Source organism: Lampetra planeri, chromosome 4, assembly GCF_965212315.1.
Source record: "Lampetra planeri chromosome 4, kcLamPlan1.2.h2, whole genome shotgun sequence".
NCBI classification, from domain to species: domain Eukaryota; kingdom Metazoa; phylum Chordata; class Hyperoartia; order Petromyzontiformes; family Petromyzontidae; genus Lampetra; species Lampetra planeri.
This window is the reverse complement of record NC_136110.1, coordinates 19552497-19835503: the sequence shown is the minus strand read 5'-3', so window position 1 is coordinate 19835503 and position 283007 is coordinate 19552497. Positions and strand designations below refer to the sequence as shown.

The following is a 283007-nucleotide window of genomic DNA, read 5'->3' as shown; positions in this document are numbered from 1 at the left end:
ACTATTTTGTGGGAAGGTATCCTTTCTGCGAGACGCATTGCATTGTTAAGCTCTTGACAATGATACTATAGTAGTAATAATCATCAAACCTTGGTCAATCCACTGCTAGATGAAGGCCTCCCCATGCTTTGTTGATTATTTTCACCATACGTCACCATAGTTTGTGTGGGTCCGTGAAGTGGGGGCCCAGGACCAATTTAGACATCACTCGCTACTGATCTTATTCGCGGCTGGGAACATAGCTCGCTCGGTTCATCGTGCAGTGCGCCGACCACCACGGCGCCACTGCTTCAACATTTACATGTACAAGTAACAAAATATAATTTTAAGACTAATTATAACGTCTAGACACCTATTTATAAAAGCGGTATTGAAACTTTATACCAACCTTTTTTTCTAGAAAGCATGCATGCACTTGTGTGTTGTGTGTTTGGTACAAGGAGCACATTCATGCATCAGCGCTATTCGACGAAAGCCTAAACAAATATGCAGCCACTTCTAACTTTAATAATTTAACTCTGCCTTCATGTAAAAAAAATCCACATTTAGAGTAAAGTGACTCAATTATGTCACACTCTAGAGATCGACAACCTATCTCCTCTTCAGGGTCAATAAAATTAGTATATACTTCTTTATAGAAATTAAGTGGTCATGCTATGAATAGAGTAGTCCCCCCTACCAAGGGAATGTGGAGTTTCCACCACTGGTTCAGAGCCACCAAAAATGATTGATGCCCCATTGCTCAATTGAGAAGAGATACAATTACTTCTAACATGATACGTATTCTATTCTTGCGTATGGCAATACGTTCAGGTGCGAGATAACAATGTCGAGGTCTGATAGCCACGACGAGACGGCTTCAGGAGAGAGAGTTTGTGTATTTTGCTGTTCCTCTTCCTCCGTGGAAGGAGCGCTGACTACAGTGGGTTTTACAATGTGGTCCATATTTTGAGTTGCATGGCAGCAATTGCACTACTGTCACTTGTCTTTTATATTTCCACTAGCTTTACTACCCGGCTTCGCCCGAGACTTGGATTCTTGTCTTGGATTAATACACGGCCTACGCGGAGGGTGGAGGGGAGATGCGTGACGTTAGCAGGCACACTGCGTGACGCTGCCGCATGCGGGTGACATCACAAATGTGACGTCACCGCTCACTTGCCGTGCAAAATATATCCATTATTGCGTCCCCCCCCCCAAAAAAAAAATACAAAAGTCTATTTTTATACGTTTTGCATTGTGTATAATCTGGAAGCTACCCACATGCCAAATTTCAAGTTTGTTGCATGTCCGGAAGTATGCTAAACATTTTGAACAGACACATTCACAAATTTCCCTTTTATATATATAGATTAATTCATGAAATAGATGCGTGCATCGGTGTGTCGATGTCTTGATGCGGTTGATGCTTTTTCCAGTGTATTCGAAGAATGTCAAAGCAATTTTTGGGTGTCGAATCAAGTGTTTATTTCGGACGTCCGCGTTGTTCCACTTAGTGCCCCAGCGTTCTTCCAGAACTGATGATACAAATTGATGCATTATATGTACACGTTACTGCAGAAGTGCTCTTTATGAACACATAATATAGTATTGTTGTTTGACCACCAACTCAAGTTGGAAAATGTGGTAATCCCAACAAGTGTTCTTAAGAATAATACGGGCACACGTTCAAGGCTGACAGCATTGTATATGCAATGTGGTCATCACATCACATGCACGTAAACGATGATGGGAGTTGCGTCTTCCTGCTGTTTGTGAGCAGCACACCTTAGCACACATATTGTTAAAATTAGAAGATGGTGGCAATGGACCAAATGCCCTCCACTCCAGTTGGACCGTGTAGAGAAATAACAGTTTAATTCAGGCCATTCACTACTTTCTATGTGAGGACACAGGCTCTTCTAATCATTACTCAAATGAATGTGGATATTATATACGTAGGGCGTATGCTACCGAGCAGAGACACACACATACATGCATGAATTTCGGGATGAATGCTTAGCATTAGTGTTGTGGCTAGAATTACACCTCAAATTCAACTTTGATTAAATGTTTAGCACAAATTTCAGCATGTCCACACACCACCTCCTGTGCAAGTTGTGCAACATATGCATTGGGCACATGCCAGCACCAATAGACTATATTCCAAAGTATTTACTGATAGAAAAATAACGAGAGTCAGCGAGGCTATTCTGGGTAAATCACAAAGGAGTGTTATGATATCTGTTTGGGTGGGGGATGTGTCTAGTGGCTCGTTGTTGCCTCAGCCCAGTACCATCATCCCACTGGAATCGATACAATTAGTACTACTTTATGGGAAGACAAGCAATTAGAAAATAAGCGTTTTCCCTTCGAGTTTAGGTATGTGCGGAGGATGCTAGGAATCTTCATGGTTGACAGGGTAAACAATCTGGAAGTTTGGAATAGAATGCAAAAGGAAAAATCGGTAAATGTATTCATGAAGAGGTTGTGATGGGTGGGGCACGTGTGCAGGGTGGAGGATGACAGGTTGTTGAGGTATGCATTGCAGTGGCACCAAGAGTTTAGTGACTAAGGGGATGCCCTAAATCTTGACATTGGTGGAGATGAGACTGTACGAGTGGTCCTTGATGGACGTGTCGACTGTGTAACGAGTGAATGTGGTGATGTAAGAGGTGAACTTGGTGCCCGTTGTTGACTCTGCAACATCTGTGGAATCTGGCAGAAGAGATGTGAAATTGCATGAAGAGCATTGGCCATTATAACCTCTTCACCATGATTTGTGGAAAGTCAACGGTGGTCATCTCATGGAGAGACTGGTCTCCACTATAAGAATGTGGAATGTCCACCACTCTGTCAGGAGAACCAACAGAGATGAGCACTGCTCATTGCTCATTTGTGCAGTCACTTGAAATTTGGATTCACATTTGTAGTGACTGTACTTGTCACTGTATGGTGCCGGGACTTGCGAAGTCACGGCCGGTGATGTTGTCATTGCGGGCATCCCGGGTTGCGGGCTGCAGTACCAACACTAGCGGTGGTTGGGTGAGCACTGGCACCGCGAGTAGTGTGGGGTGCCGGCTCCCAGTGAGGGAGCGAGAGTGAGCGTCAGCCAGCCAGGGTTACGCTGGGGCATGATACTCTGGCTGACCTGTTGTCACGTGACCGGACGATGTTGGAGGTGGGCCACCGGTAGACGGGGGCCGAGGGGCGGTCACGTGGTCCCGGAGAGCTCTCGGGAACGTTCGAGAAGGGGCCCAAGGAGCCTGAAAGGTGGGCGGGGCTAAGGGCGGAGCCAGCCCCAGCCTGGGAGCATATAACGAGAGCTCCGTGAGGAGCTCGGGGTTCTTCAAGTGTTGGTGTTCGAAGATCCACGTCGGGGAGAAGAAGTCTCTAGCCACGCGGTCCGGGACCCAGCTTGTGGTCCGGACCGGGATAGCGAACCGTGTCTAGTTCTGCCGTAGCGTGGTTAGATTGGCATTCCAAGTTAGCGTCTGCGACTCAGTTGGACTCACTACACATTTATGAACTTGCACATTGCAGATTTGGAAATATGATTGGTTGGATACACACTACTACTAATAATCAGCCTTTTGTAAATCCGCTGCTGCATGAAGGTGTCCCCATGCCGTGCCAATTGTGGGGTTGTTTGGTGGTTGGACCAAGGTGGTCGCCAAGACCAGTTCAGATATCGCTCGCCACGATCGTTACGCTGATGTGAAAAATCCAAACAGATCCGCAACCTACTCGCCATACTGCCACTTACCGGGCACCTCGCAGCCTAACACAATGGGAATATCACAGCATGTGCTGATCTCTATGTGATCCACCAACTCCACCTCCAAATCATCAGATATACAGACGCCTGCCATGACGCCCGCCCGGTGAAAGTGAGGAAATTGAACGGAACTGGCGAGTTTACACGCCCGGCCACTTCACCGTGAGAACGCGACAGCTGAAGGCCCGGCACACGAACCCAGAGCCTCACATATCGGTTATAGGTGCTCTTCGATAGAACATGAAGTTTGTGTTCTGGCCATTATGTGCCTCTAACCACGTAGGTGCTGTCTGTGAAATGCCGCAGCTGCCCCACCTATGAACAGATGCTGAATGGAGATCGATATATTCCACAGTAGTTGCCCATTGGTGCCACACTTGCCCAGTGACCACAAAGCCAGTGGCTGGGTCTATTCGGGTCACAATCATCTTGAAGGCCTCCCCACGCCTGTATAAGACATGGGGATTTGTTGTACCATACTTCGCCATGCTGGTCAGTGCGGGCTGGTGAAGAGGGTGCCCGAGACCAGTGCAGATGTCACCCGTCACTTATTCTTCTTCTGTCGTATGGCTGATGTGAATGCAGAGCAACAACTACAATTTCACATTCACGTGATCAAGCCAGATAACCGCGTCAGGAGTAGCAATGTGATGTGAACCCGTCACTGATGTGAGCCTTGGCCGGGAATTCATCTCAGGGCAATCAGGTTCACAGTGCATTACGCTAACCATTTCTAACCATTGCGACACTACTCCATACCCCGAGTAGACAACATGGACGGTAAGTTGCTGTTAATGCGCATTTATTATGTTGGAGATTGCACACGAAGTGTTGGTGTGGCCAGGACCGTGCATACCCAACCACCTTTGTCTCCCCATTGCTGAATCGGCAAGTGCACATTTTGGTTGTGCACCATAGCCTTTATTTGAATGACAATTAGTGAATCACAACTGGTAATATAAATATCTTTCAATTATGTCTTCAGTTTGACAAAGTTTGTACAGATAGCGCCGCGTGTTGTACGTATTAACGGTCACATCAAGAAGGCGTCTGCTCTTACGCAATGGTTCCGAACAATCACTTTCACCTACATCTACCCTTGCACCATCATGTCTAAGATGATGGCAGCTTGGGGAGACCTTCACTGGCGCAGTGGAGTGGTAACGCTCATGCCTCAGCGCAAGAAGTCCCTGGGTTAAATTCCCAACTCTTGCGCCTCTCTGTGTGGAGTTTGTATGTTCTCCCCCTGTTCTGAATGGGTTTCCTCGGTATTCTCCTATAGCTAAAACAAAATATATAACTGGTATTGGACAAACATCCCAATGCCACACATTGACCTCCAAATTACTCAATTGGAATTATACATAGAAACATCACCCCCTACTGAAAACAAAACTTGGCAGGACTCGCCTGCAAGAAAAGTCTTGAGATTCAGTGACGCTTGCCTGAATAAACTAGCATAATATTAGAATACAATAATAACACAGCAGTGGATCTAACATGGTTGATGATGTATATTGGAATATTGGAAATGATACGTATTTGAAAGCTCGGATAACGCAAGAGGGCAAGCGAGTAAGAGAGGTAAATCGGGAACATGTTTTCAATCACGTTAGATATCCTATCTGTGTTGACATTAAACCAGCACAGATGTATCGGTAAATTCCACTGGTAGCGGCTGTGAAGTCGAATCTGTGCTTCAATTGAAAGTTATTAAGCGTACATGAACAGTTTGTTATTCAAATAAGCCGAGTTATTTCTCCAGCTTCTCAATGGGAACCCAGTGAAGTCGTCTCAAAATACATTGTGATGTAAAGGAAATCATGTTTTAATGGGTAGTTCACTTGCAAGAAGAACGTGGAGTACATGGACACAACTTACAGGTAGAATATCAATCCAAAGATCTACACAGGTCAGGAATCCACTTGCTGTACTGCATTCCCCTCGGGCACCCACCCAACCCACCCAACCCCAGCAGTTTCGCTGCAAAAAAGGAAATCTGCGTGATCCACCAACCCTGCCTCTGGAGCAACGGATTGCAGACACGCCTGCAGAAAATAATCACATCATCATTATCAACATCATTGTAGTTCTTCAATTGATCTAAGTGGACGTTCTTCCTAATTAAACAAACTGAACGTCTCTCCCAATTCAAGTGAGTGTGAGGCTGTGCTCATCTTTGTTGGCGACTCTGAGCCAGTGATGGAAATTCCATATTATTATGGAAAGTGCCAATATCACCATTGCACTCTGCTGGACTGCTATCTTGCCCACACACAAGGCCTACTACACATGTGTTGTTGTGCTTGCTTAGTCATTCAAGCAAGCTGTGGTGTAGCGGTTGAGGGGGCTGTGGTGGAGCGGTTAGTGCGCTGCACTACGAGCCCGGGAACCCGAGTTCCATTCCCGCTCACGGCCAACGCCGGTGACGATTATCTGGACCGGTCCTGGGCCCTCCCCTAGGTCGACTCAGCCTCAAATTACTAATTGGTGTGGTGTGTAAACATCGCCACTGCGGAGACAAAGACGGCCGGGCGTGGTGCTGGCCACCCATCCCCTCGTGTGCTGTGCCGGCCTTCATCGGTGCTCGCTAACAGCACTTGCCTCAACAGTCTGTTAAGGCTATACTGGCTGATATTTGTCTTTGCTTGGTCATCCAAGCCCACACCTGCATGGCTTCCAGGAGAGCGGAAACATCTCGGGTGATTTGAATGCGTGACTTGGAATCTGATGAAAATCCTGTTGCGCGCCAACTCCCATGGCCATCACATGATAAGAGTAGAGTTGTATTGTATTGTGCACACAAAGGGACGGTTCAAACCTTGGGAAACATGGGAAGGTCATATCGCGCGCAACAAATGTCAAGTGGACCTAACAGAGCACATTCTGCCACAGCGGATGGTTAAGCACACTTACATACAGTACCCCCGTGTTGGAGTGTCAGTGTCACAGTACATGATCATCATCAGCCATGATCCATCCACTACTGGGATGAAGGCCTCCCCAAGCCGCCTCTGTCCCTCGTGGTCCCGTAATGTAAACGTTCACCTTGAAGCTGTCATCATCCTCTCCACGGTGGATGTCCTCTCTTCTCAGCCAAAGCATGTTCATTTATCATCCCAGTTCTCACCGTTGATGAGTGAATGTTTCTTCACCGATTTCAATGGGTACTTTGGGTTTAACTTTTCTTAAACTCCCACGACTGTCCACTCAGCAAAATAAGTTGGCAGTACCACAGTCGATCAGCAGGTCGTGTCTGGTGGGGTAAAGTGTGGGTATTCACACCACTTCGACGTTGTGCCGGCGTGGAAGAGGCCAAAATGCCGTCTGGAGGGGCTCTAGATCTCCCTCTGGAGGGGCTCTCTACATATCCCTCCAGTGGAGGCTATTCCGATTGAGGTGTGCACAATCAATTGCAGTTCTGCACCTTTATATTTGTCAATACCATCCCTCAGGTCAACCGTGGCAGGTGTGCACTATTTCTCTTATCTCCGGCAGGTAGAGCAGGGATTACATGAGGGCCTGAACAAGATAAGAAGCTGCTGGCTGCTGCACACGATGGGTTGGTGTGGCCAGGACCTGCTGTGGACATGGGTGGGAGGGAGTAATCAGCCTCTGATGCCAATTACTTGAGGAATTGGAAGTAATGCAAAGTAATCCCATATTTGGTCGTTTTAAAATATGTTTACAAGACAACTTGTTATATGTCCTTGAAGTTTAAAGTATTTGGTTGCTGTACATTTCCACATGAACTGTCATTTGTGGCTAGGTCGCTTCTGAAAAAAGAGCTATATAGCTGAAGTAGGCCTTATTTAGTAAAATAAATACAAAAAAACTGTGCAAAGAGTTTAGTTTAATATATTAGGCCACGTTCACCTCGTAAATAATATAACAGCACTGCATAGACTCTGTGCCATGATCTATATGCATTGCTGTCTTAACTTTAAGCGAAGTGGCAGACTGCATCATTCCTTTCTTATAAATATTGCTCTTTAAGTAAAAAACTAAAATACATGCAAGTGATATAAAATACAGTAAAACCTTGGATTGCGAGCATAATTCGTTCCGGAAACGTGTTTGTAATCCAAAGCACTCGTATATCAGTTGTGATCACGTGACGCTCGGCAGACAAAGCGTATACTGTACGTACTACAGTACTCGTATTGCAAGACCTCGCTCGTTAATCAAAGTAATTATTATTTAAAAAAAATTCTCGTCTTGCAAAACACTGGCAGACCAAGTTACTCACAATCCAAGGTTTTACTGTACCTACCAAATGCAATTGTTGATTGTGAAGCAGGGTGAAAAGAAATCCGATTGTTGAAAAAGGTGCTGCCATCCATGCTACCACAAACGAATGTCTGAATTTAAATAAATATTTTTAACGATAATACAAGTTTTTAAATATGAAACAGCTACACTTAGATTGCATAAGGAAACAACATACAAATTAGAAATCGGGCAAAGAGAGGCTCTCATCAAGGGTATTCACAAAATTATAAGACATTCTGAAATTTGATATGAAGGAATGAAAATAAGTGGTGAAAGTGTTAACCATCTCAAAATCGCGAATGTTATTTATACAATCAATGACAATGAACGACAGGATATAAAGAAGGCTGCAAAGTGGCGTTAGATATAAATAAAAGCAAGACAAAGGTCAATTACAACGTGTTTGCTGAACATAAGAAAACCATTGTTGGACAGGAAAAACTGAAACACAACAGAGTGTATGTGTATATATTTCGTGCAATTATAGATGACTGATGGGGATGACATAATAACGTAAAAAGATAGGGCAGAATGTGGATTTCATTAAAAAAAAACTGAACTTAATAATGATCATTCTACCTGCTGTGACCTATGGATTGGAAACATGGACTTTGAATAGGACCGTGGAACCTAAGCTGAACAGCGTGAAAGGAGTATGGAGATCATTTCTGGGAATTACACTGCAAGAAAGAAAGACACTAATGAGAGAACAAATTAAAATGAGAACCATCACATTGTTGAAGGTTAATTGGCCTTGGGTAGAACACATCACTGGAAGGGGCATTGGCGATGTATGAGACTGTTATTGGAATGGCAGCCTATAGATGAAATACACCCAAGAAGATAACTACCACAGAAATGGAGTTATAAGATGTGGCAAAGCTAGATGAATTGTGGTATCACAGGACCGTGAGAGATAACGACTCTGTGGGGAGTTCTTCATCCACCAGTGGATAAAACATGGCTGAAGTTGAATATTGGAAAGCAATTATTTGAAAAATGGACAATAACAGTAGTCTGATTACACTTTGCAAGCTAAGTAACGGATATGTAATTACATGTACCCGACTTTGGTTATTTGATTACAGGAATGGTTAGTCCGGTTCGTGGTGGAAGGACTATTGAGTTTGTGTAGCACAACGATGGCAGCCGGGAGATGAGACACAAAAGACAAAAGGAGAAAGTGGAAACAGTGACATATAAAGACATAAGACTTTTGGTCACTCGAGGTTTATTTGATTAACAAAGTGTGCTGCCGACAGCCACAAGGAGTGAATTAGGGTGAACCAGTTACAGAGCCCAACATGCAAACACGAAACCCCACGGCCACAATTTGTGTAGCTTTGAGAAATTGAGTCACAAAGAGCAGCAATCGTGAAGGAGCTAATGGGATACAGCTGCAGGTGGACCATTCTGATAGCAGGAATCCCATTAATGTGTAATGATTTGGAACGTTAACGCGTCTGCAAACGGTTTTATTTTATAAGGGAGAAAAACACCACAAAACTGGCACGTTCATACTTGCGCAAAAAAATCGATGTGAACTTAAACGCCCTACGTTAACGCCTCTCAAGGCTGTATATCAACCTGATTTTTTCTGGAAATAATATGTTGGCCTTGCACAATGTTTAATCATGAGTGGTGGGTGCAACTGTGCAAGCCTCGCTTCCATGAGGGTTGGTGGTTTTATGGCTGAGTAACCGATAAATATCATAATAGCACAATATAATTAGCAACATGCTCAAGTGTGGGGGTCGCTAGCCCCCGAGATCCCTCCCTCGATAATACTAACGGCCGGACTAACATCATCAATCGCCCCCCCGCTGCTAAGCGAACCGCCGCTAGGCTCCTCACCCAGGGTGTGGGAGCCGTCACCCGAGGATTCCCCTCCACCGCGGGTCCGCGTAGCAGGCATGGATAACCACGCACGCGCACACCCACACACAGCTCTGCACGGCACTCACCCAACCCTGACCACTCACGTTAGGATCGCGCACCTGTGTTACACACGTCGTGAACGTGCGCGCACACACGCATACAGCTCCACACGCGATACCCACTCCTGCGCCGCTCTGCGCCGCGCTGGCCGCCCACGTTACGATCGCGCACCTTGGGCACGCCGATTACGCACGCCGAGAGCTTACGCAAGTAACGAGCGCACGCAAGCGGGGCACACGCCGACACGACGACTCGTCCCCTCCCCCACTCGCGCGTGCACGTCAACACAAATATCGTACAAGGACGATTCTCCTCTCACACGGCTGCGTAGTCACGCCAACACACCAAAAGTGCTCTCCCCGGGCGTTAACGCACACACCTCCGTACCCGCACAATCGTACAGAGACCACGGCCTTTATGCGTACAACGACCACACACTCGCGAATGCAGTGCACGCTAATACCACGTTCCAAAAACACCCAACAACACGGTTTTGTTACTACGCTCGAGATTTTATTAGCCCTTGCTAACCAACCGAGCCACCCGTGTGTGTGTGCGGGACAGCAAGGCGCTTCTAACCCACACTCTGGTGCCGTGTAGCCCTATTCTATGCTGCGCTCTCTGCTAAACCGCTTTCCTACTCGTCCTTACCCCGAACTAACCCTCTCCTACGGATCCTACCCTCCGCTCTGAGGTGTTGTAAGGCGCGCAACACGATACCGTCTGTAGTCCTTGGTGACCTTGCGGCGCTCAGATCGTCCTGCAGACAATCTAGCGGCTCGCCCGATGACTCCTTCGTCGCTGACCCCGTGTCCAAACTCCAGAAGAAGAGAGTTCCCTACTGCCCCTGCGTTTTCTTTTAAACTATTCACATCAAAGGCTAGGCGCCCCCGTCCCGACCGCCTTGGTCTCTCGACCAATCCTGAGCCTAGGATTTCCCGCTCTTTTGCGATCCCGCCGGCCTTTGAACTTTCGACCAATCAGTCGTCCCGGGTCCTGATCCCAGCTATCTGCCTTGCTGACCCGTGTTTGTGTTTGTATGCGTTTCTAACTGCGGGGCTCTCTGAGCTCGCCGTGGTCGTGCGATCTCAAATCCGCCCACGGCGCCGCAGTGTTACTTGGCCTGGGAAGGGTCCTGTCCAATTCCCTGGCCCTGAGAAACCGTGGGGTAACCCCCCTAGGGGGCCCTCGGGTGAAAACTCAGGGTAGGTGACCCGACCACGAGGCCCTACGTGGGTGCGGGTGCGTGTTTATGTGGGGGGGGTGATGGGGGGCAGTGCGGCGGTGGAAGCCGGGCGGCTCCCTGGCTCGGCCGAGCGGCCCCGTCGCTGTGGCACCACATAGCCCCCCGGGGTGCCAGTCCCCGTCCCGGGTTGACTGGAGCACCTCGCCTGGGTTGCCCCCACGAGGTATCGCCGCGGGGTCCGCGGGATTCGCCCGGCCCTTGTGGCTGGCCTCGGGGGTGGCGGCTCCGTCTCCTGGGGCTCCGGCGGTGGTCTCCTCCTCCATTCCAACGGCTCCCCTCGGTCTCCGGCACCTGCGGGCTGGGGGACAAACTCAGAGGCGGTGGGGTTTAAGGGTCGCCGTCCTCGTCGCCCCCGGCCCCGCCCGGGGCCCCTCGGAACCCGGGGCTCCGTGGGGCCCATATACTGCGCGAGGCCCCCGGGCACGGGGGGTGGGGGGACCCCGGGGTTTCGGGGTACTTGGACGGCGGGGCTCCCCCCCTCGGGGGCTGCTCGCCACGGCTTCAGTCGGCGGATGTTGACCACCATCTCCCGGCCCCTCTCTCCTCCCTGAATCAGCACCGTCCATGGTGAGATCTGCCGTCTCACAATCCAGGGTCCTCGCCAGTAGGTGGTCAGCTTCCCCACCTGTCCGGCACCGACGCGGGGAGTGTACAGCCACACCTCGGAGCCCGCAGTGTAGAAGGGGGGCTCCATACGGGGTCGGGCGCCCTGCTCTTGCCGCTGGTGCGCGGCCTCTCCGTGCGGGTAGGCTCGGCCCCTGGCCTCTCGCAGGGTCTCCAGCAAGTGCTCCATGGGGTGGCTCCCTTCCTCCCGTTGCGGCGGAGGGACACCGAACAGCAGATCTGCGGGCAGGCGAGACTCGCGACCAAACATCATTAGGAACGGGGTCTGTCCTGTAGATGTGTGAACGGCGGTGGTGTAGGCGAACAGGGCATAGGGGAGGTGTTCGTCCCAGTCCTGTTGATTCGCGGCCGCCATGCGTTTAAGCTTCCCGGCCAGAGTCTGGTTCATCCTCTCTACCATCCCGTTCGCCTGGGGGTGATATGCCGTGGTTCGGTCCTTCTGGATCCCGAACTCTCGGCACAGCGCCTGGAATAGTTCGGCCTCGAATTCACTACCCTGGTCGGTAATGACTCGTTCGGGGATCCCGCACTTAAGTACGTAGTTTTCCACGAAGGCCCGGGCCACTACGAGGGCTGTTTTATCCGGGATAGCCATCGCCACGGGGTAGCGGGTGAAGTACTCCACCGCTACAAGAATATATCGGTTGCCCCGGTGGGATCGTGGAAAGGGCCCCTGCAGGTCGATTCCGACCAACTGATTCGTCCGACTGACTCGGAACGGCCTCAGGGGTACCTGGTACCTCGCCGGCTTTTGCCCACACTGCTGACAGGCCCGGCAGCCCTGCACCCAGGCGGCCACATCTTGCGCTAATTTAGGCCAGAGATACTGGCGACGCAGAGTCTCCCGGGTGCGCCGTTCCCCATCATGGCCCCCGAGCGGGTGGTCGTGTACCAGTCGTAGTAGTTGGGGCCGCACATGGGCGGGAACGCAGATGCACCCCGGCTGCCCAGCGTCGGCCAGTTCCCTCACCACCCCGTTTTCTACACACAACCGGGCATACAAACCGCTCCAGGGCCCTGGTAGTGCATCCTTCCTCTCTCGCAGTGCCGCCTCCACCGCCGCCAGATCCGGATCCCGCTGCTGGGTTTGTCGCAGCTGCTCGTCGTCCAAGCCCGGGAAGGCGCAGCCGACATCCTCTTGGATCCGCCCGGTTGGGGTGGGATGATCCGTCTGTCCCCGGGCTCCTTCTGCAGGGGTTCCTGCGGCGCACACTGCACTCTCTCTCGGGGGGGGGAGTTTAGTTTCCGCGCGCTCCTTGGGTTCTGCTGCCTGGCGGCAGCGTCCCCCCGTGAAGCACGGGCAGGCGTCTCCCTCCCTCGTCTCAGCGCGCACCGCGGGCCGTCTTGACAAGGCGTCCGCGTTCGCGTGTGTTCGCCCCGCTCGGTACTCGATCTGCAGGTTGTACTCCTGCAGCTGCGCCAGCCATCGAGCCATCTGCCCCCGCGGTTCCTTGAATGTAAGGAGGAACTGCAGTGCATAATGATCGGTGCGCACACGACATTTCCTGCCGTACAAGTACGGTCGGAACTGTTTACACGCGAAAATTACAGCATACAGTTCCTGACGGGTTACACAATAGTTCAGTTCGGCCCCGCTCAGGGTCCGACTGGCGTATGCGATGACCCGCTCCGTCCCACCCTGCACTTGCGACAGCACCGCGCCCAGCCCACTGCTGCAGGCGTCAGTGTCCAAAATAAAATCGGTGGTGAAATCTGGGAAAGCCAAGGTGGGGGTGTGGGTGAGGTGGTCTTTGAGTGTGGTGAAAGCCGTCTGGCAGGCCTCCGACCACTGATAGGGGTTCTTAGGGGAGGTGAGTTGGGTGAGGGGGCGTGCAATCTCACTGAATCCCTTTACAAATCGACGGTAATAAGTGGCGAGTCCCAAGAATGACCTGATCTCCGTCAGGTTCCTCGGCCGCGGCCAATCCACTACGGCACGCACCTTCTCGGGATCGGTGCTCACCCCTGCCTCGCTGACTCGGTGTCCGAGGTACCCCACCTCGCGTTGCGCAATGTAACACTTACGTGGCTTGAGCTTGAGATGGGCTGCTCGCAGTCGCTGGAATACTTCCCGCAGCCTGGACCAGTGTTCGGACAGCGACCTACTGAACACTATTACGTCGTCCAGGTAAATCAGGCACTGTTCCCACTGCAAGCCCCGCATCACCAACTCCATCAACCGCTGGAACGTCGCGGGCGCGTTAGTGAGTCCGAACGGCAACACTCGAAACTCAAACAGGCCCATCGGGGTGGTGAATGCTGTTTTTGGCCGATCCTCCTCCGTCATCTCCACCTGCCAGTAACCGGACGCCAGATCGAGGGTGGAAAAATACCGCGCTCCTGCGAGACTGTCGAAGGTGTCGTCGATGCGTGGGATGGGAAAAGCGTCGCCGAGGGTGACTGCGTTCAATTTTCGGTAATCAACGCAGAACCGAGTCGATCCGTCCTTTTTCGTTACCAGTACCACCGGGGCAGACCAAGGGCTCGCGGAGGGCTGGATTATGTTATCGCGTAGCATATCCGTGACTGCCTCTTTGATCTGGGTCCGTTCAGGCGCGCCCACTCGGTATGCGGGGAGTTTGATGGGTCGGGCTGCACCTGTGTCAATTTGGTGCTTGACCAGGTCGGTCCGGCCCACGTCCGAATCGTGCTCACTGAACACGTCGGCGTACTCCCGCAATAACCCGCGCAGCTGATCGGCCTCCCCCTTAGGTAAGGCTGCCCAAGGCACATGTAACGCATCCTGCAGGGGAACAATCTCGGCTCGGGGGGTCGGGCCGACCCGCCAGGCCAGATCCTGGCTGTCCTCGGGGCGGCCAGGGTCCTCCGCCCAGAGTGCGAACACCGAGTCGTTCGAGTGGCGAGCGTGCAGGGGGTGTACGGTGGCTACCGGGGTGCGTCGTCGTATCATTGCCGGGGTACTGTGTGGGTTAAACACACGTATAAACAGCCGGCCCCCATCTGCGTTTACCAGTGTGGCTGACCCTACCACCCCGTATCGCGATGCCAACTCCGGGTGAGGAGTCAGCATTACCTCGCCCGATGGTCGGTGGGTTGGGTCGGTGGAGAGGGTTGCCACTGGCACCAGCATCTCGGCGAGAGGCCCGATGGTGACGGCCGACACCAGCGTAGCGGCCACGGGTGTGAAGCGTGGGCGATTCGGCTCCTGTCCTAGGAACGGAATCCGCTCCCCGCTGCCCTCCACCGTAGCGCATCGTTGCCGGGGCTGTACGTTAAGTCCCAACTTTTCCAGGAGGTCCGTTCCTGCAATGCACTCGTGGCACAACACACTCGAAACGTAGAATTCCTGTGTGCACACCTGGTTTCCTATGCGGACCTCTAGGGTGGCTCTCCCCAGCAGCCCCATTCCGGCTCCGCTCGCCGTGTGCAGCGCGCGGTCCGGTGCCTGCAGGTGACGCACGTCGACCCCGATCGCGCTGCAGTGCGCTGCGCTCACGAGCGAGGCCACCGCCCCCGTGTCCAGCAGAATTCGGGTACGCACTCCGTGTACCTCCCCTTCCACCAGCGACGTGGCCCCCGTGATCCCCGCCACCAGCTCCCGTAGCCAGTCGCCAGGAGTCACCGTTTCCGTGGGCGTTGTTGTTGGAACCTGTGTGGAGATCACTCGCTCGCCATTATTACCATTACCGTCTATTTGTATCGGGACCGCGTCGATTGCACCCCTAGTTGGTCCGCTCACTAGGAGGCGTTGGAGTTTAACCCCCGCGCCTGCCTAGCTCGGGTGATTTCAGGACAGTCTCTCACTAGATGCCCTCGGCGATCGCACATATAACATGCCCGGGGAGGGGGGGCGGCTCCGTAGTGGGCCCCCCGCCGACTCCCTCCCCCCCCATTACGCCGCTGTCCACCCTCCGCCTCTAGTCGGGCTACCCTCCCAGATAACCCTCCCACCGTGGCGCGTAGGTCCCCCATTTCAGATCGGATGGTCTCAACGGAGGATTGCAATTGGGTCATATTTTTGTTCGTTTCCTCGCGTACCTGGGTTACCTGGCCGGAGACATCCTTTATACCCGTTTGTATACCGGCAACCCATCCCGGGGTTGTCTCGCGGGACACTGGAGGTTCTCTTTCCCGGCCCCTTACCGTCCTCGCGAGCTCCTGTTCCTCCTCCTCGTCTTCCGAGAGCAGGCTCGCAATGGCGCGCTCTCGTCCCAGCCCCCGGAGCTGCGCGCGTTCGCTGTGAATTCTTTCACACTTACGTGCGCGCTCGACAAGGGTGTTAAAGGGAAGACGTGGGCAGCTCATGTCTGGCTGCCACCACGCCGTGCGAGACAGGTACCGCTGGATTTTCTCGGCAGCCAGTTCCTCAATAACCTCAGTTGCGTACCCCGGGCGTGCGATCTTTGTTAACTCGCGCACATCCTCGGCGTAATCACGGAGATCTTCGCCAGGTTGGCGACGGCGCGCCTCTAAGGCCGATTTTGCTTCCTCCTCGTCACGCGTGCCAAAACGCTGATCGAGTCGGCGCATCAGCTCCTCTAGCTGTGTCTGTGCGCTCGTGGGTAACGCTTCTACAAAATCGGCTGCCCGCCCATCAAGATTCATATTAAGTTGACGTACTGCCTGCGCGTCCGTCCATCCATTAATTTCCTTGGCCCCTAAGAGATTGCGGGCGAATGCCTTCCACGAAGGGGCCCCCCGGCCGGTAAATATCAGTCTTATTTTAGCGTGAGGTAACGCGGGGGTCCGTACCGCTTCCGACACCAATTTGTGGGGGTCGCTAGCCCCCGAGATCCCTCCCTCGATAATACTAACGGCCGGACTAACATCATCAATCGCCCCCCCGCTGCTAAGCGAACCGCCGCTAGGCTCCTCACCCAGGGTGTGGGAGCCGTCACCCGAGGATTCCCCTCCACCGCGGGTCCGCGTAGCAGGCATGGATAACCACGCACGCGCACACCCACACACAGCTCTGCACGGCACTCACCCAACCCTGACCACTCACGTTAGGATCGCGCACCTGTGTTACACACGTCGTGAACGTGCGCGCACACACGCATACAGCTCCACACGCGATACCCACTCCTGCGCCGCTCTGCGCCGCGCTGGCCGCCCACGTTACGATCGCGCACCTTGGGCACGCCGATTACGCACGCCGAGAGCTTACGCAAGTAACGAGCGCACGCAAGCGGGGCACACGCCGACACGACGACTCGTCCCCTCCCCCACTCGCGCGTGCACGTCAACACAAATATCGTACAAGGACGATTCTCCTCTCACACGGCTGCGTAGTCACGCCAACACACCAAAAGTGCTCTCCCCGGGCGTTAACGCACACACCTCCGTACCCGCACAATCGTACAGAGACCACGGCCTTTATGCGTACAACGACCACACACTCGCGAATGCAGTGCACGCTAATACCACGTTCCAAAAACACCCAACAACACGGTTTTGTTACTACGCTCGAGATTTTATTAGCCCTTGCTAACCAACCGAGCCACCCGTGTGTGTGTGCGGGACAGCAAGGCGCTTCTAACCCACACTCTGGTGCCGTGTAGCCCTATTCTATGCTGCGCTCTCTGCTAAACCGCTTTCCTACTCGTCCTTACCCCGAACTAACCCTCTCCTACGGATCCTACCCTCCGCTCTGAGGTGTTGTAAGGCGCGCAACACGATACCGTCTGTAGTCCTTGGTGACCTTGCGGCGCTCAGATCGTCCTGCAGACAATCTAGCGGCTCGCCCGATGACTCCTTCGTCGCTGACCCCGTGTCCAAACTCCAGAAGAAGAGAGTTCCCTACTGCCCCTGCGTTTTCTTTTAAACTATTCACATCAAAGGCTAGGCGCCCCCGTCCCGACCGCCTTGGTCTCTCGACCAATCCTGAGCCTAGGATTTCCCGCTCTTTTGCGATCCCGCCGGCCTTTGAACTTTCGACCAATCAGTCGTCCCGGGTCCTGATCCCAGCTATCTGCCTTGCTGACCCGTGTTTGTGTTTGTATGCGTTTCTAACTGCGGGGCTCTCTGAGCTCGCCGTGGTCGTGCGATCTCAAATCCGCCCACGGCGCCGCAGTGTTACTTGGCCTGGGAAGGGTCCTGTCCAATTCCCTGGCCCTGAGAAACCGTGGGGTAACCCCCCTAGGGGGCCCTCGGGTGAAAACTCAGGGTAGGTGACCCGACCACGAGGCCCTACGTGGGTGCGGGTGCGTGTTTATGTGGGGGGGGTGATGGGGGGCAGTGCGGCGGTGGAAGCCGGGCGGCTCCCTGGCTCGGCCGAGCGGCCCCGTCGCTGTGGCACCACACAAGCACTGCCCCAAATGGTTCGATGTGTTGCCGCAGCTGGTTGCCAAGTTATGGTGACATTTTAAAATGTACCTTTTTAAGAAACAATGTTGTCTGCAAAAACGTTTATAGAGACGAGACCTCCATCGATGTGTGAAAAGTGTTCACGCTTGGTGTTTTATAAATGGCTTCACTTAAACATGCAACGTCTGTAGCATTGATTGGAAATGAGTGCCATGTTTGAATGTATTATTGGCAGCACATCATGTGAAAAATGATAATAGATTTTGTTTTAAGTGTAAATGATATGCGGGAAATGTCAGGAATTACTATTTGATTTTCGTCAACATTATAACAAAATGTATATATTAATTGAAATGCTTTAATTTATGAAAAAGCAGCATATTTAGTTTAAGAACAAATATGCTCCAGTGGGCCCGAGTTCCTTGTCGACTTCCCCTGAGCAAGCCGTTTGGGCTGTCTCCAACTCTTATCCACTACCTCTCTGGCCTCTTTATACAATATGAGAAGGGTCATTTGCCCAAAACGTAGCCCATTATATTATTTTCTCTTTTTAAGAGCAGGGCTATTGACAAATGTGTTGAGTTTCTTCGTTTGTGCTCTGGAATCTAGGCAAGAGGGGTGGACAGAGGGACACCATTCTTTGGCCCAGCCGAGTGCTGTATATAATGTACTGCACGTTCACTATGTCTCACGTTACAATAGCAGAGGCATCGGCGTTGCTGTGTTAGAGCGTATTATAGTGAGGGTCACCTTCTGTCGACCCGCTTGCAGTCATGACACAGCTTCGAGGGGTACGTTCATGAGCAAATTAGTGCAACAATGAACCTACCTACTTTGAGATGCGTCCAATGATTCCAACTTGCATGAATGTGTAACCAGCTCTTGGACTGCTTACTATTCACCAACAATTTCCGATGTCCGTGGCTCAAATTTAGATTTACAGTAAAATCCGTCAAAGCGTCTATAACTGCCGAAAACAAGGATAGGCAGCCCCAAACAAGAGGTGTACATTCCATATTCCCAAAGCAGGAGCCACGTTGGACTTTTCGAAGGTGGTATTCACTGCATCAGCCCTGGAAGAATGATGGCGTGTGTAGAGACCTTTGCCAGGAATTTAACTCGCACGCCTTCTGCTTGCGTCCACATTACCACCTACATTGAGCCAGAAGCATGATTGGGATGCAAGTTTTTTTTATGTTAGCAAACTATTTACGAATATCCTTCAAGATACGGTACTGTTGCTCAAACTTCGAGAGCATGTAACAACAAGTGGGAAACGACTGTAATTGCAACTGTTAAAATTATATGATGGTTTCATTGAGTAACTAGAAGTTAACCAGATTTAAATTGTGAAACAAATTTCCTCTGGGAATTATTGCCATGAAAAGGACTTACTGATAATTGTGTAAAACCCATGGATGCGTGCACAATAAACACACACAAACTACCAAGAGTGAAAGTGCATCGCCATGCGTGAGTGCAAAAGGCAAGATAAATGCATAGAGGGAAAGGCTCCTCCGCAGAGGCAATGCCACACCACTAAAATCGCTCAGCCAGATATTAATACACATTTGCAAGCAAAATGAGTCACGGGGTGCGACAATATAATGCAATTGTTCACAAGCGTCTTTCTGTTGCAAGGAGTGTGGAAAGAGGCACGATCACACGCTGGATATATAACTTTCCCATGGTCAGCGTGGTTCTGTCAAGGGCGGCTACTGTTGACGTCTCACACAATGTCAAAATCATCATCAGCCATGGTCAAAAAAACTACTAGATGAAGGCCTCCCAAGCTTATGCCATCTCTCACAAATCCTGAGATTAAAGCATAAATGACAATATATAGCTTACCATACACATTTTGATGGAAAACCAGCTGAGTAGCGCTGTGGAGGTCTTCATTTGGAGTTCATGCAGCCCATCACAAATGTCAATAAACTGATTACCCATTTGTGAGAATTCAAGTGGATATCCTATGCAGACACTGGCCCCTACCTTTAATGTGGAATTTCCACTACTGCCCCAGAGATGAGCACAGCCCAATGTTCACTGGCACACGGAGACATTGACTTTTGCTAAAGTAAAATTTGGGCGACTTGCATTTCTCGTGAATGATCAGGCAGCTTACAAACTGCAAATCACTGCAAATAATCCTTTGCCTTCACAACCGCTTTTGTTAAAGGATAAATGCTTTCATGGACGTGATGCCGTTGCCTTGAGTGCAACAATTCATAACAAACGCCGGTCCAACCATGGAAAGAGTTTCTGTGAACGCACACCGAAGCATGACTCGGTGTGCTTAAACCAACCCACCCGGCCTCACGATCGGCTAGTTCAAACTGAGTGGTGGGCAATACGGGAGGCTTATAGGAGGTTCACGGGGGTTTGCACAGTGTACTGTATTTCCGAAGGCATGTCCTCTTGCAAGTGAAGTTGCGTTCACATGAGATGCCTGCCAAGCCAGTCATGAAGTGTTTACGTGATCAAACGTGTACATGATCCAATTATGCGCTGGGTGCGGCCTCGTTTCGATTTGTGGCCCTAGGCTGATGATTCCACATTCCTGTGGCAGAGGTCAGTCTATGCATAAGACAATTTTAGATCCCACAAAGTTTTACTGATCTGCCATTCGTACATTAGCCCAGCAGGTATCAGCAAGGAAAGCCATTGTAGCACTGCTCTAACAAGTGTGGGGTTATGTTCATTTGTTCATGGCCGTGAGGGAGTAGTCACAATTCCACATTCCTAAAGCAGCAGCCAGTCTCTCTATATGACAACCACTGACTACTGATTTGCCATAAATTGAATTTACTTACATTGACCTCATTTAACACAAGAACCTAATAATCCAAGAGGTGTACTGGGCTGGACTATTAAGGTCAAACAGCCACATTTACCATAATTTTCTTAAATTTGACTCCATATACAATTGATGACATAATGCTTTGCCCTCTCAAATTGGAACAGCCATCAGCTTTGCGTAATCGGGGTCCTTGAGAACGACAGCAGTTGTCAGGCTGAGAACTTAGCACTACACCAAGGATAAGCTTAAATAAGTACATCCACACCAAACACAGAAGCCCACGGGTAGTGTTCTAAGGGCAATGTGTGCGAGCGTGAACTTCAAACATAAAGACGGAGCCCAAAATCAAGGTGTTAATTTGTAAATGCAAACTAGGATGTCTATATACGGGCATGTGCCGCAAGTCTTTAAATTATTAACGGGGAAAATGAACTCCCCATGTGTCATTGTGATGAGCACACTGCACCCACCCGTGCCATCAATTGGTTACAATTTCTTTAAGTGAGAATGAATTACATCATTATCGTGTGAACATGGAGTCATCCGTAACAGCCTCAATACTAACCAACAACGCCGACACGAACCCCCGTCTCAACGACGAGCCCACAGGCACAGTGAGAATTTTCATGGACTTTGAAAGTTCTTTCACCTCCACAAGGTGAGAGCTCCATGACACTGAAGGGGATCCACCGCAGTGTCAGGAGCCGGGATCAAGGTGAATTGGATAAATGTTGTGGCACCACACTGCTCTCAAGCGACGAGCTGTGATTCAAACGGCAGTTTTCTCTAAATAAAGATGCCACAATGTCATATCTTGACATCAGTTTTTATAATTATTCAAAATCACACTTGAGTTTTTGAGTTGCAACTTCTTTAAAGAGTGGTAAACCAAGCAACGCGTTATCTTTAACCCAGGTCTGTTTGCAAGCGGGTTCTTTTATTCCGCCAACCCTCTTATAAAGAGACATTACACCCTGATGAGCTGTCATCTGGTTCGAAACAATGTTTTTATTGTTTGAATGATCACTGTCCAGAATTCATTGCAAAAGGCATTTACTATCAACGAACTGTCACCTTGTTTCTAAGTAGACAAATTCATTCATTCTTTCATTAAAATAGGGGAAGGCCTGCACAAAACATCTCAACATCGTTTGTTCCAATGTCATGAAGCGTAGAATGCACCTTTATGTTGCCGTTATTTTATTAAGGGAGGTTTCGTTTGCCAATGACCCCTTTCAAGCAGCCCTTTTACCAACGCAAAGTTCACACTTTATCCAGCCATGGAAAATCCCCATCAGATGGAAAACACGCATGTGCCTCATTCGTGTGTCGGGAGAAGTATATTTTCACAATAAATTTTCAGAGCCCAAATTGCCAAACCTGGACGAAATAGCTATTTGCTTACTTTTTCACCAACAAACAAAAATTACTGATATTACCTTTCTGACAACACAAAAACAATGCTCTGTTCTGTCCATGATGCATGTGAAGGTGAACGATACTCTGGATACACAGAACTATATAAGAGCCCCACACCCTACACATCCATCAGAGTGCACAGCAAATACTTTGTTTAACCTCAATTTGGATTCAACTCAAACAGCTCAGTGAGACTCAGTAAAGCCACTTATTTAAAGAACATTCACTTGAGACATGGACACTGTTCAATTGTTTACAAATAGTGCAGATGATTCGTGAGTGCCAATTAAGTGCATACGTAGTGCATGTTTTATGCATTAGTGTTTTCGACATAGCTCATTTTTATTAAGAGTAATGACAAGCAGTTAAGGTCTCTACAATAACATTAAAATAATTCCATGTTGTCCATTCTGGAGGAATACTAAATATCTGCACGAGATCTTAACTCATAGTTCAAAGGTTGCAAATTCATATCCCAGTCGTTGGTCGACTCAGCCCTTCATCCCTATAGGGCAGATACAATAGGTTTGCTACCATGTGTAAAATCAACATTGGTTATTGAGAACATGCAATTTTCATCACTGGCTGAGGGCCACCAAAATAATGAGCACTATACCACGCTCATTTAAGCAGGCAGACATGTTGCAATTTCAAATTAGAGATGAGATATTAAACATATTCATACAGAAGCATGATGTGGCCACTTTGCTGCTGTGAAGTTTAACATGATCAAACGTTCATTGTACTAATACTCAAATCTACATCAGACTGCTGTGCATACATAACTACTCTGGGGGACCTGCAAGGCACTGTGGGTATATTTCTCATGATGCCGTGTGGCTCAAGTACATTTCACCTTCAGTGTGCAGCGCCCTTTGTGACTCTCCCCCAACACACACTCTCTGCTCCAGCACTTGATGCACCAAAGAATAAACCCTCCCATGTGCTAGGGCACTTCTCAGACAGCAGGGCCAGGGCGAGACAGGAAGGCTGGAGCGAGCGAGTGGGTGAGAGCACGGGGAGCGCTCAGCTCAGTTCGTTTGGACATCATGGGCGGAGGGTGCAGGGCTGGCTGCAGGGGTGATCGGGCAAAAGGCATCAGTCGATGGGTGGCAGATGCTTGTCAATGAACTGCTTGATGTCTCTCATTTCCTGTAAAGGGGGTAGTGGGTGGCAGGTACAAACGACAACATCGATAAAACACCACTGGCTCAGGGCAGCCAATGGAGATGAGCACTTCTGGATGCTCATTTGAGCAGTGAGATGCTTTCACAGGAAGTAATTTCATAACGAGCAGCTCACACGTCCTTAGGATGTTACTGTCTTATTCTTCCCTCTAGCCAGCCAGCTGAACTTTTTAAAAATATAGTTGAACTTTTTTCACACCATACGTAGCCAACTGTGCTAATCGAACGAAGGTCATCCAGCACCCCCAACGTCCACAGGGCCACCCCCCCTACCTCACCCACTTATCCCTACCGTCGCCCCCTTACTCGTCGCCCCCCTTCTCACACAGTCATACCCACGTGCGCCTCTCTCCACGGCCGTCACAGGCATGTCCCACAAGTTTATCGATTTGACAAGAGTTTCAGCCTGGTTACGATTACTGCAACTCAGACGTACAAGAATGTCAAAAATGTTTGGGATAAGAGAGATGTGGCAATGCGCACAGATATAATCTAAGCACGCAGCGGAGCTAGAACGCTTGCTGAATTTCACTGCTCAATTTCAAAATGCCTGTGGCTCAAATCCCATGCAATCGCTGCTATGTTGGTCTATACGAGCTGAGGAACAATGTTACAGCTAAGTCAAAAATTAAAAGTGTCTCCCCTGCTGCGATGAGCAATGGGATGGCACATTTCTATGGCAAGAACAGTCTCTGGTTTGGACGACCACTGTCAAATCCTCACAAACATGCATTCATAGGAGTTAACTTACTGCACCCATCAGGCCACATAGTGTTGCTTTATATATGAACAATATCGTAATAAGTCATATAAATTAGATGAAAATGAACAAAATGGTAAGTAAATATTGTTCATTTGCATTTACAAATGTACCATTTGAACATATGACTGGTACATGAGCAGAAACATATTAACACTTTGGCAAATGTTGCAAATTGCATTCTCGCCAAGAGATATTCCTGGGAGCTTAACACGGTAGTCTTTTTAGAAAACGCAGTCAAATTCAGCACGTGCACACACACGGCATGAGTAGTGGGCACAGATAAGCCTTTAATCTCCACATATGAAGGTCACATCGTAGGAACTGGTTTTCCATTACTACTGCTTTCTGATAGCATGCACATATTATTAAATATCTAAACACATGCATAAACATCTACGGATACTAAGACAAAAAATACCCCATGGGAACAAGTACTGTTAGTGAGAACGTATTCAAGCCGGCACAGCACAAGGGTGTGGTGGGTGTGACTAGCACCAAGCTTGGTCACGAATGTCTATACCAGTGCTGATATTTACACACCGCACCAGCCACATTTTGAGGCTGAGGCGGCTAGAAATCGTGGCTCTGACCAGATATCAGACTTAAGCTGCTGGATTTATAGTGCAGTGTGCACACCAACTGTGTGATCACTCACTATAACAGAAAAACACACACATAAACAACCACGTACATATTCGCAAGGAAACATTCATAATTACAAAGACCAATACTCTAAAGCACCTCCACACACACTCACTCTCACCCACTTACAGTGATCTACATTAAAACATCCAGCAAACACAACAGTGAGGGGGGAGTGAATAGAGTGTTTAGGGAATTCAAAGAGGGATAATGGGTGCATACAAGGCTGCCTGTGTAAACACAGCCTTGCAGAAGGGCTGTAGGGAATAACAGAAAGGACGTGGTTCATACACGGTTGACTTATGCTAAGAAGGGCAATGGGATGTGCAGGGAGGGGTAACTTTTCTTCCCAGCAACCACTCCCCCCAAAATCCTATCTCTCCTTATATTATTGGACAATCAGTCCACGACACACAGCCTATGCATCAACAATGCTTCTTGTTGTTCGACACGTTCCAGCAAAGGTTGCAAAAGTCCATAAGAGGTTTTTTTGGGTTAGATCGTGTAAACATAAATGTGTCGTCAAACTTGACACCACCCAACACCGCCAATTAGTAAGGTTTGTCACGTAAACAAAACATGCCAATTCGCTACAAGTTCAGCACACAGGTGAGTTGGAGAGTAAACCCACAACATTTCCAATTTTTGTCGCGAAAGCATATGTGTTAAATAAAGGTTGAAAGTGTTTATGCATTAGCTCTATCCGTCCATCCATGAAGGGATTGAGGGGGAGGCAGCTGTTGCTGTTGTTGTTTCACCTCTGGGCAGGAGCTGTGGGGCACGCCCGGGTAGGTCTTGAAGTCGACGTTAGAGGAGCCCATCATGCCACGCAGCTGCTGCGACGTGAGGCTGCCGAAGGCTGCGGGCACGAGGGGGTCCTGCTCACCGTGGCACTGCAGGAACGACGTCTCCCTGTTCGCCGAGTTGGCGGCCGCCTGAGAAGAGGAGCACGCACAACATACAGCAGCTGCAGTCAGCCTGGACTACCCATGCATCACTCCCGCATGCGCCACTCACTTAATACTCACGATACACTGCTAGCCAGCTGATCCATCATTCAATTAAAACAGGACTCAATCGGCCAGCTAATACATCACTCACTCAATACTGTACTCAATCTGCGTGTTAGTACATCTTTCATCGAATGTGTACTCGTAGAGCCCTTTGTTAATATAATGCTAGAGGAGAGCCTTTCCACGTTGTGTGTGTCATAGGGGATACTTGACCAGATTTTACCATCGGTGTGGGTTGGTGATGGGAGGTGTCCAAAACCAGCTAACATAAAAGTCACTATTCATGTTTTCCATGGCTGTGAATCTAACTCGGGTCACTGGGAGCACAGCACACACAGCACTGCGTCACCCGACTCGGTTCTAAGGCGGTGTTAATGATGAGGATGCTGAGCAGTTTTCATCTGTCTTCGTTCAATTACAAATGTGGAACCTTGGTTATTTTATTTGACACTCCTAACACTTCCTATGTTGAAGCACGTAACACGAACTGCATTGTATTAAACCTTGTGAAGCAGCATATGCATTCAAGAGGGCTGCTCCCAGTGTTTAGAAACACTGAATAGTGGTTCAAGAGCAAAACAGCTTAAATGTCACCGCATTCCAGGCAAGCATTTGCTTGGCAGCGAAGCTCTTCGGCATATGCTCTGGACAGTCATCCATAAATAGCAAGCGAAAGTGAAAAAGAAAGCAACAGTTACACAGAATGTGTCATCTCCTGCAGGGTGAGTAAAACAGCATCCACATGCATGTATGTCGTACTATTTTTCACCGTACATAGGCAACTGTGCAAATAGGAGGTGCGACAATGTATACCTATGACCAAATAAAGTTGTGGTTGGAATAAATTGACTTGCAATCCAAATGTTGCAAGTTCAAATCTGGTCATAGGTCAACTCCATCCATCACTTCTCTGGAGTCAATAACATAAGTACCAATGAGTGGCAAGTTATCAGTGGTCATGCTCTGGAGAGATCCCTGATCAAAAGAATGTGGAACTTACACTGCCAGGGGATGCCAGTGGAGGTGAGCATTGAGACACTTGTATTTATGTATTAGTGTTATAGATTTTTGTTTTTCAGGAAACAGATTTATTGTTGTATCCAGGAGAGCTGCACTGAATTGAAGAACTCTATCAGGAAGGTCCTGCATTGGAAACAGATGGTGGTTAGTCCACTTGCTGTACTGCTTTCTCCAGGCGAGTCAGGTTATGGCAATTTGACGCCCACGGGAAGGAAGTTTCGCAATATTTACGTGTCTATGGGACCTTTTTACCACTATCAAAAGGATGAAGAAAACATAATAATAGGTTTAACCCTTTCTGGCAATTAAACCGGTGTTAAGATGTTCACACCAATTAGATACCTTTTGCAAGGCATCAAGTCGGCATGAACCGCAAGTACTTGTGGCATGTTTTGCTTGTGTCATGTTTTGCCACAAGTACGTGTGCTAAATGTAGACTGCAGATGATGCCTTGCAAAAGGTATCTATTTGGTGTTTGAACATCTTAACACCTGTTTTATTGCCAGAAAAAGTAAAAACCTATTCTTATTTTTTTAAATATTTGTGTGGTCCACCACCGCCTCGCCTTGTCGTCTCGGAGCAAAATGCTGCGTTTTGTATTTCAACGAGCAATATGAGGACCATCACAACGCTGCAGCCTTACAGTTTAAGAAAATACCGATCCCTCCTTCTGTAAGAGGCCAGAAACCTCTCCATCACCCCTGCAGTGTGTTCACGTGCGTGTGAGAGAAAGAGACCGGTACCGTATTTTCCAGATTATTACGCAGTTTTCCTTGTTTTTTTAAAGAAAAATGTGGATGGGTCTTATAATATAGTAAGTGTGTGTGGGTGTGACCAGATCTGTATAACGCCATTGACACCTGGCATGAGTTTGGGGTACTGTACATCTTACTTTCCGGAGCATCAAAGGGAAAAATATGCATGCGTGTGTGTGGCAGGGACTAGAGAAAGCATGTGGATGAGAGTAGTTGAGAAGCTGACCGCTGGGAAGGACTTGTGAAGGGGAAGCCAGCAGCTGAGGGCCACTACGCCGGCAAGCTTCTGCTGCGATGTCAGCGCTGTGTACAGAGAGAGGGCGCCTCCCTGCAAACACACACACACGGATACATATGATTACATACAGAGCCAGCTGTTTAGCCCTGCAGAGCACAGGGGATATCGCTATTAACAATGGCGTACGAATGGTAGTAGACCACATGAGAATGTGGTGTGCCGCTATCACACGTGTCCACTTTTCTTTCCCCAGCACTGATGTTTACACTGCACCAGGTTACTTATTTCAGGGCAAGTTGAGTGACAGGAGGCCCAGAACATGTTCAGATATCGCTAGCCACTACCGTTCTGTATTTTTGGTATTAGAGCCCAATGAGTGAACCATCACACCACGGGTGTCTCTATTGAATGATAAAGCTGCCCCGGTTAGTCTTGTATACTGTAGGGGCAAGTGCTGTTAGCAAGTGATTATGAAGGCCAAATGCCTAAAATGCAACATTTCCAGCAATAAAGTGGACTAATGATGGAAGAAATTATCGGCGAAACATCGTAATCGAATTGTAAACACACCGGTCTGCTGAACTCGTAACTAACTGGCATGTTTTGTTCACGTGACAAACCTTACTAATTGGCTTTGTCGGGTAGTGGCGGGTTTAAGGACACATTTATATTTAACACGATCTAACCCAAAAAAATCCTCCATTATGGATATTGGTTGCGAAAGCCTACGTGTTAAACTGGAACAAAAGATGAGAACCAACACATTTCTTGAAATGAGCACGGTTACAGGAACTTGTAAAAGTTCTAAAGATAAGTAATATTCATGACAGGAAGTGGTCAACCTGGTCCAGAGAGTCCTTGACGCTGGTGGAGGTATCAAGGTGTGAATACATAGGAAACAATGTACAGCAAAAACTCCTTTATTCAGCACTTTACCACACGCTCTATTAACGGGCATCTGTCATAAGGCAGCAACACAAATCTTCCTTCACGTATCCAGAAAAATTCCGACAGCCATCTGGTGTCTTGCCGTGTGCGCTTCTCATAGATTTGTTGTTTACGGAAGCTTCAGGTCGCTGCCCAGTGGCAGTGCTCGTGGCTGCTTGCGTTGTAGCCGAAACGTCGTAAGAATTATTTTATTTTATTTGTTTTATTTTTATTATTTTATTACTTCCCTTCTACGTGACTTTACCGAAAGAACCAAGAAGATGTATATTGTACTCTAAACGGCCCCACTGCTTCTCTACAATCAACTTAGAATGCTCGACAAACTGACTTGTGACTACCTCTGTAAAATAATATATTATTTCTTATATCATAGTTAAATGTTGGCTTCATTTCTTTCTTTCAAAGTTGTATGTATTTGGTTAACCTGCATCCTCCATTCCCCATTGATGACAGAAAACAGAGCTTTTGCTGTATTGTGATAGTCGCAGTAAAAGAGTGACAAGGAAGCGACGAAATAACAATGTCAGAATTACTGGAGAAAATCAGTCAATATGCAGCATCAACACATAAGTTTTGGTGGATTCTGTTAGGCAGCGAAGAACTGCCCCACTTATTACTACTGTATGTCACTGTCGTAACACCATCAGCGAGTGCCCAAAAGTCAATTTAAAGTTTTTTTTTCTCAAAAGTGAAGGTTCAAACTTGTACCCGACAGCCTGAGACAACACCTCTGATATTCATTGAATTTAATGAAGCTACTTATTATTAGTAAAGCGGCAAGAATTCTGCTTTTTCAGATACGGAAACGCATCAGCGCACAGCAACATCCGCGTGCAAGATTTTAACGTAATTTCACTTTTGAAGGCTTCCATGGGTGCCTGATGTCTGGCCAAAAAACTAAACCAGCTGACTCGGCAGTCCCTAGGAGGCGTTTCTTAACCAGCAGAGATGCGTGTGATGCAAGATTTTTATCTTCTGCTCTAGGCGGAGAACATTTCTAAACGCACTCGAAGTGAATTAGGAAATATGGGGACTGTGGCCGTTGCTTAAAACACCTTAAGTGGAATTTTACCACAATTTGTCACTTCAAGCAGCACAAGTTATGGCGGGAAATGCCTTATCTTGTTGCATGAGACAGATCGCTGGCCTTTAAGTATAACAATGCGCCACTTATAATGGCTTGCCATGTTCCGATGCAAAAGAAGTTGTGGTTTTTATTATTAATAAACAGGATAAATACAAATACGAATTCAGAAGCACTGGAATCACTCGGCTGGAATATGACTCCATAAGAGTAATGAGCCACCTTTGAATGAACCAGATTCTCGAGGGAAAGTTTGATGATCTCAGACTGGTTCCTAATACCTGCACAAAAAACCTATTATTTAAAATGTGGGTTTTAACAGAGCATGAATGAGCACTGTTTAACGTTGATTGAGAGAGAGCCGGTCGACTGCAAAAGTAGTTCAGTGGTTTTGTCTCTGTTGCTAGATATGCACCTGAGGACGGCTGCTTGTGTTGTGGCCAAAACGTCGTGATAATTTTATTATATAGTTTTATTTGTATTATTTTATTATTTCCATTCTATGTTACTTTACCGAAAGAACCAAGAATTTTACATGTTCTGTTTACGTGACAACCATAACTTGTTAGCTGTGTTGGGTGGTGGCGGGTTTTAACGACGCATTTATATATTTACGCAATCTAACCCAAAAAACCTCTATTATGTTTGCTAATGATGACTGACAGGAGTTAAAATTATATTTATTTACCCTTGGCATCCTCTGGTCTATCACCATTTTGAGACTAAAGAAAGCTGTCTCTGGTGTGGACCAATCAGTTTCAAAGACAATGCATATATTATCAGAGTACTTTTTTTTGCATTCTGACCACAAGTATTGTGGTTAATGCAGACATGATTACTTGTAAAAAGGTTCAGTTTGGTGTTTTAACATCTTAACACCTGTTTTGTTGCCAGAAAAAGGGGAAAACCTATTCTCAAGATTCAAGGACCCTTTTTCCAGGAAGGTTCTGAATTGTGATGTTCAACCAATTCCTTATTAAATGTGTCTGCATTTGGTAGTGTACCCACAGACATCCCACGGACGTGATTACGATACTGATCAAAGCCCTGAAACAAGTGTCATTATTTTGTGTGGCAACATGTGCCCGACGATTGGAGAGGGATTGCTCCACAGCTCCAAGCTTGACCACGTCTACCCAACACCCTGTACTGCGTATTCAGCACATTCACAATGCACGCATTTTGTGCCAAATTAGCAAACTGGGTTGCCGTGTTAATACGAAATAGTCATCAGAGGCAAAAATAATTATCCGTGGTGCTATAGTTTGTGCGCTCAGCTCGCAATAGGTAGAGTTAGTAAAATTATTGATCGGGGTTGACCCATTGCATCATCATCCCTCAGTGTTTGAGAAAATGATAACTACTTTTTGGTTAGACTACAGTGGTTGTCCAATAAAGAGTATACCCTCCCCCCCGCCCATAGAAATTTTGAATTTCCAATGGTGGCTGGAGGCAGTGGAGATGGACGCTGTCCCATGCTCATTCGAAAAGCGTAAGACAAACACTCTGATGTCCTGAAGATCATGTTCCCCAGTGGCATTTGTTTAAACAAGATGATCTTGGCCATATTTTTACTTCATGGAGTCTCACAATAAAATAATGGTCTCTTACACCAATGCTGTTGGGTGCTCTGATATTTTGGGTAGGTGTACCATGTGAAAGAAGACTCTGACCCTTTTCTTTGTCGAAAAGGTAAGGTCTTCATTTCACGGCACGGGTCCGCACCTTCGCTCTCGCTCTCTCCCGCAATGCCCCGAACACCGCCTCCTGCTCCCTTTTAACCTCTTCCTGGCTCCACCCCTCATCGCACTCCGTCTCCACCAATCATCCTCTCTTACCCTCACTTGGCCTAACCGTCCGACCTTTTCCTTTTTAATGTTCCGGCCAATCCTCTTGCTCCGCGTGCCCTAACCAATTAGAGCATGGAGTGTTCGCTCCAGCCTTCTTGATTACGCTGTCCCAGGGATTGTATGGGACAATCACCACACATGTATTAAGATAACACCACACCATAAAATAACCCCTTGTTTGACCTTATAGGCCAGAGGGAGCATTGCTGCGAGCAAGCACCAACAAAGGCCAGGATGCGATACTCGGGCAGAAGTTGTCTACACAGCGCTGATGTTTTACACACCACACCAGATACTCCTAATGGACAGCCAAGACAGGCTCAGATAGAAAAATGTTATCCATGGCTGGAAATTGAACCTGGGCGAATGGGTTAGTATGGCAGTGTGCTAACTGCTGTGCCAGTGTACTAATTACACACACACTCAGCACGTGTATGTATATACACAAGTATGGAATTGTGAATAAACCCTGTGAGCAAAATAGTTATTCTGTAAGCCTGCCTAGAGTGACATCTGGTGGCTACAAATATAAAACACGGACCTCTGTCTCATAACTTTATGAACAACCTATATTGATACAATACACCAATAAAAACAGAAATGCATTTTAGACAGGCAGAATGAGAAAAGCCAGGCATAAATTGCAGACAGAATATTGAAGACAGACACAAAGCCAAGTGATAAGCATCAAAGAGTCAATGTGAAAACAGAAGTCCAATTGTCGCAAATAGAAGTCTTCATCTAGCAGTGGAGAGAGATTGTCTGATGGGGTGACCATGACAAAAACACTGACAGCAGCATGCGGTGTGTTAGTGTCAGCATGCCGGATAATACCTGTGAGAATCCCCCGAGGATTATCCTGTTGGACGGGATGCCGCTCTCCACCTCCTGGTCAATCATCTTCTTTACTGTGCGCCGCACGACAAGAGAACAAGCAACACATCACGTGAACATACACTGCAAGTGAGAGCTCATGGCTGTGTGCAGTTGTTTACATTACAGTTTGCAAGAAAAGGTTAAATGTGTTCCTGTGTAAACGAGCATAAGTCTGCACACATTTCTGCTGAGACAAACCAGTGGTGAAAATTCCATAGGATACGCAACTACTGGCTTTTCACAAAGTAGTAAAATTATTAATCCACAAGGGATGATATGCTGAAAAGACTTTAATCGAATAATTAAATTCACAACCTCATGACCGAGTTGAGCAGTTTAACCACAGCACTACCCAGTGGATGTCATTCATTAAAAACTTGGAGTCTTTTAATTGCAATGCCCTATTTGGTATTTAAAAGCGAAGACATTTTATGAACTGATTACTTTTAACATTACTGCAAATGTTTTGTGGGTGGTGTCTCAACCCCTGCTTCTATCTGGATAGTATTAATCTCAATCGCCATTAAAATGTACAACTTTAGCATCAGTCATATATTTCATTGGTGATTCCATGAAGTCAAGCAGGCCACGTGGGCCCTCCCATCATGCCTGAATGCCACACAAGGCTCCACCCAAGCCACTCCCACCCCTATAATTCTGCCCATCCAACGACTTAACTAGGAATCGTATGCAGTTCTAAGAACGGCATTGAAATTCCACACTATGAATTGTGAAAAACCCCAAGCTCTAGGGGATACGATAACAATAGCAAGTAAGTCATAGAAGGTCATCGTACAAATCTCACCACTTATTTTATTAGAAGGATCCTGATTGGAAATGTTGTCAAACTCCTTTATAATTCATTCGCATTTATAAGTATTTGAGAGGTAACCGGTGCCTGGAGAAAATCCACCCACATGAAAGAATAGTACCCAAAGGTCCACACGGATTGGTCAGCTATCCATTCGCTGCATCTACTTGGCAACCTGGCAGCCCTATAGGCTGGGAGTCGCACAACACATCACAATCTCTGCGTGATCTACCAACCGTGCCTCCATAGCTATGGATCATAGGAATGTGCCACCACACCTTATGTAGATTGTAGGCTAAAATAAAAAAGGACATTTACAAATTAATCACAAAAAGTGGTATGATATAAATTTGTTAAAGTTGTTTGGCCTACACACAAACACCGTGTCCCCGTTTTTGCTACTCACGGTGGAGTGGAAATTAAAGCCGGTACTGGAAATCTTTCTTAATTATTCATTATCAGACCATTAACGAGATGCCAGTGCAAATCTCACAAGTAATGAAAAACTCATCTCGCCCACATTCAAATTCACCATGCCAATTTCTGCCTCCAAACTGATCCCATCAAACCAAAAACGTATATATTAAAACTCATGTGCACAAGCCACTGATGACAGATAACTGTCAGAAGGTAAATTTAAATGAGCAATATGCACTGTTGTGTATAAATCAGCCACACGCTGCATGAACTAGAGTGCTCGACTTTCCACGGGGAAGGTTATGACTTTGAATACAATTTGGCGGTCAACCAAGTGCATCATCATGATCTCTTTGGATTTAATAAAATAACTATCATATTGTGGGAAGTTAAAGTGGCTGTCATATGTAAAGACTAATGCCTGCCAAAGGAATGTGGAATTTACACCACGGGATCAGGGACACCTGAGGAGATGAGCAACGCACAACTCTGGCTTAGGTATGGAGACAGTGTTGGCTAATTTAACATGGAGGCTTTTGCAACCAATATTATTGATAATTAATAAAGGTTTTAGGGTTAGATCACGTATGTATAAATGTGTCATTATTCTTTGTTTTTTTCGGTAAAGTCGCGTAGAAAGAAATCAAATCAAATAATAATAGAATACGACGTTTCGATTGCAACAGAAGCCACCATCATCAGGCACAAATGAATGAGAAAACAACCATAGTAAACTTGGAAATATAGTGCAATACATAACAGAGTCGGCCAACAAAACAGTCAACACCCCACCTGGTTGATTACGTTCTTCCAAAGATTGCTACATTTGAGAGAGACAAAACAGACACGGAGACACACAGACAGACACACAAGCAGAGAGAGACTCACACAGAGACAAACACACACATAGGCACACAGAAAGACGTCTGTGTCGAGGCCTTAAATAGAGAGAGAGAGAGGGGGGGGATTGGGGCAGAGGGGGAGTTATGTGGAATTCCTGCCCATAGGGTACGGACGAGCTGGACACTGGACTTCTAAACAAACAAGCACGGAGCGTTGTGTGGAATTCCTGCCCATAGCGGCCGGAGGAGAGAAAGGAGTTATAAACAAGCACAGTAGAAAGCAAATTTAGTACAATTAGGAAGTGTAATGCTTGTTAAGAAGTCCAGTGTCCAGCTCGTCCGTCCCCTATGGGCAGGAATTCCACACAAATCCCCCTCTGCCCCGCCCTCGCTCTCTATTTAAGGCCTCGACACAGAGACGTTGTCTTTCTGTTTGTTTCTGTGTGAGTCTCTCTCTGCTTGAGTGTCTGTCTGTGTGTCTCCGTGTCTGTTTTGTCTCTCTCTCAAATTTAGCAATCTTTGGAAGTACGTAAACAACCAGGTGGGGTGTTGACTGTTGTGTTGGCCGACTCACTGTGTTGTATTGCATTATATTTCCAAGTTGACTGTTTTCTCATTCATTTGTACCTGATGATGGTTGCTTCTGTTGCAATCGAAACGTCGTATTCTATTATTATTTAATTTAATTTCTTTCTACGTGACTTTACCAAAAGAACCAAAGAATAATTCCTGCAGTCACGAAAGATTTGAATCTAGTTTCTAAATGTGTCGTAACCCTCCAAACCCGACACAGCCAATAAGGTTTGTCACATAAACAACGCGCCAATTAGTTACTACTTCAGCCCACCGGGGTGTTGGAGAGTAAATCCACAACATTCACAATTTGTGGAACTCAAATTGTAAAAGTGCACGTTGTTTACGTGACAAACCTTACTGGCCGTGTTGGGTGGTGGAGGGTTACGGACACATTTATACATACGCAATCTAACCCAAAAACCTTTATTATGAACTGTGTTGGCTGTTGTATTCATGTGATCTTTTTAAAAAAAGTACAAATGTTATTTTCTTAAATGTCACTGTGCTACATGACAGTCTTGGAATTTTTGTGTTAAGAAATTTCCATGTTTCTGAAAATGGCATTGACAAACCCCTTTTTTCCCACGCGCTACTGTTTTTTGTTTGTAATTGCAGTTTAATTTAGATTGTACAGTGAAAGGGGACATTTAGTTTTGTTCAAGGTGCTGTAATAAATACATTTATTATAACTTTCAAATCTGGCTAAATCAACAGTGGCTGAAATATGGATTTGAATTCAAAATCTCAGAGGTGCTGGTTAAGTGCTGTGAAACAGTATTAGCCACGGAGACAACCAGTCATCTCTGACTGTTCATGTAATAAGTCCAGGGTTACCATGTTCTGCTGCTTGTTTGATGCCTTGTTCATCTTCCCTGGCATCCAGGCTGAGGTCAATGATGTCAAACCTGGAACATGACAAGTATTCATTATACATTTAGCCCTCAAAGCTGTGGTATCGCAAAGTATTTAAAATCCAATTTCATGCGATGAAACTTTTGTCTGAAATTTTAATTAAAATCGAGCATCCTATGTGCTGGCTATATGTCACATGACACAACCAGCTTGTGCCTTCTGAGCTACGTGGTGACAACAAAAATAAAAACCTCTGAAGTGCACCATACAGACCTTAGTAGCAATCACAAATCAGTCTTATGCATGGTGCATTTGTTAACGGTCCTAAACTAGTGTGTTTTAAAGTAAAATGAATTACATTTTCCCCAAACCCCTTTTCTCCAAATCCATCTCCCCCAGGATAACAACTCAATAACGTAGCTCTCTAATGCTGAGTCGCAGTAAATCGCAGCTTTAGTGAATGTGGTTGGGAGGTGGGGGGAGGGATGCATGTCAGACAGAGAAAAGATGTATCGATGCCTGAGCATTATGAGCTAAAGAATGTCTTTGTAAACTGGTGTTGAGCTCATTCAATCTGGTGGGAAAATGGGGGTTGCCTGACTAGGCTTTTTCCTGCTAGATGGGGTTAGTTTTTTTGTGTGGAGTAATCAGATTACCAAAGGGAGGTAATGATAATCCCAAAGTGTTACTTTGCTTTCGGTGTTCAATCAGGTTACGACTGATGTGCCAGCTGATTACTTTGAACAAATACTTATTCATCAAAAAACAATTATTGCGGGAAATGGGTGTGGTTAGTGTGGGGACAGTAGCAACCAATACACACAGATTGCAATACCCAGTTGCATCAGTGCATGAGAGATGATGACGAACATTGTAGAAGACTGTCCGCTAACCATGCTTTGCGGCAGTCTGAGGTACGCAGCATTCTACAAAATGATAAAGCTGCTGCCACGCTTGGTGCAAACGCACACACTAAATGGTGTATCCGATAGGCGTCAAAATAGTAATTTAAATTGAGAACCATGTAATAGTTGTGAGCACTTACCAGGAAGGCATTGTCATCTTCATATTCAACGTGACTGGCATAGGTGGACTAGACGCACAAAAACACACGTGCATAAGTCAGGTGTTTCCTTATTCAAGCAGGTATGAGTTGAGCTAACCTCCATTGCTAGCACGACATCCAAGATGTACATTTAACATTTTTCAAGAACGTAACCCCCAGGTTTGGCAATGTTTTCCTGCTATTCAAAGCATGCACCTCCCATGCTTCTTTGCACACTTTTCAGCTTTTGTTACATTTTGTACGCGTTCGTGTTTGCAATGAATGACATGGCAGGAAATATACACCTATTAAAATGGTCAATGCCACTCATACTTGTTAAATATTTAGAGTTAAATTAGAGGTTTCAAAAACAGAGAGGTAAATCTATGTGATCAAAATTTCAGAGGCGGTAATGGCTGAGCGAGGCCTTCATCTGATAGTGGATATATTATGGATGTAGCATTATGAACACAATGAAATCACTAGACGTATCATGTACAAGCGAAATATTAATTATAAATCAACAAAATGCGGAATATCACATTGCCATGAAATCATATATCAGAAGTGCAGGAATTCGGGTCAGTTCTCGTAATTGAATTTAATGTTTTTTCCTTCAAACAGCATCCTTTATCACCAAATTCTCAACAGAGCTCGGGTTATAGTGCGAGTACACCGGGTTTAAAATTTTGCATAAAAATACAATTATAAAGGATAGTACACATTAAAATACCATATGAAATGCACATTAATCAAAATTCAGCTGCGATTACAATTTTTCTGGGTTTTAAATGACATGCTAGGTTCAGACACCATTACATCCATAATGGTGGTCTTCAGATAGTACCATTAACATATTAACACATGGTACATAAATACGATTTATGAGTGCAGCCAGGTCTTTTGTTTACAAAGTTTAATTAAATGTTTTGGATGCAGGTTACAAACATGAAACACTTTTGATAAAATGCCAAATGCTTGTCCATTTCTGCTATCCAAAACGTGAGTTTCTTTGGGCAAGAAATCCAGTAACTCTAAATAGTGATTTTTTATGGGACGCATCATCAAAATCACTTTAAGTGAATAGTAAAAATGATATTTATTTATTTAAGCATTCCTTGTCTATGGTTACAAAGCTACATTTTATGTGCAAATGTATAATCAAATATGCTGGAATTGCACTGATTGAAGTTATGTAATGAGGTGAACAAACATCCTTCTGAACCATCATGTCACATGTGACACCACCGAACTACTTCAATAAGCCTCTCTCAGCCCATAGAGAGTGCTGATTTGTGTTCTTTAAAGAAAAGCTAACCCCAATAGTACAATATAATGCTAATTTCAGCCTTCACAGCTGCACGCGGCCAAAACATGTGAGAAACCAAATTCATTGAATACCTTTTTTTCTGTGTTATATTTCAGCATTCAAGCCAATATGGTTTGATAGAACCTAAATAAGAACCCAAGATCCCTGTGGTGCAAGACGAGTGGGGCTGACAAGGCCATTATGAGCCCAGGCACCCAGCCGCCTCATTATTACTATCATCACACTGTAAAAGGAATCATAATAGTAACATTTAAATCACGGACCAAATGTCGAAAACGATATTAAACCAATTAGGCAACACAAATGTCCGAAAATGGTAATGGACAAGATATTTTAATGAGTTGTCAAATGGCCCATTCAAAATGCAGCTTATAAATGCACAGCCACCCTGAAAAGGCATTACTGTGCAAACGCAGACACGGTATTAAATATTTATTGGGGAGGAATAATTCTTAAAAGGAATCACAGCTCATTTGATAGAAGATTGGTGCTAGCAACAGCACTTGCATGTGGTCACTTTGCAGTGTCAATGTGAGAGAGATGACAGAAAAACCTGTGGCCTGACAGAGAAAGCAGTGAATGACACTGATAAAGCCATGATATTGCTGTACAACAGCCTCTTGGAGTGCATTGCACTTGACATTGCATGTTAAAATGCCCCGTCTCGTTCCTCAAATTGCAAGTTCCCTGGTTCTTTCGGTAAAGTCACGTAGATAGAAAAACAAAAATCTAAATAAAATAAAAAACAAACCCACGACGTTTCGATCGCAACACAAGCGGTCTTCATCTTTTCTCTCCACCTGATGAAGATCGCTTGTGTTGCGATCGAAACGTTGTGGGTTTTTTTGCTTTTAATTCAGATTTTTTTTTCTATCCATGTGACTTTACCGAAAAAACCAAGAATATGAATTCCTGCAGTCACGAAAGTTTTAAGTCTAAATTTTACCTACACATGTTGATTCATCGTCACGAGAAAATAATTTGCCCCACAATTGAGTGTTTAACTGCAGGAGATATGCAGGAGACAACAAGAGCCAGGTCTGATGAGTAAGTGTCTGATGAGTACCAAGCATCTTTTGGAATTTTGAAACTGGGATAACTGGGGAAAACCAAGTATGCAAGATTAAAATATCCCAAAATACAAGACAGCACAGCTAGATGCCAGACTACCACCCAATAGCCACAAATAGCCACATCACAGTTGTGTAGTCCTTGTATGATTGGGCTGAGTCCATCACACTTGCTACACTTACAGTCATTAACTAATTAAACTGGGATATAAATCCAGGATATGAGTGTTGTCAGTTCCGTGGCTATGACAAGGCCATTCTGAACACGCCGATCCACCTGATACTCAACTCGGAGCAACACTTACGCATGGGGGCAGATGTACTTGATGTGTGGGGAGCGGATGCTTGCCATGGCTTCAGCCCAGCCGTGCCTGAAATTATAAACACGGTGATGACACAGATGCCAACAATAGCCCTGGCGATCTAGCGCACCCATTAAAGCAGCACAACAAATTGGTTTCATGTAGCATGGCCCCCAAACAACTGCTGTGTGTGTGCAGCAAGGGGGAGTGACACTGGGAGCTAAGCAGCTCTTTGCCAAACCACCCTGAGAAGGACAAACTTCCATAATACAGGTTTTTTATTTGTCGCGAAAGCCTACATGTTAAAAAGGACAACCTTACACAAAGTCAAAATTTCACGAGCTTGTGAAAAAGTGAGATTTGAAAGGAAAAGGAGATATAAAAAATCGAATTTTGCAGCCAGTACGATCATCAATATTTGTTTTTGGTGTAGGCCACGCAGTAGTTTTATGCAAATTCCCTTTTGTCAAGCAGCCTCCACTTCCCGACAATGTTGTCACGTTTACAAATGTATTACGGATATGTGTCAATGTATTACTCACATTCTGAAAAAAAGCTCCTCACTGGTGGCTATAGATTATTGAAATTAACATAAACATTGACTTTTGCTTCATGAGGTAATAATCCACTCGGAAAACATACACTCAGTGTAATTCTCCTACCCAACACTAATTATGGCATATCGACTCAAAGTGAACATTTCTATTTAATGCAATGGGGGTGTTCTGTGCAGTCACTGGTGACCAGGCTGAGACCATCATATCACTAAGCTTCAGAGCCTAGATCATTCGCGAGCGGCTGAAACCCAGATTCGAACCCAGGTCTCCCAGCATTATCAACTCAATGCTGTGACATGGCCATAATGAACCCCCTGAGCAACCTTGTCACTTCCGGTCTGTGTCCCCTTGCATTGTATAAAGTAGATCCTGGCAGGGAATATCAAGCCCAGTCTGATGAAACATGGACAGCAGTTGTGCGCACAGTATGACTCGTAGTCTTACCCAGTGTCTCCCAGTCCGTGCAGGAATATAACCTGTGCACACGATCACAATCGCGCACACACACACAGACAAACCAGACAGAAGATCTTAAGTAGAACAAATAACACAAAATACGTGACAAATGTCACAAAAGGTAACGCGGACATCACTAGATGGCAAGTATGAAACTCTGATCAATTATACATTCCAGTGGATATGTTATCAGTTTACTTGTAAACTTGTGATTCTAGGTTCATGTGTGCTACTACCCATGTTGTTGTCTTGCATTTAGTGTTGACACATCTGCAGGAATGTATGTACTTGTGCAATTTTAACTTCCCATCGGATTCCTTCAGGATAAATAAAGATTCGAATAAGAAATTGAACTTCTTAATTCCATTGACACTTCAGGAGTTGTTTTTATTTGTGTGAGGCACAATATTAGTAAATAATAGGTGATTATTCTAAAATGACTTGAAATTTTTATCACAGAACATTGTCCATGTGACAAGACATCACATTAAATAGATTTTTATGCTCAGGATACATGTATCGAATCATCCGTGTGGGAACCATTTTTATTTATTCATCATGTTTGTAATTGGGCCACATTAACCCTGCAAATATGGATGCTCTACTTTGACCAATATATATATAAAATAATTAATACCAAAATAGAATATCGATCCCAAATTCTAATTCCTACAATTGTGACAGGGGTTAATGTTTACATGTCGATAGTTCATAGATCCACTGTAAAGCCTGGGGTATACGTAGCTGCTGAATTAGGCTTAGTTCATGATGTAGCTGCTTAGGAGAGCAAAGCTGGCTGTTAAATGAGTGTGAGGTGCAAATGGACATCGTGAAGCATTAAAATTAGACATTACATTTGTGTGAAAGCAAAATCAGATGTGCATTTAGAGACACATTTTCAGCTCTTGGAAATGTTAAAAAGACAAAAAAATATAAAAAAAAATTTGCACCGTTCACATTTATAACTCAGAAATGACTCACTTAAAGTCAAAATAGATAAGCAGACAATATCTCTCCTTCATATATCTATCTCTCCACATAAACAATTTCATTATTTCTTGGAGTATTTCTTACATGACTCATCAACGGCAAGGGCTTCTGGTTGTGCATAATTTAAGCAGCATTGCTTCAGTACAAACAAACCTTGGACCGGCCTCTACATACATTCAGTGTTGAGGCCTTTCCAGATATTGCTAGTGCTGAATCAATGCTGCATGCTCAGAAGGCCGTGCGGCCGATGGGTTGTGAAAGACTTACTTTTATTTTGTCCATGGAGAGAGATATGAGACATTATCTGCTGATCGAAGTTGTTACTTATAAAGTATTATCCACAATGACTCCAATGATTACGATGCACTACATTCAGTGTCTCCATAATGATATTAATTATTAAGTGATATTCATCTACATCAGTGGCCCACAGCCAGTGCAAAAAATTATTCATGCCTATGGTGGGGACCTGCCTAATTATAGAATAACTCTGAACTCTTACAACTTGCTATTTGTTATTGGTCGGTTGGCTTTTGGGATCTTTGGGTCTATGCTCTACATATGTGATAAGAAAAAAATGACTTTCACAAAATGGTGCTATCTTATTGACCCCGTGGGATGATGGGCTGAGACATCCCAACAAGAATTTGAACTCACAACTTATGTCTGTAGGTCCATTATTGTTACAGCTATAGCCAATCACTCTGAATAAATTAGTTTCCTGTATTGAAAACACATGGCTACTTCTGACAGGGGCACTGTGGTGGCGAGATATTAACTACCTCGGTTGGTATACAGGAGGTTGTGTGTTCGATCATGCCCCTGATGCCTGTATATTTGGAGTTTACACGTTTTCCCCGTGGTCATGTGGAATTTTCTCTGGTCCTCCGGTTTTTCCCTCCACATTTAGAAGCATGCGTTTGGCTGCTATAAATTTGCACATGACAAGGCACTTCATTAAGCAATAAATTGTGGCCAGGTAGCTTCTGAAAAAGAGTTATATAGCTGAGTGGGCCTTACCTGGTAAATATTAATAGCATAGAAAGGAGTTAAATAGTTGCTCAGAATAGAATAGGGACCCCACTCCATGGCATTCACGATCTTCCAAGACTCCTCAGTTACTACCCATCATGGCTTAGTACCCTGCCCTGGCACTAAGCCAAGCCAAGCCGTACGGCCAACTGGATTCTAATATGCCATTTTATTTCGACGGCATTAGTACGTACTATGTGTACTCGGAACATTGCATTTTTTTTTAATGTGCTGCTTTTGACAATTTTCTCCAAGTCAAAGTTTTCCTAAGTGACACAGCAATTTCCGATGAGCATTGCGGGCACGCTTGCAGACTTGCCAACCTTATGTAAGTAAAATAGATGAGAAATATAGTAGTGGTAATACAATTGCATCTACCCACGCTCAAGCCTGTCCAGTAAATCACTATCAGTGAAGTGCAAGTGTCTGGTATATTGAACACCATGCACTTCGATTAGCACAGTTGGTTACGTATGGTGCGAAAAAAGTTCAGCATACATACACTATTATCCACCTTTATCTCCCCGGTGCTGATTTTCACACATTGCACCAGATAGTGAGACACTCATTTATCGCTGATCTAACTTAGTGGAGGCCTACAATGTTGCACATGGCCACGAGCTTAACCCAGGTAACTAAGACTTACGGTAAATGCAGTATACGAGCCACTACAATGCCATTCCTCACTAACATGCGAACACAACAGCAGCAACCCTTATTTTCTAATAAACTGTGGTGATGTCGCCATAGCACTTACCAGTCTAGGAGCACTTTGTGGCCATGTGGAGTGGCTGCCACGAACTCACAGGGCAGTCCCAAATGTTATATACTGTACAATAATCATTGCTATCCCTTTGTCAATCCAATATTGGAAGGTTTCCCTACAATGTGTGTGGGTCCAGATGTTGTAAATTAACATACCAGAGTAACTGGCAGGTGCACCGCCTGCACTCCCCAGTGCCAACCATCTCAAGCTTCCTCCAGAAGCTGACCATGAGACCAATGTTACCAGTTGTCAGTGAGTTCACTCATCGCTAGATCTCTCCCATACCAGATCAGTCCTTCTTTTCTAGCCTGTGGCTCACCAAATTATCTCCCCCTGTCCAGCCAAACAATAGCCGATTGGGCAAGCAGTGGCTGGGCTCGTGGGCTGCATGAACCAGCTAAACACAGCTTCATACCCACACGCGTACCAAACGCACACACAGACAATACACAAAATGGTGCTAAATCGGCAATTAAATGTAGTGTATTTTCAAAACAATATGACGACGTTAACCATTGGAGAGCTCATTGAGATTGTTTAACTCTTGTAAAGTATGTGTTCTGGGTTGCTGTGGAAAGGTAATATAATTAAACGGCAGGAAATTACTGCGTTTCAGGCGAACAATGACGTAAATGCGGACAATGCTGTTGGTGCAGCACATTGCTTCCTTGCTTTTGTTAGGCTCCACAACTAGTGCAGTCAACATATTGCTGTACATATTTTCCTTGGTCACCAACCTCTGGATGCCACTACAATGCCTGTCTTGGTAACCTGCTCTCCTCCAACCTTCACATGAGCCCGACCCATCGCAATCTTCTCTTCCTGACTACAATAATTATTACACATATAACACTATTGTTATGTTATACTCCAAACTTTGGATTTGCTTACTCTGCTATGCAATGACAGTCTTTAATACCCACTTAACATAGGACACAATCTGTTAATTACTTATTCTTTGGGTCTTTCGATAAAGTCATGTAGACTTTACCAAAAGATCCAAAGAATATGAATTCTGCAGTCACGAAAGCTTTAAGCCAAGATCTGTTAATTAAATACCTGTCACAAATTATGTATATATGTTGAACTTATTTCGTACCATACGTAGCCAACCATGCTAAGCAGAGGTGTGGGGGAAAGACAACAAACTAAACGCAAAAAGCAGTTCTGGGCAACTGTAGCACGAACTGGATTTGAACCATTAACTCATTGCAAATTGGTTGTGGCAAATTTGCTGACCACTTAGCCACTTGGTCACCTCAAAATATTCCATATGCTATCGAGTTCTAATGGTTATTATACCTAGAAATTATGAGCAAAATTATATTTATTTATATTTTCCATTAGGTTCTTTATATAGACATAAAATGGGGTGAACAAACAGACACTGTACATCGGACAACGCAAATGGATATCAATGAATTTCATATTAAACAGATATTTTCACGGCTGCCGTGTTTAAGAGCCATGGGCCAACACGAACTCCACAGGCCAAACTAAGACAAAAAAACAAAACAAATTCCAAATACACCGTTTGAACGTCCTATACTTGCACTATATGAATTGCTTCGGCTTTAAAAGAAACTTGCAAGCGTAAAAGAACAGTATATTTGGGTTCAGCCAGCACACGCAAGGCTCAAATCCAAAATAAGGCATCCTCCAGAGAATTGTATGAGCAACTATAACATCCTAGGTGTATCTACGTGGCCACCTTTTAAAAAAATTAAAATACAAGGTCTTCCAGTTTGCGCCAAAGCAAGTCCCTGAGGCGTGCGCGCACACACACACACGGGCAACCAGACACACCTGCAATACTCACATTAAGTGCAAACACAAGCACATCACAGGCACCATGCAGCCAAAACGTGCCTTTGTTGGAGCCCGTATGTTTCATATTTGCACAATCAAAACTGCATTTCAAACTTGGGCAGAGTGGAGCTAAGGGTTGAGCACTTAACTCTCAATGGGAAAATTGTTCGTTCAAATGCTGATAACTGGTCTGCTCAGCCCATCATCCATTCAGGGTAGATTAAATGGCCTACCTACATTGTGGCACAACAGAAATTGTTTAATGTGGAATTGACACCACTGGCTCAGGGCTGCCAATGGAGATGAGCACTGCCGAATACTCCCATGACACTCGAGCGACACTAACTTTGAATATCAAAAAATGGATGACTAAAAATGTAAATACAATAGAAACATTAACACAATATATACCGATTTTTATTAGTATTTCAGCTAGCAAGACATTTGGGCTTGCCAGACCAAAGCTCTCCCCTATTAGTCTGACTAGCTGAGGTTGCCAGTTCAGGAAAAATGCCAGCTCAGAAAAACTGACGAGAGCACTTTTAGCCAATGCCTCTACTATGGTCGTAAGTCTTAAACAAGGGATCTGGCCAGACTGTTGTGCTTGAGTGATTAACGTATTCTAATTGATTTGTAAGGCTGGGACTTAGCTAATTTGGTTGAGCAAGGTGCTCTTTCATGAGCTCGTAAGTTCAAACCCCAGTCAAGGTCAACTCAGCTTTAACAACATCCTCCTCCTCCATCTTCATCCTCACATGATGAAACTATACTATTTGTCAGGAAATCAATAACGTCTATGTTAATCACATGCTTGCTCCTGCTATGAATGTGGAATTTCCACTATAGGCTCAGTGCAGCTGAGAAAATAAGCTCTGCTCACCTCATTTGAGTATGGAAGCCAGTTAAATTTAACAGTGATGTTATCCAATTTAAGGTCCCCCGCTTAAACATGCACTATTGCAGCACTAATCTTATTTGACCTACCCATGCCAGTAGTGGATATCCCACGTTCCTATGACAGGGATCAGTATACCTACAAGACTAGCCTGTTCACATCACAAAATGGAATACAATTAATCGACCCCTGATCCTGAAATTGAACTTGTGACCTTTCGTATTGTTTTCATGTCTTGTGCCCACAGCCACTCAGCCAGAATAAAAGTAGTTGGTACTTAAACTCATAATGCTTTATTGGGTTAATTCCAGTAAATCAAATACATTTATTATATATGTCGTGTTTCCACTTTCTACAGTCTTATATAACTGGACAAAAAATATTTCAGGTTGTATACAGGAGCTTTAGTTGGCAAGACACTTCATCCCTTCATCCTATATTGTGAATTGCAACTGAAGCAGTTAATGCCTACTGTGCACTTTACGTATCTGCACTTTAAGTTATCATAGACGACTGAAAAAAACATGCAGTATAAAGGTCAAAGTGTCTTTGTGTTTTCATGCCCATATGGCCAGTGGTCAGCAGTCTTCGTTGGCAGTCCTGAACCAGCGGTGGACATTTCACGTTTCTTTGGTGGGGGAACAGTCTTGCATAGAAAAAAATACTCAAATAAAGAGGTGATGATTTTGACGACCATAAATAGATTTTGACTTAAAACTTTCGTGACTGCTGATTTTGATATGTAAAGTTGACCGTGAACTAACATTTCAATTCACAACCTTCGCGTGGTGAGTGGAACGAATCAAGAACAGAACCACCCAAATTAGATTATATTAAATACCATTATTTACAAAGTCAAATAAAACCTCACGAGTCTCCAGACACTTTTTCAAGAGAGTCCTCCATGGGGACGTTTGGCCAACTGCATCCATGAGTGTTAGGTGGAAGGAAACCAGAGTACATGGAGACAATGCACCACACACACACGGGGGCAAACGTCAATGGTCCATACAGATGGATCAGCATGCTGACAAAGTGTTATATTGCTCAAATAAGCAGAGGCGATGCTCAGCTCATATTTGCAGCCCCAAGCCAGTGGTGGCAATGCCCAAATCCCGTGACAGGAGCGAGCCTGACCATTGGACAACCACTGTTGATGTCCAGACAATTTGGTAGCAATTTTAGCGAACCCGAAAAACGATTGGCGAAGTAACTCCCAAACGAAATTAACTCGTAAGCTTTCCGCTCCACCGGGTGAACATATTCCCGTCAACAAAAGTCAGTATCTCCCTGCTTAAACCAGCGTGGGAAGACGATAATCTCCGGCATGTAGCCTCAGTCGTTCGTGGAAATTCTACATTCCCACGGCGGGAGTGTGAATCGCCACACGAGATAAACGCTTTAGACTTCCCACAAAGGGGCACCTATTTTGCGAACACTGTAAACATGACTGACCGCATTGACTCGTACGTTGACCTATACTCGTTTTAAGAATCGTCAGAACCGTGCTGGCGGAAAGGCCACACCTAAAGCGTTAACTACCACGCGTTTATCCGTATTCGGCCTAACCCCGACGCGAAGCCTCGGTCTCTCCCGGATCCCTCCCCGCCCACGTCGCGCCGGCTGCGGCAGAGGACACCCACAGCCCTGCCGACGCACGCCGGCGCCACGTCAGAGGGCACGCCGTTTCGCACCCTCGAGAAGCCTCACCGTGGCCGTTGCCTTGCGCAGCGCCGGCACCACCGCCGGCGAGGACATGTTGACCGGAGCGGAGGAGCAGGTGGAGACGAGGAGGAGGACGAGGAGAAGGAGCGGCGCTGCGCGACCAGACGAGAATCGCCGTCATTCAAGGGGACGCGCCTACTGCGCATGCGCGGCGCGTTCGCCTGCGCGGAATTGATAGTGCGCTTAAGTGGGGCGCGCGGATTGTATAGCGTAGTACATATGCGCTATGGGAGGGGGGGGGGCTGCGATATTAATAACGCGAGGCATAATGTCAGCCAGTTGGGAGGGGTTCTGGAGATGATTCCGTGAGAAATTAAGCCCTCCCCTCTCCAGGGTGATCCGTTTATAAATAATTATTTTCGAAAAATAATGGGGATAAATCAAAGAGAAGACAACATTTTATTTTAAAGCAAATATCCCAACAATACTAATACTGCATGCTCATCTTGCCAACTAACTTGTTCGATACGTTAACACTCAGCTTTCTCTGTAAGATATGTCACTACTATTTCCACAATGACCACTTTTATCCCCAACCCTATTACACACGACTCCCTTTACCTTCTGGAGCTTGGAGAGTGTGCGAAAGCGGTTTTATATATATAGTATATACAAGACCCCCTTTTTCATCTTGTGAGCAAATTATCTGTGATTTATTCTCACGGATAAGTGGAGTAAAATCGCGAATGACTCTACAAATAATAGGATTGGCGATTTCTGTCGCCCCCCCCCTTCTCCACCATATCACGACGAATAAGAAGAGTTGTCCTATATCAACTGCTTTGAAGAAATGGGATCATGATAAATCAGTGGGGTATTGTCAATTTAGTTAAAGGTGATGGTGGTGGCTGTATTGTTGGTTGGTCGTGTTTGTGTGGTGATTGGAGTGATATTACTGGATGTGGTGGATGGTTGACGCACGGTTGATATATTATTGGACTTTGGGACTGATCGGTGAATTAGTGGCTCAGGATAAATACATTATAAGAAAAATTAAGGACCAGCACTGTTCAGCAAATTTGATAAACAATTGCTTTTAACTGTCAGGGAGAGACAAATCGAAAACACAGTATGTGCAGTGTTTAGTGCACAACGGGATTTCCATACCTGGGCAAATTTTGTTCATGGTTGCTTTGGTTTTTGCAAAGAGTGTGTGGCCTTCAGATTAGAATCTGCAACAATAACATCTCCAAAATATTTATCTTGGAAAACACAGCATGCACGTAAATAAAACAACATAAAAACAATTTTCGTCACGTCACTGTTGGCAGAAGGGCCTCCACTAGAGGGAGCCCTCAAGAGTATCTGGCCGACTATTTCACACTGGCCAGACGTTCACAGAAGAGTTGCAATACCCACAATTTTCTCCACCACACACGACCTGCTGATCGACTGAGTGCGGTGTACCCATTCACAATGCTAAGTGGACAGAGGTGGAGGAAAAAAGTTCGTAACTTTGTTTTAACTCATCAGCAGTTGTCTCACGGATGAATTGTTCACAACAATATGATTGTGGAATTCACGATGCTGGCCCAGGGCTATCAGATGCGAGAATCACTTTTGCAAACCCAATTTATGAGCGAGGCGTTTTATTCCAGTTTTATTCCATTACCTTCAACACCAAAATTAACATATCAGTGCACCAACTATGGCCTACTGATGAATGCCAAGAGCATAACACCAAATCAAGTTATTGTAGTGATAGAATAGCCAACTTGAAATGCATCCATTTGAGGTCTGTCAGCAATTTTTTTTACAGAAACACCACAAAAATGTTTCTGTGTAACCCAAGGTAACAACAAAACCCCATGATCTCCCTTAATATGAAATCAAAATTATTCTGAGGACTCACTACGGTTTTCCAGAATACATATTTGTAATTACATGCTTGTTATTGTATACATATTTAATCAAATCTAAGTGTATTTCTTCAAACAAGCACAGGGCAGTCCTCATCTCAATTGTTTGCTCTGACCCATGAGTGTAAATTTCACATTCCCATGATAGGGACCAGTGTATTCATGCGAAACCTACTACAGTACTTTTTTGTTCTTTCGGTAAACTCAGAACCGGCCCTAGACCTTTGGGGGCCCTAAGCAAAATTTGGTTGGAGGCCCCTTTGATGTATGCTTTTTTTCACCCACTAGCTAGCAGTGACTCTAGGGGGCCCTCTGCTGGCCACGGGGCCCTTTGCAATTGCAAGGGTCGCTTAGTGGCTGGGCCGGCTCTGGGTAAACTACCTACTACAGTATTTTGTTTTTGCATCATCATCAATTTTTTTGCAACTGCTGAATAGCGTTTTGTAAATTGCCTTTGCTTTTAACTTTTACTTAACCACGATCATCTTTCAAAGTGTACATTTCATATCCAAGGGCATTGTAAATAGATGGTAATGATATAAAACAGATCTTAAGCTAAATGATTAAATAAATGTAATATACTTATGTTATAAACACTATGTTCGAAAACTAAGTCTTAAATATGCTCCAAGTAAAATTTTAAAAGTCCGTTTATTCCTACAAAAAAGTATCTGTGGCATTAATTAAAGTTTCTATCCTGAATTTTTACTAAATGACAACTATTTTTTCGACCGTTAAGGAATTATGGGCCGAGTGAACCAAAAACCGAAATTTTAACTTGGAAAATTTAATTTTCAAGTTAAGCAATCTGACCACAGGGTTACACACAACCCACAGACATTATTATAATTATTACATTAGCAGGCAGCAGTGCAGTTGAGGTCATTTGGAGAGGCTGGCTCCTGCCATTCTCATGTGGAATTTTCACCACTGGCACAGGGTCTCCAACAAAAACGAGTAGCGTACCATTGCCCATTTGAGCAGGAAGACAGCAGTGGATCAGATATGCATTAATTTTAAATACTCGATCACTCCACCTCTTGTATATAAAACAAAAAGTAAACCCTGACATACACAATCATTCATTTGTGCATTCTAATCTGGTAAAGTTATTTATTATATTTTATCAAATAGGTCTGAAGCCATCACATTTTTAAGAAAATGGCAATATCATTGTTAATAAACGTGAAGACTTTTTATGCAAGTATAATATTTTATTTTTCCAGGCATTGACTTGGTGATATAGTGTATAATCATCCCGACAGGGTCGATAAAATTATCAACGCTCTGTGGGAAATCGATCCTTCTCAAAAAAGAGTCTTGAGATTCCGTGAGGCTTTTCCTAAAAACGGACTAGTGTATTTTATTATTGTGCTCATTGTGCGTTTCATTTTTTGCAACTAAAACTGAACCAACTGAAATTCTAAGAGCTGCAAATGCTTTAAGCGTATGCGAATGAATGCAGTAAAAAATCTAGACTTTGATGTCAAACGATTATTGCCACATTAATGCCACATGTCCAGGTCTGCAGGCATCCAAGCAAGTGCACAAACGTATCTCCCCACCCGAACGAGCATGTGGCAGTGATCATCTCTACTAGCGGCAAAGAATCAGCCGTACAAATGCCACATTCCTGCCATGGCAGTCGATCTCGCAAAAGTGGTACTCATTTTTTTTATCAAACCTGTTTTATCCAACCTGTTGGACTTTTTTATTTGTAGATTCAAATATAGTGTTAATATATGACTTCATCTTCTTGTTTCTTTCGGTAAAGTCACGTAGAAGGGAAATAATAAAATAATAAAAATAAAACATAATAAAATACAATTCTCACGACGTTTCGGCCACAACGCAAGCAGCCGTCCTCAGGTGAAGAAGAGGTCTGTCGGAAAGCGTCTTTCGTCTCTACGTGACTTTATCGAAAGAACCAAGAAGATGAATCCCTGCAGTCACGAAAGCTTTAAATCGAAATATATGACTTACGAATTATGTCATGAAGAGGTGTTGCTGAAATATTGTTTTTATTCCCCCATATAATCAATAATCATACTGATCAGGTAACTCATTTTATTCTGCTATCCACTTCGTGTGAGGGACCCTTCACCCAGCCAACCGTGCCTTTGAGTGAGTGCCTCTATTCAAGTCTAAGCTCAATACCTTTACTTTGTTTCTCAGCCTATAACTGCTTATTTTATACACAATAAATATTCCCACTGCTTCTGTACAATGACTGCAGATCCGATATTTACCTTCAAATTTATAAACATGCGTTTAGAGTATTTGGCTGCAATATATTTCCACATAATAAACCACTTCGTTGATCTATAATTTGTGGCCATGTCACTTCTGAAAAAAAGCTACATAGCTCAGTGGGCGTTACCTGTTAAAATATAGTTATATTTAGACTTAGATATTGTATACATCCACATTGCGTTGCATTGTAAAGTATAGACTCACAGAGAGACCCATAGACTGATATAAAGACCTATCACTAAATGTCCCACCATAAAACATAGATATTCACATTTAAAAGAAATACAAATCCACATTACATCGCATTTTCGGAAGTCAACCTCCCAACGGTGGCAATCACGGTCTCTTAACTTTGAGTAATTGTCACATTGCCTTGAGAATTCAACGTAATGACATCCACTCAGCACTGAACAGACATACCTGCACTGCGTGGCTTGTGTGTGCTGCAGGGTGTAGACAGCAAGCAGGCAAGGGATGGGAGCGGGCATCCCTTTAATGGATGTCAGGCCACTGAGAACCGCTTTCCGCATTCCAGCAGTTAGCCACATGCCAACACACGAAGTGAAACTTTGCTCTTTGCCCCAGCAGCCATCGATCAAATGTTGCGAGGGCTTTCGTTGTTGCAAAAGGTCACAGTCAATGAACCTCAGTGACTGGCGCCCCACATTAAAACGAAGGTCTCGTTTGCGTTGCTAAGCAGTCACATTTACAGAAGTCAGATTTACAGAACTCATCTATATTCAGGTCTATATACAGGTATAATTTGTTTTGTCAACCCACTGCTGGATGAGTGCCTTTCCATGCTTTGTGGGCCATGAGGGATATTTGACCGTACGTAACATCTCACCACTGTGGGACGCCACGGCGGCGAGATGTTAACTACCTGGACTGTTATGCAGGGGTCGTGGGTTCAATCCCTGGTGTCGCGTTTGTTTTTATCTGGGACGTCCGGTTTTTCCCTCCACATTGATAAACATGCGTTTAGAGCTATCATCTGTGACCAGGACGCTTTTGAAAAAGAACCACTATATAACTCAGTGGGCCTTACCTGGTAAAAATAAAAGTTTAGTTGAATAAAGATAGTTTAGTTTTAGCAACATTGGATTTTGCTGCACTGCCCTCTACTGTCTGCAACGCCTCTCACACCTGTATTTTTATACATGGTGGTTATCATCCAAGCACATCCACTTTGGTGATTTGGCGGGTTTACATTGAAGAGCTAAACTAACAAAAATCTACAGAGCAACGTGACATTGTTCATATCCATCCGTGGCCTTGAACCCGGTGGTGGAAATTCTCAGCATTCCTCCGGTAGAAGCGAACCTACACGGAGATGTCACCGCTTGACTTCGCGTAAAGTAATGGACCCAGAGCGGAATTTTAACTTGTAACCTTTCGCTTTAGAGTCAAGCTCTCGGTCACAGTGAATAGTGTATAACAATACATATCTACGAGGATAAATCCAGTCAAAGCGTCTCTCTGCACCAGAGAACTATGGGATGATGCTAATCGCCACTGGTGGCCCTGAGCCCATTGATGGAAAATCCTAATTTTCACGGTGGGAATAAGACACCCCCTTGAAGTTATATATTTTGACATAATAACATTAACATATAAAATATGCAGCCTTTTGTCAATCTACTGCTGGGTGAAAGCCTCTGTATGCCTTTTTATCATCGAGGTTGTTTGACCATACTTCACCATGCTGGTCAGTTCGTTATGGTAAAGAGGGGCGGGTATAACCGGTTCAGAAATAACTCACCACTGATGTCAGCTGTGACTGTGAAATTAACTCAATTAATCGGGTTCAAATTGCAGTGCACAAACTATTACGCCACCGATAGTTATCCTCCTATAAACTCGATTGAGACTAAAATATAAACAACTGTGCGACACTATTGGCCACAACAAGCTGCGCGCAAACTCAAGTTGTCATGTACATGATTCCAAGAGCAGTGTTTGATTTTAAACTGAAAATGAAACACTCACATTGCTCTGTTTACTAGAAATACGTTGTGTAAGATCTAGTGGCCCTGAATTGTTCTTCATTATTAGTTCCTCTATATTAGTTGTTTATTCCCATCTAAAAACAAGCATCTGCACTGGGTAATTGAGGCTTGGGTTGAAATTCCACACTGCGTTGGCATAGACGATTCTGCCTGTAAGGCATCCCCGATTGACTTCTCATAAAGTTTTGCTTATTTTATCAAACCTAGGCGGATGATAAAATCAATCGATCCCTGACCATATTCGTACATAAATCCTTCTGATAGCGAGATGAGTGATCTAACCAAGGCACCACCCGGTTGAATGCTCTCCTGTCTAACGCTGCAAAGTCAAAGTAACTCCCTGCTCCCACAAACTTGGAGCAGAGCTCATCGTCACTAGTGGTCCTAAGCCAGTTTGGGAAATTACACACTTCCATGGGATAGCCAGGTTCTCCCTTGTAAATTGTAAATATCAATGAACTCTCGCATGGCTAAAGGACACCAGCTAATTACGCAGGCAACTCCATATAGCCTTTATACATGACGCACCATGTAATGACGATGCGAGTCACGCTCGGGCGTTGTTGAGAGTGCGCTGCTGGAAACACTGGTTGCTTATTACCTTCATTGTTCCGTTCATGGTCGCACTTAAAGTTGATAATAAAGAATTCCATTTGATTACGAGACCATCCTGAGTGAGGTAATTTTGCTGTACTAATTAGCAGAGGGGTGGACTCGAGTCATGTGACTTGGACTCGAGTCAGACTCGAGTCATGAATTTGATGACTTGCGACTCGACTTGGACTTGCATAACAATGACTTTGTCCCACCTCTAAGATGTGGACTCGAGTCATGTGACTTGGACTCGAGTCAGACTCGAGTCATGAATTTGATGACTTGCGACTCGACTTGGACTTGCATAACAATGACTTTGTCCCACCTCTGCTAATTAGTGAAGTTCCGTGGACATAAAATGATTAAACGCATGCAACGATACAACGCGTGCGATGATGAGACAATGCAATTTTGCAGTGCGCTACAAGCTTAGGGGTGTATTTGTGCGTAAACAGACAAGGGTCTGTATTCCTTGCCTAGAAACAAAAATATTCGTCTGCCAACTGTTTTACAATTTATTTCACCAAGTATGGCTTGATTTTGTACATGTATTTCTATAAAATATCATATATCAATCCAGAAAAGCCTCAATGATTTTCAATGCTATTTTACATGGGGGTCCTGTATTGGGATGTTTGGAAAATCCTCTACGATGCGACTCCTAAAACCGAGCTGCAAAAAGAAATACATCCCACTCAAAGGTCCACGCGGCTGGGTTATTGGAAACCAACTTTCTCTATTATCACCTCTTAATTACCCCTGAGGTAAGCATGTTTGGGAGTTATATCAACGTTATCACCAACCCACTTGCTGTACTGCCGCCTCGCATCATTAACAAGTGCCGATAAGGTGTTGTTGCTGAAAACACATTAGTGTTAGGATCAGCACAAAGTTTAACCGAGTTGTCAGTGGTGGCACAGAGTCCAGTGAGGCACGAATAATTGAGAAAAATAAGAGACGACAGGCCACAGCGGAACACTTGCCAGAACCCCCCCCCCTTTAAGTCACTCCATCGCCACAGCAATCATGGGGGACGTTCTGTGATAAGGCAACACGCATCCAGCCTTTGCACTACCCATAACCGCGTTGTAAGTTGATAAAGATAGCGGACAGCCCCTACTGTAAATTCGAGTGCAATACGTGGAGGGGGAAGGTTCGGAGGCTGATTTATCGCAGCAAGTGCCTGGCAGCTAATTTCACAGCTGCCTGGGTGTTTGTCTTGTGTCGGTTACGCATTATCGGCAAATGTGAATTGGAATCCAATTGTGGTGTGCATGATGGGTGGCTCAAAGTATGAGTGTGATCTGAGATTATAGGTTGGCTTTTGTGGATTTTTCTAAGTGAATTTGTTTTTGGAGTACAAATGAACACAATGCAGAGGTCTCATATTGAATGTTTAGAAGTGTCGGTGAGCTGCAAGGGATGAGAAATGGATGATGGCCAATGGACACGGCTGGTTACGAATTGGCATCCAAAGAAGGAATCCGCTCGAGAAGACGGCCACTGTGGGGTCGAGATCAGTTCAGGTGCATGAGAGGTGGATCATAGCATTGTTTGACTGTTTAAAAAAGAGAGCAGATGCAAATATCACACGTTCAATACAATTCAGGAATTCAATGGTATATTTTATGTCACATTCCTTAAAAAAGAAAATAACTTACATGAAACTAACATATGCATGTTTACAAAAGCAGAACTGGGAAAAGTCCGAATGAAATATTGATGGTAAATGCAAAACAATTAAGCAAGCTTAAAAAAAATCTAATAGTTTCTATAACAATATTCATTAAATAGTCCATTTGAATAAGCTTTGTAAATATAAATGGCTACGTTTTTTAATTTGTGAATTCATCTTAACTGTGACGGTAGAGATGGTGAGTGGAGGCTGATGAAATATTTTTCTCTTACATGGAATGCAGTGAAAGGGCAGGATTCTCATCTTGACAAATGCTGATTTTTATCTGATGTTTAGCACAAATGTATCAATGTCATTATTAGCACCAACGGGACAAATCACCACAGCGATCTTTCGGCCGTTTCATTAATAAAATAATCTGACCCCATGTGTCTCCAGGTCAAAAGCTAAATTGTCTAAGCCAGTCAATACATTTCAGTTCCGTGCTAGAGCTCAGTATACCCACGGGACACACACTGCTAACTTTCCACTAAGTGGTACTCATTTGATTCCAAGAGTGGTTTGCCAAGTCGGGCTGAAAATTGAGCATTTTCTTCTTTTAAACTTTCGCCACGCGCTACTGTGGGCATCGTCAGGGGTTGGCGTTATCACGCACGCGTTAGGATGGTACTCGACCCAGGAGAGGGCTGATGGGCCGAGTGTGCCTCAAGAAAGATTTGAACCTGTGATTTCTCATTGCCAGACGACTGCTCTGACCACATCGCCGCATTGGAAACAATAACCCACTGCATAACTACGTGTCCCTTGGACTATGCGTGTCATTGGTTTACCGCCCGGTTAGATAAAGTACCACAAACCCTCTTGAACCACAGGGTTAAGGCCATGAATGCACAAACACGGTGAAATGGCAAAATTGCACTGTCATTATCCCCATTATCACCACCCATGTCCCAAACGATAAAAAAAATTACAACCATATGTAATGCTTTAACAGAAATGAACTCAACCATAATCGGTACACTTCACTGCCACGTGTATCTAGTCACGTGCAACTGTGTGTGCGTGCTCATTGTTTTTAAAGGACACATCTCAAGGTGTACAAACGTTGGACTCCTTTGCTAATTTTGTCAACACACAGGCCAACCAGTACATTGTTTGAAGCTTTTCTGTACGTCAGGAAAAGTGTCACAAACACTGATAGGGGGTATACAACCATGCTGTGTTTGTCAAGTGTGTTTGCTGAATTAGCTTGGGCTAAATTAGCACGTTCATCCATTATTATTATTAGCCATCAGGCAGACAGCCATCAGGCGGACAGCCTGATGATGCTAGTTGTAATTACTGGCAAAAAGTTGTACGCGAATTATAAATGTTGTGGGTTTACTCTCCAACACACCGGTGTGCTGAACTAGGAACGAATTGGCATGTTTTGTTTACGTGACAAACCTTGCTAATTGGCTGTGATAGGTGGTGGCGGGTTTAACGACACATTTATATTTACGCAATCTTACCCAAAACACCTCTATTATGGATAATATTTGTCGCGAAAGACTACATGTTAAACATTATTATATCCTTTATTATAATGCAAATAAAAGGGCAAGAGGTCATGATGTATCAAGGCATTGATTCGACCGAACAAACCTCATTATTGCTTGCAACTGTTATTTTTTCATAAGCACTTAATTTAAATATATTTAAATTATAAAATGTAAAGTGTTTCCCTGTTCAAATGAGCAATGGGACAGTGAGTTGGCAGCCCTAAGCGATTGGTGGAAATTACACGTTTCTATGGCGAAAGCCAATTTCTCCACAGAATAACCACTATTGACTCTCCACAGTAGAACTTATTTTATTGGCCCTGGGCAGATGACGAGCTTAGACAGCTCCTGTCCAGGATTTGAATTCGCGACCTCCCAAATCTGAGTTTAAGCATTCTAAATACAACATTTTGTGCACAATCATAAGAAACAAGAATTCCACACATTCTTCAATAACAGCTTGCGTGAAACTAGGACCAATATATCTAACAGAGAGGGTCCTTGCCTATAAACATCTTGCAGTTCACCAGCATTGCTTCAAGCAAGCCTTATGACAGTAAATGTCAAAGCCAGTGCAGAGTTTGCTCTGTGAAGAAGGCGTTTTACCTGCTTATTTTATCTTTCATAACGCTGCCCTAAACAAGCAAGAAAAATACACGAAAGCCGGCATTTCTGGAAATGGCCCTGCATCACAGCAGAAAGATGAACATGGCATTACCTGACTGGGTATAATACTGTATATATATATACACATATACAATAAATGGTGGTCCAAAACACTTTCTGGCCTCAAAGCATTAAGCTGCATTTTTTCTTTGCTAAATAGTTCACCTGGAAAATACCTACAGAAGCAAATTTCTCCATGGCATGTTGCTTCCTTCCTACCTGTCAAAATCCTCACTACATCTCACATGCTGGATCTTACGCTAGTAAACCCATGTCTTATTTTCACCACAAGAACATCACGGCTTGCAGAATGGGAGCTTCCTGTCTCTCTGCCACAGGGATATACACTTGCACACTCAAGTGCAGCCCAGTATTGTGGCGCTCAAATGCAGACGGGGTATCGCAGCCAGGTGCTTGCCAGCTGTGTGGCAGAAGAGGACTCGGTTTTGAGATACAGCGGCTTCTGCTGGTAGTGTTCAACCAGATCCACCACCGTCATGAAGCTGTGCTAGAAGGAGACAAGTGACACGTGCGGCCATGAGACACACGTCCACACACACACCGCCGTCCCGTGTTACAGTGTGCTTGCTCAATAATTAAAGCAAGCCACTTTTAGGCATGTAACTATTGATCATATGAATAACAATTTTCTTAAAGCCCGAGGTTCATGGGTTAAAATCATGCGTGATTTGAGTAGACAGTCACAGTCCATACATTACTGAGTGGACAAAAAAAATGGAAATTAGTTTGAAAGTACTTCCATATTAAATCAAGAATGAGGCGGCGCTCATGTCGTGTTTACAGAACTGAGTTTGTGGTGGAAATTTCACATTCCTATGATGGGGGAAGTCCATTCTGAGGACAATCAAACATCATAATATTTTGGTGGATGAAGCGGGGGATTGACAAAGGTGCTGTAAAATTAATTGTTAACTGAATTCAACACTTCCCAGTTCTGAGGGATTACATGTATGAGCATATTGGATGACTGACCTACAGAGAACGGGTCTTTATTTCATTGTTTAACCAGGTGAGAACTCAAGAGACCAGGGTAGTCTCACTTTCAAGAGTGACCTGGGCATTAGGTCGCCAGTAGAATCCCAAATGAGAAATTTGCGGGCCATTTTCGAATTTGGTAAACTTGGACCCGCGGTAATAATGAGGGCAGTTTGTTGATATGAACCTCTGCAACAAATGGCAAAAAGGGGTGCCACGGCAGCAATATTTTATCTCCCTCGCCTGGTACGCTGGAGGTTGTGGGTTCCATCTCAATCCGGACACCTCTATATTTGGAGTTTGCATGTCTTTCCCCGTGTTTGCGTGGATTTTTCTCTGGGTCCTCCGGTTTTCCCTGCAGATTTATTAACATGCTTTTAGAGTATTTAGCTGCTATACATTTCCACATGATACACTACTTCGTTGAGCTATATAGCTCAGTGGGCCTTACCTGATACAGTAAAAAAAAAAGTTAAATACACTACTGCTAGGTTACATCAAAGGGGTGTCGACAAGCAATAGTCAAGAGAGGCCAATCGATTGGCTCTGTGGTGTTATCTTCCAGGGCCGTTCCCTGCTGACACGACGTCACGAGGCTGTGCTGGTGGTGGGGGGGGATGGCGGCGCCCACACCTCCTTGTTGAGGTAGAACTTTGTGGAGATGGGGTCCCAGTACAGGCGTAAGTTGTAGATGCTGCCACCGTAGTGAACCACCAGCGTGTAGGGCTGCGTCACCGTGTCCCCCGAGCTCTGCCGCACCAGGAATGCGCCATCCTGAAGCGAAAGCCGTGGACTCTCAGTTCAGACATCAATAACCACCAATGTTCGCAGTGGCGAGGTATCAAAGTAACGGATATATCGCACAGTTCGCTAAGCACCGCACCACCACTCCACCATCCCCTCCCCCCTATCAAATTAAATACAGGCAACCCTCGGTTTATGCGCTTTCGTGGTACGCCATTTAAGCATAACGCGTGCTTGGTATTTAGAACTTTCATTGACATACATGAGGTAATTTTCGGAATAACGTCACCTGCAACGCGACATACGCCACCCTAACCTGGATCCGCAACCCAATGGCGTTGCCAGCAGCCAGTGTCGTATGATAAATAGTGTGCTATACGGTACAACATCTCGTCGTGTGTACACCAGCGCCCTTCCCTTTGTTTCCACAACACAACTCCCATGTCGTTACAAAGTGTAGGGGACTAAATTGAGAAGAAACGTTACATGGAGCTACTAAAGTTTTATAAAATAAAAAAAGAACACACGGGGTGCTGAGAGAAATTACAAAGAGAACAGGTTGTGAAGGGATAATTTAGAACACAGGTGGCCGGATGTCTAACATTTGGAGAGGAAGGGGCACAGGTGGTGAAGGGATAATTAATGAGAGGGTGCTGTAGCAAAGAAAACACAGGTACACTATGAGATCTCTTTTACCAGTGGCAAAATATAATGGTAGGTTTTTACCCTTTTAACTGGTACAAAACTGACACCTTTATTCAAGGCATCATGTTTGCAATGACCACAACACAAGTAGTCAATAAAGCAAACAAAAAGAAGCAACTCTGATAAGGATAATAATATGCACTGTCCTTGAAGTTGATTGGCCCACACCCGAGACGGCTTTCTTTAGAGCCTAGTCCCCATTGGTGTAGGGCCAGATGACACCAGAAGGCGTACAACTCAAAAACAGTGCAATATCAGAGTATTGAGAGTTCGGGGTAAACATTTACACTATGAGATCTCTTTTACCAGTGGCAAAATATAATGGTAGGTTTTTACCCTTTTAACTGGTACAAAACTGACACCTTTATTCAAGGCATCATGTTTGCAATGACCACAACACAAGTAGTCAATAAAGCAAACAAAAAGAAGCAACTCTGATAAGGATAATAATATGCACTGTCCTTGAAGTTGATTGGCCCACCCCGAACTCTCAATACTCTGATATTGCACTGTTTTTGAGTTGTACGCCTTCTGGTGTCATCTGGCCCTACACCAATGGGGACTAGGCTCTAAAGAAAGCCGTCTCGGGTGTGGGCCAATCAACTTCAAGGACAGTGCACATTATTATCCTTATCAGAGTTGCTTCTTTTTGTTTGCTTTATTGACTACTTGTGTTGTGGTCATTGCAAACATGATGCCTTGAATAAAGGTGTCAGTTTTGTACCAGTTAAAAGGGTAAAAACCTACCATTGTATTTTGCCACTGGTAAAAGAGATCTCATAGTGTAAATGTTTACCCCGAACTCTCAATACTCTGATATTGCACTGTTTTTGAGTTGTACGCCTTCTGGTGTCATCTGGCCCTACACCAATGGGGACTAGGCTCTAAAGAAAGCCGTCTCGGGTGTGGGCCAATCAACTTCAAGGACAGTGCATATTATTATACTTATCAGAGTTGCTTCTTTTTGTTTGCTTTATTGACTACTTGTGTTGTGGTCATTGCAAACATGATGCCTTGAATAAAGGTGTCAGTTTTGTACCAGTTAAAAGGGTAAAAACCTACCAAAACACAGGTAGTTAATAATTAAGGGCTGAGAGGGAAATATAACACATTCCTGCGGAGGGAGCTGGTAGGAACGTTGGGTTGCTCGGTCAATGGCCAGGGTCAACGGCGGCGTGGTGTATTCCGCAAATATGCCCGACTGAGGGCGGGCACAAGCCAGCGTGAGGAGGTTAAACGTTGAGTTTTATAAGGGCACCACGGGGTGACCAGCCCCTCCCCACCCAGCCCCAACCCTCCCACCCCCCACCCAGCCCCACCCTCCCCACCCAGCCCCTCCCCACCCTCCCCACCCAGCCCCTCCCCACCCTCCCCTCCCCATCCAGCCCCATCCAGCCCCACCCTCCCCTCCCCATCCAGCCCCTCCCTTCCCACCCAGCCCCTCCCTGCACGACGGACGGACACAATAATCCCCTGTGGGCTGGTGTAACCAGGAGGTTCCTACCAGTAAAAGGGGAGCGTCTCTGGCAATAAGCCTATTGATATATGCGAGGATAATATTTGTGATTCTGTCTGCGAGTGTGAGTGAAATCCCCTAACCCCCTCCTTTTTCATTATTTCATATGGGGAAATTGTTTTTGACAAAAATGCGATTTTGAGATACACGCGATTTTTCAGGAACGCATCTATCGCGTATGTCAAGGAGTACCTGTACAATGAAATCACATTTTCTGTCAAGTGACAAAAATAAGTGCTAGCATTCCATACTTTTAACATCCCTCAGGTTTGAAAAATGTGTTGCCCACAATTTAACATTCCTCCATTTGACCGATGATCGTAACAAGTTTTGGCACAAGACACGGCATCCCTGAACGCTCTCTTACCTTGTTGTAGGACTGCACGACTTTCTTAGCCAAACGACTGTCACATTTGCCAGCGTACCACTTCTTGGTTTGCAGATCCTGCACACGTGCATCATCGACAGTCGTTCATATTAACAATACAATGATCATTGATATGTTCAATTGTTTGGTAATTAATATATTTTGAAAATATTCCAGCCTAACACCCTATATAAACACCAACCAAGTCAAACTTTAGCTGCCTTTTAATTTTACAGCCATATCCATATTTCCAGTTTTTTACTCCCAGCCTGACACACCACCATCTTTCGTCGTACAGGCACTGCACTCATACACAAACTCCCCTCCCCTGACATCACAAAAGAATACAGATGGTTATCTATCGGCTTAACTCATGCTAATCCCCTGCCCAACCGCCCGCGACGTCACACGGCCTGCCACATGCCCCCCCCCCCGACCCCTTGACTCCTCCCCCCCCTAACACCCTATATAACACGTTGTCTCTTAATAACTCTCTTCATACGCTGCAGTAATTTTGCTGGAGCAATCAAAACCTGATGACGGTTGCTTGTGTTGGGTCCGAAACGTCGTGATTTAATTAATTTATTTTCATTTTCATGTATTTTTCACCTACGTGACTTTACCGAAAAACCAAAGAGTATGGATCCTTGCAGTCACGAAAACTTCAAATCTAGAATTAATATTCCAGCCTCTTTGTAAATCCACTGTTGGATGAAGGCCTCCCCACTTCATGTCAGTTATGGGGGTTGTCAAATTTACCCTGATTCCAAAGTGTGGGTTAGTAAAGGATGAGCCCTAGGACCAGTGAGATATCACTTACCACTGATTGTAGCCGTGGTCATAAATCTAACTCAGGTCGCCGGGTTCATAGCATAGTACATGAGCCATTGCAACAGCACTCCATTCTATATCGCATGATCGATCGGAATCCCCTGTGGTGGAATGCCATTGTATTTGGGGGCAAAGCTGCAGCGATGCTATGGGAAGGCTACACTCCAGGTGACACCACTAGAACACAAATCATTAGGCTGTTTCAGTTAACCTGTTATACCTCCTTTCTACTGGCACATTCCAAACAATGGTCAATAATTATGACAAAGTTGCAGCCAAGATATGGAATGAATCGAAGAGGATTTCAACTTAGAAGAAGGAACAATGAAAATAGCTCATGTGTGGCAGGTGCTTGGTGGATCATTACATTGCAGGATCGTGTGAGAGGTGGCTTCGGTGTGAGGAGGCCTTCATCCAGCAGTGGATGTTTAACGATGTCCGAGTCTGCGGATTGCGTCGCCTTTGTGCTTTAACTCACGTTAAATGAACTCGAGGCACTGTCGGCTGTCGTGGGCCAGGGTAAGGTAGCGCTGACCCTGCACCCTCCCATCCCGGCGTTGCTATGCGGGCACGAGGAGGAGGGGGTCGGCGCGCCCGCTGCCGTAATGAGTCTGGGAGCGGTGAAGTTCCTGGGCGCCCCCTTGGCCACGTCACTGCCACCGACGCTGTCGAGCGCCGGTCTGAGGCCGGCGCTGAAGTTGCTGTCGAACAACGCATAGTGTAGATGTGTAACAGATGGCGATGTAACAATCCACACAGCACCTGCATAGTATCAACAAGGCTCGATTATTGCAACTTACTAATCAACGGAACGTCTGGCAAAAACATTACCAAGCTGCAGTGTGTACAAAATTCTCTGGCCACGTGTCGTGACGGGTAATGTAAGATCAGGCCATGTCCATCCAGTGCTCGTTTAGCTGCATTGACTTCTGGTTGCCGAACGAATACATTATGAGGTCGCACTCCTTACACACAAAGTGCTTGCCACAAATGAACCACAATACATTGCTGATCTCATAAAGAAGCATAAACCATCACGTCAACTTCGATCATCCTCGCAGCTGTGGCTTGTGGCTAGTTATCGAACAAAGACGGTCACTGCATTGCGCGCTTTCAGATGTGCTTCTGCGGCCGTCTGGAACGCTCTTCTTTCCGATATTAGAAAGCCACTGGAGCTTTACACTTTTAAATCTAGATTGAAAACTAATTTCTTCAGAAATGCTTTTTGTGTTTAGTTTCTTGTTCTTCCTCCGTACTTCCGATTAGTATGGTTGGCTATTTACGGTGTAAAAAAGTTCAACATACATATATGCAATGTGTTGACATAACTACATTACCACCTCTGAGGTAAAATAAAATTCAGGACATACTGTATCATAGGAAAAGAGAATATCTCACGATATCAGATGATAGGATAACTACATGCAAATACAGGTTTGTATTTCACGGTGTATGATCGTGCAACTGACAAAAACGAGACTTCTAATCTCGAGGCAAGACTTACTGGTTTTAAAGGAAAGCCATCTCAACAAAGAGGGGTTGGAGCATTGTGCTGTTAATTCAGAAAAAGCTACACCTAATGTATGTCAATTTGAAGAACTTGATCGATTAATAGGATCAGGATGCGTTGACTATATCAATTATACAATGTAATTATGCCCCAGGCAGTTCCCGGTTTACGGGAGGGTTAGGTTCCGGAGAATGATCCATAACCCGAATTTTCCGTATGTTGGAAACTGAACAATTTTCGCCTCGCTCCACGGTATTCATCCTCAACCTCACCGCGCAGCACTACTTGCACTTTCGTAACTAGCGAAAACATTTCCACATATATTTTTATATGATTTATTGGAGCATTTCTGTAAGGTCGGATTTCTGTAAGTCGGGTCTTCTGCAATCCGGGGACTTACTGTACTTTAACTTTAGAGTACAGTAGACAGTGATCAGCAACTCAAGAAATGTAATTGCTGTGACATAAGTAAAAAAATAAACGTGTCCATGCTAAGATCCCTGGATCCCAGCAATGCCGGCTCAGTGCCTCTCACTCCACATTGTCTCGGCCAAGCGACCCTGTCCACTCTGACTGTTCACCTGAGTGGAGGCTGCGGCAAGGGGATGAAGGCCCTGGGCATCCCTCGGGCGTCTGGCAGCGGCCACGATGAGGATGCCACGGGTAACTGAGGAAGCTGTCCTCGTCCGTGGCCACTCTGGCTCTCTGAGTTGCCCTTGTGAATTGCGCCGTAGAAACACCTCCGTGAATGGAGTTCTGTTTTCCGTTTTTGTTTAAGAGGCAGACGGACAAAGTAATTAGCATGCTGTTTCCAGAAAGGGAATGCTTGTGAGTTTCGTATTTATAAAATAGTGGAAGCACATAGCTCGTGCTGTGTTGTGGAAGTTGCTGGTCGGTTGGACATTGAGCCACTCCTTAACTCAATTATTCACCACACCCTCCATATCAACCAACGATTCAATGAATTGTCGCAATTCAGGATGGTGATTCATGTATGCATATATGATGCTCTTTTTTTCGCACCGTACGTAGCCAATCGTGCGAATCAATTCAATAATTATTTATTTGGATTCGGAAAGTCAGGTTTTGGGGAGGTCATGATTGGGAAAATTGAGTTTAGGGAGGTCAGGTTTAAGGAGGTTGGGTTGTTGATGCCACCACAGTTCCACACTTTACCATCACTTAATTCCTTCTGCCAGATCAGCTGTTGAAAAATGTACTTCCAACTTCCCATGTGCGATTCTACAGTTCCATCACCACCATCACCTCACTTTAGGTTTCTCCCTTAATAATCTATCTTGGCACCCTGTCATCTTCCATAGAGGTCAGTGTTCTGTGTGTGAATGGGCACACTGACAGGACATTAGCTGTATCAATGAGACTTGTGCAGTAACATCACCTTTTCCAGAAGTTTCCTTGGGAAGGTCCTTCTCCCCTTGAACCGAATTCTGCATTAACAAAAAATAGTATCGACATGAAGTAGCAATCATAATAATAATGTCTATTGTAGTCTTATATGGCGTCAGTCATGCAAAATGCATCTCACAATTAATGAGGAACCACAGACATGCTGGAAGGCAGCAAGGCGCCAATAATTCCCCAAGCCCTTCAAGTCCTCTATGTATTAAGATGTATTCAGAAAAGTCATGAGTGTTTATACAAATCAACATAACTTATGAAGTATATGTATGCAGCCGCATCTGAAGGAGATGCTGTACAAAAAAAAGTGCAGAAATGCTAATTTTGGTCAAACAAAATGAGGCTAAGTGGAAAATTCAGGGAGAGCAGAGCACTGAAAAAATCTAATGAAATGATGATCTGTATAATTGTTTTGTCTTATTTCACAAGCCTACACCGTCCAATGTGACAAAGTATGCTCAAACAACTGCCATGACTGAAAGCCTCTGTCCAGCCAGTGGATTCCGGTTCCCCCCCTAAAGCTCTGCTCATCGTACAGTGGCCGAGATATCGAGTGTCCAGGCGTTGCAGCTGCACTAGAGCCCATGGAGTGGAGGGACCCACCAAGGACCTGCGCTACAACGAGTAGAGGGGTGGGAGGTGGTGGTGTGGACGAGCTCTGTAGAGGGGCCCCCAATTTATTCCTCCCATCAAGGTCCCCGCCAACCACGAAACCAAAAGATTTCATCCTCAAATTCTGCTAAACACAGACAGCGTGAGCGTAATCTCTCGAGCAGGTGGGACAGGGTTAAAGAAGGGTTGGTTGTGGTCACCGTTGGCTCCACCAAAAACTATGAAAATTTATGATAATCACTAAGATTCTCCTTCTTCCTGGAATTGTTGCCACTCGGGTGGGGACTGCCTTCCTGATCATCTCTCTCCTCTCCTCCTGCCTACTTGCCTGTCTTGTCCAATGATCAACAAGGTTACCTGCCTACCTGTCTACCTACCTGTCCGTCTACTCCGGTCTGTTCATCTGGATGCCAGTGTCTCTGTCCTCACCTTCATCCGGCCGGGCCCACATGAGCTGATGCTGAGCGAGGATTGGAGGTGGGAGGGCCGTGGTACTGGGCTGGGGGGGGTCCCGGCCCTGCTTGTGGAATTCCCCCGGGGGATCAGGGTGGCTCTCACAGACTTCAATACCCCCCTGGTCGCCGCTACAGCTAAGCGAAGATAGCAAATACCGTGATTAACAAAAACAACAACCGCCACGAAGTGACAGTAACGTCACCACAGCTCATTTGCCAGAGTCGGTGCATTTTGAGGCCACGGGAAATGCTGAATGTATGTTTTCACATGACTGAGACTGAAGAGAAACTTCAACCATTAAAAAGCGCATGTTTAACACGTAGGCTTTCGCGACCAATATCATTCATAATTGAGGATTTTTGGGTTAGATCGCATAAAGCACATGGCACTATTTGTAGCACTTACTATTTTGGGGTGAAATATCTTCTTCATTCTCATAATCAAACTGAAAGTAAAGAAACAATTTCATCAGACACAATGCATAATTTTTCCAATTGATTGTTTATTAAAACATAGGATCAGGGAGAGGAGGCGTCTTTCAACATCAGAGGGTGGGCCCAACCCGGGGAGGTAACAGTGGAAATACTGGGCTAGGATTGGTCATCTAGGTTCAAAAGCAAGAGCGGGAAAGTGGAATAGGGGGAGGAGACAGTGAGGAGTTGGTTGGGAGGCAGAGAGATGGGATTGGTGGAGGAAGATGGGGGACGAGAGGGAGGGGGGTAGGGATAAAGGAGAGGGTCAAGAAGGGGGAGAGGGGACAGTTGGGAGAATTAACCTTATGGCGGTACCCCGGGGTACCAGAGTACCCCGGCTCTTGCATAATGTCAGTGATGCAGTCATTTTTAGTCTGTTGATGGTTGGCGATGTGGCAATAGACTCATTTTGGCGAGCTGTAAACGATGCACTATTAAAAGTTTAATTTTTCGATAACTGATTTTTTATGTTAATGTTTGACGTTTCGACATCGCAGAGTAGCACTGATTTCGGATTGATTGGTACCCCAGTCGCGGAGTTAAGTACACCCCTTGAAAACATAGTGTCCCAGAAATAAAATATTGAATTTCCTCAGCCATTTTGTATTATTTGGTACCCCGGGGTACCACCATAAGAATCAAATGATGTCTGGAAGCTTGTCAGTCGGTGTGCTAAAATAAAGGTCCTCATATCCGACGTTGGTGTCCTGAGTCCTTCTACGTATGTATTATTATTAGCACCTTTGATTAGCATGGTTGGTTAAGTATGGTGCGAAAGAAGTTCAACATACATACGCACTTATTTCGACTACAATAACACCTAGTAATTGACAAATGTGCGAGATGACTAGTATTACAGACAACATTTGTCAAGCAGTGATTGGAACCCATGTCCTTTGCAGATTATACTAAAGTAACATCGAGTATATTGTATAATGTACAGCCCTTTGTCAAACCACTGCTGGATGAATGCCTCACACCATGCGGGTCACGGGGGTTCTATGACCAAATTTCACCCCGCTGCTCAGTGCAGGTGAGCAAAGGAGGACACAGGACCAGTTCCGATAATGCTTGCTACAGATGGCAGCTACGGGGCCGGGAATGGAACTCAAGTTGGTCGCCGGGTTCATAGTGCAGTGCGCTAACCACTGTGCCACTACTCCCTTTTCTGATATCGTATAGGTCCTTCCACTTGTCAAATGGCGATGCCGCCCTTTCTCGGTTACCATTATATTTGCCGTTTCTGGCCCACTGAATGGCTTTTTCCTGGTAGGACAGTGTATACTGATGATGGGAGTACATATCGATATCAATTGTAAAAAAAAATAAGTGATGAAGAGTTTTACCGCATTCATATGTTCAACAGGCTTAGGTCTTCGCGGTTTTTGGGATCCTGGGTGAGGAAACATACCACATTAATATATTACTTGGCATTCCAGCACAATAAAGAAAAACATTCTGGCTGACCGTTGATTATAATTATTTACTACTATAATGAGCTAAGAATGTCCGTGGGTCCTGCGTGTGACGTCACTCTACGTCAGCCAGCTCCCCTCATTTATAATCATGAACAGGTGACGTCCTCCACATGGACCCCCCCCCCCCTCATTAATAATCATGAGCGGATGACATCACCACATCGAACAGCCCCCCACATTAATAATAATGAAGAGGTGACGTCTTCCAAATGGACACCTCCCCTCCCTTAATATAAATTAGCGGGTGACGTCACTCCACATGGGGGGACGAGGCACCCCCCCCTCCTCAGCGTCAGCTTCCAAACCTCACTACAAAGGCAGAACCCTCATATCACGTGATCTCCGTAACGCTATTGAGACAGAAGTAAAACGGATGTCATGATGAACAAGGGATTATAACCTTTAAATGAAATAAGTCTGTGTCACCACGCTCCTACAAATTGCACACGAATTGATTCAATGAATATCACATCGTGGTCTGTTTTTCGCTTGCAAGTTTCAGATTTACTGAAATACACCCTGTCCTTGGACGGGCAAAAGACTAGTACAGCAATATTAGTCCTCTTAATTGACACAGGAAAGTCTCACTGAGACCCGAAAACATTTTGAGTGGTTCTTGCTAAAACTAGATTCGAAGCTTGATACATTTAGCATTTTATAATGTCGGAGGAAACTGCAGTGACATACTAGAGTGCATCATTTTCCCACCAACCCGGTTACAGCATGAATTGGTCAATGCATGACAAACAAACCAATATTTTTTACATTTTCCGCAGGAATTTAGCCAGATTGAGTGCAGACCCAAATTTAATGTGAGGGCTTTATTATACAAACAACGATGATTAGGATAAGAACATCAACACACGACAGGGTAATCACAAGCGGATGTCTGTATTTCAGAATCCGAATTTGTTATTTCATCCTGGATTCATCCAATGAGCTATGAAGCTCTTTTTCATAGATGTCGAGTAGGGGCACGGGCGTCAGAAAGTTTAAACAACAAATAATACAAAAACCACAGAGGAGTGCAAAAAACGATAGAGGAGTGCTAACTGGAGGAAAGGTAAGCAAGTCAACGGTGCAAGCTCAGTGTCTCTGACCTCTGACCCAATGGGCCATCTCAGACGATGGTACCTTTGGCAGGAGAGAGGTTGCCGAGGTTGGCGCTCGCCCCATTTGGAATGATGTAATCCATATCGCTGTCACTCGATGAATCCTGAGTGCTGCTCTCCTTGTTGGATGCCTGGTGCTGCCCAGCCTGAGTGATGCAGTCATCGTAAATGCAAGCCTGCGATACGGGGAGCACGAGGCAAGTGCTAAGATAGTGCTTTGCAACCAGTTCGCACAATGGACTTGCAATATTCGAGTTGCCGGTTCAATCTCCAGGCTCAGCAGTTGACGCAATGCGCACATTTCTTAATTTCCCTGCCTCTGTTCACCCAGCAGTAACAAATGTATACACTAGTAAATCGACCGCAATGTTGCATGTAGTGGGGTAGAGTGTGGGTCATTTTAACTCTTTTAAAGACATCTGGTCAGTGTGGAATTATTGGCCGAAATATACTCTAGAGATCTCCAGAGCTCCCTGGAGTGGAGGCCCTTCCTCCAGCAATGGAGTCAGCAATCAATTTCAGGGCTGTACCTTTACCTTTTTACTCATAGTAACACACTCCAGACCACTGTTTGAGGTTTGTCATTTTTCTCATGAATCCATCAGATGGGAACATTTTACTGTAATGTCTTGCGGTTGTAGGGTCATGAGGTAAAAAAACCTAGTCGCGGGTCATTTTCGATATTTGTCAATCCAGGGTAGATAAAAGGAGTTCCACTTAGCGTGAAGTCAGGAGGTGTTTCAGATAGAGAGAATGGCATCTGAATTTCTGTCACTAGCTCTGGGCCAGTCGTATTACTGATCCCTGCCGTGGCAATGTGGAATTTCCACTATTGGCTCATGAAGATGATGCTCATTTGAGCGTTGACACTTTTAACTCTTGAGAGTTTTACCGCGATAGTTTACTCATGTATTATATTTCCGAATAAAACAATGCCGTGCATTAATGAAAAGAGAATGCATTAGAGAAAGAATAATGCATGTGTGACAGGTTTTTTCCATGCATATGTTCATACCTCTGATTTGTATGGCACTGAAAAAAAATAGAACAGACAACATAAAATGGTTGCATTGTTAAATAACTGGCTGATAGAGACATCCTCGTGATCACCAAATGCATCAACGATGGAGAAGTTTCCAGCAATACTATTAAGTGACTCAGAGGGTTCATAATGACCATAGAAGAGTACTGGGCCAGCTCCTCTGGCTTAAAATGCTACTCATGATTTAGCCAGGTTCTCAGGTGAAATTAGTTGATGGTCTCAGTTCATTTCAGCAATGCCTGCACGTAAAAACTGCTTTGGGGCTTTGTTTGGCTTAGCCCAGAAATGAAAATGTATTCGTCAGACAGGAATGTTGGGTAAGCACTTGATCATAGTGAGATAGCTGTAGTTACATGCTGTCTATATGCAGTAACATTTATGGTACGATGTATTTGTTGGGAATTGGCGGCGTGATTTGAGTATCTGTTTAACAAATCGAAGGGTGCAAGTTCAAACCCTGGTTGTGGATTGGCGCAGCCCATCATCATCATCGTCCATTTGGTGTGCGGAAAATGAGCACCACTGAGTGGGAAGTCAACAGTGGTTGACCCAAGCATAGCCTGGCTCCTGCCATAGAAGCAGGGAATTTTTCTATGACTGGATCAGGAACAGCCACAAATAAAGATGCTTGATTGAAATATGATGAAGGTTTTGACGAACGGCAGGTGAGTGTCTTTGTGGCTGGCACTGAATTTTGAAGTGCATATGCAGAGTTTGGTAGTTTTGTGTATAGGCCGAGCGATGGCACGTTTGCTGCTTGTTGCAGAGGCTGAGGGTTCAAGTCCCCCAGCTCCTCTGGTAATTATTGCTGGTGTATTGACCGCTAATGTGTTTTCTGCTGGTGTATTAACCGCGGGTGTATTATCTGCTGGTGTATTATCTCATGTATTACACGCTAGTGGTGTTATCTAGATTTGAAGCTTTCGTGACTGCAAGTATACATATTCTTAGGTTTCATCTTCTTGGTTCTTTCGGTAAAGTCACGTAGAAGGGAAGTAATAAAATAATAAAAATAAAACATAATAAAACAATTCTCACGACGTTTCGGCCACAACGCAAGCAGCCGTCCTCAGGCAAAGAATGAGACATTATCAAGCTAGGAGCTTATATAGGTGTAGCGAGGAGGAGCGCCTTAACAAAAGAATGTGCATATGAAGAGGAATTTTAGCATACCAATGGGCAATGCGTAGGAGGGGGGGCGGAGGGGTTTCAAAGTCCCATTATGCCCATGCATTATGCAGGATCAACAGCACCACGGGGGGGCGCAAGGAACAACGTTAATAAAGGAAAGGAATGTTAATGATATGTAGCTGCATTTACCAAACAACCACGTAGAAAACCAAAGTAAAAACTACATAAAAAACTAAAATATAAACTGATACTTACTATACTCTACAATAAGCTGAGTTACTAACAACAAATAATAAATTACAATTCTACGTCGTAAGAAGTATATAATATACTTCCATCTAAACTTTATTCTCTTAGCATATACAGTACTATATACTGCCATAGATAAACCCAACATTAAATTATATACTGTATTGCTGTAAACAACCCTATACTTTATACATTTTAATATAACACTATGTATTATTCAACTCACCCTAATGTGTATCGAAATGGTTTATTACGTCCTTCCAATGATTGCTAAGCCTGAATCCATCTTCTCGGTTAAAATTGTCTCTGTGTTTGTATATGTGGATCGCCTCATGAACGAATCTCTCATGATAGCCAGATGGCTTGCAGAGAACCTCCGTCTTGGAGAAGTCAATGTCATGTGAGCCCACTGAGTTGTAACAGTGGTCTGCCACGGCTGAGGTGTTTGTCCTACCGTGTTTTAGATCAGCTTTATGTTCACGAATGCGGTCTGAGACGTGTCGTTTGGTTTCCCCAATGTAACTGCTACCACAGAGGCAACTTAGTTTGTAGACGCCAGGGTACTGTATGTCTGGAATCACATCTTTTACAGACGGTACCAGATCACGGATTTTATGTACTGTGTTGAATCGGACCTGGATCTTGTGTTTAATCAGGATTTTGGAGATCTTTTTTGTGACCCCAGCAATGTAGGGTAAGGTGATGGTCTTGAAAGGCTCCTCAACAGGATCCTTCTTAATGGTTGGAGTGATGGCTTTGCGGATTGTGTAGTCGGAGTAACCATTAGCCTTAAGAGCTTGGCGTACGTGTTTGAGTTCACTGGAAATGTGTTCATGGTCGGAGATGCATTGGGCTCTATGATATAGAGTCTTGATGAGGGAATTCTTCTGGGATGGATGGTGGTGGGAATCCGGTTTTAGATAAGCATTCGTGTGGGTGGCTTTCCTGTAGACAGAGTGGCTCATTGAACCATCAGGTCTCCTTTTGATTAGGACATCCAAAAAGGGTAGCTTGCCATCATTTTCGACTTCCATGGTGAATCTGATGGCTGGGTGTATGGAATTGATGTGGTCGAGAAATTGGTCTAGAGCAGGCCGGCCATGTGGCCAGATGACAAAAGTGTCGTCTACGTACCTCTTCCATAAGGTCGGGCGTAGAGTGGCAGTCTGGATGGCGTCCGTCTCAAATTTCTCCATGAAGATGTTGGCTACAACCGGAGATAGGGGGGAGCCCATTGGGGTGCCCTCAATTTGCTTGTAGAAGGTTCCATTCCAGGTGAAGTATGTATTCTCTACTGACCTGGTATCGACAATCAAGGGGATTGCCCTGTCCCCAGACGACCTGCTTGTCAGTTTTGATGTGGTTTCCTTGTTCACCAAGGTGCCTGTGCCCGACACCATCGCAATCATTGAAGACTTGGTTCATCAAGGACTAAATGCTGGGGTACCCCCCCTGGTGAGACACTGCTTAACCAATACATACTTCACCTGGAATGGAACCTTCTAAAAGCAAATTGAGGGCACCCCAATGGGCTCCCCCCTATCTCCGGTTGTAGCCAACATCTTCATGGAGAAATTTGAGACGGACGCCATCCAGACTGCCACTCTACGCCCGACCTTATGGAAGAGGTACGTAGACGACACTTTTGTCATCTGGCCACATGGCCGGCCTGCTCTAGACCAATTTCTCGACCACATCAATTCCATACACCCAGCCATCAGATTCACCATGGAAGTCGAAAATGATGGCAAGCTACCCTTTTTGGATGTCCTAATCAAAAGGAGACCTGATGGTTCAATGAGCCACTCTGTCTACAGGAAAGCCACCCACACGAATGCTTATCTAAAACCGGATTCCCACCACCATCCATCCCAGAAGAATTCCCTCATCAAGACTCTATATCATAGAGCCCAATGCATCTCCGACCATGAACACATTTCCAGTGAACTCAAACACGTACGCCAAGCTCTTAAGGCTAATGGTTACTCCGACTACACAATCCGCAAAGCCATCACTCCAACCATTAAGAAGGATCCTGTTGAGGAGCCTTTCAAGACCATCACCTTACCCTACATTGCTGGGGTCACAAAAAAGATCTCCAAAATCCTGATTAAACACAAGATCCAGGTCCGATTCAACACAGTACATAAAATCCGTGATCTGGTACCGTCTGTAAAAGATGTGATTCCAGACATACAGTACCCTGGCGTCTACAAACTAAGTTGCCTCTGTGGTAGCAGTTACATTGGGGAAACCAAACGACACGTCTCAGACCGCATTCGTGAACATAAAGCTGATCTAAAACACGGTAGGACAAACACCTCAGCCGTGGCAGACCACTGTTACAACTCAGTGGGCTCACATGACATTGACTTCTCCAAGACGGAGGTTCTCTGCAAGCCATCTGGCTATCATGAGAGATTCGTTCATGAGGCGATCCACATATACAAACACAGAGACAATTTTAACCGAGAAGATGGATTCAGGCTTAGCAATCATTGGAAGGACGTAATAAACCATTTCGATACACATTAGGGTGAGTTGAATAATACATAGTGTTATATTATAATGTATAAAGTATAGGGTTGTTTACAGCAATACAGTATATAATTTAATGTTGGGTTTATCTATGGCAGTATATAGTACTGTATATGCTAAGAGAATAAAGTTTAGATGGAAGTATATTATATACTTCTTACGACGTAGAATTGTAATTTATTATTTGTTGTTAGTAACTCAGCTTATTGTAGAGTATAGTAAGTATCAGTTTATATTTTAGTTTTTTATGTAGTTTTTACTTTGGTTTTCTACGTGGTTGTTTGGTAAATGCAGCTACATATCATTAACATTCCTTTCCTTTATTAACGTTGTTCCTTGCGCCCCCCCGTGGTGCTGTTGATCCTGCATAATGCATGGGCATAATGGGACTTTGAAACCCCTCCGCCCCCCCTCCTACGCATTGCCCATTGGTATGCTAAAATTCCTCTTCATATGCACATTATTTTGTTAAGGCGCTCCTCCTCGCTACACCTATATAAGCTCCTAGCTTGATAATGTCTCATTCTTCGCCTGAGGACGGCTGCTTGCGTTGTGGCCGAAACGTCGTGAGAATTGTTTTATTATGTTTTATTTTTATTATTTTATTACTTCCCTTCTACGTGACTTTACCGAAAGAACCAAGAAGATGAATCACTGCAGTCACGAAAGCTTTAAATCGAAATTCTTAGGTTTGTTCGGAAAAGTCACGTAGGTAAAAATTTAAAATTAATAAAAGTAAAATAAAATAAAAATCACGACGTTTCGGAGGCAACACAAGCTTCCGTCTTCAGGTGGAACCGTCACAGCACAATAGCTGTATCAAGTAAATGAGAGATTCCAAGAGATACTACCCCATATATATACTGGTTGAGAGGGGGGGGATGGGCCAGGAACGGCCCACTTTTTATTTGATATGTAGACTAGCCGTAGTCTCAAGCCACACCTTACCATAATAATTTTCATTTTTTACCTACGTGACTTTACCGAGAAAACCTAAGAATAGTGTGTTATCTGCTGGTGTATTAACCGTGGGTGTATTATCTGCTGGTGTATTATCTGCTGGTGTATTACACGCTAGTGTGTTATCTGCTGGTGTATTAACCGCTGGTGTGTTATCTGCTGGTATATTATCTGCCGGTGTATTAACCGCTGGTGTATTAACCGCTGGTGTATTAACTTGAGGATTCCATTTTATTCAATAAATAGTAGGCCGTGTGCCAACCTCACTATCCATATTTAAACAATTACTCAATTGGGAAAACACATCGCAATCATCACGCCCGACTGCAAAGCTACTGTAGATTGTCTGTGAAATGGAACCTTTATGACAGCCTTGCACTATAAGAATGACACTAATATCAAATGTGGAAATTATTCAAATTGATTAAAATAATGCACCTTTATATGGCAAGTCTTGTTTGTAGTCGGGAGGAGGAGGAGTTGGTGGTTCTGTCTTCACGAGTCTGTAGCGAAATCAATTTGGAGACAGCAACAACAACAACCACACCAACACCAAATACTGTCAACTCAGCATGTCCTCTATTTTCACTGACTCATAAAACGTCTTCTCAACAGGGCCCTGCAACTGTGGTGTTTGGAAAATTCCTCTCTGATGGGTTTTCTGAGCCTGGGAGGGAACCAATGCATGCATAAAATAAAATGGCTTGGAGGATATAACATGTACAATTATTCATGTGCAGGGCAATACCACTCAAAGGCCTGCTCAGATGGGTTTGTGAACCCACTTGCTGCACTGCCACCTGCTAGCCACGTACAAAGCAGGCCAGTACGATCGTGTAGGTCATTATGTGACTATGTTGCGGTAAAGATATTCACGTTCAACCTTTCCCAGAACCAAACTGTAAAACATTGTAATTACCACCCCAATGAAGATATGCTTCATGCGGTTTCCATTGTGTAAAGACGCCAACACATGTTGTACTTGGAGCCTTTCTTTATTTGACAGAGCACCAAAACTGGGCCCTGCTTCTCTCGCTTTACCCTTGAAGCTCAACGTCCCCTCCCCCTTGTGCTTTTCCCCTTTGAACCCTTTCGGAGCCCAAATATCTCGAAACGTCTCTCAGTGTCCTCCATTCAGCCAACCCCCGTCCTCCCTCGAACGGTTCCCAACCGTCGCCTCAGTTTGAACCTCTCCTCCAATCCCTTCTAACCTTGCATCCCGATCAATCACCATGCAGGCCTCTTGGCACCTACCTCCTGCTAAGTCTGTTTGGCTGCACGTTTGGTTCAGGTGAGTGGTCGAGAATTTCGGTCACGACAATTGCAAGAAATAACGACACTCAATAGGATCTCACTGAGTTAAATACACAACACCGAGATGATAGCAATTTGACCAGAAATATTCATAAATTAACCGCAGCAAGAAGCCAATAGGAAATCAATGACCATGTGTCACCACAGCTACAAAGTTTGTGAAAACGCTCATCCTTGTGTAATAGCCACATACATTCGAGACAAGTTCACAATTTTTTTTCTATTGCATAACCGGAAACCGCTTTGACATTTCATTTCATCCAAATCATTCACTGCTGTGGGAAGCACAATTACTTACCCATTAAATTATCACTCTCAGGACTTTTTCACAATGGCCCTGCATTGGGATATTTGGTCAATTCCATTTTAGAGTGTTTGTATTGCATTAGACGTATATATTTGTCCGCTTACATACTTGAAAATAAGCAGCAAATATTAAAGAGTATTGTCTCTGTAACTTAATTTCACTTGGCACAGCCATCTTCCAGCAAACGGAAGATTAAATAATTTCCGAACTGCGACTATGAAGTCCAAACCATCAAACGTATCAACGACAAATGTGCCGTCCACACAACATCCCGCGATCTACACTGAGCCTGCTGCTGCTGCCTCCTTGGACCGGTTGAACAAACTTAGCATTCGACTCGAAAACATTGCAACTAGAGGCCGACCGAAACTGAATTTCTGGTTTCGAACGAAACCGAAACCAGACCGAAAGTAAAAAAAATACTTTCGGCCGAAACCGAAGCCGAAAGTTTAACTGCACTTTCGACCGAGACTGAAACAGAAAGGTATATAACCGAAGTTACTGAACACAAGATTTATGAAATATGTCATGACGCAATGCTACTTTAATTAAAACTAAATCTAGAACTAATCATTCAGAGCCTGCAGTAAGAGTCGCTAAATATCAAATCTTTAGGCGTTACTTACTTAGTAATTATATCCAAACAAACGAATGTTGTAGTTAAGAAACAACAGTTTTTCCGCATTCAGCCAGACAGGCTGCCATCTGTTGACCGGTCGTATATACATTAGCAGACCGTGGTTGCGGCTGTAACCTCGCTCCCAGGCTGCTGCTGCTGACCTGTGTGTGTTTGCAGCCTATCGCATAGGATTGCCTAGCGCCGACTGAACGGCCGATATGCAGTGATAGACATAGCACTAGCGTTATATTCTAAAAATAGATCTTCGGTTGACGAATGACGACCGAAAGTCAATATCAGTTTCGGCCGAAACCGAAACCAGACTGAAAGTGTGCCGAAAGAAGCCATTTGCCAACTTTTGGCGCCGAAACAGAATTTCGGTCGGCTTCTAATTGCAACACTTGCTTTTCCCTCCTGCCATGCAAAAGATTATGCACGGTTTTTCAAAAGTCACTTGCCCAATCTATAATTAATTATATGAAATGTATTTAATTTAATATTGATTTATTTTTCTGTGATACTTTAAATTTATTATGTAACGCAGTTGTTTTTGCTCTGATTTCTATAGGCCTGGTTATTTTCTTATTATTTTAATTTGCTTATTATTTTGGTGACTCTTGCAAATGATACTCAATCATGTTATCTTCAGTTCTCACTTGGTGAAAAAAATTAAAACTGAAGAAACCTGAGTGAAAACCCACACAAATAAACACTGCCACCTCCTGGCAGTTTATCGCTAACCCCATTCTAATGTTACATCATTCTCAATCAGCAAAATATTTGAATTTGAAAAAAAATTCGCCAGTAAAGAAAATATCAAATCAAAAAAGTTAATTGTCCGCCTTCTGAAATGAGCATGGGTGGTATTTATCTCCGTTTGCGACCCTGGGCGAAATTTCACATTCTCGTGGTGGTTGCCAGGCTCTGTATTCGGATAACCACCGTTAACATATTCAACGTTAACATGCAAAAACATTGTCACGCGGAAATTTCGGGGTACCAGTACCTGTAGCGTGACCCAAACCATCGGCTCCACAGAAACTAGCTCAGCCGGCAAACGCTTTGACCACTCTGCTACCACCCGGCCTTGTTGTTCATTATGGCATCATCGGTCAACTTTCCTCCCAACTATAAGGAATAAGAAGGTTTCATATTGTATTTGCCAAAGGCGTTTTGCGAAAGTTGACCCAGAGCTTGTGCTGCCATTGCGGAAAGGAAGCAGACTGCGTCCGCACAACATTTCTAAGAATTATGGCAGTGATGAGGATATTAGGGGAAGAAAATAACTTCCTTCAAATGTAAAGAGTAGCGCTGCTGACGGTCGATTGGGAAATATCCATTTGCGGTGAATGACTAAACATGGTGTGAGAAAGAGGATGTAGTGCTGTACGTATGCATGCGTAAATCAGTCCTGGGCCTCCCCCTGGACGACTCAACGGTAGTACCTGGTGCAGTGTGTGTACATCAGCAGTGGGAAGACAAAGGCAGGCAAGGTTGCCCACACCGACCCCTCATGTGCCATGCCGGCCTTCACAGGTGCTCGCTAATAACAAGTCTATACAGTACGGGGTGTCTCTGTGTGTGTCTTTGTCAGTGGTTCACATGTGCCGCAATCCCCTGCAAACTGGGCTCGATTCCTGACCATGGGATACCATCAGCATTGATATCTCCCATGGTTGGCGTATCCTTAACTAAATAACTGCTGCAGTGTCAACAAGAAAAATCAGCAATGGGGAGACAAAGACGGCCAGGCATGGCGTGGGTCACACCACCGCCTTTTAAATCGAGGCAGCCTTCACTGGGCGCTTATAGTAGGTGCTCCATGGTGTATCTGGCTAAATTTGGTTCTTTGTAATTGATGAATGTGTGCGTACATATGTTTGGGGAGCGGTGGTGCAGCAGTTAGCGCGCTGTGCTACGAACCCAGTGGCACGAGTTTGATTCCCGCCCACGCGCAACAACAGCGAAGATTATCTGAACCGGTCTTGGGCCTCCCCTAGGTCGACTCGGCCTCAAATTAGTACCGAGTGCGGTGTGGAAACATCGAGCATGGTGCTGGCCACTCACTCCCTCGTGTACGGTGCCGGCTTTCATGGGTGTTCGCTTACAGCACTTGCCCTAACAGTCTGGCAAGGCTTTACGGGGGATCTTTGTCTTTGTACATATGTATTCAAGTTTGTGTACGTTTGCAGCTAAGTATGTGTGCGTGTATATGTGAATGCGTATGTACAGTGAGGGAAAAACGTTTTCATTCATTTTGATGTTTTACCTACGTGACTTTACCGAAAAAACCTAAGAATAGGGAAAAACGTATTTGATCCCCTGCTGAATTTGTACGTTTGCCCACTGACAAAGAAATGATCAGTCTATAATTTTAATGGTAGGTTTATTTGAACAATGAGAGACAGAATAACAACATCAAAATCCAGAAAAACGCATGTCAAAAATGTTATAAATTGATTTGCATTTTAATAAGGGAAATAAGTATTTGACCCCTCTGCAAAACATGACTAAGTACTTGGTGGCAAAACCCTTGTTGGCAATCACAGAGGTCAGACGTTTCTTGTAGTTGGCCACCAGGTTTGCACACATCTCAGGAGAGATTTTGTCCCACTCCTCTTTGCAGATCTTCTCCAAGTCATTAAGGGTTCGAGGCTGACGTTTGGCAACTCGAACCTTCAGCTCCCTCCACAGATTTTCTATGGAATTAAGGTCTGGAGACTGGCTAGGCCACTCCAGGACCTTAATGTGCTTCTTCTTGAACCACTCCTTTGTTGCCTTGGTCGTGTGTTTTTGGGTCATTGTCATGCTGGAATACCCATCCACGACCCATTTTCAATGCCCTGGCTGAGGGAAGGAGGTTCTCACCCAAGAATTGACGGTAAATGGCCCCGTCCATCGTCCCTTTGATGCGGTGAAGTTGTCCTGTCCCCTTAGCAGAAAAACACCCCCAAAGCATAATGTTTCCACCTCAATGTTTGACGGTAGGGATGGTGTTCTTGGGGTCATTGGCAGCATTCCTCCTCCTCCAAACACGGCGAGTTGAGTTGATGCCAATGAGCTCCATTTTTGGTCTCATCTGACCACAACACTTTCACTCAGTTGTCCTCTGAATCATTCAGATGTTCATTGGCAAACTTCAGACGGGCATGTATATGTGCTTTCTTGAGCAGGGGGACCTTGCAGGCGCTGCAGGATTTCAGTCCTTCACGGCGTAGTGTGTTACCAACTGTTTTCTTGGTGACTATGGTCCCAGCTGCCTTGAGATCATTGACAAGATCCTCCCGTGTAGTTCTGGGCTGATTTCTCACCGTTCTCATGATCATTGCAACTCCACGAGGTGAGATCTTGCATGGAGCCCCAGGCCGAGGGAGATTGACAGTTCTTTTGTGTTTCTTCCATTTGCGAATAATCGCACCAACTGTTGTCACCTTCTCACCAAGCTGCTTGGCGATGGTCTTGTAGCCCATTCCAGCCTTGTGTAGGTCTACAATCTTGTCCCTGACATCCTTTGAGAGCTCTTTGGTCTTGGCCATGGTGGAGAGTTTGGAATCTGATTAATTGATTGATTGCTTCTGTGAACAGGTGTCTTTTATACAGGTAACAAGCTGAGACTAGGAGCAGTCCCTTTAAATGTGTGCTCCTAATCTCAGCTCATTACCTGTATAAAAGACACCTGGGAGCCAGAAATTTTCTGATTGTGAGGGGGTCAAATACTTATTTTTCTCATTAAAATGCAAATCAATTTGTAACATTTTTGACATGCGTTTTTCTGGATTTTGTTGTTGTTATTCTGTCTCTCACTGTTCAAATAAACATACCATTAAAATTATAGACTGATCATTTCTTTGTCAGTGGGCAAACGTACAAAATCAGCAGGGGATCAATACTTTTTTCCCTCACTGTATTTGTGCATGTGTGTTCATACATGCGTGTGTCCATATGAATGCATGTGCATGCGCGTGGGTACACGCATGAATGGGGGGCGTTGGTGTAGTGGTTAGCGCGTTGCGCTACGAACACAGTCCTGGGCCTCCCCTAGGTCGACTCCATCTTAAATTATGACGGTACCTGGTGCGGTGTGTAAACATCGCCACCGGGGAGACTAAGACGGCCGAGCGTGGTACTGTCCACCCACCCCCTCGTGTGCATTGCTGGCCTTCTTCATAGGCAATCATTAACACAACTTGTCCCAACAGTCTGTTCGACTACACGGAAGATGAGAATAGGATTTCCCCTTTTTTCTGGCAACAAAACAGGTGTTAAGATGTTAAAACACCAAACTGAAACCTTTTATAAGGAATCATGTCTGCATTAACCACAATACTTGTGGTCAGAATGTAAAAAAAACATACTTTGATTATATATGTGCATTGTCTTTGAAACTGATTGGTCCACACCAGAGACAGCTTTCTTTTGAGCCTCGTCTCAAAAGGTGTTAGACCGCGTCCTCTGGCCTAACACCGTTTGGACTAGGATGTTTTTTTATTTACATGCTTTTATTTAACTCTGTCTGTTGTATCCTCAACTCTGGCAGTTGTTGTATCTTCAACTCTGGCAGTTGTTGTATCCTCAACTCTGGCAGTTGTTGTATCCTCAACTCTGGCAGTTGTATCCTCAACTTTGGCAGTTGTATCCTCAACTCTGGCAGTTGTTGTATCCTCAACTCTGGCAGTTGTATCCTCAAATCTGGCAGTTGTTGTATCCTCAACTCTGGCAGTTGTATCCTCAACTCTGGCAGTTGTTGTATCCTCAACTCTGGCAGTTGTTGTATCCTCAACTCTGGCAGTTGTTGTATCCTCAACTCTGGCAGTTGTTGTATCCTCAACTCTGGCAGTTGTATCCTCAACTCTGGCAGTTGTTGTATCCTCAAATCTGGCAGTTGTTTTATCCTAAAATCTTGTAACTAAATTTTAACCCACTTCCCAATGTGGTATCGACTGCAAACTTTGTATACGTATGTCATACCGATGACAATACTATATTCTATCATTAAAAACAAAATGTAAGCAATCTTTTTTAAATATTATGTTTCGGCTTGGGTCTAATTGTCCACGCTCAACTGACGTTGGCTGTAAATCACAACGGCCCCTTACGTTATGGCAAGCCTCGGGGCCACTTCCTTGAGTGGTGGAGATCTGCCATTACTCGTACGGTACATTTCATTAAAGCGTGTTAAAAAAAAAAGTTTTTTTAAAATATTACTTATTGTGTTTGGTTTGTTGTTGTCCTTCCCGCGCACCTCCGATTAGCGTGGTTGGCAACGTACGGCGCGGTGGATCGCAATGCTCAGTGGATTGGCCACCACTGGTCTAAACAAACATAACATTCCGCACTCTTTGGTTCTTTTGGTAAAGTCACGTACGTATAAAATAAAATAAATCACGAATTTTCGGGCGCAACACAAGCGTCCGTCATCAGGTGGGAAAGCATGGTCTGCTGCTGAGGCAGACTGTTTTAAAACAGTTTATTTGATTTTATACCTACGTGACTTTACCGAAAGAACCAAAGAGTATGGATTCCTGCAGTCACGAAAGCTTCAAATCAAGATAACAATCCGCCTTAAAAAAAAAGATAACCCACTCTAGTTTCATGAACATACTTGACAATCCTCCTCTAATCTTATACCCACATTATGAACCATAGAATGAACCATATAATTCCCTCACTTCATCTGTTTAACGGTCGGTCCCTACAAAAGAACACATTTTGTTGAGATGAGCTTTCATGAATTATCAGCTGTTTCAAGGCAACCACCTACCATATAGCAAGATGCAGAGCTGCCCTATGCGAAGCACCGATTGCACAAAGCACTGCCATCCTTACCGTGTCATTTTCTCCTTTCCCGTTTGCCACATGTCAGTGGGAGACACCTGGAACCTGCCAGAAACAATGACGTACCTCAATCACGTCTGATTTCTAATAGTGTACATTATTTCCTCCGCTACTTTCTGGTAGGCCAATCAAACCGCACGCCCCAAGTCCTACCCCTCCCCCGATCCCCCATCCCCGGCTGAAGGCCCAGTCCCCCTTTTTAATTTCTGATAGTCAAGTCAAACAATGTTGGTACAATATTTCTCATACAGCATGACTGACAAAAGCCGTTCTAGTAATGGCATTCGTTTAAAGTTTGTTTAGCTCTGTGTCGTCCCCCTTGGTTTATGTATGACCCCCCCCCCCCCCTTGAATGAGATCTTGCTACATGAGTTGCCCTCACCCGAAGGCTAGTGGTTCCCAACCTTTCTGGACCGCCGTGCACGAAAAGCATACAGTACGTGTTAACATTAAACGCGTCAACATTAGTCCAAACCGTAGCATCGGCAACAGTGCTGCAAACCACTTGCCACTGCGTCATCAGCCACCTGTGATCTCTGGACCACGGGTTGGGAATCACTGTTCTAGGAATACACACAGCAAATACTAATCCCATGGAAAGCGATGGTACACACTGCACATGTACATGTGTTGCTATACTAATGCTGCAGAGTGAGAGAGAGAAAAACGTACCTTTTTGTTAATTCAGCCACAACTTTCCACTTTCCCTTTGGGTCCAATTTGTTGATGTCCTGTGAGAGTTTGAATATCTGTCTGCATAAAGACACGTTTTCAAAACAATTACACGTTTAACTATCTTGCCGATGAACACACTTTGCGATCAAATAGGGAGCAGGTAAATACAATAGATTATATTACTGCATAATATTGAGTTGTGTGTCCGAATGCGACCGCACATCAAGACAGGCAATATAACCCCTAAAAATATACCGACACAATTTTTACTTATAGTTTAATACAAACTCTACCATTGTCAGCAACGAAATGAAGAAAAATATTTTATAACTCGTCCAGTCAGCAAGCCCTCACTTCCTGTCACGGAACCACCCCAAATGTCAACACCACAGAACTACTATTGCAGTCAATTAAATTGACAAATCTCTCTCAACACACGCAGTGTCGTTTAACAGAAAATATATACACATTATAGACCCCCCCAGCTGAGATAGGCATAACTTGGAAAAAAGTCAAAGTGATTTCTTGTTCAAATGACCATTACACTAAAAACTAAACTTTTTTATTTTACCAGTTAAGGCCCACTGAGCTATATAGCTCTTTTTCAGAAGCGACCTGGCTACAAATGATAGCTCAACGAAGTGGCTTATCACGTGGAAATGTATAGCAGCCAATACTCTACACCAGCGCATATCCCCAGTTTACAGCCCTGTGCCAGTGGTGGAAAATCCTCATTCCTATCATGTGGGTGAGATTATTCATAGGACAAACACTGTTGACTTACCTACAAAGTGGTACTTGTTTTTATCAACCATGGAGGCATAATGGGCTATCAACCTTCCTACTGCTCATTTTACTGCTGGAGCCACCTGGGCAGATATTTAATTTAAATGTGTTTTTTCTATAAGACTTAATTTAGGAAATTATAATATATTAGGCTTGAAAGTGTGCAAAGAAGCATGGGAAGATGGTTGCTTAATATGAGACAGGCAGGAAGAGGAACAAAAGTTAGACATACTATTGACTTCAAAATGCTAGTGCGCTTGGGCAGACCACATAGCTGGGAAATAGCGAAGGGGAGATTGGTGACAGAATAGCAGCAAAGGAGAGAACGTGCCATAGAGGACGTCCATCCCAATGTTGGGGTGAATAGATTGGTTCACGTGAACTCGAAACATTGGTTATGCCATCATATAAATGAAAGATCAGATGCATGTGTTTTTGGTACAGCTATTGGTGACAGGGCCTAGACCAGGGGTCGGCAACCAAAATAACAAGAAGAGCCATTTCTTTACAATTCGGTACAAAATTCAGTATTTCAAGAGCCGCAATGCATCTGAGTACATACTGTACTCACGTACATATCGTCAAGAAGCAGCCCGTAAAGAGCCGCATGCGGCTCCGGAGCCGTAGGTTGCCGACCCCTGGCCTAGACCATAAAGCTCATTACACTTTAAAACCTAGTTGGACTATGTGGTATGAAAGAGAACATAAAGTTTCTGTAGACTAATCCATTGCAAACTTTAAACATCTACATCGGCCAGTGCTCCATGAAACGCAACAGATGGGCATTAGGGCAATGTTTATATATTTTGGCAACTTTCCACATTCCCTGAACAGTGGCCAGTCTATCCAAAGGACAACCAATGTGGACTTCCCGCAATGTGTTCTTAATTTCAGAAACTAGTGAGGGATTATAGGTTGAATCGACCTCCAGCCAATTATTTTAACTGGTAACCTTTTAATTAAGAGTCAAGAACTTTAACTCCAGTGAAACCCAGCTTGACGCTGCAATGCATTCCCTTCTTATACAGGTCTTGAGACTCAATGAGATCTGCCTAAGCAAGAGACAACACTGTATTCATATTTTTACTCTTTTTAAAATGGGGTTATAGAGTAGTGTTCTTAGTGGGTGAAACATAAAATACAGTATTAATACTATTATATGTACAGACTTTCATCAGTCCGCTACGTAATGAAGGCCTGCCCCACGGGGTTAATTGACCATACTTCACTGTGATGGTCATTGTGTTGACGAAGGAGGATGGGGCCCAGGACCGGTTCAGATATCACTCGCCACTGTGTTAGCCATGGGCGGAAATCAAACTTTGGTCATCGTTCTAATAGAGCACTGTGCGAACCTCTCCAATCATTTTTAGTAATAAATTAGGGACATTATGAAGATGGAACGTTTCACCATGTTTCTGCAAGCGATAAACTTGTTTGACCATTTGTTTTTATTTTATTTTAAAGAGGAAGAAGGCACAGCTGCAGAGGGATGAGTGCACACAAACGGATACAAAGTTATCGAGCGAAGCCACAAAGTCAGCCGCATTTCGTTTTACTGACTTCAGAGGGATGGTGATGATGACGACGGTGATAGGCTGCTTTGACCCCTAACTGGAAACTGAATTCACAGCATTCTGATTGCGTTAAGCATTCTAACCACATCGTCATCCTTCTCAGTTCCTAACAAGACGATTTTGAGTTATGAAGCTGAATGCTATCACAGCTCAAGATGCTAATTCAACATTATTAATGATACGCTATTAACATTAAAACGAATGGTGTTACAGTCCGTCAATCCACCGCCGAATAAAGGTCTCCCCGTGCTCTATTAGTCATGGGTGTTATTTGAGCATACTTCAATATGTCAATGTGGGTTGGTGAAGGAGGTGCCCACGACTGTTTTGATATGACTTTCAAATTAATGTTAGCCATGGCCTGGTGTGCCACCACGACTTGACTCTTAACATTATTGATATTGATGAAAAACAACAATATTGAGTGTACTCAGCTGAATGCTCTAAATATGTACGAACCTTGTCATCTTGACATTTAGCCCATTAATTGTTCTTTTAATATTTAAAGCAATCAAAGTCCAAGCATTTTTTTCACATGCCTAGATTATATTTTTTACAAATACTAAGTTTTAGGGTACAAATAACATCTGTGGAAATGAATGACCTCGGCGTGTGCCAACACAACCACTGCTTGCACCACTGATAAAAATAAATAAACTGAAACCGCAAAATAAAAACCGTCAGCCGACTTCCGCTTGGTGTAAAATGGCTCTGAAACTACAAAATTATAAAATAATTGGAGAATGATAATTGACAAGACTTTGATCAAAGCCTCTCCGTAGCCTGACATAACAAGCACTGAAGCTGTTATTTTGTATACAGTATGTGGTTCCCAAGAAGTGTGATGTAATCCCAGTAACCCATGATGACTGTTGCAAGACTTTAATCTCAAAGGAGTCTTTGTCTTTTTCCTGAAACTAGGCAGGCAGTTTATTGGCAATCGAGGATTCCTAGCGGGGCTCTTCAGAGCCCCCTCTAGTGGAGACCCTCTCTGCTAACAGTGGTGTGAGCAGGTAATTGCAGGGCTTCACCTTTACCTATTACAACTGACAAACAATGCTTCAAGCACAGGTGCTGGGAGTCACACTTACGGCTGGCAATTCACTGGGAACTTGTGCAGGTCGATGTGGCTGAGAGCCTGAAACAGAGATGTTTGTGTTAACATTAGTGTATTACTGCTCCATTTCAGCTTCATCACATTCCGCAGTTGAGAAAATCTAACCTTATGCAATAACAATGGCGAAGGTTTGTTAAGTGTAAAGTCGCAATATGCATTTCCACGTATGCATATATATGACACACCAAGGCTATAGCTCATAAAATTCTGGTCGGTGTGCTAATAATTGTTCGTTCGTTCGTTTCTCAGTCCGCTTGTTCTGGTGAGAGTCACGACAGCAGGATGTTGAGTAGGACAGTCCAGACCTCCTTTTCCCTGGGGACAGACTCTAGCTCTTTCTGGGGAATTCCTAGGTGTTCCCAGGTCAGTTGACGGCATAGTCTCGCCAGCGTGTCTGGGGCCAGCCCCGGGATCTTCGCTCAGTGGGATGTGCCCGGTAGAGCTCCAGGGGGAGTCAATCGGGGGGCATCCGTACTAGGTGCCTGAACCACCTCAACTGGCTCTTCTCGATCCGGAGGAGCAACGACTCTACTCGGAGGCTCTCCCGGATTACCGAGCTCCTCACCCGGTCACAGAGAGTAAGCCCAGCAACCCTGCGGAGAAACCTCATTTCGGCCCCTTGTACCCATGACCTCATTCTTTCGGTAATTACCCAAATCTAATGACAATAGGGGAGGGTGGGAATGTAGATTGACCTGTAAACCGAGAACTTTGTTCGAGAACAGTACAATGCCCTCAACACTGCGGACGCCGCACCGATCCGCCGACCGATATCCGGCTCTCACTTACGAAAGAGACCCCCAGGTATTTAAACTCCTCCACTAGGGGCAGCTATTTCCCCCTCACTTGGAGAAAACAATTTGCCGTCTCCCGGGAGTGAACCATGACCTCAGATGTGGAGGTGCTGATCCTCATCCCAGCTGCTTCACACTCGGCATAAAACCGTTCAAATGCATACTGCAGATCACAGACCGAGGACAACATAATCTGCAAAAAGCAGCGACGCCACCTCCATGCCCCCATACTAGATACTCTCCATACCTTGGCTGCGCTTTGATATCCTGTCCAGGAAGATCACGAACAGGAGACAAGACGCACCCTTGGCAGAGTCCAACAACCACAGTGAACGACTTTAATTTAACACCAAGAATATGGACACAGCTCTCACTCCGGGAATAGAGGGACCGGATAGTGCACAAAAGCGGCACTGGTACATCATACTCTCACAGCACCTCCCACAAGACATTGTGGGGAACATGATCATATGCTTTCTCCAAGCCGAGCTTGGCCCTCACCGAGCTTACATTTACATTTACAAACAAATGTATCTCTCCTACTCGCTCTCTCCTACTCGCTCCTACATTAACATTAGCTGCCCCGCCCATCTCTAAACCTTTATAAACAGCCTCCCTCAAAAAATGTCCCTCTTTTTCACCTGAAGACGATTGCTTGTCTTGCGATCGAAACGTCATGATTTAGATTTTTGTAATGTTTTCTATCTACGTGGCTTTACCGAAAGACCCAAAGAATATGCTTTCTCCAAATTTACAAAGCAGAGGTAGACTGGAGAAGCATACTCCCATGACCCCTCAAATATCTGTGAGAGGGAAAAGAGCTGGTTCATTGTTCCACGACCATGATGGAATCCACATTGTTCCTCCTGAATCTGAGGTTTCACCACCGGGCGTAGCCTCCTCTCCAGCACTCTGGCATAAGCTTTACCTCGGACGCTGAGGAGTGTGATTCCTGTGTAGTTGGAGCACACCCTCTGGTCCCCTTTTTTAAATGGGAACCATGACCCCAGTCTGCCAATCCAGAGGTACTGTACCCGCATTTCCATGCAACATTGAAGAGGCGTGTTAACCATGACACTCCTACACTCTCCACCACTTTCAACAACTCTGGGTGAATCTCGTCCACCCCAGCAACTTTGCCGCTATGAAGGCCCTCAACCACCGCAGCGACTTCAGCAGCCTTGATGGATCCGACCCCTCCAGCTGTTTCCAGGGCTGCCTCCTGAGAGGAGGGCATGTTCCTCGAATTGAGGAGCTCACAGTGTTCCTTCCACCTCTTGACTATCTCCTTAGTCGATGTCAATGTTCCACCACTCTTACTGAAAACAGCCGGGGGCACGTCCCGTCGACCTCTCCTAAGGTGTCAGATGGTTTGCCAGAACATCTTCTTGGTTCTTTCGGTAAAGTCACGTAGAAGGGAAGTAATAAAATAATAAAAATAAGACATAATAAAACTATTCTCACGACGTTTCGGCCACAACGCAAGCAGCCGTCCTCAGGTGAAAACCAGGTCTGTCGAGGCGACAGCGTCTGAATGAAACAGCACACGTGCTTGGAGCATATATATAAGCTGGGTTGGAAGGGGGGAAAAGAGCGCCTTGACAAAAGAATATGCATATCAAGAGGCATTTAGCATATTTATAGGAAATGCAAGTATGTGATTAGTACTACTCATTATTTTGTCAAGGCGCTCTTTTACCCCCTTCCAACCCAGCTTATATATATATGCTCCAAGCACGTGTGCTGTTTCATTCAGACGCTGTCGCCTCGACAGACCTGGTTTTCACCTGAGGACGGCTGCTTGTGGCCGAAACGTCGTGAGAATTGTTATATTATGTTTTATTTTTATTATTTTTTTACTTCCCTTCTACGTGACTTTACTGAAAGAACCAAGAAGATGAATCCCTGCAGTCACGAAAGCTTTAAATCGAAATTTGCCAGAACATCTTTGAGGCTGCCCGGTAGTCGCTCTCCATGGCCTCTTAAAACTCCTCCCATGCCAGGGTTTTTGCTTCAGTGACTGCTGCAGCTGCCACCCTCTTGGCAAGCCAGTACCTCTCAATAGAGTCGGGAGACCTTTTTTCAAGCATAGCTCGGAAAGCCTCCTTCTTCAACTTGATAGGTTCCCTCACCACTGGTGTCCACCAGCGGATACTAGGGTTGTCGCCATAACAGGCACAAACTGCCTTCAGGCCACGGATTTTTGCAGTTGCATCCACAATCGAGGTCCTGAACATCCCCCACTCGGACTCAATGTCTACGATCTCCCTTGGAGTGCAGGAGAAGTTTTCCTGGAGGTGGAAGTTGAAATCTTTCTGCATTGGGTCTTCTGCCAGATGTTCCCAGAAAACCCGCACTATTCATTTGGGCCTACAAAGTCTATCTGGTCGGTGCTCCAAATGTCGGATCCAACTTACTACCAGGTGGTGATCAGTTGACAGCTCTACCCCTCTCTTCACCTGAGTGTCCAGAACATATGGCCTTGGGTCTGATGATGCAAAAAGTCAACCACTGACCTAGAAAGTCGATCATTGACCTATACATTCTCAACACAAAATTAATTTGCTAAAAATCCCAATTCAAATCAAGTCAGGCGTCAAAGTGTCTCCCTTGCTCAAGTGAGCAATCTTTTAGCACTGACATCCTGACACAGTGGTGAAAATTTGTCATCCCTATGGTGAGGGTCAGTTCTCTATAGGACAACCGCTACTTGTGTTTTTCAAAGTGATACTCATTTTACTAACTTCAGAGGGATGGTGATGATGACGACGATGATAGGCTGCTTTGACCCCTAACTGGAAACTGAATTCACAGCATTCTGATTGCGTTAAGCATTCTACCCACATCGTCATCCTTCTCAGTTCCTACAAGACGATTTTGAGTTATGAAGCTGAATGCTATCACAGCTCAAAATGCTAATTCAACATGATTAATGATACGCTATTAACATTAAAACGAGTGGGGTTACAGTCCATCAATCCACCACCGAATAAAGGTATCCCCGTGCTCTATCAGTCATGGATGTTATTTGAGCATACTTCAATATGAGCATCTTTCTGCATTGGGTCTTCTGCCAGATGTTCCCAGAAAACCTGCACTATTCATTTGGGCCTACAAAGTCTATCTGGTCGGTGCCCCAAATGTTGGATCCAACTTACTACCAGGTGGTGATCAGTTGACAGCTCTGCCCCTCTCTTCACCTGAGTGTCCAGAACATATGGCCTTGGATCCGATGATGCAAAAAGTCAATCACTGACCTAGAAAGTCAATCACTGACCTTCGGCCCAAGGTGCTCTGTGGCGTCCGGCGGCCGCGTAGTAGCAGCCTCGCGCAAGATGGCGTTGGAAGGCTCCGTCGCCGCCGCCCCGCCCAAGATGGAGGCCTCCACCCGCGTGGCAGGAGCAATGGCGGACGTCGTTTCCCGCCGAAAATCCTGGTCCTCGGCGTCAAGCTGAGCCGCAGGCGGCCGACCCAGGCCGCAGAAGACGCGACCGCCGTCACCAGATTGAGCAGAATCGCGCGGAGCGACTCGATCTGCTCCGCCATCAGCCGCCATCCTTCGTCCGCCCGTGAGGTGGTCGCTTCTTCTTCCCTTGGGCGATGAGCGGCGTCGAGGAGAGCGGCCGCCGGAGGTAGAGGAGCTGTAGCTCCCAGAAGATCGTCGTCGTCCGTCTCCACAACTTCCTCCGATGGAGGGTCCGGGGGGTTCTTCTTTCTGAGGTGCTTGGACATCTTGAAGATCGTCCAAACGGTCCCAGAAGAACTTCTGACACCAATGTAATAACACGCTGGAGACGGCTTGTAGAATTGGTCCTTTAATTCACTTTCTTTGTTCTTCACAAACACTCCCCGTTGCTGGCAGGCAACGGGAAGTGGGCAGACAGTCACCAGAGACCCACCACCACGTGGCACCCGGAGCCCCACTCGCGCGTGGCCTCTCCCTCTCTTAGTTCTGTGTCTGACCCCGTATCTCTCCTCTCTCCCCTTATTTAATGCCTGGGTCACGTGGTACACTCCAGCCAATCCTCAATAGCTTGCGCCAAATGTTCCAGATCCCCCATCAACTCCCGGTACCACGCCCCCGACTTGTCTTCCCATTGGCTGAGGCCAAGACCACCGAAACCAATCATCTAGCTGACATCCCGTGATCACACCGGGGCCATGCTCCCAGGCTCTCCCCCCATTGGCTGTAAAGCAGGACCGGCCAAGCCGATCACCACGTGAATCTGACATAGGCTCTTATTACACTTCTCAGTTCCTAACAAGACGATTTTGAGTTATGAAGCTGAATGCTATCGCAGCTCAAAATGCTAATTCAACATGATTAAGGATACGCTATTAACATTAAAACGAGTGGGGTTACAGTCCGTCAATCCACCACCGAATAAAGGTCTCCCCGTGCTCTATCAGTCATGGGTGTTATTTGAGCATACTTCAATATGAGCATCTTTCTGCATTGGGTCTTCTGCCAGATGTTCCCAGAAAACCCGCACTATTCATTTGGGCCTACAAAGTCTATCTGGTCGGTGCCACAAATGTTGGATCCAACTTACTACCAGGTGGTGATCAGTTGACAGCTCTGCCCCTCTCTTCACCTGAGTGTCCAGAACATATGGCCTTGGATCCGATGATGCAAAAAGTCAATCACTGACCTAGAAAGTCAATCATTGACCTTCGGCCCAAGGTGCTCTGGTACCAAGTACACTTATGAGCATCCTTGAGTTCGAACATGGTGTTTGTTATAGACTTTCTGTGACGAGTGCAGAATTCCAATAACATCTCACTGTTCAGGTTCAGATCAGGGGTGGGCATTCCTCCCAATCACGCCTCTCCAGGTATCCCCATAATTTCCCACTTGAGCATTTGAGTCGCCCAGTAAGACTATGGAGTCGGTAGGCAGTACTCTGTCGAACACTGCACCTACCATCCTCAAGAAGGCCAAATACTCTGAACTGCTTTTTGGTGCATAACGACAGACGCCAGTCAGAGTTTTCCTTTCTGAAACCCGAAGTCTCATTGAGATGACCTCCTCATCCAATGGGACAAACTTCCAACTGAACCGCACCCCGCTGAGGGCATGTGAGTATCCTCACACCCGCCCGGGGCCTCTCACCAGGGGTTACTCCGGAATAGGAGCGAGACCACCCCCGATCAAGAAGTTTGGTTCCTGTGCCAATGCTGTGTGTGGAGGTGAGACCAACTATATCTAGTCGATACCTTTCCACCTCCTCCACAAGCTCTGGCTTCTTCCCCCCCAGTGCTGTGACATTCCACGTCCCAATAGCTAGTGTCCATCGCCAAGGTCGAGTCTGTCTGAAGCCATCCCTCTCCCTGCCATACTGGCATTGCATCCGCCACTCACCATTTGACCTACGGATGGTGGGCCAACGGGATGGCGCCACCAGGTTACGTGGGTCACCTGGCCACCAGGCGCTTTCCTGCGAACACCACCCCCAGGCCTGGCTCCTAGTGTGTGTCCCGGTATCCCTTGCCTGGGGGAGGTTCCGATTTTTTTATTTTTTGCCATTCATGAAGTGATTTTTTTGTGGAGCATTATTTGAACCTTATGGTGGGACCCCGGCGTCCCATAAGCCCCCAGCTCTCCCATAACTGCGTTTCGACGTCAATCTATGTCTGTTGAATGCGAACGATACGGCAATCTATTCCTCTCGACGAGCTCTACACGATGCACTAATCAAAGTTTCAAAGTTTTGTTTCTTCTGCGCATTCATCCTCGCTGCGCTTGGAAGACATGACAAGAGAATGATCCGCGCCAGGTGGGTCGCGGCGTTTATGTGCGCGGTGGGACGGAGTCGCCAAAAATAAATTAATTATTTACGATTTTGACTTCCGTTTATTCGGGAACCCAGGGTCCCGCCATAAGCTTCATTTGTCTGGACCTCCCTCAAGACCTGTTCGCCAAGGAAGACCCTACCAGGAGAACAAGACTCCAGGCGACATAGCTGGAGGACGATACACAACTCAAATGCTCCAGTTCAGTGGTTCCCAACCTTTTCAAGTATGCGGACCCCTTTTCAACCTATAAACATTTCAAGGGACCATCACATGGTAGTAGTTATTTGAAATTGGACATTTCCTTTGCGTTGATGTGATTCTATTTATTTTCAGTGCCCCCCCCCTCCCCTGTCATAGCCTTACGAAACACCAGGGGTTCACGGACCACAGGTTGGGAACCACTGCTCTAGTTTAGGGGTTGGCAACCTGCGGCTCTGGAGCCGCATGCAGCTCTTTAAGGATTGCAGTGAGGCTCTTGAAATTCAAAAAAAAATTGCCCTGTATGTTACTTTGGTTGCCGACCCCCGACCACAGAAGTCCAGTTCACCATGAGAGTTCAGTTTATCATGGGCAGTGGTCAGCAACCTGCGGTTGAGGAGCATGCATGTGGTTCATTCAATACTGGTTCGTGACGTTATTTTTTAAGGACCACCATCTCGTATTCACATGCATTGCAGCTCTTGAAATATTGGGGGTTTTACTGAATTCCCCAAAAATGGCTCTTGTTTTGATTGCCGACCCCTGCTCTAGTTGATGTGTGAATCGGTAAGACGTGCCTGTATTTGTGACCTTTGTCGGCACTGTGGAACTAATGCAGAGCGTGTAACTGACAATCCAAAGGCACAGGGTGAAATCCTGGTTGGAATTCCACTAAATGTTATTATCTCTCAAAGGTGCAAAGAAGATTTGTTCCATTTTCATGAGAAGTCAATATCGATTATTCCATGGCTCTCGCCATGATATTGTGCCATTTATACAACTGGCTCAGGGCCACGAACAGAGGTGAGTGTTGTCACATTGCTCGTGTGAGCAAAATGACTCTTTGATTTAGGGTAGCCTATTATCTCGTATCAAGGCTACATTGTCAGTGGAGGACTGCAAAAACATCCATTGTTGTACTGTACTCTGCTTAAACCTATATGCTCTCGACCTTCATAACCCCACATTGAGCAGCGTGGTGAAGTAGGATCAAATTAACCCCGATGACTCGCACGATGTGGGGAAGCCCTAATTCAGCAGTGGATTGACAAAGGCTTTACACATATACATGTACACATATACATAACCTAACTGGGTGTTGCTGTCACAATACGGTATGACGCATGTCCAATGCTTTCTGTCACGAGACAAATAAGTGTAACAACTGATGTGGTTGGATAAGTCACTTCTCGCTACGTCTGATGCAAGCACCCGTGCACTGCATTATGTGGAAATCAGGCCCCACTTCGTGTGACAAGCAGAGGTTTTAATGTGAATTCGTCCATTAAAAAAAAACCTCACCACGTGCATGGTGAATGGTACCATTAACCATATACAGCAATATAATTTCACTTGCACTTGTAATACAATGTCAGAGTAAAGCGTGTGATGCACATAATCACTAGAATTAATTTGAGTGGTGGTGCAGTGGTTCACACACTGTGTTGACATCAGTGGCGAGTTGATATCTGACCTAGTTCTGGGTCACCCCCCCCCGACTTCACCAACCCACCAAGAACAACGTGGTGAAGTATGGCCAAACAACTCCCATGACTAACGTGGAAGAGCATATAAGCAGAAGAGAAAAATGACCACCAATATCTATAAATTAATACCAAACAATATTCTACAGCCAACACTACAAACATGAACAGGGAGCAAACATCTACAGTGTAGTCCACATAGGAAAGTTAACACACAAAATATGCTATTCAACAGTATCAGTGTGTGCAAATCACCATAAAGCGCTTTGATATTTATTCAAATGCACATGGAAATTCATATCATCTGGAATAGTCTGCCAACTAAAGTCTGGTCGGCCTTGGCAATCGACTAAAACATTTCTATTCTCTTCTGCTCTCCACGTTTAATTCACATTTTCTCATTGCCATCTGTGCTTCCGTCTCAGAATTTTTCTGAACTTGGCGCGTTTGCTTTTCCTGCTAGGTGGCACTGCTCACAATCAGGTACACATTCCCATCTTGATCAGGTGTAAACTCAGCCAAAAAATCCTCCATGGCTGATAAAAAGAAGTACTACTTTGTGGGAAGTAAAGAGTAGTCCTTTTATGCAAAACTGGCCCCTATAATCGGAATGTAAAATTTCAACCACAGGTTCTGGGTTTTGGGTTACCAAATATAGATGAGGTCTGCCTCATTGATTGTTTGAAAAGGAAACACTTTTACGCTTGACCAACAGAAAGCGTGTTAGTTTGTACCTGCATAACAAATGCAGAGTGCTGTGCCAACAGTATAAAGTACTCAAATAATCAGCAAAATAAATGATCGTTCACTTGCAGGCCTGACTCCAGTTCCTCTGGGATTTTGGGGACTACTGAGCGGTTGTGTGCGCCACTATGCCACAAATGATAGTAAACCTGGATGAGCCAAAAATGACATTTGGTGGTGCAGGACACAGCCCAGAACGCCCCTAGCGCCGGCCCTGATTCACCTGGTTCTAGGCCTGGGGTCAAGCGTGGCTGGCATGGGCCCGTCCACCTCTTCGTACCCCGGGCCCCTTGATAGCCACTGCACATGCACCCGCTGACGTTTTGGCCACGCAAAATGCAACCAATTTCTCACACAAGTTCTCTATTGGCGGCCATGTGCTCAAATAAGTGTGGAATTGTATCCGTGCCTTACCAGAAACCTGGCTCCATCGATGTTGAACCGCTGGGCAATGGCAGCACAATCCTGCAGTCCTTGCTACAACAACAATTACACCAATCAAACATGGTTCATTAAAACATGCAGCGTGGCTATACACACTATGGCCAGTGACGTTTCAATCACATGCGACTTTTACTGAATCGCTACTCCCAGTTACTATAAGATCAGGGCCGTATTATCCAACAAGAAAAGTAGGTACTGTGCCAAGGGCCTACGAAAACTCAAGGGCATTCCAAAAAAAATGTGAGCATGTTTTTTTGTTTGTAGAAACAACAAAATTGAACCAAAATATCTTCTTGAATAAATATATTTTTATAGCAAGGATAGGCACAGTGTATATACAAAGAGGCAGTCATGTCAATCGGTTTTTGTTCACAAGGTGAGAGTAATTAACACCGGAGATTAACTTTTCGAGATTTTTCATTGCAAAATAAGCAAATCACATCTTAAAATGGTGTGTTTCGCACAATCAAGCAAGTGAAGTGGCAGAAGTAACATGAGGCAGCAGCAGTACGAACTGTAGGAAGTTATCACTGAAGGCGTACGAAACAAAAGTGCATAAAGACTACAAGAACCTTAATCCGGCCCTGTATAAGATTAATTAGCTGATAGTGCAAGTGTAGTGCCTGAAATACGCGCCACATGCGGGAGTGGGTGTACGCGCGTGCAGAGTACAGTGGGAGCAAACGAGGTCGAGGTTGTTATTGTCGTTAGGCGTGAGGAGAAGGCCAGAGACGGGTAGGGGGCGATTAAGGACACAGGGCGCTGATTGGTCGGGAAGTTGTTGTCGCTAAGTGGCGCCGTGTTGTCTGGAAAACGTGGCAGGTGCCAGCGGGGGCTAGGGGGCGAGGGGCGTTGCGGAGGATGCCACCGATTAATTGGAGATTAATTGGCTTGGGGATAAAGAGAGGTGGCTTTGAAGGAGACGGGACTTCGCGCCTGGGAGGAGAAGGATGTTGGAGCTGAAGAAGCGGAGCCAGAAGCAGTGGAGAAGTGTAAGGTAGCAGTGGAGAAGTATAGGGTAGCAGTGGAGAGGTATAAGGTAGCAGTGGAGAAGTATAGGGTAGCAGCAGAGAAGTATAAGGTAGCGACGGAAAAGCCAGCAGAAGTGGCTGGAGTGTGACGGCGAAGCCAGCAGAAAGCGTCTGGAGTGTGGCGGAGAAGCCGATAGAGATACGGCTGAGTGTGACGGGGGAGCCGATAAAGAGCGGCTGAACTGTGACGGAGAGAGTGGAGAGGAGAGTCGACGGAGGAGAGACGCGGAACGCGGCGAGTGAGCGGCGAGCGAGCAGCGAGCGCGAGGGAGGAATGTTGATTGGTGTTAGCTGGAGGAATGTTGATCGGTATTAGCGAAATAAAGAGAGAGAAAAGCAAGAAGCTGTCGTGTCAAGTCGAGCACTACAACTGGCGTCAGAAGTGATTAAAGAACCACGCTGACATGTCAAAGAAAGTTGTTAAGAAGAAAAACGTACCGGCGGGCTCGTCGGCCGACAGCAGCGATGCAGACGTGGTGCCCCCATCGGGGCTGGAGGCTGTCGCTCCCCCGGAGGACCTGGATGGAGGGGCGCCTCCACGAGAGGAAGACGACCCGGACGACAATAAAAACCGAGCCCGCCTCACGTGTGGAGGGCTGCAATGGCTGAGTGGGAGGCCAGGATGACGGCGCTCGCGAAGGAGTTCGAACGATTCATGCTAACGATACGGGAGGCGCCGACGGGATCGGACCAGCCGCCTCACGAGCCTTCAACACCATCGGTGGCCGACGGCGCAGCTGTGTCTCCCGCTATGCCAGGAATGAAGCCAGACACTGAGGGGACGCCGGGGTCACCGACTCCGGGCTCACGATGCCGGCTGCACGTGGAGCGGTTTGAGGCGAAAGTCGGCGACTGGAAAGCATTTACGCGACGTTTGCGAGCAGCGTACCAGTCGCTCGGTTGGACAGAAAGTGATGCGTTATGGGCCCTACCGACGGCCCTGGATAACGATGTGCTGGCGGCATTCTACGGCTTCCCTGAGGAAGTTCTCTCATCATTGACGGAGGCATTCGCGGCAATGCAAGACATTTACGAGCCGCGATCGGTCGCCAAGCGCTAGTTTCAGTTGAGAAAGCGGGCAGAGATGGAATCTCCCCTCGCATACCGCAGTGCACTGTTGACCCTCGGTCAAGTGGCTTACCTGGCGATGGACCATGCTGCCCTTGACTCCTTGGCGCAGGAGAAGCTGTTGCTGATGGCGAAGGAGCTACGGGTCGTCCTTTCGCTTCCCAGCAACAGCGACGACGACGGGTCGTCTTTGCAGATCGCCAAGAACAACCAGACCAACCTGGATCTTCACGACGAATCAGCGGCGGTGACGGCACAGCCTCTGGTGGTGTGCGCCGGCACGGCCGGGGGCCTGTCAGAGTTGGAGGAGCCGGGGTCGCTGGCAGCAGCGGCCGCACGGCCGCTCGCGAGCCTGCCTCACCGCCCCGAGACGTATGGGGGTGGCGCCCTGCGGACGTGCTATGTGCGGGCGTCGAGGACACTTCGCACGGGACTGCTGGAGACGGAGAGGCGTCTTCCCAAGGGCGACAGGAGACTACGACCACAGACTCTCCCCATTCCGGGACCAACAGGCAAGTCGTGACACATTTAATACATGGCCGCATCCTTCACATCACCCATCCACGACACCACACACTGTAAATCCCCCTTCGTATGAATCACACGGTAATGCTGTATGGGGCGCGTTGGTTCATCGCGTTTTGGGTGCCGCGCCAGGTTCATCGGATGTGATGGCGCTTGTTCAAGGGGTGCAGATTAGAGTAATTGTCGATACGGGGGCTTTAGCGACCCTCATTTCCTTGCAAACTTTTCGTTCGTTGCCAACCTCACCCCAGGCTTTGGAACCAGTGGATGGCCCGTGTATAGCGGCAAATGGGGGCAGTTTGGGAATTTTGGGTCGCGTGCTCGCAACAATTCAAGTTGGGGAGGTGTGTGTAACGGGATATATTTTGGTTTCGACTGCTCTGGCCGTGCCATGTTTGTTGGGCACAGATTTTTTATGAAGGATGCCTCTTAAGATCTCAATAGAGAGGGGATGTTTGGAATTGCCATCGGGGAAATGCCTTAAATTTTTGGGGACTCCATCTAAATTCGCTCATGTAAACACCGTGGTGCAGGCGGTGGTTAGTCGCACAGTGCTTGAAAAAGGGCCTGCCATTGGATAACCTGGGGGAAGGTATATTGTTGACACCATCAAACGCCGTGCCACGGACGCCCTCCTTGGTCGGGGCTTTAACGATGGTGCCGGCAAATTGCGAACCATTTATACAGATTGTTAATACGGGGCACGAGTCAGTTGTTATTCAGGAAGGGACTACGTTAGCGCATGCGTCAGCTGTGCATAACTCGGATGGGGATGATTGCTTGGCAACGGGCGAGGGAAATGCGCTGCCGCAGTGTGGTGAGGAACCGGGCTGGTTCCGGGATTTGTACGAATGTAATGATGATTTGAAACCCGAGCAGCGGTCGCGTCTTCATAAGCTGCTTTTGGAATTTAAGGACGTATTTAGCACGGGGAAATATGATGTCGGTCGCACGTCCTTATTGATACATCACATTGATACTAGAGATGCACCTCCGATTCGCTTAAATTCTCACTATGTGAGCCCGCTGGAGAAGGATTGTATTCGGAAAATGATGGACGACTTGTTGCTACAGAATATTGTCTCTCCTTCTTCCAGCCCGTGGGGGGCTTCAATTGTACTGGTTAAAAAACGTGATGGTTCCCTGCGATTTTGTGTCGATTATCGTAAACTTAATAAGATTTCGGTGGCGGACGCGTACCCGCTCCCGCGCATTGATGACTCATTGGACGCCTTGTCTGGTGCAAAATTTTTCTCGACTCTTGACCTCTTGTCGGGCTTTTGGCAATTGCCCCTGGACGAAGAATCTAAGCCAAAGACGGCCTTTCGAACACCGCAGGGATTGTTCCATTTTAACGTGCTTACGATGGGGCTGAACTCCACACGGAGTCGGAGGTGCGTAGCTTCGTGGGATTTGCCTTGTACTACCGTTGATTTGTCAAGGATTTTTGCTACGATTGCAAGGCCACTGCATACACTGACCGCTAAGGGTAAAAAGTTCCTATGGGGTGACGAGGAACAGCGTTCGTTTGAAACGCTTTGGGACACTTTAGCAGACGTACCGCCACTCAAATATCCGAATTTTGGAGAGATGTTTGTTCTTGACACCGACGCCAGTGATACGGGCATAGGCGCTGTTTTGTCGCAGAAAATTGATGGAGTGGAAAGAGTCGTTGCATACGGCAGTCGCGTGCTGTCCCCGGTGGAGCAAAAATATTGTGTAACTCGCAGAGAATTGTTGGCGATTGTACACTTCGTGCAGTTGTATCGACCATATTTGTACGGTAGGGATTTCTTGGTCCGCACTGACCACGCGGCAGCGCAGTACTCCTTGCGGATTGACCAACCCTCAGGTCAAATGGCCCGTTGGCTTGAGGTTCTGTAGGTATATTCCTTTATGGTCCATCACAGTAAATTGACGCGTCATGTCAATGTAGACGCTCTGTCCCGATTGCCTCAGCCGTCAGGCTCGTGTAGATGTACCGAGGGATTGCTGTGCTGCGGTCCACTGCTGCAGGGCATTCCGGCCATGGCCGCTGCAGCCGATTCGGGCCCAATTGACGGGGCCCCTGCTAAAGAGCCCGGGTTACTGGGATTATCATAGGATTGTTGGGCACGCTTACAGGTAAACGATTCTTCACTAACCAGATCCCGTTCTAAAGGGTCGGAAGATTGGCCCATCCTTCGGCTCATAGACGATCTCCTAGTGAGGTGGGATGTCGTGTTGCAAAAATTTTGTATTGTGGTACTGTTGTGATTGAGGGGAAAACTTATTCACGATGCACACAAGCGTTTGATGCATTGGGTGAGAAGAAAACCGCATTGACCTTGAGTAACGATTTTTACTGGCCGGGGATGCACAACGATGTTCATTTGTACGTTAAGGCCTGTCACGAGTGCGCACGGCGGAAGGCGCCGGTGCAACCATATCGAGTACCGTTGCAATCGATACGAATTTCACGGGTAAACGAAATTGTCGCCCTGGATATTTTGGGGCCGTTCCCTATTACCCCGCGGGGTCACAAATATTTGCTGGTGGGTGTTGATTACCTCACTCGGTGGCCTATGGCATGGCCACTGGTAGACCAATCAACAGGATCCATCACGGAGGCCTTCCTGCAGGGTTACGTTTTTGATAAGGGTGCCCCGGAGCACCTGTAGCGCATTGGGTACGAAAAAAATTCAGATGTCCCCGTACCACCCGCAAACCGACGGGATAGTTGAGCGTCTTCATAGGATGCTGACGTCTATGTTGTGCCAGCAGGTTAATTCGGCACAAACTGATTGGGATCTATATGTTCCAGCGACCTGGCCGCTTACAGATTGGCCCCGCACGCCTCAAAGGAGAAATTCACCCTCCTATTTAATGTACGGTCGAGAACCGGAGGCCCCGGCCCGGGTCAAGCTGGGTGTCAAACCAAAGGGGAAGTTGTCAGCGGTGCCTACCCCCATAGCATTGGACCGTCTGAAGGAGGCTAGAGAGGCCTCACTGGGTAATACGGAGCGGAGGCAGGCGGCTAATGAGCGCCTGCACGGTACACAGCCTCCGCAGGAGCGATGGCAAGTGGGAGACAGGGCTTGGTTGCATTGTCCTATGGTGCCAGTGGGCACATCACCGAAATTCCATCGGCCCTGGCAGGGTCCTGTTGAAATTGTGGAGCTTCGAAGGGACCAGAGTGTACGGATTCGGTGCGGTCGTCGATTGTGGCATGTTCACCAATCGCAGTTGAAGAAATATGTATCGCCTTATGAAGTGTCATCTCCCATCCCTGAGCGGCCTGTATTGGATGTGTCCGACGAGCATGTTGTGCGGCGGCGTGAGAACGCACCTCAGCAGTTTACCCCCCGTGTGTCTGCAGGATCGCCGTTTTTGAGTCAGGTGCCGCCCCGGGACGCATGAGAACGGAATCCGGTCTCACCAGCGGGCGGCCGATGTTATGAGGAGAGGCGCACGTCACGGGTAGGACGCTGCCCCGCGCCCACGCAGGGATGCTCCCCGCCCTTGTCCCCTGTTCACCCGGGCCGGGGTGATGGACCGGCTGCGGGAGCCCGCTCCCGAAGAGTGACTTTTTCTTGACATTCTGTGGCGTAGTAGTCGTGTTGCGTTGTCAAGGGGGGTATCGTGTAACTATGTATATGAGGGTTGTTGTGTGTTGTCGTGTGACGCGTTATGCTTAGCCAGGACGGCTAATTCTTTAAACATGGGGGGGGGGGGGGGTGATGTAGTGCCTCAAATACGCGCCACACGCGGGAGTGGGTGTACGCGCGCGCAGAGTACAGTGGGAGCAAACGAGGTCGAGGTTGTTATTGTCGTTAGGCGTGAGGAGAAGGCCAGAGACGGGTAGGGGCGATTAAGGACACAGGGCACTGATTGGCCAGGAAGTTGTTGTTGTCGCTAAGTGGCGCCGTGTTGTCTAGAAAACGTGGCAGGTGCCAGCGGGGGCTGGCGGGCGAGGGGCGTCGCGGGGGATGTCACTGATTAATTGGAGATTAATTGGCTTGGGAATAAAGAGAGGGGGTTTTGAAGGAGACGGGACTTCGCGCCTGGGAGGAGAAGAAGGATGTTGGAGCTGAAGCAGCGGAGCCAGAAGCAGTGGAGAAGTGTAGGGTAGCAGTGGAGAAGTATAGGGTAGCAGTGGAGAGGTATAAGGTAGCAGTGGAGAAGTATAGGGTAGCAGCGGAGAAGTATAAGGTAGCGACGGAGAAGCCAGCAGAAGTGGCTGGAGTGTGACGGCGAAGCCAGCAGAAAGCGTCTGGAGTGTGGCGGAGAAGCCGATAGAGATACGGCTGAGTGTGACGGGGGAGCCGATAAAGAGCGGCTGAACTGTGACGGAGATTGTGTAGAGGAGAGTCGACGGAGGAGAGACGCGGAGTGAGCGAGGCCGGCGGAATGCGGCGGGCGAGCGGCGAGCGCGAGGGAGGAATGTTGATTGGTGTTAGCTGGAGGAATGTTGATTGGTATTAACGAAATAAAGAGAGAGAAAAGCAAGAAGCTGTCGTGTCAAGTCGAGCACTACACAAGCAACTGCCAAAGTAACTTGTGCAAATATTACACTTTACAACTCTTCATTAACAATTTGAGTCGTCATCATTATCAGCCATGACCAATCCACTGCTTGATGGAGGCATTCCCACTGTGCCACCATCCCACGCATTCCCCGTGCTCATTATGGCACTGATGATTCTTTACAGCAGCGGGGTCCCAACCTGCGGTGCACTGACCACCGGTGGCGGTGCACAGACCACCGGTGGCGCTGCACAGACCACCGGTGGCGCTGCACAGACCACCGGTGGCGCTGCACAGACCACCGGTGGTCCGCAAGGCCATGGAATGTGGTCTGCCGAGCTGTCGCATATTCTACAATCTTTCACAGAAACAAAAAAAATTACTGCCCATAATATTCAGATTCGTCAATAAAAAGGCTAGTGATTATTTTTGTTATTACTATTCTTCATCTCTTTTAGTTGACTATGGGTTTAATTTGAATAAAATATGTATTTGATGCAGGGTTGTCCTTGAAAATTATTTGAGGGTTGAGGATGGTTGTCCACGAGTCCATAGTTCAGTTCACTTTGATTATCTTCGGAGAGATGTTACATCATAAGCAGCCAATAAAAATACAGAACAATAATAAAAAAAAGTTTTCAACACGGCTGTGTAACACTGCTCTACAGCCTTGCCACGTGCACACAGACAGACACGCAGCACACACAACACGGCATTCGTGAATGAAAAAAAAGACAAAGCACCAGCGCAATACCTGCACAAGAAAGTTGGCTACATCCTGACAGATCCACGTCTTCACGTCCTCCCTCGTCGGCATCGCAGCTTCGGGCTGATACAAAAAAAAGAAAGCACGGTCTGATAAAGACTTCCACCTCGACAATGGCCGCAATCAGTTTGAAGAGATGACTATCAGCAGACAATATGTCTGTAGCTCTGACGGGTCGCTGTACGGGGTGAACCAACCTAGTACTGGACGGGGATGCTTCCCATTTCCCCTTTATCAGTAAATTACCAGAACGAGTGACTTTTGACTGACACCCCCACACGTAAATATGTACCCACCCACCGCACAACACACATGCACATGTACAAACGTAACTGTGTACACACAACACGATATATGCACACAAAATACACACATGTCACACCCAACACACACAACATACATAATACAGTACAACCAAAACAGGCATACAAACAATTTACACCAAACACACTCCCAACACAAAAGCCACACGCACACGCGACGCATTTATTCCATGTGCTCCGGATTCCTTAAAATTGTACAAACTCATTCATTGGCCAAAAACATATCAGAACATAAAAACAACGCAAGACCCTCCAGAAAAAGAGTTATATGACTCAGTCTGGCTATCTTGGATAAATGACTAATTTACTATTCTACACATGCACGTACAGTATAAAGCGTGGTCCAGATGTCATGTGACCCTAATGTAATTCTCTAAAGCTTAATTTGTTGTATACCAATAGGAGTGAACACAGAAACCAAAAAGCAATGGGAAAAAATAATAGGGGTCAATTAATTGGGGGTCACATTACATCTGGACCACCCTGTACACCCACCTAACACAAAACAAAGATCCCCGTGTAGCCTTAACTGACTTTTAGGGCCAGTTCTATTAGCAAGCACCTATGAAAACCGGCACGGCACACGAGGAGGTGGGTGGCGAGCACCATGTCGGACCACCTTTGGCTCTCTCGTGGCGGTGTTATTTTATGCACCGCATTCAAATACTAATTTGAGGCTGAGTCGACCTAAGGGGGGGGGCCCAGGACCAGTTCAGAAAATCGTCAGTGGTGTCGGCCGTGAGGAAGAATCGAACTCTAGCCGCCAGGCTCGTAGCGTAGCACGCTATCCGCCATACTACCCAGTTAGTACATGACGCATACACGCACACATCCAACACACACGAATATTGAAGTAAAGTTCAGTTTAGGTAGTGAGTGGCCCTAGCTGCGGGTGTACAACTGTGGCAGAACATCTGCTTGCCTGTGGGACGTGCTGGTGTCGGTTAGCCCTGACCTTTATGAAGGGGGCTCAATGTGTACAAGGAAGTGGCCTCGAGAGGAACACGTGTGGGGTGGGTTGTGCGTGGTGTGCACGCACGCCAAGTGCAATATGAATGGCTCCTGCATCTGATGTGTGGAGAACAGCCCAGCGACTGGCACTCAACTACAAATCTGCAAGGAGACCCGTGCTTCAGGCAGCAATGATGGAGATTCAAAACAGAAAGACGTACATATGAAAATCAAAAATGTGTTAAACAAAAGGAATGAAACTACAGTATGTAGATTGAAATTTTTATAAAGTTACATTTTCTGAATCACAGTAATTAATTTTCTGACTGAACATTTATAACATTTTATGCGAGAACCTGCCTAAGATGCATATCCAAAAGTTTGTGGTATTTTTATGTTTTATCATGGCCAGCTGTTTGGAGTGTCTAGGAAAAACTCCGGATAAGAGAAGAAGACGCGATTAATAATTACACAGTTGTGTCCCATGTATGAATTTAAATCAGTGTTGAGCATACTGCATTTATACACTCGGCTCCCAGAGTTTTGTCTCCTGGCCACGGCCAACATCAGTGGCAAAGTGACCTCTGAACCGGGCCTGAGAACCACTTCTTCTCTCGTCCACCCCCTTGCGGCGCTGCTCCTTACCAAGCTGCGTGTTGAAGTATGTTAAAAACAATACACACTTAATTTGGAGCTTTCGTGACAGCAGGAATTATTATTTGGTTCTTTCGGTAAAGTCACGTATAAAGATAAAATAATAAATAGTATTTAATTTAATTTATTATTTTATCTTTATACGTGACTTTACCGAAAGAACCAAAGAACAATACACACGCTAAGACACCGCGTGGGGGCGCCCTTTCTATCCATACAGCACGTTTTAGGATAAATAACGTCACAGTGTGTGTTGGTGTTTACTAAACAAGTGACCTCTGTGGTTATGAGCTTGACGTTACTCCGTTTGGGAGCAAGAAGGCTGCTTTCGGTCCAGGGCATTGCAAAACTTTTATAAACAATGTATCTCGTCACTCCAGGGACAGCAAATGCTGGCCGAGGCTTCCTTCTGTCCTCGCAGCTGGTGGGGTGCGATTTAGACACCACCGCGACTATCGCACGGTGGAGCCAAGGAGTGTAACGATTGAGATTATTATTCAATAAATGAAAACTACATGCAAATTACAAGCCATTGTTACATTTAGGCTCGGAAACAATAAAAATAAACAAACTTATTTTTGAATTCGAAACTTGTCCCGTTCATCAGTCAATAGTAATGCATTTAACTTAAACACATCTTTTGGAATTGTTTCAATACTCAATGAAGGGCTTTGAGACGAGATTAAAAGGTAATCACGTTTTAAAGGTGGTCAAAGAAGGGCATCAGCTTAACCGCATAAAACTAGGTCATGAAGGGGTTTTTACAATGCAGTATCATGATGCAATTTGTGTTTTAATCAAATTTGTATAAAATACCCGATCATACGTTATAATGTAAAAAATAAATCTGGACTGATAGTGAAAGGATATTTTTGACCATTGTTTTACTTGCTATGGACATAGCATCCCATGAAGAGAATTGGTGACATTCCGCATGTATAGAACTGCGCAATACTCATTGTCTTCACTGGAAGTAGAGTCTTGACTGAACACACTGCTGAGCAAATTATTCGCAGATGTAAAATGGAATGCCTCCAAACACATGACTGCATACTCCGATTGCTGAGGTATTTCTTAAATGGTTTGCACATAATCTATCAAGGCATCGGTGGTTCAGTGGTAGAATTCTCGCCTGCCACGCGGGAGGCCCGGGTTCGATTCCCGGCCGATGCACATTTTATGGTATTTTATTACAACAATTAATTTAATAGCATCTATCTTTGCTGCACTGCTATTAGTGTGAATTATGTGGTATCTATTTTCATCTAATGATTGTTGTTCATGTTTATATATTTTCTAGATGTAGAAGAAAATTTCCATTGGAAAACGTTTTTCAGGGTTTTTACGGTATTGACTGCATTCGGTAGCTGCAGATGGAGACCCCTAGCGATAAGGGACCTCCATGACATGCATTCCTCGGTCAAGCGCTATTAACAAGGGCCCCGATAAGGTGTGGAATAGCATATAATGCCAACATTCATCACGCCAGGAAAAAAAATTGCATCCACAATAATGATGATTAGTCAAAGGCTATTTTCTTATTTTAGTCTGTGTTGGCACAGGGTAGAACCAATCCCTCATTGGTGACTGGTACCTGTGGTACAAAAAAACTCATACATATTTTCAGGAGGTTCGTCATAAGTAGCAGATCGTAGAAAAAGTTGCACAATAATAATCAGATTTTAAAGAAAAAACCAAAAGCCAAATTTCCAGATAAAACTTGCACAGGACTGAAAGATCAGTATTCATGAATGTCATAAAAACCACTGGGAAGCGTGAAGCATCGGTGGTTCAGTGGTAGAATTCTCGCCTGCCACGCGGGAGGCCCGGGTTCGATTCCCGGCCGATGCACTTTTTAGAATATTTATTTTTACTTTTATCATGATATGCAACATTGTAAAGATTTAATGCACATTTAGTAGTATCGAAAAATATTACGTTCCATGTTATTGAAGAATATTAATCAAACCCACTTCATTTCCTAGTATACTAGTGGCAGCCAATATCTTGAGGCCGCTTTCAGCTGGGAAAAATTAGGTCGCAGTAATTGTACCAACCCAGTTCAAAAACTAGTATTGGAGATGAGTAGTGACAAATTATTTCTCTGGTCGAAATAGTTTCCAGCTATTCATCATAACAGGTGAATAAATAGTTTTTAGCAACTTCCCAATAATATAATTTGCATATAATCAATTAACTCCAGCATCATATTCGGATATTCATGAAAAATGGAAAAGTCAAAAGCCAAATATACACAGAGAAGATGCTTCCACACGACTGAAAGAAGATCAGTATTCATGCATCTGACGTAAAAAACTCATGGAGTATGTGGCATTAGTGGTTCAGTGGGAGAATTCTTGCCTTCCTCGTGAGAGGGCCGGGTTTGATACCTGGCTGATGCATTTTTATCATGCTAAACAACATATTAAAGCATACATTTGCAGCTAATCGAACAAAACACCCACTATCATCTTCGGATGTTCATGAAAATGTTAAAAGTCAGAAGCCAAATACACAAAGAGAACACTCAATTTTGTGCGACTGAAAAAAGATCAGCATTCATCTATCTGACGTAAAAACTCAAGGAGTATGTGGCATCGGTGGTTCAGTGGTAGAATTCTCGCCTGCCCCGAGGTCCCCTCCTGGGGCTCCTCTTTTCCTGTCAGTGTGGCCTGACTCCGTCCCGGCCATGCCCCCCTTCTGGAACCTACTAGCAGGTTCTCGATGTGCCCCTTCTGTAACCTTTCCCCTACATCCCTCTCTCTGGTCTATCAAGTGACCTGCTGTTAATCAGGGCTGCTGTAACTGCAGATATCCCTTCCATACCAGCAACCAGTGCTATGCTGCTAAGTGATTCTATGTCACTAACCCCCCCCCACGCCATGAAAAAAATCAGCCATCCTCCTTGTGGCGCAAACAACAAGAACAATACAAAACCTTCCGGGATAATTAACAATTACCGACGAGAACCTACAGTAATGAACCTAGACCCCAAAGATTGAACAATGTCCGACGACCGTCAGCGTGCCGCAGCCCACGAGCATCAGGAAGGACCCCAGTACAACTAGTAGTCACACCCCGGCTCGTGTCTGCGGCCACCAGCCACAGCGTAGGAACTAACTTGGTCAACAACAAAAAGGGGCAGGCTATCGAAACCTAACAGTTTTAGAGTGGGTCCTCGTCGCCGTGCCCCCAGGCGGGACAAGAATGGGCTTCTTGTAGACCCCAGGACAATATGTAAATGGCCTAACGAGCGCGGCCCCTCCCGAGAAGAAGACGAAGGGCAAGAAGATGAAAGCCGTTCCGTCATCCTCGGTCCGTCTGTAGACAGTGCCGTCGGTGGGTCTGCGGGTGTCAGGCACTGGAAACCTGCAGGCGAAACAACAAAATCCTGCTGAATTGCACCCTCCGCGACCGTTCGCCTTGGCTCGCCGGACACATCAGACACCTGGCACTCAGGTGGTGGGGATGAAGTGACATCACAAGGTGGAAAATAGGGTTTCAGCCGCGACGGATGCTTAAACCAGCGCCTGCGACTGACCTGGATATGCACGCACTGCGGCCTCCTCACCTCGATCACCTTAACTGGGTCCTGCCATGGCCGGTGCAATTTAGGGGACGTGCCCAGGGGCTCCTGGGGGCAATACAACCATGCCTTGTTCCCATGGGTCTATGGGTTTCTGGATTCACGGAGTCCCACAAGCTTCTCATTGGCGGCCTGCTGTTTGGCCGAATTTCCCCGAGACGCCTCCCGTGCTTCTGTCAGCTGTCTGATCGTAAGCTGCATGGGCACAGCAACCTTCTTTTTGCCCAGGTCCATGACAAACTGAGCCTCCATGGCGGGATCACATTCCCTCCCATACATGAGGAAAAAGGGGGAGAACCCTATTGAGGCGTGAGGCGCCATCCTATATGCGGCCAGAACACCTGGAACCTGCAAATCCCAGTCGGACTGTGCCTTGTTAACCTGTTGGCACAGCATGGACGTGTAATGCGAGAGCGCCATCTAATGGGCAGAATGGGGTAACCGCACGGCCACCACCGGGTAGCGGGTATTCAATCCCAAGCGGGGATATATCTGGGCCAAAGGTAATGGGCGGAGTCAAAGGGGAACGTTCGGGAACCATCGAGAAGGTTCCAACAGGGAGCGTGGCTAGAGGCGGAGCTTAGCTCCGCCGTGAGGGATATAAGCACTCAGGGGTCGGTGTGTGAAGCTTCAAGTCCGGACCGCGTCGCTGCACAAGCCTCTCCTCGTCACCGACCATGTGGCGAACCCAGTGAGGCTCGTCTCCTCCCGGCATGCCGCCAGCCAGCGGCGGGATCGGGGATTGGAAGAAAGGCAAACAGAGAGAATGACTCGTCCCCAACCATAGAGAGAGAAGGGAAACATATGGGGAGAGCGGAAATGAGCTGTGCAAGAATTCTATCAATAAAAGACGCCAGTCAAGATCGTTGTGGAAGTCGTTTATTACATACTCAAGAGTCCTGTGCAAGCGCTCTACCATCCCGGATGGTAGAGCGACGTCCAGATCTTTTTATTACCTCAAGAGTTGCACACTTCCTTTAACAATTTAGAAAAAAGATTACGAGCTTGGTCTGTAAGGAGACGTTCCCGGGGCCCCCTTGTCTAAAACGTACCCATGTAGGAATGCGTCCGCGATGGACACGGCCGACTGATCTGGCAAAGGCTATGCCACCAGCCACCGGGACAGGTACTCCACCCCGACAAGAAGAAATGTATTTCGCCTATAAGTGGCGGGAAATGGGCCGAGGGACACCTTGATAGATTGCAACGGTGGCCAGGCCTGGCTTGGCAGGGGCTTTCGGCGAGCACACTTCACACAACCTTTGACCATGTGGTACACATCCTCTGACATTCCGGGCCAAAATAAGTCGCGCTTCAGGGTCAACAAGGTTTTCCGCACCCCAAGGTGCATTAACTTCACATGGACAGCCCGTGTAACTCTACTCGGCAGAACAGTTGGCACAACGATGCAGTAACGCTGCACTTCCTCATCCCACCTCATCAACTATGAGAGACATTCCCACTGGCACCTTTTAACCACCCCTCGTTCTGATGCGATGCTGTAACTTCAACATGTGCATGAGACCAATCATGTTGTCACAGGGAGCGGTTGCCGCGGATTGTGGAACATCAACAAACGCTACAACAGTGCACGGCAATCCTGCAGCCGCAGGTTTACATCGGCCGGCACCCATCATACACGTGTAATGCGGGCGTAAGCGACCTTCCGGATGTGACGTCACGGGGGGTGGAGTCATGTGACGTGGGTGGAAGGTTCGGGTCCTTAAGCGGGTAAACCGGAAGGGGAAGGCAGTCGGGGTGTGAGCGGAAAAGAGTGAGGCCACGCGGGCGAGTGAGAAGAGGGGGGGGCGCCGACGGCCATCGGGAGCCAACCCCGAAGAGAGGAGGAAGCTGCGGAGTGGTGTGGAGCTGCAGAGGAGACAGCCAGAAGGGCTGCGTGTTAGAGGCAGCGGTGTGGCTGCCAGGAGGAGCTGCGGAGAGGGAGAGAGAGGAGTTGCAGCGAGTACAGCCAAGGGGGGCTGTGTGAGAGAAACAGCAGCGGGGCTGCTGTTGTGGATCGGGCCGACATTGGAGTCAGCACCGTGGAGAAGCTACAGAGTAAAGACAGCCGTGTGGGTGTACAGCACGAACCGAATAAAGGACACTGAGCCAGACATCGTGGTCCAGTCGTTTATTACACTGGTGTCAGAAGTGCAACGGCATGTCGAAACAAGTGAGGAAGAAAGTTAATCCGGCGCCTGCATCGGCTTCTTCGTCCGACGACGACGAACTCCCTCCAACCAGGGATCCTGTTGGGGTGGTGGAGGAGAGCCAGGCTGAGGCGACCACGGGAACGGGAGTGGAGGATGTTGGCGGGGTGGCGGGTCCGTCGACATCATCAGACGCGGATCAACGATGGCAAGCGATGGCGGTACAACTGGAGGCACTTAAGGACGTCCTGGCGCATCTATGCCATCTCGTCGCGCCAGGGACGATGGATGATGCAAGTGGTGCTCCGCGGGCCGCCACGTTGCCTGTCCTGCCGCAGCCATTGCCCACGCGGCAAGAGGCCGCCATTTTGCGCGCTCCGTGGCGCCAAACCGCCATCTTGGCCACGCCGCGGGCCGACGCCATTTTGAATTTGCCATCACAACCACCACCATTGGAAGACGGCGGGAAGAGGAGTCGGAGTCGCCACCTTACAACGGTTAAAGAATTTTCCGTCGGTGGGGACTGGAGCGCGTTCGCCTGCCGCTTCTTGGCGGCGGTACGCACAGCAAGATGGACCGATGCGGAGGCTTTGGAGGTGTTGCCGACTCTCCTGGACGACGAATCTGTCCGATTCTTCCGTTCCATAACGACCGATAAGAAGGCAACTTTATGTGGTGTTTTTCAAGAAATGGCCGATGCTTATGAGCCACCAGATGATGCGCATCGGCGATTCGCTCAACGACAACGAGCACCAGAGGAGTCGCCCGTGGCGTTCAGGGGTGCGGTGCTGGAGCTGGCCATGGCAGCTTATCCTGAGACGCCACAGGACCTGCTCGAGCCTCTCATATTAGGGAAAATGTTGGAGCTGTCTCGGGATCTAGGGATCCCCATGCCTGTGTGTGGGCATGAGAAGCTAACTTCCCGGACGGCTGCTAAGTGTCTCGATGCGCAATTCAACCTCCGTCGCTGGAAACAAGTGACGGCGTGGACGGGGGGGGCCCGTCAAAGAAGGGGATGCGCTGGGGTGGAACCCTGCGCAGGCTGTCTATGTTCCGGATGACCGGGGCCCTCAACAACTGACGGCCGCCTCCGCTCCATGGACGGGACGCGGCGGGCCGAGACCGCGCGCGGCGCTACCAGAACGGGGCCGTCAGGAGGCGAGGCCTGCGCTTCGGCGCAACGAGGCCGAATGTTTCCGCTGCGGGCGTAGGGGCCACTACGCCAGAGACTGCTGGGCCCGCTTCCCGGCTCCGCCGCAGCAGGAGGCCTCGGCACCGGTCAAGTCGGCTAGGGATCCTCCGAAACAGGCATGTCGGCACGCACCAGACACTCGGCAAGGCTTTACACCTCACCCATCACCGTCGTTGCGCCATCCTAACGTTGTGGTTAAAGCATGCCCTTCGACGGGGCCTTGTCGCTCGGTCACGCAGTGGCGCAAGTTGGCACGGAGAGTCATCGCGGCCGCTACGGGCTCGTCCACTGTACCGGGGTCTATACAAGGGGTGGACGTACGCATTTTGGTCGACTCCGGCGCGTCTGCGACTATTATTTCGGATGTCATTTTCCATCTGTTGGGCATCCCGCCGGGGGCTGTGCGTCCGGTTTATGGGTCGTGCGTCGCTGCGAACGGGGGTAGCATGGGTATCGTGGGTCAGGTGGATGCTAAGATATCTATTGGGGATGTGTCGGCCTCGGGTGTTGTGTTGATATCGAGAACTTTGGCGGTTCCTTGTTTGTTAGGCACCGATTTTTTGGCTAAGATGCCCATTTTGATCAAAATCAATGAGAATTGTATTGAGCTGCCGGTGGGCCGTCAAATCTTGTTTCTGCCGTCGCCCTGGGGGCGACCTGCTTCGGCCGTACAAGTGCAGGCGCTGTCCGTCGCATCTGTGGACATCCCACCTGGTACACAGATGCTTATACCCTTGCGGTATCGGAAGCCCCTGCCTGATCGGCTAGGAGCAGTAGGGGTCTTGTTGTCACCGTCCGCCACGATAACAACCGGGTTGGCGTTAGTGGGGGCACAGACCATCGTCCGGCCGGATCAATTACCGTTTTTACAGGTGCTTAATGCGGGGGGAGAAAACGTCTGTGTCCCGGCCGGTACGGTTGTGGCACATGCCACTACGGCGTTTGCGACCCATGATTGTCCACATAGCCGGGGAGTTGTTGCTGGGGTTTCCGAGCCAAGGAGTTCGGATGATCGTTGGGTTGCTCAATTATGTGACGGAAATTCTTCCCTGTCCATGGAGCAACGTGGTGCGCTGCGTAAATTGTTGTTGACATATTCCGATGTGTTCAGCTCCGATGATTTGGATTTGGGCCGCACTTCGTTGCTTTACCATCACATTGAGACGGGCGATGCTGCCCCTATTCGATTAAATTCGCATCGGATGAGTCCTGCGGAGCGAGAACACGTACGGGGGGCAGTGGAAGACATGTTGGCTGCGGACATTATATCGCCATCTAACAGCCCATGGGGCGCTCCAGTCGTCTTGGTTAAGAAGAAGGATGGCAAATTGCGATTTTGTGTTGATTTCCGCAAATTGAATAAGATATCGGTGGCAGATGCGTACCCCCTGCCGCGTATGGATGACTCCCTCGACGCATTGTCGGGGGCTAAGTTCTTTTCCACACTGGACCTCTCTTCGGGATTTTGGCAGCTTCCCCTTGACGAGTCCTCACGGGAGAAAACCGCATTCCGTACGCCGCAGGGGTTATTTCAATTCAACTGTCTCCCGATGGGATTGAATGCGGCCCCTGCTACATTTCAAAGATTGATGGAGCTCGTTTTGACGGGGTTGCAGTGGGAGACGTGTCTTATATATTTGGACGATATTATTGTCTTCAGCCGCACATTTGATGAACATTTGACGCGGCTGGAGACAGTGTTCACGAGGATGCGTTCTGCCAAATTGAAATTCAAACCAAAGAAATGTCACCTACTGCAACGGTCCGTCCGCTATTTGGGGCACATTGTGAGTGCTGAGGGAGTGTCCACGGATCCGGAAAAGACGGCGTGCGTCCGGGATTGGCCGACTCCGGCCACCGTGGGGGATGTTCGGCGGTTTTTGGGATTTGCCTCGTATTACCGAAGATTTGTGCCGGGTTTTGCGACGATTGCGAGGCCCTTGCATCTCCTTACGGGTAAAGGACGGAAGTTTGTTTGGGGACAGCCGGAGGAGGCGGCCTTTCGGAGTCTGCGTGATCTATTGGCCACGGCCCCAACATTGGATTATCCCGATTTCGATCACCCATTCATTCTTGATACGGACGCGAGTGACACAGGTATTGGGGCGGTGTTATCACAGTCTAAAGGGGGTGTAGAGCGTGTCGTGGCGTATGGTAGCCGAGTCTTGTCTCCTGCGGAAACCCGCTACTGTGTCACTCGCAGAGAACTATTGGCGGTTGTTTTTTTCCTACGGCAATTTCGACCATACCTCTACGGTCGTTCTTTTATTGTGCGCACGGATCATGCGGCCTTGCAATATGCCCTTAAAATTGACCAGCCATCCGGACAGTTGGCACGTTGGTTGGACACGCTACAGGAATTTTCCTTCCAAATTCAACATCGGAAGGGAGTGCGCCATGCGAACGCTGACGCACTTTCCAGATTACCGGGGCGCGCCCCTTGTAAATGTGAGTCGGGGACGCATAGGTGTTCGCCGATTCCAAACCCCCCTCAGCCGCTTACGTTGGCCGTCGAGAAGTCGGACACTCCGATGGAACCGGGACCGGCTGACGGGGTTTTGAATCTGCCGCGGTCTGTCTGGATCCGGGAACAGATGATGGATGAGTCATTGGTGTCCTTGCGGAAGCGGTCTGCTAGGGACAATGGGAGTCCGAGTACGGCTATGGGGCCGCAAACCGCTCTCCGAGATGGTCTGCTTATGTGGCGGGAGGGGTTCCAGGAACGTTGGCGCCTGGTGGTACCAACGTCCTTGCGATTCGAGTTGATTAGAACCCTCCATTGTGACACTCTCTTACATTTAGGGGTGCAGAAGACCTTGTTGACGTTGCAACGTCATTATTTTTGGCACGGCATGGCGACAGATGTCGTAGGGCACGTGCGCGCGTGCCCTGCGTGTGCACGACGTAAGCCGCCGAAACATCCTTACGTGCCGCCTCTCCAGTCGATTCAGGTGTCTCGAGTCAATGAATTGGTGGCACTGGACATATTGGGACCTTTTCCACCATCGGCGAGGGGTAATAAATATTTGCTGGTAGGGGTTGAGTACCTCTCCCGTTGGCCGATGGCCTGGCCGTTGCCCGATCAGTCGGCCGCGGCCATTACCGACGCCTTTTTGTTTGGGTATATTATGGATAAGGGGGCGCCTGAGAGACTCCTCACGGACCAGGGCAGGAATTTCTCTTCTAAATTATTGGCGGAAGTGTGCGCGGGCCTTGGGACTAAGAAAGTACGGACATCCCCATACCATCCGCAGACGGATGGTATGGTTGAACGGCTGAACAGGACATTGTCTGCCATGCTTTGCCATACCGTGAGTGAACAACAATCAGATTGGGATCTGCACATCCCCGGGGTGCTTTCGGCGTACAGGATGACGCCTCATGCGGCTACAGGATATTCGCCGTTTTACCTTATGTATGGTCGGGAAAACGTGCCGCCGGTGGATGTGCAATTGGGAACTGGGGTGAAGGGACCTCGTAAACCACTTCCTGAATACATTCAGGACACGGTTCGCCGAGTCACGGAGGCGCGGGAGAATGCCCGCGTGGCTACGGCCAAAGCCCAGGCCCGGAACGAGCGATATGCGCGACGGTCTGAGGGGGAGTGCCCTTGGAAGGTTGGGGACCTAGCCTGGCTTCATTGTCCACAGGTACGTCCGGGGACCTCGCCGAAATTGCACAAACCCTGGCATGGTCCCGTACGCCTCATTGCGGTTCCCAACCCACAGTCAGCACGCGTCCAGATTGGGTCTCGTCGCTGGGTTGTGCATACGTCGCGCTTGAAACCATATGTTGCTCCCTTACATGATGCGTCATCCCCCAATGTTGCCTTGCCGGGGTCTGTTGCTGCTGACTCTCCCCTGCCTGCGTCCATTGATCTTGCTAGAGCGCCTGTCGTACCTGTTCCAGACAGGCCGGCCGTGACATTGCGGGGGACGAGGGGCCCTGCTCGGAGGACGCCTGCCAGGTCTGCGGGACCTTCGAGCCCTGCAGCCCTTCCGACCCAGCTGCGGGCACGGTCACAGGACAAGCCCAAGACTAACTCTTTAGGGACACGGGACGTCGGTGGACTTCCAGCTGCGACAGGGGGATTACCCCCTGTCATTCCTCGACTTTCATCGCGTTCCCGTTCTGCGAGTGGGCCGCCGACCGTCCGGGACGGGCCGGCGACCCGCACACGTTCCAAATCGCTTACGTTTCGTTGATTGTTGCTGTCTTGTTATTTTTTTCTTACAGTTGTATTTATTGCATGCTTTTTGTACGTTCGTTGATGTTAATTGCGTTGTTGTTGTTGTTCTTGCTGTTACATTGTATGCTTAGTGTCCTTTAGGGGGGGAAGCTCGGTTCGCCGCATTACGATTTGCTATTGGTCAGCCGAGGTCGGCTGGGATTTTTCTACGGGGGAGGGTGGTGTAATGCGGGCGTAAGCGACCTTCCGGATGTGACGTCACGGGGGGTGGAGTCATGTGACGTGGGTGGAAGGTTCGGGTCCTTAAGCGGGTAAACCGGAAGGGGAAGGCAGTCGGGGTGTGAGCGGAAAAGAGTGAGGCCACGCGGGCGAGTGAGAAGAGGGGGGGGCGCCGACGGCCATCGGGAGCCAACCCCGAAGAGAGGAGGAAGCTGCGGAGTGGTGTGGAGCTGCAGAGGAGACAGCCAGAAGGGCTGCGTGTTAGAGGCAGCGGTGTGGCTGCCAGGAGGAGCTGCGGAGAGGGAGAGAGAGGAGTTGCAGCGAGTACAGCCAAGGGGGGCTGTGTGAGAGAAACAGCAGCGGGGCTGCTGTTGTGGATCGGGCCGACATTGGAGTCAGCACCGTGGAGAAGCTACAGAGTAAAGACAGCCGTGTGGGTGTACAGCACGAACCGAATAAAGGACACTGAGCCAGACATCGTGGTCCAGTCGTTTATTACACACGCATAGCGGTCCCTCGGCGGTAATCGCGACAATGCGTCCGCATTACAGTGACGTGCACCTTTCCTGTAGGTGACCGTGAAGGAATAATCTTGCAAAATTTCTAACCAGCGGGAGAGCTGGCCGGATGGCTGGTCAACCCGCAACGTATATTGAAGAGCTGCATGGTCCGTGCGCACAAGGAATTGCCTACCATAAAGGGACGGTCTGTACTGCAGTACAAAATGCACAATAGCCAACAATTTGAGGCGCGTTACACAATAACGCTGCTCTGCAGGGGACAGTACACGGCTTCCATAAGACACGACCCTCTCTACTCCGTTCACTACCAGCGACAGTACAGCGCCGATTCCGGTGTCGCTGGCGTCTGCATCCAACACAAATGACAGAGAGAAATCGGGGTACCCAAGGGGAAGCGCGTTGGCGAGGCCATCGCGCAGCGCGACAAAATTTCTGGCCCTTTGCGGTGAGGGCTTGGAGTGGTTTAGCGATCGTCGCAAACTTGGGTACGAAGAGGCGCTAGTATGATGCGAACCCGCCAAAACTGCGGAATCAACCCATATATTAAATTAACTCCATGATCATCTTTGGATATTCATGAAAAATGGGAAAGTCAGGAGCCTAAGAAACACAGAAAAGTCTCACTTACACGCGACTGAAAGAAGATCAGTAATCATGCATCTCACGTAAAATCACACCAGACACACGAGGCATCGGTGGTTCAGTGGTAGAATTCTCGCCTGCCACGCGGGAGGCCCGGTTTCGATTCCCGGCCGATGCACTTCTATCCAACTAAACAACAATAAACTGCAAATTTGGAGCGAATATAAAAAAGAACCCACCATCATCTGCAGATCGTGATGAAAAAATTTAGATTCTATATACACAGAGAAAACGCAATTTTGGAGGATGGAAAAAAGAAGAGTATTCATGCATCTCACGTAAAAAAAATTCGAGTGGAATGTGGTATAGGTGATTCAGTGGTAGAATTCTGGACTGCCACGTGGGAGACCTGGGATCGATTCCTGGCCAATGCACTTTTATCCAGATAAGCAACATCATAACCGATTAAAATGCACGTGGAGTGGTTTCAAGAAAATGACTTTCCATGTCAATGAAGAATATTGATCGCATAAAATTCATTCCCTTGTATACTTGGAGAAAAAACACGGTGGGGTCACTTTCAGCTGCGGAAATCAGGTCGCAGTTATTTTGACAACGAAATGCAAAAACTAGTAATGGACACGAGTAGTGACAAAGGATTTCTCTTTGCGGAAAGCGGTTCTACCAAATCTTTATAACAGGTGAAGAAATATTTGTAACAACATCCCAATAACTTGCATATAATCAATTTAGTCCATCTTCATCTTCGGATATTCATGAAAAATGGGAAAGTCAGGAGCCTAAGAAACACAGAAAAGTCTCACTTACACGCGACTGAAAGAAGATCAGTATTCATGCATCTCACGTAAAATTGCACCAGACACACGAGGCATCGGTGGTTCAGTGGTAGAATTCTCGCCTGCCACGCGGGAGGCCCGGGTTCGATTCCCGGCCGATGCACTTTTATCCAAGTAAACAACAATAAACTGCACATTTGGAGCGAATATAAAAAAAGAACCCACCATCATCTGCATATCGTGATGATAAAATTCAGATTCTATATATACAGAGAAAACGCAATTTTGGAGGATGGAAAAAAGAAGAGTATTCATGCATCTCACGTAAAAAAAATTCGAGTGGAATGTGGTATTGGTGATTCAGTGGTAGAATTCTGGATTGCCACGTGGGAGACCTGGGATCGATTCCTGGCCAATGCACTTTTATCCAGATAAGCAACATCATAACCGATTAAAATGCACGTGGAGTGGTTTCAAGAAAATGACTTTCCATGTCAATGAAGAATATTGATCGCATAAAATTCATTCCCTTGTATACTTGCAGAAAAAACACGGTGGGGTCACTTTCAGCTGCGGAAATCAGGTCGCAGTTATTTTGACAACGAAATGCAAAAACTAGTAATTGACACGAGTAGTGACAAAGGATTTCTCTTTGCGGAAAGCGGTTCTACCAAATCTTTATAACAGGTGAAGAAATATTTGTAACAACATCCCAATAACTTGCATATGTAGTGGTGATACGCGCTGGGTGTATACGTCGTGTGCCAGCGCGTATGTACGGGTGTGTGTGTGGTGACGCGCGCTGACGGGGAGGAGCAGGCGTCAGTGCGCGGGTGGGGGTAGTGCTGCTGATTGGCTGTGTGCCGGTGACGCGCTGAGAGGGAGTGATCGGGTGGCAGCGCGGTGTGATTGGTCGGGGAGTGGAAACACGCGCTGGGCGAAAACGGATCGTGGAGATAGCGCGTGGTGATTGGGTAACTGAGGAGCGGTGCCGACGTTGAGGTCCGCATCCGCTCCGTCTCCAGGGAGGAAGAGATATATAAGGTGATGCACAGAGGAGTAGGGGGCAGAAGTGGAACCATCTAAGAATGAAGACGAAGGTGCAGAGATAGAGCCCGGAGAGGAGAGTAATGGAGAGGAGAGGAGAGTAAGGGAGAGTAGAGGAGAGTAAGGTATAAGTGTGTAGCCAGAGAGAGAGAACGGTCTACACGAGCTGAGTAATGTATAGTGTGTAGCCAGAGAGAGAGAAAGGTCTACACGAGCTGAGTAATGTATAGTGTGTAGCCAGAGAGAGAGAAAGGTCTACACGAGCTGAGCGATGTATAGTGTGTAGCCAGGGAGAGAGAAAGGTCTACACGAGCCGAGTATGCATACGGTGTAGCCAGAGAGAGAGAAAGGTCTACACGAGCCGAGTATGCATACGGTGTAGCCAGAGAGAGATGTAAAGTCTACACGAGACGAGTAAAGAGTGTAGCAGAGGCGTAAGGTCTACACGCGACGAGTGAAGAGTGTAGCAGAGGCGCAGAGTCTACACGAGACGAGAGAAGAGTGTAGCCGAGGCGCGGAGTCTACACGAGGCACAGAGAGCCAGCAGCACAGAATCTACGAGAGTCAAGAGAAGCGTAGGGCGGAGAGAAGAGGTCACGAGTTGTACCGTTGTATGGTGACCGCATTGTGAAGAAGAGAGGCCACGCGTTGTATCGTTACAAGTCAAGATTTAATAAAAGAAGTGTGTTCCCGTCAAGGAGTTTCCTGCCGTCATTTTCCAATACTTCATCTGGCGTCAGAAGTGAAACGGGCTTCCAAGCATGGAGACAAGGAAGACCCGTAGGACCCACGGGATTGACCGCGAGGAAAACCTGGACGACTCGGGGCCGCTGGTGGCGGGGGGTGAGGAGGAAGACTTGCCCACGCTACAGGATCCGTCGACGGCGCCGGCCGAGCGACCGGGGACCGACGCCGGGCTTCGTGAGGCGCACTCCCGACTGGCGGAGCTGCTGCTCGCCGCCGCGTCCATCTTGGCAGAGATCAGCTCGTCGGGAGGAGCGGGGACGGTGGGGGACATTTTACAAGGTCGCCCCGCAGATTCCCGCCAAAACGAATGGGGGATTCCCGCCATTGCGCCTGGGCCTACTTTTGGCGGGAACGGCGAGCGCCACGTGGTGGTGGGTTCCCAAGCACGCGCATCGACGTCATCAGCGCGCGAGGGGGTCCGCCATTTTACGTCTGCTGCTGGAGCCACCATCTTACACACCGACGGAGAGGCGGAGAGGAACCACGAGGCGGATGACTTCATTTTTCAGCAGCGTCTGCCCACGTTGTCAGCCTTCAAGGCGGAAGGCGGAGACTGGGGCCAATTTCAGCGAAGGTTTTTGGCGCATCAAGAGATGTCAGCGTGGTCCGATGCTACGGCGCTGCGGGCGTTGCCCGCCATGCTGGACGACGATGCGCTCGCGGCCTTCAGGGCTGCACGGAAGTCGGACCGCTCCACGCTGAAGGATGCGCTGGGTTTGTTGGCCAGGGTCTACGGACCTCCCTCGGCGTGCCGCCATCATTTCTACGCAAGACGGAAAGCGGCCACGGAGACCGCGCTGGCCTATCGCACGGCGTTGCTGGCTCTTGCTGATGCTGCGTTCCCTCGGATGGACGAGGAGGGCCAAGACGCGATGGTTTTGGAGCAGCTGCTTAAGTTGGCGCAGGACCTGGGGGTCCCTATCAACACAGCTGACGAGATTGATATTTCTTCTTTGAGAGTCGCCACGAGTATTCAAGCGCACGAGGCCCTACAACGGAAACAAGGCGTTGGTTGCAACGCTGCTGTCGTCGCAGCCCCGGGTTCGGTGGTCACCGAACCCCAAGTCGTCAGCCCACGAGAGGAGGCGTTCGCCACGGGACGACCAGGGGACTGGAGGCCGGGGGCCCGGTCGCCTCTGCGATCGGGCCGAAAGTCGGAGCAACCAAGATCTACTCCGACCCTCGTCACGTGCTATAACTGCGGCCTCCGGGGCCACGTGGCGTCCGGGTGCCGCGCTCCGCGTCAGCGCGCCATGGGAGCTCGGGTGGACGACGACCGAGAGCCCAAGTCATCTCTACAATCCCCGGCAAGTCGCGGCACCTCACACGCTCGGCCTGTTTATTCGGCACACATGGGACGCCGCGTTGCGGCGGAGGAGGGCCGGTTAAGGTTCGGGGATTCGGTTCGGCGAGGGGGGTTCGGCCGGGACCAGGGAGACATTGAATGGGCGGAATTGGGGCATAGAATTGTGGCTGCTTCGGCGGGTTCGTCCGTTGTTACGGGATCTATTGATGGGGTTGAGATTAGGGTGTTAGTGGACACGGGGGCATCGGCAACTATTATATCGGACCTCATTTATAATATTCTTCCAGTCCAATGTCGTCCGCTGCTTCCAGTGGATGTGCCATTTTACGCCGCTAATGGGGGATCGTTGGGCATTATCGGTCAGGTTAGGGCGTCCATTTGCATTGGAGATATCAAATTGTCGGGACCCGTTTTCGTTTCGTCTTCTTTGGCAGTTCCGTGTCTTTTGGGCACTGATTTTTTGGCTAAAATGCCTATTAAAATTCTTATCGATCAACGATGCATTGAACTGCCATCGGGTCGCCGGATTTCATTTTTGACGGGCCCTACTGACATTCGGACGGCGTGCGCTATGATACAAGCGGTGGCGACGCAGACCGTGCAAGTGCCCCCGGGTTCACAGATGTTGATTCCCCTCCGGTTGCGGAAACCATGGGTGAGGGAGGCTTCGGGACAAAGTATGCTTTTGGGTCCTTCTAACAAGGCTGTCGGAGGTCTTGATTTATCGGTGGCTCACACTTTGGTGCGGGCTGACAGGGATCCGTTTGTGATGGTTTTGAACGCGGGGTCGCGACCAGCTGTCATTCCGCAGGGCACCGTGCTGGCTCACGCGGCGCGGGTCCCTGTGGATGATGGGTTGGTTGCGCAGGTGGGCTCGAGCCCCGCGCGGAACGTTGAGCCAAGGGAAGACCTTGAATGGGTCCATTCGCTATGCGCCGCCTCGGACGATTTGTCGGCGGCGCAGTTGGGTGCGCTGCGCGAGTTGCTCATTGAATTCTCTGATGTGTTCAGTAAACATAAGTATGACGTTGGGTGCACGGATTTGTTGCACCATCACATTGAAACGGGCGATGCGGCGCCGGTCAAGCTAAATCCCTTCCGACTGAGTCCCGTGGAGAAGGAACACGTTCAGTCGGCTGTTAACGAAATGCTAGAAGCCGATATTATTTCGCCCTCCTCTAGCCCTTGGGGAGCGCCTATTGTGCTGGTTAAGAAGCAGGACGGGTCCCTGCGATTCTGCGTTGATTTCCGTCGCCTGAATAAGATCTCTGTGGCTGACGCGTATCCGCTCCCCAGGATGGATGAGTCCCTCGATGCATTGTCTGGTGCGCGATATTTTTCGACTCTTGATTTGTTATCGGGGTTTTGGCAGTTGCCGCTCGACGAAGAGTCGAAACCTAAGACAGCATTTCGGACTCCAGGGGGGCTGTTCCAGTTTAACCGGTTACCCATGGGACTTCACTCCTCTCCAGCGACGTTTCAGCGACTTATGGAGTTGGTTTTGTCGGGCTTGCAGTGGGATACATGCTTGATTTATATGGACGATGTCATTGTTTTCAGTAAAACGTTTGAAGAACACCTCCAGCGATTGAGAGGGGTGTTCTTGCGAATGCGATCGGCTAAGTTGAAATTTAAACCGGCCAAATGTCACCTCCTTCGTAGGTCGGTTAGATACTTGGGTCACATTGTCGATTCTTCGGGGATCTCCACCGATCCCGCGAAGACGGATTGTGTCGGTTCGTGGCCGACACCTACGCCCGTTTCCGACGTGCGTAGTTTCATCGGGTTTGCTTCTTATTATCGGCGGTTCGTTGAGCACTTCGCCACTATTGCAAAACCCTTGCACGCTCTAACGGCGAAGGGAGTGAAGTTCAAATGGGGACCGGAGGAGGAGGCCGCGTTTCGCTCCCTCCGGGACGCCTTGGTGGGTGCCCCACCCTTGTGTTATCCCGATTTTGCGAGTCCCTTTTTGCTGGACACGGATGCTAGCAACACGGGCATTGGGGGGGTGCTATCCCAAGTCGTTGGGGGTGTCGAAAGAGTTGTCGCCTACGGTAGTAGGGTGTTGTCTCCGGCGGAGCAGCGCTACTGCGTCACCCGTCGCGAGCTGCTTGCCATTGTCTTTTTTGTGCAGCAGTTTAGGCCATATCTCTATGGTCGTCACTTTACGGTCCGAACGGACCACGCGGCGCTACAGTATTCATTGAGGGTCGCCCAACCCTCGGGCCAGTTGTCGCGTTGGTTGGAAGTCCTCCAGGACTATCAGTTTACGACTACGTACCGTAAGGGGTTGCGACACACAAATGCCGATTGCTTGTCGCGGTTGTTGCCTTGTGATGAATGCGCGTGTTTGTCGGGATCGGCGCGCTGTAAACCGACGCTTGCGGGGGAGATGGGGGCACTGGCTGCGACAGCGGGCGCACCGATCGTGGATGATTCCACTGCCTCTCAGGGTCGGGACTCGCTGCTCTCGTTGTCGCTCAGCGAATGGGGCCGTCTCCAGATGGCGGACAGCTCGCTGCTAGCATTGCGCCGCAAGGTTGGGGGTCCCGAGGGGGACCAGGAGCGTACCGGCTCCTATGTACTTGAGCAGGGCATGTTATTGAGATGGGACAGTTTGTCCCGGCGGAACGCACTCGTGGTGCCTTCCGCTGTGAGGGGGAGGGTTGTCTTGGCGGCACACGAACGCCTCTTGCACTTGGGAGTTAACAAGACGCTTGCCCTGCTTCAGCGTGACTATTACTGGCCGGGAATGGGAAGTGATGTGGTAAATATTCTGAAGGGGTGCGTTGAGTGCGCCAGGCATAAACCACCGCCCGTGGCAGCTAATCCACCGCTGCAATCTATTCAGGTCTCGCGTACCAACGAGCTCGTTGCACTCGATATTTTGGGGCCCTTCCCAGTCACGCCGAGAGGGAATAAATATTTGTTAGTGGGGGTCGAATACTTTACCCGATGGCCTATGGCGTGGCCTCTCGCTAACCAGTCGGCAGCGGCTGTGACGGACGCCTTCGTCCAGGGCTATGTCCTGGACAAGGGGGCTCCCGAACGCCTGTTGACCGACCAAGGTAAAAATTTTTCGAGTAAATTGTTGCAAGAGGTGTGCGATCTGTTGGGTACCAAGAAGGTGCGTACCTCCCCGTACCACCCGCAGACAGACGGGATGGTGGAGAGACTCCACAAAACTTTGACTTCCATGCTGTGCCAGCAGGTGTGCGAGGCACATGTAGATTGGGACCTGCAGGTCCCGGGAGTCCTTGCCGCGTATAGAATGGCCCCCCATGCAGCTACGGGATTTTCCCCATTCTATTTGATGTACGGTCGGGAAGCTGACCCGCCAATGGAAACGCAACTTGGCCTGTCCGCTCCACGAACTAATTCTAAATTGGCAGAACATATTAAGTTTAATATTCACAAGCTGACAGAGGCGAGGGAAGCCGCACGGCTTAATTCGCGGGCTCGCCAAATTGCTAATGAACGGTTGCGGGCACGGAAGGTGTCCATGCACGAATGGAAACCAGGTGACAGGGCCTGGCTGCATTGCCCTCAGGCACCCTTGGCTACGTCGCCTAAATTGTTGAGACCGTGGAGGGGACCCGTGGAGGTCGTGTGCGTTGCACGGCCCCAGTGCGTTCAGATAAAGTGGGGAAAGCGCCGTTGGTACGTTCACCCCTCCCGACTGAAACCGTTCTCGCCTCCATATGGCCTCCCCTTGTGTCGTGATGGCCGGGCGTGTGACGTGACCGGCGACCCAGAGGGGGAAATGTCTCTGCCTGATCCACACGTATTTTCGCCTGATCTGCTCCCAGGTGTCTCGGAACTGACAGCTGCCGATCACCGGCGGCCGGATCTCCGCGGCGGGGCCGGCCCTTTCAGGCCCGTTCCGCGCCGTCTGGAGCAGCCGGAACCGCCGGACGGTCGTCAGTGTCCCGCCCCATACGACGGACCAGCCAGACGGACTCGCGCCAGGTCGTGCTACTTTGCATGACCTGCCTCGTGAGGAGTCGGGGCAGTTGCAGCGCCTCGTCACTGCGTGTAGTCGCAGGGACGTGGGGCGCGTTCGTTTTTTGGAATTTGCTTGTATTGTGTTATTGTTGACTTTTCGTGTTCATTGTCAATCTGTACATAGTTCTTGTTGTTGTTGTTGTTGTTGTTATGTTACGGGGCACACTGGGTGGGTTACAGGGTTTTTTTTTGTTGGTTGTCGTCTTATCGTTGCGGTTGGTTGTTGTTAGCAGCCGGGCCGGCTGCGAGCTATGTGGGAGGGGGTGATGTAGTGGTGATACGCGCTGGGTGTATACGTCGTGTGCCAGCGCGTATGTACGGGTGTGTGTGTGGTGACGCGCGCTGACGGGGAGGAGCAGGCGTCAGTGCGCGGGTGGGGGTAGTGCTCTGATTGGCTGTGTGCCGGTGACGCGCTGAGAGGGAGTGATCGGGTGGCAGCGCGGTGTGATTGGTCGGGGAGTGGAAACACGCGCTGGGCGAAAACGGATCGTGGAGATAGCGCGTGGTGATTGGGTAACTGAGGAGCGGTGCCGACGTTGAGGTCCGCATCCGCTCCGTCTCCAGGGAGGAAGAGATATATAAGGTGATGCACAGAGGAGTAGGGGGCAGAAGTGGAACCATCTAAGAATGAAGACGAAGGTGCAGAGATAGAGCCCGGAGAGGAGAGTAATGGAGAGGAGAGGAGAGTAAGGGAGAGTAGAGGAGAGTAAGGTATAAGTGTGTAGCCAGAGAGAGAGAACGGTCTACACGAGCTGAGTAATGTATAGTGTGTAGCCAGAGAGAGAGAAAGGTCTACACGAGCTGAGTAATGTATAGTGTGTAGCCAGAGAGAGAGAAAGGTCTACACGAGCTGAGCGATGTATAGTGTGTAGCCAGGGAGAGAGAAAGGTCTACACGAGCCGAGTATGCATACGGTGTAGCCAGAGAGAGAGAAAGGTCTACACGAGCCGAGTATGCATACGGTGTAGCCAGAGAGAGATGTAAAGTCTACACGAGACGAGTAAAGAGTGTAGCAGAGGCGTAAGGTCTACACGCGACGAGTGAAGAGTGTAGCAGAGGCGCAGAGTCTACACGAGACGAGAGAAGAGTGTAGCCGAGGCGCGGAGTCTACACGAGGCACAGAGAGCCAGCAGCACAGAATCTACGAGAGTCAAGAGAAGCGTAGGGCGGAGAGAAGAGGTCACGAGTTGTACTGTTGTATGGTGACCGCATTGTGAAGAAGAGAGGCCACGCGTTGTATCGTTACAAGTCAAGATTTAATAAAAGAAGTGGGTTCCCGTCAAGGAGTTTCCTGCCGTCATTTTCCAATACTTCACATATAATCAATTTAGTCCATCTTCATCTTCGGATATTCATGAAAAATGGGAAAGTCAGGAGCCTAAGAAACACAGAAAAGTCTCACACTCGACTGAAAGAAGATCAGTATTCAAGTATCTCACGTAAAATCACACCAGACACACGAGGCATCGGTGGTTCAGTGGTAGAATTCTCGCCTGCCACGCGGGAGGCCCGGGTTCGATTCCCGGCCGATGCACTTTTTTCCAACTAAACAACAATAAACTGCAAATTTGGAGCGAATATAAAAAAGAACCCACCATCATCTGCAGATCGTGATGAAAAAATTTAGATTCTATATACACAGAGAAAACGCAATTTTGGAGGATGGAAAAAAGAAGAGCATTCATGCATCTCACGTAAAAAAGATTCGAGTGGAATGTGGTATAGGTGATTCAGTGGTAGAATTCTGGACTGCCACGTGGGAGACCTTGGATCGATTCCTGGCCAATGCACTTTTATCCAGATAAGCAACATCATAACCGATTAAAATGCACGTGGAGTGGTTTCAAGAAAATGACTTTCCATGTCAATGAAGAATATTAATCGCATAAAATTAATTCCCTTGTATACTTGCAGAAAAAACACGGTGGGGTCACTTTCAGCTGCGGAAATCAGGTCGCAGTTATTTTGACAACGAAATGCAAAAACTAGTATTGGACAGGAGTAGTGACAAAGGATTTCTCTTTGCGGAAAGCGGTTCTACCAAATCTTTATAACAGGTGAAGAAATATTTGTAACAACATCCCAATAACTTGCATATAATCAATTTAGTCCATCTTCATCTTCGGATATTCATGAAAAATGGGAAAGTCAGGAGCCTAAGAAACACAGAAAAGTCTCACTTACACGCGACTGAAAGAAGATCAGTATTCATGCATCTCACGTAAAATTGCACCAAACATACAAGGCATTGGTGGTTCAGTGGTAGAATTCTCGCCTGCCACGCGGGAGGCCCCGGTTCGATTCCCGGCCGATGCACTTTTATCCAACTAAACAACAATAAACTGCAAATTTGGAGCGAATATAAAAAAAGAACCCACCATCATCTGCAGATCGTGATGATGAAATTCAGATTCTATATACACAGAGAAAATGCAATTTTGGAGGATGGAAAAAAGAAGAGTATTCATGCATCTCACGTAATAAAAATTCGAGTGGAATGTGGTATAGGTGATTCAGTGGTAGAATTCTGGACTGCCACGTGGGAGACCTGGGATCGATTCCTGGCCAATGCACTTTTATCCAGATAAGCAACATCATAACCGATTAAAATGCACGTGGAGTGGTTTCAAGAAAATGACTTTCCATGTCAATGAAGAATAGTAATCGCATAAAATTCAGTCCCTTGTATACTTGCAGAAAAAACACGGTGGGGTCACTTTCAGCTGCGGAAATCAGGTCGCAGTTATTTTGACAACGAAATGCACTAACTAGTATTGGACACGAGTAGTGACAAAGGATTTCCCTTTGCGGAAAGTGGTTCTACCAAATCTTTATAACAGGTGAATAAATATTTCGATTTAAAGCTTTCGTGACTGCAGGGATTCATCTTCTAGGTTCTTTTGGTAAAGTCACGTAGAATGGAAGTAATAAAATAATAAAAATAAAACATAATAAAATGAAATAATTCTCACGACGTTTCGGCTACAACGCAAGCAGCCGTCTTCAGGTGAAGAATGAGACACTACCAAGCTAGGAGCTTATATATAAACTGGGTTGGAGGTGGAAGAGCGCCTTAACAAAAAGAATGTGCATATGAAGAGGAATTTAGCATATTCATGGAAAATGCGTAGGAAGTGGGCAGGGGGGTTTCAAAGTCATATTATGCCCATGCATTATGCAGGATCAGCAGCACCAAGGGGGGGTGCAGGGAGTAGCATTAACAAAGGAAAGGAATGTTAATGATATGTAGCTGCAGTTACTAAACAACCACGTAGAAAACTAAAGTATAAACTACATAAAAAACTAAAGTATAAACTGCATAGCACCATCAGTATTCTTACTATACTCTACTATAAGCTGATTTACTAACAGCAAGTAATACATTACAATTCTACGTCGTAAAAAATTATATAATATGCTTCCATCTAAACTTTATTCTCTTACATCAGACGAGCATATACCGTACTATATACTGCCATAGATAAACCCAACATTTAATTATATACTGTTTTGCTATAAACCACCTATACATTTTAATATAACACTATGTATTATTCTACCCACCCTAATGTGTATCGAAATGGTTTATTACGTCCTTCCAATGATTGCTAAGCCAGAATCCATCTTCTCGGTTAAAATTGTCTCTGTGTTTGCATATGTGGATCGCCTCATTAACGAATCTCTCATGATAGCCAGATGGCTTGCAGAGAACCTCTGTCTTGGAGAAGTCAATGTCATGTGAGCCCACTGAGTTGTAACAATGATCTGCCACGGCTGAGGTGTTTGTCCTACCGTGTTTCAGGTCAGCTTTATGTTCACGGATGCGGTCCGAGACATGTCGTTTGGTTTCCCCAATGTAACTGCTACCACAGAGGCAACTTAGTTTGTAGACACCAGGGTACTGTATGTCTGGAACCACATCTTTTACAGACGGTACCAGATCACGGATTTTATGTACTGTGTTGAATCGGACCTGGATCTTGTGTTTAATCAGGATTTTGGAGATATTTTTTGTGACCCCAGCAATGTAGGGTAAGGTGATGGTCTTGAAAGGCTCCTCAACAGGATCCTTCTTGATGGTTGGAGTGATGGCTTTGCGGATTGTGTAGTCGGAGTAACCATTAGCCGTAAGAGCTTGGCGTACGTGTTTGAGTTCACTGGAAATGTGTTCATGGTCGGAGATGCATTGGGCTCTATGATATAGAGTCTTGATGAGGGAATTCTTCTGGGATGGATGGTGGTGGAAATCCGGTTTTAGGTATGCATCCGTATGGGTGGCTTTCCTGTAGACAGAGTGGCTCATTGAACCATCAGGTCTCCTTTTGATTAGGACATCCAAAAAGGGTAGCTTGCCATCTTTTTCGACTTCCATGGTGAGCTTTCGTGACTGCAGGGATTCATCTTCTTGGTTCTTTAGGTAAAGTCACGTAGAAGGGAAGTAATAAAATAATAAGAACCAAGAAGATGAATCCCTGCAGTCACGAAAGCTTTAAATCGAAATTTAACCGCCTCTACGGGGAGGGTTTCCACATAACTTTGAGATCCTTCAACAAGCTCCGTGATAAGAAGGCTCAGCTAATCGAGTCTCTCACCTTTCTGAAGAGATGCCGCGTATCTAAGGTAATACCAAACGCATTTACACTAACATCTGCTGCTGTAACTTCTTCTAATGCGAAACGAATTCTGTCTAGAACTAGCTTAGCTCTTATCTCAGAGAAAATCAGACTTACGCGCACCGAACTAGATCAGTTAGACAAGACACTCTACAAATCATACTTATCTTTGAGTGCAACAATGTCCACATCGGATTGGGAACATGTAGAAAAAATGACTGCCTCTTCAGCTGCCGCTATGTCGACTAAATGTAAGGACAACTTGATTTCCAAATTCAACCGCCTCTCAAACAAGAAACCGGACCCACACATTAAAAAGCTAGATGTTAACAAAGTCGTAATTAATCGCAGTAACAGTTCTATTTCTGAAGGTTTGAAATCCGTTTTAGCTAAAGGACTAAACTTTGCAGTCACACCTAGACACATACCAGTTAATGATATAATTGCTCGAGTAGATGTAGCTCTCAAGGGCTTGAGTCACATCGCTGCAGACGTAGCAAGATCCGAAATCTCTGCAACCCTCAAAAACGCTTAGATGCCAGCTAGCAACATCAGCAAAGATGAGCGTTTTGAATTAGCTCAATTAAAAAAGAGGGATGACATTGTCATCCTCTCAGCCGACAAAGGCAATGCCACTGTCATCATGGACAAAATAGAATACAACAACAAAATTCAAGAACTACTCAACGATGGCAGCTATACAAAAATAAAAAGAGACCCCACCAACAGCCTCGTCACTAAAACCAACAAAATCATTTCTGATTCAACCGCATTATTTGATCAGACCAAACAGTTCTCGTTGAAACCTTCTGCAGCCAGGCCACCAAGATTATACGGCTTACCAAAGATACATAAAGAAGATACACCTCTTCGTCCCATTGTCTCTACTATCAACTCCCCCACCTATAAATTGGCTCGTTTTTTGTCTGAAATACTACGGCCTTTTACTGGAAAAACCACCTCTGCGGTACAAAACTCTACTGACCTGGTATCGACAATCAAGGGGATTGCCCTGTCCCCAGACGACCTGCTTGTCAGTTTTGATGTGGTTTCCTTATTCACCAAGGTTCCTGTACCTGACACCATCGCAATCATTGAAGACTTGGTTCATCAAGGACTGAATGCTGGGGTACCCTCCCTGGTGAGACACTGCTTAACCAATACATACTTCACCTGGAATGAAACTTTCTACAAGCAAATTGAGGGCACCCCAATGGGCTCCCCCCTATCTCCGGTTGTAGCCAACATCTTCATGGAGAAATTTGAGACGGACGCCATCCAGACTGCCACTCTACGCCCGACCTTATGGAAGAGGTACGTAGACGACACTTGTGTCATCTGGCCACATGGCCGGCCTGCTCTAGACCAATTTCTCGACCACATCAATTCCATACACCCAGCCATCAGATTCACCATGGAAGTCGAAAAAGATGGCAAGCTACCCTTTTTGGATGTCCTAATCAAAAGGAGACCTGATGGTTCAATGAGCCACTCTGTCTACAGGAAAGCCACCCATACGGATGCATACCTAAAACCGGATTCCCACCACCATCTATCCCAGAAGAAATCCCTCATCAAGACTCTATATCATAGAGCCCAATGCATCTCCGACCATGAACACATTTCCAGTGAACTCAAACACGTACGCCAAGCTCTTAAGGCTAATGGTTACTCCGACTACACAATCCGCAAAGCCATCACTCCAACCATCAAGAAGGATCCTGTTGAGGAGCCTTTCAAGACCATCACCTTACCCTACATTGCTGGGGTCACAAAAAAGATCTCCAAAATCCTGATTAAACACAAGATCCAGGTCCGATTCAACACAGTACATAAAATCCGTGATCTGGTACCGTCTGTAAAAGATGTGGTTCCAGACATACAGTACCCTGGTGTCTACAAACTAAGTTGCCTCTGTGGTAGCAGTTACATTGGGGAGACCAAACGACATGTCTCGGACCGCATCCGTGAACATAAAGCTGACCTGAAACACGGTAGGACAAACACATCAGCCGTGGCAGATCATTGTTACAACTCAGTGGGCTCACATGACATTGACTTCTCCAAGACAGAGGTTCTCTGCAAGCCATCTGGCTATCATGAGAGATTCGTTCATGAGGCGATCCACATATACAAACACAGAGACAATTTTAACCGAGAAGATGGATTCTGGCTTAGCAATCATTGGAAGGACGTAATACACCATTTCGATACACATTAGGGTGGGTAGAATAATACATAGTGTTATATTAAAATGTGGTTTATAGCAATACAGTATATAATTAAATGTTGGGTTTATCTATGGCAGTATATAGTACGGTATATGCTCGTCTGATGTAAGAGAATAAAGTTTAGATGGAAGCATATTATACAATTTTTTACGACGTAGAATTGTAATGTATTACTTGCTGTTAGTAAATCAGCTTATTGTAGAGTATAGTAAGTATACTGATGGTGCTATGCAGTTTATACTTTAGTTTTTTATGTAGTTTATACTTTAGTTTTCTACGTGGTTGTTTAGTAACTGCAGCTACATATCATTAACATTCCTTTCCTTTGTTAATGCTACTCCCTGCACCCCCCCTTGGTGCTGCTGATCCTGCCTAATGAATGGGCATAATATGACTTTGAAACCCCCCCGCCCACCTCCTACGTATTTGCCATGAATATGCTAAATTCCTCTTCATATGCACATTCTTTTTGTTAAGGCGCTCTTCCACCTCCAACCCAGTTTATATATAAGCTCCTAGCTTGGTAGTGTCTCATTCTTCAACTGAAGACGGCTGCTTGCGTTGTAGCCGAAACGTCGTGAGAATTATTTCATTTTATTATGTTTTATTTTTTATTATTTTATTACTTCCCTTCTACGTGACTTTACCGAAAGAACCAAGAAGAGGTGAAGAAATATTTTAACAACATCCCAATAACTTGCATATAATCAATTTAGTCCATCTTCATCTTCGGATATTCATGAAAAATGGGAAAGTCAGGAGCCTAAGAAACACAGAAAAGCCTCACTTACACGCGACTGAAAGAAGATCAGTATTCATGCATCTCACGTAAAATCACACCAGACACACGAGGCATTGGTGGTTCAGTGGTAGAATTCTCGCCTGCCATGCGGGAGGCCCGGGTTCGATTCCTGGCCGATGCACTTTTATCCAACTAAACAACAATAAACTGCAAATTTGGAGCAAATATAAAAAAGAACCCACCATCATCTGCATATCGTGATGATAAAATTCAGATTCTATATATACAGAGAAAACACAATTTTGGAGGATGGAAAAAATAAGAGTATTCATGCATCTCACGTAAAAAGAATTCGAGCGGAATGTGGTATAGGTGATTCAGTGGTAGAATTCTGGACTGCCACGTGGGAGACCTGGGATCGATTCCTGGCCAATGCACTTTTATCCAGATAAGCAACATCATAACCGATTAAAATGCACGTGGAGTGGTTTCAAGAAAATGACTTTCCATGTCAATGAAGAATATTAATCGTGTAATGCGGGCGTAAGCGACCTTCCGGAGGTGACGTCACGGGGGGTGGAGTCATGTGACGTGGGGGTAAGGTTCGGGGCTTTAAGCGGGTAAACCGGAAGGGGAAGGTAGTCGGGGTGTGAGCGGAAAAGAGTGAGGCCACGCGGGCAAGTGTGGAGAGGGGGGGCGCCGACGGCGATCGGGAGCCAACCCCGAAGATAAGAGGAAGCTGCGGAGTGGTGTGCAGCTGGGGAGGAGACAGCCAGGAGGGCTGCGTGTTAGAGGCAGCGGTGTGGCTGCCAGGAGGAGCTGCGGAGAGAGAGAGAGAGCAAGAAGCTGTGAGAGCTGCGGAGGGAGAAGAGCAGCAGAGAGTACAGCCAAGGGGGGCTGTGTGAGAGAAACAGCAGCGGAGCTGCTGTTGGGGATCGGGCCGACATTGGAGTCAGCACCGTGGAGAAGCTACAGAGTAAAGACAGCCGTGTGGGTGTACAGCACGAACCGAATAATAAAGGACACTGAGCCAGACATCGTGGTCCAGTCGTTTATTACACTGGTGTCGGAAGTGCAACGGCATGTCGAAACAAGTGGGGAAGAAAGTTAATCCGGCGCCAGCATCGGCTTCTTCGTCCGACGACGACGAACTCCCTCCAACCACGGATCCTGTTGGGGTGGTGGAGGAGAGCCAGGCTGAGGCGACCACGGGAACGGGTGTGGAGGATGTTGGCGCGGTGGCGGGTCCGTCGACATCATCAGACGCGGATCAACGATGGCAAGCGATGGCGGTACAACTGGAGGCACTTCAGGACGTCCTGGCGCATCTATGCCATCTCGTCGCGCCAGGGACGATGGATGATGCAAGTGGTGCTCCGCGGGCCGCCACGTTGCCTGTCCTGCCGCCGCCATTGCCCACGCGGCAAGAGGCCGCCATTTTGCGCGCTCCGTGGCGCCAAACCGCCATCTTGGCCACGCCGCGGGCCGACGCCATTTTGAATTTGCCATCACAACCACCACCATTGGAAGACGGCGGGAAGAGGAGTCGGAGTCGCCACCTTACAACAGTTAAAGAATTTTCCGTCGGTGGGGACTGGAGCGCGTTCGCCTGCCGCTTCTTGGCGGCGGTACGCACAGCAAGATGGACCGATGCGGAGGCTTTGGAGGTGTTGCCGACTCTTCTGGACGACGAATCTGTCCGATTCTTCCGTTCCATAGCGACCGATAAGAAGGCAACTTTACGTGGTGTTTTTCAAGAAATGGCCGATGCTTATGAGCCACCAGATGATGCGCATCGGCGATTCGCTCAACGACAACGAGCACCAGAGGAGTCGCCCGTGGCGTTCAGGGGTGCGGTGCTGGAGCTGGCCATGGCAGCTTATCCTGAGACGCCACAGGACCTGCTTGAGCCTCTCATATTAGGGAAAATGTTGGAGTTGTCTCGGGATCTAGGGATCCCCATGCCTGTGTGTGGGCATGAGAAGCTAACTTCCCGGATGGCTGCTAAGTGTCTCGATGCGCAATTCAACCTCCGTCGCTGGAAACAAGTGACGGCGTGGACGGGGGGGCCCGTCAAAGAAGGGGATGCGCTGGGGTGGGACCCTGCGCAGGCCGTCTATGTTCCGGATGACCGGGGCCCTCAACAACTGACGGCCGCCTCCGCTCCATGGACGGGACGCGGCGGGCCGAGACCGCGCGCGATGCTACCAGAACGGGGCCGTCAGGAGGCGAGGCCTGCGCTTCGGTGCAACGAGGCCGAATGTTTCCGCTGCGGGCGTAGGGGCCACTACGCCAGAGACTGCTGGGCCCGCTTCCCGGCTCCGCCGCAGCAGGAGGCCTCGGCACCGGTCAAGTCGGCTAAAGATCCTCCGAAACAGGCATGTCGGCACGCACCAGACACTCGGCAAGGCTTTCCACCTCACCCACCACCTGTGTTGCGCGATCCTATTGTTGTTGTTAAAGAAAGGCCATCGACGGGGCCTTGTCATTCAGTTACGCAGTGGCGCAAATTGGCACGGAGAGTTGTCGCGGCCGCTACGGGTTCGTCCACTGTACCGGGGTCCATACAAGGTGTGGACGTGCGCATTTTGGTCGACTCGGGGGCGTCTGCGACTATTATATCGGATGTCATTTTCCATCTGTTGGGCATTCCGTCGGGGGCTGTGCGTCCGGTTTATGGGTCGTGCGTCGCTGCGAACGGGGGTAGCATGGGCATCGTGGGTCAGGTGGATGCTAAGATATCTATTGGGGATGTGTCGGCCTCGGGTGTTGTGTTGATATCGAGATCTTTGGCGGTTCCTTGTTTGTTAGGCACCGATTTTTTGGCTAAGATGCCCATTTTGATCAAAATCAATGAGAATTGTATTGAACTGCCGGGGGGCCGTCAAATCTCGTTTCTGCCGTCGCCCTGGGGGCGACCTGCTTCGGCCGTACAAGTGCAGGCGCTGTCCGTCGCATCTGTGGACATTCCACCTGGTACACAGATGCTTATACCCTTGCGGTATCGGAAGCCCCTGCCTGATCGGCTAGGAGCAGTAGGGGTCTTGTTGTCACCGTCCGCCACAATAACAACCGGGTTGGCGTTAGTGGGGGCACAGACCATCGTCCGGCCGGATCAATTACCGTTTTTACAGGTGCTTAATGCGGGGGGAGAAAACGTCCGTGTCCCGGCCGGTACGGTTGTGGCACATGCCACTACGGCGTTTGCGACCCATGATTGTCCACATAGCCGGGGAGTTGTTGCTGGGGTTTCCGAGCCAAGGAGTTCGGATGATCGTTGGGTTGCTCAATTATGTGACGAAAATTCTTCCCTGTCCATGGAGCAACGTGGTGCGCTGCGTAAATTGTTGTTGACATATTCCGATGTGTTCAGCTCCGATGATTTGGATTTGGGCCGCACTTCCTTGCTTTACCATCACATTGAGACGGGCGATGCTGCCCCTATTCGATTAAATTCGCATCGGATGAGTCCTGCGGAGCGAGAACACGTACGGGGGGCAGTGGAAGACATGTTGGCTGCGGACATTATATCGCCATCTAACAGCCCATGGGGCGCTCCAGTCGTCTTGGTTAAGAAGAAGGATGGCAAATTGCGATTTTGTGTTGATTTCCGCAAATTGAATAAGATATCGGTGGCAGATGCGTACCCCCTGCCGCGTATGGATGACTCCCTCGACGCATTGTCGGGGGCTAAGTTCTTTTCCACACTGGACCTCTCTTCGGGATTTTGGCAGCTTCCCCTTGACGAGTCCTCACGGGAGAAAACCGCTTTCCGTACGCCGCAGGGGTTATTTCAATTCAACTGTCTCCCGATGGGATTGAATGCGGCCCCTGCTACATTTCAAAGATTGATGGAGCTCGTTTTGACGGGGTTGCAGTGGGAGACATGTCTTATATATTTGGACGATATCATTGTCTTCAGCCGCACATTCGATGAACATTTGACGCGGCTGGAGACAGTGTTCACGAGGATGCGTTCTGCCAAATTGAAATTCAAACCAAAGAAATGTCACCTACTGCAACGGTCCGTCCGCTATTTGGGGCACATTGTGAGCGCTGAGGGAGTGTCCACGGATCCGGAAAAGACGGCGTGCGTCCGGGATTGGCCGACTCCGGCCACCGTGGGGGATGTTCGGCGGTTTTTGGGATTTGCCTCGTATTACCGAAGATTCGTGCCGGGTTTTGCGACGATTGCGAGGCCTTTGCATCTCCTTACGGGTAAAGGACGGAAGTTTGGTTGGGGACAGCCGGAGGAGGCGGCCTTTCGGAGTCTGCGTGATCTATTGGCCACGGCCCCAACATTGGATTATCCCGATTTCGATCACCCATTCATTCTTGATACGGACGCGAGTGACACAGGTATTGGGGCGGTGTTATCACGGTCTAGAGGGGGTGTAGAGCGTGTCGTGGCGTATGGTAGCCGAGTCTTGTCTCCTGCGGAAACCCGCTACTGTGTCACTCGCAGAGAACTATTGGCGGTTGTTTTTTTCCTACGGCAATTTCGACCATACCTCTACGGTCGTTCTTTTATTGTGCGTACGGATCATGCGGCCTTGCAATATGCCCTTAAAATTGACCAGCCATCCGGACAGTTGGCACGTTGGTTGGACACGCTACAGGAATTTTCCTTCCAAATTCAACATCGGAAGGGTGTGCGCCATGCGAACGCTGACGCACTTTCCAGATTACCGCGGCGCGGCCCTTGTAAATGTGAGTCGGGGACGCATAGGTGTTCGCCGATTCCAAACCCCCCTCAGCCGCTCACGCTGGCCGTCGAGAAGTCGGACACTCCGATGGAACCGGGACCGGCTGACGGGGTTTTGAATCTGCCGCGGTCTGTCTGGATCCGGGAACAGATGATGGATGAGTCATTGGTGTCCTTGCGGAAGCGGTCTGCTAAGGACAATGGGAGTCCGAGTACGGCTGTGGGGCCGCAAACCGCTCTCCGAGATGGTCTGCTTATGTGGCGGGAGGGGTTCCAGGAACGTTGGCGCCTGGTGGTACCAACGTCCTTGCGGTTCGAGTTGATTAGAACCCTCCATTGTGACACTCTCTTACATTTAGGGGTGCAGAAGACCTTGTTGACGTTGCAACGTCATTATTTTTGGCACGGCATGGCGACAGATGTCGTAGGGCACGTGCGCGCGTGCCCTGCGTGTGCACAACGTAAGCCGCCGAAACATCCTTACGTGCCGCCTCTCCAGTCTATTCAGGTGTCTCGAGTCAATGAATTGGTGGCACTGGACATATTGGGACCTTTTCCACCATCGGCGAGGGGTAATAAATATTTGCTGGTAGGGGTTGAGTACCTCTCCCGTTGGCCGATGGCCTGGCCGTTGCCCGATCAGTCGGCCGCGGCCATTACCGACGCCTTTTTGTTTGGGTATATTATGGATAAGGGGGCGCCTGAGAGACTCCTCACGGACCAGGGCAGGAATTTCTCTTCTAAATTATTGGCGGAAGTGTGCGCGGGCCTTGGGACTAAGAAAGTACGGACATCCCCATACCATCCGCAGACGGATGGTATGGTTGAACGGCTGAACAGGACATTGTCTGCCATGCTTTGCCATACCGTGAGTGAACAACAATCAGATTGGGATCTGCACATCCCCGGGGTGCTTTCGGCGTACAGGATGACGCCTCATGCGGCTACAGGATATTCGCCGTTTTACCTTATGTATGGTCGGGAAAACGTGCCGCCGGTGGATGTGCAATTGGGAACTGGGGTGAAGGGACCTCGGAAACCACTTCCTGAATACATCCAGGACACGGTTCGCCGAGTCACGGAGGCGCGGGAGAATGCCCGCGTGGCTACGGCCAAAGCCCAGGCCCGGAACGAGCGATATGCGCGACGGTCTGAGGGGGAGTGCCCTTGGAAGGTTGGGGACCTAGCCTGGCTTCATTGTCCACAGGTACGTCCGGGGACCTCGCCGAAATTGCACAAACCCTGGCATGGTCCCGTACGCCTCATTGCGGTTCCCAACCCACAGACAGCACGCGTCCAGATTGGGTCTCGTCGCTGGGTTGTGCATACGTCGCGCTTGAAACCATATGTTGCTCCCTTACATGATGCGTCATCCCCCAATATTGCCTTGCCGGGGTCTGTTGCTGCTGACTCTCCCCTGCCTGCGTCCATTGATCTCGCTAGAGCGCCTGTCGTACCTGTTCCAGACAGGCCGGCCGTGACATTGCGGGGGACGAGGGGCCCTGCTCGGAGGACGCCTGCCAGGTCTGCGGGACCTTCGAGCCCTGCAGCCCTTCCGACCCAGCTGCGGGCACGGTCACAGGACAAGCCCAAGACTAACTCTTTAGAGACACGGGACGGCGGTGGACTTCCAGCTGCGACAGGGGGATTACCCCCTGTCGTTCCTCGACTTTCATCGCGTTCCCGTTCTGCGAGTGGGCCGCCGACCGTCCGGGACGGGCCAGCGACCCGCACACGTTCCAAATCGCTTACGTTTCGTTGATTGTTGCTGTCTTGTTATTTTTTTCTTACAGTTGTATTTATTGCATGCTTTTGTACGATCGTTGATGTTGATTGCGTTGTTGTTGTTCTTGCTGTTACATTATATGCTTAGTGTCCTTTAGGGGGGGAAGCTCGGTTCGCCGCATTACGATTTGCTATTGGTCAGCCGAGGTCGGCTGGGATTTTTCTACGGGGGAGGGTGGTGTAATGCGGGCGTAAGCGACCTTCCGGAGGTGACGTCACGGGGGGTGGAGTCATGTGACGTGGGGGTAAGGTTCGGGGCTTTAAGCGGGTAAACCGGAAGGGGAAGGTAGTCGGGGTGTGAGCGGAAAAGAGTGAGGCCACGCGGGCAAGTGTGGAGAGGGGGGGCGCCGACGGCGATCGGGAGCCAACCCCGAAGATAAGAGGAAGCTGCGGAGTGGTGTGCAGCTGGGGAGGAGACAGCCAGGAGGGCTGCGTGTTAGAGGCAGCGGTGTGGCTGCCAGGAGGAGCTGCGGAGAGAGAGAGAGAGCAAGAAGCTGTGAGAGCTGCGGAGGGAGAAGAGCAGCAGAGAGTACAGCCAAGGGGGGCTGTGTGAGAGAAACAGCAGCGGAGCTGCTGTTGGGGATCGGGCCGACATTGGAGTCAGCACCGTGGAGAAGCTACAGAGTAAAGACAGCCGTGTGGGTGTACAGCACGAACCGAATAATAAAGGACACTGAGCCAGACATCGTGGTCCAGTCGTTTATTACAATCGCATAAAATTCATTCCCTTGTATACTTGCAGAAAACAACACGGTGGGGTCACTTTCAGCTGCGGAAATCAGGTCGCAGTTATTTTGACAACGAAATGCAATAACTTGTATTGGACACGAGCAGTGACAAATGATTTCTCTTTGCGGAAAGCGGTTCTACAAAAATCTTTATAACAGGTGAAGAAATATTTTTAACAACATCCAAATAACTTGCATATAATCAATGTAGTCCATCTTCGGATATTCATGAAAAATGGGAAAGTCAAGAGCTTAAGAAACACAGAAAAGTCTCACACTCGACTGAAAGAAGATCAGTATTCAAGCATCTCACGCAAAATCACACCAGACACACGAGGCATCGGTGGTTCAGTGGTAGAATTCTCGACTGCCACGATTCCCGGCCGATGCACTTTTATCCAACTAAACAACAATAAACTGCAAATTTGGAGCGAATATAAAAAAGAACCCACCATCATCTGCAGATCGTGATGAAAAAATTCAGATTCTATATATACAGAGAAAACGCAATTTTGGAGGATGGAAAAAAGAAGAGTATTCATGCATCTCACGTAAAATAAATTCGAGTGGAATGTGGTATTGGTGATTCAGTGGTAGAATTCTGGACTGCCACGTGGGAGACCTGGGATCGATTCCTGACCAATGCACTTTGATCCAGATAAGCAACATCATAACCGATTAAAATGCACGTGGAGTGGTTTCAAGAAAATGACTTTCCATGTCAATGAAGAATATTAATCGCATAAAATTCATTCCCTTGTATACTTGCAGAAAACAACACGGTGGGGTCACTTTCAGCTGCGGAAATCAGGTCGCAGTTATTTTGACAACGAAATGCAATAACTTGTATTGGACACGAGCAGTGACAAATGATTTCTCTTTGCGGAAAGCGGTTCTACAAAAATCTTTATAACAGGTGAAGAAATATTTTTAACAACATCCAAATAACTTGCATATAATCAATGTAGTCCATCTTCGGATATTCATGAAAAATGGGAAAGTCAAGAGCTTAAGAAACACAGAAAAGTCTCACACTCGACTGAAAGAAGATCAGTATTCAAGCATCTCACGCAAAATCACACCAGACACACGAGGCATCGGTGGTTCAGTGGTAGAATTCTCGACTGCCACGATTCCCGGCCGATGCACTTTTATCCAACTAAACAACAATAAACTGCAAATTTGGAGCGAATATAAAAAAGAACCCACCATCATCTGCAGATCGTGATGAAAAAATTCAGATTCTATATATACAGAGAAAACGCAATTTTGGAGGATGGAAAAAAGAAGAGTATTCATGCATCTCACGTAAAATAAATTTGAGTGGAATGTGGTATTGGTGATTCAGTGGTAGAATTCTGGACTGCCACGTGGGAGACCTGGGATCGATTCCTGACCAATGCACTTTGATCCAGATAAGCAACATTATAACCGATTAAAATGCACGTGGAGTGGTTTCAAGAAAATGACTTTCCATGTCAATGAAGAATATTAATCGCATAAAATTCATTCCCTTGTATACTTGCAGAAAACAACACGGTGGGGTCACTTTCAGCTGCGGAAATCAGGTCGCAGTTATTTTGACAACGAAATGCAATAACTAGTATTGGACACGAGTAGTGACAAAGGATTTCTCTTGCGGAAAGCGGTTCTACAAAAATCTTTATAACAGGTGAAGAAATATTTTTAACAACATCCCAATAACTTGCATATAATCAATTTAGTCCATCTTCATCTTCGGATATTCATGAAAAATGGGAAAGTCAGGAGCCTAAGAAACACAGAAAAGTCTCACACTCGACTGAAAGAAGATCAGTATTCAAGCATCTCACGTAAAATCACACCAGACACACGAGGCATCGGTGGTTCAGTGGTAGAATTCTCGCCTGCCACGCGGGAGGCACGGGTTCGATTCCCGACCGATGCACTTTTATCCAACTAAACAACAATAAACTGCAAATTTGGAGCGAATATAAAAAAGAACCCACCATCATCTGCAGATCGTGATGAAAAAATTCAGATTCTATATATACAGAGAAAACGCAATTTTGGAGGATGGAAAAAAGAAGAGTATTCATGCATCTCACGTAAAATTAATTCGAGTGGAATGTGGTATTGGTGATTCAGTGGTAGAATTCTAGACTGCCACGTGGGAGACCTGGGATCGTTTACTGGCCAATGCACTTTTATCCAGATAAGCAACATCATAACCGATTAAAATGCACGTGGAGTGGTTTCAAGAAAATGACTTTCCATGTCAATGAAGAATATTTATCGCATAAAATTCATTCCCTTGTATACTTGCAGAAAAAAACACGGTGGGGTCACTTTCAGCTGCGGAAATCAGGTCGCAGTTATTTTGACAACGAAATGCAATAACTAGTATTGGACACGAGTAGTGACAAAGGATTTCTCTTGCGGAAAGCGGTTCTACAAAAATCTTTATAACAGGTGAAGAAATATTTTTAACAACATCCCAATAACTTGCATATAATCAATTTAGTCCATCTTCATCTTCGGATATTCATGAAAAATGGGAAAGTCAGGAGCCTAAGAAACACAGAAAAGTCTCACACTCGACTGAAAGAAGATCAGTATTCAAGCATCTCACGTAAAATCACACCAGACACACGAGGCATCGGTGGTTCAGTGGTAGAATTCTCGCCTGCCACGCGGGAGGCACGGGTTCGATTCCCGACCGATGCACTTTTATCCAACTAAACAACAATAAACTGCCAATTTGGAGCGAATATAAAAAAGAACCCACCATCATCTGCATATCGTGATGATAAAATTCACATTCTATATACACAGAGAAAACGCAATTTTGGAGGATGGAAAAAATAAGAGTATTCATGCATCTCACGTAAAAAGAATTCGAGCGGAATGTGGTATTGGTGATTCAGTGGTAGAATTCTGGACTGCCACGTGGGAGACCTGGGATCGATTCCTGGCAAATGCACTTTTATCCAGATAAGCAACATTATAACCGATTAAAATGCACGTGGAGTGGTTTCAAGAAAATGACTTTCCATGTCAATGAAAAATATTTATCGCATAAAATTCATTCCCTTGTATACTTGCAGAAAAAAACACGGTGGAGTCACTTTCAGCTGCGGAAATCAGGTCGCAGTTATTTTGTCAACGAAATGCAATAACTAGTATTGGACACGAGTAGTGACAAATGATTTCTCTTTGCGGAAAGCGGTTCTACAAAAATCATTATAACAGGTGAAGAAATATTTTAACAACATCCCAATAACTAGCATATAATCAATTTAGTCCATCTTCATCTTCGGATATTCATGAAAAATAGGAAAGTCAGGAGCCTAAGAAACACAGAAAAGTCTCACACTCGACTGAAAGAAGATCAGTATTCATGCATCTCACGTAAAATCACACCAGACACACGAGGCATCGGTGGTTCAGTGGTAGGATTCTCGCCTGCCATGCGGGAGGCACGGGTTCGATTCCCTGACCGATGCACTTTTATCCAACTAAACAGCAAAAAACTGCAAATTTGGAGCGAATATAAAAAAGAACCCACCATCATCTGCAGATCGTGATGAAAAAATTCAGATTCTATATATACAGAGAAAACGCAATTTTGGAGGATGGAAAAAAGAAGAGTATTCATGCATCTCACGTAAAATAAATTCGAGTGGAATGTGGTATTGGTGATTCAGTGGTAGAATTCTAGACTACCACGTGGGAGACCTGGGATCGATTCCTGGCCAATGCACTTTTATCCAGATAAGCAACATTATAACCGATTAAAATGCACGTGGAGTGGTTTCAAGAAAATGACTTTCCATGTCAATGAAGAATATTAATCGCATAAAATTCATTCCCTTGTATACTTGCAGAAAAAACACGGTGGGGTCACTTTCAGATGCGGAAATCAGGTCGCAGTTCTTTTGACAACGAAATGCAATAACTAGTATTGGACACGAGTAGTGACAAAGGATTTCTCTTTGCGGAAAGCGGTTCTACAAAAATCTTTATAACAGGTGAAGAAATATTTTTAACAACATCTAAATAACTTGCATATAATCAATGTAGTCCATCTTCGGATATTCATGAAAAATGGGAAAGTCAAGAGCTTAAGAAACACAGAAAAGTCTCACACTCGACTGAAAGAAGATCAGTATTCAAGCATCTCACGCAAAATCACACCAGACACACGAGGCATCGGTGGTTCAGTGGTAGAATTCTCGACTGCCACGATTCCCGGCCGATGCACTTTTATCCAACTAAACAACAATAAACTGCAAATTTGGAGCGAATATAAAAAAGAACCCACCATCATCTGCAGATCGTGATGAAAAAATTCAGATTCTATATATACAGAGAAAACGCAATTTTGGAGGATGGAAAAAAGAAGAGTATTCATGCATCTCACGTAAAATAAATTCGAGTGGAATGTGGTATTGGTGATTCAGTGGTAGAATTCTGGACTGCCACGTGGGAGACCTGGGATCGATTCCTGACCAATGCACTTTGATCCAGATAAGCAACATTATAACCGATTAAAATGCACGTGGAGTGGTTTCAAGAAAATGACTTTCCATGTCAATGAAGAATATTAATCGCATAAAATTCATTCCCTTGTATACTTGCAGAAAACAACACGGTGGGGTCACTTTCAGCTGCGGAAATCAGGTCGCAGTTATTTTGACAACGAAATGCAATAACTAGTATTGGACACGAGTAGTGACAAAGGATTTCTCTTGCGGAAAGCAGTTCTACAAAAATCTTTATAACAGGTGAAGAAATATTTTTAACAACATCCCAATAACTTGCATATAATCAATTTAGTCCATCTTCATCTTCGGATATTTATGAAAAATGGGAAAGTCAGGAGCCTAAGAAACACAGAAAAGTCTCACACTCGACTGAAAGAAGATCAGTATTCAAGCATCTCACGTAAAATCACACCAGACACACGAGGCATCGGTGGTTCAGTGGTAGAATTCTCGCCTGCCACGCGGGAGGCACGGGTTCGATTCCCGACCGATGCACTTTTATCCAACTAAACAACAATAAACTGCAAATTTGGAGCGAATATAAAAAAGAACCCACCATCATCTGCAGATCGTGATGAAAAAATTCAGATTCTATATATACAGAGAAAACGCAATTTTGGAGGATGGAAAAAAGAAGAGTATTCATGCATCTCACGTAAAATTAATTCGAGTGGAATGTGGTATTGGTGATTCAGTGGTAGAATTCTGGACTGCCACGTGGGAGACCTGGGATCGTTTACTGGCCAATGCACTTTTATCCAGATAAGCAACATCATAACCGATGAAAATGCACGTGGAGTGGTTTCAAGAAAATGACTTTCCATGTCAATGAAGAATATTAATCGCATAAAATTCATTCCCTTGTATACTTGCAGAAAAAAACACGGTGGGGTCACTTTCAGCTGCGGAAATCAGGTCGCAGTTATTTTGACAACGAAATGCAATAACTAGTATTGGACACGAGTAGTGACAAAGGATTTCTCTTTGCGGAAAACGGTTCTACCAAATCTTTATAACAGGTGAAGAAATATTTTAACAACATCCCAATAACTAGCATATACTCAATTTAGTCCATCTTCATCTTCGGATATTCATGAAAAATAGGAAAGTCAGGAGCCTAAGAAACACAGAAAAGTCTTACACGCTACTGAAAGAAGATCAGTATTCATGCATCTCACGTAAAATCACACCAGACACACGAGGCATTGGTGGTTCAGTGGTAGAATTCTCGCCTGCCATGCGGGAGGCCCGGGTTCGATTCCTGGCCGATGCACTTTTATCCAACTAAACAACAATAAACTGCAAATTTGGAGCAAATATAAAAAAGAACCCACCATCATCTGCATATCGTGATGATAACATTCACATTCTATATACACAGAGAAAACGCAATTTTGGAGGATGGAAAAAATAAGAGTATTCATGCATCTCACGTAAAAAGAATTCGAGCGGAATGTGGTATTGGTGATTCAGTGGTAGAATTCTGGACTGCCACGTGGGAGACCTGGGATCGATTCCTGGCAAATTCACTTTTATCCAGATAAGCAACATTATAACCGATTAAAATGCACGTGGAGTGGTTTCAAGAAAATGACTTTCCATGTCAATGAAGAATATTTATCGCATAAAATTCATTCCCTTGTATACTTGCAGAAAAAAACACGGTGGGGTCACTTTCAGCTGCGGAAATCAGGTCGCAGTTATTTTGTCAACGAAATGCAATAACTAGTATTGGACACGAGTAGTGACAAATGATTTCTCTTTGCGGAAAGCGGTTCTACAAAAATCATTATAACAGGTGAAGAAATATTTTAACAACATCCCAATAACTAGCATATAATCAATTTAGTCCATCTTCATCTTCGGATATTCATGAAAAATAGGAAAGTCAGGAGCCTAAGAAACACAGAAAAGTCTCACACTCGACTGAAAGAAGATCAGTATTCATGCATCTCACGTAAAATCACACCAGACACACGAGGCATCGGTGGTTCAGTGGTAGAATTCTCGCCTGCCATGCGGGAGGCACGGGTTCGATTCCCTGACCGATGCACTTTTATCCAACTAAACAACAAAAAACTGCAAATTTGGAGCGAATATAAAAAAGAACCCACCATCATCTGCAGATCGTGATGAAAAAATTCAGATTCTATATATACAGAGAAAACGCAATTTTGGAGGATGGAAAAAAGAAGAGTATTCATGCATCTCACGTAAAATAAATTCGAGTGGAATGTGGTATTGGTGATTCAGTGGTAGAATTCTAGACTGCCACGTGGGAGACCTGGGATCGATTCCTGGCCAATGCACTTTTATCCAGATGAGCAACATTATAACCGATTAAAATGCACGTGGAGTGGTTTCAAGAAAATGACTTTCCATGTCAATGAAGAATATTAATCGCATAAAATTCATTCCCTTGTATACTTGCAGAAAAAACACGGTGGGGTCACTTTCAGATGCGGAAATCAGGTCGCAGTTATTTTGACAACGAAATGCAATAACTAGTATTGGACACGAGTAGTGACAAAGGATTTCTCTGTGCGGAAAGCGGTTCTACCAAATCTTTATAACAGGTGAAGAAATATTTTTAACAACATCCCAATAACTTGCATATAATCAATTTAGTCCATCTTCATCTTCGGATATTCATGAAAAATAGGAAAGTCAGGAGCCTAAGAAACACAGAAAAGTCTTACACGCTACTGAAAGAAGATCAGTATTCATGCATCTCACGTAAAATCACACCAGACACACGAGGCATTGGTGGTTCAGTGGTAGAATTCTCGCATGCCATGCGGGAGGCCAGGGTTCGATTCCCGGCTGATGCACTTTTATCCAACTAAACAACAATAAACTGCAAATTTGGAGCGAATATAAAAAAAGAACCCACCATCATCTGCATATCGTGATGATAAAATTCAGATTCTATATACACAGAGAAAACGCAATTTTGGAGGATGGAAAAAATAAGAGTATTCATGCATCTCACGTAAAAAGAATTCGAGCGGAATGTGGTATTGGTGATTCAGTGGTAGAATTCTGGACTGCCACGTGGGAGACCTGGGATCGATTCCTGGCCAATGCACTTTTATCCAGATAAGGAACATTATAACCGATCAAAATGCACGTGGAGTGGTTTCAAGAAAATGACTTTCCATGTCAATGAAAAATATTAATCGCATAAATTGCATTCCCTTGTATACTTGCAGAAAAAACACGGTGGGGTCACTTTCAGCTGCGGAAATCAGGTCGCAGTTATTTTGACAACGAAATGCAATAACTAGTATTGGACACGAGTAGTGACAAATGATTTCTCTTTGCGGAAAGCGGTTCAACAAAAATCATTATAACAGGTGAAGAAATATTTTAACAACATCCCAATAACTAGCATATACTCAATTTAGTCCATCTTCATCTTCGGATATTCATGAAAAATAGGAAAGTCAGGAGCCTAAGAAACACAGAAAAGTCTTACACGCTACTGAAAGAAGATCAGTATTCATGCATCTCACGTAAAATCACACCAGACACACGAGGCATTGGTGGTTCAGTGGTAGAATTCTCGCCTGCCATGCGGGAGGCCCGGGTTCGATTCCTGGCCGATGCACTTTTATCCAACTAAACAACAATAAACTGCAAATTTGGAGCAAATATAAAAAAGAACCCACCATCATCTGCATATCGTGATGATAAAATTCACATTCTATATACACAGAGAAAACGCAATTTTGGAGGATGGAAAAAATAAGAGTATTCATGCATCTCACGTAAAAAGAATTCGAGCGGAATGTGGTATTGGTGATTCAATGGTAGAATTCTGGACTGCCACGTGGGAGACCTGGGATCGATTCCTGGCAAATGCACTTTTATCCAGATAAGCAACATTATAACCGATTAAAATGCACGTGGAGTGGTTTCAAGAAAATGACTTTCCATGTCAATGAAGAATATTTATCGCATAAAATTCATTCCCTTGTATACTTGCAGAAAAAAACACGGTGGGGTCACTTTCAGCTGCGGAAATCAGGTCGCAGTTATTTTGTCAACGAAATGCAATAACTAGTATTGGACACGAGTAGTGACAAATGATTTCTCTTTGCGGAAAGCGGTTCTACAAAAATCATTATAACAGGTGAAGAAATATTTTAACAACATCCCAATAACTAGCATATAATCAATTTAGTCCATCTTCATCTTCGGATATTCATGAAAAATAGGAAAGTCAGGAGCCTAAGAAACACAGAAAAGTCTCACACTCGACTGAAAGAAGATCAGTATTCATGCATCTCACGTAAAATCACACCAGACACACGAGGCATCGGTGGTTCAGTGGTAGAATTCTCGCCTGCCATGCGGGAGGCACGGGTTCGATTCCCTGACCGATGCACTTTTATCCAACTAAACAACAAAAAACTGCAAATTTGGAGCGAATATAAAAAAGAACCCACCATCATCTGCAGATCGTGATGAAAAAATTCAGATTCTATATATACAGAGAAAACGCAATTTTGGAGGATGGAAAAAAGAAGAGTATTCATGCATCTCACGTAAAATAAATTCGAGTGGAATGTGGTATTGGTGATTCAGTGGTAGAATTCTAGACTGCCACGTGGGAGACCTGGGATCGATTCCTGGCCAATGCACTTTTATCCAGATAAGCAACATTATAACCGATTAAAATGCACGTGGAGTGGTTTCAAGAAAATGACTTTCCATGTCAATGAAGAATATTAATCGCATAAAATTCATTCCCTTGTATACTTGCAGAAAAAACACGGTGGGGTCACTTTCAGATGCGGAAATCAGGTCGCAGTTATTTTGACAACGAAATGCAATAACTAGTATTGGACACGAGTAGTGACAAAGGATTTCTCTGTGCGGAAAGCGGTTCTACCAAATCTTTATAACAGGTGAAGAAATATTTTTAACAACATCCCAATAACTTGCATATAATCAATTTAGTCCATCTTCATCTTCGGATATTCATGAAAAATAGGAAAGTCAGGAGCCTAAGAAACACAGAAAAGTCTTACACGCTACTGAAAGAAGATCAGTATTCATGCATCTCACGTAAAATCACACCAGACACCCGAGGCATTGGTGGTTCAGTGGTAGAATTCTCGCCTGCCACGCGGGAGGCCCTGGTTCGATTCCTGGCCGATGCACTTTTAGATTTGAAGCTTTCGTGACTGCAATGATTCATATTCTCAGGTTTTTTCGGTAAAGTCACGTAGGTAAAAAACATTAAAATTAATGAAAGTAAAATAAAACAAAATAAAATTCACGACGTTTCGGAGGCAACACAAGTCTCCGTCATCAGGTGGGACCGTCACAGCCGAATTAGCTGCATCAAGTGAAGCAATTCATTGTGTTGAGCACTACGTGATGTCTTTGATCGCCGCTCGCCCTCCGTCCCGACACGTCTCCATTCATTGTGTTGAGCACTGCGTGCAGTCTTTGATCACCGCTCCTCCTCCCTCCCGATACGTTTCCATTCATTGGCTACCACAGCCTGATAAGCTCTCCCCCCCCCCTTCTCCACCTCCCTTCAACTTGCTTATAAGGGATTACATCTTGAATCATTGCTTCACTTGATGCAGCTAATTCGGCTGTGACGGTCCCACCTGATGACGGAGACTTGTGTTGCCTCCGAAACGTCGTGAATTTTATTTTGTTTTGTTTTATTTTACTTTCATTAATTTTAATGTTTTTTACCTACGTGACTTTACCGAAAAAACCTGAGAATACGATGCACTTTTATCCAACTAAACAACAATAAACTGCAAATTTGGAGCGAATAAAAAAAAGAACCCACCATCATCTGCATATCGTGATGATAAAATTCAGAATCTATATACACAGAGAAAACGCAATTTTGGAGGATGGAAAAAATAAGAGTATTCATGCATCTCACGTAAAAAGAATTCGAGCGGAATGTGGTATTGGTGATTCAGTGGTAGAATTCTGGACTGCCACTTGGGAGACCTGGGATCGATTCCTGGCCAATGCACTTTTATCCAGATAAGGAACATTATAACCGATCAAAATGCACGTGGAGTGGTTTCAAGAAAATGACTTTCCATGTCAATGAAGAATATTTATCGCATAAAATCCATTCCCTTGTATACTTGCAGAAAAAAACACGGTGGGGTCACTTTCAGCTGCGGAAATCAGGTCGCAGTTATTTTTTCAACGAAATGCAATAACTAGTATTGGACACGAGTAGTGACAAATGATTTCTCTTTGCGGAAAGCGGTTCTACAAAAATCATTATAACAGGTGAAGAAATATTTTAACAACATCCCAATAACTAGCATATAATCAATTTAGTCCATCTTCATCTTCGGATATTCATGAAAAATAGGAAAGTCAGGAGCCTAAGAAACACAGAAAAGTCTCACACTCGACTGAAAGAAGATCAGTATTCATGCATCTCACGTAAAATCACACCAGACACACGAGGCATCGGTGGTTCAGTGGTAGAATTCTCGCCTGCCATGCGGGAGGCCCGGGTTCGATTCCTGGCCGATGCACTTTTATCCAACTAAACAACAATAAACTGCAAATTTGGAGCAAATATAAAAAAAGAACCCACCATCATCTGCATATCGTGATGATAAAATTCAGATTCTATATACACAGAGAAAACGCAATTTTGGAGGATGGAAAAAATAAGAGTATTCATGCATCTCACGTAAAAAGAATTCGAGCGGAGTGTGGTATTGGTGATTCAGTGGTAGAATTCTGGACTGCCACGTGGGAGACCTGGGATCGATTCCTGGCCAATGCACTTTTATCCAGATAAGGAACATTATAACCGATCAATATGCACGTGGAGTGGTTTAAAGAAAATGACTTTCCATGTCAATGAAGAATATTAATCGCATAAAATTCATTTCCTTGTATACTTGCAGAAAAAAACACGGTGGGTTCACTTTCAGATGCGGAAATCAGGTCGCAGCTATTTTGACAACGAAATGCAATAACTAGTATTGGACACGAGTAGTGACAAAGGATTTCTCTTTGCGGAAAGCGGTTCTACCAAATCTTTATAACAGGTGAAAAAATATTTTTAACAACATCCCAATAACTTGCATATAATCAATTTAGTCCATCTTCATCTTCGGATATTCATGAAAAATAGGAAAGTCAGGAGCCTAAGAAACACAGAAAAGTCTTACACGCTACTGAAAGAAGATCAGTATTCATGCATCTCACGTAAAATCACACCAGACACCCGAGGCATTGGTGGTTCAGTGGTAGAATTCTCGCCTGCCACGCGGGAGGCCCTGGTTCGATTCCTGGCCGATGCACTTTTATCCAACTAAACAACAATAAACTGCAAATTTGGATCGAATATAAAAAAGAACCCACCATCATCTGCATATCGTGATGATATAATTCAGATTCTATATACACAGAGAAAATGCAATTTTGGAGGATGGAAAAAATAACAGTATTCATGCATCTCACGTTAAAAGAATTCGAGCGGAATGTGGTATTGGTGATTCAGTGGTAGAATTCTGGACTGCCACGTGGGAGACCTGGGATCGATTCCTGGCCAATGCACTTTTATCCAGATAAGGAACATTATAACCTATCAAAATGCACGTGGAGTGGTTTCAAGAAAATGACTTTCCATGTCAATGAAGAATATTAATCGCATAAAATTCATTCCCTTGTATACTTGCAGAAAAAACACGGTGGGGTCACTTTCAGCTGCGGAAATCAGGTCGCAGTTATTTTGACAACGAAATGCAATAACTAGTATTGGACACGAGTAGTGACAAAGGATTTCTCTTTGCGGAAAGCAGTTCTACCAAATCTTTATAACAGGTGAAGAAATATTTTTAACAACATCCCAATAACTTGCAAATAATCAATTTAGTCCATCTTCATCTTCGGATATTCATGAAAAATAGGAAAGTCAGGAGCCTAAGAAACACAGAAAAGTCTTACACGCTACTGAAAGAAGATCAGTATTCATGCATCTCACGTAAAATCACACCAGACACACGAGGCATTGGTGGTTCAGTGGTAGAATTCTCGCCTGCCATGCGGGAGGCCCGGGTTCGATTCCCGGCTGATGCACTTTTATCCAACTAAACAACAATAAACTGCAAATTTGGAGCGAATATAAAAAAAGAACCCACCATCATCTGCATATCGTGATGATAAAATTCAGATTCTATATACACAGAGAAAACGCAATTTTGGAGGATGGAAAAAATAAGAGTATTCATGCATCTCACGTAAAAAGAATTCGAGCGGAATGTGGTATTGGTGATTCAGTGGTAGAATTCTGGACTGCCACGTGGGAGACCTGGGATCGATTCCTGGCCAATGCACTTTTATCCAGATAAGGAACATTATAACTGATCAAAATGCACGTGGAGTGGTTTCAAGAAAATGACTTTCCATGTCAATGAAGAATATTAATCACATAAAATTCATTTCCTTGTATACTTGCAGAAAAAACACGGTGGGGTCACTTTCAGATGCGGAAATCAGGTCGCAGCTATTTTGACAACGAAATGCAATAACTAGTATTGGACACTAGTAGTGACAAAGGATTTCTCTTTGCGGAAAGCGGTTCTACCAAATCTTTATAACAGGTGAAGAAATATTTTTAACAACATCCCAATAACTTGCATATAATAAATTTAGTCCATCTTCATCTTCGGATATTCATGAAAAATAGGAAAGTCAGGAGCCTAAGAAACACAGAAAAGTCTCACACGCTACTGAAAGTAGATCAGTATTCATGCATCTCACGTAAAATCACACCAGACACACGAGGCATCGGTGGTTCAGTGGTAGAATTCTCGCCTGCCACGCGGGAGGCCCGGGTTTGATTCCCGGCCGATGCACTTTTATCCAACTAAACAACAATAAACTGCAAATTTGGAGCGAATAAAAAAAAAGAACCCACTATCATCTGCATATCGTGATGATAAAATTCAGATTCTATATACACAGAGAAAACGCAATTTTGGAGGATGGAAAAAATAAGAGTATTCATGCATCTCACGTAAAAAGAATTCGAGCGGAATGTGGTATTGGTGATTCAGTGGTAGAATTCTGGACTGCCACGTGGGAGACCTGGGATCGATTCCTGGCCAATGCACTTTTATCCAGATAAGGAACATTATAACCGATCAAAATGCACGTGGAGTGGTTTCAAGAAAATGACTTTCCATGTCAATGAAGAATATTAATCGCATAAAATTCATTCCCTTGTATACTTGCAGAAAAAACACGGTGGGGTCACTTTCAGCTGCGGAAATCAGGTCGCAGTTATTTTGACAACGAAATGCAATAACTAGTATTGGACACGAGTAGTGACAAAGGATTTCTCTTTGCGGAAAGCGGTTCTACCAAATCTTTATAACAGGTGAAGAAATATTTTTAACAACATCCCAATAACTTGCATATAATCAATTTAGTCCATCTTCGGATATTAATGAAAAATAGGAAAGTCAGGAGCCTAAGAAACACAGAAAAGTCTCACACGCTACTGAAAGAAGATCAGTATTCATGCATCTCACGTAAAATCACACCAGACACACGAGGCATCGGTGGTTCAGTGGTAGAATTCTCGCCTGCCACGCGGGAGGCCCGGGTTCGATTCCCGGCCGATGCACTATTATCCAACTAAACAACAATAAACTGCAAAATTGGAGCAAATAAAAAAAAAGAACCCACCATCATCTGCATATCGTGATGATAAAATTCAGCTTCTATATACACAGAGAAAACGCAATTTTGGAGGATGGAAAAAATAAGAGTATTCATGCATCTCACGTAAAAAGAATTCGAGCGGATTGTGGTATTGGTGATTCAGTGGTAGAATTCTGGACTGCCACGTGGGAGACCTGGGATCGATTCCTGGCCAATGCTCTTTTATGCAGATAAGGAACATTATAACCGATCAAAATGCACGTGGAGTGGTTTCAAGAAAATGACTTTCCATGTCAATGAAGAATATTAATCGCATACAATTCATTCCCTTGTATACTTGCAGAAAAAACACGGTGGGGTCACTTTCAGCTGCGGAAATCAGGTCGCAGTTATTTTGACAACGAAATGCAATAACTAGTATTGGACACGAGTAGTGACAAAGGATTTCTCTTTGCGGAAAGCGGTTCTACCAAATCTTTATAACAGGTGAAGAAATATTTTTAACAACATCCCAATAACTTGCATATAATCAATTTAGTCAATCTTCATCTTCGGATATTCATGAAAAATAGGAAAGTCAGGAGCCTAAGAAACACAGAAAAGTCTTACACGCTACTGAAAGAAGATCAGTATTCATGCATCTCACGTAAAATCACACCAGACACACGAGGCATTGGTGGTTCAGTGGTAGAATTCTCGCCTGCCATGCCGGAGGCCCGGGTTCGATTCCCGGCCGATGCACTTTTATCCAACTAAACAACAATAAACTGCAAACTTGGAGCGAATATAAAAAAAGAACCCACCATCATCTGCATATCGTGATGATAAAATTCAGATTCTACATACACAGAGAAAACGCAATTTTGGAGGATGGAAAAAATAAGAGTATTCATGCATCTCACGTAAAAAGAATTCGAGCGGAATGTGGTATTGGTGATTCAGTGGTAGAATTCTGGACTGCCACGTGGGAGACCTGGGATCGATTCCTGGCCAATGCACTTTTATCCAGATAAGGAACATTATAACCGATCAAAATGCACGTGGAGTGGTTTCAAGAAAATGACTTTCCATGTCAATGAAGAATATTAATCGCATAAAATTCATTTCCTTGTATACTTGCAGAAAAAAACACGGTGGGGTCACTTTCAGATGCGGAAATTAGGTCGCAGCTATTTTGACAACGAAATGCAATAACTAGTATTGGACACGAGTAGTGACAAAGGATTTCTCTTTGCGGAAAGCGGTTCTACCAAATCTTTATAACAGGTGAAGAAATATTTTTAACAACATCCCAATAACTTGCATATAATAAATTTAGTCCATCTTCATCTTCGGATATTCATGAAAAATAGGAAAGTCAGGAGCCTAAGAAACACAGAAAAGTCTTACACGCTACTGAAAGAAGATCAGTATTCATGCATCTCACGTAAAATCACACCAGACGCACGAGGCATCGGTGGTTCAGTGGTAGAATTCTCGCCTGCCACGCGGGAGGCCCGGGTTCGATTCCCGGCCGATGCACTTTTATCCAACTAAACAACAATAAACTGCAAATTTGGAGCGAATAAAAAAAAAGAACCCACCATCATCTGCATATCGTGATGATAAAATTCAGATTCTATATACACAGAGAAAACGCAATTTTGGAGGATGGAAAAAATAAGAGTATTCATGCATCTCACGTAAAAAGAATTCGAGCCGAATGTGGTATAGGTAATTCAGTGGTAGAATTCTGGACTGCCACGTGGGAGACCTGGGATCGTTTACTGGCCAATGCACTTTTATCCAGATAATCAACATCATAACCGATTAAAATGCACGTCGAGTGGTTTCAAGAAAATGACTTTCCATGTCAATGAAGAATATTTATCGCATAAAATGCATTCCCTTGTATACTTGCAGAAAAAACACGGTGGGGTCACTTTCAGCTGCGGAAATCAGGTCGCAGTTATTTTGACAACGAAATGCAATAACTAGTATTGGACACGAGTAGTGACAAAGGATTTCTCTTTGCGGAAAGCAGTTCTACCAAATCTTTATAACAGGTGAAGAAATATTTTTAACAACATCCCAATAACTTGCATATAATAAATTTAGTCCATCTTCATCTTCGGATATTCATGAAAAATAGGAAAGTCAGGAGCCTAAGAAACACAGAAAAGTCTTACACGCTACTGAAAGAAGATCAGTATTCATGCATCTCACGTAAAATCACACCAGACACACGAGGCATCGGTGGTTCAGTGGTAGAATTCTCGCCTGCCACGCGGGAGGCCCGGGTTCGATTCCCGGCCGATGCACTTTTATCCAACTAAACAACAATAAACTGCAAATTTGGAGCGAATAAAAAAAAAGAACCCACCATCATCTGCAAATCGTGATGATAAAATTCAGATTCTATATACACAGAGAAAACGCAATTTTGGAGGATGGAAAAAATAAGAGTATTCATGCATCTCACGTAAAAAGAATTCGAGCGGAATGTGGTATAGGTAATTCAGTGGTAGAATTCTGGACTGCCACGTGGGAGACCTGGGATCGTTTACTGGCCAATGCACTTTTATCCAGATAATCAACATCATAACCGATTAAAATGCACGTCGAGTGGTTTCAAGAAAATGACTTTCCATGTCAATGAAGAATATTTATCGCATAAAATGCATTCCCTTGTATACTTGCAGAAAAAACACGGTGGGGTCACTTTCAGCTGCGGAAATCAGGTCGCAGTTATTTTGACAACGAAATGCAATAACTAGTATTGGACACGAGTAGTGACAAATGATTTCTCTTTGCGGAAAGCGGTTCTACAAAAATCTTTATAACAGGTGAAGAAATATTTTAACAGCATCCCAATAACTTGCATATAATCAATTTAGTCCATCTTCATCTTCGGATATTCATGACAAATGGGAAAGTCAGGAGCCTAAGAAACACAGAAAAGTCTCACTTACACGCGACTGAAAGAAGATCAACGAAATGCAATAACTAGTATTGGACACGAGTAGTGACAAATGATTTCTCTTTGCGGAAAGCGGTTCTACAAAAATCTTTATAACAGGTGAAGAAATATTTTAACAACATCCCAATAACTTGCATATAATCAATTTAGTCCATCTTCATCTTCGGATATTCATGAAAAATGGGAAAGTCAGGAGCCTAAGAAACAAAGAAAAGTCTCACACTCGACTGAAAGAAGATCAGTATTCAAGCATCTCACGTAAAATCACACCAGACACACGAGGCATTGGTGGTTCAGTGGTAGAATTCTCGCCTGCCATGCGGGAGGCCCTGGTTCGATTCCCGGCCGATGCACTTTTATCCAACTAAACAACAATAAACTGCAAATTTGGAGCGAATATAAAAAAAAAACCCACCATCATCTGCATATCATGATGATAAAATTCAGATTCTATATACACAGAGAAAACGCAATTTTGGAGGATGGAAAAAATAAGAGTATTCATGCATCTCACGTAAAAAGAATTCGAGCGGAATGTGGTATAGGTAATTCAGTGGTAGAATTTTGGACTGCGACGTGGGAGACCTGGGATCGTTTACTGGCCAATGCACTTTTATCCAGATAAGCAACATTATAACCGATGAAAATGCACGTGGAGTGGTTTCAAGAAAATGACTTTCCATGTCAATGAAGAATATTAATCGCATAAAATTCATTCCCTTGTATACTTGCAGAAAAAACACGGTGGGGTCACTTTCAGCTGCAGAAATCAGGTCGCAGTTATTTTGACAACGAAATGCAATAACTAGTATTGGACACGAGTAGTGACAAATGATTTCTCTTTGCAGAAAGCGGTTCTACAAAAATCTTTATAACAGGTGAAGAAATATTTTAACAGCATCCCAATAACTTGCATATAATCAATTTAGTCCATCTTCATCTTCGGATATTCATGACAAATAGGAAAGTCAGGAGCCTAAGAAACACAGAAAAGTCTCACACGCTACTGAAAGAAGATCAGTATTCATGCATCTCACGTAAAATCACGCCAGACACACGAGGCATCGGTGGTTCAGTGGTAGAATTCTCGCCTGCCATGCGGGAGGCCCGGGTTCGATTCCCGGCCGATGCACTTTTATCCAACTAAACAACAATAAACTGCAAATTTGGAGCGAATATAAAATATATCGTGATGATAAAATTCAGATTCTATATACACAGAGAAAACGCAATTTTGGAGGATGGAAAAAATAAGAGTATTCATGCATCTCACGTAAAAAGAATTCGAGCGGAATGTGGTATAGGTAATTCAGTGGTAGAATTCTGGACTGCCACGTGGGAGACCTGGGATCGTTTACTGGCCAATGCACTTTTATCCAGATAAGCAACATCATAACCGATCAAAATGCACGTGGAGTGGTTTCAAGAAAATGACTTTCCATGTCAATGAAGAATATTTATCGCATAAAATTCATTCCCTTGTATACTTGCAGAAAAAAACACGGTGGGGTCACTTTCAGCTGCGGAAATCAGGACGCAGTTATTTTGACATCGAAATGCAATAACTAGTATTGGACACGAGTAGTGACAAATTATTTCTCTTTGCGGAAAGCGGTTCTACAAAAATCATTATAACAGGTGAAGAAATATTTTAACAACATCCCAATAACTTGCATATAATCAATTTAGTCCATCTTCATCTTCGGATATTCATGAAAAATGGGAAAGTCAGGAGCCTAAGAAACACAGAAAAGTCTCACACTCGACTGAAAGAAGATCAGTATTCAAGCATCTCACGTAAAATCACACCAGACACACGAGGCATCGGTGGTTCAGTGGTAGAATTCTCGCCTGCCAGGCGGGAGACACGGGTTCGATTCCAGACAGATGCACTTTTATCCAACTAAACAACAATAAACTGCAAATTTGGAGCGAATATAAAAAAGAACCCACCATCATCTGCAGATCGTGATGAAAAAATTCAGATTCTATATATACAGAGAAAACGCAATTTTGGAGGATGGAAAAAAGAAGAGTATTCATGCATCTCACGTAAAATAAATTCGAGTGGAATGTGGTATTGGTGATTCAGTGGTAGAATTCTAGACTGCCACGTGGGAGACCTGGGATCGATTCCTGGCCAATGCACTTTTATCCAGATAAGCAACATTATAACCGATGAAAATGCACGTGGAGTGGTTTCAAGAAAATGACTTTCCATGTCAATGAAGAATATTAATCGCATAAAATTCATTCCCTTGTATTCTTGCAGAAAAAAACACGGTGGGGTCACTTTCAGATGCGGAAATCAGGTCGCAGTTATTTTGACAGCGAAATGCAATAACTAGTATTGGACACGAGTAGTGACAAAGGATTTCTCTTTGCGGAAAGCGGTTCTACCAAATCTTTATAACAGGTGAAGAAATATTTTTAACAACATCCCAATAACTTGCATATAATCAATTTAGTCCATCTTCATCTTCGGATATTCATGAAAAATACGAAAGTCAGGAGCCTAAGAAACACAGAAAAGTCTTACACGCTACTGAAAGAAGATCAGTATTCATGCATCTCACGTAAAATCACACCAGACACACGAGGCATTGGTGGTTCAGTGGTAGAATTCTCGCCTGCCATGCGGGAGGCCCGGGTTCGATTCCCGGCCGATGCACTTTTATCCAACTAAACAACAATAAACTGCAAATTTGGAGCGAATATAAAAAAAGAACCCACCATCATCTGCATATCGTGATGATAAAATTCAGATTCTATATACACAGAGAAAACGCAATTTTGGAGGATGGAAACAATAAGAGTATTCATGCATCTCACGTAAAAATAATTCGAGCGGAATGTGGTAAAGGTAATTCATTGGTAGAATTCTGGACTGCCACGTGTGAGACCTGGGATCGTTTACTGGCCAATGCACTTTTATCCAGAGAAGCAACATCATAACCGATTAAAATGCACGTGGAGTGGTTTCAAGAAAATGACTTTCCATGTCAATGAAGAATATTAATCGCATAAAATTCATTCCCTTGTATACTTGCAGAAAAAACACGGTGGGGTCACTTTAAGATGCGGAAATCAGGTCGCAGCTCTTTTGACAACGAAATGCAATAACTAGTATTGGACACGAGTAGTGACAAAGGATTTCTCTTTGCGGAAAGCAGTTCTACCAAATCTTTATAACAGGTGAAGAAATATTTTTAACAACATCCAAATAACTTGCATATAATAAATTTAGTCCATCTTCATCTTCGGATATTCATGAAAAATAGGAAAGTCAGGAGCCTAAGAAACACAGAAAAGTCTCACACGCTACTGAAAGAAGATCAGTATTCATGCATCTCACGTAAAATCACGCCAGACACACGAGGCATCGGTGGTTCAGTGGTAGAATTCTCGCCTGCCACGCGGGAGGCCCGGGTTCGATTCCCGGCCGATGCACTTTTATCCAACTAAACAACAATAAACTGCAAATTTGGAGCGAATATAAAAAAAGAACCCACCATCATCTGCATATCGTGATGATAAAATTCAGATTCTATAGACACAGAGAAAACGCAATTTTGGAGGATGGAAACAATAAGAGTATTCATGCATCTCACGTAAAAATAATTCGAGCGGAATGTGGTAAAGGTAATTCATTGGTAGAATTCTGGACTGCCACGTGGGAGACCTGGGATCGTTTACTGGCCAATGCACTTTTATCCAGAGGAGCAACATCATAACCGATTAAAATGCACGTGGAGTGGTTTCAAGAAAATGACTTTCCATGTCAATGAAGAATATTAATCGCATAAAATTCATTCCCTTGTATACTTGCAGAAAAAACACGGTGGGGTCACTTTCAGATGCGGAAATCAGGTCGCAGCTATTTTGACAACGAAATGCAATAACATGTATTGGACACGAGTAGTGACAAAGGATTTCTCTTTGCGGAAAGCGGTTCTACCAAATCTTTATAACAGGTGAAGAAATATTTTTAACAACATCCCAATAACTTGCATATAATAAATTTAGTCCATCTTCATCTTCGGATATTCATGAAAAATAGGAAAGTCAGGAGCCTAAGAAACACAGAAAAGTCTCACACGCTACTGAAAGAAGATCAGTATTCATGCATCTCACGTAAAATCACACCAGACACACGAGGCATTGGTGGTTCAGTGGTAGAATTCTCGCCTGCCACGCGGGAGGCCCGGGTTCGATTCCCGGCCGATGCACTTTTATCCAACTAAACAACAATAAACTGCAAATTTCGAGCGAATATAAAAAAAAGAACCCACCATCATCTGCATATCGTGATGATAAAATTCAGATTCTATAGACACAGAGAAAACGCAATTTTGGAGGATGGAAAAAATAAGAGTATTCATGCATCTCACGTAAAAAGAATTCGAGCGGAATGTGGTATAGGTAATTCAGTGGTAGAATTCTGGACTGCCACGTGGGAGACCTAGAATCGTTTACTGGCCAATGCACTTTTATCCAGATAAGTAACATCATAACCGATTAAAATGCACGTCGAGTGGTTTCAAGAAAATGACTTTCCTTGTCAATGAAGAATATTTATCGCATAAAATTCATTCCCTTGTATACTTGCAGAAAAAAAACACGGTGGGGTCACTTTCAGCTGCGGAAATCAGGTCGCAGTTATTTTGACAACGAAATGCAATAACTAGTATTGGACACGAGTAGTGACAAATGATTTCTCTTTGCGGAAAGCGGTTCTACAAAAATATTTATAACAGGTGAAGAAATATTTTAACAGCATCCCAATAACTTGCATATAATCAATTTAGTCCATCTTCATCTTCGGATATTCATGAAAAATGGGAAAGTCAGGAGCCTAAGAAACACAGAAAAGTCTCACTTACACGCGACTGAAAGAAGATCAACGAAATGCAATAACTAGTATTGGACACGAGTAGTGTCAAATGATTTCTCTTTGCGGAAAGCTGTTCTACCAAATCTTTATAACAGGTGAAGAAATATTTTTAACAACATCCCAATAACTTGCATATAATCAATTTAGTCCATCTTCATCTTCGGATATTCATGAAAAAAAGGAAAGTCAGGAGCCTTAGAAACACAGAAAAGTCTCACACTCGACTGAAAGAAGATCAGTATTCAAGCATCTCACGTACCATCACACCAGACACACGAGGCATCGGTGGTTCAGTGGTAGAATTCTCGCCTGCCACGCGGGAGGCCCGGGTTCGATTCCTGGCCGAAGCACTTTTTTCCAACTAAACAACAATAAACTGCAAATTTGGAGCGAATATAAAAAAGAACCCACCATCTGCAGATCGTGATGAAAAAATTCAGATTCTATATATACAGAGAAAACGCAATTTTGGAGGATGGAAAAAAGAAGAGTATTCATGCAACTCACGTAAAAAAAATTCGAGTGGAATGTGGTATTGGTGATTCAGTGGTAGAATTCTGGACTGCCACGTGGGAGACCTGGGATCGATTCCTGGCCAATGCACTTTTATCCAGATAAGCATCATTATAACCGATGAAAATGCACGTGGAGTGGTTTCAAGAAAATGACTTTCCATGTCAATGAAGAATTTTAATCGCATAAAATTCATTCCCTTGTATACTTGCAGAAAAAAACACGGTGGGGTCACTTTCAGCAGCGGAAATCAGGTCGCAGCTATTTTGACAACGAAATTCAATAACTAGTATTGGACACGAGTAGTGACAAAGGATTTCTCTTTGCGGAAAGCGGTTCTACCAAATCTTTATAACAGGTGAAGAAATATTTTTAACAACATCTCAATAACTTGCATATAATACATTTATTCCATCTTCATCTTCGGATATTCATGAAAAATAGGAAAGTCAGGAGCCTAAGAAACACAGAAAAGTCTCACACGCTACTGAAAGAAGATCAGTATTCATGCATCTCACGTAAAATCACGCCAGACACAAGATGCATTGGTGGTTCAGTGGTAGAATTCTCGCCTGCCACGCGGGAGGCCCGGGTTCGATTCCCGGCCGATGCACTTTTTTCCAACTAAACAACAATAAACTGCAAATTTGGAGCGAATATAAAAAACAGCCCACCATCTGCAGATCGTGATGAAAAAATTCAGATTCTATATATACAGAGAAAACGCAATTTTGGAGGATGGAAAAAAGAAGAGTATTCATGCATCTCACGTAAAAAAAATTCGAGTGGAATGTGGTATTGGTGATTCAGTGGTAGAATTCTGGACTGCCACGTGGGAGACCTGGGATCGATTCCTGGCCAATGCACTTTTATCCAGATAAGCATCATTATAACCGATGAAAATGCACGTGGAGTGGTTTCAAGAAAATGACTTTCCATGTCAATGAAGAATTTTAATCGCATAAAATTCATTCCCTTGTATACTTGCAGAAAAAAACACGGTGGGGTCACTTTCAGCTGCGGAAATCAGGTCGCAGCTATTTTGACAACGAAATTCAATAACTAGTATTGGACATGAGTAGTGACAAAGGATTTCTCTTTGCGGAAAGCGGTTCTACCAAATCTTTATAACAGGTGAAGAAATATTTTTAACAACATCCCAATAACTTGCATATAATAAATTTAGTCCATCTTCATCTTCGGATATTCATGAAAAATAGGAAAGTCAGGAGCCTAAGAAACACAGAAAAGTCTCACACGCTACTGAAAAAAGATCAGTATTCATGCATCTCACGTAAAATCACGCCAGACACAAGAGGCATTGGTGGTTCAGTGGTAGAATTCTCGCCTGCCACGCGGGAGGCCCGGGTTCGATTCCCGGCCGATGCACTTTTTTCCAACTAAACAACAATAAACTGCAAATTTGGAGCGAATATAAAAAAGAACCCACCATCTGCAGATCGTGATGAAAAAATTCAGATTCTACATATACAGAGAAAACGCAATTTTGGAGGATGGAAAAAAGAAGAGTATTCATGCATCTCACGTAAAAAAAATTCGAGTGGAATGTGGTATTGGTGATTCAGTGGTAGAATTCTGGACTGCCACGTGGGAGACCTGGGATCGATTCCTGGCCAATGCACTTTTATCCAGATAAGCATCATTATAACCGATGAAAATGCACGTGGAGTGGTTTCAAGAAAATGACTTTCCATGTCAATGAAGAATTTTAATCGCATAAAATTCATTCCCTTGTATACTTGCAGAAAAAAACACGGTGGGGTCACTTTCAGCTGCGGAAATCAGGTCGCAGCTATTTTGACAACGAAATTCAATAACTAGTATTGGACACGAGTAGTGACAAAGGATTTCTCTTTGCGGAAAGCGGTTCTACCAAATCTTTATAACAGGTGAAGAAATATTTTTAACAACATCCCAATAACTTGCATATAATAAATTTATTCCATCTTCATCTTCGGATATTCATGAAAAATAGGAAAGTCAGGAGCCTAAGAAACACAGAAAAGTCTCACACGCTACTGAAAAAAGATCAGTATTCATGCATCTCACGTAAAATCACGCCAGACACAAGAGGCATTGGTGGTTCAGTGGTAGAATTCTCGCCTGCCACGCGGGAGGCCTGGGTTCGATTCCCGGCCGATGCACTTTTTTCCAACTAAACAACAATAAACTGCAAATATGGAGCGAATATAAAAAAGAACCCACCATCTGCAGATCGTGATGAAAAAATTCAGATTCTATATATACAGAGAAAACGCAATTTTGGAGGATGGAAAAAAGAAGAGTATTCATGCATCTCACGTAAAAAAAATTCGAGTGGAATGTGGTATTGGTGATTCAGTGGTAGAATTCTGGACTGCCACGTGGGAGACCTGGGATCGATTCCTGGCCAATGCACTTTTATCCAGATAAGCATCATTATAACCGATGAAAATGCACGTGGAGTGGTTTCAAGAAAATGACTTTCCATGTCAATGAAGAATTTTAATCGCATAAAATTCATTCCCTTGTATACTTGCAGAAAAAAACACGGTGGGGTCACTTTCAGCTGCGGAAATCAGGTCGCAGCTATTTTGACAACGAAATTCAATAACTAGTATTGGACACGAGTAGTGACAAAGGATTTCTCTTTGCGGAAAGCGGTTCTACCAAATCTTTATAACAGGTGAAGAAATATTTTTAACAACATCCCAATAACTTGCATATAATAAATTTAGTCCATCTTCATCTTCGGATATTCATGAAAAATAGGAAAGTCAGGAGCCTAAGAAACACAGAAAAGTCTCACACGCTACTGAAAAAAGATCAGTATTCATGCATCTCACGTAAAATCACGCCAGACACAAGAGGCATTGGTGGTTCAGTGGTAGAATTCTCGCCTGCCACGCGGGAGGCCCGGGTTCGATTCCCGGCCGATGCACTTTTTTCCAACTAAACAACAATAAACTGCAAATTTGGAGCGAATATAAAAAAGAACCCACCATCTGCAGATCGTGATGAAAAAATTCAGATTCTACATATACAGAGAAAACGCAATTTTGGAGGATGGAAAAAAGAAGAGTATTCATGCATCTCACGTAAAAAAAATTCGAGTGGAATGTGGTATTGGTGATTCAGTGGTAGAATTCTGGACTGCCACGTGGGAGACCTGGGATCGATTCCTGGCCAATGCACTTTTATCCAGATAAGCATCATTATAACCGATGAAAATGCACGTGGAGTGGTTTCAAGAAAATGACTTTCCATGTCAATGAAGAATTTTAATCGCATAAAATTCATTCCCTTGTATACTTGCAGAAAAAAACACGGTGGGGTCACTTTCAGCTGCGGAAATCAGGTCGCAGCTATTTTGACAACGAAATTCAATAACTAGTATTGGACACGAGTAGTGACAAAGGATTTCTCTTTGCGGAAAGCGGTTCTACCAAATCTTTATAACAGGTGAAGAAATATTTTTAACAACATCCCAATAACTTGCATATAATAAATTTATTCCATCTTCATCTTCGGATATTCATGAAAAATAGGAAAGTCAGGAGCCTAAGAAACACAGAAAAGTCTCACACGCTACTGAAAAAAGATCAGTATTCATGCATCTCACGTAAAATCACGCCAGACACAAGAGGCATTGGTGGTTCAGTGGTAGAATTCTCGCCTGCCACGCGGGAGGCCTGGGTTCGATTCCCGGCCGATGCACTTTTTTCCAACTAAACAACAATAAACTGCAAATATGGAGCGAATATAAAAAAGAACCCACCATCTGCAGATCGTGATGAAAAAATTCAGATTCTATATATACAGAGAAAACGCAATTTTGGAGGATGGAAAAAAGAAGAGTATTCATGCATCTCACGTAAAAAAAATTCGAGTGGAATGTGGTATTGGTGATTCAGTGGTAGAATTCTGGACTGCCACGTGGGAGACCTGGGATCGATTCCTGGCCAATGCACTTTTATCCAGATAAGCATCATTATAACCGATGAAAATGCACGTGGAGTGGTTTCAAGAAAATGACTTTCCATGTCAATGAAGAATTTTAATCGCATAAAATTCATTCCCTTGTATACTTGCAGAAAAAAACACGGTGGGGTCACTTTCAGCTGCGGAAATCAGGTCGCAGCTATTTTGACAACGAAATTCAATAACTAGTATTGGACACGAGTAGTGACAACGGATTTCTCTTTGCGGAAAGCGGTTCTACCAAATCTTTATAACAGGTGAAGAAATATTTTTAACAACATCCCAATAACTTGCATATAATAAATTTAGTCCATCTTCATCTTCGGATATTCATGAAAAATAGGAAAGTCAGGAGCCTAAGAAACACAGAAAAGTCTCACACGCTACTGAAAGAAGATCAGTATTCATGCATCTCACGTAAAATCACGCCAGACACAAGAGGCATTGGTGGTTCAGTGGTAGAATTCTCGCCTGCCACGCGGGAGGCCCGGGTTCGATTCCCGGCCGATGCACTTTTATCCAACTAAACAACAATAAACTGCAAATTTGGAGCGAATATAAAAAAAGAACCCACCATCATCTGCATATAGTGATGATAAAATTCAGATTCTATATACACAGAGAAAACGCAAATTTTGGAGGATGGAAAAAATAAGAGTATTCATGCATCTCACGTAAAAAGAATTCGAGCGGAATGTGGTGTTGGTGATTCAGTGGTAGAATTCTGGACTGCCACGTGGGAGACCTGGGATCGATTCCTGGCCAATGCACTTTTATCCAGATAAGCAACATTATAACCGATCAAAATGCACGTGGAGTGGTTTCAAGAAAATGACTTTCCATGTCAATGAAGAATATTAATCGCATAAAATTCATTCCCTTTTATACTTGCAGAAAAAACACGGTGGGGTCACTTTCAGATGCGGAAATCAGGTCGCAGCTATTTTGACAACGAAATGCAATAACTAGTATTGGACACGAGTAGTGACAAAGGATTTCTCTTTGCGGAAAGCGGTTCTACCAAATCTTTATAACAGGTGAATACATATTTTTAACAACATCCCAATAACTTGCATATAATCAATTTAGTCCTTCTTCATCTTCGGATATTCATGAAAAATGGGAAAGTCAGGAGCCTAAGAAACACAGAAAAGTCTCACTTACACGCGACTGAAAGAAGATCAACGAAATGCAATAACTAGTATTGGACACGAGTAGTGACAAATTCTCTTTGCGGAAAGCGGTTCTACAAAAATCTTTATAACAGGTGAAGAAATATTTTAACAACATCCCAATAACTTGCATATAATCAATTTAGTCCATCTTCATCTTCGGATATTCATGAAAAATGGGAAAGTCAGGAGCCTAAGAAACACAGAAAAGTCTCACACTCGACTGAAAGAAGATCAGTATTCAAGCATCTCACGTACCATCACACCAGACACACGAGGCATCGGTGGTTCAGTGGTAGAATTCTCGCCTGCCACGCGGGAGGCCTGGGTTCGATTCCCGGCAGATGCACTTTTTTCCAACTAAACAACAATAAACTGCAAATTTGGAGCGAATATAAAAAAGAACCCACCATCTGCAGATCGTGATGAAAAAATTCAGATTCTATATATACAGAGAAAAGGCAATTTTGGAGGATGGAAAAAAGAAGAGTATTCATGCATCTCACGTAAAAAAAATTCGAGTGGAATGTGGTATTGGTGATTCAGTGGTAGAATTCTGGACTGCCACGTGGGAGACCTGGGATCGATTCCTGGCCAATGCACTTTTATCCAGATAAGCATCATTATAACCGATGAAAATGCACGTGGAGTGGTTTCAAGAAAATGACTTTCCATGTCAATGAAGAATTTTAATCGCATAAAATTCATTCCCTTGTATACTTGCAGAAAAAACACGGTGGGGTCACTTTCAGCTGCGGAAATCAGGTCGCAGCTATTTTGACAACGAAATTCAATAACTAGTATTGGACACGAGTAGTGACAAATGATTTCTCTTTGCGGAAAGCGGTTCTACCAAATCTTTATAACAGGTGAAGAAATATTTTTAACAACATCCCAATAACTTGCATATAATAAATTTAGTCCATCTTCATCTTCGGATATTCATGAAAAATAGGAAAGTCAGGAGCCTAAGAAACACAGAAAAGTCTCACACGCTAATGAAAGAAGATCAGTATTCATGCATCTCACGTAAAATCACGCCAGACACAAGAGGCATTGGTGGTTCAGTGGTAGAATTCTCGCCTGCCACGCGGGAGGCCCGGGTTCGATTCCCGGCCGATGCACTTTTTTCCAACTAAACAACAATAAACTGCAAATTTGGAGCGAATATAAAAAAGAACCCACCATCTGCAGATCGTGATGAAAAAATTCAGATTCTATATATACAGAGAAAACGCAATTTTGGAGGATGGAAAAAGAGGAGTATTCATGCATCTCACGTAAAAAAAATTCGAGTGGAATGTGGTATTGGTGATTCAGTGGTAGAATTCTGGACTGCCACGTGGGAGACCTGGGATCGATTCCTGGCCAATGCACTTTTATCCAGATAAGCATCATTGTAACCGATGAAAATGCACGTGGAGTGGTTTCAAGAAAATGACTTTCCATGTCAATGAAGAATTTTAATCGCATAAAATTCATTCCCTTGTATACTTGCAGAAAAAAACACGGTGGGGTCACTTTCAGCTGCGGAAATCAGGTCGCAGCTATTTTGACAACGAAATTCAATAACTAGTATTGGACACGAGTAGTGACAAAGGATTTCTCTTTGCGGAAAGCGGTTCTACCAAATTTTTATAACAGGTGAAGAAATATTTTTAACAACATCCCAATAACTTGCATATAATAAATTTAGTCCATCTTCATCTTCGGATATTCATGAAAAATAGGAAAGTCAGGAGCCTAAGAAACACAGAAAAGTCTCACACGCTACTGAAAAAAGATCAGTATTCATGCATCTCACGTAAAATCACGCCAGACACAAGAGGCATTGGTGGTTCAGTGGTAGAATTCTCGCCTGCCACGCGGGAGGCCCGGGTTCGATTCCCGGCCGATGCACTTTTTTCCAACTAAACAACAATAAACTGCAAATTTGGAGCGAATATAAAAAAGAACCCACCATCTGCAGATCGTGATGAAAAAATTCAGATTCTATATATACAGAGAAAACGCAATTTTGGAGGATGGAAAAAGAGGAGTATTCATGCATCTCACGTAAAAAAAATTCGAGTGGAATGTGGTATTGGTGATTCAGTGGTAGAATTCTGGACTGCCACGTGGGAGACCTGGGATCGATTCCTGGCCAATGCACTTTTATCCAGATAAGCATCATTGTAACCGATGAAAATGCACGTGGAGTGGTTTCAAGAAAATGACTTTCCATGTCAATGAAGAATTTTAATCGCATAAAATTCATTCCCTTGTATACTTGCAGAAAAAAACACGGTGGGGTCACTTTCAGCTGCGGAAATCAGGTCGCAGCTATTTTGACAACGAAATTCAATAACTAGTATTGGACACGAGTAGTGACAAAGGATTTCTCTTTGCGGAAAGCGGTTCTACCAAATTTTTATAACAGGTGAAGAAATATTTTTAACAACATCCCAATAACTTGCATATAATAAATTTAGTCCATCTTCATCTTCGGATATTCATGAAAAATAGGAAAGTCAGGAGCCTAAGAAACACAGAAAAGTCTCACACGCTACTGAAAAAAGATCAGTATTCATGCATCTCACGTAAAATCACGCCAGACACAAGAGGCATTGGTGGTTCAGTGGTAGAATTCTCGCCTGCCACGCGGGAGGCCCGGGTTCGATTCCTGGCCGATGCACTTTTTTACAACTAAACAACAATAAACTGCAAATTTGGAGCGAATATAAAAAAGAACCCACCATCTGCAGATCGTGATGAAAAAATTCAGATTCTATATATACAGAGAAAACGCAATTTTGGAGGATGGAAAAAAGAAGAGTATTCATGCATCTCACGTAAAAAAAATTTGAGTGGAATGTGGTATTGGTGATTCAGTGGTAGAATTCTGGACTGCCACGTGGGAGACCTGGGATCGATTCCTGGCCAATGCACTTTTATCCAGATAAGCATCATTATAACCGATGAAAATGCACGTGGAGTGGTTTCAAGAAAATGACTTTCCATGTCAATGAAGAATTTTAATCGCATAAAATTCATTCCCTTGTATACTTGCAGAAAAAAACACGGTGGGGTCACTTTCAGCTGCGGAAATCAGGTCGCAGCTATTTTGACAACGAAATTCAATAACTAGTATTGGACACGAGTAGTGACAAAGGATTTCTCTTTGCGGAAAGCGGTTCTACCAAATCTTTATAACAGGTGAAGAAATATTTTTAACAACATCCCAATAACTTGCATATAATAAATTTAGTCCATCTTCATCTTCGGATATTCATGAAAAATAGGAAAGTCAGGAGCCTAAGAAACACAGAAAAGTCTCACACGCTACTGAAAGAAGATCAGTATTCATGCATCTCACGTAAAATCACGCCAGACACAAGAGGCATTGGTGGTTCAGTGGTAGAATTCTCGCCTGCCACGCGGGAGGCCCGGGTTCGATTCCCGGCCGATGCACTTTTATCCAACTAAACAACAATAAACTGCAAATTTGGAGCGAATATAAAAAAAGAACCCACCATCATCTGCATATAGTGATGATAAAATTCAGATTCTATATACACAGAGAAAACGCAAATTTTGGAGGATGGAAAAAATAAGAGTATTCATGCATCTCACGTAAAAAGAATTCGAGCGGAATGTGGTGTTGGTGATTCAGTGGTAGAATTCTGGACTGCCACGTGGGAGACCTGGGATCGATTCCTGGCCAATGCACTTTTATCCAGATAAGGAACATTATAACCGATCAAAATGCACGTGGAGTGGTTTCAAGAAAATGACTTTCCATGTCAATGAAGAATATTAATCGCATAAAATTCATTTCCTTGTATACTTGCAGAAAAAACACGGTGGGGTCACTTTCAGATGCGGAAATCAGGTCGCAGCTATTTTGACAACGAAATGCAATAACTAGTATTGGACACGAGTAGTGACAAAGGATTTCTCTTTGCGGAAAGCGGTTCTACCAAATCTTTATAACAGGTGAAGAAATATTTTTAACAACATCCCAATAACTTGCATATAATAAATTTAGTCCATCTTCATCTTCGGATATTCATGAAAAATAGGAAAGTCAGGAGCCTAAGAAACACAGAAAAGTCTCACACGCTACTGAAAGAAGATCAGTATTCATGCATCTCACGTAAAATCACACCAGACACACGGGGCATCGGTGGTTCAGTGGTAGAATTCTCGCCTGCCACGCGGGAGGCCCGGGTTCGATTCCCAGCCGATGCACTTTTATCCAACTAAACAACAATAAACTGCAAATTTGGAGCGAATATAAAAAAAGAACCCACCATCATCGGCATATCGTGATGATAAAATTCAGATTCTATATACACAGAGAAAACGCAATTTTGGAGGATGGAAAAAATAAGAGTATTCCTGCATCTCACGTAAAAAGAATTCGAGCGGAATGTGGTATTGGTGATTCAGTGGTAGAATTCTGGACTGCCACGTGGGAGACCTGGGATCGATTCCTGGCCAATGCACTTTTATCCAGATAAGCAACATTATAACCGATCAAAATGCACGTGGAGTGGTTTCAAGAAAATGACTTTCCATGTCAATGAAGAATATTAATCGCATAAAATTCATTCCCTTGTACACTTGCAGAAAAAACACGGTGGGGTCACTTTCAGATGCGGAAATCAGGTCGCAGCTATTTTGACAACGAAATGCAATAACTAGTATTGGACACGAGTAGTGACAAAGAATTTCTCTTGCGGAAGCGGTTCTACAAAATCTTTATAACAGGTGAAGACATATTTGTAACAACATCCCAATAACTTGCATATAATCAATTTAGTCCATCTTCATCTTCGGATATTCATGAAAAATGGGAAAGTCAGGAGCCTAAGAAACACAGAACAGTCTCACTTACACGCGACTGAAAGAAGATCAGTATTCATGCATCTCACGTAAAATCACACCAAACACACGAGGCATCGGTGGTTCAGTGGTAGAATTCTCGCCTGCCACGCGGGAAGCCCGGGTTCGATTCCCGGCCGATGCACTTTTATCCAACTAAACTACAATAAACTGCAAATTTGGAGCGAATATAAAAAAAGAACCCACCATCATCTGCAGATCGTGATGAAAAAATTCAGATTCTATATATACAGAGAAAACGCAATTTTGGAGGATGGAAAAAAGAAGAGTATTCATGCATCTCACATAAAAAGAATTCGAGCGGAATGTGGTATAGGTAATTCAGTGGTAGGATTCTGGACTGCCACGTGGGAGACCTGGGATCGTTTACTGGCCAATGCACTTTTATCCAGATAAGCAACATCATAACCGATTAAAATGCACGTCGAGTGGTTTCAAGAAAATGACTTTCCATGTCAATGAAAAATATTTATCGCATAAAATTCATTCCCTTGTATACTTGCAGAAAAAAACACGGTGGGGTCACTTTCAGCTGCGGAAATCAGGTCGCAGTTATTTTGACAACGAAATGCAATAACTAGTATTGGACACGAGAAGTGACAAAGGATTTCTCTTTGCGGAAAGCGGTTCTACCAAATCTTTATAACAGGTGAAGAAATATTTGTAATAGCATCCCAATAACTTGCATTTAATCAATTTAGTCCATCTTCATCTTCGGATATTCATGAAAAATGGGAAAGTCAGGAGCCTAAGAAACACAGAAAAGTCTCACTTACACGCGACTGAAAGAAGATCAGTATTCATGCATCTCACGTAAAATCACACCAGACACACGAGGCATCGGTGGTTCAGTGGTAGAATTCTCGCCTGTCACGCGGGAGGCCCGGGTTTGATTCCCGGCCGATGCACTTTTATCCAACTAAACAACAATAAACTGCAAATTTGGAGCGAATATAAAGAAAAGAACCCACCATCATCTGCATATCGTGATGATGAAATTCAGATTCTATATACACAGAGAAAACGCAATTTTGGAAGATTGAAAAAATAAGAGTATTCATGCATCTCACGTAAAAAGAATTCGAGCGGAATGTGGTATAGGTGATTCAGTGGTAGAATTCTGGACTGCCACGTGGGAGACCTGGGATCGATTCCTGGCCAATGCACTTTTATCCAGATAAGCAACATTATAACCGATGAAAATGCACGTGGAGTGGTTTCAAGAAAATGACTTTCCATGTCAATGAAGAATCTTAATCGCATAAAATTAATTCCCTTGCATACTTGCAGAAAAAATCACGGTGAGGTCACTTTCAGCTGCGGAAATCAGGTCGCAGTTATTTTGACAACGAAATGCAAAAACTAGTATTGGACACGAATAGTGACAAAGGATTTCTCTTGCGGAAAGCGGTTCTACAAAATCTTTATAACAGGTGAAGACATATTTGTAACAACATCCCAATAACTTGCATATAATCAATTTTGTCCATCTTCATCTTCGGATATTCATGAAAAATGGGAAAGTCAGGAGCCTAAGAAACACAGAACAGTCTCACTTACACGCGACTGAAAGAAGATCAGTATTCATGCATCTCACGTAAAATCACACCAGACATACGAGGCATTGGTGGTTCAGTGGTAGAATTCTCGCCTGCCATGCGGGAGGCCCGGGTTCGATTCCTGGCCGATGCACTTTTATCCAACTAAACAACAATAAACTGCAAATTTGGAGCGAATATAAAAAAAGAACCCACCATCATCTGCATATCGTGATGATAAAATTCAGATTCTATATACACAGAGAAAACGCAATTCTGGAGGATGGAAAAAATAAGAGTATTCATGCATCTCACGTAAAAATAATTCGAGCGGAGTGTGGTATTGGTGATTCAGTGGTAGAATTCTGGACTGCCACGTGGGAGACCTGGGATCGATTCCTGGCCAATGCACTTTTAGCCAGATAAGGAACATTATAACCGATCAAAATGCACGTGGAGTGGTTTCAAGAAAATGACTTTCCATGTCAATGAAGAATATTAATCGCATAAAATTCATTCCCTTGTATACTTGCAGAAAAAACACGGTGGGGTCACTTTCAGCTGCGGAAATCAGGTCGCAGTTATTTTGACAACGAAATGCAATAACTAGTATTGGACACGAGTAGTGACAAAGGATTCCTCTTTGCGGAAAGCGGTTCTACCAAATCTTTATAACAGGTGAAGAAATATTTTTAACAACATCCCAATAACTTGCATATAATAAATTTAGTCCATCTTCATCTTCGGATATTCATGAAAAATAGGAAAGTCAGGAGCCTAAGAAACACAGAAAAGTCTCACACGCTACTGAAAGAAGATCAGTATTCATGCATCTCACGTAAAATCACACCAGACACACGAGGCATCGGTGGTTCAGTGGTAGAATTCTCGCCTTCCACGCGGGAGGCCCGGGTTCGTTTCCCGGCCGATGCACTTTTATCCAACTAAACAACAATAAACTGCAAATTTGGAGCGAATAAAAAAAAAGAACCCATCATCATCTGCATATCGTGATGATAAAATTCAGATTCTATATACACAGAGAAAACGCAATTTTGGAAGATGGAAAAAATAAGAGTATTCATGCATCTCACGTAAAAAGAATTCGAGCGGAATGTGGTATTGGTTATTCAGTGGTAGAATTCTGGACTGCCACGTGGGAGACCTGGGATCGATTCCTGGCCATTGCACTTTTATCCAGATAAGGAACATTATAACCGATCAAAATGCACGTGGAGTGTTTTCAAGAAAATGACTTTCCATGTCAATGAAGAATATTAATCGCATAAAATTCATTCCCTTGTATACTTGCAGAAAAAACACGGTGGGGTCACTTTCAGCTGCGGAAATCAGGTCGCAGTTATTTTGACAACGAAATGCAATAACTAGTATTGGACACGAGTAGTGACAAAGGATTTCTCTTTGAGGAAAGCGGTTCTACCAAATCTTTATAACAGGTGAAGAAATATTTTTAACAACATCCCAATAACTTGCATATAATCAATTTAGTCCATCTTCATCTTCGGATATTCATGAAAAATAGGAAAGTCAGGAGCCTAAGAAACACAGAAAAGTCTTACACGCTACTGAAAGAAGATCAGTATTCATGCATCTCACGTAAAATCACACTAGACACACGAGGCATTGGTGGTTCAGTGGTAGAATTCTCGCCTGCCATGCGGGAGGCCCGGGTTCGATTCCCGGCTGATGCACTTTTATCCAACTAAACAACAATAAACTGCAAATTTGGAGCGAATATAAAAAAAGAACCCACCATCATCTGCATATCGTGATGATAAAATTCAGATTCTATATACACAGAGAAAACGCAATTTTGGAGGATGGAAAAAATAAGAGTATTCATGCATCTCACGTAAAAAGAATTCGAGCGGAATGTGGTATTGGTGATTCAGTGGTAGAATTCTGGACTGCCACGTGGGAGACCTGGGATCGATTCCTGGCCATTGCACTTTTATCCAGATAAGGAACATTATAACCGATCAAAATGCACGTGGAGTGGTTTCAAGAAAATGACTTTCCATGTCAATGAAGAATATTAATCGCATAAAATTCATTCCCTTGTATACTTGCAGAAAAAACACGGTGGGGTCACTTTCAGCTGCGGAAATCAGGTTGCAGTTATTTTGACAACGAAATGCAATAACTAGTATTGGACACGAGTAGTGACAAAGGATTTCTCTTTGCGGAAAGCGGTTCTACCAAATCTTTATAACAGGTGAAGAAATATTTTTAACAACATCCCAATAACTTGCATATAATCAATTTAGTCCATATTCATCTTCGGATATTCATGAAAAATAGGAAAGTCAGGAGCCTAAGAAACACAGAAAAGTCTTACACGCTACTGAAAGAAGATCAGTATTCATGCATCTCACGTAAAATCACACTAGACACACGAGGCATTGGTGGTTCAGTGGTAGAATTCTCGCCTGCCATGCGGGAGGCCCGGGTTCGATTCCCGGCCGATGCACTTTTATCCAACTAAACAACAATAAACTGCAAATTTGGAGCGAATATAAAAAAAGAACCCACCATCATCTGCATATCGTGATGATAAAATTCAGATTCTATATACACAGAGAAAACGCAATTTTGGAGGATGGAAAAAATAAGAGTATTCATGCATCTCACGTAAAAAGAATTCGAGCGGAATGTGGTATTGGTGATTCAGTGGTAGAATTCTGGACTGCCACGTGGGAGACCTGGGATCGATTCCTGGCCAATGCACTTTTATCCAGATAAGGAACATTATAACCTATCAAAATGCACGTGGAGTGGTTTCAAGAAAATGACTTTCCATGTCAATGAAGAATATTAATCGCATAAAATTCATTCCCTTGTATACTTGCAGAAAAAACACGGTGGGGTCACTTTCAGCTGCGGAAATCAGGTCGCAGTTATTTTGACAACGAAATGCAATAACTAGTATTGGACACGAGTAGTGACAAAGGATTTCTCTTTGCGGAAAGCAGTTCTACCAAATCTTTACAACAGGTGAAGAAATATTTTTAACAACATCCCAATAACTTGCATATAATCAATTTAGTCCATCTTCATCTTCGGATATTCATGAAAAATAGGAAAGTCAGGAGCCTAAGAAACACAGAAAAGTCTTACACGCTACTGAAAGAAGATCAGTATTCATGCATCTCACGTAAAATCACACCAGACACACGAGGCATTGGTGGTTCAGTGGTAGAATTCTCGCCTGCCATGCGGGAGGCCCGGGTTCGATTCCCGGCCGATGCACTTTTATCCAACTAAACAACAACAAACTGCAAATTTGGAGCGAATATAAAAAAAGAACCCACCATCATCTGCATATCGTGATGATAAAATTCAGATTCTATATACACAGAGAAATCGCAATTTTGGAGGATGGAAAAAATAAGAGTATTCATGCATCTCACGTAAAAAGAATTCGAGCGGAATGTGGTGTTGGTGATTCAGTAGTAGAATTCTGGACTGCCACGTGGGAGACCTGGGATCGATTCCTGGCCAATGCACTTTTATCCAGATAAGGAACATTATAACCGATCAAAATGCACGTGGAGTGGTTTCAAGAAAATGACTTTCCATGTCAATGAAGAATATTAATCGCATAAAATTCATTTCCTTGTATACTTGCAGAAAAAACACGGTGGGGTCACTTTCAGATGCGGAAATCAGGTCGCAGCTATTTTGACAACGAAATGCAATAACTAGTATTGGACACGAGTAGTGACAAAGGATTTCTCTTTGCGGAAAGCGGTTCTACCAAATCTTTATAACAGGTGAAGAAATATTTTTAACAACATCCCAATAACTTGCATATAATAAATTTAGTCCATCTTCATCTTCGGATATTCATGAAAAATAGGAAAGTCAGGAGCCTAAGAAACACAGAAAAGTCTCACACGCTACTGAAAGAAGATCAGTATTCATGCATCTCACGTAAAATCACACCAGACGCACGAGGCATCGGTGGTTCAGTGGTAGAATTCTCGCCTGCCACGCGGGAGGCCCGGGTTCGATTCCCGGCCGATGCACTTTTATCCAACTAAACAACAATAAACTGCAAATTTGGAGCGAATAAAAAAAAAGAACCCACCATCATCTGCATATCGTGATGATGAAATTCAGATTCTATATACACAAAGAAAACGCAATTTTGGAGGATGGAAAAAATAAGAGTATTCATGCATCTCACGTAAAAAGAATTCGAGCGGAATGTGGTATTGGTGATTCAGTGGTAGAATTCTGGACTGCCACGTGGGAGACCTGGGATCGATTCCTGGCCAATGCACTTTTATCCAGATAAGGAACATTATAACCGATCAAAATGCACGTGGAGTGGTTTCAAGAAAATGACTTTCCATGTCAATGAAGAATATTAATCGCATAAAATTCATTTCCTTGTATACTTGCAGAAAAAACACGGTGGGGTCACTTTCAGATGCGGAAATCAGGTCGCAGCTATTTTGACAACGAAATGCAATAACTAGTATTGGACACGAGTAGTGACAAAGGATTTCTCTTTGCGGAAAGCGGTTCTACCAAATCTTTATAACAGGTGAAGAAATATTTTTAACAACATCCCAATAACTTGCATATAATCAATTTAGTCCATCTTCATCTTCGGATATTCATGAAAAATAGGAAAGTCAGGAGCCTAAGAAACACAGAAAAGTCTCACACGCTACTGAAAGAAGATCAGTATTCATGCATCTCACGTAAAATCACACCAGACACACGAGGCATCGGTGGTTCAGTGGTAGAATTCTCGCCTGCCACGCGGGAGGCCCGGGTTCGATTCCCGGCCGATGCACTTTTATCCAACTAAACAACAATAAACTGCAAATTTGGAGCGAATAAAAAAAAAGAACCCACCATCATCTGCATATCGTGATGATAAAATTCAGATTCTATATACACAGAGAAAACGCAATTTTGGAGGATGGAAAAAATAAGAGTATTCATGCATCTCACGTAAAAAGAATTCGAGCGGAATGTGGTATTGGTGATTCAGTGGTAGAATTCTGGACTGCCACGTGGGAGACCTGGGATCGATTCCTGGCCAATGCACTTTTATCCAGATAAGGAACATTATAACCGATCAAAATGCACGTGGAGTGGTTTCAAGAAAATGACTTTCCATGTCAATGAAGAATATTAATCGCATAAAATTCATTCCCTTGTATACTTGCAGAAAAAACACGGTGGGGTCACTTTCAGCTGCGGAAATCAGGTCGCAGTTATTTTGACAACAAAATGCAATAACTAGTATTGGACACGAGTAGTGACAAAGGATTTCTCTTTGCGGAAAGCGGTTCTACCAAATCTTTATAACAGGTGATGAAATATTTTTAACAACATCCCAATAACTTGCATATAATCAATTTAGTCAATCTTCATCTTCGGATATTCATGAAAAATAGGAAAGTCAGGAGCCTAAGAAACACAGAAAAGTCTTACACGCTACTGAAAGAAGATCAGTATTCATGCATCTCACGTAAAATCACACCAGACACACGAGGCATTGGTGGTTGAGTGGTAGAATTCTCGCCTGCCATGCGGGAGGCCTCGGTTCGATTCCTGGCCGATGCACTTTTATCCAACTAAACAACAATAAACTGAAAATTTGGAGCGAATATAAAAAAAGAACCCACCATCATCTGCATATCGTGATGATAAAATTCAGATTCTATATACACAGAGAAAACGCAATTTTAGAGGATGGAAAAAATAAGAGTATTCATGCATCTCACGTAAAAAGAATTCGAGCGGAATGTGGTATTGGTGATTCAGTGGTAGAATTCTGGACTGCCACGTGGGAGACCTGGGATCGATTCCTGGCCAATGCACTTTTATCCAGATAAGGAACATTATAACCTATCAAAATGCACGTGGAGTGGTTTCAAGAAAATGACTTTCCATGTCAATGAAGAATATTAATCGCATAAAATTCATTCCCTTGTATACTTGCAGAAAAAACACGGTGGGGTCACTTTCAGCTGCGGAAATCAGGTCGCAGTTATTTTGACAACGAAATGCAATAACTAGTATTGGACACGAGTAGTGACAAAGGATTTCTCTTTGCGGAAAGCAGTTCTACCAAATCTTTACAACAGGTGAAGAAATATTTTTTAACAACATCCCAATAACTTGCATATAATAAATTTAGTCCATCTTCATCTTCGGATATTCATGAAAAATAGGAAAGTCAGGAGCCTAAGAAACACAGAAAAGTCTCACACGCTACTGAAAGAAGATCAGTATTCATGCATCTCACGTAAAATCACACCAGACGCACGAGGCATCGGTGGTTCAGTGGTAGAATTCTCGCCTGCCACGCGGGAGGCCCGGGTTCGATTCCCGGCCGATGCACTTTTATCCAACTAAACAACAATAAACTGCAAATTTGGAGCGAATAAAAAAAAAGAACCCACCATCATCTGCATATCGTGATGATGAAATTCAGATTCTATATACACAAAGAAAACGCAATTTTGGAGGATGGAAAAAATAAGAGTATTCATGCATCTCACGTAAAAAGAATTCGAGCGGAATGTGGTATTGGTGATTCAGTGGTAGAATTCTGGACTGCCACGTGGGAGACCTGGGATCGATTCCTGGCCAATGCACTTTTATCCAGATAAGGAACATTATAACCGATCAAAATGCACGTGGAGTGGTTTCAAGAAAATGACTTTCCATGTCAATGAAGAATATTAATCGCATAAAATTAATTTCCTTGTATACTTGCAGAAAAAACACGGTGGGGTCACTTTCAGATGCGGAAATCAGGTCGCAGCTATTTTGACAACGAAATGCAATAACTAGTATTGGACACGAGTAGTGACAAAGGATTTCTCTTTGCGGAAAGCGGTTCTACCAAATCTTTATAACAGGTGAAGAAATATTTTTAACAACATCCCAATAACTTGCATATAATAAATTTAGTCCATCTTCATCTTCGGATATTCATGAAAAATAGGAAAGTCAGGAGCCTAAGAAACACAGAAAAGTCTCACACGCTACTGAAAGAAGATCAGTATTCATGCATCTCACGTAAAATCACACCAGACACACGAGGCATCGGTGGTTCAGTGGTAGAATTCTCGCCTGCCACGCGGGAGGCCCGGGTTCGATTCCCGGCCGATGCACTTTTATCCAACTAAACAACAATAAACTGCAAATTTGGAGCGAATAAAAAAAAAGAACCCACCATCATCTGCATATCGTGATGATAAAATTCAGATTCTATATACACAGAGAAAACGCAATTTTGGAGGATGGAAAAAATAAGAGTATTCATGCATCTCACGTAAAAAGAATTCGAGCGGAATGTGGTATTGGTGATTCAGTGGTAGAATTCTGGACTGCCACGTGGGAGACCTGGGATCGATTCCTGGCCAATGCACTTTTATCCAGATAAGGAACATTATAACCGATCAAAATGCACGTGGAGTGGTTTCAAGAAAATGACTTTCCATGTCAATGAAGAATATTAATCGCATAAAATTCATTCCCTTGTATACTTGCAGAAAAAACACGGTGGGGTCACTTTCAGCTGCGGAAATCAGGTCGCAGTTATTTTGACAACAAAATGCAATAACTAGTATTGGACACGAGTAGTGACAAAGGATTTCTCTTTGCGGAAAGCGGTTCTACCAAATCTTTATAACAGGTGAAGAAATATTTTTAACAACATCCCAATAACTTGCATATAATCAATTTAGTCAATCTTCATCTTCGGATATTCATGAAAAATAGGAAAGTCAGGAGCCTAAGAAACACAGAAAAGTCTTACACGCTACTGAAAGAAGATCAGTATTCATGCATCTCACGTAAAATCACACCAGACACACGAGGCATTGGTGGTTCAGTGGTAGAATTCTCGCCTGCCATGCGGGAGGCCTGGGTTCGATTCCTGGCCGATGCACTTTTATCCAACTAAACAACAATAAACTGAAAATTTGGAGCGAATATAAAAAAAGAACCCACCATCATCTGCATATCGTGATGATAAAATTCAGATTCTATATACACAGAGAAAACGCAATTTTAGAGGATGGAAAAAATAAGAGTATTCATGCATCTCACGTAAAAAGAATTCGAGCGGAATGTGGTATTGGTGATTCAGTGGTAGAATTCTGGACTGCCACGTGGGAGACCTGGGATCGATTCCTGGCCAATGCACTTTTATCCAGATAAGGAACATTATAACCGATCAAAATGCACGTGGAGTGGTTTCAAGAAAATGACTTTCCATGTCAATGAAGAATATTAATCGCATAAAATTCATTTCCTTGTATACTTGCAGAAAAAACACGGTGGGGTCACTTTCAGATGCGGAAATCAGGTCGCAGCTATTTTGACAACGAAATGCAATAACTAGTATTGGACACGAGTAGTGACAAAGGATTTCTCTTTGCGGAAAGCGGTTCTACCAAATCTTTATAACAGGTGAAGAAATATTTTTAACAACATCCCAATAACTTGCATATAATCAATTTAGTCCATCTTCATCTTCGAATATTCATGAAAAATAGGAAAGTCAGGAGCCTAAGAAACACAGAAAAGTCTTACACGCTACTGAAAGAAGATCAGTATTCATGCATCTCACGTAAAATCACACCAGACACACGAGGCATCGGTGGTTCAGTGGTAGAATTCTCGCCTGCCACGCGGGAGGCCCGGGTTCGATTCCCGGCCGATGCACTTTTATCCAACTAAACAACAATAAACTGTAAATTTGGAGCAAATAAAAAAAAAGAACCCACCATCATCTGCATATCGTGATGATAAAATTCAGATTCTATATACACAGAGAAAACGCAATTTTGGAGGATGGAAAAAATAAGAGTATTCATGCATCTCACGTAAAAAGAATTCGAGCGGAATGTGGTATTGGTGATTCAGTGGTAGAATTCTGGACTGCCACGTGGGAGACCTGGGATCGATTCCTGGCCAATGCACTTTTATCCAGATAAGGAACATTATAACCGATCAAAATGCATGTGGAGTGGTTTCAAGAAAATGACTTTCCATGTCAATGAAGAATATTAATCGCATAAAATTCATTCCCTTGTATACTTGCAGAAAAAACACGGTGGGGTCACTTTCAGCTGCGGAAATCAGGTCGCAGTTATTTTGACAACGAAATGCAATAACTAGTATTGGACACGAGTAGTGACAAAGGATTTCTCTTTGCGGAAAGCGGTTCTACCAAATCTTTATAACAGGTGAAGAAATATTTTTAACAACATCCCAATAACTTGCATATAATCAATTTAGTCAATCTTCATCTTCGGATATTCATGAAAAATAGGAAAGTCAGGAGCCTAAGAAACACAGAAAAGTCTTACACGCTACTGAAAGAAGATCAGTATTCATGCATCTCACGTAAAATCACACCAGACACACGAGGCATTGGTGGTTCAGTGGTAGAATTCTCGCCTGCCATGCGGGAGGCCTGGGTTCGATTCCTGGCCGATGCACTTTTATCCAACTAAACAACAATAAACTGAAAATTTGGAGCGAATATAAAAAAAGAACCCACCATCATCTGCATATCGTGATGATAAAATTCAGATTCTATATACACAGAGAAAACGCAATTTTAGAGGATGGAAAAAATAAGAGTATTCATGCATCTCACGTAAAAAGAATTCGAGCGGAATGTGGTATTGGTGATTCAGTGGTAGAATTCTGGACTGCCACGTGGGAGACCTGGGATCGATTCCTGGCCAATGCACTTTTATCCAGATAAGGAACATTATAACCGATCAAAATGCACGTGGAGTGGTTTCAAGAAAATGACTTTCCATGTCAATGAAGAATATTAATCGCATAAAATTCATTTCCTTGTATACTTGCAGAAAAAACACGGTGGGGTCACTTTCAGATGCGGAAATCAGGTCGCAGCTATTTTGACAACGAAATGCAATAACTAGTATTGGACACGAGTAGTGACAAAGGATTTCTCTTTGCGGAAAGCGGTTCTACCAAATCTTTATAACAGGTGAAGAAATATTTTTAACAACATCCCAATAACTTGCATATAATCAATTTAGTCCATCTTCATCTTCGAATATTCATGAAAAATAGGAAAGTCAGGAGCCTAAGAAACACAGAAAAGTCTTACACGCTACTGAAAGAAGATCAGTATTCATGCATCTCACGTAAAATCACACCAGACACACGAGGCATCGGTGGTTCAGTGGTAGAATTCTCGCCTGCCACGCGGGAGGCCCGGGTTCGATTCCCGGCCGATGCACTTTTATCCAACTAAACAACAATAAACTGTAAATTTGGAGCAAATAAAAAAAAAGAACCCACCATCATCTGCATATCGTGATGATAAAATTCAGATTCTATATACACAGAGAAAACGCAATTTTGGAGGATGGAAAAAATAAGAGTATTCATGCATCTCACGTAAAAAGAATTCGAGCGGAATGTGGTATTGGTGATTCAGTGGTAGAATTCTGGACTGCCACGTGGGAGACCTGGGATCGATTCCTGGCCAATGCACTTTTATCCAGATAAGGAACATTATAACCGATCAAAATGCATGTGGAGTGGTTTCAAGAAAATGACTTTCCATGTCAATGAAGAATATTAATCGCATAAAATTCATTCCCTTGTATACTTGCAGAAAAAACACGGTGGGGTCACTTTCAGCTGCGGAAATCAGGTCGCAGTTATTTTGACAACGAAATGCAATAACTAGTATTGGACACGAGTAGTGACAAAGGATTTCTCTTTGCGGAAAGCGGTTCTACCAAATCTTTATAACAGGTGAAGAAATATTTTTAACAACATCCCAATAACTTGCATATAATCAATTTAGTCAATCTTCATCTTCGGATATTCATGAAAAATAGGAAAGTCAGGAGCCTAAGAAACACAGAAAAGTCTTACACGCTACTGAAAGAAGATCAGTATTCATGCATCTCACGTAAAATCACACCAGACACACGAGGCATTGGTGGTTCAGTGGTAGAATTCTCGCCTGCCATGCGGGAGGCCTGGGTTCGATTCCTGGCCGATGCACTTTTATCCAACTAAACAACAATAAACTGCAAATTTGGAGCGAATATAAAAAAAGAACCCACCATCATCTGCATATCGTGATGATGAAATTCAGATTCTATATACACAGAGAAAACGCAATTTTAGAGGATGGAAAAAATAAGAGTATTCATGCATCTCACGTAAAAAAAATTCGAGCGGAATGTGGTATTGGTGATTCAGTGGTAGAATTCTGGACTGCCACGTGGGAGACCTGGGATCGATTCCTGGCCAATGCACTTTTATCCAGATAAGGAACATTATAACCGATCAAAATGCACGTGGAGTGGTTTCAAGAAAATGACTTTCCATGTCAATGAAGAATATTAATCGCATAAAATTCATTTCCTTGTATACTTGCAGAAAAAACACGGTGGGGTCACTTTCAGATGCGGAAATCAGGTCGCAGCAATTTTGACAACGAAATGCAATAACTAGTATTGGACACGAGTAGTGACAAAGGATTTCTCTTTGCGGAAAGCGGTTCTACCAAATCTTTATAACAGGTGAAGAAATATTTTAACAACATCCCAATAACTTGCATATAATCAATTTAGTCCATCTTCATCTTCGAATATTCATGAAAAATAGGAAAGTCAGGAGCCTAAGAAACACAGAAAAGTCTTACACGCTACTGAAAGAAGATCAGTATTCATGCATCTCACGTAAAATCACACCAGACACACGAGGCATTGGTGGTTCAGTGGTAGAATTCTCGCCTGCCATGCGGGAGGCCCGGGTTCGATTCCCGGCCGATGCACTTTTATCCAACTAAACAACAATAAACTGCAAATTTGGAGCGAATATAAAAAAAGAACCCACCATCATCTGCATATCGTGATGATAAAATTCAGATTCTATATACACAGAGAAAACGCAATTTTGGAGGATGGAAAAAATAAGAGTATTCATGCATCTCACGTAAAAAGAATTCGAGCGGAATGTGGTATTGGTGATTCAGTGGTAGAATTCTGGACTGCCACGTGGGAGACCTGGGATCGATTCCTGGCCAATGCACTTTTATCCAGATAAGGAACATTATAACCGATCAAAATGCACGTGGAGTGGTTTCAAGAAAATGACTTTCCATGTCAATGAAGAATATTAATCGCATAAAATTCATTCCCTTGTATACTTGCAGAAAAAACACGGTGGGGTCACTTTCAGCTGCGGAAATCAGGTCGCAGTTATTTTGACAACGAAATGCAATAACTAGTATTGGACACGAGTAGTGACAAAGGATTTCTCTTTGCGGAAAGCGGTTCTACCAAATCTTTATAACAGGTGAAGAAATATTTTTAACAACATCCCAATAACTTGCATATAATCAATTTAGTCAATCTTCATCTTCGGATATTCATGAAAAATAGGAAAGTCAGGAGCCTAAGAAACACAGAAAAGTCTTACACGCTACTGAAAGAAGATCAGTATTCATGCATCTCACGTAAAATCACACCAGACACACGAGGCATTGGTGGTTCAGTGGTAGAATTCTCGCCTGCCATGCGGGAGGCCTGGGTTCGATTCCTGGCCGATGCACTTTTATCCAACTAAACAACAATAAACTGCAAATTTGGAGCGAATATAAAAAAAGAACCCACCATCATCTGCATATCGTGATGATGAAATTCAGATTCTATATACACAGAGAAAACGCAATTTTAGAGGATGGAAAAAATAAGAGTATTCATGCATCTCACGTAAAAAGAATTCGAGCGGAATGTGGTATTGGTGATTCAGTGGTAGAATTCTGGACTGCCACGTGGGAGACCTGGGATCGATTCCTGGCCAATGCACTTTTATCCAGATAAGGAACATTATAACCGATCAAAATGCACGTGGAGTGGTTTCAAGAAAATGACTTTCCATGTCAATGAAGAATATTAATCGCATAAAATTCATTTCCTTGTATACTTGCAGAAAAAACACGGTGGGGTCACTTTCAGATGCGGAAATCAGGTCGCAGCAATTTTGACAACGAAATGCAATAACTAGTATTGGACACGAGTAGTGACAAAGGATTTCTCTTTGCGGAAAGCGGTTCTACCAAATCTTTATAACAGGTGAAGAAATATTTTTAACAACATCCCAATAACTTGCATATAATCAATTTAGTCCATCTTCATCTTCGAATATTCATGAAAAATAGGAAAGTCAGGAGCCTAAGAAACACAGAAAAGTTTTACACGCTACTGAAAGAAGATCAGTATTCATGCATCTCACGTAAAATCACACCAGACACACGAGGCATTGGTGGTTCAGTGGTAGAATTCTCGCCTGCCATGCGGGAGGCCCGGGTTCGATTCCCGGCCGATGCACTTTTATCCAACTAAACAACAATAAACTGCAAATTTGGAGCGAACATAAAAAAAGAACCCACCATCATCTGCATATCGTGATGATAAAATTCAGATTCTATATACACAGAGAAAACGCAATTTTGGAGGATGGAAAAAATAAGAGTATTCATGCATCTCACGTAAAAAGAATTCGAGCGGAATGTGGTATAGGTAATTCAGTGGTAGAATTCTGGACTGCCACGTGGGAGACCTGGGATCGTTTACTGGCCAATGCACTTTTATCCAGATAAGCAACATCATAACCGATTAAAATGCACGTCGAGTGGTTTCAAGAAAATGACTTTCCATGTCAATGAAGAATATTTATCGCATAAAATTCATTCCCTTGTATACTTGCAGAAAAAACACGGTGGGGTCACTTTCAGCTGCGGAAATCAGGTCGCAGTTATTTTGACAACGAAATGCAATAACTAGTATTGGACACGAGTAGTGACAAATGATTTCTCTTTGCGGAAAGCGGTTCTACAAAAATCTTTATAACAGGTGAAGAAATATTTTAACAGCATCCCAATAACTTGCATATAATCAATTTAGTCCATCTTCATCTTCGGATATTCATGACAAATGGGAAAGTCAGGAGCCTAAGAAACACAGAAAAGTCTCACTTACACGCGACTGAAAGAAGATCAACGAAATGCAATAACTAGTATTGGACACGAGTAGTGACAAATGATTTCTCTTTGCGGAAAGCGGTTCTACAAAAATCTTTATAACAGGTGAAGAAATATTTTAACAACATCCCAATAACTTGCATATAATCAATTTAGTCCATCTTCATCTTCGGATATTCATGAAAAATGGGAAAGTCAGGAGCCTAAGAAACACAGAAAAGTCTCACACTCGACTGAAAGAAGATCAATATTCAAGCATCTCACGTAAAATCACACCAGACACACGAGGCATCGGTGGTTCAGTGGTAGAATTCTCGCCTGCCACGCGGGAGGCCCGGGTTCGATTCCCGGCCGATGCACTTTTTTCCAACTAAACAACAATAAACTGCAAATTTGGAGCGAATATAAAAAAGAACCCACCATCTGCAGATCGTGATGAAAAAATTCAGATTCTATATATACAGAAAAAACGCAGTTTTTTGGAGGATGGAAAAAAGAAGAGTATTCATGCATCTCACGTAAAATAAATTCGAGTGGAATGTGGTATTGGTGATTCAGTGGTAGAATTCTAGACTGCCACGTGGGAGACCTGGGATCGATTCCTGGCCAATGCACTTTTATCCAGATAAGCAACATTATAACCCATCAAAATGCACGTGGAGTGGTTTCAAGAAAATGACTTTCCATGTCAATGAAGAATATTAATCGCATAAAATTCATTCCCTTGTATACTTGCAGAAAAAAACACGGTGGGGTCACTTTCAGCTGCGGAAATTAGGTCGCAGTTATTTTGACAACGAAATGCAATAACTAGTATTGGACACGAGTAGTGACAAAGGATTTCTCTTTGCGGAAAGCGGTTCTACCAAATCTTTATAACAGGTGAAGAAATATTTTTAACAACATCCGAATAACTTGCATATAATCAATTTAGTCCATCTTCATCTTCGGATATTCATGAAAAATAGGAAAGTCAGGAGCCTAAGAAACACAGAAAATTCTTACACGCTACTGAAAGAAGATCAGTATTCATGCATCTCACGTAAAATCACACCAGACACACGAGGCATTGGTGGTTCAGTGGTAGAATTCTCGCCTGCCATGCGGGAAGCCCGGGTTCGATTCCCGGCCGATGCACTTTTATCCAACTAAACAACAATAAACTGCAAATTTGGAGCGAGTATAAAATATATCGTGATGATAAAATTCAGATTCTATATACACAGAGAAAACGCAATTTTGGAGGATGGAAAAAATAAGAGTATTCATGCATCTCACGTAAAAAGAATTCGAGCGGAATGTGGTATAGGTAATTCAGTGGTAGAATTCTGGACTGCCACGTGGGAGACCTGGGATCGTTTACTGGCCAATGCACTTTTATCCAGATAAGCAACATTATAACCGATTAAAATGCACGTGGAGTGGTTTCAAGAAAATGACTTTCCATGTCAATGAAGAATATTAATCGCAAAAAATTCATTCCCTTGTATACTTGCAGAAAAAACACGGTGGGGTCACTTTCAGCTGCGGAAATCAGGTCGCAGTTATTTTGACAACGAAATGCAATAACTAGTATTGGACACGAGTAGTGACAAAGGATTTCTCTTTGCGGAAAGCGGTTCTACCAAATCTTTATAACAGGTGAAGAAATATTTTAACAACATCCCAATAACTTGCATATAATCAATTTAGTCCATCTTCATCTTCGAATATTCATGAAAAATAGGAAAGTCAGGAGCCTAAGAAACACAGAAAAGTCTTACACGCTACTGAAAGAAGATCAGTATTCATGCATCTCACGTAAAATCACACCAGACACACGAGGCATTGGTGGTTCAGTGGTAGAATTCTCGCCTGCCATGCGGGAGGCCCGGGTTCGATTCCCGGCCGATGCACTTTTATCCAACTAAACAACAATAAACTGCAAATTTGGAGCGAATATAAAAAAAGAACCCACCATCATCTGCATATCGTGATGATAAAATTCAGATTCTATATACACAGAGAAAACGCAATTTTGGAGGATGGAAAAAATAAGAGTATTCATGCATCTCACGTAAAAAGAATTCGAGCGGAATGTGGTATTGGTGATTCAGTGGTAGAATTCTGGACTGCCACGTGGGAGACCTGGGATCGATTCCTGGCCAATGCACTTTTATCCAGATAAGGAACATTATAACCGATCAAAATGCACGTGGAGTGGTTTCAAGAAAATGACTTTCCATGTCAATGAAGAATATTAATCGCATAAAATTCATTCCCTTGTATACTTGCAGAAAAAACACGGTGGGGTCACTTTCAGCTGCGGAAATCAGGTCGCAGTTATTTTGACAACGAAATGCAATAACTAGTATTGGACACGAGTAGTGACAAAGGATTTCTCTTTGCGGAAAGCGGTTCTACCAAATCTTTATAACAGGTGAAGAAATATTTTTAACAACATCCCAATAACTTGCATATAATCAATTTAGTCAATCTTCATCTTCGGATATTCATGAAAAATAGGAAAGTCAGGAGCCTAAGAAACACAGAAAAGTCTTACACGCTACTGAAAGAAGATCAGTATTCATGCATCTCACGTAAAATCACACCAGACACACGAGGCATTGGTGGTTCAGTGGTAGAATTCTCGCCTGCCATGCGGGAGGCCCGGGTTCGATTCCCGGCCGATGCACTTTTATCCAACTAAACAACAATAAACTGCAAATTTGGAGCGAACATAAAAAAAGAACCCACCATCATCTGCATATCGTGATGATAAAATTCAGATTCTATATACACAGAGAAAACGCAATTTTGGAGGATGGAAAAAATAAGAGTATTCATGCATCTCACGTAAAAAGAATTCGAGCGGAATGTGGTATTGGTGATTCAGTGGTAGAATTCTGGACTGCCACGTGGGAGACCTGGGATCGATTCCTGGCCAATGCACTTTTATCCAGATAAGGAACATTATAACCGATCAAAATGCACGTGGAGTGGTTTCAAGAAAATGACTTTCCATGTCAATGAAGAATATTAATCGCATAAAATTCATTTCCTTGTATACTTGCAGAAAAAAACACGGTGGGGTCACTTTCAGATGCGGAAATCAGGTCGCAGCTATTTTGACAACGAAATGCAATAACTAGTATTGGACACGAGTAGTGACAAAGGATTTCTCTTTGCGGAAAGCGGTTCTACCAAATCTTTATAACAGGTGAAGAAATATTTTTAACAACATCCCAATAACTTGCATATAATAAATTTAGTCCATCTTCATCTTCGGATATTCATGAAAAATAGGAAAGTCAGGAGCCTAAGAAACACAGAAAAGTCTCACACGCTACTGAAAGAAGATCAGTATTCATGCATCTCACGTAAAATCACACCAGACACACGAGGCATCGGTGGTTCAGTGGTAGAATTCTCGCCTGCCACGCGGGAGGCCCGGGTTCGATTCCCGGCCGATGCACTTTTATCCAACTAAACAACAATAAACTGCAAATTTGGAGCGAATAAAAAAAAAGAACCCACCATCATCTGCATATCGTGATGATAAAATTCAGATTCTATATACACAGAGAAAACGCAATTTTGGAGGATGGAAAAAATAAGAGTATTCATGCATCTCACGTAAAAAGAATTCGAGCGGAATGTGGTATAGGTAATTCAGTGGTAGAATTCTGGACTGCCACGTGGGAGACCTGGGATCGTTTACTGGCCAATGCACTTTTATCCAGATAAGCAACATCATAACCGATTAAAATGCACGTCGAGTGGTTTCAAGAAAATGACTTTCCATGTCAATGAAGAATATTTATCGCATAAAATTCATTCCCTTGTATACTTGCAGAAAAAACACGGTGGGGTCACTTTCAGCTGCGGAAATCAGGTCGCAGTTATTTTGACAACGAAATGCAATAACTAGTATTGGACACGAGTAGTGACAAATGATTTCTCTTTGCGGAAAGCGGTTCTACAAAAATCTTTATAACAGGTGAAGAAATATTTTAACAGCATCCCAATAACTTGCATATAATCAATTTAGTCCATCTTCATCTTCGGATATTCATGACAAATGGGAAAGTCAGGAGCCTAAGAAACACAGAAAAGTCTCACTTACACGCGACTGAAAGAAGATCAACGAAATGCAATAACTAGTATTGGACACGAGTAGTGACAAATGATTTCTCTTTGCGGAAAGCGGTTCTACAAAAATCTTTATAACAGGTGAAGAAATATTTTAACAACATCCCAATAACTTGCATATAATCAATTTAGTCCATCTTCATCTTCGGATATTCATGAAAAATGGGAAAGTCAGGAGCCTAAGAAACACAGAAAAGTCTCACACTCGACTGAAAGAAGATCAATATTCAAGCATCTCACGTAAAATCACACCAGACACACGAGGCATCGGTGGTTCAGTGGTAGAATTCTCGCCTGCCACGCGGGAGGCCCGGGTTCGATTCCCGGCCGATGCACTTTTTTCCAACTAAACAACAATAAACTGCAAATTTGGAGCGAATATAAAAAAGAACCCACCATCTGCAGATCGTGATGAAAAAATTCAGATTCTATATATACAGAAAAAACGCAGTTTTTTGGAGGATGGAAAAAAGAAGAGTATTCATGCATCTCACGTAAAATAAATTCGAGTGGAATGTGGTATTGGTGATTCAGTGGTAGAATTCTAGACTGCCACGTGGGAGACCTGGGATCGATTCCTGGCCAATGCACTTTTATCCAGATAAGCAACATTATAACCCATCAAAATGCACGTGGAGTGGTTTCAAGAAAATGACTTTCCATGTCAATGAAGAATATTAATCGCATAAAATTCATTCCCTTGTATACTTGCAGAAAAAAACACGGTGGGGTCACTTTCAGCTGCGGAAATTTGGTCGCAGTTATTTTGACAACGAAATGCAATAACTAGTATTGGACACGAGTAGTGACAAAGGATTTCTCTTTGCGGAAAGCGGTTCTACCAAATCTTTATAACAGGTGAAGAAATATTTTTAACAACATCCGAATAACTTGCATATAATCAATTTAGTCCATCTTCATCTTCGGATATTCATGAAAAATAGGAAAGTCAGGAGCCTAAGAAACACAGAAAATTCTTACACGCTACTGAAAGAAGATCAGTATTCATGCATCTCACGTAAAATCACACCAGACACACGAGGCATTGGTGGTTCAGTGGTAGAATTCTCGCCTGCCATGCGGGAGGCCCGGGTTCGATTCCCGGCCGATGCACTTTTATCCAACTAAACAACAATAAACTGCAAATTTGGAGCGAGTATAAAATATATCGTGATGATAAAATTCAGATTCTATATACACAGAGAAAACGCAATTTTGGAGGATGGAAAAAATAAGAGTATTCATGCATCTCACGTAAAAAGAATTCGAGCGGAATGTGGTATAGGTAATTCAGTGGTAGAATTCTGGACTGCCACGTGGGAGACCTGGGATCGTTTACTGGCCAATGCACTTTTATCCAGATAAGCAACATTATAACCGATTAAAATGCACGTGGAGTGGTTTCAAGAAAATGACTTTCCATGTCAATGAAGAATATTAATCGCAAAAAAATTCATTCCCTTGTATACTTGCAGAAAAAACACGGTGGGGTCACTTTCAGCTGCGGAAATCAGGTCGCAGTTATTTTGACAACGAAATGCAATAACTAGTATTGGACACGAGTAGTGACAAAGGATTTCTCTTTGCGGAAAGCGGTTCTACCAAATCTTTATAACAGGTGAAGAAATATTTTTAACAACATCCCAATAACTTGCATATAATCAATTTAGTCCATCTTCATCTTCGGATATTCATGAAAAATAGGAAAGTCAGGAGCATAAGAAACACAGAAAAGTCTTACACGCTACTGAAAGAAGATCAGTATTCATGCATCTCACGTAAAATCACACCAGACACACGAAGCATTGGTGGTTCAGTGGTAGAATTCTCGCCTGCCATGCGGGAGGCCCGGGTTCGATTCCCGGCCGATGCACTTTTATCCAACTAAACAACAATAAACTGCAAATTTGGAGCGAATATAAAAAATGAACCCACCATCATCTGCATATCGTGATGATAAAATTCAGATTCTATATACACAGAGAAAACGCAATTTTGGAGGATGGAAACAATAAGAGTATTCATGCATCTCACGTAAAAATAATTCGAGCGGAATGTGGTAAAGGTAATTCATTGGTTGAATTCTGGACTGCCACGTGTGAGACCTGGGATCGTTTACTGGCCAATGCACTTTTATCCAGAGAAGCAACATCATAACCGATTAAAATGCACGTGGAGTGGTTTCAAGAAAATGACTTTCCATGTCAATGAAGAATATTAATCGCATAAAATTCATTCCCTTGTATACTTGCAGAAAAAACACGGTGGGGTCACTTTCAGATGCGGAAATCAGGTCGCAGCTATTTTGACAACGAAATGCAATAACATGTATTGGACACGAGTAGTGACAAAGGATTTCTCTTTGCGGAAAGCGGTTCTACCAAATCTTTATAACAGGTGAAGAAATATTTTTAACAACATCCCAATAACTTGCATATAATAAATTTAGTCCATCTTCATCTTCGGATATTCATGAAAAATAGGAAAGTCAGGAGCCTAAGAAACACAGAAAAGTCTCACACGCTACTGAAAGAAGATCAGTATTCATGCATCTCACGTAAAATCACACCAGACACACGAGGCATTGGTGGTTCAGTTGGAGAATTCTCGCCAGCCATGCCGGAGGCCCGGGTTCGAATCCCGGCCGATGCACTTTTATCCAACTAAACAACAATAAACTGCAAATTTCGAGCGAATATAAAAAAAGAACCCACCATCATCTGCATATCGTGATGATAAAATTCAGATTCTATAGACACAGAGAAAACGCAATTTTGGAGGATGGAAAAAATAAGAGTATTCATGCATCTCACGTAAAAAGAATTCGAGCGGAATGTGGTATAGGTAATTCAGTGGTAGAATTCTGGACTGCCACGTGGGAGACCTGGGATCGTTTACTGGCCAATACACTTTTATCCAGATAAGCAACATTATAACCGATTAAAATGCACGTGGAGTGGTTTCAAGAAAATGACTTTCCATGTCAATGAAGAATATTAATCGCATAAAATTCATTCCCTTGTATACTTGCAGAAAAAACACGGTGGGGTCACTTTCAGCTGCGGAAATCAGGTCGCAGTTATTTTGACAACGAAATGCAATAACTAGTATTGGACACGAGTAGTGACAAAGGATTTCTCTTTGCAGAAAGCGGTTCTACTAAATCTTTATAACAGGTGAAGAAATATTTTTTAACAACATCCCAATAACTTGCATATAATAAATTTAGTCCATCTTCATCTTCGGATATTCATGAAAAATAGGAAAGTCAGGAGCCTAAGAAACACAGAAAAGTCTCACACGCTACTGAAAGAAGATCAGTATTCATGCATCTCACGTAAAATCACGCCAGACACACGAGGCATCGGTGGTTCAGTGGTAGAATTCTCGCCTGCCACGCGGGAGTCCCGGGTTCGATTCCCGGCCGATGCACTTTTATCCAACTAAACAACAATAAACTGCAAATTTCGAGCGAATATAAAAAAAGAACCCACCATCATCTGCATATCGTGATGATAAAATTCAGATTCTATAGACACAGAGAAAACGCAATTTTGGAGGATGGAAAAAATAAGAGTATTCATGCATCTCACGTAAAAAGAATTCGAGCGGAATGTGGTATAGGTAATTCAGTGGTAGAATTCTGGACTGCCACGTGGGAGACCTGGGATCGTTTACTGGCCAATGCACTTTTATCCAGATAAGCAACATTATAACCGATTAAAATGCACGTGGAGTGGTTTCAAGAAAATGACTTTCCATGTCAATGAAGAATATTAATCGCATAAAATTCATTCCCTTGTATACTTGCAGAAAAAACACGGTGGGGTCACTTTCAGATGCGGAAATCAGGTCGCAGCTATTTTGACAACGAAATGCAATAACTAGTATTGGACACGAGTAGTGACAAAGGATTTCTCTTTGCGGAAAGCAGTTCTACCAAATCTTTATAACAGGTGAAGAAATATTTTTAACAACATCCCAATAACTTGCATATAATAAATTTAGTCCATCTTCATCTTCGGATATTCATGAAAAATAGGAAAGTCAGGAGCCTAAGAAACACAGAAAAGTCTCACACGCTACTGAAAGAAGATCAGTATTCATGCATCTCACGTAAAATCACACCAGACACACGAGGCATTGGTGGTTCAGTTGGAGAATTCTCGCCAGCCATGCCGGAGGCCCGGGTTCGAATCCCGGCCGATGCACTTTTATCCAACTAAACAACAATAAACTGCAAATTTCGAGCGAATATGAAAAAAGAACCCACCATCATCTGCATATCGTGATGATAAAATTCAAATTCTATAGACACAGAGAAAACGCAATTTTGGAGGATGGAAAAAATAAGAGTATTCATGCATCTCACGTAAAAAGAATTCGAGCGGAATGTGGTATAGGTAATTCAGTGGTAGAATTCTGGACTGCCACGTGGGAGACCTGGGATCGTTTACTGGCCAATGCACTTTTATCCAGATAAGCAACATTATAACCGATTAAAATGCACGTGGAGTGGTTTCAAGAAAATGACTTTCCATGTCAATGAAGAATATTAATCGCATAAAATTCATTCCCTTGTATACTTGCAGAAAAAACACGGTGGGGTCACTTTCAGATGCGGAAATCAGGTCGCAGCTATTTTGACAACGAAATGCAATAACTAGTATTGGACACGAGTAGTGACAAAGGATTTCTCTTTGCGGAAAGCAGTTCTACCAAATCTTTATAACAGGTGAAGAAATATTTTTAACAACATCCCAATAACTTGCATATAATAAATTTAGTCCATCTTCATCTTCGGATATTCATGAAAAATAGGAAAGTCAGGAGCCTAAGAAACACAGAAAAGTCTCACACGCTACTGAAAGAAGATCAGTATTCATGCATCTCACGTAAAATCACGCCAGACACACGAGGCATCGGTGGTTCAGTGGTAGAATTCTCGCCTGCCACGCGGGAGGCCCGGGTTCGATTCCCGGCCGATGCACTTTTATCCAACTAAACAACAATAAACTGCAAATTTCGAGCGAATATAAAAAAGAACCCACCATCATCTGCATATCGTGATGATAAAATTCAGATTCTATAGACACAGAGAAAACGCAATTTTGGAGGATGGAAAAAATAAGAGTATTCATGCATCTCACGTAAAAAGAATTCGAGCGGAATGTGGTATAGGTAATTCAGTGGTAGAATTCTGGACTGCCACGTGGGAGACCTGGGATCGTTTACTGGCCAATGCACTTTTATCCAGATAAGCAACATTATAACCGATTAAAATGCACGTGGAGTGGTTTCAAGAAAATGACTTTCCATGTCAATGAAGAATATTAATCGCATAAAATTCATTCCCTTGTATACTTGCAGAAAAAACACGGTGGGGTCACTTTCAGCTGCGGAAATCAGGTCGCAGTTATTTTGACAACGAAATGCAATAACTAGTATTGGACACGAGTAGTGACAAAGGATTTCTCTTTGCGGAAAGCGGTTCTACCAAATCTTTATAACAGGTGAAGAAATATTTTTAACAACATCCCAATAACTTGCATATAATAAATTTAGTCCATCTTCATCTTCGGATATTCATGAAAAATAGGAAAGTCAGGAGCCTAAGAAACACAGAAAAGTCTCACACGCTACTGAAAGAAGATCAGTATTCATGCATCTCACGTAAAATCACGCCAGACACACGAGGCATCGGTGGTTCAGTGGTAGAATTCTCGCCTGCCATGCGGGAGGCCCGGGTTCGATTCCCGGCCGATGCACTTTTATCCAACTAAACAACAATAAACTGCAAATTTCGAGCGAATATAAAAAAAGAACCCACCATCATCTGCATATCGTGATGATAAAATTCAGATTCTATAGACACAGAGAAAACGCAATTTTGGAGGATGGAAAAAATAAGAGTATTCATGCATCTCACGTAAAAAGAATTCGAGCGGAATGTGGTATAGGTAATTCAGTGGTAGAATTCTGGACTGCCACGTGGGAGACCTGGGATCGTTTACTGGCCAATGCACTTTTATCCAGATAAGCAACATTATAACCGATTAAAATGCACGTGGAGTGGTTTCAAGAAAATGACTTTCCATGTCAATGAAGAATATTAATCGCATAAAATTCATTCCCTTGTATACTTGCAGAAAAAACACGGTGGGGTCACTTTCAGATGCGGAAATCAGGTCGCACCTATTTTGACAACGAAATGCAATAACTAGTATTGGACACGAGTAGTGACAAAGGATTTCTCTTTGCGGAAAGCAGTTCTACCAAATCTTTATAACAGGTGAAGAAATATTTTTAACAACATCCCAATAACTTGCATATAATAAATTTAGTCCATCTTCATCTTCGGATATTCATGAAAAATAGGAAAGTCAGGAGCCTAAGAAACACAGAAAAGTCTCACACGCTACTGAAAGAAGATCAGTATTCATGCATCTCACGTAAAATCACGCCAGACACACGAGGCATCGGTGGTTCAGTGGTAGAATTCTCGCCTGCCACGCGGGAGGCCCGGGTTCGATTCCCGGCCGATGCACTTTTATCCAACTAAACAACAATAAACTGCAAATTTCGAGCGAATATAAAAAAGAACCCACCATCATCTGCATATCGTGATGATAAAATTCAGATTTTATAGACACAGAGAAAACGCAATTTTGGAGGATGGAAAAAATAAGAGTATTCATGCATCTCACGTAAAAAGAATTCGAGCGGAATGTGGTATAGGTAATTCAGTGGTAGAATTCTGGACTGCCACGTGGGAGACCTGGGATCGTTTACTGGCCAATGCACTTTTATCCAGATAAGCAACATTATAACCGATTAAAATGCACGTGGAGTGGTTTCAAGAAAATGACTTTCCATGTCAATGAAGAATATTAATCGCATAAAATTCATTCCCTTGTATACTTGCAGAAAAAACACGGTGGGGTCACTTTCAGCTGCGGAAATCAGGTCGCAGTTATTTTGACAACGAAATGCAATAACTAGTATTGGACACGAGTAGTGACAAAGGATTTCTCTTTGCGGAAAGCGGTTCTACCAAATCTTTATAACAGGTGAAGAAATATTTTTAACAACATCCCAATAACCTGCATATAATAAATTTAGTCCATCTTCATCTTCGGATATTCATGAAAAATAGGAAAGTCAGGAGCCTAAGAAACACAGAAAAGTCTCACACGCTACTGAAAGAAGATCAGTATTCATGCATCTCACGTAAAATCACGCCAGACACACGAGGCATCGGTGGTTCAGTGGTAGAATTCTCGCCTGCCACGCGGGAGGCCCGGGTTCGATTCCCGGCCGATGCACTTTTATCCAACTAAACAACAATAAACTGCAAATTTCGAGCGAATATAAAAAAAGAACCCACCATCATCTGCATATCGTGATGATAAAATTCAGATTCTATAGACACAGAGAAAACGCAATTTTGGAGGATGGAATAAATAAGAGTATTCATGCATCTCACGTAAAAAGAATTCGAGCGGAATGTGGTATAGGTAATTCAGTGGTAGAATTCTGGACTGCCACGTGGGAGACCTGGGATCGTTTACTGGCCAATGCACTTTTATCCAGATAAGCAACATTATAACCGATTAAAATGCACGTGGAGTGGTTTCAAGAAAATGACTTTCCATGTCAATGAAGAATATTAATCGCATAAAATTCATTCCCTTGTATACTTGCAGAAAAAACACGGTGGGGTCACTTTCAGCTGCGGAAATCAGGTCGCAGTTATTTTGACAACGAAATGCAATAACTAGTATTGGACACGAGTAGTGACAAAGGATTTCTCTTTGCGGAAAGCGGTTCTACCAAATCTTTATAACAGGTGAAGAAATATTTTTAACAACATCCCAATAACTTGCATATAATAAATTTAGTCCATCTTCATCTTCGGATATTCATGAAAAATAGGAAAGTCAGGAGCCTAAGAAACACAAAAAAGTCTCACACGCTACTGAAAGAAGATCAGTATTCATGCATCTCACGTAAAATCACACCAGACACACGAGGCATTGGTGGTTCAGTGGTAGAATTCTCGCCAGCCATGCCGGAGCCCCGGGTTCGAATCCCGGCCGATGCACTTTTATCCAACTAAACAACAATAAACTGCAAATTTGGAGCGAATATAAAAAAAGAACCCACCATCATCTGCATATCGTGATGATAAAATTCAGATTCTATATACACAGAGAAAACGCAATTTTGGAGGATGGAAAAAATAAGAGTATTCATGCATCTCACGTAAAAATAATTCGAGCGGAATGTGGTAAAGGTAATTCATTGGTAGTATTCTGGACTGCCACGTGTGAGACCTGGGATCGTTTACTGGCCAATGCACTTTTATCCAGAGAAGCAACATCATAACCGATTAAAATGCACGTGGAGTGGTTTCAAGAAAATGACTTTCCATGTCAATGAAGAATATTAATCGCATAAAATTCATTCCCTTGTATACTTGCAGAAAAAACACGGTGGGGTCACTTTCAGATGCGGAAATCAGGTCGCAGCTATTTTGACAACAAAATGCAATAACTAGTATTGGACACGAGTAGTGACAAAGGATTTCTCTTTGCGGAAAGCAGTTCTACCAAATCTTTATAACAGGTGAAGAAATATTTTTAACAACATCCCAATAACTTGCATATAATAAATTTAGTCCATCTTCATCTTCGGATATTCATGAAAAATAGGAAAGTCAGGAGCCTAAGAAACACAGAAAAGTCTCACACGCTACTGAAAGAAGATCAGTATTCATGCATCTCACGTAAAATCACGCCAGACACACGAGGCATCGGTGGTTCAGTGGTAGAATTCTCGCTTGCCACGCGGGAGGCCCGGGTTCGATTCCCGGCCGATGCACTTTTACCCAACTAAACAACAATAAACTGCAAATTTCGAGCGAATATAAAAAAAGAACCCACCATCATCTGCATATCGTGATGATAAAATTCAGATTCTATAGACACAGAGAAAACGCAATTTTGGAGGATGGAAAAAATAAGAGTATTCATGCATCTCACGTAAAAATAATTCGAGCGGAATGTAGTATAGGTAATTCAGTGGTAGAATTCTGGACTGCCACGTGGGAGACCTGGGATCGTTTACTGGCCAATGCACTTTTATCCAGATAAGCAACATCATAACCGATTAAAATGCACGTCGAGTGGTTTCAAGAAAATGACTTTCCATGTCAATGAAGAATATTTATCGCATAAAATTCATTCCCTTGTATACTTGCAGAAAAAAACACGGTGGGGTCACTTTCAGCTGCGGAAATCAGGTCGCAGTTATTTTGACAACGAAATGCAATAACTAGTATTGGACACGAGTAGTGTCAAATGATTTCTCTTTGCGGAAAGCGGTTCTACCAAATCTTTATAACAGGTGAAGAAATATTTTAACAGCATCCCAATAACTTGCATATAATCAATTTAGTCCATCTTCATCTTCGGATATTCATGAAAAATAGGAAAGTCAGGAGCCTATGAAACACAGAAAAGTCTCACTTATACGCGACTGAAAGAAGATCAACGAAATGCAATAACTAGTATTGGACACGAGTAGTGTCAAATGATTTCTCTTTGCGGAAAGCGGTTCTACCAAATCTTTATAACAGGTGAAGAAATATTTTTAACAACATCCCAATAACTTGCATATAATCAATTTAGTCCATCTTCATCTTCGGATATTCATGAAAAATAGGAAAGTCAGGAGCCTAAGAAACACAGAAAAGTCTCACACGCTACTGAAAGAAGATCAGTATTCATGCATCTCACGTAAAATCACACCAGACACACGAGGCATCGGTGGTTCAGTGGTAGAATTCTCGCCTGCCACGCGGGAGGCCCGGGTTTGATTCCCGGCCGATGCATTTTTATCCAACTAAACAACAATAAACTGCAAATTTGGAGCGAATATAAAAAAGAACCCACCATCATCTGCAGATCGTGATGAAAAAATTCAGATTCTATATATACAGAGAAAACTCAATTTTGGAGGATGGAAAAAAGAAGAGTATTCATGCATCTCACGTAAAAAAAATTCGAGTGGAATGTGGTATTGGTGATTCAGTGGTAGAATTCTGGACTGCCACGTGGGAGACCTGGGATCGATTCCTGGCCAATGCACTTTTATCCAGATAAGCAACATTATAACCGATCAAAATGCACGTGGAGTGGTTTCAAGAAAATGACTTTCCATGTCAATGAAGAATATTAATCGCATAAAATTCATTCCCTTTTATACTTGCAGAAAAAACACGGTGGGGTCACTTTCAGATGCGGAAATCAGGTCGCAGCTATTTTGACAACGAAATGCAATAACTAGTATTGGACACGAGTAGTGACAAAGGATTTCTCTTTGCGGAAAGCAGTTCTACCAAATCTTTATAACAGGTGAATACATATTTTTAACAACATCCCAATAACTTGCATATAATAAATTTAGTCCATCTTCATCTTCGGATATTCATGAAAAATAGGAAAGTCAGGAGCCTAAGAAACACAGAAAAGTCTCACACGCTACTGAAAGAAGATCAGTATTCATGCATCTCACGTAAAATCACGCCAGACACACGAGGCATCGGTGGTTCAGTGGTAGAATTCTCGCCTGCCACGCGGGAGGCCCGGGTTCGATTCCTGGGCGATGCACTTTTATCCAACTAAACAACAATAAACTGCAAATTTGGAGCGAATATAAAAAAAGAACCCACCATCATCTGCATATCGTGATGATAAAATTCAGATTCCATATACACAGAGAAAACGCAAATTTTGGAGGATGGAAAAAATAAGAGTATTCATGCATCTCACGTAAAAAGAATTCGAGCGGAATGTGGTATAGGTAATTCAGTGGTAGAATTCTGGACTGCCACGTGGGAGACCTGGGATCGTTTACTGGCCAATGCACTTTTATCCAGATAAGCAACATCATAACCGATTAAAATGCACGTCGAGTGGTTTCAAGAAAATGACTTTCCATGTCAATGAAGAATATTTATCGCATAAAATTCATTCCCTTGTATACTTGCAGAAAAAACACGGTGGGGTCACTTTCAGCTGCGGAAATCAGGTCGCAGTTATTTTGACAACGAAATGCAATAACTAGTATTGGACACGAGTAGTGACAAATGATTTCTCTTTGCGGAAAGCGGTTCTACAAAAATCTTTATAACAGGTGAAGAAATATTTTAACAGCATCCCAATAACTTGCATATAATCAATTTAGTCCTTCTTCATCTTCGGATATTCATGAAAAATGGGAAAGTCAGGAGCCTAAGAAACACAGAAAAGTCTCACTTACACGCGACCGAAAGAAGATCAACGAAATGCAATAACTAGTATTGGACACGAGTAGTGACAAATTCTCTTTGCGGAAAGCGGTTCTACAAAAATCTTTATAACAGGTGAAGAAATATTTTAACAACATCCCAATAACTTGCATATAATCAATTTAGTCCATCTTCATCTTCGGATATTCATGAAAAATGGGAAAGTCAGGAGCCTAAGAAACACAGAAAAGTCTCACACTCGACTGAAAGAAGATCAGTATTCAAGCATCTCACGTACCATCACACCAGACACACGAGGCATCGGTGGTTCAGTGGTAGAATTCTCGCCTGCCACGCGGGAGGCCCGGGTTCGATTCCCGGCCGATGCACTTTTTTCCAACTAAACAACAATAAACTGCAAATTTGGAGCGAATATAAAAAAGAACCCACCATCTGCAGATCGTGATGAAAAAATTCAGATTCTATATATACAGAGAAAACGCAATTTTGGAGGATGGAAAAAAGAAGAGTATTCATGCATCTCACGTAAAAAAAATTCGAGTGGAATGTGGTATTGGTGATTCAGTGGTAGAATTCTGGACTGCCACGTGGGAGACCTGGGATCGATTCCTGGCCAATGCACTTTTATCCAGATAAGCATCATTATAACCGATGAAAATGCACGTGGAGTGGTTTCAAGAAAATGACTTTCCATGTCAATGAAGAATTTTAATCGCATAAAATTCATTCCCTTGTATACTTGCAGAAAAAAACACGGTGGGGTCACTTTCAGCTGCGGAAATCAGGTCGCAGCTATTTTGACAACGAAATTCAATAACTAGTATTGGACACGAGTAGTGACAAAGGATTTCTCTTTGCGGAAAGCGGTTCTACCAAATCTTTATAACAGGTGAAGAAATATTTTTAACAACATCCCAATAACTTGCATATAATAAATTTAGTCCATCTTCATCTTCGGATATTCATGAAAAATAGGAAAGTCAGGAGCCTAAGAAACACAGAAAAGTCTCACACGCTACTGAAAGAAGATCAGTATTCATGCATCTCACGTAAAATCACGCCAGACGCAAGAGGCATTTGTGGTTCAGTGGTAGAATTCTCGCCTGCCACGCGGGAGGCCCGGGTTCGATTCCCGGCCGATGCACTTTTATCCAACTAAACAACAATAAACTGCAAATTTAGAGCGAATATAAAAAAAGAACCCACCATCATCTGCATATAGTGATGATAAAATTCAGATTCTATATATACAGAGAAAACGCAATTTTGGAGGATGGAAAAAAGAAGAGTATTCATGCATCTCACGTAAAAAAAATTCGATTGGAATGTGGTATTGGTGATTCAGTGGTAGAATTCTGGACTGCCACGTGGGAGACCTGGGATCGATTCCTGGCCAATGCACTTTTATCCAGATAAGCAACATTATAACCGATCAAAATGCACGTGGAGTGGTTTCAAGAAAATGACTTTCCATGTCAATGAAGAATATTAATCGCATAAAATTCATTCCCTTGTATACTTGCAGAAAAAACACGGTGGGGTCACTTTCAGATGCGGAAATCAGGTCGCAGCTATTTTGACAACGAAATGCAATAACTAGTATTGGACACGAGTAGTGACAAAGGATTTCTCTTGCGGAAGCGGTTCTACAAAATCTTTATAACAGGTGAAGACATATTTGTAACAACATCCCAATAACTTGCATATAATCAATTTAGTCCATCTTCATCTTCGGATATTCATGAAAAATGGGAAAGTCAGGAGCCTAAGAAACACAGAACAGTCTCACTTACACGCGACTGAAAGAAGATCAGTATTCATGCATCTCACGTAAAATCACACCAAACACACGAAGCATCGGTGGTTCAGTGGTAGAATTCTCGCCTGCCACGCGGGAAGCCCGGGTTCGATTCCCGGCCGATGCACTTTTATCCAACTAAACTACAATATACTGCAAATTTGGAGCGAATATAAAAAAAGAACCCACCATCATCTGCAGATCGTGATGAAAAAATTCAGATTCTATATACACAGAGAAAACGCAATTTTGGAGGATGGAAAAAAGAAGAGTATTCATGCATCTCACGTAAAAAAAATTCGTGTGGAATGTGGTATTGGTGATTCAGTGGTAGAATTCTGGACTGTCACGTGGGAGACCTGGGATCGATTCCTGGCCAAAGCACTTTTATCCAGATAAGCAACATCATAACCGATTAAAATGCACGTGGAGTGGTTTCAAGAAAATGACTTTCCATGTCAATGAAGAATATTAATCGCATAAAATTCATTCCCTTGTATACTTGCAGAAAAAAACACGGTGAGGTCACTTTCAGCTGCGGAAATCAGGTCGCAGTGATTTTGACAACGAAATGCAATAACTAGTATTGGACACGAGTAGTGACAAATGATTTCTCTTTGCGGAAAGCGGTTCTACAAAAATCTTTATAACAGGTGAAGAAATATTTTAACAACATCCCAATAACTTGCATATAATCAATTTAGTCCATCTTCATCTTCTGATATTCATGAAAAATGGGAAAGTCAGGAGCCTAAGAAACACAGAAAAGTCTCACACTCGACTGAAATAAGATCAGTATTCAAGCATCTCACGTAAAATCACACCAGACACACGAGGCATCGGTGGTTCAGTGGTAGAATTCTCGCCTGCCGCGCGGGAGGCCCGGGTTCGATTCCCGCCGATGCACTTTTTTCCAACTAAACAACAATAAACTGCAAATTTGGAGCGAATATAAAAAAGAACCCACCATCTGCAGATCGTGATGAAAAAATTCAGATTCTATATATACAGAGAAAACGCAATTTTGGAGGATGGAAAAAATAAGAGTATTCATGCATCTCACGTAAAAATAATTCGAGCGGAATGTGGTATAGGTAATTCAGTGGTAGAATTCTGGACTGCCACGTGGGAGACCTGGGATCGTTTACTGGCCAATGCACTTTTATCCAGATAAGCAACATCATAACCGATTAAAATGCACGTCGAGTGGTTTCAAGAAAATGACTTTCCATGTCAATGAAAAATATTTATCGCATAAAATTCATTCCCTTGTATACTTGCAGAAAAAAACACGGTGGGGTCACTTTCAGCTGCGGAAATCAGGTCGCAGTTATTTTGACAACGAAATGCAATAACTAGTATTGGACACGAGTAGTGACAAAGGATTTCTCTTTGCGGAAAGCGGTTCTACCAAATCTTTATAACAGGTGAAGAAATATTTGTAATAGCATCCCAATAACTTGCATATAATCAATTTAGTCCATCTTCATCTTCGGATATTCATGAAAAATGGGAAAGTCAGGAGCCTAAGAAACACAGAAAAGTCTCACATACACGCGACTGAAAGAAGATCAGTATTCATGCATCTCACGTAAAATCACACCAGACACACGAGGCATCGGTGGTTCAGTGGTAGAATTCTCGCCTGCCACGCGGGTGGCCCGGGTTTGATTCCCGGCCGATGCACTTTTATCCAACTAAACAACAATAAACTGCAAATTTGGAGCGAATATAAAAAAAAGAACCCACCATCATCTGCATATCGTGATGATGAAATTCAGATTCTATATACACAGAGAAAACGCAATTTTGGAAGATTGAAAAAATAAGAGTATTCATGCATCTCACGTAAAAAGAATTCGAGCGGAATGTGGTATAGGTGATTCAGTGGTAGAATTCTGGACTGCCACGTGGGAGACCTGGGATCGATTCCTGGCCAATGCACTTTTATCCAGATAAGCAACATTATAACCGATGAAAATGCACGTGGAGTGGTTTCAAGAAAATGACTTTCCATGTCAATGAAGAATCTTAATCGCTTAAAATTAATTCCCTTGTATACTTGCAGAAAAAATCACGGTGAGGTCACTTTCAGCTGCGGAAATCAGGTCGCAGTTATTTTGACAACGAAATGCAATAACTAGTATTGGACACGAATAGTGACAAAGGATTTCTCTTGCGGAAAGCGGTTCTACAAAATCTTTATAACAGGTGAAGACATATTTGTAACAACATCCCAATAACTTGCATATAATCAATTTTGTCCATCTTCATCTTCGGATATTCATGAAAAATGGGAAAGTCAGGAGCCAAAGAAACACAGAACAGTCTCACTTACACGCGACTGAAAGAAGATCAGTATTCATGCATCTCACGTAAAATCACACCAGACACACGAGGCATCGGTGGTTCAGTGGTAGAATTCTCGCCTGCCACGCGGGAAGCCCGGGTTCGATTCCCGGCCGATGCACTTTTATCCAACTAAACAACAATAAACTGCAAATTTGGAGCGAATATAAAAAAATAACCCACCATCATCTGCCGATCGTGATGAAAAAAGTAAAAAGTCAGATTTTATATACACAGAGAACACGCAATTTTGGAGGAATGAAATAAGAAGAGTATTCATGCATCTCACGTAAAAAAATAATTCGAGTGGAATGTGGTATAGGTGATTCAGTGGTAGAATTCTGGACTGCCATGTGGGAGACCTGGGATCGATTCCTGGCCAATACACTTTTATCCAGATAAGCAACATTATAACCGATTAAAATGCACGTGGAGTGGTTTCAAGAAAATGACCATCCATGTCAATGAAGAAGATTAATCGCTTCAAATTCATTCCCTTGTATACTTGCAGAAACAAACACGGTGAGGTCACATTCAGCTGCAGAAATCAGGTCGCAGTTATTTTGACAACGAAATGCAATAACTAGTATTGTAAACGAGTAGTGACGAATGATTTCTCTTGCGGAAAGTGGTTCTACCAAATTTTTATAACATTTCATCCACGCCGCATTGACTCGTGACCTCACATCAGTCGTGATGCTACCATCTGAGCTGATGGTGGAGCCCAGGTACTTAAAGTCCGTCACTTTCTTCAGATCTTCTCCGTCAATACTGATGGTGCCGTCGGTTTGGTGGCCACACTCCATATACTCCGTTTTTTGATGTTGAACCTCATCCCGTTTTCGTCCAAACGTTCCTTCCACAGGCGCGTTTGTCTTTCCACTTCTCCTCTCTCTTTATCTGAGAGGAGGGCGTCATCCGCGTAGAGAATTGACCATGGAAGGGGCGTGTGCAGGTCGGCAGTGATCGTGTCCATGCACAGGATAAACAGGAGTGGTGACAGGGCCGATCCTTGGTGCACTCCAACGCTGATGGGAAATGGCGGTGATATGCCCACTGCACACCTGACTGCACTGGTGACGTTCTTGTATAGGAGTTGCACCCAATGCACGTAGGTTTCAGGGACTCCATGGGATCGAAGCGAGTGCCAGATGAGGTCGTGGGGGACCCTGTCAAATGCCTTTTCAAGGTCGAGGAACGACACGTGCACAGCTTGGTTCTTCTCTCTGTGCCTCTCCAGCAGGAGCCTCGCCGCGAATATGGCGTCCGTAGTGCCACATCCTTTGACGAAGCCGCATTGGTTGGGTGATAGGGTGATGATGTTTCTAATCCTCTTGTCCAAAACTCGCTCAAAGATCTTCATCGCATGACACAGGAGCCGGATTGGCCTGTAATTCGAGCATTCTGCCACGTCCCCTTTACCCTTCCAAATTGGAACCGTCGTGCTGGTCGACCAGGCTTCTGGGACCTCACTGGTGCTCGTGATGGTGCTGAAGAGCTGGGTAAGGAGGGCAGCACCCTGCCTGCCAAGGATCTTCCAGGCCTCAGCAGGGATATCGTCCGGGCCAGTCGCTTTCCCATTCTTCATTCTCTTGATAGCTTGTTCCACTTCGGTGATGGTGATAGGTGAAACCGGACCGAGGACGTGTTCAGCGCTAATAATAGGTGGGTGGGGAAATTCCTGGTTGCAGATTCCAGAGAAGTAGTCGCTCCAGCGTTGAAGGATGGCGGGCGGGTCTCTGAGAGCGCTGTGATTCTCATCCTTTATGCATTTGACCTGACCAATATCCTGAGTCGAACGATGGCGTGCCTCTGCCAGTCGATAGATCTTATTGGCACCTTCTGGGGTGTCCAGTTCGACATACAGTTGGTCGTATTGAGCTAATTTCACCGCTGCAACTACTCGCTTCGCTGCCGATTTGCAGTTTCTGTATTGTTGGTAATCCAGATCTGCGAGCGTTTGGCGCCACTTCTTGAAAGCTAGCTTCTTCTCTTTCACTGCTAGCTGAACTTCTTCGTTCCACCACCATATTTGCTTGTCAATGAAGTGTTTTCCCGGCTTAGTTAGACCCAGTGCTTCCGTTGCTGCTGTGCACAGTTGGCCGGCGAGATCTTCCCAAATCGCATTCGCTGGTCGGTTGGTGTTCACGTCAATCTGATTAAAGGCGACTCTCAGCTGATCCTTGCATTCCTTCATCCGCCACCACTTAATTCGCTGCTTTCCAGTTGTTGGTGGGCGATGTCGCTGGCCAATGTCCATTTTTATGTCCATGACCAGGATGCGATGTTGTGGGGCGATGTTGTCCGATGGTATGACTTTAGTGTTTGTCACCGTTTTCAGCTTATCCCGCTTGACAAGCCAGTAATCAATTTGAGTTGATCTCCCACCACTGGCGTACGTAATGAGATGGGACCGTCTCTTCTTGAAGAAGGTGTTGGCGAGGACAAGATCATGGGCTTCCGCAAAGTCCAGGGCTCGGTTTCCCTCATCGTTCCGGGTACCATATCCTTGGCCACCATGGTTTCGAGGGTATCCATCCCGGGCGCTTCCAACGTGTCCATTTAGGTCTCCACCAATTACAAACTGCTCTTCTCCATTTATCGATTGCATGTGTCCATCAAATTGTTCCCAAAATTCCTCCTTGGTATCTGCTGGGCAGCCGGGCTGCGGCGCATAACAAGATACCACCCGGAGGCGTAGGACGTTTGAGTCGATTTCGATGGACATGAGGCGGTCGGAAACACGGTGGACGGCCACGACGTTGTCTCGTAGATTTTGGCTGACTGCGATTCAGGAGCATAAGAAACACAGAAAAGTCTCAATCACACGCGACTGAAAGAAGACCAGTATTCATGCATCTCATGTAAAATCACACCAGACACACGGGGCATCGGTGGTTCAGTGGTAGAATTCTCGCCTGCCACGCGGGAGGCCCGGGTTCGATTCCCGGCCGATGCACTTTTATCCAACTAAACAACAATAAACTGCAAATTTGGAGCGAATATAAAAAAAGAACCCACCATCATCTGCAGATCGTGATGAAAAAAGTAAAAAGTCAGATTCTATATACACAGAGAACACGCAATTTTGGAGGAATGAAAAAAGAAGAGTATTAAGGCATCTCACGTAAGAAAAATTCGAGTGGAATGTGGTATAGGTGATTCAGTGGTAGAATTCTGGACGGAGACCTGGGATCGATTCCTGGCCAATGCACTTTTATCCAGATAAGCAACATTATAACCGATTAAGATGCACGTGGAGTTGTTTCAAGAAAAAGACTATCCATGTCAATGAAGAAGATTAATCGCTTCAAATTCATTCCCTTGTATACTTGCAGAAACAAACACGGTGAGGTCACATTCAGCTGCAGAAATCAGGTCGCAGTTATTTTGACAACGAAATGCAATAACTAGTATTGGAAACGAGTAGTGACGAAGGATTTCTTTTGCGGAAAGCGGTTCTACCAAATTTTTATAACAGGTGAAGAAATATTTTAACAACATCCCAATTACTTGCATATTATCAATTTAGTCCATCTTCATCTTCGGATATTCATGAAAAATTAGAAAGTCAGGAGCATAAGAAACACAGAAAAGTCTCACTCACACGCGACTGAAAGAAGACCAGTATTCATGCATCTCATGTAAAATCACACCAGACACACGAGGCATCGGTGGTTCAGTGGTAGGATTCTCGCCTGCCACGCGGGAGGCCCGGGTTCGATTTCCGGCCGATGCGCTTTTATCCAACTAAACAACAATAAACTGCAAATTTGTAGAGAATATAATAAAAGAACCCACCATCATCTGCAGATCGTGATGAAAAAAGTAAAAAGTCAGATTCTATATACACAGAGAACACGCAATTTTGGAGGAATGAAAAAAGAGTATTAATGCATCTCACGTAAAAATAATTCGAGTGGAATGTGGTATAGGTGATTCAGTGGCAGAATTCTGGACTGCCACGTGGGAGACCTGGGATCGATTCCAGGCCAATGCACTTTTATCCAGATAAGCAACATTATAACCGATTAAAATGCACGTGGAGTGGTTTCAGGAAAATGACTATCCATGTCAATGAAGAATATTAATCGCATAAAATTCATTCCCTTGTATATTTTCAGAAACAAACACGGTGAGGTCACGTTCAGCTGCAGAAATCAGGTCGTAGTTATTTTGACAACGAAATGCAATAACTAGTATTGGAAACGAGTAGTGACGAAGGATTTTTCTTGCGGAAAGCGGTTCTACCAAATTTTTATAACAAGTGAAGAAATATTTTAACAACATCCCAATAACTTGCATATTATCAATTTAGTCCATCTTCATCTTCGGATATTCATGAAAAATTAGAAAGTCAGGAGCATAAGAAACACAGAAAAGTCTCACTCACACGCGACTGAAAGAAGACCAGTATTCATGCATCTCATGTAAAATCACACCAGCCACAAGAGGCATCGGTGGTTCAGTGGTAGAATTCTCGCCTGCCACGCGGGAGGCCCGGGTTCGATTCCCGGCAGATGCACTTTTATCCAACTAAACAACAATAAACTGCAAATTTGTAGAGAAAATAAAAAAAGAACCCACCATCATCTGCAGATCGTGATGAAAAAAGTAAAAAGTCAGATTCTATATACACAGAGAACACGCAATTTTGGAGGAATTAAAAAAGAAGAGTATTAATGCATCTCACGTAAGAAAAATTCGAGTGGAATGTGGTATAGGTGATTCAGTGGTAGAATTCTGGACTGCCGCGTGGGAGACCTGGGATCGATTCCTGGCCAATGCACTTTTATCCAGATAAGCAACATTATAACCGATTAAAATGCACGTGGAGTGGTTTCAAGAAAATGACTATCCATGTTAATCAAGAATATTAATCGCATAAAATTCATTCCCTTGTATATTTTCAGAAACAAACACGGTGAGGTCACATTCAGCTGCAGAAATCAGGTCGCAGTAATTTTGACAACGAAATGCAATAACTAGTATTGTAAACTAGTAGTGACGAAGGATTTCTCTTGCAGAAAGCGGTTCTACCAAATTTTTATAACAGGTGAAGAAATATTTTAACAACATCCCAATAACTTGCATATTATCAATTTAGTCCATCTTCATCTTCGAATAATCATGAAAAATTAGAAAGTCAGGAGCATAAGAAACACATAAAAGTCTCACTCACACGCGACTGAAAGAAGACCAGTATTCATGCATCTCATGTAAAATCACACCAGATACACGAGGCATCGGTGGTTCAGTGGTAGAATTCTCACCTGCCACGCGGGAGGCCCGGGTTCGATTCCCGGCCGATGCACTTTTATCCAACCAAACAACAATAAACTGCAAATTTGGAGCGAATATAAAAAAAGAACCCACCATCATCTGCATATCGTGATGATAAAATTCAGATTCTATATACACAGAGAAAACGCAATTTTGGAGGATGGAAAAAATAAGAGTATTCATGCATCTCACGTAAAAAGAATTCGAGCGGAATGTGGTATTGGTGATTCAGTGGTAGAATTCTGGACTGCCACGTGGGAGACCTGGGATCGATTCCTGGCCATTGCACTTTTATCCAGATAAGCAAAATTATAACCGATTAAAATGCACGTGGAGTGGTTTCAAGAAAATGACTATCCATGTCAATCAAGAATATTAATCGCATAAAATTAATTCCCTTGCATATTTTCAGAAACAATCACGGTGAGGTCACATTCAGCTGCAGAAATCAGGTCGCAGTTATTTTGACAACGAAATGCAATAACTAGTATTGTAAACGAGTAGTGACGAAGGATTTCTCTTGCAGAAAGCGGTTCTACCAAATTTTTATAACAGGTGAAGAAATATTTTAACAACATCCCAATAACTTGCATATTATCAATTTAGTCCATCTTCATCTTCGGATATTCATGAAAAATGAGAAAGTCAGGAGCATAAGAAACACAGAAAAGTCTCACTCACACGCGACTGAAAGAAGACCAGTATTCATGCATCTCATGTAAAATCACACCAGACACACGAGGCATCGGTGGTTCAGTGGTAGAATTCTCGCCTGCCACGCTGTCTGCCCGGGTTCGATTCCCGGCCGATGAAGAAGAGTATTCATGTGTAGTAGACTTCACGACTCTTGGACGCCGGAGTTGGAGGCACACGGGTTTATTTCACACAGCACGGTTGTGGCATACAACACTAGAGGGGGCATCGGCCCCCTCACCCGGCTAGCTGGGGATACACGCGCTAGCTACTCCTAGCCTGCCTCCTAGTCCTCCACTAACGGGCTAGGGGAGGCTATCTGGCCCGACACTGGTAAGTCGTGCCCGGTACCCTGAGTCCCAGACTAGCTCTGACAGGAGCACCGGCTCTGGATCTCGGGACCATGCCGCTGGCTCGGTCCTGTTCGGCCCTGATAAGGACGGCGAACCAGGGAAGTCCAGGGCTCTAGCTAAGACGTCTTCAGTCTTCACTGGTTAGCTTAACATTCACCCCCCCTTTGAGGGGTGGGGCCCCTGGGGATCATAACTCCGAATCAGCCCCCCCGGGGTGCCTGGCGCGGACGTCGTAGAGAGTACCTCCCCGTGCACTCACGTATCCCCACCCACTGTGTTTGTTTGCCATAAGCTGCCATGCATAACGGGCTCTCTCTCTAACACCCCTACATCACCCCCCCCCCCCCCCCCCCCCCGCATAGCTTGCAGCCGTCCCGGCTGCCAACATACAAAAAAAATGACAATAAAAGCGCATTTACCCCCTGACCGCGCGTGTGCCTCACTATTTTTCAACAAGAACAACAACAAGAACGCAACAGCGAGAAGAGAAAACAACCCGACGCACCCCCCCCCGAATAAATACGAATTCCGTAAAACAGCCTATATACAATTTGCAGGGAACCCACCACACACACAACACATGGCGAACCCAACATATGTACATCCAATGAGCAGGGAACACACCACCCACACAACACACAATGAACACAACCTATGTACACATCTTCCGGCCTCACAACAGTCTGCACATTTTAGCGCGCGTCCTTGCAGCGGGCCCCTCACACGGGGTAACCCCGGGTGGTGGACCGTCAGGTGGCAACTGTCCGTCTCGGAGTGAGTCCTCATCCGACGCCGCGTGACCCTTGGCATCCCCAGGAGGGGTGATCGGGCGTGAGCCCGTCACTCCTGATGCACCTGGAGGTGGCACAGCCGGCAAGGCATTAGGTGAGAGCGACGGAGACGGACCCAGTGAGTCGGTCGACCCCCCACATGTTTGGCCACGCGTGTGTGAAGTGGGGATGTGTACCGCAACGAAGGGTTTTAATCTAGAGGGGTGCACGAACCACCGCCGCTTCCCCCATTTGATGCGCACGCACTGCGGTCGCAAAACCTCGACCACCTCCACAGGGCCACGGCCGCACCAGCTTAGAGGAGGTTGCAAGTGGCACCTGGGGACAGTGCAGCCATGCCTTGTCCCCCGGCTTCCACTGCAGCATGTGCGCCCGACCCAGTCTGAGCCGCTCATTTGCTTTCTGACGGAGGTCAGAGTTTTGCATGGCAGCATCCCGTGCCTCTGTTAATTTGGCCAGATTAAGTTTTACATGGTCAGCCAATTTAGTTTTACCCTGCGGCGCGGGGATCTGCAGCTGGGCACGAACAGGCGGGTCAGGTTCGCGGCCGTACATGAGGTAGAAGGGGGGAAATCCCGTAGCTGCATGGGGGGCCATCCGGTATGCCGCCAAGACCCCTTGAATTTGCAGGTCCCAATCGGTCTGTGAGTCCGAAACCTGCTGTGACAACATTGACGTGATGGTTCGATGCAGATGCTCGACCATCCCGTCAGTTTGCGGGTGATACGGGGAGGTACGAATTTTTTTCGTGCCCAGGAGCTCACAGACTTGTTGGAGTAGTTTGCCGGAAAAAATTTTGCCCTGGTCGGTCAGCAGCCGCTCCGGAGCACCTTTGTCCAGGACGTATCCCTGAACAAAGGCCTCCACGATGGCTGCTGCCGACTGGTTGGCACAGGGCCAGGCCATAGGCCAGCGCGTAAAATACTCCACACCAGTCAACAAATGTCTATTGCCCCTGGGGGTGGCGGGGAATGGGCCCAAAATATCCAGCGCGACAAGGTCGTTTACTCTGGACACTTTGATTGATTGCAAGGGTGGGTTAGACTCCCGTGCTGGCGGTTTTCGTTGCGCGCACCGAGGGCATGACCCCAATAAATCCCCGACATCCCTCGTCATGCCTGGCCAAAAAAAATCAAGTTGGAGCAAGGCGAGGGTCTTTTGGGTCCCCAGGTGTAAGAGGCGCTCGTGAGCGGCCCACACCACCTTGCCCCGCAACCCAGAAGGGACCACCAGCCGGTGTCGATGGGACTTCCCATCCCAATGCATCAGCAGACCTTGCACCATCTCCCATGCGTTGGCATCACCCCTCCCCCGCGCAGCACCGCCGACGCGACGACGCCACCCGAGGAGGGAGGTATCCTCCATCTGGAGGCGCCCCCATTCAGTGACGGGCAAACCCCAACAGGGAATCTTTTCCCTGTTGTGCGATCGAATTAGTAATCAATGTTTCGTCGTCGTCGGCTGCCGCCAAGACCTGAACCGATATGTCCCCCGGAGGCCTGCAACGTCCAGACCCCAGGAGGCATGCACATTCGGAGGTGGTTGGCATGCGCGACAGAGCGTCCGCATTGGTGTGGCGAACGCCCTTACGGTAGGTGGTTTCAAAATCAAAGTCCTGGAGAATCTCCAACCATCGAGACAATTGTCCCGATGGTTGTTGAACTCGCACGGCGTACTGTAGTGCCGCATGATCTGTGCGGACGGTGAAATGCCGACCGTACAGATATGGGCGATACTGTTGGATGAAATAGACAATTGCCAACAGTTCCCGACGGGTGACACAATATCTTTGCTCCACAGGAGACAACACCCGACTACCGTACGCGACCACCCGTTCCACGCCGTCAACCACCTGGGAAAGCACGCCCCCAATACCCGTGTTGCTCGCATCGGTGTCAAGCAAAAAGGGCTTAGAAAAATCAGGGTAAACCAAGGGAGGAGCTTTCACCAGAGCGTCCCGAAGGGAGCGGAAAGCAGCCTCCTCCTCCTGTCCCCAGTGGAACCGAACCCCTTTTGACGTTAAAGCGTGTAGGGGTTTCGCAATCGTCGCAAAATCCGCGACAAACCGTCGGTAATAGGACGCGAAGCCAATGAAACTCCTGACCTCTCCCACCGAGGTGGGAGTCGGCCAGGAGCTGACGCACTGCGTTTTGGCGGGATCAGTAGCAATACCTGAGCGTCCCACGATGTGTCCCAAATAACGCACCGATTCGCGTAATAGATGACATTTTTGGGGTTTGAATTTCAAATTAGCAGCCCGCATCTTTTGGAAAACCGCCCGCAACCTCTGGAGATGTTCGTCAAATGTTTTACTAAAGACGATAACGTCATCCAAATAAATCAAGCACGAGTCCCATTGCAATCCAGCCAAAACTAATTCCATCAAACGCTGGAAAGTTGCCGGCGCTGAGTGGAGTCCCATCGGCAACCGGTTGAATTGGAACAGGCCGTGCGGTGTACGGAAAGCAGTTTTAGGCTTTGAATCATCGTCCAGAGGAAGCTGCCAGAATCCCGAAAGTAAATCCAATGTGGAGAAGAATCGCGCTCCCGCCAAGGCGTCAAGTGATTCGTCCATCCGTGGGAGCGGGTATGCGTCGGCCACCGAAATTTTGTTAAGGCGCCGAAAATCAACGCAAAACCGCAACGAGCCGTTCTGTTTCTTAACTAGGACGATCGGCGCTCCCCAAGGGCTGGTGGAAGGAGAAATTATGTCGGCGGCTAACATGTCATCAACAGCCGATTTGACATGGTCCTTTTCGGCGGGACTTAACCGAAAAGGATTCTGGCGTATTGGCGCGCTGTCACCCGTATCAATATGGTGACGCAGCAGATGAGTGCAGCCCAAATCGTATTTGTCCCGACTGAAAACGTCGGAAAATTCCTGCAGTAGTGTTTTAAGCTGTTGACGCTCTGAATTTGACAGGTCCGTCGATTCCGCACAAAGCGCCTCGAGCCACCCTTCATCGCTGTCCGAATGTGGTCGCGGCGCAGGGACAGCGCTCACGTGATTCGCGACGGGTTCCTCACAGGGCACTGGAGGAACGCGCACCGTTCTATCTACGAACGCCGGCACCGTCGCGAACGCCGTCCGACTCGTAACGGGGGATGGTAGAAACGCCATGCGTCGGCCCGATGGGAGCTCAATGCATCCCTGGTCGATTAATATCCTAATCGGCATTTTGGCCAGGAAGTCCGTCCCCAGCAGGCACGGAGCCGCCAGCGAGGAGGAAACAAAAATCGGCCCAGACAATTTAATATCCCCGACACAAATTTGGGCTCGAATTTGTCCAATGATGCCAAGTGAGCCCCCATTAGCAGCATAGAATGGCACGTTAACGGGCTTCAAAGGACGGCTCTGGACAGGGAGAATATTGTAAATTAATTCCGAAATAATGGTCGCCGATGCTCCCGTATCGACCAGGATGCGCACCTCAACCCCGTCGATGTGCCCCACAATGGCAGACGACCCCGACGATGCGGCTACAACGCGATGGGCCAACACGGACCACTGGCTGGGTTCGATATGAGTACCCAGAGTGGTGCGTGTTGGTGCGATGGTGCCCGATATCGACCCCCCATTCGCCGCGGTGTTTGAGTGTGTGGCGGGCGTGTGCGTGGGCCAAACATGAGGGGTGCCGCGACTCGCCGGGTTATGATGATGGAGCTTGGGAAGAGGGCCAGCGTCCCGTCGAGGTGTCGTCCCGCGCTGCCGAGGAGAGCGGCACCCCGAGGCGACATGGCCCCGGATGCCGCAGTTGTAACAGCGCGGGAGCGCTGGCGACGACGATGGATGGTCGAGATGGCTCGAAGCGCCCCGGTCCGCCCGTACTCCCGCTCCCTGCTGCCGTTGATGGTCGATGGCGCAAATCTCTTCCGCCGGGAGGGTGGCTGCAGCCACGGCACGCCCGCTCGCCGCCTTGCTGGCCTTCCGTCATTGCGAGAGCAGGTTTGCGTGGAGGAGTCGTGCCGCTTGGAGGGAGCACATCTCCGCGTCATCCTGTGCGACGATGACGATATCCAAGTCGTCCGCCAGCAGGAGTATCTTCTCCGTAACCATGACGTCGATACCTTCGTGGTCCATCCGTGGAAAGGCCGCCTTCGCCAGTGCCAGGAGGCTTGTGCGGTACGCCAGGGGCGACTCCTTTGCCCCCCGCTGGCGATCGTAAAAGAGTTGCCGACAGTCCGACGGCGGACCGTAGACTGCAGCCAGCAGCTGCATCGCCGTCTGCAGCGTGGAGCGCCTCTCCTTCGGTGCCGATGTTAGAGTGGCGAGGGCGTCGCTGTCGAGGAGTGCCGGCAGCGCGCGGAGAGCCTTGGCGTCCGTCCACTGCGCCATCTCCTGGTGAGCGAGGAAGCGCCGCTGGAAGCCGCCCCAGTCGCCTTCCTCGCCCACAAATTCTTTGAGTGGAGGTAGTCGCTGATGTAACGCAGCGGCTGCCGCGGAAGGTCGCACTCCCTCGTCCCCCTCACCCGGCTCTGCCTCGGCGCGAACAACCGATGGCATCGCCGGTCGCACCCGTGGTGACGTTCCGTCCATTGGTGATGACGCGGCAGGTACTGTACGGCCGCCGTTGGACGCGATGCTCAGACCGGCCACGCCCTCAACAGCAGCCGCGGCGATGGCGGGATTTTCAAAGTGGTGCTCCGTCGAAATGGCGGGAAGGCGCTGTGGTCGTCGGCTGCCCTCGCCCCGTGGCGGTCCAGCAGCCCCCAGCTGTGTGATGTGGTCCAGCATGGTGGCAGCGGCGTACAGCAGTTCCGCCAGCTTAGCGTGCGCCTGCCTCAGCCCCTCTGTCGACGGCTCCCCATTCTCCTGTTGCTGCGGTGTGGACGCATCCGGCCCCGACTGCTCTGTGCTTTCTTCAGCCGTCCCGGGCTCCCCGACTGCAATGGAGTCCTCCCCCTCCGGTACCCTGACTCGAGCTGTCCGGCGCGTGTCCATGTTCGTAGATCTTTACTTCTGACACCAGATGTAGTAGACTTCACGACTCTTGGACGCCGGAGTTGGAGACACACGGGTTTATTTCACACAGCACGGTTGTGGCATACAACACTAGAGGGGGTATCGGCCCCCTCACCCGGCTAGCTGGGGATACACGCGCTAGCTACTCCTAGCCTGCCTCCTAGTCCTCCACTAACGGGCTAGGGGAAGCTATCTGGCCCGACACTGGTAAGTCGGGCCCGGTACCCTGAGTCCCAGACCAGCTCTGACAGGAGCACCGGCTCTGGATCTCGGGACCACGCCGCTGGCTCAGTCCTGTTCGGCCCTGATAAGGACGGCGAACCAGGGGAGTCCAGGGCTCTAGCTAAGACGTCTTCAGTCTTCACTGGTTAGCTTAACATTCTCCTCGAGCCCTCCGACACATCCCCTTTTAGACCCAACCCCCCCCTTGAGGGGTGGGGCCCCGGGGGATCATAACTCCGAATCAGCCCCCCCGGGGTGCCTGGCGCGGACGTCGAAGAGAGCACCTCCCCGTGCACTCACGTAGCCCCGCCCACTGTGTTTGTTTGCCATAAGCTGCCATGCATAACGGGCTCTCTCTCTAACACCCCTACACATGCATCTCACGTAAAAATAATTCGAGTGGAATGTGGTATAGGTGATTCAGTGGTAGAATTCTGGACTGCCACGTGGGAAATTGGGATCGATTCCTGGCCCATGCACTTTTATCCAGATAAGCAACATTTTAACCGATTAAAATGCACGTGGAGTGGTTTCAAGAAAATTACTATCCATGTCAATGAAGAAGATTAATCGCTTCAAATTCATTCCCTTGTATACTTGCAGAAACAAACACGGTGAGGTCACATTCAGCTGCAGAAATCAGGTCGCAGTTATTTTGACAACGAAATGCAATAACTAGTATTGGAAACGAGTAGTGACGAAGGATTTCTCTTGCGGAAAGCGGTTCTACCAAATTTTTATACCAGGTGAAGAAATATTTTAACAACATCCCAATAACTTGCATATTATCAATTTAGTCCATCTTCGTCTTCGGATATTATTGAAAAATGGGAAAGTCAGGAGCATAAGAAACACAGAAAAGTCTCACTCACACACTACTGAAAGAAGACCAGTATTCATGCATCTCATGTAAAATCACACCAGACACACGAGGCATCGGTGGTTCAGTGGTAGAATTCTAGCCTGCCACGCGGGAGGCCCGGGTTCGATTCCCGGCCGATGCACTTTTATCCAACTAAACAACAATAAACTGCAAATTTGTATTGAAAATAAAAAAAGAACCCACCATCATCTGCAGATCGTGATGAAAAAAGTAAAAAGTCAGGTTCTATATACACAGAGAACACGCAATTTTGGAGGAATGAAAAAAGAAGAGTATTAAGGCATCTCACGTAAGAAAAATTCGAGTGGAATGTGGTATAGGTGATTCAGTGGTAGAATTCTGGACTGCCGCGTGGAAGACCTGGGATCGATTCCTGGCCAATGCACTTTTATCCAGATAAGCAACATTATAACCGATTAAAATGCACGTGGAGTGGTTTCAAGAAAATGACTATCCATGTCAATCAAGAATATTAATCGCATAAAATTAATTCCCTTGTATATTTTCAGAAACAAACACGGTGAGGTCACATTCAGCTGCAGAAATCAGGTCGCAGTTATTTTGACAACGAATTGCAATAACTAGTATTGTAAACGAGTAGTGACGAAGGATTTCTCTTGCAGAAAGCGGTTCTACCAAATTTTTATAACAGGTGAAGAAATATTTTAACAACATCCCAATAACTTGCATATTATCAATTTAGTCCATCTTCATCTTCGGATATTCATGAAAAATGAGAAAGTCAGGAGCAGAAGAAAACAAGAAAAGTCTCACTCACACGCGACTGAAAGAAGACCAGTATTCATGCATCTCATGTAAAATCACACCAGATACACGAGGCATCGGTGGTTCAGTGGTAGAATTCTCGCCTGCCACGCGGGAGGCCCGGGTTCGATTCCCGGCCGATGCACTTTTATCCAACTAAACAACAATAAACTGCAAATTTGTAGCGAATATAAAAAAGAACCCACCATCATCTGCAGATCGTGATGAAAAAAGTAAAAAGTCAGATTCTATATACACAGAGAACACGCAATTTTGGAGGAATGAAAAAAATTAACCCGTAAAAACAAAGTTTTTCACTATAAATCCTTTATATGCGTGGCGGCGAGAGTCCTCTCGTCCTCTGGCTTGAGATGGCTGCCACCTATGGGTCAGATGATTGTCTGGCAGAATTAAGCAATTGGTAATTAAATATTTATTTATTTTTCCCTAAACAGTGTAAAGTTTGGGAAAAAAAAATTTCACGAAAATAAATTGTCACGCACAACAAGTCTGTGTGCAAAATGTCAGCTCGATTGGATCACGGGAAGTGGGTTAAAAAACGAGCGAAAGATTTGCACGGTCCTAAGCAAGCAAGCGAACTTAATATAAAGGATTAAAAAATGTATTCGCCTGTGGAGGACGCGGGGATCGATTCCGCGACCTTTGGCATGGGAAGCGAGGGCACTACCAACTGCGCTACTCCGCCACGGCCTGTGGAGGGGTTACGCTCTGGGCTCTTACACTCTGACGTTCAGCCAAAGCCATGAATGCGTTCTATTTGAATATATGTAAAATATTTTTTTTTGCCTGAAAAGTGTAACATTTTGGGAATTTTTTTACACGAACAATAATTGTCTGGCACAACGAGTCTGTCTGGAAAATGGCAGCTCGATTGGATAACGGGAAGTGGGTTAAAAAACGACCGAAAGATTTGCACGGTCCTAAGCAAGCACGCAAGCAAGCAAGCACGCGAACTTAATATAAAAGATTTAATAAAGGATTTAAAAAGAAGAGTGTTAATGAATCTCACGTAAGAAAAATTCGAGTGGAATGTGGTATAGGTGATTCAGTGGTAGAATTCTGGACTGCCACGTGGGAGACCTGGGATCGATTCCTGGCCAATGCACTTTTATCCAGATAAGCAACATTATAACCGATTAAAATGCACGTGGAGTGTTTTCAGGAAAATGACTATACATGTCAATGAAGAAGATTAATCGCTTCAAATTCATTCCCTTGCATACTTGCAAAAACCAAATCGGTAAGGTCACTTTCAGCTGCGGAAATCAGGTCGCAGTTATTTTGACAACGAAATGCAATAACTAGTATTGGAAACGAGTAGTGACGAAGGATTTCTCTTGCGTAAAGCGGTTCTACCAAATCTTTATAACAGGTGAAGAAATATTTTACAACATCCCAATAACTTGCATATCATCAATTTAGTCCATCTTCATCTTCGGATATTCAAGAAAAATGGGAAAGTCAGGAGCCTAAGAAACACAGAAAAGTCTCACACGCTACTGAAAGAAGATCAGTATTCATGCATCTCACGTAAAATCACACCACGCACACGAGGCATCGGTGGTTCAGTGGTAGAATTCTCGCCTGCCACGCGGGAGGCCCGGGTTCGATTCCCGGCCGATGCACTTTTATCCAACTAAACAACAACAAACTGCAAATTTGTAGCGAATATAAAAAAGAACCCACCATCATCTGCAGATCGTGATGAAAAAAGTAAAAAGTCAGATTCTATATACACAGAGAACACGCAATTTTGGAGGAATGAAAAAGAAGAGTATTAATGCATCTCACGTTAAAAAAATTCGAGTGGAATGTGGTATAGGTGATTCAGTGATAGAATTCTGGACTGCCACGTGGGAGACCAGGGATCGATTCCTGGCCAATGCACTTTTATCCAGATAAGGAACATTATAACCGATTAAAATGCACGTGGAGTGGTTTCAAGAAAATGACTTTACATGTCAATGACGAATATTAATCGCATAAAATTCATTCCCTTGTATATTTTCAGAAACAAACAGGGTGAGGTCACATTCAGCTGCAGAAATCAGGTCGTAGTTATTTTGACAACGAAATGCAATAACTAATATTGGAAACGAGTAGTGACGAAGGATTTCTCTTGCGGAAAGCCAATGCATTTGGCTCTGTGACCCATGAACTCCTGTGGTCTGCCTTCAGATTTTTCCACATTCCGGACACCATCACAACCCTGGTGAAGTCGTACTTTCAGGATCTGCAGTTCTGCTTCACCACCTCAGAGTTCACTACTTCATGGCAATGCCTGAATGTAGGTATAATGGCGGGATGTACCATTTCTCCATTGGCATTCATAATGGCAATGGAGGTTATCATCAGATCCTCAAAATGGGTTGCTGGTGGACAGCGAGTCGACTCTGGTTTTCGCCTCCCTCCACTCAGAGCCTACATGGACGACATTACAACATTGACCACCACTGTCCCATGCACCAGGATACTGCTCAGAAAACTCGAGGAGAACATCAGCTGGGCCCGTATAAAGATTAAACCATCCAAGTCACGCAGCATCTCGATTGAGAAGGGAGTACTCTGTGACCTGAAATTCTTCATCGGAGATGACCAAATCCCAACAGTGTCTGAGCAGCCGGTAAAAAAGCCTTGGAAGGTGGTATGATGCAAGCCTGAAGGACAAAGACCAGGTGCAACAGCTGCGCAAAGACATCAGTAGTAGCCTACAGTCCATCGACAACACCCAGCTACCTGGAAAGTTAAAGGCCTGGTGTCTGCAGTTTGGTCTCCTACCCCGGGTGTTGTGGCCCCTAGCAGTGTATGAGGTTCCAATCTCAACAGTGGAGAAGATGGAAAGAGGAGTCACGAGCTACTTAAAGAAGTGGCTCGGAGTTCCACGATGCCTTACCACCATAGGCCTCTATGGAGATGATGTCCTCAAGCTGCCCCTCACCAGTCTAACCGAGGAATTCAAGTGTGCAAAAACCAGGCTCCAGATGACACTGAATGAATCTCGAGACCCAGTGGTGAGCAACAACGCGCCGACCTTGGCAAATGGGCGCAAATGGAGGCCAGGAACAGCAGTCCAGGAGGCAACAGCAGCCCTCAGACATGCTGACATTGTGGGTCATGTTCAGCAAGGGAGAGGAGGCCTTGGGCTAACTAGCCGTGCTCCTTGGAGTAAGGCCACTGCACCAGAGCGGCGGAAGATGGTAGTGCAGGAAGTACGCCATCAGGAGGAGGCTGCAAGGTGGGCCAAGGCAGTCTCTCTTGCCAAACAGGGACAGTGGACTCGATGGGACAGTGTGGAGAAGAGGAAGATCAGCTGGAAGGATCTGTGTGCCATGGAAGCAAGGCGGTTGAGCTTTTCCATCAGAGCAACATATGACGTCCTTCCAACACCAGTTAATCTTCACCAATGGTATGGTGAAGATCCGGACTGTGCCCTCTGTTCCATGCCAGCCAACCTCAGGCACATTCTCACAGGGTGTAAAACAAGCCTCACCCAAGGACGCTACACTTGGCGTCACAACCAAGTCCTTAAAAACCTTGCGTCCGCCCTGGAGGACAAGCGAGCTGCCACCAACTCCCTACCACCCCCAGCAGCATCACACCCCTTACGGACGACCTTTGTCTGCGAAGGGGCTAAACCACCGAAGAGCGGCTCAACACCAATAGAGTGAGACCAGCTGCGCTTGGCCCGCGACTGGAAAATGCTAGCTGACATTGGCCGGCAACTTGTGTTTCCTCCGGAGATCGCAACCACCACCCTAAGACCTGACATGGTGCTCTGGTCCCGTTCGCTCAAGAAGGTCTTCATCATTGAGCTCACAGAACCACTGGGAGGACTCAGTAGATGAGGCTTATGAGCGAAAACATCTGCGCTATGCCGATCTTGCTGCCGAAGCACGGCATCATGGCTGGAACACAGAAGTCCGACAAGTGGAGGTGGGCTGCAGAGGTTTTGTCGCAACATCTACCAGACTGCTTAGAGACCTGGGAATTAAGGGCCAGAGCCAGCGTTCGGCAATCAGAGCTGTATCGGAGGCGGCAGAAGGCAGCAGTCAGTGGCTCTGGATGAAGAGGAAAGACCCCAGCTGGGCCCCAAAGTGAGAGGGCCAGGAGGTATGCAGTCAACAATGATTGACTCAGGGAGGAGGACGCCCCTGCCATGCATAGTCCCATGGGATGTTGGCTATCAACAACAAGGCAACTCCTATGACTAATTGGGAATGGGACGCAAGCGTAGGATTGATCACCCTGTCGCTGGCCGCCTTTGGGGAGGGTGTATAGTATGAAAGGCCGAAACACCCTAGGAACCAAAGGTTCACTACTGACGATGCGCTCCCCAAATTTCACCAGGCTCACTGTTCATGAACTCTTGGAAGTGCTTGCACAAAGGATAGTAACATCTCATCCTGTGTTCTTTGGAATCTGTGACGAATGATTTCTCTTGCGGAAAGCGGTTCTACCAAATTTTTAATAACAGGTGAAGAAATATTTTAACAACATCCCAATAACTTGCATATTATCAATTTAGTCCATCTTCATCTTCGGATATTCATGAAAAATGGGAAAGTCAGGAGCCTAAGAAACACAGAAAAGTCTCACTCATACGCTACTGAAAGAAGATCAGTATTCATGCAACTCATGTAAAATCACCCCACGCACACGAGGCATCGGTGGTTCAGTGGTAGAATTCTCGCCTGCCACGTGGGAGGCCCGGGTTCGATTCCCGGCCGATGCACTTTCATCCAACTAAACAACAATAAACTGCAAATTTGTAGAGAATATTAAAAAAAAGAACCCACCATCATCTGCAGATCGTGATGAAAAAAGTAAAAAGTCAGATTCTATATACACAGAGAAAACGCAATTTTGGAGGAATGAAATAAGAAGAGTATTCATGCATCTCACGTAAAAAAATAATTCGAGTGGAATGTGGTATAGGTGATTCAGTGGTAGAATTCTGGACTGCCACGTGGGAGACCTGGGATCGATTCCTGGCCAATGCACTTTTATCCAGATAAGCAACATTATAACCGATTAAAATGCGCGTGGAGTGGTTTCAAGAAAATGACTTTACATGTCAATGAAGAATATTAATCGCATAAAATTAATTCCCTTGTATATTTTCAGAAACAAACACGGTGAAGCCACATTCAGCTGCAGAAATCAGGTCGCAGTTATTTTGACAACGAAATGCAATAACTAGTATTGTAAACGAGTAGTGACGAAGGATTTATCTTGCAGAAAGCGGTTCTACCAAATGTTTATAACAGGTGAAGAAATATTTTAACAACATCCCAATAACTTGCATATTATCAATTTAGTCCATCTTCATCTTCGGATATTCATGAAAAATGAGAAAGTCAGGAGCATAAGAAACACAGAAAAGTCTCACTCACACGCTACTGAAAGAAGACCAGTATTCATGCATCTCATTTAAAATCACACCAGACACACGAGGCATCGGTGGTTCAGTGGTAGAATTCTCGCCTGCCACGCGGGAGGCCCGGGTTCGATTCCCGGCCGATGCACTTTTATCCAACTAAACAACAATAAACTGCAAATTTGTAGAGAATATAAATAAAGAACCCACCATCATCTGCAGATCGTGATGAAAAAAGTAAAAAGTCAGGTTCTATATACACAGAGAACACGCAATTTTGGAGGAATGAAATAAGAAGAGTATTCATGCATCTCTCGTAAAAATAATTCGAGTGGAATGTGGTATAGGTGATTCAGTGGTAGAATTCTGGACTGCCACGTGGGAGACCTGGGATCGATTCCTGGCCAATGCACTTTTATCCAGAGAAGCAACATTATAACCGATTAAAATGCACGTGGAGTGGTTTCAAGAAAATTACTATCCATGTCAATGAAGAAGATTAATTGCTTCAAATTCTTTCCCTTGTATACTTGCAGAAACAAACACGGTGAGGTCACATTCAGCTGCAGAAATCAGGTCGCAGTTATTTTGACAACGAAATTCAATAACTAGTATTGTAAACGAGTAGTGACGAAGGATTTCTCTTGCGGAAAGCGGTTCTACCAAATTTTTATAACAGGTGAAGAAATATTTTAACAACATCCCAATAACTTGCATATTATCAATTTAGTCCATCTTCATCTTCGGATATTCATGAAAAATGAGAAAGTCAGGAGCATAAGAAACACAGAAAAGTCTCACTCACACGCTACTGAAAGATCAGTATTCATGCATCTCACGTAAAATCACACCACCCACACGAGGCATCGGTGGCTCAGTGGTAGAATTCTCGCCTGCCACGTGGGAGGCCTGGGTTCGATTCCCGGCCGATGCACTTTTATCCAACTAAACAACAATAAACTGCAAATTTGTAGAGAATATAAAAAAAGAACCCACCATCATCTGCAGATCGCGATGAAAAAATTAAAAAGTCAGATTCTATATACACAGAGAACAAGCAATTTTGGAGGAATGAAAAAAGAAGAGTATTAATGCATCTCAAGTAAAAAAAATTCGAGTGGAATGTGGTATAGGTGATTCAGTGGTAGAATTCTGGACTGCCACGTTTGAGACCTGGGATGGATTCCTGGCCAATGCACAGATAAGCAACATTATAACCGATTAAAATGCACGTGAAGTGGTTTCAGGAAAATGACTATCCATGTCAATGAAGAAGATTAATCGCTTCAAACTCATTCCCTTGTATATTTTCAGAAACAAACACGGTGAGGTCACTTTCAGCTGCGGAAATCAGGTCACAGTAATTTTGACAACGAAATGCAATAACTCGTATTGGAAACGAGTAGTGACTAAGGATTTCTCTTGCCGAAAGCGGTTCTACCAAATCTTTCTAACAGGTGAAGAAATATTTTAACAACATCCCAATAACTTGCATATCATCAATTTAGTCCATCTTCATCTTCGGATATTCAAGAAAAATGGGAAAGTCAGGAGCCTAAAAAACACAGAAAAGTCTCACACGCTACTGAAAGAAGATCAGTATTCATGCATCTGTAATAAAAGACTTGACCACGATCTCTGGCTCAGTGTCCTTTATTCGGTCCGTACTGCGTTCCCACACGGCTGTCTCTCTTATTCTCTCTGTGCTGGTTCCGATGTCACTCCAGTCCACATCAGCAGCCCCGCTGCTGTTCTTGTCGCTCTTGCAGCCCCACAGCAGCTCCGCTGCTGTACTCTCACACAGCTCCCTTGGCTGTTCCTGCTGCAGCTCTGACAGCCTCGTGCTGTCTCGCCTTCTCGTCGCTCCTGCGACTCTTGGCAGCCACCCCGCTGCTCCTCACACACAGCCTTACTGCCTATCTCTATCTGCAGCTTTACACCTCCCAGTAGCTCCCTACTGTTCCCAGGGTTGGCTCCCGCTTCTGACGGTGCCCCCTCGGCTCGTACGCCCGCGTGGCCCCACACCTTTCCATTCACACCCCGACTGCCTTCTCCTTCCGGTTTACCCGCTTAAGGACCCCCTACCTTTCACCCACCTCACCTGGCTCCGCCTCCTCGTGACATCACATCCGGAAGGTCGCTTTCGCCCGCATTACACCACCCTCCCCCATAGAAAAAACCCAGCCGACCTCGGCTGAACAACACCAAAGCGTAATGCGGTGAACCGACCTTCCCCCTTAAAGGACACTAAGCATGCAATATAACAACAAGAACAACACACAATTAACATCGACGAACGTACGAAAGCATGCGATAAATACGACGGCAAGAACAAGAACAATAACAACATACAATCAACGAAACGTAAGCGATTTGGAACGAGTGCGGGTCGCCGGCCCGTCCCGGACGGTCGGCGGCCCACTTGTAGAACGGGGACGCGATGGAACACGAGAAATGACAGGGGGTAATTCCCCTGCTGCGATTGGAAGTCCACCGACATCTCGTGTCCCTGACGAATCAGTCTTGGTCGTATTCCGCGAATGCGCCTGCAGCGGGGTCGGAAGGGTCGCCGGGCTTGAAGGTCCCGCAGCCCTGGCAGGCGCCCTCCGAACAGGCCCACTCCTCCCCCGCGGTGTCACGGTCGGCCTGTCTGGAACAGGTACGACAGGCGCTCTAGCAAGATCAATGGACGCAGGCGGGGAAGAGTCAGAGTCAGCAGCAACAGACCCCGGCAAGGCAACATTGGGAGATGACGCATCACGTAGGGGAGCAACATATGGTTTCAACCGCGACGTATGAACAAACCAACGGCGAGAACCAAACTGAACGCGCGCCGACTGTGGATTGGGAACCTCAATGAGGCGCACAGGACCATGCCAAGGTTTGTGCAATTTAGGAGAGGTCCCCGGCCGCACCTGCGGGCAATGGAGCCAGGCCAGGTCTCCCACCTTCCAGGGGCACTCCCCCTCAGACCGCCGAGCATACCGCTCGTTCCGGGCCTGGGCTTTGGCCGTAGCCACGCGGGCGTTTTCCCGCGCCTCCGTAACCCGGCGAACCGTGTCCTGAATGTATTCAGGGAGTGGTTTACGAGGTCCCTTCACCCCAGTACCCAATTGCACATCCACCGGAGGCACGTTTTCCCGACCATACATAAGGTAAAACGGCGAATACCCTGTAGCCGCATGGGGCGTCATCCTGTACGCCGAAAGCACTCCGGGGATGTGCAGATCCCAATCCGATTGCTGTTCACTCACAGTATGGCAAAGCATGGCAGACAATGTCCTGTTCAGCCGCTCAACCATACCATCCGTCTGCGGATGGTATGGAGATGTCCGTATCTTCTTAGTCCCAAGGCCTGCGCACACTTCAGCCAATAATTTAGAAGAGAAATTTCGGCCCTGGTCCGTGAGGAGTCTCTCCGGCGCCCCCTTGTCCATAATGTACCCAAACAAAAAGGCGTCGGTGATGGCCGCGGCCGACTGATCGGGCAACGGCCAGGCCATCGGCCAACGGGAGAGATACTCAACCCCTACCAGCAAATATTTATTTCCCCTCGCCGATGGTGGGAAGGGTCCCAATATGTCCAGTGCCACCAATTCATTGACTCGAGACACCTGAATCGACTGGAGAGGCGGCACGTAAGGATGTTTAGGCGGCTTACGCCGGGCGCATTCAGGGCACGCGCGCACGTGCCCTACGACATCTGTCGCCATGCCGTGCCAAAAATAATGACGTTGTAACGTCAACAAGGTCTTCTGCACCCCTAAATGCAATAGTGTGTCACAATGGAGAGTTCTAATCAACTCAAATCGCAAGGACGTTGGTACCACCACACGCCAGCTTTCCTGGAACCTTTCTTGCCACATAAGCAGACCATCTCGGAGAGCGGTTCGCGGCCCCACAGCCGAACTCGGACTCCCCTTGTCCCTCATAGACCGCTTCCGCATGGACAACAACGACTCGTCCATCATCTGTTCCCGAATCCAGACAGACCGCGGCAGATTCAAAACCCCATCAGTTGGTCCCGGTTCCATCGGAGTATCCGACTTCCCGACGGCCAACGTGAGCGGCTGAGAGGGGTTGAGAATCGGCGAACACCTATGCGTCCCCGACGCACATTTACAAGGGGCGCGCCCTGGTAATCTGGAAAGTGCGTCAGCGTTCGCATGGCGCACTCCCTTCCGATGTTGAATTTGGAAGGAAAACTCCTGCAGCGTGTCCAACCAACGTGCCCACTGTCCCGATGGCTGGTCCATTTTAAGTGCATATTGCAAGGCCGCATGATCCGTACGCACAATAAAAGAACGACCGTAAAGGTACGGCCGAAATTGCCGTAGGAAAAAAACAACCGCCAAAAGTTCTCTACGAGTGACACAGTAGCGTGTTTCCGCAGGCGACAAGACTCGGCTACCATACGCCACGACGCGCTCTACGCCCCCTTTAGACTGTGATAATACCGCCCCAATACCTGTGTCACTCGCGTCCGTATCGAGAATGAAAGGGCGATCAAAATCGGGATAATCCAATGTCGGGGCCGTAGCCAATAGATCACGCAGACTCCGAAAGGCCGCCTCTTCCGGCTCTCACCAAACAAATTTCCGTCCTTTACCCGTAAGGAGATGCAAGGGCCTCGCAATCGTCGCAAACCCTGGCACAAATCTTCGGTAATACGAGGCAAATCCCTAAAACCGCCGAACATCCCCCACAGAGGCCGGAGTCGGCCAATCCCGGACACACGCCGTCTTTTCCGGATCCGTGGACACCCCCTCGGCACTCACAATGTGCCCCAAATAACGGACGGACCGTTGCAGTAGGTGGCATTTCTTTGGTTTGAATTTCAAATTGGCAGAGCGCATCCTCGTGAACACTGTCTCCAGCCGCGTTAAATGTTCCTCAAATGTGCGGCTGAACACAATAATATCGTCCAAATATATAAGACACGTCTCCCACTGCAACCCCGTCAAAACGAGCTCCATCAATCTTTGAAACGTAGCAGGGGCCGCATTCAATCCCATCGGGAGGCAGTTGAATTGAAATAACCCCTGCGGCGTACGGAATGCGGTTTTCTCCCGTGAGGACTCGTCAAGGGGAAGCTGCCAAAATCCCGAAGAGAGGTCCAGTGTGGAAAAGAACTTAGCCCCCGACAATGCGTCAAGGGAGTCGTCCATACGCGGCAGGGGGTACGCATCTGCCACCGATATCTTATTCAATTTCCGGAAATCGACACAAAATCGCAAGTTGCCATCCTTTTTCTTAACCAAGACCACAGGAGCGCCCCATGGGCTGTTAGATGGCGATATAATGTCCGCAGCCAACATGTCTTCCACCGCCCCCCGAACGTGTTCTCGCTCCGCTGGACTCATCCGATGCGAATTTAACCGTATAGGGGCAGCGTCGCCCGTCTCAATATGATGGGAAAGCAACGATGTGCGTCCCAAATCCAAATCGTCGGAGCTGAACACATCCGAATACGTCAGCAACAATTTACGCAGCGCATCACGTTGCCCCACGGACAGGGAAGAATTTTCGTCACATAAGGTAGCGATCCAACGATTATCCGAACTCCTTGGCTCGGAAACACCAGCGACCACTCCTCGGCGATGCGGACAATCGTGCGTCGCAAACGCCGTAGTGGCATGTGCCACAACCGTACCGGCCGGAACACGGATGTTTTCCACCCCCGCATTAAGCACCTGTAAAACCGGTAATTGATCCGGCCGGACGATGGTCTGTGCCCCAACTAACGCCAATCCCGTTGTTATCGTGGCGGATGGTGACAACAAGACCCCTAATGCTCCTAGCCGATTGGGCAGGGGCTTCCGATACCGCAAGGGTATAAGCATCTGTGAACCAGGTGGGATGTCCACAGATGCGACGGACAGCGCCTGCACCTGTACGGCCGAAGCAGGTCGCCCCCAGGGCGACGGCAGAAACGAGATTCGACGGCCCCCCGGCAATTCAATACAATTCTCATTGATTTTAATCAAAATGGGCATCTTAGCCAAAAAATCCGTGCCTAGTAAGCAAGGAACCGCCAAAGATCTCGATATTAACACAACGCCCGAAGCCGACACATCCCCTATAGATATCTTAGCATCCACCTGGCCCACAATACCCATACTACCCCCGTTTGCAGCGACGCAAGACCCATAAACCGGACGCACAGCCCCCGGCGGAATGCCCAACAGATGGAAAATGACATCCGATATAATAGTCGCAGACGCTCCCGAGTCGACCAAAATGCGCACGTCCACACCTTGTATGGACCCCGGTACAGTGGACGAACCCGTAGCGGCCGCGACAACTCTCCGTGCCAATTTGCGCCACTGCGTAACTGAATGACAAGGCCCCGTCGATGGCCTTTCTTTAACAACAACAATAGGATCGCGCAACACAGGTGGTGGGTGAGGTGTAAAGCCTTGCCGAGTGTCTGGTGCGTGCCGACATGCCTGTTTCGGAGGTTCCTTGGTCGGCTTGTCCGGTGTTGTGGGCTCCTGCTGCGGCGGACCCGGGAAGCGGGCCCAGCAATCTTTGGCGTAATGGCCCCTACGGCCGCAGCGGAAGCAATCGGCCTCGTTGCGCCGAAGCGCAGGTCCTGCATCCCGGCGGCCCCGTCCCGATGGCGTAGCGCGCGGCCCCGGCCTTCCGCGTCCCGGCCATGGAGAGGAGGCAGCCGTCAGCTCCTGTGGACCCCGTTCATCCGGCACATAGATCGCCCTTGTGGGGTCCCACCCCATCGCGCCTCCTTCCTTGACGGGCCCACCCGTCCATGCCGCCACTTGCTTCCAGCGACGGAGATTAAACTGCGCATCCAGACACTTTGCTGCCGCCCGGGACGTGAGCTTCTCATGCCCACACACAGGCATGGGGATCCCCAGATCCCGAGACAGCTCCAGCATTTTTCCCAATATGAGGGGCTCGAGCAGATCCTGTGGCGTGTCAGGATATGCTGCCATGGCCAGCTCCAACACCGCACCCCTGAACGCCACGGGCGATTCTTCGGGTGCTCGTTGTCGTTGAGCGAATCGCCGATGCGCGTCGTCAGGTGGCTCATAGGCGTCGGCCATTTCCTCAAAAACTCCACATAAAGTCTTCTTCTTATCGGCCGTTATGGAACGGAAAAATCGAACAGATTCGTCGTCCAGTAGAGTCGGCAACACTTCCAAGGCCTCCGCATCGGTCCATCTTGCTGAACGAACCGCCGCCAAAAATCGGCAGGCGAAAGCGCTCCAATCGCCCCCGATAGAGAATTCCTTAACTGTAGTAAGGTGGCGACTCCGACTCCTCTTTACGCCGTCTTCCAATGATGGTTGTTGTGGAGGTAAATTCAAAATGGCGTCGGCCCGCGGCGTGGCCAAGATGGCGGTTTGGCGCCGCGGAGCGCGCAAGATGGCGTCTTCTTGCCGCGTGGCCAATGGCGGCGGCAGGGCAGGCAACGTGGCGGCCCGTGGAGCACCTTCTCGTTCCATCGTCGTCCTTGGCGTAACGAGGTGACACAGATGCGCCAGGACGTCCTTGAGTGTCTCCAGTTGTTCTGCCACCTGTTGCCATCTTTGCTCAGCGTCCGATGTTGTTGACGGACCCGCCATCGCGCCGACATCTTCCACGCCCGTCCCCGTGCTCGCCTCAGCAGGGCTCTCCTCCACCACCCCAGCAAAATCCGTGGTCGGAGGGAATTCGTCGTCGTCGGACGAAGAAACCGATGCTGGCGCCGGGGGAATTTTCTTCCTTACTTGCTTAGACATGCCGTTTCACTTCTGACCCCAGTGTAATAAAAGACTTGACCACGATCTCTGGCTCAGTGTCCTTTATTCGGTCCGTACTGCGTTCCCACACGGCTGTCTCTCTTATTCTCTCTGTGCTGGTTCCGATGTCACTCCAGTCCACATCAGCAGCCCCGCTGCTGTTCTTGTCGCTCTTGCAGCCCCACAGCAGCTCAGCTGCTGTACTCTCACACAGCTCCCTTGGCTGTTCCTGCTGCAGCTCTGACAGCCTCGTGCTGTCTCGCCTTCTCGTCGCTCCTGCGACTCTTGGCAGCCACCCCGCTGCTCCTCACACACAGCCTTACTGCCTATCTCTATCTGCAGCTTTACACCTCCCAGTAGCTCCCTACTGTTCCCAGGGTTGGCTCCCGCTTCTGACGGTGCCCCCTCGGCTCGTACGCCCGCGTGGCCCCACACCTTTCCATTCACACCCCGACTGCCTTCTCCTTCCGGTTTACCCGCTTAAGGACCCCCTACCTTTCACCCACGTCACCTGGCTCCGCCTCCTCGTGACGTCACATCCGGAAGGTCGCTTTCGCCCGCATTACACATCTCACGTAAAATCACATCACCCACACGAGGCATCGGTGGTTCAGTGGTAGAATTCTCCCCTGCCACGCGGGAGGCCCGGGTTCGATTCCCGGCCGATGCACTTTTATCCAACTAAACAACAATAAACTGCAAATTTGTAGAGAATATAAATAAAGAACCCACCATCATCTGCAGATCGTGATGAAAAAAGTAAAAAGTCAGATTCTATATACACAGAGAACACGCAATTTTGGAGGAATGAGAAAAGAAGAGTATTAATGCATCTCACGTTAAAAAAATTCGAGTGGAATGTGGTATAGGTGATTCAGTGGTAGAATTCTGGACTGCCACGTGGGAGACCTGGGATCGATTCCTGGCCAATGCACTTTTATGCAGATAAGCAACATTATAACCGATTAAAATGCACGTGGAGTGGTTTCAAGAAAATGACTTTACATGTCAATGAAGTAGATTGATCGCTTCAAATTCATTCCCTTGCATACTTGCAAAAACCAAATCGGTGAGGTCACTTTCAGCTGCGGAAATCAGGTCGCAGTTATTTTGACAACGAAATGCAATAACTAGTATTGGAAACGAGTAGTGACGAAGGATTTCTCTTGCGGAAAGCCAATGCATTTGGCTCTGTGCTCCATGAACTCCTGTGGTCTGCCTTCAGATTTTTCCACATTCCGGACACCATCACAACCCTGGTGAAGTCGTACTTTCAGGATCTGCAGTTCTGCTTCACCACCTCAGAGTTCACCACCTCATGGCAATGCCTGAATGTAGGTATAATGGCGGGATGTACCATTTCTCCATTTGCATTCATAATGGCAATGGAGGTTATCATCAGATCCTCAAAATGGGTTGCTGGTGGACAGCGAGTCGACTCTGGTTTTCGCCTCCCTCCACTCAGAGCCTACATGGACGACATTACAACATTGACCACCACTGTCCCATGCACCAGGATACTGCTCAGAAAACTCGAGGAGAACATCAGCTGGGCCCGTATAAAGATTAAACCATCCAAGTCACGCAGCATCTCGATTGAGAAGGGAGTACTCTGTGACCTGAAATTCTTCATCGGAGATGACCAAATCCCAACAGTGTCTGAGCAGCCGGTAAAAAAGCCTTGGAAGGTGGTATGATGCAAGCCTGAAGGACAAAGACCAGGTGCAACAGCTGCGCAAAGACATCAGTAGTAGCCTACAGTCCATCGACAACACCCAGCTACCTGGAAAGTTAAAGGCCTGGTGTCTGCAGTTTGGTCTCCTACCCCGGGTGTTGTGGCCCCTAGCAGTGTATGAGGTTCCAATCTCAACAGTGGAGAAGATGGAAAGAGGAGTCACGAGCTACTTAAAGAAGTGGCTCGGAGTTCCACGATGCCTTACCACCATAGGCCTCTATGGAGATGGTGTCCTCAAGCTGCCCCTCAGCAGTCTAACCGAGGAATTCAAGTGTGCAAAAACCAGGCTCCAGATGACACTGAATGAATCTCGAGACCCAGTGGTGAGCAACAACGCGCCGACCTTGGCAAATGGGCGCAAATGGAGGCCAGGAACAGCAGTCCAGGAGGCAACAGCAGCCCTCAGACATGCTGACATTGTGGGTCATGTTCAGCAAGGGAGAGGAGGCCTTGGGCTAACTAGCCGTGCTCCTTGGAGTAAGGCCACTGCACCAGAGCGGCGGAAGATGGTAGTGCAGGAAGTACGCCATCAGGAGGAGGCTGCAAGGTGGGCCAAGGCAGTCTCTCTTGCCAAACAGGGACAGTGGACTCGATGGGACAGTGTGGAGAAGAGGAAGATCAGCTGGAAGGATCTGTGGGCCATGGAAGCAAGGCGGTTGAGCTTTTCCATCAGAGCAACATATGACGTCCTTCCAACACCAGTTAATCTTCACCAATGGTATGGTGAAGATCCGGACTGTGCCCTCTGTTCCATGCCAGCCAACCTCAGGCACATTCTCACAGGGTGTAAAACAAGCCTCACCCAAGGACGCTACACTTGGCGTCACAACCAAGTCCTTAAAAACCTTGCGTCCGCCCTGGAGGACAAGCGAGCTGCCACCAACTCCCTACCACCCCCAGCAGCATCACACCCCTTACGGACGACCTTTGTCTGCGAAGGGGCTAAACCACCGAAGAGCGGCTCTACAAAAATAGAGCGAGACCAGCTGCTCTTGGCCCGCGACTGGAAAATGCTAGCTGACATTGGCCGGCAACTTGTGTTTCCTCCGGAGATCGCAACCACCACCCTAAGACCTGACATGGTGCTCTGGTCCCGTTCGCTCAAGAAGGTCTTCATCATTGAGCTCACAGTACCCTGGGAGGACTCAGTAGATGAGGCTTATGAGCGAAAACATCTGCGCTATGCCGATCTTGCTGCCGAAGCACGGCATCATGGCTGGAACACAGAAGTCCGACCAGTGGAGGTGGGCTGCAGAGGTTTTGTGGCAACATCTACAACCAGACTGCTTAGAGACCTGGGAATTAAGGGCCAGAGCCAGCGTTCGGCAATTAGATCTGTATCGGAGGCGGCAGAAGGCAGCAGTCAGTGGCTCTGGATGAAGAGGAAAGACCCCAGCTGGGCCCCAAAGTGAGAGGGCCAGGAGGTATGCAGTCAACAATGCTTGACTCAGGGAGGAGGACGCCCCTGCCATGCATAGTCCCATGGGATGTTGGCTATCAACAACAAGGCAACTCCTATGACTAATTGGGAATGGGACGCAAGCGTAGGATTGATCACCCTGTCGCTGGCCGCCTTTGGGGAGGGTGTATAGTATGAAAGGCCGAAACACCCTAGGAACCAAAGGTTCACTACTGACGATGCGCTCCCCAAATTTCACCTGGCTCACTGTTCATGAACTCTTGGAAGTGCTTGCAAAAAGGAGAGTAACATCTCATCCTGTGTTCTTTGGAATCTGTGACGAATGATTTCTCTTGCGGAAAGCGGTTCTACCAAATTTTTAATAACAGGTGAAGAAATATTTTAACAACATCCCAATAACTTGCATATTATCAATTTAGTCCATCTTCATCTTCGGATATTCATGAAAAATGGGAAAGTCAGGAGCCTAAGAAACACAGAAAAGTCTCACTCATACGCTACCGAAAAAAGATCAGTATTCATGCATCTCATGTAAAATCACACCAGGCACACGAGTCATCGGTGGTTCAGTGGTAGAATTCTCGCCTGCCACGTGGGAGGCCCGGGTTCGATTCCCGGCCGATGCACTTTTATCCAACTAAACAACAATAAACTGCAAATTTGTAGAGAATATTAAAAAAAAGAACCCACCATCATCTGCAGATCGTGATGAAAAAAATAAAAAGTCAGATTCTATATATACAGAGAACACGCAATTTTGGAGGAATGAAAAAATAAGAGTATTAATGCATCTCACGTAAAAACAATTCGAGTGGAATGTGGTATAGGTGATTCAGTGGTAGAATTCTGGACTGCCACGTGGGAGACCTGGGATCGATTCCTGGCAAATGCACTTTTATCCAGATAAGCAACATTATAACCGATTAAAATGCACGTGGAGTGGTTTCAAGAAAATGACTTTACATGTCAATGAAGAATATTAATCGCATAAAATTAATTCCCTTGTATACTTTCAGAAACAAACACTGTGAGGTCACATTCAGCTGCAGAAATCAGGTCGCAGTTATTTTGACAACGAAATGCAATAACTAGTATTGGAAACGAGTAGTGACTAAGGATTTATCTTGCCGAAAGCGGTTCTACCAAATCTTTCTACCAGGTGAAGAAATATTTTAACAACATCCCAATAACTTGCATATCATCAATTTAGTCCATCTTCAACTTCGGATATTCAAGAAAAATGGGAAAGTCAGGAGCCTAAGAAACACAGAAAAGTCTCACACGCTACTGAAAGAAGATCAGTATTCATGCATCTCACGTAAAATCACACCAGACACACGAGGCATCGGTGGTTCAGTGGTAGAATTCTCGCCTGCCACGCGGGAGGCCCGGGTTCGATTCGCGGCCGATGCACTTTTATCCAACTAAACAACAATAAACTGCAAATTTGTAGAGAATATAAATAAAGAACCCACCATCATCTGCAGATCGTGATGAAAAAAGTAAAAAGTCAGATTCTATATACACAGAGAACACGCAATTTTGGAGGAATGAAAAAAGTAGAGTATTAATGCATCTCACGTAAAAAAAATTCGAGTGGAATGTGGTATAGGTGATTCAGTGGTAGAATTCTGGACTGCCACGTGGGAGACCTGGGATCGATTCCTGGCCAATGCACTTTTATGCAGATAAGCAACATTATAACCGATTAAAATGCACGTGGAGTGGTTTCAAGAAAATTACTTTACATGTCAATGAAGAATATTAATCGCATGAAATTCATTCCCTTGTATATTTTCAGAAACATACACGGTGAGGTCACATTCAGCTGCAGAAATCAGGTCGCAGTTATTTTGACAACGAAATGCAATAACTAGTATTGAAAACGAGCAGTGACGAAGGATTTATCTTGCGGAATGCGGTTCTACCAAATCTTTATAACAGGTGAAGAAATATTTTAACAACATCCCAATAACTTGCATATCATCAATTTAGTCCATCCTCATCTTCGGATATTCAAGAAAAATGGGAAAGTCAGGAGCCTAAGAAACACAGAAAAGTCTCACTTACACGCTATTGAAAGAAGATCAGTATTCATGCATCTCACGTAAAATCACACCAGGCACACGAGGCATCGGTGGTTCAGTGGTAGAATTCTCGCCTGCCACGTGGGAGGCCCGGGTTCGATTCCCGGCCAATGCACTTTTATCCAACTAAACAACAATAAACTGCAAATTTGTAGAGAATATAAAAAAAGAACCCACCATCATCTGCAGATCGTGATGTAAAAAGTCAGATTCTATATACACAGAGAACACGCAATTTTGGAGGAATGAAAAAAGAAGAGTATTAATGCATCTCACGTAAAAAAAATTCGAGTGGAATGGGGTATAGGTGATTCAGTGGTAGAATTATGGACTGCCACGTGGGAGACCTGGGATGGATTCCTGGCCAATGCACTTTTATCCAGATAAGCAACATTATAACCGATTAAAATGCACGTGGAGTGGTTTCAGGAAAATGACTATCCATGTCAATGAAGAAGATTATTCGCTTCAAATTCATTCCCTTGTATATTTTCAGAAACAAACACGGTGAGGTCACTTTCAGCTGCGGAAATCAGGTCGCAGTAATTTTGACAACGAAATGCAATAACTAGTATTGGAAACGAGTAGTGACTAAGGATTTCTCTTGCCGAAAGCGGTTCTACCAAATCTTTCTAACAGGTGAAGAAATATTTTAACAACATCCCAATAACTTGCATATCATCAATTTAGTCCATCTTCATCTTCGGATATTCAAGAAAAATGGGAAAGTCAGGAGCCTAAAAAACACAGAAAAGTCTCACACGCTACTGAAAGAAGATCAGTATTCATGCATCTCACGTAAAATCACACCACCCACACGAGGCATCGGTGGTTCAGTGGTAGAATTCTCGCCTGCCACGCGGGAGGCCCGGGTTCGATTCCCGGCCGATGCACTTTTATCCAACTAAACAACAATAAACTGCAAATTTGTAGAGAATATAAATAAAGAACCCACCATCATCTGCAGATCGTGATGAAAAAAGTAAAAAGTCAGATTCTATATACACAGAGAACACGCAATTTTGGAGGAATGAGAAAAGAAGAGTATTAATGCATCTCACGTTAAAAAAATTCGAGTGGAATGTGGTATAGGTGATTCAGTGGTAGAATTCTGGACTGCCACGTGGGAGACCTGGGATCGATTCCTGGCCAATGCACTTTTATGCAGATAAGCAACATTATAACCGATTAAAATGCACGTGGAGTGGTTTCAAGAAAATCACTTTACATACTGTTGGATATATGCCTTCCTTTTTAATTTAAAAAATTATTTTTTTTTAAGAATTATTCTGCCAACATAGATAATATCGTTTTTTAATATACACGGGGCAACGTGAGAACGGACACGCCCTCACACTAACACAGATGTGCGCACACCTCATTTCAAAGGAAAGAGGGCATGAAAGAAGGGTAATCAAGATCATAAAAACTCCCCGAATTTCACACAAGAGGAACAAGGGAGGGGGGAATGGTAGCCGGGGGGTTCTGGAAGAATCATCCGTTCGTAAAGAAAAAAAACCCTTATATAAGTACAAAACCAGGCCACGAAAAATATAATTATATTCTTAACAAAGGAACAACATTAACAAAAAAACACAAACGGGTTTTGAACCATGTTAGACAAACTAGTACAACTTAGCCATGAAGTAAGCAAACAGTATCCATCCTCACTACAATTGAAAATCAGACTACAGTCTGCACCAGAATCGCGACCCATCATTGTTAATTAAATACTGACATTATTTACCTTTATAGAATTTCTACACGGCCGGGCCGAAGCATCGAAGAACAATTATGGCATATATTTCGCTCCAAAACAAAATTCTTAGCCGGGATAGCAGATTAAATAATCACAAGAAGTCAAATAATAAGTACGGAATTAAAGTGAATATCCTAGGAGCTAACGGTGAATAAGGCTCTCAAAATTAACCAAACACAACAACCCCCTGAAAACAACAGCAGCAACACGACCGTCTTTGTCTTTCCGAGAGGATCTCCACACGCAGGCACAAAGCCGGGAAATGACACCAATAAAACTCCCGAGCAATGGCTCAAAGGAAATTAACACGCTCTCAGAAATAAATAAATAACCGCATGCGCCGGGCGCTTCCACCGTGGAAACAACCGTCTTTGTCTTCCCACAACACGGACAGCAAAAATTGCACACGCAAGGAATAACATCTCCATGAGAGATCGGGTCACGATGAAACATCGGGAACACGGTTTCGGCTTAACTGGGGCATAATGGAATAAGTCGCATTTCAACTTCCAAACCAAAACAACTTAAGCTGTGTGAGACAAAAGATATGATCCCCGAGCGAGGGCGGAAATAATTAAGCTCGCTTAACGCGTAGGTTGTCGCGACAAATATTATTCAGTAACAAAAACATGGATTCGAATATCTCTTTTATATATATAGAACTCGACGCGAATCATCGGTCTGGCTAATGGATATCTTCGTTGGCGCCGTCACGAACCCCACCCCCTTCCAGAACGACAACAGCTGTCTTCAGAGCTAATAAACACACGGACAAACACGCAAGCGAAACACACGGACGGACACACACACACAGGAAGGTTTTATGACAGACTTTGAACAACTCGGGAAACGGAGGGCATTTTCTCAATATAAGCCGGGGAAAAATCCATTCAACTGATTTCGTCAGGGGCCTGGCCCCCCACCAGAGATCGTCTGGGCCACGGGCCCCACCACCAGCTCGTCAGGGCCTCCGGCCCCATCACAGATCGCCAGGGCTCTGAGCCCCATCTCGTCGCCAGGGCTTCGACTCCACCACAGATCGTCAAGAAGCTTTCGTCATCCAGCATGACGAGAATCGCGAGGTAGCGACGTGCTGCTACAAGCCGAGGTCTGCACCACCTAAGAAGAATTACTACACTGAGCCGCCGAGCTGTGAGTGAAGCCAACAAATACGCCAATGTCCACCCTGCCACGAATGAAGCATCGCTCCTCGTCAGAGTGACGACCAGCAAACAACCCGCAGGAAAGGCGGAGATCGCCAAGCGAACAAAGCAGAGAGCGCGAAGCAGTGGAGAAAGCCTGGCCAAACTGCTGTGAGGAGGAAGACAGAGCTATCGAATGCGCCGTGTGCCTGAGGGCACACCGACCAACGACCAGTGTGAACACACAAGACGTCGAGAGCGACGGCGAGCATCGTGCCGACTCAACAATCAATCGAGCAGTGGAAAAGCCGGGGGCTACCACCAAGAGATCGCTGAATGAGCGACACCGTGCGCCACCTTGCGCCCCCGTGCGCCACCTTGCGCCACCTTGCGCCAAGCGAGCGCCACCGCGCGCCACCGCGCGACAACGAGCGACACCCAGATCGACCCGCATCAACCAAAACCGACTCGTCATCCCGCCGTGGAGAAAAAGAGTCAAAGTCTTCTGGACGAGCGACGCCGCTCACCTCACCGCGGAGAAAATGTCAGCTGCCGCTCGCACAGACAACACAGAGGTCGTATCGCTTCCCACATATAGACTCAAGGAAACACAGAGGAAATCTTGTCAAACCGGTTTCTTTGTCAGAGCCTCGCCGAAGAATTAATTAAAACAGAGCCAGATTAGCTCTCCCGCAACACGCCTCACCCACCATTGACTCCAACATTCCGTTAAAAGAATATTATACTTACCGATGAATCTATTGACATATACTTTCGCCTCGGGGATACAATAAGTGCTTTTATTACCGCAAAACGAAATGTGTCATGCTTGTTTCAAACTCGGCCAGTCGCCGATTGTGACCGATACCAAAACAAACTAATGAGATGCCTGGTTGTTAGGAGGGTTTTAGTTATTCAATTTAGTAAATGCATAAGTGTTTATTCATTAATTTTAGTCAATGCCCAATCTCGTAATTGCATAAGAATTTTAGTTATCCATATTAGTCGAATGCACAATATCGAAAATGCATAAGAGTTTTGAGTTATTCAATTTAGTAAATGCTTAAGTGTTTATTCATTCATTTTAGTCAATGCTTAATCTCGTAATTGCATAAGAATTTTAGTTATCCATATTAGTCGAATGCACAATATCGAAAATGCATAAGAGTTTTGAGTTATTCAATTTAGTAAATGCATAAGTGTTTATTCATTCATTTTAGTCAATGCTTAATCTCGTAATTGCATAAGAATTTTAGTTATTCATATTAATCGAATGCATGATATCGCAAATGCATAAGTGTTTGGTTATTCATGAATTATTGACGCATGCTTGACCTGCATGATAGAATGTCACATGCTTGTTAGAATAAAATTGCTTAACACCAACTGTTCGAGTGCTTCTTTCCAAGTCCATGCAAAACCATCTTATTTTTGATAACTGTATCCTGTGATGAGATATGAAAATGGAGACCTAAATATCATGACACACACTAGGATAATCGGTAAACGTTTAATCATTGACCATCGTGTTATCCTGGTTGACATAACTCTGGATAAACGAAGCTGAGCCTAATTACCACAACTGCTCACATTAACATCATCGCAAGCATCCGCATAAAATACTACGATTATCTCCGCGATTATCATAATTTATGCCTACAATTACTCGCATCATCATAATTTATGCATATCATTACACGCATTATCATAATTTATGCATGTTGATACACACATTAACATAATTAATGCGATTTGCGCATTTTTTGGAAAATTATTAATTTTTATTATTTTCATCAAAATTTCATAATCCGACACATACAACAATGTCAATGAAGAATATTAATCGCATGAAATTCATTCCCTTGTATATTTTCAGAAACATACACGGTGAGGTCACATTCAGCTGCAGAAATCAGGTCGCAGTTATTTTGACAACGAAATGCAATAACTAGTATTGAAAACGAGTAGTGACGAAGGATTTCTCTTGCGGAATGCGGTTCTACCAAATCTTTATAACAGGTGAAGAAATATTTTAACAACATCCCAATAACTTGCATATCATCAATTTAGTCCATCCTCATCTTCGGATATTCAAGAAAAATGGGAAAGTCAGGAGCCTAAGAAACACAGAAAAGTCTCACTTACACGCTATTGAAAGATCAGTATTCATGCATCTCACGTAAAATCACACCAGGCACACGAGGCATCGGTGGTTCAGTGGTAGAATTCTCGCCTGCCACGCGGGAGGCCCGGGTTCGATTTGCGGCCGATGCACTTTTATCCAACTAAACAACAATAAACTGCAAATTTGTAGAGAATATAAATAAAGAACCCACCATCATCTGCAGATCGTGATGAAAAAATTAAAAAGTCAGATTCTATATACACAGAGAACAAGCAATTTTGGAGGAATGAAAAAAGAAGAGTATTAATGCATCTCACGTAAAAAAAATTCGAGTGGAATGTGGTTTCGGTGATTCAGTGGTAGAATTCTGGACTGCCACGTGGGAGACCTGGGATGGATTCCTGGCCAATGCACTTTTATCCAGATAAGCAACATTATAACCGATTAAAATGCACGTGAAGTGGTTTCAGGAAAATGACTATCCATGTCAATGAAGAAGATTAATCGCTTCAAATGCATTCCCTTGTATATTTTCAGAAACAAACACGGTGAGGTCACTTTCAGCTGCGGAAATCAGGTCGCAGTAATTTTGACAACGAAATGCAATAACTAGTATTGGAAACGAGTAGTGCCTAAGGATTTATCTTGCCGAAAGCGGTTCTACCAAATCTTTGTAACAGGTGAAGAAATATTTTAACAACATCCCAATAACTTGCATATTATTAATTTAGTCCATCTTCATCTTCGGATATTCATGAAAAATGGGAACGTCAGGAGCATACGAAACACAGAAAAGTCTCACTCACACGCTACTGAAAGAAGATCAGTATTCATGCATCTCACGTAAAATCACACCACCCACACGAGGCATCGGTGGTTCAGTGGTAGATTTCTCGCCTGCCACGCGGGAGGTTCGATTCCCGGCCGATGCACTTTTATCCAACTAAACAACAATAAACTGCAAATTTGTAGAGAATATAAAAAAAGAACCCACCATCATCTGCAGATCGTGATGTAAAAAGTCAGATTCTATATACACAGAGAACACGCAATTTTGGAGGAATGAAAAAAGAAGAGTATTAATGCATCTCACGTAAAAAAAATTCGAGTGGAATGTGGTATAGGTAATTCAGTGGTAGAATTCTGGACTGCCACGTTTGAGACCTGGGATGGATTCCTGGCCAATGCACTTTTATCCAGATAAGCAACATTATAACCGATTAAAATGCACGTGGAGTGGTTTCAGGAAAATGACTATCCATGTCAATGAAGAAGATGAATCGCTTCAAATTAATTCCCTTGTATATTTTCAGAAACAAACACGGTGAGGTCACTTTCAGCTGCGGAAATTAGGTCGCAGTAATTTTGACAACGAAATGCAATAACTAGTATTGAAAACGAGTAGTGACGAAGGATTTCTCTTGCGGAATGCGGTTCTACCAAATCTTTCAAACAGGTGGAGAAATATTTTAACAACATCCCAATAACTTGCATATCATCAATTTAGTCCATCTTCATCTTCAGATATTCATGAAAAATGGGAAAGTCAGGAGCATACGAAACACAGAAAAGTCTCACTCACACGCTACTGAAAGATCAGTATTCATGCATCTCACGTAAAATCACACCACCCACACGAGGCATCGGTGGCTCAGTGGTAGAATTCTCGCCTGCCATGTGGGAGGCCCGGGTTCGATTCCCGGCCGATGCACTTTTATCCAACTAAACAACAATAAACTGCAAATTTGTAGAGAATATAAAAAAAGAACCCACCATCATCTGCAGATCGTGATGTAAAAAGTCAGATTCTATATACACAGATGTAATAAAAGACTTGACCACGATATCTGGCTCAGTGTCCTTTATTCGGTCCGTACTGCGTCCCCACACGGCTGTCTCTCTTATTCTCTCTGTGCTGGTTCCGATGTCACTCCAGTCCACATCAGCAGCCCCGCTGCTGTTCTTGTCGCTCTTGCAGCCCCACAGCAGCTCCGCTGCAGCTCCGCTGCTGTACTCTCACACAGCTCCCTTGGCTGTTCCTGCTGCAGCTCTGACGGCCTCGTGCTGTCTCGCCTTCTCGTCGCTCCTGCGACTCCTGGCAGCCACCCCGCTGCTCCTCACACACAGCCTTACTGCCTATCTCTATCTGCAGCTTTACACCTCCCAGTAGCTCCCTACTGTTCCCAGGGTTGGCTCCCGCTTCTGACGGTGCCCCCTCGGCTCGTACGCCCGCGTGGCCCCACACCTTTCCATTCACACCCCGACTCCCTTCTCCTTCCGGTTTACCCGCTTTAGGACCCCCTACCTTTCACCCACGTCACCTGGCTCCGCCTCCTCGTGACGTCACATCCGGAAGGTCGCTTTCGCCCGCATTACACCACCCTCCCCCATAGAAAAAACCCAGCCGACCTCGGCTGAACAACACCAAAGCGTAATGCGGTGAACCGACCTTCCCCCTTAAAGGACACTAAGCATGCAATATAACAACAAGAACAACACACAAGTAACATCGACGAACGTACGAAAGCATGCGATAAATACGACGGCAAGAACAAGAACAATAACAACATACAATCAACGAAACGTAAGCGATTTGGAACGAGTGCGGGTCGCCGGCCCGTCCCGGACGGTCGGCGGCCCACTTGTAGAACGGGGACGCGATGGAACACGAGAAATGACAGGGGGTAATTCCCCTGCTGCGATTGGAAGTCCACCGACATCTCGTGTCCCTGACGAATCAGTCTTGGTCATATTCGGCGAATGCGCCTGCAGCGGGGTCGGAAGGGTCGCCGGGCTTGAAGGTCCCGCAGCCTTGGCAGGCGCCCTCCGAGCAGGCCCACTCCTCCCCCGCGGTGTCACGGTCGGCCTGTCTGGAACAGGTACGACAGGCGCTCTAGCAAGATCAATGGACGCAGGCGGGAAAGAGTCAGAGTCAGCAGCAACAGACCCCGGCAAGGCAACATTGGGAGATGACGCATCACGTAGGGGAGCAACATATGGTTTCAACCGCGACGTATGAACAAACCAACGGCGAGAACCAAACTGAACGCGCGCCGACTGTGGATTGGGAACCTCAATGAGGCGCACAGGACAATGCCAAGGTTTGTGCAATTTAGGAGAGGTCCCCGGCCGCACCTGCGGGCAATGGAGCCAGGCCAGGTCTCCCACCTTCCAGGGGCACTCCCCCTCAGACCGCCGAGCATACCGCTCTTTCCGGCCCTGGGCTTTGGCCGTAGCCACGCGGGCGTTTTCCCGCGCCTCCGTAACCCGGCGAACCGTGTCCTGAATGTATTCAGGGAGTGGTTTACGAGGTCCCTTCACCCCAGTACCCAATTGCACATCCACCGGAGGCACGTTTTCCCGACCATACATAAGGTAAAACGGCGAATACCCTGTAGCCGCATGGGGCGTCATCCTGTACGCCGAAAGCACTCCGGGGATGTGCAGATCCCAATCCGATTGCTGTTCACTCACAGTATGGCAAAGCATGGCCGCTCAACCATACCATCCGTCTGCGGATGGTATGGAGATGTCCGTATCTTCTTAGTCCCAAGGCCTGCGCACACTTCAGCCAATAATTTAGAAGAGAAATTTCGGCCCTGGTCCGTGAGGAGTCTCTCCGGCGCCCCCTTGTCCATAATGTACCCAAACAAAAAGGCGTCGGTGATGGCCGCGGCCGACTGATCGGGCAACGGCCAGGCCATCGGCCAACGGGAGAGATACTCGACCCCTACCAGCAAATATTTATTTCCCCTCGCCGATGGTGGGAAGGGTCCCAATATGTCCAGTGCCACCAATTCATTGACTCGAGACACCTGAATCGACTGGAGAGGCGGCACGTAAGGATGTTTAGGCGGCTTACGCCGGGCGCATTCAGGGCACGCGCGCACGTGCCCTACGACATCTTACGCCATGCCGTGCCAAAAATAATGACGTTGTAACGTCAACAAGGTCTTCTGCACCCCTAAATGCAATAGTGTGTCACAATGGAGAGTTCTAATCAACTCAAATCGCAAGGACGTTGGTACCACCACACGCCAGCTTTCCTGGAACCTTTCTTGCCACATAAGCAGACCATCTCGGAGAGCGGTTCGCGGCCCCACAGCCGAACTCGGACTCCCCTTGTCCCTCATAGACCGCTTCCGCATGGACAACAACGACTCGTCCATCATCTGTTCCCGAATCCAGACAGACCGCGGCAGATTCAAAACCCCATCAGTCGGTCCCGGTTCCATCGGAGTATCCGACTTCCCGACGGCCAACGTGAGCGGCTGAGGGGGGTTGAGAATCGGCGAACACCTATGCGTCCCCGACGCACATTTACAAGGGGCGCGCCCTGGTAATCTGGAAAGTGCGTCAGCGTTCGCATGGCGCACTCCCTTCCGATGTTGAATTTGGAAGGAAAACTCCTGCAGCGTGTCCAACCAACGTGCCCACTGTCCCGATGGCTGGTCCATTTTAAGTGCATATTGCAAGGCCGCATGATCCGTACGCACAATAAAAGAACGACCGTAAAGGTACGGTCGAAATTGCCGTAGGAAAAAAACAACCGCCAAAAGTTCTCTACGAGTGACACAGTAGCGCGTTTCCGCAGGCGACAAGACTCGGCTACCATACGCCACGACGCGCTCTACGCCCCCTTTAGACTGTGATAATACCGCCCCAATACCTGTGTCACTCGCGTCCGTATCGAGAATGAAAGGGCGATCAAAATCGGGATAATCCAATGTCGGGGCCGTAGCCAATAGATCGCGCAGACTCCGAAAGGCCGCCTCTTCCGGCTCTCCCCAAACAAATTTCCGTCCTTTACCCGTAAGGAGATGCAAGGGCCTCGCAATCGTCGCAAACCCCGGCACAAATCTTCGGTAATACGAGGCAAATCCCAAAAACCGTCGAACATCCCCCACAGAGGCCGGAGTCGGCCAATCCCGGACACACGCCGTCTTTTCCGGATCCGTGGACACCCCCTCGGCACTCACAATGTGCCCCAAATATCGGACGGACCGTTGCAGTAGGTGGCATTTCTTTGGTTTGAATTTCAAATTGGCAGAGCGCATCCTCGTGAACACTGTCTCCAGCCGCGTTAAATGTTCCTCAAATGTGCGGCTGAACACAATAATATCGTCCAAATATATAAGACACGTCTCCCACTGCAACCCCGTCAAAACGAGCTCCATCAATCTTTGAAACGTAGCAGGGGCCGCATTCAATCCCATCGGGAGGCAGTTGAATTGAAATAACCCCTGCGGCGTACGGAATGCGGTTTTCTCCCGTGAGGACTCGTCAAGGGGAAGCTGCCAAAATCCCGAAGAGAGGTCCAGTGTGGAAAAGAACTTAGCCCCCGACAATGCGTCAAGGGAGTCGTCCATACGCGGCAGGGGGTACGCATCTGCCACCGATATCTTATTCAATTTCCGGAAATCGACACAAAATCTCAAGTTGCCATCCTTTTTCTTGACCAAGACCACAGGAGCGCCCCATGGGCTGTTAGATGGCGATATAATGTCCGCAGCCAACATGTCTTCCACCGCCCCCCGAACGTGTTCTCGCTCCGCTGGACTCATCCGATGCGAATTTAACCGAATAGGGGCAGCGTCGCCCGTCTCAATGTGATGGGAAAGCAACGATGTGCGTCCCAAATCCAAATCGTCGGAGCTGAATACATCCGAATACGTCAGCAACAATTTACGCAGCGCATCACGTTGCCCCACGGACAGGGAAGAATTTTCGTCACATAAGGTAGCGATCCAACGATTGTCCGAACTCCTTGGCTCGGAAACACCAGCGACCACTCCTCGGCGATGCGGACAATCGTGCGTCGCAAACGTCGTAGTGGCATGTGCCACAACCGTACCGGCCGGAACACGGATGTTTTCCACCCCCGCATTAAGCACCTGTAAAACCGGTAATTGATCCGGCCGGACGATGGTCTGTGCCCCAACTAACGCCAATCCCGTTGTTATCGTGGCGGATGGTGACAACAAGACCCCTAATGCTCCTAGCCGATTGGGCAGGGGCTTCCGATACCGCAAGGGTATAAGCATCTGTGAACCAGGTGGGATGTCCACAGATGCGACGGACAGCGCCTGCACCTGTACGGCCGAAGCAGGTCGCCCCCAGGGCGACGGCAGAAACGAGATTCGACGGCCCCCCGGCAATTCAATACAATTCTCATTGATTTTAATCAAAATGGGCATCTTAGCCAAAAAATCCGTGCCTAGTAAGCAAGGAACCGCCAAAGATCTCGATATTAACACAACGCCCGAAGCCGACACATCCCCTATAGATATCTTAGCATCCACCTGGCCCACAATCCCCATACTACCCCCGTTTGCAGCGACGCAAGACCCATAAACCGGACGCACAGCCCCCGGCGGAATGCCCAACAGATGGAAAATGACATCCGATATAATAGTCGCAGACGCTCCCGAGTCGACCAAAATGCGCACGTCCACACCTTGTATGGACCCCGGTACAGTGGACGAACCCGTAGCGGCCGCGACAACTCTCTGTGCCAATTTGCGCCACTGCGTAACTGAATGACAAGGCCCCGTCGATGGCCTTTCTTTAACAACAACAATAGGATCGCGCAACACAGGTGGTGGGTGAGGTGTAAAGCCTTGCCGAGTGTCTGGTGCGTGCCGACATGCCTGTTTCGGAGGTTCCTTGGTCGGCTTGTCCGGTGTTTGTGGGCTCCTGCTGCGGCGGACCCGGGAAGCGGGCCCAGCAATCTTTGGCGTAATGGCCCCTACGGCCGCAGCGGAAGCAATCGGCCTCGTTGCGCCGAAGCGCAGGTCCTGCGTCCCGGCGGCCCCGTCCCGATGGCGTAGCGCGCGGCCCCGGCCTTCCGCGTCCCGGCCATGGAGAGGAGGCAGCCGTCAGCTCCTGTGGACCCCGCTCATCCGGCACATAGATCGCCTTTGTGGGGTCCCACCCCATTGCGCCTCCTTCCTTGACGGGCCCACCCGTCCATGCCGCCACTTGCTTCCAGCGACGGAGATTAAACTGCGCGTCCAGACACTTTGCTGCCGCCCGGGACGTGAGCTTCTCATGCCCACACACAGGCATGGGGATCCCCAGATCCCGAGACAGCTCCAGCATTTTTCCCAATATGAGGGGCTCGAGCAGATCCTGTGGCGTGTCAGGATATGCTGCCATGGCCAGCTCCAACACCGCACCCCTGAACGCCACGGGCGATTCTTCGGGTGCTCGTTGTCGTTGAGCGAATCGCCGATGCGCGTCGTCAGGTGGCTCATAGGCGTCGGCCATTTCCTCAAAAACTCCACATAACGTCTTCTTCTTATCGGCCGTTATGGAACGGAAAAATTGCACCGATTCGTCGTCCAGTAGAGTCGGCAACACTTCCAAGGCCTCCGCATCGGTCCATCTTGCTGAACGAACCGCCGCCAAAAATCGGCAGGCGAAAGCGCTCCAATCGCCCCCGATAGAGAATTCCTTAACCGTAGTAAGGTGGCGACTCCGACTCCTCTTCACGCCGTCTTCCAATGATGGTTGTTGTGGAGGTAAATTCAAAATGGCGTCGGCCCGCGGCGTGGCCAAGATGGCGGTTTGGCGCCGCGGAGCGCGCAAGATGGCGTCTTCTTGCCGCGTGGCCAATGGCGGCGGCAGGGCAGGCAACGTGGCGGCCCGTGGGGCACCTTCTCGTTCCATCGTCGTCCTTGGCGTAACGAGGTGACACAGATGCGCCAGGACGTCCTTGAGTGTCTCCAGTTGTTCTGCCACCTGTTGCCATCTTTGCTCAGCGTCCGATGTTGTTGACGGACCCGCCATCGCGCCGACATCTTCCACGCCCGTCCCCGTGCTCGCCTCAGCAGGGCTCTCCTCCACCACCCCAGCAAAATCCGTGGTCGGAGGGAATTCGTCGTCGTCGGACGAAGAAGCCGATGCTGGCGCCGGGGGAATTTTCTTCCTTACTTGCTTAGACATGCCGTTCCACTTCTGACCCCAGTGTAATAAAAGACTTGACCACGATATCTGGCTCAGTGTCCTTTATTCGGTCCGTACTGCGTCCCCACACGGCTGTCTCTCTTATTCTCTCTGTGCTGGTTCCGATGCCACTCCAGTCCACATCAGCAGCCCCGCTGCTGTTCTTGTCGCTTCTGCGGCCCCACAGCAGCTCCGCTGCTGTACTCTCACACAGCTCCCTTGGCTGTTCCTGCTGCAGCTCTGACGGCCTCGTGCTGTCTCGCCTTCTCGTCGCTCCTGCGACTCCTGGCAGCCACCCCGCTGCTCCTCACACACAGCCTTACTCCTATCTCTATCTGCAGCTTTACACCTCCTAGTAGCTCCCTACTGTTCCCAGGGTTGGCTCCCGCTTCTGACGGTGCCCCCTCGGCTCGTACGCCCGCGTGGCCCCACACCTTTCCATTCACACCCCGACTGCCTTCTCCTTCCGGTTTACCCGCTTAAGGACCCCCTACCTTTCACCCACGTCACCTGGCTCCGCCTCCTCGTGACGTCACATCCGGAAGGTCGCTTTCGCCCGCATTACACAGAGAACACGCAATTTTGGAGGAATGAAAAAAGAAGAGTATTAATGCATCTCACGTAAAAAAAATTCGAGTGGAATGTGGTATAGGTGATTCAGTGGTAGAATTATGGACTGCAACGTGGGAGACCTGGGATGGATTCCTGGCCAATGCACTTTTATCCAGATAAGCAACATTATAACCGATTAAAATGCACGTGGAGTGGTTTCAGGAAAATGACTTTACATGTCAATGAAGAAGATTAATCGCTTCAAATTCATTCCCTTGTATATTTTCAGAAACAAACACGGTGAGGTCACTTTCAGCTGCGGAAATCAGGTCGCAGTAATTTTGACAACGAAATGCAATAACTAGTATTGGAAACGAGTAGTGCCTAAGGATTTATCTTGCCGAAAGCGGTTCTACCAAATCTTTGTAACAGGTGAAGAAATATTTTAACAACATCCCAATAACTTGCATATTATTAATTTAGTCCATCTTCATCTTCGGATATTCATGAAAAATGGGAACGTCAGGAGCATACGAAACACAGAAAAGTCTCACTCACACGCTACTGAAAGAAGATCAGTATTCATGCATCTCACGTAAAATCACACCACCCACACGAGGCATCGGTGGTTCAGTCTTAGATTTCTCGCCTGCCACGCGGGAGGTTCAATTCCCGGCCGATGCACTTTTATCCAACTAAACAACAATAAACTGCAAATTTGTAGAGAATATAAAAAAAGAACCCACCATCATCTGCAGATCGTGATGTAAAAAGTCAGATTCTATATACACAGAGAACACGCAATTTTGGAGGAATGAAAAAAGAAGAGTATTAATGCATCTCACGTAAAAAAAATTCGAGTGGAATGTGGTATAGGTGATTCAGTGGTAGAATTATGGACTGCCACGTGGGAGACCTGGGATGGATTCCTGGCCAATGCACTTTTATCCAGATAAGCAACATTATAACCGATTAAAATGCACGTGGAGTGGTTTCAGGAAAATGACTATCCATGTCAATGAAGAAGATTAATCGCTTCAAATTCATTCCCTTGTATATTTTCAGAAACAAACACAGTGAGGTCACTTTCAGCTGCGGAAATCAGGTCGCAGTAATTTTGACAACGAAATGCAATAACTAGTATTGGAAACGAGTAGTGCCTAAGGATTTATCTTGCCGAAAGCGGTTCTACCAAATCTTTCTAACAGGTGAAGAAATATTTTAACAACATACCAATAACTTGCATATTATTAATTTAGTCCATCTTCATCTTCGGATATTCATGAAAAATGGGAACGTCAGGAGCATACGAAACACAGAAAAGTCTCACTCACACGCTACTGAAAGAAGATCAGTATTCATGCATCTCACGTAAAATCACACCACCCACACGAGGCATCGGTGGTTCAGTGGTAGATTTCTCGCCTGCCACGCGGGAGGTTCGATTCCCGGCCGATGCACTTTTATCCAACTAAACAACAATAAACTGCAAATTTGTAGAGAATATAAAAAAAAGAACCCACCATCATCTGCAGATCGTGATGTAAAAAGTCAGATTCTATATACACAGAGAACACGCAATTTTGGAGGAATGAAAAAAGAAGAGTATTAATGCATCTCACGTAAAAAAAATTCGAGTGGAATGTGGTATAGGTGATTCAGTGGTAGAATTATGGACTGCCACGTGGGAGACCTGGGATGGATTCCTGGCCAATGCACTTTTATCCAGATAAGCAACATTATAACCGATTAAAATGCACGTGAAGTGGTTTCAGGAAAATGACTATCCATGTCAATGAAGAAGATTAATCGCTTCAAATGCATTCCCTTGTATATTTTCAGAAACAAACACGGTGAGGTCACTTTCAGCTGCGGAAATCAGGTCGCAGTAATTTTGACAACGAAATGCAATAACTAGTATTGGAAACGAGTAGTGACTAAGGATTTCTCTTGCCGAAAGCGGTTCTACCAAATCTTTCTAACAGGTGAAGAAATATTTTAACAACATCCCAATAACTTGCATATCATCAATTTAGTCCATCTTCATCTTCGGATATTCAAGAAAAATGGGAAAGTCAGGAGCCTAAGAAACACAGAAAAGTCTCACACGCTACTGAAAGAAGATCAGTATTCATGCATCTCACGTAAAATCACACCACCCACACGAGGCATCGGTGGTTCAGTGGTAAAATTCTCGCCTGCCACGCGGGAGGCCCGGGTTCGATTCCCGGCCAATGCACTTTTATCCAACTAAACAACAATAAACTGCAAATTTGTAGAGAATATAAATAAAGAACCCACCATCATCTGCAGATCGTGATGAAAAAGTAAAAAGTCAGACTCTATATACACAGAGAACACGCAATTTTGGAGGAATGAAAAAAGTAGAGTATTAATGCATCTCACGTAAAAAAAATTCGAGTGGAATGTGGTATAGGTGATTCAGTGGTAGAATTCTGGACTGCCACGTGGGAGACCTGGGATCGATTCCTGGCCAATGCACTTTTATGCAGATAAGCAACATTATAACCGATTAAAATGCACGTGGAGTGGTTTCAAGAAAATTACTTTACATGTCAATGAAGAATATTAATCGCATGAAATTCATTCCCTTGTATATTTTCAGAAACATACACGGTGAGGTCACATTCAGCTGCAGAAATCAGGTCGCAGTTATTTTGACAACGAAATGCAATAACTAGTATTGAAAACGAGCAGTGACGAAGGATTTATCTTGCGGAATGCGGTTCTACCAAATCTTTATAACAGGTGAAGAAATATTTTAACAACATCCCAATAACTTGCATATCATCAATTTAGTCCATCCTCATCTTCGGATATTCAAGAAAAATGGGAAAGTCAGGAGCCTAAGAAACACAGAAAAGTCTCACTTACACGCTATTGAAAGAAGATCAGTATTCATGCATCTCACGTAAAATCACACCAGGCACACGAGGCATCGGTGGTTCAGTGGTAGAATTCTCGCCTGCCACGTGGGAGGCCCGGGTTCGATTCCCGGCCAATGCACTTTTATCCAACTAAACAACAATAAACTGCAAATTTGTAGAGAATATAAAAAAAGAACCCACCATCATCTGCAGATCGTGATGTAAAAAGTCAGATTCTATATACACAGAGAACACGCAATTTTGGAGGAATGAAAAAAGAAGAGTATTAATGCATCTCACGTAAAAAAAATTCGAGTGGAATGGGGTATAGGTGATTCAGTGGTAGAATTATGGACTGCCACGTGGGAGACCTGGGATGGATTCCTGGCCAATGCACTTTTATCCAGATAAGCAACATTATAACCGATTAAAATGCACGTGGAGTGGTTTCAGGAAAATGACTATCCATGTCAATGAAGAAGATTAATCGCTTCAAATTCATTCCCTTGTATATTTTCAGAAACAAACACGGTGAGGTCACTTTCAGCTGCGGAAATCAGGTCGCAGTAATTTTGACAACGAAATGCAATAACTAGTATTGGAAACGAGTAGTGACTAAGGATTTCTCTTGCCGAAAGCGGTTCTACCAAATCTTTCTAACAGGTGAAGAAATATTTTAACAACATCCCAATAACTTGCATATCATCAATTTAGTCCATCTTCATCTTCGGATATTCAAGAAAAATGGGAAAGTCAGGAGCCTAAAAAACACAGAAAAGTCTCACACGCTACTGAAAGAAGATCAGTATTCATGCATCTCACGTAAAATCACACCACCCACACGAGGCATCGGTGGTTCAGTGGTAGAATTCTCGCCTGCCACGCGGGAGGCCCGGGTTCGATTCCCAGCCGATGCACTTTTATCCAACTAAACAACAATAAACTGCAAATTTGTAGAGAATATAACTAAAGAACCCACCATCATCTGCAGATCGTGATGAAAAAAGTAAAAAGTCAGATTCTATATACACAGAGAACACGCAATTTTGGAGGAATGAGAAAAGAAGAGTATTAATGCATCTCACGTTAAAAAAATTCGAGTGGAATGTGGTATAGGTGATTCAGTGGTAGAATTCTGGACTGCCACGTGGGAGACCTGGGATCGATTCCTGGCCAATGCACTTTTATGCAGATAAGCAACATTATAACCGATTAAAATGCACGTGGAGTGGTTTCAAGAAAATCACTTTACATACTGTTGGATATATGCCCCCCTTTTTAATTTTAAAAATTATTTTTTTTTAAGAATTATTCTGCCAACATAGATAATATCGTTTTTTTAATATACACGGGGCAACGTGAGAACGGACACGCCCTCACACTAACACAGATGTGCGCACACCTCATTTCAAAGGAAAGAGGGCATGAAAGAAGGGTAATCAAGATCATAAAAACTCCCCGAATTTCACACAAGAGGAACAAGGGAGGGGGGAATGGTAGCCGGGGGGTTCTGGAAGAAACATCCGTTCGTAAAGAAAAAACACCCTTATATAAGTACAAAACCAGGCCACGAAAAATGTAATTATATTCTTAACAAAGGAACAACATTAACAAAAAAACACAAACGGGTTTTGAACCATGTTAGACAAACTAGTACAACTTAGCCATGAAGTAAGCAAACAGTATCCATCCTCACTACAATTGAAAATCAGACTACAGTCTGCACCAGAATCGCGACCCATCATTGTTAATTAAATACTGACATTATTTACCTTTATAGAATTTCTACACGGCCGGGCCGAAGCATCGAAGAACAATTATGGCATATATTTCGCTCCAAAACAAAATTCTTAGCCGGGATAGCAGATTAAATAATCACAAGAAGTCAAATAATAAGTACGGAATTAAAGTGAATATCATAGGAGCTAACGGTGAATAAGGCTCTCAAAATTAACCAAACACAACAACCCCCTGAAAACAACAGCAGCAACACGACCGTCTTTGTCTTTCCGAGAGGATCTCCACACGCAGGCACAAAGCCGGGAAATGACACCAATAAAACTCCCGGGCAATGGCTCAAAGGAAATTAACACGCTCTCAGAAATAAATAAATAACCGCATGCGCCGGGCGCTTCCACCGTGGAAACAACCGTCTTTGTCTTCCCACAACACGGACAGCAAAAATTGCACACGCAAGGAATAACATCTCCATGAGAGATCGGGTCACGATGAAACATCGGGAACACGGTTTCGGCTTAACTGGGGCATAATGGAATAAGTCGCATTTCAACTTCCAAACCAAAACAACTTAAGCTGTGTGAGACAAAAGATATGATCCCCGAGCGAGGGCGGAAATAATTAAGCTCGCTTAACGCGTAGGTTGTCGCGACAAATATTATTCAGTAACAAAAACATGGATTCGAATATCTCTATAGAACTCGACGCGAATCATCGGTCTGGCTAATGGATATCTTCGTTGGCGCCGTCACGAACCCCACCCCCTTCCAGAACGACAACAGCTGTCTTCAGAGCTAATAAACACACGGACAAACACGCAAGCGAAACACACGGACGGACACACACACACAGGAAGGTTTTATGACAGACTTTGAACAACTCGGGAAACGGAGGGCATTTTCTCAATATAAGCCGGGGAAAAATCCATTCAACTGATTTCGTCAGGGGCCTGGCCCCCCACCAGAGATCGTCTGGGCCACGGGCCCCACCACCAGCTCGTCAGGGCCTCCGGCCCCATCACAGATCGCCAGGGCTCTGAGCCCCATCTCGTCGCCAGGGCTTCGACTCCACCACAGATCGTCAAGAAGCTTTCGTCATCCAGCATGACGAGAATCGCGAGGTAGCGACGTGCTGCTACAAGCCGAGGTCTGCACCACCTAAGAAGAATTACTACACTGAGCCGCCGAGCTGTGAGTGAAGCCAACAAATACGCCAATGTCCACCCTGCCACGAACGAAGCATCGCTCCTCGTCAGAGTGACGACCAGCAAACAACCCGCAGGAAAGGCGGAGATCGCCAAGCGAACAAAGCAGAGAGCGCGAAGCAGTGGAGAAAGCCTGGCCAAACTGCTGTGAGGAGGAAGACAGAGCTATCGAATGCGCCGTGTGCCTGAGGGCACACCGACCAACGACCAGTGTGAACACACAAGACGTCGAGAGCGACGGCGAGCATCGTGCCGACTCAACAATCAATCGAGCAGTGGAAAAGCCGGGGGCTACCACCAAGAGATCGCTGAATGAGCGACACCGTGCGCCACCTTGCGCCCCCGTGCGCCACCTTGCGCCACCTTGCGCCAAGCGAGCGCCACCGCGCGCCACCGCGCGACAACGAGCGACACCCAGATCGACCCGCATCAACCAAAACCGACTCGTCATCCCGCCGTGGAGAAAAAGAGTCAAAGTCTTCTGGACGAGCGACGCCGCTCACCTCACCGCGGAGAAAGTGTCAGCTGCCGCTCGCACAGACAACACAGAGGTCGTATCGCTTCCCACATATAGACTCAAGGAAACACAGAGGAAATCTTGTCAAACCGGTTTCTTTGTCAGAGCCTCGCCGAAGAATTAATTAAAACAGAGCCAGATTAGCTCTCCCGCAACACGCCTCACCCACCATTGACTCCAACATTCCGTTAAAAGAATATTATACTTACCGATGAATCTATTGACATATACTTTCGCCTCGGGGATACAATAAGTGCTTTTATTACCGCAAAACGAAATGTGTCATGCTTGTTTCAAACTCGGCCAGTCGCCGATTGTGACCGATACCAAAACAAACTAATGAGATGCCTGGTTGTTAGGAGGGTTTTAGTTATTCAATTTAGTAAATGCATAAGTGTTTATTCATTAATTTTAGTCAATGCCCAATCTCGTAATTGCATAAGAATTTTAGTTATCCATATTAGTCGAATGCACAATATCGAAAATGCATAAGAGTTTTGAGTTATTCAATTTAGTAAATGCTTAAGTGTTTATTCATTCATTTTAGTCAATGCTTAATCTCGTAATTGCATAAGAATTTTAGTTATCCATATTAGTCGAATGCACAATATCGAAAATGCATAAGAGTTTTGAGTTATTCAATTTAGTAAATGCATAAGTGTTTATTCATTCATTTTAGTCAATGCTTAATCTCGTAATTGCATAAGAATTTTAGTTATTCATATTAATCGAATGCATGATATCGCAAATGCATAAGTGTATGGTTATTCATGAATTATTGACGCATGTTTGACCTGCATGATAGAATGTCACATGCTTGTTAGAATAAAATTGCTTAACACCAACTGTTCGAGTGCTTCTTTCCAAGTCCATGCAAAACCATCTTATTTTTGATAACTGTATCCTGTGATGAGATATGAAAATGGAGACCTAAATATCATGACACACACTAGGATAATCGGTAAACGTTTAATCATTGACCATCGTGTTATCCTGGTTGACATAACTCTGGATAAACGAAGCTGAGCCTAATTACCACAACTGCTCACATTAACATCATCGCAAGCATCCGCATAAAATACTACGATTATCTCCGCGATTATCATAATTTATGCCTACAATTATTCGCATCATCATAATTTATGCATATCATTACACGCATTATCATAATTTATGCATGTTGATACACACATTAACATAATTAATGCGATTTGCGCATTTTTTTGGAAAATTATTAATTTTTATTATTTTCATCAAAATTTCATAATCCGACACATACAACAATGTCAATGAAGAATATTAATCGCATGAAATTCATTCCCTTGTATATTTTCAGAAACATACACGGTGAGGTCACATTCAGCTGCAGAAATCAGGTCGCAGTTATTTTGACAACGAAATGCAATAACTAGTATTGAAAACGAGTAGTGACGAAGGATTTCTCTTGCGGAATGCGGTTCTACCAAATCTTTATAACAGGTGAAGAAATATTTTAACAACATCCCAATAACTTGCATATCATCAATTTAGTCCATCCTCATCTTCGGATATTCAAGAAAAATGGGAAAGTCAGGAGCCTAAGAAACACAGAAAAGTCTCACTTACACGCTATTGAAAGAAGATCAGTATTCATGCATCTCACGTAAAATCACACCAGGCACACGAGGCATCGGTGGTTCAGTGGTAGAATTCTCGCCTGCCACGCGGGAGGCCCGGGTTCGATTCGCGGCCGATGCACTTTTATCCAACTAAACAACAATAAACTGCAAATTTGTAGAGAATATAAATAAAGAACCCACCATCATCTGCAGATCGTGATGAAAAAATTAAAAAGTCAGATTCTATATACACAGAGAACAAGCAATTTTGGAGGAATGAAAAAAGAAGAGTATTAATGCATCTCACGTAAAAAAAATTCGAGTGGAATGTGGTTTCGGTGATTCAGTGGTAGAATTCTGGACTGCCACGTGGGAGACCTGGGATGGATTCCTGGCCAATGCACTTTTATCCAGATAAGCAACATTATGACCGATTAAAATGCACGTGAAGTGGTTTCAGGAAAATGACTATCCATGTCAATGAAGAAGATTAATCGCTTCAAATGCATTCCCTTGTATATTTTCAGAAACAAACACGGTGAGGTCACTTTCAGCTGCGGAAATCAGGTCGCAGTAATTTTGACAACGAAATGCAATAACTAGTATTGGAAACGAGTAGTGCCTAAGGATTTATCTTGCCGAAAGCGGTTCTACCAAATCTTTCTAACAGGTGAAGAAATATTTTAACAACATCCCAATAACTTGCATATTATTAATTTAGTCCATCTTCATCTTCGGATATTCATGAAAAATGGGAACGTCAGGAGCATACGAAACACAGAAAAGTCTCACTCACACGCTACTGAAAGAAGATCAGTATTCATGCATCTCACGTAAAATCACACCACCCACACGAGGCATCGGTGGTTCAGTGGTAGATTTCTCGCCTGCCACGCGGGAGGTTCGATTCCCGGCCGATGCACTTTTATCCAACTAAACAACAATAAACTGCAAATTTGTAGAGAATATAAAAAAAGAACCCACCATCATCTGCAGATCGTGATGTAAAAAGTCAGATTCTATATACACAGAGAACACGCAATTTTGGAGGAATGAAAAAAGAAGAGTATTAATGCATCTCACGTAAAAAAAATTCGAGTGGAATGTGGTATAGGTGATTCAGTGGTAGAATTCTGGACTGCCACGTTTGAGACCTGGGATGGATTCCTGGCCAATGCACTTTTATCCAGATAAGCAACATTATAACCGATTAAAATGCACGTGGAGTGGTTTCAGGAAAATGACTATCCATGTCAATGAAGAAGATGAATCGCTTCAAATTCATTCCCTTGTATATTTTCAGAAACAAACACGGTGAGGTCACTTTCAGCTGCGGAAATTAGGTCGCAGTAATTTTGACAACGAAATGCAATAACTAGTATTGAAAACGAGTAGTGACGAAGGATTTCTCTTGCGGAATGCGGTTCTACCAAATCTTTCTAACAGGTGGAGAAATATTTTAACAACATCCCAATAACTTGCATATCATCAATTTAGTCCATCTTCATCTTCGGATATTCATGAAAAATGGGAAAGTCAGGAGCATACGAAACACAGAAAAGTCTCACTCACACGCTACTGAAAGAAGATCAGTATTCATGCATCTCACGTAAAATCACACCACCCACACGAGGCATCGGTGGTTCAGTCTTAGATTTCTCGCCTGCCACGCGGGAGGTTCGATTCCCGGCCGATGCACTTTTATCCAACTAAACAACAATAAACTGCAAATTTGTAGAGAATATAAAAAAAGAACCCACCATCATCTGCAGATCGTGATGTAAAAAGTCAGATTCTATATACACAGAGAACACGCAATTTTGGAGGAATGAAAAAAGAAGAGTATTAATGCATCTCACGTAAAAAAAATTCGAGTGGAATGTGGTATAGGTGATTCAGTGGTAGAATTATGGACTGCCACGTGGGAGACCTGGGATGGATTCCTGGCCAATGCACTTTTATCCAGATAAGCAACATTATAACCGATTAAAATGCACGTGGAGTGGTTTCAGGAAAATGACTATCCATGTCAATGAAGAAGATTAATCGCTTCAAATTCATTCCCTTGTATATTTTCAGAAACAAACACAGTGAGGTCACTTTCAGCTGCGGAAATCAGGTCGCAGTAATTTTGACAACGAAATGCAATAACTAGTATTGGAAACGAGTAGTGCCTAAGGATTTATCTTGCCGAAAGCGGTTCTACCAAATCTTTCTAACAGGTGAAGAAATATTTTAACAACATACCAATAACTTGCATATTATTAATTTAGTCCATCTTCATCTTCGGATATTCATGAAAAATGGGAACGTCAGGAGCATACGAAACACAGAAAAGTCTCACTCACACGCTACTGAAAGAAGATCAGTATTCATGCATCTCACGTAAAATCACACCACCCACACGAGGCATCGGTGGTTCAGTGGTAGATTTCTCGCCTGCCACGCGGGAGGTTCGATTCCCGGCCGATGCACTTTTATCCAACTAAACAACAATAAACTGCAAATTTGTAGAGAATATAAAAAAAAGAACCCACCATCATCTGCAGATCGTGATGTAAAAAGTCAGATTCTATATACACAGAGAACACGCAATTTTGGAGGAATGAAAAAAGAAGAGTATTAATGCATCTCACGTAAAAAAAATTCGAGTGGAATGTGGTATAGGTGATTCAGTGGTAGAATTATGGACTGCCACGTGGGAGACCTGGGATGGATTCCTGGCCAATGCACTTTTATCCAGATAAGCAACATTATAACCGATTAAAATGCACGTGGAGTGGTTTCAGGAAAATGACTATCCATGTCAATGAAGAAGATTAATCGCTTCAAATTCATTCCCTTGTATATTTTCAGAAACAAACACGGTGAGGTCACTTTCAGCTGCGGAAATCAGGTCGCAGTAATTTTGACAACGAAATGCAATAACTAGTATTGGAAACGAGTAGTGCCTAAGGATTTATCTTGCCGAAAGCGGTTCTACCAAATCTTTGTAACAGGTGAAGAAATATTTTAACAACATCCCAATAACTTGCATATTATCAATTTAGTCCATCTTCATCTTCGGATATTCATGAAAAATGGGAACGTCAGGAGCATACGAAACACAGAAAAGTCTCACTCACACGCTACTGAAAGAAGATCAGTATTCATGCATCTCACGTAAAATCACACCACCCACACGAGGCATCGGTGGTTCAGTGGTAGATTGCTCGCCTGCCACGCGGGAGGCACGGGTTCGATTCCCGGCCGATGCACTTTTATCCAACTAAACAACAATAAACTGCAAATTTGTAGAGAATATAAAAAAAGAACCCACCATCATCTGCAGATCGTGATGTAAAAAGTCAGATTCTATATACACAGAGAACACGCAATTTTGGAGGAATGAAAAAGAAGAGTATTAATGCATCTCACGTAAAAAAAATTCGAGTGGAATGTGGTATAGGTGATTCAGTGGTAGAATTATGGACTGCCACGTGGGAGACCTGGGATGGACTCCTGGCCAATGCACTTTTATCCAGATAAGCAACATTATAACCGATTAAAATGCACGTGGAGTGGTTTCAGGAAAATGACTATCCATGTCAATGAAGAAGATTAATCGCTTCAAATTCATTCCCTTGTATATTTTCAGAAACAAACACGGTGAGGTCACTTTCAGCTGCGGAAATCAGGTCGCAGTAATTTTGACAACGAAATGCAATAACTAGTATTGGAAACGAGTAGTGACTAAGGATTTCTCTTGCCGAAAGCGGTTCTACCAAATCTTTGTAACAGGTGAAGAAATATTTTAACAACATCCCAATAACTTGCATATTATCAATTTAGTCCATCTTCATCTTCGGATATTCATTAAAAATGGGAACGTCAGGAGCATACGAAACACAGAAAAGTCTCACTCACACGCTACTGAAAGAAGATCAGTATTCATGCATCTCACGTAAAATCACACCACCCACACGAGGCATCGGTGGTTCAGTGGTAGAATTCTCGCCTGCCACGCGGGAGGCCCGGGTGCGATTCCCGTCCGATGCACTTTTATCCAACTAAACAACAATAAACTGCAAATTTGTAGAGAATATAAAAAAAGAACCCACCATCATCTGCAGATCGTGATGTAAAAAGTCAGATTCTATATACACAGAGAACACGCAATTTTGGAGGAATGAAATAAGAAGAGTATTCATGCATCTCACGTAAAAAAAATTCGAGTGGAATGTGGTATAGGTGATTCAGTGGTAGAATTTTGGACTGCCACGTGGGAGACCTGGGATCGATTCCTGGCCAATGCACTTTCATCCAGATAAGCAACATCATAACCGATTAAAACTGCACGTGGAGTAGTTTCAAGAAAATGACTTTCCATGTTTATAAAAAAAAATATTAATTGCACCCACATATTTTCCTTGTATACTTGCGGAAACAAACACGTTGAGGTCACTTTCAGGGGCACAAATCAGGTCGCAGTTATTTTAACATCGAAGTTCAAAAACTAGTATTGAAGACGAGTTGTGACGAATGATTTCTCTTGTACAAAGAGTTTCCACTTATTCATTATGACATGTGAAGAAATCGTTTTAGCAAAATCCCATTCATTTGCAGATAATCCAAAAACTCCTCTCTCATCTTCGGATCGTCATGAAAGAAGGAAAAGTTAGAAGCGAAATATATACAGAGAAGACGCATTTTCAAACGACTGAAATAAGATCAGTATTCATGCATCTCACATAGAATCACTTCAGGCACACGTGGCATCGGTGGTTCAATGGTAGAGTTCTCGACTGCCACGTGGGAGGCCACGTTTCGATTCCTTGGCTGATGCACGTTTATCAAGATATCCAGTATTATAAACTATTCAAATTTACATTTTGTGCTTTCAAGAAAATGACGGCCATGTTAATGAAGAATATTAATCACGCACACTTATTATAGCAGCGACCAACATGTTGAGGTGACTTTCAGATGGAAAAATAAGGTCGCCGTTGCTTTACCATCCCATTTCAATAACCAGTATTGGGGACGAGTAGGGACGAATTATTTATCTGGCTTGTCTCAATGAATACTTCAATAAGTATAAATTTAGACAATTAGTAAAGAATAATTTCTGTGGTGGGAGTTTTCCAGAAGAGCGAGGCTCACAACGAGTGGAGCGTCGTATCGCTAAAACGCAGCGAATTGAAACGGTCGGGAGCGCAGTTGGTGCATCTGCCAGTCATATCAGTCACTCAACCCATGGCACCTGCGTCTGTCCCATTACCTCTTTCCAACGAGTCTTCGACCCTTCACGTGGCCTCATAGTGTATCTTGCCCAGCACATGCTGGATACATTGTGGAGAAGTCATCACCACTTCGTGGCCAATGGTGGCTGTTGCTGTTCTTGAAAGTTGCGTGACCTAGTTGCGTGTATTATAAGTGTGACAAATTGCGTAATATCGGTTTCCTTGAGAGTCTGTTGAATGTCACACGACTTTGGCGAGCATATCATAAGTGCTAATTATTATGCAGTTATGGTGTGCGTGTGCATGAGAGATCGCGTGTGGGTGTTTCATAATCGATTGGTCATAGCGCGTGTGTGGTAACACTCAAACTATGAGGTAAGAATGCCAGGGCTCCGATCCCGCAGGCGAGTCGGAACCCGCCAACAGTGCTACGAACGAGCTCATGAGTGCCAAAACGTCAGTGATGAGTTAAACGGAGGACACGAGGGTGAGCCTTGACCCAGGCTTTCCGATGACCTAGGCTAAATAATAAACAATCATAAACTTAGCCAAGCGTGTAATTTATTAAGCACAATTGATGTCACATTTGTTCAAACAAAAACACTATACGGTCATCATATTGTTTTTAATATAGCAAAAAGAAGTAATCTTACCATATACTGAAGTTATTTGGGTTAAGAATCAACTGTCAATAAATTTGTATACTCTATTGGAGGTTAATAGACAAACACCACAGTTGGATTTCACTTCTAAGCCACTTGTTACGTGTAACCGATATTCTGGTTAAAGACAAGTAAATAAACCGTTCCCAATTATACAAATATGAACATTTTCATACTACAATGCACGGTGTACTTCCAGCATATCAAACATGCCCTCATAATTGTAAAAAATACATGACAAATTTACTCTAATATTTAAACAAAGCAAGAACAATCAGGCACACATGCTTTATAACACGTATTGTTTCCTAGTTTTCAGAAAACCTTTAATCAATTTCGCCGGTTTTAAATATTGCAAGTAACAAATTAGCAACTTTTTACTAAAGTTTGTTTATATTGGATCAGCGTATAATAATTATCGTGCCACTTCAGAAAGAAAAACGCAGAGAGTTTTTACATAAGCAATTTCAACATTAGTTGTAAAAAGATTACCTCACCTCCCTCTGCGTGCATTGCAAATTTAATTACTATTAACGACTTAAAAAGTTATTCATCTTATGGGAGAGGCCTGACCAGTGTTGGAAGATCAAATGATTATACTTCTCTAGACGTTGAGATCACCATCAACAAATTCAACACACTGCCAAATAACACTTCCTTAAAAGAAAATAAATACAGGTAGTCCCCGACTTACGACGGAGATGCGTTACGATGACCCCATCGTAAGTCGAAAATATCTTAAGTCGAAAATGGCCTAGCCTACCCAGGAGTCTTAAAGAATGGTGATAATTTAGCAAAACTGAGCAATTTACAGAACCGTACTGTATAAACTATATGCGTACAGTACATCCCGGCAGCGTCCCAAGGTACAGTATCGTACCTCGTACACTGCTGCGTTTGCCTGCCGCGCGAAATGTAAAATATTTTAAAATTTTGTCATATCGTTATCGCCATCGTAAGATCGAAATATCGTAAGTCGGACCATCGTAAGTCGGGGACTACGAGTAGACGTGAAACGTCATGGGCAATGTCCCTTTTCTCATCACACGTTATTTGCCATGGGGTCTAAAGAGCGGGTTATGCAAGGCTAAATCTTCACTTCAGATCTATTCTCAGGTGTTTCAACCTGGGTTAAAGTAACATTTTTAAATATTATATTTGCTGGAGTATTGGAGGGATCAATGCATGCTGTACAGTATTTTGTTATTTTGTAAAAAAAAAAAGAGAATACAGTGGTCGCTCGATTGACGATGTCATCGATTAACGGTCCGCCTCCCATAACGATATGTTTACGATATCACGCGGACCTCAGCCAATCAGCTACATCCTTTTATGATCGTCTTGAGAGCAACTGGCTAGCTTTTCAATGTTTGTTGTACATTGCTTATGGAAACAGCTCTCTTGAATACTTGAGGTGTTTTTTACTTAAAAGTTAAATGAGATCAATAACAATGGCGCCTAAAATGAATGTGAAAAAAGACAAGTGAGGAAAATAATTAGCGTGCAAATTAAGCAGGAAATAATTGAAAAGCCCAAGGTAAGAATGTTTAATTTATGCGCATTTGTGTTCTCTATTTGTTCTTTATTTATCGATGTTTGTATTAATTTTAATGCATTAAAAGTGTTCATCTAACGTTCATTTTTTAAAATCGCGTGTTTAAACATTATAAACTATGGATTTATGGTGAAAAAGGTCAACTTCTGATTGTCTTGGAACAAATTAAGCATTTAAAATGTATTTCCTCTATTCGATTAACGATAATTTTAATTAACGATAGTTTTCGTGGACTCAATTAATATCGTTAACCGAGGGACCACTGTATTTCCCATTAATCTACGCAATCTTCTAAAGGCATCGAAACACCTGATAAGTCATAGTTCTACCATACTACCATACTTGACCATGGTGCTCAGAGAAGGCGAGATAAAGGAATTAATATAAATGTGAAGGTACTACATTCCAGCATTGTAAAGTCATACGGCATATAGAGTCGGCCAGACGGCTCAACAGTGACTCAACCCCTGCAGAGCAGCAGTATGGACCCAGGGCTGTGTGGTGCGGCGATGGAACTGCCAGAGCGAGACGATAGAGCTGTCTGTCGATCAGACAGCTCGACAGCCGGTCGACCACTGCAAACAGCGAAAGAGGCTGGTGAAGGTGTAGTGGTGATACGCGCTGGGTGTATACGTCGTGTGCCAGCGCGTATGTACGGGTGTGTGTGTGGTGACGCGCGCTGACGGGGAGGAGCAGGCGTCAGTGCGCGGGTGGGGGTAGTGCTGCTGATTGGCTGTGTGCCGGTGACGCGCTGAGAGGGAGTGATCGGGTGGCAGCGCGGTGTGATTGGTCGGGGAGTGGAAACACGCGCTGGGCGAAAACGGATCGTGGAGATAGCGCGTGGTGATTGGGTAACTGAGGAGCGGTGCCGACGTTGAGGTCCGCATCCGCTCCGTCTCCCGGGAGGAAGAGATATATAAGGTGATGCACAGAGGAGTAGGGGGCAGAAGTGGAACCATCTAAGAATGAAGACGAAGGTGCAGAGATAGAGCCCGGAGAGGAGAGTAATGGAGAGGAGAGGAGAGTAAGGGAGAGTAGAGGAGAGTAAGGTATAAGTGTGTAGCCAGAGAGAGAGAACGGTCTACACGAGCTGAGTAATGTATAGTGTGTAGCCAGAGAGAGAGAAAGGTCTACACGAGCTGAGTAATGTATAGTGTGTAGCCAGAGAGAGAGAAAGGTCTACACGAGCTGAGCGATGTATAGTGTGTAGCCAGGGAGAGAGAAAGGTCTACACGAGCCGAGTATGCATACGGTGTAGCCAGAGAGAGAGAAAGGTCTACACGAGCCGAGTATGCATACGGTGTAGCCAGAGAGAGATGTAAAGTCTACACGAGACGAGTAAAGAGTGTAGCAGAGGCGTAAGGTCTACACGCGACGAGTGAAGAGTGTAGCAGAGGCGCAGAGTCTACACGAGACGAGAGAAGAGTGTAGCCGAGGCGCGGAGTCTACACGAGGCACAGAGAGCCAGCAGCACAGAATCTACGAGAGTCAAGAGAAGCGTAGGGCGGAGAGAAGAGGTCACGAGTTGTACCGTTGTATGGTGACCGCATTGTGAAGAAGAGAGGCCACGCGTTGTATCGTTACAAGTCAAGATTTAATAAAAGAAGTGTGTTCCCGTCAAGGAGTTTCCTGCCGTCATTTTCCAATACTTCAAAGGTACCAAGTAGCCTTGGCAGTCTTGCAACCCGGGAGCAGCTGGGTAGTAGGCGAGATCCACGTTGGGGCAGCCCAAGAGTGAGGCTGCAATGTAATTATAATAATAAAGAAGCGAGTCGAAAGGGAAGATAGGGAAGGAAGAGATTAAGGGTAAAAAAACAGAGAGAGGCTTGGTGAAAAGGAGAATTAATGTAATAGAAGCAGGAGTGGAGGCAGCCTGCAGGTGCGGCACCATCTTGCCACAATGATCGAGCCACGGCAGGGCCTGCAAGAGTCTGCACATCACCGGTGAAGATGGAGCCACACAAGGGTCAGTCCCCGGGATGTGAATTTGGGGCCGGCTAAGGGCCAGAAGTTAGTACCATACACATTTTTACACGTTTGTTTCTTATAAACCAGTGTCAGTGACAAAGGCGGTGAATTTCATTCTACTCAGCCAAATAGTACTGGAGGACAGGAATGGTGGATTCCTCCATAATATGTTTGTCCAGTTGCTAATCCCCAGTAAACTCAAAGTGAATCAATCCCCTGGCTGCTGACCGGCTGGGAGTTTTGTGCATGCTTGTTGACACTGAATTATCCGGCGTGTGGACTGTGATCCAATATTTAGCAATTCAAAATTCCCTCACTATACTTTGGCATGCAGTATTCTCGACAGATTATATCCTAGAGATTATTCAGTGAAATAAGCGATTAGGTGATTGTCTAGGATGTTATGTGTGATGCAAAATATGTCCCATTCCTCTGAGGCACTAAATCCCGAATTTACAAAAAAGTGTCTTGCTCTGCTTAAGAATGACTTGGTGATTTCAGGTGGTGGATCAATATCTTTTGTAGATCTTCGTGAATAAAATCGTTTGGATTGGCTTGGAAGCACCCATATTCATGTGAGAAATAAAAGAGGAAGATACATGTTGCTTCCTCCAATATTGTGGTTCAACAAAGTATAAATGAGAGGAAACTGTCAGTCTGGTAGGAGACCTTGACATGGGTAGAAGATGAAAGCACTGACAATGATCGTTATGATAAAATATAGAGAAGTTAATTAATGAGGTTGAGAGAGTGACTGGAGTGATTCAATGACGACCAGAGCATAATCATACTATGTAAAATCTTGTCAAGTGGTTGCCTAAAGCACTTAAAACGTGTAAGACATGCAAACCAACTATTCTTCATTGTTTTTTGCAGTGATCTTTGGCACATTCTCAATAATCTGTACAATTAAGCATTGTTGATTTCCACTTGCATGTGCTGCGTGACTTGCATCTTGTTAACAGATCGTCTGGGATTCTGAGCAATAATTTGTCTGGCAACAAGTGTCCCATCCACCTCAATCAAATCACAATGACGTGCATCAACTGACCTCCAATGAAGAATTCTAAGTGTTGATGCTCTCTTGGATTAAATATTTTGGCCTCATATGAAACTAGATAGAAGAATATTTAGGGAGGGGATATCATCCAGCTTCCCATATTTTAAAGTCATCGAAGATTTATGCATTTTCCTTGATTTTCCACACTTTTTTGGAACGACTTCAACCGAATGTACCCTGTTTGGTGATGGAATGCACATGAGGAGCAATGCCTGTGTCAGCTTTTTCACATCTGAGCATTGGTTCATGGAGTACCGAAGTGTCATGAGGCCAGGATTGTATATGATATATTAATTTGCTGGGTTGAAGGTCACCAGGTTATTCTGATCCTATTCAGGGATTATTTTTAATCGATTGTGAATAATGGCATTTTGGCACATTGAGTAGCTGAGAGTCTACTATTTGCTTCAGATTTGTTGTGAGTAATTTGTATAGACTGTCAAAAAGATGTAAATCATAGTGTACTTGGGGATTAAGAGTAGAAATAACGTCAGAGACAGCAAAGTGGCCTTGTGGAATGGCAGCCTGCAGCACACCTTCTCAATCCTCCACTTTCAGTCTATAATCTTACATTGCACACATGCACCTGCACCCCTAAATCAATATTGTTACTGTCTCTGACTGTGTGTTTTTTTAGCAAAGGAGCAAGACGACCGCAGTACCAAGCGTGAACACAAAGCCCAGAATGAAGTGTACCAGATGCCAGGCAAATGAGCTTTGCTTCTGCACGACATGCTCCATCGATAGCTCAAGCCTCACTCGCTCTGCAGGGTGAGGGAAACCTAGCGCGGTCATTTGCACGGGACCACTACTGAGCCACATGACTAGGGCCCATGTGCCGACTAGCAGAACAGCAAAGCACAGAACAACAGAGCGCAGATTAATTTTCGAGATCTTGCGTCGTGCTTGGAGGTAGAGTCGCTCCAGATACGACGGTGGCCCAGTAAAACGCTTGGCAAATTCATCAAACTTCAGCAGCTGCTTCTCAAACATATCAGCCCTCTCCCGTAACTCCTTCGCCACCTGGGAGGGGCTCCCCTTGTGCAATTTCCTTCCCAAGTAGGCAAGGAATGCGACGTCGATGACGATCCCAACGGAAGTAAGGACGCCCGAGAGCACAACCCTTCCCACTGTCATACTGGCGGTCCTGACCATAGAAGCTCCCAAGTCAACGCCCACCAAGCCTGCTCTTGTTCCCATTTCTGCTGTCCTGGTCACACCAACTCCTGCCCCAACTGCATCAGTTGTTTCTGCTGGAACAATGACTACACCGATTAATACTCTTATCACAGACTCAGTGAACTGACCATCACTGCCAGGCCGCACCCCCATGTGTCTGCACAGATTTCTGTAAGCTTTCCTGAAAGAATAAGCTCTGTGGTCTTGCTTGTCGAAATTGGTGAGCACGACGCATGCTTCATTGAGGTTCATTAGTGATTGCAAGAGCTGTCCCAGCATTTCTGTGTCAAATGTAATGGCTGTTTCACTGGTTTTGAGTTTTGTATTTTTAATGAAGATCTTGGAAAGGCTGCTCCCAGCTGTCACCAAACCACCTGCTATGCCAATTCCAGCTCCCACCACACCTGCTATTAGAGCAGAGGCACCTAACGTGAAGGGAGCAGCGATTAACCCAGCGAGAGCCACGATGCCACCAATAAGGCTGGTGGTCGTGCCCACTGTCTGAGAGATGGTGACATCTTTCTCCAGATTGGCCAGCGCATCGGCAACCCTCCGCATCTCCTTGATGCTAATCACCCTGGTGTTTTTCCAGATGTTCAATAATATTATAAACTGGATTTTGGCATGGTTATACAGTGCTTCTGGATCAATGTTTTCTTCTTGACCTGAAAAGAAAACATGTGTAAAAGACAAGCCATTAACTTTGTGTTATTTCACAATTATGGCAGAACTAGCGGTAAGTACCAGGCATTGCTCGGGCGAATAAGGCAGACACACACATGGACTTACACACAAACATTGACCCACACACATAGAAACACATCGACTTCGACGCACACACACACATATATGGTTAAACCCAGGATGGATCGTTAGCAGGCAAGCCTAAATGTTTCTAACCGGCGAAGATGTTCCATTAGGGGGATGCACGTTTCGCAAGCGTATAGAAGGCAGGGAATTACCGTGGCCGAGAAGACCTGGAGCTTCATGCGGAGCGAGAGACCAGGTAGCTTCCACACAGCGTAACGCAGCCGACTGATTTGAAGTGAGACCTCTGCTGTTAAACCGGAGCCGGTCATGAGCACACTGGCCAGGTATGGGAATCTCGGCAATCTCTCCACAACTGCCGCATCACGAATTGTGAGCTGTGGGGGTGGATTGTTCGATGGTACAAAATACCCAGGCAGGTGCTTAGTTTTGGTGGGGCTGATGGTAAGGCCCCACCTCTTAGTGGCAAGCTCCAGGTTCAACAGCAGTGAGCAGCAATCACCAGAGCATCGGCATACATAACATGGTTGAGCAATAGGGAGGCATCCGTTGACCGCACCTGGGCATCGATCAGCCTCCCATTGTATCTGCACCATATGGTAATTAATCGGGTACAGCCATTGAAGGCTTCACGAACTACGTGGTCAAAAGATATGTTAAATAATGTGGAGCCAGAGGACATCCCTGTCACACCCCAAGGTGAAGAGGGAATGGCTCTGACTGACGGCCACGTAGTTTGACGCGGGGCCGCTCACCATCATGAAGGTCCTTAAGGATCGTGAGCAAAGTTTGAGGGACTCCGAAAGCATGAAAACAACCCAGAGGCCAGGCCTACTGATGGTATCATAGGCCTTGAGCAGGTCAATAAAGCAAATACAATCACTCACACGCACACATGGACCTACAGACACGCAAAGAAATGGACTTACACTGACTGACATGGAGCCATGCACACAAAGCGACTAACACAGACGCCCATGGACTGACACACACAGACATATCCACTGACACACACAAATACATGGACTTACACACACACACACAAATGGACTGACACACGCATAGACATGCACTTTAGATACACACACATGGAGTTACACATACATAGACTGACACACATACGACTCAAACACACACATCGACTCACACACAGACATACGTGGACTCACACACACATTGACGTAAACACACATGTACTTACACACACACATATCAACTAAGACAGACACACATGGACTTACACACCCATACATAGACTGAGACAAACATTGCCCTACGCACATAGACATATGTACTGTGACACACAGACATCTACTTTAGATACACACATGTAGATTAACACACACACATCGACTGACACACATAGACACAAACGCACATTGACTTACACACTCAGATGGAGCCATACACACACATCGACTCACACATACACGCATTCACTTAGACACACACACATCGAGTGAAACACACACGTATGGACTTATACACACATGTGGACTAACACACACACAGCGACTAATACGCACACAAATGGACTGACACACACACAAACACTTGTACGTACACACACACATGGGGCGTTGTCCGTTTCAAAAAGACAGACACACACATGGACTCACACAGACATGGACCCACACACATAGAAACCCATCGACTTACACGCACACAAACACGTATGGACTCACACACACAGACATCGACTTTAGGGAAACACATGTAGTTTCTGCACACAAACATTATCATTGTAATATTTGCAAACTTATTTGTTTAATAATAGTAAACATTAAACCTTCAATTCTTAGCGAAAGATGCAATCAAATTGTACTTTACATTGGTGTGGTGACGTCTAGTCCCATGCAGAGCCCGCGGCCTCGCCTAGATTGGCAAGCCGGAGGAGGTGGGACATTGCCAGGCTGCGGGCTGGGCTGCTACCCCCCCACCATCCCCCCGCCGAGGCAGAATAATACAATACTATGTAAGCGCTTTTATAGTATTAAATTAATATCTAAGGACTTTATAGCAGTGACTGCACGCATTGGGGTGGGGGGAAGAGGACATCACACTGTGAAGAGAAATCGGCAGCGTGATGTGTATATTTATTCCATGTTAAACGCGTAAAATAAAATGTCCCCCGTGAGCTGGAGCGAACGCGCATGACTTGGCAGGGTCCGCCCCCCCCAGGCAATTGTCGTGAGTTGGTACGGTCGATGTCGTGCAATAAGTAAATAATGAAAATAAGAATGCCACTAATTAGTTAATTAAACGACTTTAAAATTTACGGACGTGAAAACGGAATAGCCTATTCCCACCACGGGGCTTAGGGCGTGCCGGCTGGCAAATTATTTCAGTCTTAAACCCCTCCGTCCGAGAGCCAAATCCCCGCAAGCGAGCGCGCATGGAGACTTTTTATATATAAAAAGAAAGAAGAAGATATAAGATTTGGTGGCGTATGCCTGTAATCTAGCACATTGGAGGCAAGGGTTGGGATCCTCTGTGTGTGATTTCAGAACCCAATGGGTTGCGACATGGCCGGAAGAGAGCAGCACAGCACATTAGTTATTGGCTTCTCTGCAGATTGTGAGTGCTATACCCTCATGAATGGTTGACAGTCTAGTTTCGGCACACATGAAAAATGTTATTCCAAAATGTATATGAACAAATATAATGACAGACATTGTTATTTTGATTTTCATTTAGGATTTCCTATATTATTATACCTACAAAAATACACACTCAAACATATGCACACATTTACGTGCACACGCAACATAAACTGCCATTCATCACTGTTCCTTTAAGCCACATTAATTGTTGAAGGCTCTCTGGCAGATTATGGCACGGACCCAGGTATTATGGGTTAACTGACTAAGATGACTGGCAGATACACCAATTGTGCTCCCCACTGTACCCACTTATGTTTAGTCACCCAGCACTCTGCTCATTGTGAGCATCGAACATCTACCCTTAATCGTTTTAGGGAGAGTGACTGCTTCAAACTGCCTAGGAGGGTCTTTTACATGCCTTCCCTACAGTGGCCTATCTTGACATTACTGGTGTAGTGGTGATAACTACTCGCTGTTCGCAAGCTGTGAGAGAGCGGATCGTAAACAAGGTTTTCCCGCTCAATCAAACGGTCAGGGTCAAATGGGGTGAGGTAGGATCCAAACGCCAGATTGGGAAGGACCAATCGGAGGGTTCCACATGGTGGCCAGGGATTGGACAACCCGGCCACGAACAGGTATAAAAGCCAGAGCGCTGAGAGCTCTTGGCCAGTTCTGCTACACGAAGACCCAAGTCGGCCGAAGACAGATAAGACCCTGGACCAAGCCTTCCAGCCCTTGTCAGGGTTGGGGCTCAGAGTAACCAGTGGTCAGGGGAGATAGGTCCTGGATAGGACCCTGGCTCCCAGCCTTCCCGCCCTTGTGAGGGCGAAGGTCCTGAGCGACCAGAGGTCGGGGACCCACCGGGCCAGCGGCGGGTCAGTTTGCCTCCCTTAGGTCCAAGCCGGAGGACGCTAGGCTAGCGTGGAGATTAGATAGACAGCAAGTCCGGAGGCTGTACCTCCTTAGAATAGGAGTGAAGTGTGAGTGTGAGCTGTGCAGGGTCAGGAGGCTGTACCTCCTCAGGTTAACTGGTAAGGGGACCGTATACCCCTTGTGTGTTAGGGACTGTGTAATTAAGACAATAAACAGTGTGTGCCATAAATAAGTTTATTAGTCCGTCCTTTACAACACTACATTGGTATCAGTTCCAAATCCTCCAGTAAAACGAGTCCATATCTTCTCTAGTTTGTGCCACGCCGGTTTAGCCCCCTCAATCCAGCAAAACAGAAGGTGCTTTGGCATACGTTGGTAGAACTAAAGAACGCTGCACCAGAGTAGCTCACTGATTGAACGGTTTCCAGATCTTTCAAGGACCTGTGAACTTCTCACATAATCAAGTCTGGTTAAACAATTATATACCATACATTCACACACACAGTCTGGTTTAACCCAAAATGTATCGTAGGAAGGCGAGTCTGAATGTTTCAAACTAGCACCGATGTTCTTTCAGATGGCTCTACATTTTACAAGTGTAATAACGACTTCCACGACACGTTGAGACTTGCGTCCTTTCTTTATTAGTCATGACTGCTTGGCTATACACTCTCTTTAGATGGTCACTCTCTCTCTTTCTCTTGCCACATGCACGCGCTCTCTGCTCCTCCGTTCCCGCGCGGCTTCCCTCGCTATCGCTTCCCCGCGCACCGCTGGTCGACAGCATGCTGGGAATCGGGAGAGCTTTACTCGCGGCTGCCACGTGGTCGGTGGCTGACGAGATGGCGGAGATGCAGTCCGGACCCAGGCTTCCACACCGAACCCCGAGTCCTCCTCCTGCCTCTCCTTATATCCTCCTTAGCGGAGCGAAGCCCTGCCTCTAACCACGCCCCCTTCAGAACCTTCTCGATGGTCCCCGCATGTACTCCTGAGCTCCGCCCATGAACTTTGGCCCAGATCGAACCCATAGCCCTGATTGTCTATGACCGATGCGGCAATGCCTATACAGCCCTCCGTATGTCGGTGTGCTCTCTCATTACACAAGCATAGAGGAGGGCACAACTGTGGCCGAGACAACTCAAACGTCTTTGACTCAAAAGACTTTGGACAAAATCACGATGATTTTGTCTTGGGATCGGTTTGTTCATTAGTCTCCAGCAGGAGGTTCACTGCAGGTATGTTATATGTGGAGAGTGGTTGAAGGTTCTGAGTACTGTAATTATCTTTGAAATTCCCATATGAGTGTGATATATTGAGATTTATGCCTCATTGTTAGTTATTTGATTGTGGTCTTATATGTTGAGTTCTGCCACTTGAGTGTTGCGATCTGTTTGGGAGAGTCACTTGAGGGTGTATTGTGACCTCATGGGATGACTGTTGAAGTTCTGTAATGCGCAGTGGCTGTGGGTTTATGGGTTATATGTTTAAATACTGGTAAAGCTGTGTTGTGCAAGTGGTCCTGTTAAGGTAGGTAAAGTTTGAACAGGAGTCGGTGGTACGAACTTTGTCACATTATTTAAATTGTATTTATTTCATATTTCACTACTTGTTTTAAATTAACGTGGTCTTCTTTAGTTACAATAAAAAATATATGAAAAGGTGAAGAGCTGGGTTTCCTTTTTGTGTATTACTGGGAGGGATTGTGGTGTCTGCATTTAGGGTCCCATTTTGAGGTAAGATGGTCAAAGCCTGTAGGCCCTCATAAAGACCAACCTCTGGAATCGTTAAATACAATTAAATGAAACAGGGTCAACTTAAGACTGCTGGCATACACTATGGAGTTCTGAATAATGTTCGTGAGAAATGTAAAATGGTTGATTTGAACACGTGGTCATTTGAAGTGGGAATGTAAAGGGTTGATTTGATGCTCAATTGTATTTGTTTGTCATCACTGAGTGTGGTGCATGATTATTGGGGAGGA

General features: G+C 45.3%; 2 protein-coding genes and 80 non-coding genes across 90 annotated transcripts; 80 read left to right on the top strand and 2 right to left on the bottom strand.

The window, feature by feature from the left end:
* Nucleotides 1-21895: 21895 nt before the first annotated feature.
* On the bottom strand, nt 21896-52822 carry LOC144717790 (acyl-protein thioesterase 1-like). The gene is made up of 11 exons (XM_078593451.1): nt 52710-52822; nt 49285-49349; nt 48163-48269; nt 40949-40980; nt 39951-40016; nt 37246-37293; nt 36183-36253; nt 32661-32734; nt 27933-28034; nt 25677-25853; nt 21896-23478 (listed from the first exon to the last, which is right to left on the bottom strand). The coding sequence occupies exons 2-11, from the start codon at nt 49301-49303 to the stop codon at nt 23425-23427; spliced, it is 750 nt and encodes a 249-aa protein (XP_078449577.1). The 5' UTR covers nt 49304-49349; nt 52710-52822; the 3' UTR covers nt 21896-23424.
* Nucleotides 52823-56496: 3674 nt separating this feature from the next.
* LOC144717789 (lymphocyte cytosolic protein 2-like) lies at nt 56497-106692 on the bottom strand. Of its 9 annotated transcripts, none has more exons than XM_078593441.1 (20): nt 106449-106691; nt 100737-104768; nt 100034-100129; nt 98535-98597; nt 93176-93630; nt 89079-89125; nt 85622-85702; nt 84941-84994; nt 77313-77377; nt 71970-71986; nt 70977-71130; nt 69711-69757; nt 68297-68336; nt 67865-68025; nt 66804-66852; nt 65986-66160; nt 64373-64595; nt 63064-63141; nt 60365-60505; nt 56497-59243 (listed from the first exon to the last, which is right to left on the bottom strand). In XM_078593441.1, exons 2-20 carry the CDS (start codon nt 101206-101208, stop codon nt 59118-59120), a joined length of 2544 nt encoding a protein of 847 aa, XP_078449567.1. In that variant the 5' UTR covers nt 101209-104768; nt 106449-106691; the 3' UTR covers nt 56497-59117. The 9 variants fall into 9 exon arrangements, with proteins under 9 accessions (XP_078449567.1, XP_078449568.1, XP_078449570.1 ...); XM_078593442.1 differs by having other exon boundaries at nt 70977-71100; XM_078593443.1 differs by having other exon boundaries at nt 59116-59238; nt 106449-106692.
* Nucleotides 106693-109490: 2798 nt separating this feature from the next.
* TRNAG-GCC (transfer RNA glycine (anticodon GCC)) lies at nt 109491-109561 on the top strand. Its single transcript has one exon. It is a non-coding gene; the product is annotated as a tRNA-Gly (tRNA).
* A 607-nt stretch (nt 109562-110168) lies between these two features.
* Nucleotides 110169-110239, top strand: TRNAG-GCC (transfer RNA glycine (anticodon GCC)). The gene has a single exon. It is a non-coding gene; the product is annotated as a tRNA-Gly (tRNA).
* Nucleotides 110240-120934: 10695 nt separating this feature from the next.
* Nucleotides 120935-121005, top strand: TRNAG-GCC (transfer RNA glycine (anticodon GCC)). The gene has a single exon. It is a non-coding gene; the product is annotated as a tRNA-Gly (tRNA).
* A 711-nt stretch (nt 121006-121716) lies between these two features.
* Nucleotides 121717-121787, top strand: TRNAG-GCC (transfer RNA glycine (anticodon GCC)). The gene has a single exon. It is a non-coding gene; the product is annotated as a tRNA-Gly (tRNA).
* Nucleotides 121788-130192: 8405 nt separating this feature from the next.
* Nucleotides 130193-130263, top strand: TRNAG-GCC (transfer RNA glycine (anticodon GCC)). The gene has a single exon. It is a non-coding gene; the product is annotated as a tRNA-Gly (tRNA).
* A 6162-nt stretch (nt 130264-136425) lies between these two features.
* On the top strand, nt 136426-136496 carry TRNAG-GCC (transfer RNA glycine (anticodon GCC)). Its single transcript has one exon. It is a non-coding gene; the product is annotated as a tRNA-Gly (tRNA).
* An 8893-nt stretch (nt 136497-145389) lies between these two features.
* On the top strand, nt 145390-145460 carry TRNAG-GCC (transfer RNA glycine (anticodon GCC)). The gene has a single exon. It is a non-coding gene; the product is annotated as a tRNA-Gly (tRNA).
* Nucleotides 145461-146168: 708 nt separating this feature from the next.
* Nucleotides 146169-146239, top strand: TRNAG-GCC (transfer RNA glycine (anticodon GCC)). Its single transcript has one exon. It is a non-coding gene; the product is annotated as a tRNA-Gly (tRNA).
* A 2244-nt stretch (nt 146240-148483) lies between these two features.
* TRNAG-GCC (transfer RNA glycine (anticodon GCC)) lies at nt 148484-148554 on the top strand. Its single transcript has one exon. It is a non-coding gene; the product is annotated as a tRNA-Gly (tRNA).
* Nucleotides 148555-149261: 707 nt separating this feature from the next.
* TRNAG-GCC (transfer RNA glycine (anticodon GCC)) lies at nt 149262-149332 on the top strand. The gene has a single exon. It is a non-coding gene; the product is annotated as a tRNA-Gly (tRNA).
* Nucleotides 149333-151598: 2266 nt separating this feature from the next.
* Nucleotides 151599-151669, top strand: TRNAG-GCC (transfer RNA glycine (anticodon GCC)). Its single transcript has one exon. It is a non-coding gene; the product is annotated as a tRNA-Gly (tRNA).
* A 1487-nt stretch (nt 151670-153156) lies between these two features.
* Nucleotides 153157-153227, top strand: TRNAG-GCC (transfer RNA glycine (anticodon GCC)). The gene has a single exon. It is a non-coding gene; the product is annotated as a tRNA-Gly (tRNA).
* Nucleotides 153228-154524: 1297 nt separating this feature from the next.
* TRNAG-GCC (transfer RNA glycine (anticodon GCC)) lies at nt 154525-154595 on the top strand. Its single transcript has one exon. It is a non-coding gene; the product is annotated as a tRNA-Gly (tRNA).
* A 709-nt stretch (nt 154596-155304) lies between these two features.
* TRNAG-GCC (transfer RNA glycine (anticodon GCC)) lies at nt 155305-155375 on the top strand. Its single transcript has one exon. It is a non-coding gene; the product is annotated as a tRNA-Gly (tRNA).
* Nucleotides 155376-156082: 707 nt separating this feature from the next.
* On the top strand, nt 156083-156153 carry TRNAG-GCC (transfer RNA glycine (anticodon GCC)). Its single transcript has one exon. It is a non-coding gene; the product is annotated as a tRNA-Gly (tRNA).
* A 708-nt stretch (nt 156154-156861) lies between these two features.
* On the top strand, nt 156862-156932 carry TRNAG-GCC (transfer RNA glycine (anticodon GCC)). Its single transcript has one exon. It is a non-coding gene; the product is annotated as a tRNA-Gly (tRNA).
* A 702-nt stretch (nt 156933-157634) lies between these two features.
* Nucleotides 157635-157705, top strand: TRNAG-GCC (transfer RNA glycine (anticodon GCC)). Its single transcript has one exon. It is a non-coding gene; the product is annotated as a tRNA-Gly (tRNA).
* A 1488-nt stretch (nt 157706-159193) lies between these two features.
* On the top strand, nt 159194-159264 carry TRNAG-GCC (transfer RNA glycine (anticodon GCC)). The gene has a single exon. It is a non-coding gene; the product is annotated as a tRNA-Gly (tRNA).
* Nucleotides 159265-159972: 708 nt separating this feature from the next.
* Nucleotides 159973-160043, top strand: TRNAG-GCC (transfer RNA glycine (anticodon GCC)). Its single transcript has one exon. It is a non-coding gene; the product is annotated as a tRNA-Gly (tRNA).
* Nucleotides 160044-161763: 1720 nt separating this feature from the next.
* TRNAG-GCC (transfer RNA glycine (anticodon GCC)) lies at nt 161764-161834 on the top strand. Its single transcript has one exon. It is a non-coding gene; the product is annotated as a tRNA-Gly (tRNA).
* A 1468-nt stretch (nt 161835-163302) lies between these two features.
* Nucleotides 163303-163373, top strand: TRNAG-GCC (transfer RNA glycine (anticodon GCC)). The gene has a single exon. It is a non-coding gene; the product is annotated as a tRNA-Gly (tRNA).
* Nucleotides 163374-164081: 708 nt separating this feature from the next.
* TRNAG-GCC (transfer RNA glycine (anticodon GCC)) lies at nt 164082-164152 on the top strand. Its single transcript has one exon. It is a non-coding gene; the product is annotated as a tRNA-Gly (tRNA).
* A 708-nt stretch (nt 164153-164860) lies between these two features.
* On the top strand, nt 164861-164931 carry TRNAG-GCC (transfer RNA glycine (anticodon GCC)). The gene has a single exon. It is a non-coding gene; the product is annotated as a tRNA-Gly (tRNA).
* Nucleotides 164932-166651: 1720 nt separating this feature from the next.
* TRNAG-GCC (transfer RNA glycine (anticodon GCC)) lies at nt 166652-166722 on the top strand. Its single transcript has one exon. It is a non-coding gene; the product is annotated as a tRNA-Gly (tRNA).
* Nucleotides 166723-167427: 705 nt separating this feature from the next.
* TRNAG-GCC (transfer RNA glycine (anticodon GCC)) lies at nt 167428-167498 on the top strand. The gene has a single exon. It is a non-coding gene; the product is annotated as a tRNA-Gly (tRNA).
* A 705-nt stretch (nt 167499-168203) lies between these two features.
* Nucleotides 168204-168274, top strand: TRNAG-GCC (transfer RNA glycine (anticodon GCC)). The gene has a single exon. It is a non-coding gene; the product is annotated as a tRNA-Gly (tRNA).
* Nucleotides 168275-168979: 705 nt separating this feature from the next.
* Nucleotides 168980-169050, top strand: TRNAG-GCC (transfer RNA glycine (anticodon GCC)). The gene has a single exon. It is a non-coding gene; the product is annotated as a tRNA-Gly (tRNA).
* A 705-nt stretch (nt 169051-169755) lies between these two features.
* Nucleotides 169756-169826, top strand: TRNAG-GCC (transfer RNA glycine (anticodon GCC)). Its single transcript has one exon. It is a non-coding gene; the product is annotated as a tRNA-Gly (tRNA).
* Nucleotides 169827-170531: 705 nt separating this feature from the next.
* TRNAG-GCC (transfer RNA glycine (anticodon GCC)) lies at nt 170532-170602 on the top strand. The gene has a single exon. It is a non-coding gene; the product is annotated as a tRNA-Gly (tRNA).
* A 1713-nt stretch (nt 170603-172315) lies between these two features.
* TRNAG-GCC (transfer RNA glycine (anticodon GCC)) lies at nt 172316-172386 on the top strand. Its single transcript has one exon. It is a non-coding gene; the product is annotated as a tRNA-Gly (tRNA).
* A 704-nt stretch (nt 172387-173090) lies between these two features.
* Nucleotides 173091-173161, top strand: TRNAG-GCC (transfer RNA glycine (anticodon GCC)). Its single transcript has one exon. It is a non-coding gene; the product is annotated as a tRNA-Gly (tRNA).
* A 704-nt stretch (nt 173162-173865) lies between these two features.
* On the top strand, nt 173866-173936 carry TRNAG-GCC (transfer RNA glycine (anticodon GCC)). Its single transcript has one exon. It is a non-coding gene; the product is annotated as a tRNA-Gly (tRNA).
* Nucleotides 173937-174641: 705 nt separating this feature from the next.
* On the top strand, nt 174642-174712 carry TRNAG-GCC (transfer RNA glycine (anticodon GCC)). Its single transcript has one exon. It is a non-coding gene; the product is annotated as a tRNA-Gly (tRNA).
* A 709-nt stretch (nt 174713-175421) lies between these two features.
* TRNAG-GCC (transfer RNA glycine (anticodon GCC)) lies at nt 175422-175492 on the top strand. Its single transcript has one exon. It is a non-coding gene; the product is annotated as a tRNA-Gly (tRNA).
* A 710-nt stretch (nt 175493-176202) lies between these two features.
* On the top strand, nt 176203-176273 carry TRNAG-GCC (transfer RNA glycine (anticodon GCC)). The gene has a single exon. It is a non-coding gene; the product is annotated as a tRNA-Gly (tRNA).
* A 713-nt stretch (nt 176274-176986) lies between these two features.
* TRNAD-GUC (transfer RNA aspartic acid (anticodon GUC)) lies at nt 176987-177057 on the top strand. Its single transcript has one exon. It is a non-coding gene; the product is annotated as a tRNA-Asp (tRNA).
* Nucleotides 177058-177770: 713 nt separating this feature from the next.
* TRNAG-GCC (transfer RNA glycine (anticodon GCC)) lies at nt 177771-177841 on the top strand. Its single transcript has one exon. It is a non-coding gene; the product is annotated as a tRNA-Gly (tRNA).
* Nucleotides 177842-178549: 708 nt separating this feature from the next.
* On the top strand, nt 178550-178620 carry TRNAG-UCC (transfer RNA glycine (anticodon UCC)). The gene has a single exon. It is a non-coding gene; the product is annotated as a tRNA-Gly (tRNA).
* Nucleotides 178621-179328: 708 nt separating this feature from the next.
* On the top strand, nt 179329-179399 carry TRNAG-GCC (transfer RNA glycine (anticodon GCC)). Its single transcript has one exon. It is a non-coding gene; the product is annotated as a tRNA-Gly (tRNA).
* A 708-nt stretch (nt 179400-180107) lies between these two features.
* Nucleotides 180108-180178, top strand: TRNAG-GCC (transfer RNA glycine (anticodon GCC)). The gene has a single exon. It is a non-coding gene; the product is annotated as a tRNA-Gly (tRNA).
* Nucleotides 180179-180886: 708 nt separating this feature from the next.
* Nucleotides 180887-180957, top strand: TRNAG-GCC (transfer RNA glycine (anticodon GCC)). Its single transcript has one exon. It is a non-coding gene; the product is annotated as a tRNA-Gly (tRNA).
* Nucleotides 180958-181665: 708 nt separating this feature from the next.
* On the top strand, nt 181666-181736 carry TRNAG-GCC (transfer RNA glycine (anticodon GCC)). The gene has a single exon. It is a non-coding gene; the product is annotated as a tRNA-Gly (tRNA).
* A 708-nt stretch (nt 181737-182444) lies between these two features.
* TRNAG-GCC (transfer RNA glycine (anticodon GCC)) lies at nt 182445-182515 on the top strand. The gene has a single exon. It is a non-coding gene; the product is annotated as a tRNA-Gly (tRNA).
* Nucleotides 182516-184003: 1488 nt separating this feature from the next.
* Nucleotides 184004-184074, top strand: TRNAG-GCC (transfer RNA glycine (anticodon GCC)). The gene has a single exon. It is a non-coding gene; the product is annotated as a tRNA-Gly (tRNA).
* A 708-nt stretch (nt 184075-184782) lies between these two features.
* Nucleotides 184783-184853, top strand: TRNAG-GCC (transfer RNA glycine (anticodon GCC)). The gene has a single exon. It is a non-coding gene; the product is annotated as a tRNA-Gly (tRNA).
* A 1487-nt stretch (nt 184854-186340) lies between these two features.
* Nucleotides 186341-186411, top strand: TRNAG-GCC (transfer RNA glycine (anticodon GCC)). The gene has a single exon. It is a non-coding gene; the product is annotated as a tRNA-Gly (tRNA).
* Nucleotides 186412-187898: 1487 nt separating this feature from the next.
* On the top strand, nt 187899-187969 carry TRNAG-GCC (transfer RNA glycine (anticodon GCC)). The gene has a single exon. It is a non-coding gene; the product is annotated as a tRNA-Gly (tRNA).
* A 1486-nt stretch (nt 187970-189455) lies between these two features.
* TRNAG-GCC (transfer RNA glycine (anticodon GCC)) lies at nt 189456-189526 on the top strand. Its single transcript has one exon. It is a non-coding gene; the product is annotated as a tRNA-Gly (tRNA).
* Nucleotides 189527-191013: 1487 nt separating this feature from the next.
* TRNAG-GCC (transfer RNA glycine (anticodon GCC)) lies at nt 191014-191084 on the top strand. The gene has a single exon. It is a non-coding gene; the product is annotated as a tRNA-Gly (tRNA).
* Nucleotides 191085-192025: 941 nt separating this feature from the next.
* Nucleotides 192026-192096, top strand: TRNAG-GCC (transfer RNA glycine (anticodon GCC)). Its single transcript has one exon. It is a non-coding gene; the product is annotated as a tRNA-Gly (tRNA).
* Nucleotides 192097-192803: 707 nt separating this feature from the next.
* TRNAG-GCC (transfer RNA glycine (anticodon GCC)) lies at nt 192804-192874 on the top strand. The gene has a single exon. It is a non-coding gene; the product is annotated as a tRNA-Gly (tRNA).
* A 687-nt stretch (nt 192875-193561) lies between these two features.
* Nucleotides 193562-193632, top strand: TRNAG-GCC (transfer RNA glycine (anticodon GCC)). The gene has a single exon. It is a non-coding gene; the product is annotated as a tRNA-Gly (tRNA).
* A 708-nt stretch (nt 193633-194340) lies between these two features.
* TRNAG-GCC (transfer RNA glycine (anticodon GCC)) lies at nt 194341-194411 on the top strand. Its single transcript has one exon. It is a non-coding gene; the product is annotated as a tRNA-Gly (tRNA).
* A 709-nt stretch (nt 194412-195120) lies between these two features.
* TRNAG-GCC (transfer RNA glycine (anticodon GCC)) lies at nt 195121-195191 on the top strand. Its single transcript has one exon. It is a non-coding gene; the product is annotated as a tRNA-Gly (tRNA).
* A 941-nt stretch (nt 195192-196132) lies between these two features.
* TRNAG-GCC (transfer RNA glycine (anticodon GCC)) lies at nt 196133-196203 on the top strand. Its single transcript has one exon. It is a non-coding gene; the product is annotated as a tRNA-Gly (tRNA).
* A 707-nt stretch (nt 196204-196910) lies between these two features.
* TRNAG-GCC (transfer RNA glycine (anticodon GCC)) lies at nt 196911-196981 on the top strand. The gene has a single exon. It is a non-coding gene; the product is annotated as a tRNA-Gly (tRNA).
* Nucleotides 196982-197670: 689 nt separating this feature from the next.
* On the top strand, nt 197671-197741 carry TRNAG-GCC (transfer RNA glycine (anticodon GCC)). The gene has a single exon. It is a non-coding gene; the product is annotated as a tRNA-Gly (tRNA).
* Nucleotides 197742-199229: 1488 nt separating this feature from the next.
* Nucleotides 199230-199300, top strand: TRNAG-GCC (transfer RNA glycine (anticodon GCC)). The gene has a single exon. It is a non-coding gene; the product is annotated as a tRNA-Gly (tRNA).
* A 1487-nt stretch (nt 199301-200787) lies between these two features.
* Nucleotides 200788-200858, top strand: TRNAG-GCC (transfer RNA glycine (anticodon GCC)). The gene has a single exon. It is a non-coding gene; the product is annotated as a tRNA-Gly (tRNA).
* A 707-nt stretch (nt 200859-201565) lies between these two features.
* Nucleotides 201566-201636, top strand: TRNAG-GCC (transfer RNA glycine (anticodon GCC)). The gene has a single exon. It is a non-coding gene; the product is annotated as a tRNA-Gly (tRNA).
* Nucleotides 201637-202344: 708 nt separating this feature from the next.
* TRNAG-GCC (transfer RNA glycine (anticodon GCC)) lies at nt 202345-202415 on the top strand. Its single transcript has one exon. It is a non-coding gene; the product is annotated as a tRNA-Gly (tRNA).
* A 707-nt stretch (nt 202416-203122) lies between these two features.
* On the top strand, nt 203123-203193 carry TRNAG-GCC (transfer RNA glycine (anticodon GCC)). The gene has a single exon. It is a non-coding gene; the product is annotated as a tRNA-Gly (tRNA).
* A 1487-nt stretch (nt 203194-204680) lies between these two features.
* On the top strand, nt 204681-204751 carry TRNAG-GCC (transfer RNA glycine (anticodon GCC)). Its single transcript has one exon. It is a non-coding gene; the product is annotated as a tRNA-Gly (tRNA).
* Nucleotides 204752-205692: 941 nt separating this feature from the next.
* TRNAG-GCC (transfer RNA glycine (anticodon GCC)) lies at nt 205693-205763 on the top strand. The gene has a single exon. It is a non-coding gene; the product is annotated as a tRNA-Gly (tRNA).
* A 1716-nt stretch (nt 205764-207479) lies between these two features.
* TRNAG-GCC (transfer RNA glycine (anticodon GCC)) lies at nt 207480-207550 on the top strand. Its single transcript has one exon. It is a non-coding gene; the product is annotated as a tRNA-Gly (tRNA).
* Nucleotides 207551-209036: 1486 nt separating this feature from the next.
* Nucleotides 209037-209107, top strand: TRNAG-GCC (transfer RNA glycine (anticodon GCC)). The gene has a single exon. It is a non-coding gene; the product is annotated as a tRNA-Gly (tRNA).
* A 1488-nt stretch (nt 209108-210595) lies between these two features.
* TRNAG-GCC (transfer RNA glycine (anticodon GCC)) lies at nt 210596-210666 on the top strand. Its single transcript has one exon. It is a non-coding gene; the product is annotated as a tRNA-Gly (tRNA).
* Nucleotides 210667-211379: 713 nt separating this feature from the next.
* On the top strand, nt 211380-211450 carry TRNAG-GCC (transfer RNA glycine (anticodon GCC)). The gene has a single exon. It is a non-coding gene; the product is annotated as a tRNA-Gly (tRNA).
* A 2767-nt stretch (nt 211451-214217) lies between these two features.
* TRNAG-GCC (transfer RNA glycine (anticodon GCC)) lies at nt 214218-214288 on the top strand. The gene has a single exon. It is a non-coding gene; the product is annotated as a tRNA-Gly (tRNA).
* Nucleotides 214289-215783: 1495 nt separating this feature from the next.
* Nucleotides 215784-215854, top strand: TRNAG-GCC (transfer RNA glycine (anticodon GCC)). Its single transcript has one exon. It is a non-coding gene; the product is annotated as a tRNA-Gly (tRNA).
* A 718-nt stretch (nt 215855-216572) lies between these two features.
* Nucleotides 216573-216643, top strand: TRNAG-GCC (transfer RNA glycine (anticodon GCC)). Its single transcript has one exon. It is a non-coding gene; the product is annotated as a tRNA-Gly (tRNA).
* A 7924-nt stretch (nt 216644-224567) lies between these two features.
* TRNAG-GCC (transfer RNA glycine (anticodon GCC)) lies at nt 224568-224638 on the top strand. Its single transcript has one exon. It is a non-coding gene; the product is annotated as a tRNA-Gly (tRNA).
* A 718-nt stretch (nt 224639-225356) lies between these two features.
* TRNAG-GCC (transfer RNA glycine (anticodon GCC)) lies at nt 225357-225427 on the top strand. Its single transcript has one exon. It is a non-coding gene; the product is annotated as a tRNA-Gly (tRNA).
* Nucleotides 225428-226857: 1430 nt separating this feature from the next.
* TRNAG-GCC (transfer RNA glycine (anticodon GCC)) lies at nt 226858-226928 on the top strand. Its single transcript has one exon. It is a non-coding gene; the product is annotated as a tRNA-Gly (tRNA).
* A 3036-nt stretch (nt 226929-229964) lies between these two features.
* On the top strand, nt 229965-230035 carry TRNAG-GCC (transfer RNA glycine (anticodon GCC)). The gene has a single exon. It is a non-coding gene; the product is annotated as a tRNA-Gly (tRNA).
* Nucleotides 230036-230757: 722 nt separating this feature from the next.
* On the top strand, nt 230758-230828 carry TRNAG-GCC (transfer RNA glycine (anticodon GCC)). Its single transcript has one exon. It is a non-coding gene; the product is annotated as a tRNA-Gly (tRNA).
* An 8196-nt stretch (nt 230829-239024) lies between these two features.
* On the top strand, nt 239025-239095 carry TRNAG-GCC (transfer RNA glycine (anticodon GCC)). Its single transcript has one exon. It is a non-coding gene; the product is annotated as a tRNA-Gly (tRNA).
* A 5394-nt stretch (nt 239096-244489) lies between these two features.
* TRNAG-GCC (transfer RNA glycine (anticodon GCC)) lies at nt 244490-244560 on the top strand. Its single transcript has one exon. It is a non-coding gene; the product is annotated as a tRNA-Gly (tRNA).
* A 5773-nt stretch (nt 244561-250333) lies between these two features.
* On the top strand, nt 250334-250404 carry TRNAG-GCC (transfer RNA glycine (anticodon GCC)). The gene has a single exon. It is a non-coding gene; the product is annotated as a tRNA-Gly (tRNA).
* Nucleotides 250405-260926: 10522 nt separating this feature from the next.
* Nucleotides 260927-260997, top strand: TRNAG-GCC (transfer RNA glycine (anticodon GCC)). Its single transcript has one exon. It is a non-coding gene; the product is annotated as a tRNA-Gly (tRNA).
* Nucleotides 260998-283007: the final 22010 nt, after the last annotated feature.

Coding starts and splice junctions, on each gene's coding strand:
- LOC144717790 (XM_078593451.1), bottom strand. Junction 25,854..27,932: donor TTCACAAGTCCTTCCCAGCG/GTCAGCTTCTCA, acceptor TCCTCTTCTCAG/GCGGCCGCCAACTCGGCGAA. Junction 23,479..25,676: donor CCCACAGCTCCTGCCCAGAG/GTGAAACAACAA, acceptor CCCCCTTTACAG/GAAATGAGAGACATCAAGCA.
- LOC144717789 (XM_078593441.1), bottom strand. CDS start 101,208: ATGCGGCCATGTATTAAATGTGTCACGACTTGCCTGTTGGTCCCGGAA. Junction 98,598..100,033: donor GTCGGCCGACGAGCCCGCCG/GTACGTTTTTCT, acceptor TTGTTGTTGTAG/CAAGGACTGCAGGATTGTGC. Junction 66,853..67,864: donor GTGGGCCCGGCCGGATGAAG/GTGAGGACAGAG, acceptor TTGTTAATGCAG/AATTCGGTTCAAGGGGAGAA.